The following is a 242,986-nucleotide window of genomic DNA, read 5'->3' as shown; positions in this document are numbered from 1 at the left end:
TGCAGGGGTTCCAGGAGACCAGAAAGTTGAATGAGGGAGAACTATTTCTTACTTTGGCTGATGGGAGCAAGATTCCGGTTGAAGCTGTTGGAGTGTTTAATTTGTGTTTTAAGTCTAGAGTTTTAATATTGGAAGACTGTTTGTATGTACCTAATGTTCGTAGGAATTTAATTTCTGCAACTTACTTAGGTAAACATGGATATTGTGTTATCCTGACAAACAATGTTGTAATAAAGAAGGATAAAGTGTTTATCTGTTCTGACAATATTGTGGATGGTCTTTATATTTTAACTCCTGATAAGCATGAATTATACAATTCTGAATTAGATAGTAACTCTCATGTGAAATCATTAAAGAAAAAGTTTCCTTCTACTAGTGATGCATATCTATGGCACTTGCGTTTAGGTCATATTAATTCAAGTAGGATTCAAAGACTAATCAAAGATGGACTTTTATAGCCCATGGACTTTGATGGTTTTCCAGTTTGCGAATCTTGTTTGGAAGGTAAGATGACCAAACGACCTTTTAATGCAAAAGGTAGGAGAGCGCAAGATTTGCTAGAACTAGTACATTCAGATGTATGTGGTCCTATGTCAATCCAAGCAAGAGGTGGCTATGAATATTTCATTACTTTCACTGATGATTACTCTAGATTTGGTTATGTGTACCTAATGAAACGGAAGTCCGAAACTTTTGAAAAGTTCAAAGAGTTTAGGGCTGAAGTTGAAAATCAATTGGGTAAACACATAAAGACCATTCGATCTGATCGAGGTGGCGAATACCTTCTTGGTGATTTCAAGGATTACTTGACTGAAAATGGGATTATATCCCAGTTGACTGCACTTGGAACTCCACAACAAAATGGTGTAGCAGAAAGAAGGAATAGGACTCTTTTAGATATGGTTAGGTCCATGTTGAGTTATTCGACTTTACCAATTTCTTTTTGGGGATATGCCTTAAATACTGCAATGTATCTTCTGAATTTAGTACCTTCGAAGTCTATTCCTAAAACACCTGTAGAGTTGTAGAATGGGCGAAAGCCTAGTATGAGACATCTCCACATTTGGGGTTGTCCAGCACATGTGTTGAAAGGAAAGTCTGACAAGTTACAGTCTAAAACAGAAGTGGTATTTTTTGTAGGGTATCCAAAAGGAACAGTTGGAGGTTTATTCTATAGTCATAAGGATAATAAAGTGTTTGTTAGCACAGATGCCAAATTCTTGGAAAATGACTATATGAATAATTTTACTCCTAGAAGTAGAGTTGTCTTGGCTGAAATGAATGAGCCTGTAGTTGAACAACCAATAGATGAAACTAGGGATGATGTGGCTGTATTAGATACACCACAAGATACTACTCATGAGATGTCTAGTACACAGGTGCCTCGTCGTAGTGGGAGAATTGTTCGGCCTCCTATAAGATTCATAGGTTTGGGAGAAACTTATGAGGCTATCTCAGAAGAGGCTGAATCGGATCCTTACACTTATGATGAAGCAATAAATGATATAGATGCACATCATTGGGTCCAAGCTATGAAATCTGAATTGGATTCTATGAATTCAAATCATGTATGGGATCTTGTAAAGGCGCCTAATGGTATTAAACCTGTTGGTTGCAAATGGGTTTACAAGAGGAAGAGAGGGATAGATGGAAAGGTTGAAACCTTTAAAGCAAGACTAGTGGCGAAAGGGTATACACAAAAAGAAAGTATTGATTATGATGAAACTTTTTCGCCAATAGCCATGCTTAAATCTATCAGAATTCTCTTATCTATTGCTGCTTATTATGATTATGAGATTTGGCAAATGGATGTCAAGACTGCATTTCTTAATGGCAATCTTGAAGAAGAAATATACATGTTGCAACCAGAAGGTTTCATAGCGAAGAACCAAGAGTATATGGTATGCAAGTTGAATAGGTCCATTTATGAACTTAAACAAGCATCTAGGTCATGGAACATCAGATTTGATCAAGCAATCAAGTCATTTGGTTTTGAACAAAATCTTGATGAACCATGTGTGTACAAAAGACATCGAGACAAAGTAGTAATGTTCATAGTGCTTTATGTTGATGATATTCTACTCATTGGGAATGATGTAGGGGTAATGTCATCGGTTAAAGTTTGGTTGTCAAGCCAATTTGATATGAAGGACTTAGGTGAGGCTAACTTTATTCTAGGGATCAAGCTTTGGCGAGATCGCAAGAATAAGATGTTAGGCTTATCACAAGCTGGATATATAGATAAGGTTCTAGAACGGTTTAGCATGCAAAACTCCAAGAAAGGATTGCTTCCTTTTAGACATGGAGTTCCTCTGTCTGATGACCAAAGGCCTAAGACTCAAGAGGAAGAAAATATGATGAGACAAGTTCCTTATGCTTCTGCAGTGGGAAGTCTCATGTATGCCATGCTTTGTACTAGACCAGATATTTGTTATTCAGTTGGCATGGTTAGCCGATATCAATCAAATCCAGGACCAAAACATTGGCAAGTTGTAAAGCATATTCTCAAGTATCTTAGGAGAACGAGAGATTATATGCTTGTTTACCATAGTGAGGATTTGATTCCCATTGGCTATACAGATTCAGATTTTCAATCAGATCTAGATTTCAGAAAATCCACTTCAGGATGTGTTTTCACCTTGGGAGGTGGAGCCATAAGTTGGAAGAGTGTTAAGCAATCTTGTATTGCGGACTCCACCATGGAAGCCAAGTACGTTGCTGCTTGTGAAGCAGCAGAAGAGGCTGTTTGGCTCAAGAAATTCCTTTCTGATCTTGGTGTTGTGAGAATGGAGCAAGTTCCCATCACATTGTTTTGTAACAATAGTGGAGCGGTTGCACAATCCAAAGATCCAAGGAATCATAAGAAAGGAAAGCACATTGAGAGGAAGTACCACATCATTTGAGACATTGTTGCTCGTGGAGATGTTGTGGTAGCAAAGATTGAAAGTGCAAATAATCTTGCAGATCCCTTTACCAAAGCCCTGCCTCAAAGGACTTTTGAGTCACATTTGGAAGGAATGAGAGTTAGATTAGTACACAATAGTCTTTAGGGCAAGTGGAAGATTGTTAGGATTAGTGTCCTTAAATCCTATTGTATGATGCTATGTATGATATTATGTATGACATTATGTATGACATGATGTATGACTTAATATTGTGATTGATAAAGTTATTTTATTATTAACTAAAATAATGGTAGCATGAATATGGGACATTATCATATAGTCCATGAGATGCATTGTATGTGATTTATGTGAAAAGTCACAAAAGATATAAATCACAAGTTCTTTGTAAACTCAGAATTTATAGTTCGTAGTCGGTGATGAAATTAGACATTTTATCTACGAAGACTATAACGTGTCAACTAAGATGATTTGTCTTGATCATGGAAGTGGAGACTTCTAGTTGATATGTTGATATGTTTTAAGAGTTAAGACATATTGAACAGGACTGCTGTGAGATTTGTTATTCTCCTAATGACTGTCAAATGAATAATAAATTTCACGACTTCTATTTGCATGAACTCTTAATCCTGAGAGAATAATGGACCTGATAATGAAGTGTAGGTTGCTTTGATATATCAGGAGTGGGATCTGAAGTGACGGTCAAAACCTCAGTATGTTGGGCAGCCACATTTAGTGTTAATGGAACATATATTCTCAAGATGGAATTCATAGTCTCTTGATGGAGATATAAAATATTCCCTTGAGATAAGTTTAATGGTTGCAGTTATTCAAAGAGTTAGGCCTAACCACTTGAGTAAGAAATTACTAAAATATATATTTATGAAATTGGATTTCATAAATATATAATGAATAACTTTAAAGAATTAAACCGGGTACTCAAGGATAAGATGTAGTAATTTACAAAGTGGCAGTCTACATTTATGACTTTGTGTTACTACGAATATTTTATGAAGGGGTTACGTGTATAATAAAATCTTGGGATATAATTTATTAATAAGGCTTAGAGTACAATTATATTTATATAGTGGTATTAAATATAATTAATGGTAACTTTGGACTTGTCAAGAGTTGACGGAAAAGCCCAAGGCCCATTGGAGCTAGTGTCTTATTGGTCCCTTTTGGTCCCACTCCAAGCCACACACTAAAGCCCAATTGGAAAAGCCCAATAGGCCAGTCCAATTAGATAATCAGTTAGTTATAAAGGGAGAAACATACAGAATTTTTATTAGTAAAAAAAAAAAGAAAATAAGAAACGGTGTGTGAGAGAGTGTGAGACACACTTTCATTCTCCCTTTGAAAAACTGATTGAGAGACCACACATCTTGGGCATAAAGTGAAATTGGAGTGAAGATTAAAAGTGTTCCCAAGTACTTCTAATCTTTGTTTTGAATTTCTCCACACCAAGGTACGCTATCTTGTTCTTAAATTCTGAAATTTATATTGTGCACGTTATCAATCATGAATGAAATAGATCCTAGTTCGTTGCTTCCGTTGTGGGTTTTGTATGAGATACAAAACCAGAATTTTTCCTTCAATTGGTATCAGAGCCAGGTTTTCATATCATGATTGTATAGCGTGTGATTGAATTTTAGAATTTAGAAATACCGTTATCTTTGTGTTTTCAAATTTCTGCATAAAGATATTATTCCATAAACCTTGTGTGCATTGATCAATATATGTGATATATTGTTTTGCATGACACCAAAAGTGCACGGATTGCAAGTGGGATTGAATGGAAATTATAAAACTTCATCCAATCCGTGTATAAATATATATGAGTTTACAATGCAATTGTTTGTAAAGTCAATGTTCCGGGTTTGGAAGTTTTTTTTTGTTTCATGAGCCACGGATTGCAATGCCTTTGGTAGTTATTCATTGTTGGGATAACCGTTTGGAACTACCTATGCATGAACCAACTTAATGCATCACTTGGTCTTTTAATTGCATGGATTGCATGGCTTTCATGGCTTGGACCATTATTACATGACTTGACTTTTTCAAAGTTTCTTTTGTCTTGCCTATATATTATGGCCCATGGATGAATGGCTTTGTGTGCAAATTGTTGATGGCCATAAGTTTTATTATATATATATATATATATATATATATATATATGTAAAGTACATGTAGGTATAGAAGAGCCGATATTTTTTTATCCAAAGGGACGACTAGATGTGTCACTCCGACGACCAGGAATACATGCCTGTAGACAAAACCTAGGGTATAATGCCCCCATCTGGTAGGTGTCCGTCCGTCTTGGGTTCAACTTTTTAACTTTGTTTAATTATCCTAACCGTCTCTTATTGCAGCTTGGGACCGTCCTGAAGTCACCCTTGAGCAATGGAGTTTTTTGGAAAAAATCTTCAGGACCACCAAGTTGTCGGAGAGAACATGGACCAAGCTAGTTACGTTGGACACTATCTATTGGTACTGTGACGGCCCTGAACCTATAGCTGCTGCCTGTTGCTACGACAGACAAGTGAGCCAAAAATCGGTTGCCTAATAATTTCCTTTTAGCATTTTAGTACCTTTTCTGACTCTTATCTATCCATTTTTATGGAGAAATGGAAGATAGTAAGAGGAGAGCCTTCATCAAGTAGCAGGTTGCTGCTAAGAAGAAGCAGGAGGGGAGCCTTCCTCCTAAGATGGGTCAGGCTCACACGTCCACCAAGAGAAAGCCGTCTGAAAAAAGTGGATCGTCAGGCTAAAAAGCCTAAGGTGGTGACAGGACCAACTACTGGTGAAATTTCTAGCCCCTTCAAGTTACCCCCCAAGCCCGGTCCGGGGAAGGGAAATGGCTTGATGGTTAGCCAGGATCCCGTAAAAAAGAAACCATCTGTCCTCCTTCATGAGGATTCTCACTATGCCCTTAAACAAATTGCATCCATTATTAAATAGATTATGAAAACCTGGGCAACCACGCCACCGAGCTATAGGGGAGAAGGGTCTTTTCAATCTTGCACAGGTTTGTATCCGTCCTAATTTCTTTCTGTCGCGTCGATTATTATTTTTCTTACCCTTGGTTTGTGGTTACTACAGGGAGTCCTCATGATGAAAGGGTTGATGGAGCGTTGTGTGTCCCAGGAGACGGTGATAGAACGTCTTAAGGCAAAAGCAAAGGCGACGGAAGTGAAGTTAGCAGAGCTAAAGGCCTAGAAGGTGGTCCAAAAGGACAAGCTCACTGCGTCGGAGCATTTTCAGGATGAGTTGGATAAGTAGGTTGAAGTGTTAAGAAAAGTCCTTGAGGACAAGGAGGGGGAGATTAAGGACGGTAAGGATAGTCTCCGTCAGGCAAAGGAGGATGCTATACAAGAGTATCGTGATTCCAATGCTTTTCTGAGTGAACTAGGCACCTCCTTTGCTGACGGTTTTGATGTCTGCCTTCATTAGATCAAGGCGCCCTTCCCAGACTTGGACCTTTCTCACATCACTATAGACCCTAAAGGCTAGACTCTAGCCCGCCCCATTGATACTGAAGGAATAGATGAGCCTTTTGGTGATGATTCCAACCCCGACCTTCAAAGTGATGGGGAGGCTCAAAAGGCAGATAAGAAAAAGTCCATCGAGGATTGCACCCGTCAACCCAAAGTTGTTTAGACGATTGAGGAGAGGGAGGAGGAGACCCCCGTTGCCCAACAGTAGTTTCTTTTTTATTTTTTATTTAGTTTGTTTTTCTTCTTGTTTAGATGTAAAGATGTTTTGAAGAACTATATTTTTGTTAATTTAACCATTGCCTATCACTTTTTAGGCTTTTCACGTAGACATCTCCCTGTATGGGCCTTTATAACATTTTGATTATATGTTTTATAGTATGTATTTGCAACGTATCCCTCTATTTTGGACTTAATATCTGCAGATCAACTCTTTTGATGAACCCGTCAACTTTGAGGTTTAAACAAATATAAATCATCCTTTTAGGATGGACTCGTGGTCTAAATATAAGTCATCTTTTGAGGATGAACCCATCCATTTTGTGGACTTAAATACAAGTCATCCCTTTAGGATGAACCCATCCACTTTGTGGGCTTAAATACAAGTAATCCCTTTAGGATTAACTCATCCATTTTGTGGACTTGAATATAATTTATCCCTTTAGGATTAACCTGTCCACTATGTGGGCTTAAATATAAGTCACCCTTTTAGGATGAACCCGTCCACTATGTGGGCTTAAATATAAGTACCCCTTTAGGATTAACCCATCTACTTTGTGAGCTTAAATATAAGTAATCCATTTAGGATTAACTCGTCCACTATGTGGGCTTAAATATAAGTTTTCCTTTTAGGGTTAACCCGTCCACTTTGTGTGCTTAAATATAACTAATCCCTTTAGGATTAACCCGTCCACTTTGAGGACTTGAATATAAGTTATCCCTTTAGGATTAACCCGCCCACTTTGTGGACTTGAATATAAGCTATCCCTTTAAGATGAACCCGTCCACTTTGTGGACTTGAATATAAGTTATCCCTTTAGGATTAACCCGCCCACTTTGTGGACTTGAATATAAGTTATCCCTTTAGGATAAACTTGTCCACCTTATGGATTTCAATATGAACCCGTCCATTATGTGGACTCAATAATGATTATGTAGAGACGTAGATAGCATACACAACATTTTTGAATAACTCCTCTTATTGTATGATAGATATGCGTATAGAAATTGTTCTTTGAAAAAAAAAATTGCCTTTCAGGCTTAAAAGAAACTACAAATAATAAATTTTTTTTTTTAAAAAAGCAATAAACTGGAAATGAGGAGTATTGTTGTCCATGCTGAGGACGTCTATTGGTAGTATTTCTTCAAGTGCTCCGTGTTTTAGAGGTGATGCAACTTTTGCTCGTCCAATGTCTCCAAGTGGTAAGTTCCTTTCCTTTGCCATGACGTAATCATGTAGGGTCCTTCCCAATTAGGTCCTAGCTTTCCTTGGGTGGGGTCTCTTATCGCTATTGTCACCTTTCTCAAGACGAGATCTCCAACTTGGAAGTTCCTGCTTCTGACTTTGGAGTTGTAATGCTTTGTTATGAAGTCTTGGTACCGTGCTAACCTCTACTCAGTTGTCGCCCTGACCTCATCCACAAAGTCAAGTTGAAGGCGTATCACTTCATCATTCTTACTGCTATCGTAGTTTCCAACTGTGTAGCTTGTGAGTCCAACCTTGGCCGGGATGACTACCTCGCTCCCGTATGCCAGTCGAAATGGAGTCTCCCCTGTAGGTGTCCTTGCTGTCATCCTATAGGCCCACAAAATGCTTGGCAACTCCTCCGGCCATATCACCTTTGCCCCCTCGAGGCGAGTCTTGATAATTTTGAGCAAGGATCGGTTTGTTACCTCGACTTGTCCGTTGGCTTGTGGGTGGGTAGGAGATGAATAGTGATTTTTTATTCCCAACTGTGAGCAAAAATCTCGGAATGAATCATTATTGAATTGTTTTCTGTTGTCTGAGATCAGTACCCTAGGTATACTGTATCGGCAGATGATATTCTTCCATACAAAGCTTCATATTCTTTTCCGTGAAGGTGGCCAGGGCTTCGGCCTCCACCCATTTGGTGAAATAGTCAATACCGACTACTAGGAATTTCAGCTGCTTGACTGTTGTTGGGAATGGTCCCATGATATCCAACCCCCATTGGGCAAAAAGCCACGGGGTCGTCATTGGGGTGAGCTCCTCTGTTGGTTGCCTGAGGAGGTTGCCAAACCTCTGGCACTTGTCGCAAGTTTTGACATATATCTGGGCATCCTTCTGCATAGTGGGCCAATAGTAACCTGCTCTAATTAGCTTGTGCACTAAGGATCGTAATCCTGAATGGTTCCCACACACTCCTACGTGGACTTCTCTCATTACATAATCTACTTCTTCGGGGCTAAGACACCTCAGGTACGGATGGGAGAAGCCCCGTTTATATAAGATGCCTTTTATTAGCATGAACCACGCTGCCTATAACTTCAGCTTCATAGCGGCCTCCTTACCATCCAGTAACACACCGTCTTTGTTGAAATATTAAATTTTCAACAACAAAAAAATGGTTACTTAAAAAAATATGTCCAAGCAAGATTTATCAAAAAATATAAATTTTGGACAAGTTCATGAAAAAAAAAAAAAAAAAGCCCTTCAAAATTAACAAAATTAATTTTAAAAAAATGGTGCAAAAAAATAATATAAGGAAGATGGGTTTATGGCAGTATTGCCACAATGGCATTATGTCACGTCCCTAAATAAATAAAAGAGATAAAGGGCGAAAAGATGGCCGGCTGAAGTAAATATAATAATAAAAAATTGAAAAGTTGAAAAGTGGATAAAGAAGTGTCACTGGCAGAAATTAAGGAGAACAGTTTGGTGAAAATGGGTCACAGCTGAACACAAAATTAGGAGTTATGGAGAGAAAAACTAACGAAAACTGCTCCATCATCTGATCAGTTGAGAGAAAAATAAGGGAGCAACTTCTTTTGGAGTCTCTCTATAAATAGAGAGGCACGCACAAGTGAAAAAAAGAGGGGAGGAAGAATTAAGAAAAGAGAAAAATGCAGATATACAAGAGAAGATGGCAAGTACGCGCAAGGCAGAGACATAAAGAGAAGAAAAAAAAAGAGGCAAGGATAGAGAGAGCAATATTAAGCAGAGGAGGAATAGCATAGGTTTGTATGTGGGATTTCATCAGTCCATTTCTTCTCTAAATCTCTCTCTCTCCCTCATTTTTAAAATATGAATTTTTGCTTGGTAATGCAAATAGGATCGAGTTTCATGAGGAGTTCCTAACTCCATGCATGAAGCTCTAAATACGAGTCCTTGACTCGTAACTCCTACTTGTACATTACCAAATAAAAATTCTCTTAAAGTTGTGATGTAATGTTCTCTTTAAATGGAGTTCTTAACTCTACAAAAATAATGGAGTCCTTGACTCTACCCCATCAATGGAGTTCTTCACTCCACAAAAATAATGGAGTCCTTGACTCCACCTCATTAATGGAGTCCTTGACTCCACAAAAATAATACTCCATGCCATCAATGGAGTCCTTGACTCTACAAAAATAATGGAGTCTTTGACTTTACCCCATCAATGGAATCCATGACTCTTTTAAATTTATGGAGTCCTTGACTCTAATATTTTTAGTGGAGTCCTTGACTCCACCATATTCATCATGACAAATTCTTTGGGATTATTAATTCCTTAATCAAAATTAGAATTAATAATTCATAAAATAAAATGACCATAAAAATTGATGTAAGAAAATTCTCCAATTCCAAATATGTTCATAGTGATTAAATTGCTTCAAAGGAGTTTTCTTTCCTTTAATTAAATTTAGGAATTTCAATCGAAATGTCATTAAAATTCCTACAAAGAAGCAAATGAAAGAAATATTGAATTTTGTCAAACTCATCCATTGATTCACTCGTTCAGGCTTCCTTCATTAAGGCATCTGCTTCCATGTTTTCTTCTCTCGGGATTTGAAAGAAACTAGCTTCCTTAAATCTTTTCACAAGGCGTCTCACCTTATTAAGATATTTCTTCATCCACTCTTCCTTAGCTTCATACGTTCCGTTCGCTTGACCCATAACCAGCTGAGAGTCTCCTTGGACGAGCAATGAATTCTACTTCCAAGGATTTTGCCAATTCTAGCCCTTTAAGAAAGGCTTCATATTCCACTTCCTTGTTGGTTGCTGGATATTGCAGACGAACCTTGTACTTTAACTTATCTTCTTCTGGGGATTGCAAAACAACTCATTTCCCTTCTATATGTAGTGTAGACAATCCATCCACATGGATGATCCATCTCTGAGCTTTGCCCACCTCATCTAGCTCTCCTTTACACGGAGTGAACTCTACAATGAAATCTACCAATACTTGTGCTTTTATCGCGCTTCTTGGTTGGTACCTGACATCGAACTCACTAAGTTCTATAGCCTATTGGATTAGTCGTCCTGCGGCCTCCAACTTGGTCATTGCCTTCTTTAATGGATGATCTATTAAGACATTGATGACATGAGCCTGAAAATAATGCCTTAATTTCCTAGAAGCTGTAACCAAAGCAAATGCTAGCTTTTTCGTCATGGGGTATCGTCATTCGGCCCCTCTCAGCTCTTGGCTTGTATAGTAGACTGGCTTCTGTATCTTTCCTTCTTCTCTAATCAATGCTGAGCTTATTGCATGCGGGGACACTACTAGATACAAATATAATTCTTCACTAGGTACGGACAGGCTCAGTAGAGGGGTTGTTGTGAGGTAGGCCTTGAGGTCTTGAAAGGCCTTTTAACACTCGCCCGTCCATTCAAATGCCTTCTTAAGAACTTTAAAAAATGGTAAGCACTTTTCAATAGCTTTAGAAACGAGCTTGGTAAGGGCAGTAACTTGTCTGGTGAGGGACTGGACTTCCTTGATGTTCCTTGGCGTTTCCATATTCAAAATTGCTTGGATTTTATCGGGGTTTGCCTCAATTCCCCTGTAAGAAACCATGAATCCGAGAAACTTACCAAACGAGACTCCAAAAGCACACTTACTCAGATTTAGCTTCATGTTGTACTGTCTAAGCTTGTCAAATGTTTCTTGGAGGTCGTCCAGGTGCTTATCCTTGTCTAGGCTCTTTACCAGCATGTCATCTACGTAAACTTCCACATTTGCCTAATTTGTAGATGAAGCATATGGTTCACCAGCCTTTGATAATTTGCCTTCGCTTTTTTCAACCCAAAGGGCATCATCTCATAACAAAACAGGCCTTGACTGGTGGTGAGGGATGTCTTTTCTTGATCCGCCTCGTCCATCCTTATCTGGTTATAACCTGGGAAGGCATCCATGAAACTTAGCAGCTTATGACCCGCTGTTGAGTTCACCAACTGATCAATATGTGGCAACGGGTAGCTATCTTTGGGGCAAGCCTTGTTTAGATCGGTGAAGTCCACACACATCTTCCATTTGCCATTAGCCTTCTTGATCATCACCACATTAACCAACCAGTCCGGGTAATAAACTTCCCATATAAATTTTGCTGTAGTTAGCTTTTAAACTTCTTCTTTAATGGCTTTGTCTTGTTGAGGGGCAAACACTTTTTTTCTTTTGACGCATAGGCTTGAAGGAAGGATATATGTTTAGATGATAGGTAATGACACTAAGGTCAATACCTGGCATGTCTTCGTGACTCCATGCAAATATATCAATGCTCTTCTTTAAGAACTGGATAAGGTTTTGCTTCATCTTGCTTTCCATACTTGCTCCAACCCTTGTATACTTTTCCAAGTTGTTCTCTTCCAGCAATTCGGTGGGCTCTACAACAACTCTTCTCTCCTCAATGCTCATTGTCTGAACCTATTCGTCCGTAGCCAACATGGCCAAATAACACTCTCTTGCTGCTAACTGATCCCCTTGCACTTGCCTTACCCTATACTCCGTAGGGAATTTGACCGATAGGCAGTAGGTAGATGTTACTGCCTTTCAGCTGTTCAGAGTTGGTCTTCTGATGATGGCATTTTAAGAAAACGAATAGTCTACTACGAGGAAGTTCACTTCCTTGGTTATTTGTTGCAGGTATGATCCTACCACCACAGGTAATGTAATGGTTCCTACGGGTTGCACTTTTATTCCTCCAAATCCTATCAAGGGCGAACATACTGGACGAAGTTGATCACGTCTAAGCCTCATTTGCTAGAAGGCGGGGTAATACAGGATGTCTTCCGAACTTCCATTGTCTACCAACACCCTTCTAGTCGTATAATCAGCAATGAGCAAAGTGATAACAATTGCATCATCATGTGGGTGGTGAACTCTTTCAGCATCCTCATCTGTGAATGTGATGGCAGGTTCGTCCGTCCTCATCCTTGGTGATCACCCAGAGAGTTGGACGTTTTGCACCACCTTGAGATACATCTTTCTTGACTTAGAAGACTGTCCTGTTGAAGTACCTCCTATAATAACCCTTATTTCTCCAAATGGAGGTCATGACGGTTCTTCTAATTTTTCTATCTGTTACTTCAAATCGAAACACTCGTCCGTGTCATGCCCATGATCTCTGAGGAAGCGGCAATACTTGTTCCTATTGCACTTGTTGGGATCTCCCTTCATTTTTTCTGGCCACTTCAAGGAAGGATCATCCTTGATTTGCATGAGCACTTTTTCAAGCGCCATATTCAAAGGCGTGTATTGCTGACTCCGTGCTGAAGAGCCTACCTTCTTGTTGTCTCAATCTTTCTTCTCTCCTGTTCGTCCCTTCTTTGGACGAGGACCTTGCTCAAGATGGCGCGGAAGATCTGCTTCCAACCTCTCAGCTCTCTTCCTCTTCTTAGCTATAATTGCGTCTTCTACATTCATAAAGTTTTGGACTGAATGGACGAGTTCAGCCATGGTTTAAGGCTCTTGCTCATAAAGCTTGTGGATGAACAAATCAAAGTTCACTCCGTTATGAAAGGCCACCAATAACAACTTGTCATCCATCTCATCCACTGTCAGGGCTTCCCTATTGAAACAAGTAATGAAGGACCACAAGCTTTCATTCTCTCCTTGCTCTATGGTTAGTAGGCTGGACGAGAAACGTTTGTGCATTTGTCCTCCAATAAAATTATTGGCAAACAACTTACTTAATTCTTCAAAAGAACTTACTGTATTCGGAGGTATCTTGTTGAACCACACTCATGCTGGACCTTTGAGGATGGTAGGGAAGGCTCTACACATAATTTCATCTAGAACCCTTTGAAGGTGCATTGCAGTCTTGAAAGTAGCAATATGATTGAAAGGGTCACGCGTTCCATCATACAAGTCTAAGAAAGGCATCTTGAACTTCAGAGGCAAGGGGTGACTGTTGATGGAAGCCGTGAAAAGGGAGTTTGTTGGGTGAACCAAATCTTCTACGGTATTCGCCCTTCTCATGTTCTCCCTTATCTCATCCATGACCTTCCCCATTTGGTCCATCTCCCTCTCCAAGTGTGACACCCTTCGTGAAGTGGTACCCTTTGACTGGCTCTCGAGCTCAGCATTTCCTCCTCTATTATCTTGACTCTGGGCTTGCCCTTCAGCATATCCTTCATGATGTTGCCTCCTTAGATTAATCTCCCTAGTCAAATCTTGGTTTTGACGGGTTAACTTCACCATGGCAACTGCCATGGACTGTATGTGTTGGATGGAAGATGGTTGCGTGAAAGGCACTCACTAGCGATCACGGTGGGAATTGCTAAAAGCATCCCTACTCAACTTGTGGCCTAGGCTAGTGGCCCTTGATCTTGTCTGAACCATGTAGCCTTTTGTCAAGGAAAGATAAACTATGAAATACTAAATTAATCCTTCCCACAGACGACGCCAATTGATAATGAGAAGAAAAATCAGTAGACTAAATGCTTCGGGCTTCAATGATTAGAAATAGCTTGGAAAAAACCTAAAAAAGAAAACACGTGATCAAAATGTGACCGGGGTGGACCGGCCAAGAACCCTCCGATACTTAATTTAGTTTCTCTCAAAATCTAGAGTTTCAACTTTAGAGGAGATATGTCCAACTTACCTTCATCTGGTCTAAATGGGTGTTATATAGTATGCTCTCAAAGCAATTATTTGATTTATAACTTCTATTGTATTTGAGGAGGTCAGAGGGTTCAAGGATAACTTCCAAAACCGCTATGGGAGTTATATTTCATCTTTATCTTCTATAACTGTCATTGGAAGTTAAGTACTCAATTGGAGGATATAATGATGAACCGAGGTCTTACTCATGCCTTAGAATAATAACATTTGGTTCAATTTACTAGTTTGTGTGGATAAAATTCCCTAGAATTTTACCAAGTGTTGGGGGGTCGTCCATGTGCTTTCCTTATGGACGACCCATTTGTTTATGGACGACCGTCTCGTTAGGTATAGTCATTCTTGTCTTTTTGACCTAGACGACACCTATGGATGCAACATAGAAGGGTTGTCCAAGACTAGAAAGGTCATCCAAGACCAGAAATGTTGTAAAGGTCCCCAAGACCAGAAGGGTCGTCCAAGACCAGAAGGGTCTTCCAAGACCAGAAAGGTCGTCTAGGACCAAAAAGGTTATCTAAGACCAAAAGGAACGGTCAAGACTAAAAAGGTCTTCCAAGACTAGAAAGGTCGTCCAAGACCAAAAAGGTCATCCAAGATTAGAAGGGTCCAAGACCAGAAGGGTCGTCCAAGACCAGAAGGGTCGTCCAAGACCAGAAGGGTCGTCCAAGACCAGAAGGGTCGTCCAAGACCAGCAAGGTCGTCCAAGACCAGAAGGGTTGTCCAAGACCAGAAAGGTCATCTAAGACCAGAAAAGTCGTCCAAGACTAGAAAGGTCATCCAAGATTAGCAAGGTCATCCAAGACCAGAAAGGGTGTTGAAGACCAGAAAGGTCGTCCAAGGCCAAAAGGGTCGTCCAAGACCAGTAAGGTCGTCCAAGACCAGAAAAGTCGTCTAAGACCAGAAGGGTTGTCCAGGACTAGCAAGGATCGTCTAAGACCAGAAAAGTCATCCAAGACCAGAAGGATCGTTTAGGACTAGCAAGGGTCGTTCAAGACCAGAAAGGTCGTCCATGACCTGAAGGGTTGTTCAAGACCAAAAAGGTCGTCTAAGACCAGAAAGGTCATCCAAGACCAGAAGGGTCGTCTAAGACAAGAAAGGTCATCCAAGACCAGAAGGGTTGTCTAGGACCAGAAGGTCATCCAGGACCAAAAGGCTTGTCCAGCTCACGAAGTGACCTCGACGACCACCCAATGGTTATAGATTTTTAGAGTGAATTTTTATCCAAAGCTTATAATTCGGACCACATTCTACTATTCTGAAGTGAGGGCGAATTCATTATTCTTCGCCTAACTTTCCACTAAGTTCTTAACTTCTCATAGTAGTTATAGAAGTTAAATTTGAACCTTCTAACTTCCACTCACATTGGGGGAGTTATCAAACAAGTAACCACTCCAAAACTCACTATAAAAGGACTTAGCGATATCAATTCAAGGTAAGTTTTGACAACCCCAAAAGTTGGAATTCTTGAGTTCTAGAGGGAAAACTAACTTAAGTATCGGAGGGTTCTTGGCCGGTTCACCCTAGTCACCTATGATCTTGTGTTTTTGTGCATCATCAAAATATTTGACTGAATTTTTAATAATCAATGTAACTTATTTTTTTTTCGATTTTTGAATAATTTCATGTATTAATTCTATTTATTGTTGTATTATGAGGGTTTTTTTTTTTAACTTGCAAGTAAATATATTGATATTGATTGCCTTGGAAGCTGTAGAAAATAATGTATTCATCACATTATAAATGTTATATTTAACCTTGAATCTAAATATTCATGAGGTTTAAATTTACTTGAAGAAAATTATTTGTTTCCCAATGTTTCAAGTTTTTCATCTTTTGATTTAAAGTAAAATTCATGAACATATGTTATCTTGAATAATATAAAATTATTTAAAATAAATTTAAAGGAAGAAACAACATCGAATCAGATGAAACTTATCTATTATCAATACTTAATACAATCGTTTGATCTTTTGATTATTTATTATATTTTATATTTTAATTTAGTAAAATTTAAGTATTACACATTGTGTTTACTTTGGGTAATTCAATGTATAATTAATATTTTCTTAAAACAATTAAAAAGTCAATAACCCGTGGTGCTACATAGCAAGTAATAATTACAAGTCATAGAAACAAGGGGGGATATATCATCAGTTATTCTCATCATCTGTTGTCAATTAGTCTTGTTAATAGCATTGTGCAGACATTATGAATTCACATGTTTAGGCATGCATGATACTAGAGGTCTAAACTACAATGATATATGTATTGGTTAATAATGGACGAAGTAGTTGATTTTTAATTGGCGAATTTAGTGTTCCCCTACATTTGTAGATATTAAATTATATAAGTTGTAATTAAGATTCCTGGAGTAATTTTTAAATTGGAACCATGATAGTAATATCAATGTATCAAATTTAGTTGAACTTTGGGCAATCTTGTGATTAGTTGTACAAGTAGTTGCTTCTTTTAGTAGATGCGGTATTGATGTATTTTCTTTATACTTGTGCAGATATGGGATTCGTGGCAAAGAGATAGTTTTTGTGACGCTATTTGAACTCAAATCTCTTTTTGTAAAGTATGAGAAGACATCATCTATACTACTATTTAAGGGGCTTCCCCTATTTGGACCGGTTTTTTTTAATTCCAAAATACCCCTACACCCCTAGATTTAAGTAGAGACAAAACTAAAGGATAATTTGGTAAAAATACATGTCTAACTTGCACTAAAATATTGCCTACAAAATAGGAACACTATTCTACTAACCCACTTCTTCAAAGTAACTATATGTTTATTGTTTTTCTTTTTTAAATAGAAAAATAAGTTAAACAACTCACATTGTTTTCTTCCTAAAAAAAAACACCCCATGTTTATCCAAAAAAAAAAACTAAATAAAAAAAAAACTAAACTAAATAGATATATAGACTTTTTTTTATAAGTAGATACATTTTAACTCCCACTAAAATGTTACCTACAAAAAAAATTATAATGAATTCAAATTACTAACTTTTACCCACAAAAAGAAAAGAGCCTCTGAGCACACGCGTGAACGCGTGCTTAGGGGCTAGTTTATATATAAATGGTTGTACTTACGTTGTGAAAAACTTGGTTCAATGGTTTTAAAAGTATAATGGCTATTGATTTCCTTTGTAGATTGTATGTATGATTTCTTTTTAAATTTTTATGGATGTGGTTGGAAATGAATGGATGATTTGTTTATGGATGTGGTTGGAATTGTATGGATGATTTGTTTATGGAAGTGGTTGTGAACAAGTAAAATTTTATGATGAATAAACAGGTAAAATTAGCATGGCAGTGAATAGTTCTGCATGAGTTTTCAGTTTAAGGGGATATGCATACTTCAAATAACTCGATTTTTTTGTTATCGAGTTTCGTTGCACATAACTCGATTATAAGGAAATCAAGTTATTTACAAGACCCCTCTGGACACTTGGATTCCTCCTGGATTTCATCTGGATCCATCCAAAGTTCTAGACTGGACTTGGAACCAAAAGGGAGTAACTTGATTTTGGTTATATCGAGTTACATTGAACGTAACTCGAGTATAGGGAAATCGAGTAATTCACAAGACCCCTTTGGACACTTGGATTCCTCTAGGATTGCATTTGGATCCATCCAAAGTTCTGGATTGGACCTGGAACCAAATGGGAGTAACTCAATTTTGTCTTTATCAAGTTATGTTGCACGTAATTCGATAATATGGAAATCGAGTTATTTGCAAGACTCCTTCGAACACTTGGATTCCTCCTAGATTGAATCTGAATCCGTCCAAAGGTCTGGAGTGCACTTGGAATAAAAAGGGAGTAACTCGATTGTTAAATAATCAAGTTACTATAAGTAACTCAATTAACTAAAAATCGAGTTATGCCCTAAGCCATGATGATAAGTTCACCATTTCTATAGAATTTGCAGGAATTGAGAAATACGGTTTTCAGTTGCTCTCGACATATCTGGCTAGAATCGACAATTTCTCACGCAAATTCTTCGAAGATTTTATGCAATAAGACTCTTTTAATCATTATTGTCTTTAAAGTGCATTATTCTTCTCAGTTTCAAACTTCTTTGTTTATGTAGATTGGGATGAAATTGGGTGTTTGGATCTGAAATGCTTAATGAGTTAGGTAGTATGAATGTTGTTTGCCTGTTTAATACTCTGTAGTTGCAAAAAGTACATTAGATTTTTTTGAAAACTAAAAATTTAGGGCTAATAATGCATGCTTGGCAATTTGGGGATTTCATGATTGTGGGTGCAAATGTCAAAACTGGTTAATAGGCCCTTATGTATGCATTTTGTCAACAGATTTTATACACCTCATTGAAAAATGTCATGGTCTCTAATGAAATACAGAAGTTGGAGGATTAGAATGTGGGTTTGCATGCGAAATTGGGGATTTTCATGAACGTGGGTGTTTTGTTCTATACGGGTCATTACAAACTTAGTTGTTGATAGGTTCTATACCTTTCATGCCTTTAATAGTTGGGTTTGGTTCAGCATATTATGTACTGTTGATGGATTAGGAAAACAAGACGAAAATAAAAAATATAATATATGAAGGTACAATTGGGAAATGAGTATGTGTTTGTGTGTATATATTTGTCCCCGTGGCTGTTTGTGTGTTGGTGGGTGAGAAAGTATGAAAAAATTTAAATGAAGTTGGGAAATGAGTATTTAGTGCTGAAACATTCATCATTACTTTGATGAGTATTTTGGAAGTAGTTTTCCCCCTTTAAGCTATTGTTAATAATTGTTTAAGACTTTGATTAGTATTGTTTCCTAATCAAGATGACTACCAGATATATTTAGGGTTTACTGATGTAGTACTTCATGCATAATGCATGTCTATGCATCTTGTGCATTAAGAGGATTAGAATGTGGGTGTTGTGTTTATCTCTTCGTAATGCGGTTTTGGGGTTTAGTTTTCATTTTTTTTTTGTTTATTTAATATGTGTGCAGTTTTGTGAGATGATCGTGTTTCCATTGCTAACCATCAGTTAGTTATGGCTCCGAGGTAAGAAGGGAAGATCCAAAGCCAGAGGGGCTGCATCTGAACTGAAATGGTGTTTGATCAATTAAGGTTCCAAATGCACATATGTGAGCAAACCTTTGAAAACTTGATGAAGTATAGGTCTATTTGGGGAGAAAGGCAAATCAATCCAGATGAATTGCATCCTTCTATCCGTGGGAATCTACAGTCTAGGCATTCGCTGTCTCTATGTACAAATATAGAACCCCCTCCAGCTGACTTGATTAGAGAATTCTATTCCAATCTCTCGATGTATGAGGATGTTTGCAATGGTTATTACGTGATATCGTGGATATGTGGTGTAACGTGTATGATAACCAGGGACTTAGTATCCAATGCTCTTGATGTACCTGTGATTTGTAGACCTACTTATCCATACTCTGAGTCTTCTCCTATTGATGATGTTATGAATTTTCTTTGTGGAAGATCAGTCAGTTGGGGTTCTAACCGAAGTATTAGCTCAAGTGAGTTAACTAAGCTTAATTATATCTTCTTTAGGATAGCTTGTCACAACATCTTCCCTATCTCTCATGTCCATACAATCCCTATAGATAGGTGTCTCTTTCTTTATGCCCTCGTCACCGATAGTTCCATTTGTTTTCCTTCCCTTTTCCTTCAAACCATTATGGAGGTGCATAGGAGCAATTATAAGAGGCATTGTCTGTTCTTTCCAGTTTTCATCCATAGGGTCCTCAAACACTTAGGACTACAGAACTTTCCTTCCCAAAACTTGGTCCACATCTTGGACCCCATAGGAGCCAAATTTCTAAAATAGCGGAGTGCCCAAAAGAAGTTTGACGACCCTAGTGTTGGTTCATCCAACAGACCACGAGTATGGTCTATTGCTAGAGATGTTCCTGATGAGGACATGAATGGGGATCCCACAACTGCTATTGCCAAGAATGGTGATGATGAGGTAGATGTTGACACTGCCATTGCAGCGCTTGCAGGCCCTCCTCCTCCCTCTCTTCGAGCTATGATGGAGACCATTATGATGACTCAAGCAACCCATAGACAACTTTTAGATGGTCTTGTTGCCGATGTTGTAGCTTTGCGAGCGAACTTAACTAACTATAAATGTCCTGTTCCACCTTCTTCACCATCTGAGTCCTGATGATTACCATTGACCATTGTACCCAAGAGGGAGATGAAGTTTTTGTAGTTAATGTGTAGTGACTTTCAGCCAGTTGTATATTTTGTTATTTTAGTAGCAGTTTGAAGAACATGGTATTTGTGGAAAGCACTTTGATATATTAATATGATGGTTAGTTTAGTTTCATGCCCATCATCATTATTATTACTATTATTGAAATGGTTCTAACTGTAAGAATTTTTTATGTTATTATGTGATTCTATATAATTTCAAGTAGATCCAAAAATGTAAATAAGATTTATTTCATAATTTTTTACAGCATTCATGTGTTATTAGATTATAGTAATTATTAATACAAATTGAAGATTTGTGAAAGCACAGTTGGTTTATAGGGTTTGATATTGCCGATGAACCACTTGGGAGATTTTCCTTGGAGTAATGGATCACGCTAGCCAACGAAGTTCAAGCAATTGTTTTTATTGCAAGTTTTGGTTTTTTAGTCATGTATTTTCTAGTGATTGACCTCCCCCTTTTTATGTATGGGTTTAATATTGGATATTAGTTTCCGTCTCAAATGAACATTTATATTATTCTAAACTTGGTCCCCATGTGGACTGTACCTCATGCATCATATTTTCACTACGAAATTTATTGATGAACACTTGCAGTGCAGTCAGTTTACACAATTAATGAGATAATAGTAAAATATGTTTAGGTCATGCTTTGCATAATAGCAAAAAGAAATTAATAAAAATAGAGCGACACTTGGCACGACCTTATGCGCTCCTGCATTAGGTCTAAGAGTAACTTGATCCACCAGCTACTTTTGCACCAAGTCTAGTCCTATCAAACTGCTTCACGTGAATAATCTCTACATGTTGTGAATATGCACGCAAACTTTTTCACAGTACGCTCATCAACCCGTTACTATTGCCCCGATTCTAGTCATATCAAACCGAATCACGTGAATACAGTTCAAATGACTAATGCAGCCAACTTTTCCATTGATATGGGATAGCTTTTGACTGTTTCACCATGCTCACTGAGATAGAAACACATTCACATGATTCATTATGCATGCTTTTGCACTACACTACATGGATCTATTGCTATTGCCCCAAGACCAGTCATGTCAACCATATCAGACACACCACACATGTCAACAAAAGTTACAGTTGAGTTGAGTCATTTTCTCAATTATGTGTGTACTGTTCGACATCCGTTCACTGTTCCGCCCCTGTCCAGCCAAATCAAGCACAAGCCCTACTATCGGTCTCACGTGTATACTACTGTTACCTATTGCACTGTACTGCATTAGCTTGGAATTATTGCACCAAGTCTAGTCATATCAAGTGAACAACCTACATGTACCAATTACTATTATGCAGTTAAGCTTACTCTTGTACCATTTTGAACTGCTGCACCCAATCTAGTCATATCAATCAATCAAGCTGACTCATGTAACAACTACTATTAACTGAACAACTTGCACATGGCCGACACTACCACATCACACAATTTCTCATGCAATCCTTCTATATATAGTCGTGTAAGCATCACATCTAGATACACCTCAGTCAAATTCACCTTTTGCAATGCCGATGTGCAACTGGCTTCTTCCTCGTTTTCCTAATAACTATAGGAGGGAGAGAGACAATGATGAGAGGGAATATTATGCAGGACCGCGGCGAGAATGGGAGTACCGCATAAACGAGTCCAACTTTCTATATAATGATCTCCTTTTACTTGGGGCACCTTTGATGGACCAAGTCTCACTGAAAATGCCAAGGGGGAAACATGGAGCAATGTAGGCGGGCTGTGGCCAAAATCCGAAAGGAGAACAACTTGATGTTCCTTCGGGGGTGCAGGTATCACTTGCTACAACTTGCAAAAGAGTAGGCCACTGCAACCAACAAGTAGCTCACCCCCAACAAAACGTAATAGTGTCCTATATCACCTAGCTAGGTTCTATGTGGGGTGTGTACTATCTCTAGAATTATGTTATCAATGTTGGTAATGCCAGTTGGTCGATATGCAGGTCATGCATATTGATGGCATCCTGTGTAGGAAAATTTAGGATTTATGTGTAATGCATCTAATAAATTGCCTACCTCTTTGCTATAAGTAGTCATTCAAGATTACGCATCAAACATTCATATTTGTGCAAATGATGACAAGGTTTACATTGTCCCCTTAACATAAACACTATTTCCTACACAATACAAATACAACAACAGTGACACACATACATCTAAAAAATAATTAAGGATAATAGTTACATATCAAAGTGCAGGTGGACCACAACACAACTACTCTTCATCTGACATCTCCACGTCTGACTGATAAATGGGTGCTACAAGGAGTGATTGCATGTATCGTGTATGCTCATACAAATTACACTCCACTGATTCTCAAATCTCCACCTAGGTCCGATATCGATTGAGACGTATCTTCATTCGATTATTTTCTTCTCTTATGCAACACAATGCTCTACGAAGTTCTTCAATATTGTCTCTTGGCATCTATGATGCGAGTCACCAAGGCACTGACAGCTTATAATCGACCATCTCATCATAAAATATCTCCTGTTTATGGAGTAACTAGTCCCACTCCGCCCTTATGGTATTGTGGACCTGTGCATTATTTCGCAGGTTGGGATTGATGGGATAGCTGAATTCATCTTCTAGTACCCAGCAACAACCCATCGCGGTGAACACATTGCAGGCTTGTAGTGATAAAGGTCACCCATTGATGCTGACTACAATAACATCAAAAGATCGAGTTAACAATTTACATCAATTGTTAATAAATAATGTATAATTGCATAACATGGTACATGACTAAGACATTTCTAAATTGATGTAATTTTACATGCTAGAACTATCATGTGGCTCATAGCATAAACAAAAGAATGATCGTACAATGATGTATAATGCATGACACTGTGTGAATTAGGGATGAGGATCTGGTCAAGTACACTACAACTATGCAAATATAATTGACTTATACTACTGTACACATGTGGAAATACACTGTAATAATGGGAGCATGGGTGCTCCCATTCATGTATCGTTTGTCTAGCCTGTATTGACATGACAAGCCCTGATACTTATATATATATATATATATATATATATATATATATATATATATATATATATTATGATATTTGGACCATAAGATGAGCTTATAAATGCACCACAATACTGAATGAACTATTTCTATCCCACTAACTTCTTCAACTGACTAAGCTATGAATCGCAACGCCTTAAGATCAAAACGTATGCTGTGAAACAAGTTTGGATCTACTTCAACAAATGTATCATCACAAGTTCTAGAAAAGCAACAATTACCGACATACATAGACCACTATGAAAGGAAATGGGATGGAAAGAAAAGAGATTTCATTAATATTCCAATATACACGCACGAGAGTTTAGGAAGCGTCGAACACATCATGATCAGCAAACCTGCACAACTGAGTACAAATACCACCATAACAAAGTTCTCTACAGCAGAACAACCATGGTCAGAGCTATACGAGAAGAGGTGTGAGTTGGAGGTGTATAGTCAATGGCATGGGTTACGAGTTCCTAAGGCATGGTCAGCCGAGTTACCTAGAGACGAACCTACCAACATACTTGGTCATCTTGAAGGGGAGAACAATCAAATGCAAAGGCGACTAGACCGTTTTCATGCAGTTCAAAAGGCTAGGAAACATCTATCAGGGAAGGCGCAAGAGAAAGCCATCAAGTCTATTAATGAAATTACTGCTTTAGACAATGATAAAGATATTTCAGACTTCTCAGATTCAAGAAATGATGATTTCCAAAAATTTCTACCTACGAAGATTAGATGTTATGGTTAATGTCTAGACATTCTGTGTAAGACATAGTGTTGTTGTCAATGTCTGACAATGATAATTATGTACGTTCAACTAAAGTATGGAATGCATTAATGCATGATATGTGAGTCCCACCACCTATGGACGCATATTAACAAATAATAGATAGGGAGACCAGCATACTATTTCGTCTATAGTAACCACTTTTATGGCTTTTGCATTGCTGATTTGTTGATAAAAGTCTTTAAGAGTTATCAAAATGACCATAAACGCTACTTATCATATTCTTATAATTATGTGTTATCCATCATTTCACTAACCATCTTATAACAATCTAAGAAAAATAAGGTATATAGTTGATTACTTCTTGCTATGCTAAAGATTCTCATTCTCTTGTGATTAAAATTTACCACAACAAACAACCAAAATCACACTAATGTACTCACATAACACTCATTCAACAAAAAAAAAAAATTCAGTACAATATCAAATGAAAATATTATTGCCATAAAATTCTGGTATGGGTTTTTTACTTGAGGTGATAGAAATTTCAGTTCAGTCTGGAAGCAACTGTGGATCTGTGGAGCAGCAGTGGAATTCAATTCAGACGGAAAACAAGACAGTCTGAATGGGAGCAGATGCAATGTTATAACACGAGCATAACTTGATTTTAGAGATACCGATTTTGCTTTATAACTCGATAATTTTATAGTCGGGTATATAACTCAATTTTACAGAAATTGAGATATATACGGATTCAAAAAAATGAAAATGTCACGCTAGCTCGTACAAACTCGATTATAATATCATTGAGTTTTCCGCAGAACTCGATTATCGTAATGTCAAGTTTTAAAACAGAGGCATTTCTCTATATAGTTTGAGAAATGGGACAAATTGCTGGAAAGTTTTTTTGAAAGGGATAAAACCCCATTTTGGCCTGAACTTGACTATTGATATCAAATTATGGGTTTTTTTTTTTTTGATAGGTAATTGTGGTCATTGAAATTATGTTTAGTATATATGGAGATTTTCTGCTAGAAATATATTTTTCTCACATGTGCTATGCTAGCTTATTGACTATCTTATATGCGATGAGATTTAAATTCTTATGCAAGCTGTTGTTTTTACGTGTTCTATTTCAACATGCATCAATCTGTTTGTTCATACTTTTAAGAAAGATATATTACTTGTTTTCAATCATAATCAATCTTGGTTTAGTCTAATTATTTCTTGAGATTGTCTATATACTAGATGAGTTTGTATTAGATGTTTTGTCATAGAATGGCCAAATGGAGAGTTTGTTAGGTTTTAACCATTCCAAGACATTTGCGTTGTGATTTGATGCCTCACAAAATCTCTATATATAATAATAGGTAAAGTAAAGAGAAAATCCAATTAAATTTCAAATTGGAATTTGATTAGAGTCTAATTTTGCGCCATGTGTCTCATCTAATTTAAATTTTAGAATTATGTGCCAAGTGAGTTAATTTAGTGTAAAAATTAAATTTCAATTAGAGTTTAATTTTGTGCCATGTGTCTCCTCTAATCTAAATTTTTAATTTTTTGTGTCAAATTAGTTAATTTAGTATAGAAAACGAGGAGTCCAATATAATAAACCATAAAACATAATTATATAACTAAAAAAATTGAAATTTATAAGGCATCTATATATATATATATTAATAGGTAAAACTTAGAGAAAATTGAATTTGAATTTAAAATTATAATCCAATTTTTCACCATGAGTCTAAATTTATGTGGGAACTGCATCATAATTATCCACTTAAGCTTGTGCCATGTGTCTACTTAAGTTTGTTAGTCTTTGTGTCAAGTGAGTTAATGAGTGCAAAATACTAAAAATTTAATATTAATGAACAATAAAATTAAAAAAAAAATCACATATACTCAATAAAATCACATGTTTTATCTTATTAAAAATTAGAAAAAAAAAATCATAAGTAGTATTAAATTTAGGTAAGAATTTTAGTATGTGACTAATTTTGTTTACTTTAAAAAAATAATTTGAATAATTATCTATATTTTATGATAAAAATTGTGTTTACTTTTAAATGTATCTATATGTATGCATGAATGCAAGTGTTACATGCTTTAAATAAAAATTAATTTGACTAATTATTTATATTTTTATAATAAAAAATTTGTTTAATTTTAATGCATTCATTTGTTTGCATGAAGTTACATGACAGATAATTAATTTAATAATTCCACCCATAATTTATCTAAGGGGTCTAAACCCTTTTTTTTTTAATGTTCTCAAATGATATAAGGTTGCAATATCAACCCTAAAAATCAAAAAAAAAAATTTACAATGTATTTTTGGTAATTTTCATTTAAAGTTCATAATATTGGATAAGTTTAATTTAAACCTTATGGTTTAAAAAAAAAATCAATTGTCACAACAAATAGGGAATTTTATTAAAAATAAAATAAAATAAAATAAAAAATTTAGGTAGATTCATATTATATTATATTATATTACATATATATATATATATATATATATATATATATATATATATATATATATATACACGCAATCATATATATATATATATATATATATATATATATCTATTCTATATATAAGAGGATTCCTCTCTTTCAACTGGATTTTTATGTGATTTAAAAATATCCTTATTAATGAATGATAACTCTTTTAGAAATAGGGTCATAAATGTCAAATAAAAAATTTCATTTTGAATTCAAAAAGAAAATTCCTAAAATTTAGGATCTTTTTTCAATTTAAGATTTTTTTCCTTTACGCTCAAAAAAGAAATTACAGTTACTGTTTATCTCTAAAGTTTATTATTTTTATATTTAAAAAAAATAAAAAAAATATTTCTAAATTATAATAGATGCTTATTAACTTTTACAGAAAAAATATAAAAAAGCCTCTGAGCACGCGCATGAACGCATGCTCAGAGGCTAGTATATATATATGTGTGTGTGTGTGTGTGTGTGTGTGTGTGAAATTAAGACTTAAATGAAGAATTTTATAAGTTTAAAAGAAAAATACCTAAAACTTTTTTTAGGGCAAATTACAATTTACCCACCTGTGGTTTGATCAAAATTTAAGTTGCCTACTTGTGGTTTGAAATTTGAAATTTTACCCACCTATGGTTAGCTCAGTTAGATTTCTATAACCCATATCTGTTAAAACAAAGTTAAATATGTAATTTTGCTCCACTTTTATATCTCTCTTCTCCAAAAACACAATAAACATAAAAATACAAAATTAAATAAGATAAAAAACTATCCATCATAACACCTTCATCAAGGAATTTCAAACCACATATAGGCAACTTAAATTTGGGTCAAACCTCAAGTAAGTAAAGTGTCAAATTTTAAACTACAGTTAGACAGCTTAAATTTCAGTCAAACCATACGTGGGTAAGCTGTAATTTGCTTCTTTTTTTTATAATCGAAAAATTACTAGAACTTTGAGAAAGGGAGAGGGTCAACCATAATGATATCATAATCTTTCAAAAAATTAGCGTGCTTAATGGCTAACGCAGTTCTATGTGCTTAATATAATAGGAATTGAAACATGTGAATATGCTAGCCATTCAACATAAAAAACATTTTGTAACTGATACATCCTCGTACATAAAATATTTATAAGTCAAGGTAGAAAACTCGTATTGTAATTTTCTTTAAAAAAAAAAAAAAAACCTTAAAACTTGAGTTACCAAAAAAATTAAAATTAAATGAGCAGTTCGTTTCTTTTTGGAAAGTAGAATTGAAACAGATGCGGAGAGAGAAAGAGGGTGAGTACGTAGATGATAGTGTTTGTTACGTTGTTTTCTAGACGTTGTTGAAGTCTCTGAGTCTCAGGCGTTAATCAGAACTACAGTGAGTACATTACAAATCGGCCTCACCAGGGGCGGTTGTACTTGAAGGTCAGGGTGGTCCTATAACCACCCTGACCTGACTTTTTTTTTTTTTTATATGTATAATAATTTAAAATTTTATATTTATTACCTTTAAAAAAAATTGAAAACATCCTAAATTTTTTAGAAGAAATTATACTATTGGTCTTTAAAGTTTATTTTATGTGCGCAATTAGTCTCTCAAGTTTGAAGCGAGTACAATTAGTCTCTTAATTTTTAAACTGAGTTGTGTTGGTCATTTTACTAACTGTTGTTAACGATATTACTTACGTGGCTAACGAAATAGTAACTTTATATTTTTTTTTAATGATATGATATGTTTTTAATTAAAAAATTAGAAACTAAATTTACACCGTGAGAAAAAAAAAACACCTGTACCAAATTAAAAAATTTATTTTCTACCTATTGTAAAAACTCACAACGAGAGAGGGTTATCAGGTGACCGGTAATTTTTTTTTTTTACATAGCAGAGTACCCCTGAAAAAACAATACCACCCAAGTTGAAGAAAAAAAGTGTTTCCTTTCTAGAAGAAGTTGAAGAAAAAGATGCGACGAATTTGGACGCAATCAATGTGGTTTTGCCGAAGACTCCCGTGGTGCCGCGGTCTTTGACGAGGGCTAAGAGTCCAGGCACGCCATACCACAGTGCAGAGAATTGTAGCAAATGCCGGCTCGATAGGCTTGAGACTTCGTCGTATTGGCTCAGTCAGATCAAATTAGCGGAGTCTGTGGGCAAGCATTTTGTGTCGATTGCTTTCTTTGGACTTACCATTGAATCCAAAGCTGAGGTTTGGTGTTTCACTTTTTCTTTTAAAATTTTGTTTTGTCTTTGCGAGCTTATGCTTTTTATAATTGTAGTTGCCAATTTTCCATGTTCGTTGTAAGAAAACACTAACGATGATATGTAAGAAATTAAGAATGTTCAAGTAATCAACTGTCTAAAAGTTCTGGAAATCTAGTTAACAGAAAATTAAAAATTAAAAAAATCACCGGTTGCCAGATAACCCTCTCTCGTTGTGGATTTTTACAACAAGTAGAAAATAATTTTTTTAATTTGGTACCAGTGATTTTTTTTTTCACATGTAAATTTAGTTTTTAATTTTTTAATTAAAAATATGCCACATCATTTTTTTTTTAAACCAAGTCATTATACTGTTAGCCACGCAAGTAACACCATTAACAACAGTTAGTAAAAAGACCAACACAACTCAGTTTTAAAACTTAAGGGACTAATTATATTCTCTTCAAACTTGAGGGACCCATTGCGCACTAGGGTAAACTTCAGAGACCAATAGTGTAATTTCTTCTTTTTTATACTAATAAAATTAAACTTTATTCCATAATTTATTCTACTTAACAATATATTGGGCTTTCAAGCAAAAAAAAGCCCAAAAATATATTTGAACTAAAATCTGAAAAAAAAAATTATAACATAGCAAGCCCAAATACCTAATAAACCCCAAGAAAAAAGTCCAAGATCAATATTTTTTATTAAATTATATAATTTATATTTATTAAGGAACACTCTGAAAAAATTTATTGGAGCCGCCACTGGAGCTCACATGTCTCAGCTCTCTGTTACTACCTTTTGCCTTTTGCTAGATAAGAAGATCTGGATCACATATTTTGCCAAACCCTTTTGTCTGAGCTAACGTGACCTAAGAGACTACAATCCAAAATAACTGACCAAGGAAAAAAGTTGTACGAAACTGATCGATTATTGGTTTGTTTAGATACTGTTTTTTTGTTAAAATTAAAAATTTATTACTAAAAATATTGTAAATAAAATTAAAAGTTAACTGAAATAGTATAGTGGGATTTATGAATAGTAATAAAAATAAACTAAAATAGTGAAATAATTTTTATTTTTCATTGGTATCTAAACGGAGCTAGCCATTCAATTTTTTAGTGTAATCATTTTTCTCCTTTTTTCATCAGTGTTATGCAATTGCAGGCACGTGTGATTTGGACAATGATTTGTGAAGAACTATTATGGTGTTATTAATATCAAATTTACGTAAGAACCATATTGTTTATTATGAAATTAACAAAAAGCATTTAAAAATGGTATCATGTGATTAAAATAAAAACACTGTAATGAGTCTTATGACAAGAGTCTTGTAATCAGTCCATTAATTTTATAAATTGTAAGCATATACAAGACAATCAAACAAGAAAGTAGATATAAGATATAAAAGTTTGTAATTTTTACCTCTTTAATAAAATTTATAAAAATTCCTTTTAATGGGGACATCAATGGTGAACAACAATTGGAAAGAATGTTCCCTTACGTCTATAAATTCTTGATTTTTCAAGAAAGACTCTAATTCTAATTTTTTGTGTCACATGTGGGTTAGTTGTTAAAATTGTTTATTTATAAATTACGAACTAGTTGTCAAGACTCAAGAGTCTTATATTTCAATTAGTTGGCACTTATTGTTATTTTCAAAATATTTATAATTTAATTCTCTCGTCTCTATTGTCACTATTAAATTATAAGATGAAACTAGTATATTCAAGCTTGAGATTTTCACAATAGATATTATACTGGTTTATTGGTAAAAATTTTCCCATAATGAAATGGATATTAATTACAGTTCAATCTCACATCTACATACATTTCCTCTTTGTAGTTCGGTTTGCCAAGATAAACTTCTAATTTAGTAATTTCCTTCCAAAGAATCTGACCCTGTGCTGTGTTCTACTTGGCATTCAAATCTACATCATGGTTCCTCACCAATTGGTAATCAAATTCCACGAAAAATATGAATCTATCCATATAAGCAAAGCATATTAAAGAGCACCCTCATAATGACAGCTAACATGAGTCTTTATCTCATTAATAACTATTTATTAATGAAATTAGGAATTTATTGTACAGGTTAGTCTTCAAACAAGCTTCAAATGAGAAAGAAATCAATAAAATCCAAAAACCCTTTGGATCATTGATGACACCCTTGCGTGGCACAGAGTCTATACGGTACCAACCAAAAAGACTCAAAACCCACTTAGTTAACACCATAAAATCAAGAAAGAGAAGGGTATATTTGGCGAGTTGACAATTTGAAAACAATGTTAAATAAAATGGGACCCCCCCCAAAAAAACAGTTTTAAAACCTCTGCTGACTCTTTTTTAGCTTAACACCAAAGGAATCATAATAATTGTACTTAATAAAGTTCAGAGAGCTAGCAAAGCACATGTACAAGCACACACATGGCAACCAAAAATTCAGCTTCTGCTGCTTCTACAAGGACATGCCTGTGCTCACCCACTACTCATCCTGGGTCGTTTCGGTGCAGCCTGCATAGGAGTTCTAGCAAATCCACAGTGCATATTAAGCAATCAAAGGTGGACTCAAAAACCCATTTTATCAAGGCGTTTCTCATGCAGATCATCAAGCCATCAAGCCATGGTCTTCGAAGGAAGAGGAACTTCCAGCCCAGACCCACCAGGTTCTGTTTGATGAATAACAGTGGTCATGATGGGGTGGCAGTTTCTTGATTATATATATGTTGTAATATTAACTCTCTCTCTCTCACTCTCTCTCATGAGAATTCTGAAATTTGTATGTCTCTGAGATGTTTGCTTTTATGGTGGATGGTACGCAAAGTTTAGAGATGGTTCAAGTATCATGGTTATTAATGTTGGAAAAGGTGAAATGCAAAGTTTTTGAATGCATTTTATCAATCTGGTGGAATTGCTTTGGCTATGGTTTGAATGATTTATTTAATTTATTGGGTTTGTTTGGATATTGATAGGAAATATATTATCACCTTATTGTGTTTTTTTTTTCTTTATCTTTTTCATCTTTAATGCTAATTGGTTGATGAGGAAGGCCGTTGGAAAGATCCTGAAATTCTCTGCCATTTGTATAGGTGGCTTTTAAATTGTTTACGTGAGTGCTTTATGAAAATTCTAGCGCAAATTGCACTATTGCCCCCTTAAAGATGGGACAGTAATAATTACAATTTTTTTTTCTGTGTTCTTTTGGACTTTGGTAAAAATACTAGATATGATTCCTCACATCTTGGAGAAATTATATAGTCCTCTGGTAGACCACGTCACTTATTCAGTATTCCATTACAAAATTTTCACTTGTTTAAAATTGATAAGTCATTAATTAGTTTCTATTTTAAAAAAATTTCTAGCTCAATAATTTTAAACATGTGAGAATCTTTAAGTGGAATGGTGAATTACATCACTTGTCTACCATGAGGAGCTTATAATTTCTCCAAATCTTGAACCTGCTTTCCCTTCCTCAAACCCTCAAGTTACCAATCCACCTAAATGCAGTTGGTAGTTGCAAAGTTACATTTTCCGTTTGAGAATTTGTTATTTCAAGTAGGTTATAGTATAACGTGATCCATAAATCTTGCTAGTTTATTTTCCAATGAGCTTGTTGAGGACTCTTTTTTCACCCCACGTGGCACTATTTCATTGGCAACTCATGCCACATCAACATATGAATTGGGCTCATACAATGAATCAAAGCTTATGACTCATATCACATCTCTTACACTCATGGCAAGCTGCTTCTTCAACAAGAGCTCATATTTACACAAAATCACAACAAAACCCGATGTACGTCATCTCATCTTCGGCTTATGATCCAAGCTCATAAATCTCTTCGAAGAAACTTTGGAAGTCGTGGTTTGGAGGGCCAAGAGGTATGTTCAGTAAAGCTCCAGCGGTTTAAAGTTGATAAACGAAGTATGTTACTTGGCGTGCCTTCTCCAACTCCCTAAACTTTGACAAGTCCGTGTGTAGTGGGTAACACATGGTAAGCATCTCTTATCACATAACACTTAAAATGATAAAATTCTCTATTACTCTTTTCCTAAAACTTAATATTCATCACATAACACATACTCAATATCCTCAGCCATCTAACTGCTGGGAACATAACTGTTCATTCAATCCCCAGCTGTTGCTATACAAATTTAGAAACTTCATTATATTATTCTGCATAAATCTTATTACTACTTTCAGCTAAAATCCAACTCAATCACATGACCTAATCTGATTGGCTATCTTTTATCTCCAACTATATACAAAATATTTATTATATCTCTCATACCCAGCTGCTGTCTGCCACAATCAAATCATATATTTCTCTGCCAGCTGCTAGAGCAAAGCATTAAATACTCTTTTTGCTCACCAAGATTATGTCACAGCACAATGAAGCCTTGACTAAATCTCTAAAGCTTCATTACCTTTCAACCAATCCTTCTATTACTTACTAAAAATGTGTTGTAATGGAACTTTGCACCAAAAACACAAACAACCAAAGAGGAAATAGATCTAGCAAAATTCCAGCAGGGTATTCAACATTTGACACCTGGCTGGGAGTGATATTAGCAGCCATTTAATGTTGAAATCCCAGCTGCTAGCTGCTATACCTAAGATGGCAAGATACCCTTGAAAGAGATCTTAACATTTTCAGCCAAAACCATAAAGTAAACGCTGAATGACCTATCCAACACTCTGAAATCACCATGTTGACCTCTTTTGCTTCTGCCCAAAGTGACAGTTGTCTCATGATAGTTAGGACAGCTTTTCCTGACAGCTGGGACAGCTTTTTTAGGACAGATGTAACAGCTGACCTAGCAGCCTTAGCATCACTGATTTTTCCACATTTGGCTAAAACCAAAACCAACTAAACTAACCATCTTTTTCTTGCCAAAATACCTTCTTTTTTTGCTGCTTTTTCCCCAGCAGCTCTTACCCGAAATAGCAAGAATACTTTAAAGCTAAACCTACATTTTTTGCCCAAATCTTAAGATGGATTTTTTGAAGATTCATTGCTAGTTGGGACAGATTTTGGCTGAGATTCTTTACTAAAATACCCCCTTAAACTCAGTTAAATAGGACCCCTCATCAACACTTCAAAGGGGGCACACCAAAGGAGAAGAACTCTTTCACAAACCTCTCTATTCTCTCTTCCTAAGCTCTGAATGAAGTTCTGAGATTTTAGTTTCAAAATTAAGAACTAAACTCTTCAGCTGTTAGCTCATAAATGCCTTCATAAGCCCTCATCCATCCTCCAGCAGAAAATTTCAGCAGTACAAACCAGCAGAAAAGCCCAGCAGCAAATTCCAGCAATATTGCTAAGCACACTGCAGCACTATTACCCCTCATATGCTCATTCTCTCACTCTCTATATTCGTAAAATACACCTATCTTACTGCTCCCATCTCCAAATGCCTAAACACACCTTCATGCTCTTCTCTTACAAAATCTTTCCTCTTGGAAAGCAATCTCTACAACTTTTCCAATGGTTATAATCTCATATTTTTACTATCTTTAACCACCATATCTCTCATACTTCCATATATCATACATGTTACAAATGCTACATCCCACAAAACACTCATATCTCTAAACATCTTTTTCCCCACTTCTCTTATACAATCTCATACATATTTACTACACCATTACATATAACACACTAAACTTATCTAAACTCCACTCTCATACTCTCTCACTTTGAAATTCTACTGTTTTGTTGCTCATAAACACATATCAATACTCTTCTTTATCTCTCTTATAAAAGCCCTTCTCATGAAAGCATGAACTTTTATTACTAAAGCCCTTCTCCCAGAAGGCATCAAGATCTCATACCAAAACCCTTCTCATGGAAGGCACAAATCCATCTTACATAAAGCCCTTCTCTTAGAAGGCACAAATACTGCATACAAAAGCCCTTCTCATGGAAGGCAACACATTTCATAACTTTACAACAACTAAAAGAGCATTGTCAAGGGGAAAACTCATTTAAGTGCATGATAAGAAGGGTAAGCTTAACCAGCCCCTACAGACAGCTGGGCACACTCTCTCTCCCTCCAGTTGCACCCATTTTCCCCCCTCAATCTTGAAGTTATTATGGCAAACTGCTCTCTACCGCTGGGTCACTCTGTTGGGATATTATCAACTCACAGAAGCTGTACAGCTGAGCTGCAAACCATACAAAGATATGTGACTTTGCTTCCTTATCTTTAAATTTATATTATTGAATACATGATTACTTCACATTTAAATACATATTACTTTATTCCAACTACTATTCCAACTATTAACCAAGGCTTAAACTCATTTAAATGCATGATAAGAGAGGCAAGCTTAACTAACCTCTACCGTTGGCACTCTGCTGGAATCCTATCAGCTCACTGATACTACATAGCTGGGCTACAAACCATACGAAGATAAGTGACTTTGCTTCCATATCTTTAAATTTACATCATTGAGTATATGACTACTTTACTTCTAAATAAATACTACTTTATTTCAACTATTATTATAACTACTAATCAAACCTATTATATTAAGCACATATTACATATTTATTCAATCATTATCGTGATTCTTAGACTTTGGCTTTAATGGTTTGGTAGGCTTAAAAGGTACACCGGTAGCCGTTCGACCACGTGGCCCAATGTTGAGTTCCATGACGTAACTCCCCAAAAAGAACCCAGGCCTAGCAAGGTCACTAATCTAATGGATAACACGTGGCCGAGCAACCAAAAAGGCCCTCGAACAGAGCTAAAAGTTAAATTATTTGAAACAATACTTTGGACAAAAAGTAATGTAGAACCTGTAATCAGTAAATAATTCAAACAAAAAAATAGCTTTTTATCGGTTTTCAAGAACACACTTTGTTTAGAACATATTAATTTTCTCATTTAACTTTTCATAAAACACACTTTACCCATCCTTCAAAAAAAAAGTCAGTTTAAGGAAAATGTGTAGACTGGGCCCACATTAAATTGACGTCAATATTCTCGTCACTTTATTACAATTAAGGAGGATATTACAAATGTTGTTGAATACTTAATACTAAAAAATTACAATCCATTATTTTGATTATTTATTATTAATTTTTTTCATCCTTACCATTGCCACAACACAATTGCGGCATTTACAACCCACCCTTTTTTATTTTAATTACTAATTCTAAAAAAAAGAAATTGTACATTTTGTCACAACACAATTAGTGGCTTTCATTACAATTTAGGCTTACAAGAGGCCCAAAAGCCAAAAATAAATCATAAACAGAAAAGAGGAACAACATGTGCTTAACAATAAAATAACATGAGTTCAATGGAAATTTTTTTAACCAAATGGAAGTAGGGTAGAGTGTGGAAGGGAAGGAGAATACAACTCAAAGGTGAATGAGATTCACAATTTGATCAACTTGTACTAGAAAAATAGAATTAACTTTGTCATTCAAAATATCTTCATTGTTTGAAAGGTGATGGGGACTAAATTAAGGATGTTCGTCTATGATGGTCGTCCACAGCTGCCATGTCCATAACTTGATCACATCTGGAGAATCTTAGGAAGAGAAGAGGGAGGAAATTGTACACTAGAACAATACATGTTCATCTATAATAAAACCAAGATAATCGTCCACAACACAAACGCAAGGACGATTAAGAAACACTTGGTAGATTTTATAGGAAATTCCTTATAAGGTTCCTTATGATCTGACCATAATGTGCTACTCTTTAAACATGGAGGGAGTTCCTCGTAATTCACTCCACGTACCCCATTTTCTCTATTAACCACCCACATCACTCATGATGATGGTGAATCCCAAACAAGTAGACCTACTTCTAACTCTCTATAAAAGGAGTAAGTCTCATTCACCCAAGGTAAGTTCTAATCATTCACTATTTTCTATCCTTGTGTCCTAAAGAGAAAACTGACTTAACTATCGTAGGGTTCTTGGTCGGGTCACACCAGTCACCTTTAACAGTTCTTTCTTTATTTTCAGGACTTACAACCATTACCATAGCTTGAAGTATTTCAGTCTGCTGATTTCTGTATATCATCAAAATGTATATAAGAGGTGAAGTAATTAATGGGTCGTGGATAATAAATAGAGTTTCACTTCTTCTCTTTGTTCTTGAGAAATAACTAATGGGAGGTAGGATGATATGAATTTTTATATTTTTTTGATGTTGTAGTATGCTCTAGTTGCTCTTGCATTTTTGTTTTATTGTTTAAATGGTCTTGTTTCTCCCTTAAATAAGTAAAGAGTGGTCCTATTTTGGGATTACCCATTGGACCTAAGAGATAAAAAAATTTCAACTGAGTTGGGAACACTTGCAAAGTCTATAAGCCCATGTGCTAGCCATTGTCGATCTTGTTTTTTTATGGCCTCAATTTGCTTGCCAAAATGTCAATTTAAGCCTTAGAAATCCAAAAATCACATTTTGACACACAAAAAATAAAGAATTACATGAAATACTTTAATTTGTCCCAATTGAACGTTGGATAAATTATTTTGGTGGTTTAAGAGCCCAAAATCCCAAAATTCCCAAATTCGAACAATTTTGACCAAGCTAATCATCAATCAAATTATCCCAAAGCTCGCCCAACTTCCAAATTCCATCTTATTTTAACCCAATCCATCATTTCTTACCATTTGACTAATTTTGACAAAGTTTGACCAACCTTAATTGAGGTTTAATCAAGATTTGACCAAAACTCCAATTGTCCGATCATGATAAATTTTCTCTCATATTAAAGATCATAAAATTCCCTTTGAAATGACAGTTCATGAGCCCAAATTACAGTTGAAACCAATAACATATTACAAAAACATTGAATCTTTGATGAAAAGACTTAGTCTTTTTCGTAACATTCTATTATAGTTTAATCTCAGTTAAATTATAATAAGACGACCACCAATTGGCTCAAGAGAGGAGTTTTTGGAAAAAAATATCTCATGATAAACTTTGATTTAGCATGTGGAGATGGAAATAACTCCATTTGAATAAAAATAATTTACCAAAAATATAGAAGTGGAAACTCAATATATGAATATGACTTTTAAGTCATTTTCCAAAGCCTCCAACTTGCTAAATCAGAGGATTGGACCAATAAAATAAGCATCTTTAGAAAATAGACACCATAACCTCTCCAATGACATCCTATTTGACCGAAACAGAGATCAGCAAGGCTGTAAAGTAAGTTCAAAAGGTTTGAGGAAACTGCACAGTCCTTTTCTTCGAGTCAAAAGCAGTTTTTTTTTTTTTTTTTTCGGTTGACTTTGTGCAAAATATTGTTTCATTTTAACCATTATTGATTCAAAAAACCAAAATTTTCTTAAAGCATGACAAATTATCTACCTCACAAAACATTAAATGGCTATACAATATCATCTCCGGATTGACAAATATGAAATACAATGAAAAAACATTATCTTTGCAAATTTTTGTGCTGCATTTTGCTTCTGGCTGACATATTTTCGTGATAAATAGCTCCAAATTGAACAAGGACAAAACCTCCAGAAATTAGATTTCCAAAACTCTCTGACAATAACAAGAAAGCAAAAAATCGACTAAGGGTTTGTTTAGTTAGAGGAATGAAGAAGTGAGAGGATAGAAAAATGGGAGGGGATAGAAAAGTTGAGGGATAGATTAGATTTTAGTTGTCCCTCATATTGTTTGGTTGGGTGAAAAAGTCAAGGGATGGATCTTTGTTTGATTAGGAAGAAAAATGAGAAGATAGAAAATACAATTTGTGTAAATTCACTGCTATGTCACTAGAACTAATTTTATTAATAGTTGTTAAGAATTATTTTTTAATTATTTTGTAAAAAAAAAAATACTTATTATCAAATAACTACATATATTAATATATCAAGAGTCACGAAATTATTACATAAAACATATAGTTCTAAATATGTTTTCACGCATATATAAAAATGAAAAAAATAATATATATATCAACAAGCATGCTGAGCAAATCCAAAGAAATCTCAGATAGGTAATTAATTACCAAGATCTTAATCATTTTCTTGTAGATGAAAAGTTCCCTTTGCCAAACAAGAGTGCTCTCTTCTAGCATCTCTCAATTGCAAAAGTGTTTTCAAAATATGATCTTAAAGCGGGATTTTGGCAATTAGGAATCCACCCAGAAGAAAGGTGCAAGACATCATTTTGCATTCCAGATCACCATTACCAATAGATAGTCATGCCCTTTGGCCTCAGAAATGCCCCCATCCCAGTTCCAAAAAGTAATGGTAACATTGTTCCTGCCACTCTTGGCCGCATTAATCTATGTGGATGACGTCCTCTTGTTCTCAAAAGATACAGATTCTCATGACAAGTTGCTCACTGAATTTTATAATTTAGTGAAATCTCAAGGAATAATGCTTTCAGAAATAAAAATGGTCATTGGATAGTCTTCTATAGATTTCTTAGGAGTAAGCATTTTAGATGGAAATTATACTTTTCAGCCTCACATTGCTGCCTCTCTTGGCAAATTTCCAGATAAGCTCACAAGTGCCAAATAGATACAACCGTTTCTTGAAATTATTAATTACATGTTCGACTTCATCCCAAAAAGATTTCCAGATATAGGAATTGTTTAGCTCAACTTTTGAAGAAAACCTCTCCAGAGTGGAATTCTGTTCACACAAAAGCAATCCAACAATTGAAAAGATTAGCAGAAAAGTTTCCCTCGCTATAGATTCCATGACCAGGTAAATGAATTTTGCAGACAGATGCAACTGATGAGTACTGGACAACAACTCTTTTTGAAGAAATTGATGGAAAAAGAAACATTTGTGGATATAAAAGTGGTGCATTCAATCCTTTATAACTTCATTATCATTCCACTTTCAAGGAGATACTTGCAATAAAATATGGAATTGAAAAATTCCAATTTCATCTCCTTGGGCATAAATTTTTAGTGGAAACAGACACGTCCTCTTTTCCAAAAATGCTTCAGTTCAAACAAAATATGCTTCCTCATCCTTAGTTACTTAAATGGTCAAATTGGTTTTCACAATGGTCTTTCCAAGTAAAACACATCAAAGGAAAAGATAACCTAATCATTGATTATCTTTCTAGAAAGCCTCCAGCCATTAACACCACAATTTTTCATCCACTCTTGTGTGTATATCCTATTTGAGATCCATCCTCATCCTCAGGCTCTTCCTCTACAGGCCTTAATGATATCCTTAATATGATAGAAAACCTTCCTCCAAATATAAAAGACAAATAAAGACCTTGACCCAAAAAAGCCAGATCCAAAAAAATAATCAAAGTCCTCCATAATTACCTTAAGGAACACCACAATCACTTTCTTGCAATTTATCCCGACTTGGACCAACCATGGAAAACCCCTTTTGCCTTTTGGATAACCAACTGGACTGTCATACATTATCTTTACATGTGGTATTTACTCAATGAGAATTATTTGTGCCTTCATTTTGAACCAAGATTTTATAGACTTGTTTTCTCTCACGAAAATAGATATTTTCAAAAATTTTGGTTTGAAATCCTGAAAAATGATGCTCATAATGGAGATTGAAAAAAGTATCCCATCACATAACATCCAAGATTTTGTCATAAAATTACTACAGGATGTATAATTGCTAAACTCAATTCAAAAAAGGACATCCGAGCAGAAAATATCTTTCACCTGTTAGAAATGCATTGGGTCACTAACCCAAATGACACCCTCCATTTACACATGGACACCACCTGGGCATCTTGTTACCATGCTCTTACAAAGGCAGAATCCCTTAATATGGGAACTTTATCTAAAATAGGACCAAGCACCCCAGAAGCTTACAAACAACAATGGCCACATGAAGACCTATGGGAAATGCCAATCCTTTTATTGGCTATGATGATCCCTATTATGATAACCATGACCTAGATGTTGATGTTGACGTTGACGTTGACGAAAAGTTGTTCCAAGGAAGAGATGGATGGGACTAAACAGGTCCAACACTTAAAAAAAAAAAGGTCCTAGAAACATCTTGAAGCAGCTCAGCCTTATCCATATATGTCAGACACATTTATTACCCCTGCAGAAGCCTTATCCAGTAGCAAATTTGTCTCCAGCCAGGCCCCTACTACCTTCAACTCCTGTCAATCACAAGCCAAGCCCCTACCATCTTATGCAAAGCTAATTGTAAATTGTATCTGAATTTGTTTTGAGTTTCAAAGTCTATAAATAACTACTTTGTATCATTGTAAAGGCAAAACATAGCCTCCTTCAGAAATCCTTATGATTTATGTAAATAGTCTGTTGAATCTAATAATATCAGTTAGCTTGTTGTATCTACTTCTCTATTCTATTCCATGCTTTCAAGTGATTTCCTATATTTCTTTAGCGTTATATTTTCTTAACCAGTTTCCATAACCTTCTTACACCCTCTATTCCATACACTTGTGAATATGGGAAAAGGTCCACATGCATACCTTTTTCCTTATTACACCTCTCACCCCATTATTCCCTTTGTTATATTTTCTTTTTCCCCCAAGAAATATAGCCAAAGAACCTTAGTAATCTAGCTTGACTGCATTACCAAAAACAAAAACAAGCTTTGGTGAACGTTAATTGCAATGCAACATCACTCAACAATGATCTATGTTTTGATGCCTAAAATGACCCAGCTTGATGAAGACAACAACATTAATGTAGCAGCTTGATCAAAACAATACTCATGGGTAGTTACACTTTAGCTCCAACAGTGAAAGGAAGGGTAGTTAGGTAATTATGGTTAAAGACTCATTTCCTCTCCCTATTTTCTTTTCGATTTGGAGAGATTGTAATTTCGTGGGCCTGGGTGGAAAATACCTGAAACCACCAATTTTCTCTTTAATTTCCACTCCCAACCAAACAAGAGGAAATTAGTTTTCTCTCCACTTTTGTCTCCCTCTTGTTTTCACCTCAACCAAAAAAATTGTAAATCCCACTCCATCCCACCTTAAATATTCACCCCACCCTCATCCATTTCATCATCAACTACTCATACCTCTCATCATTTCCAACTTAGGCTAGACTACAAAAATGTTTTTTTCCCTAAAAATTGCAGCACACATTTAAGCCTTCATTTGCCTCTTAATTGCCCCTTAAGTAAGCCTATTACCCATTTTATTGCTTTATTAGTTTAGGATTTCATTAAATCAAATAGATGTCATGTTTTGCTTTGTGATTATCATGTCTTATATATGGTTTTCAACATGGTTACTGGGATTAGTATATTATTTCCATATAAAAATTAGTGTACTAATCACATGATTTTCTTTTATTTCTATGCTTCCATATATGTTTATATGCTTAAATAAGCAAATACATGCACTATCATGGATTCCTCTTTGGGTATTTTCTAGATCTACATTTTGTAAAGCCTATTTATGTGATTTTGAATATGTATATGATGATTTAGACATGAGATTAATCTTGGCTCTCTAGATTAGGCATGTATTGTATTGATTCATTTGAAATATGTATTGGCGTGTTTACGTATTTAGTGGGTATGCGATATTTGGTGCTTGGATGATTATGTATATTCTTGTATACCTTGATTGTGTATGTGTGAAGGTTCATACCTTGATTTACGTGCTTGGTCATTGTGGCACCAGTGCCTCTAGGCATTTTGACTCCCTTTTACTGCACATGGTTACCATGCTTTAAGAAATAAGTCTTAGCTGAGTGGACTAGAGGCGGAGAGTTTATGGGGTCTCCACTAGATTAGGTTTAAGAAGCATATTTGTGCCCCTTGCAAAGGGCTTGATCTATTTAGAGTCTGTGTTCAAAATTAAGGTATAGAGATGGGAAGGTGTTAAGCACCCAACTTTGCTCAACCTGTGGGTCGGCCTCCACTCATTGTATTTTATATCATAATTCTATCAAATGGTCCTCTATTAGGCTATCCTATCACACATGCACGCGCGCGCGCACACACACACACACACTAGTTTTATCCTAACATATATCTAATCACACATCTTAGCATCCATCTAGGCATGGCAAATCACATTGCAACTTTCATCATATCACCCAAACACGACATCTTCATCTCATCTAAACATATACCCTAACATTCATCTAAGTATGGTATCTCATACTCCATCTCATGGTATAACACATATCATCATACTACATTATGCTAGCATATAAACTAGCATCATCATCACATGGTAGCAAAACATTATTACAAGACAACAAACATCTCATATCATCCAAGGGCAGTAAGCATCATCAACCATTTATGTTCATCATACCATTTCATATTCATCACATGTTCACCACATTCTTCTCATATCATATATGCATGTTCATATTGTAATGCATGTACTTATCTTACTGACCTCACTACATCATCACCACTACACATATTCATCAAATGCATGATACTATTGTTATGCATGTTCACGTGCTCAACTTAGCATTCATACACTAATAATGTAATTGAACTAACAAAGCTATAAAACATGTTATCTTATTGACTACTAATTTAAATATGTAAAAACTATCTTAAATAGAAGCTAAGGGATGCATATAAACTAAACAAAACAGAAGAAATCAAAGAACAAATAATTCTTAAAAAATTCTTTTTTGAAAGTGATTTTTGAGGAAGTGCAACTTCTCCATAGTTCACATCAATTGAACTAATAGCATCCAATCAAGTCAACTTTTTTACCTTTCTTAAACTACCCATTTTGGGTTGATGTTGTTTTAACATGAGAATGATTCTTGAAGAATAGATATTGCTTCAAATTACTTTTAAAGGAGAAATGCAACACAATTACACTCTAAGTCCTTTAAATTTCCCATATGCTATATTTGCTACGTAATATTCACGTGTTAGCTATGTATATATCACTTTGCAACATAGTAGATAATATCCACATGTATATTTATAAGTATCCTCAAATGTTGCTTGTATATATTCTATGTAAATAATATCACACACACGCGCGCGCACACACACACACACACACACACACACACACACACATGTATATATATATATAGTTTGTACAAAAATCTTTTTTCAAAAAAAAGTGCCAAGTTTCATAGTTATTTTCTACAATGTGAGTTATAGAGATTATAATCAAAATGAAGAATTATCCTTTAGATAGACATTGTGGGGTGCTTAACACCTTCCACACACATAGCTTTTGAGTCTAAGAGTCTTTGGTTCAAAACTTTATCCTACCTTATTAGTTAGGATGACCCATGGTTAACTAGGTAATTAAAATGAATTAGACAATGGGTGAGCAATCACACCTAAAAATCCAATAGTTAATGGTGATTATTAAAAATTAATAAGTAAAGATACTCACAAAAATCACCCTAGTGCCACAAATGCACATACATCATCACAAGTCGCCAATGTCAAATTGCTCTCAAGAAAAAGGCATCCTTCGAAGGCCAGTGGACCAGTGAAAATTCTCTCTACCAAAAACAATCTGGTATCCACAACCATAAACACACACAAAAAAAAAAAAAAACCCTAATTGATATGCTATATTTGCCAAAAATCATGGACTAACTTTCGGTACCATGAAAAAGCAATTTGACCTTAATGTTGACTGACCAAATCCTTAAATTTAGCAAATTCTCGAAGGGTGTTTCCTCATAGATTGACAAAAACAATAAGTTTAGCCAAAAAATTACCTAAATCATGATAAACTAGATTTCCCCTAAATACCCAAATAAGAACAAAGTTTAAGGTAGCCATTATTCTATATGGTGATTCCATATTTTGTTCGGCCTCAATTAGCGTGAAAAATATTGGTTTAAACCCTAAAAAGCAAAAATTATGTATTGATACATAAGAAAATAAGGAATTACATTAAAAAAAAAAGTCTTTTTATCTCAATCAAGTCTTGGATAAAACCAATTAGAAAACTGAAAATGGAAGAGTGGATAAGCATCTAGAAAAAGATGAGGTGGCAATAAGATCCCTCATAGGGAGCCTCCTGCCCTGGTGGGTGCAGCCCACATGGGGATCCCACTACCCTCATTTTTTGTAGATACCCCCTATTCCTTTGGAAAAATCATGAAGAAAAAAGCACAAAAATTCCCCTCCTTATCCAACCTATCTAGGATTCTCTTCAGATTTATTTCCTCTCTAATCTATTTCTATACTAGTCTTGAAACCTAGAAATTCCAGCCCCTTTTTTCTCTCATTTTTCACCCTCTAAAACCCATAGTTGAGCCTCCAAAGTTCTTCTTAGAGCTAGGGTAGTGTAGCTACTACTCTAGCTCCATCTCCCTTTAATTTTTATGTTGTAAATACTCTCTAAATCTATAAATTTCTTCATTTTTCTTATGAGTCTAAATTTGGTAAGGATGGGGTGTAAAACCCATGTTTTACACCATCCAATATAGTGATTGCCACATCAGCATAAACTCTCAATTTGGTTGGATTTATATATGAGTACTATAATTGATTGGGTGTTATTGTTGTAGACACTCAATTTTGCACCCATGATTTAATCAAGGAAGATAGCTAGAATGACCATTTATATACCCAAAATTCATGATTGCATTACATGCATTAATTTGTTCATTGCATATCATAAAACTGACAATGAGATTCTAACGGTCATGACAATATGCCCAATTCCTAAATCGGACCTTCGGATTGAAAAATATTGCATGATCAAGTTACACGGTCTGCATGCATTTTGTTTAGGTAGAACCAACAACACATTATTAATTTAAATTAATTATGATTGGCTAGAAAATTAAAATTAATTAAATAATTTTGTGATTGGTTGTTAGTTAGTGTAAAAAATAGGCTTGCTTGCATGCGAATAAAAGGGGATAATCAAATAATAATAAAATTGTGGATAATCAAAACATTTTGGAATGTTTATCTACAAGTCAATCATGCTGTAGAGACCTGAATCATCAGAAAAGGAGTTTAATTTTTAGAATATGGATTAAAAATGGGTCTAAGTGCAAGTCCTAGCTCAATAAACCTTTGAAAAAGAGTCCAAAGTGTACCAAAATCCAAATGCGGGACCGGCACCCAAAAGGGCCATTCGGCACTTTTGGAGTGCCGAGGCCCAAGGGCACTTGGATTGAGATAAAAACACATCCTTTTTTATTTTTTAGAGATAAGGACGCATCCCAGGTCGTATTCTAGTCATTTAGCTAATTTTTCAAACATTCCAGCCTCTATAAATAGAGGTTGTATCTCAAAATTCAACACACTTTTTTTCACGCTTTCTGACCCCCCCTCTTTCTGACTCTTCTCTTCTTTTATTTTCTCTCTTACGTTAAAGACGTTTCAGAGGCTCTAACCTTAGAAATTTCTTTTTTGTAAGCAAAATATTTTAGGTTTCAAAGAGAATTGAATAAATTTCTTTGAACCCTAAAATATTCATTCACTAAGAAGAGCACATCCATGCAAGAGGTAATTTTTCTTTTCGCTTTCTATTCCTTTCTATTAATTCTACTTGATGATGCATTAATAGATTTAGGATATTTTTTATTATTTCTGATTTCTGATGCTATTGCCATGGGTTGTTTAAACTTTTCTTTAAATATGTTTTTAGATAATTCTTTTGTTGTTATGATTTCTCCTTTGAGTCTCAAAAATCTGCTAATTAACAAAGATTTTTTAACTAAAACTGATCTAAATTTTTCAAATTTGATTTTTTTAACACACAAAAACAGATCTGTATTTTCTTTAAATACATATCTGAATTTTTTTACACATAAAAACTGATCAGTACTTTCATTAAATACAGATCTGATTTTTTTTTCTACACTAAAAACTTATTTGTATTTTCATTATATACAGATTTAAATTTTTTTACACCTCAAAACTAATCTGTATTTTCATTAAATACAGATCTGATTTTTTTACACTCTTAAAACTGATCTGTATTTTCCTTAATGCAAATATATTTTTTTTTTATATTCAAAACTGATATGTATTTTCATTAAATACAGATCTGATTTTTTTGAGAAAATTTTCTTTGTCACAAAATAGCAGATTTTGGAATTTGAAAGAAGAAGTCAAAAGTTGATTTTTTTTTTTTTTTTTGTATGATGCATGTAATATGGATCTATTTTTATGAGTGTAGTTCCTCTTCTATATATATATAAAGAGTCTTTTTCTTATTTATTCATAAAAAACAGATCTGGTTTTTTTCTCTCTATAAATCTAGATTTTCTTATTTACAAAATAGATTTGATTTTTTTTTTTTTTTACATATGAACTAAAATCACTTCTTTTTTTTTTTAACTTTGCTCCAAAAGAGATTTGATATTTTTTACAAAAATCTTGTTCTTTCTTTATATAAGCCCAGATATGATTTTCTTTAGAAAACTAATATTTTTACCAATACAAAAACAGATCTGGTTTTTTTTTTTAATGAATCAAATCCAAATTTTTTATTCACAAAAACATATTTGAATTTTTTGTTTTCTAAAAAAGAGGATACAATCATAAGATAGATTGGTGTGACTTAGTTTTGGTTAAGCATGTCATGTATGCAACATATCATTCATATCATGCATAAATGGTATATTAGTCATTAGAGTCTAGAAGATCAAACTCTGTCTGCGCGGAATGAGTGCCTAACACCTTCTCATTCCGTAACCTAGCCTCCGAACTTAGTTTCTTTTGGATACACCTATGCTTTGTCTTTCTTTTTTATTTTTGGATAGATTGTAACTAGGACAAAAAACCATGTATTCTTTTGGTAGATTATAACTAGGACTTAAAGCCTTGTAATATTCAATCTATCAAGTTTGTATTTATTTTTATTCAATTAATGACAATGAAGCATTTTGATCATGTAAAGTTGTATTTATTTGTTCTTATTTTTTTGGTATAAAAAATAAGTAGCAACTCCACACCACTTACCCAAAAAGAGAAGTGCCCTTCAAAGCACCCAAAAATCTCTTTTTTGAGAGGCCTAATTTTCCCGGTCTCTCACAGTGGTGACTTCGTTGGAGATGTCAACGGCTAAGTTTTGTGTTAGACTTAAGTGACCAAATATATACCTTGTCTTTTGCATGGTTTTGCATGATATTGTTGTTTGTTTGTTTATTTGTGTTTTGAGATATTGAATGATATTTTGTTGTTTGTATTGTTTGTTAAGAACTTTTCCTAATTGTCATAGTGTGCCATCAAAACAACAAACATGTATGCACCCCTCTCAACAACATGTGGTGGTAGTAACCAGAGATCAAAGATCTTCATTAGATTTGGGTACCTAATCGCGAACTCACCAACTCATAGCCTAAAGTCATTGGATCATCTCTTATTGACTGTAAAGGATAGACCATACTGTTTGGACCAACTCAATGTTCATTACATTACAAGATGGGAGGTGTAACGTCCTAGCTATGGGAAACAATAAAACAACAAACCTGCCCTACAACGTAATGACTTAGAACCTACCCTTAGGCCGGTTCATGTTAAAATTGCATTGCATGTTGTGTGTATTTGTTTAATTGATTGATATAGATGGAGACTTAGCTGTGATTGACCCGACCAAGCCTTATCTTAGGGGAGAATTTGGTCAAGATCAGAGGGAAGCCTCCAAAGAGAACTCAAGACTGACACTTAAGCTAGTAGTTCCAATTCCAAGCCCGTCACTCCCATCATGGTACTGAAGCCTGTGAGCATGGAAGACACTCCATTGCTACAACATCACAATCCTATATTCAACCTACAAAATAGTTTAAGCCATAAGAAGACTGAAGATCCTGTCACCATGGAGGAAGAGGAAGGACATCCAAACACTGAAAAACCCATGAACACCTAAGAGCTACTAAACACCATGATAGCTAGTCAAATCCAGCTGAGGGAGGACATGAACCTTATGTTACAATAGTTTCAGAGCCTAAAAATTGGTCAAGAGGAGAACAAGACTGGCCATAATTCCCCAAATATGGAGGGGGAGAAGAACATCAATGAGAGAATAAATAAGGTAGAAGAGATGATTAGAAGAGCTTGCAAGATGGAAGACCTCATGGTCTACCAATCACTCTCACTTTTCCCTGATGTGAGATTGCCTCCTAAGTTCAAGATGCCAACCTTGGACAAATTTGATAAGACCGGCTGCCCAAAGTCCCATCTGAAGATGTATATGAGGGCCATGCAACTCCTAGAAGCGACTAAAGAACTACTTGCTCAAATGTTCCAAAACACTCTGACTGGAGCCGCTCTTAGGTGGTTCCTCAACCTAGAAGACACTAGAGCAAGGAGTTGGGACGACATCTGTCGTGAGTTTCATAGGCAATACAAGTACAACATGGAGGTGGATATAATAAGAAGGGATCTCGAGACCAAGAAGCAAAAGCCAAAAGAATCCTTCTCTACCTTCATTACCAAGTGGAGGTCCAAAGCTGCATAGATGATGAATAGGCCAAGTGAGGAAGAACAATTAGTTATGGTTGTAAAGAATTTATTAGCTATGTACCATAAGTACTTGTTTTCCTAATATTTTCCTAATTTTAAAGCTTTGATTGCTGTTGAAATCGAAATTGAGGATGTAATAAGTAATGGCACTATAAAGAATGAGGACACGCCCAGGTTTAAACAGAATTTAGGATCTAGTTCTTAAATTGCAGAAGTTTCTAATATCCATAAAAATGATCTTTATTGACTAATTTCACCCATGCAAATATCACAAGGGCCACTCTCAAGGCCTAGGAGGGAGTTTCATGAGTTATATATGCCTATGAGCCAAGTATTTGAGAAGCTAAAAGCAAAAAGGTCACTAAAGCCTTAGACCTAAGACCAATTCCAAACCCACTACCTGCAAGATTTGATGTGAATAAAATATGTGCCTACCACCAAAGCCCTGGTCATGATACTGATAGGTGTTTTGGCTTTCGTCATGCAATTCAAGATTTAATATACAATAAGGTGATTGCGCCACCTACAAGGCCAAGCATCACTAATAATCCCTTGGCCAACTACAATTTTGGGAGAGTACCGAGGATTAATTGTTTGATGACCGAAGAAGAAAGTAAAGGGAACCCATCTGAATTGATCTATGACTTACCCAAGTGCTTTATGATAACATGGGAAGAATTGATGGGTATGACATCCACTACAGGATATGATATATGGAGTGAAAATGTACCAGAAACCAAAAATTACCCAACATTCACTAATGGGGGGAGACATTTCAAACCCCAATCAAATTACTCAATATCCACAAATGGGGGGAAACATTCCAAACCCTGTTAGGACATATATGGAACACGTTATGAACAAATGTCATTTAGAATTAGCTAATCCTTTGACAAAATGCACTTTACTTGTAATTAGGTAGATCTAGGATGTGTTTAATACTTCAAGGAACAAGAGTTTGAGTCCAAGTATTGAAGCGATGCAAATTTTTCCAAGAATCAATGAAGAAGTGTTGTTCTTTAAAGCTTGACAGATGTATCTATCGAGATTTGATATTTGAAGCTCTATAGATAGCTTGACAACTGTATCTATCGAGAATTACGAAATTCAAATTTCCAGATCTGTTTTTCACGAATATCCAAGCTGTGTGTTTAGGTTTACTTTTCTCACAACCCTAAACATATATAAGGATTATTTATGGGTCATCATAAGGTGGTTACACTTGTTGTTACATGCATATTGTGACCGAAGACAATTTGCCCTAGTTCATCTTTCTCTTGAAGAAGCTGCTGCATTTGTACGTCGTAGAGTTTTGTAACTAAGGAGCTTCTTGATCTTCATCGTGTGGATGAATTGAAGAACTTTGCACCCAACATCCTTCTCAAGTTGGTGTGTTAGTCACGTACTGGGATCCGTGCATCGATTGGTTAGTCATGCAGATGGAGCCGTGCATTGAAATAAGAGATTGTCACTATATTACAAGTCCAATTGTGTATTGAGGTAAGGGTTCAACTGTAGGTTGGTATAAGGTACTTGGATTCCTTTACTTGTAACCACTTGTTTTGATAATAGTGGATTCTCAAAAGTAGTGATCTTAAATTCACCAGGTGGAGTTTTGCCTCGATGGTTTTCTCCATTAGTAAACAAATCACTCATGTCAAATTTGTTTTCTGCTGCATTTAGTTATTTGGTGATTTGTTTTTGCTACCACGCATGTTGCATGTTACTTGACTTAATTAATTTACTTGGCTAATTAATTGGTTAATTTTCCTAAGCGGTCGATACATTCTTAACCTATCAAGTGGTATCAGAGCAGGCACACTCTGATTAGGCTTAATCTTTACTATATGATCCATTGACCCCTGTTGTCATGGCTGCAACCAGCATGAAAAGATCTTTTGTTTCAAATACATCTTGTTTTTCTAATGTCTATTTGATTGAGTGTCTCAAAAAATGCAAGTCTAAAAGTTATTTGAAATCTATCATGATGATTATCAGAAAAGATCTTAGCATGACAAAGAAAAACTAGATTGTCTTAGAATGAAAATGTGTGTAGGAGTTCGTCTGAGAAGGTTGAAAGTTAAAAGCTTTGTCCGTAAATTGCAAATGAGAGAAAACACCATTCCCACTAATTTGTCATCTAAGCATGAGGTGTGCTTCATGATGAAGTCCGCATTTAAGGTCATGGACACAAGTTTGTGGTACCTTCACAATGGTTGCTCAAGACACATGACTGGAGACCATTCTCTTTTTAAGGTTTTTGAGTCTAAGAAATGTGGTAATGTCACTTTCGGTGATGGGAGTAAATCACAGATTAAAGGGAAGGGAACCATCTTTCTACCTGGATTGCCAAACATTGCTAATGTGCTATATATAGAAGGTTTGAGAGTGAACTTGTTGAGCATAAGTTAGATATGTGATCAAGACTTCATGGTGCTATTCTCAAAAGGTAAATGCCTTGTGTTGAATAAGTCTGGGAAGAAACTCATAAGCGGTGTACGCACTCTAGACAACTATTATGGATTGGTACCTGATGTTGATATTGTGTGCAATAACATTCGTTTGCCAAATGAAGATCTATGGCACTAGAGGATGGGACATGCTAGCTACAAATATCTTTCAATTGTATCTAAGCATGAATCAATTTTAGGGATACCAAAGCTCAGTAGAGTGAACAATGTTATGTGTGGACCGTGTCAGCTTGGAAAACATGCAAAAGCTAAACATCTAGGCACTTAGATATCGGCTACATCTAGGCCACTAGAGCTACTACATCTGGATCTCATGGGTCCAATTAGAACCGAGTCTCTAGGAGGAAAGAGATACATCTTGGTTGTGGTAGATGATTTCACCAAGTATACTTGGGTCATTCTTCTAAGATTTAAGTTAGATGCTCCTGATCACATTGAAGCCTTGTGTACAAGATTGTACAATGAGAAGAGTTAGTAGATTGATCAAATTCGAAGTGATCATGGTAAAGAATTCGAGAACTCATACATGGAATCCTTTGCACTAGATTAGGAATATCTCAAAAATTCTCTGCTCCTATTACTCTCTAGCAAAATGGTGTAGTAGAAAGAAAGAACAAAGTCATTCAGGAGATGGCTAGAGCCATGTTGCACAACAAGGATGTGGCTAGGAAATTATAGGGAGAAGCTGTCAACACTATGTGTCATATGGTTAACAGGGTGTATTTCAAACCCGGTACCAAGAAAACTCCCTATGAGTTATGAAAGGGAAGAAAGCCGAATGTGAAGTATTTCAGAATCTTTGGAAGTACTTGTTTCATTCTTAAGGATAGAGAGAATGTGGGAAAATTTGATTCTCAGAGCAATGAAGGAATTTTTTGGGATACTCCTCTACTAGCAAGGCTTATCGGCTCTACAACAAGAGAACCAAGAAGGTAATGGAAATGGTCAATGTTGTTATCGATGAAGCTTCAGAGTCTGGTACTAAGAAAATTAGTGAGGAGATCCTCAAGGAAATTCTTCCTCCTGAGCCTAAGGGTGTTCAAGAAATTGTTGATCAAGAGCCCGCATCTCCAAGTACTCCAAGTGTTATAGAAGGTTCAGCAGACATACCTACCTCACCTGATTCTAAATCTCATGAAGAGAAAGGACCTTCCTCAAGGATCAAGTTAAATCATCCTCCTGAAGTTATTATGGGAAATTTGAATGAACTTACACTAAGAAAGCGTACATTTGATGAACGTGTTGCTAACTTTGTGTCTTATTCTTGCTATCTGTCATAGGTTGAACCCACCAAGGCTAAGGAAGCTCTCTAGGATGAAAGCAGGGTTAAGGAAATGCATGATGAATTGTTTTAGTTTCAAAGGAATGATGTTTGTACATTAGTACCTAGACTAGAAGTTGAGCACATCATTGGTACAAAGTGGATATTCTACGATAAGACTGATGAGAAGGGAAATGTGATTCGCAACAAGGCTCGTCTTGTGGCTCAAGGATACTCCCAAATGGAAGGAGTAGACTATGATGAGACATTTTCTCCAGTAGCTCATATGGAATCTATCAGGATTCTCCTAGCCCTGGCGTATCACTTGAAGTTCAAGCTTTACCAAATGGATGTAAAGACTGCATTCTTGAACGGTTTCCTTAAAGAAGATGTCTATGTGGCTCAACCTAAAGAATTCATTGATCCACACTTTCTGGATCATGTGTTGCGCCTCAAGAAGGCACTTTATGGTTTAAAGCAAGCACCTAGAGCTTGGTATGATTGGCTTACACAATACTTGGTCTCCCATGGTTTCACAAGAGGAAAAGTTGATCAAACATTCTTTATCAAGAGGGAAGATGGCGAGTTGATAATTGCTCAAGTTTATATTGATAACATCATCTTCGGGTCTACAAAGGATGAACTTGCTCATAATTTCTCCAAACTTATGCAAGCTGAGTTCGAGATGAGCATGATTAGAGAGTTGAATCACTTGTTTGGGTTGCAGATCCATCAGCAAGAGTCAGGTATATTCATATCTTAATCTAAATATGCTAAAAATCTTGTGAAAAAGTTTGGTTTGGAATCTACTAGTTCTGTTAGAACCCCTATGAGCCCTAATGTTAAACTTACTGTTGATTTGTTGGGAAAAAGTGTTAATTATTCTCTTTATAGAAGCATGATAGGTAGTCTTTTTTACCTTATTGTTAGTAGACCTAACATTAGTTACAGTGTGGGAGTGTGTGTTAGATATTAGGCTAATCTCAAAGAGTCTCATATGATTGTTTTGAAAAGAATCATAGAGTATGTCAAAACCACTACCGATTTCGATGTGTGGTATAGCAAGGACACCAATGATGTCTTAGCTGGGTATTCTGACCCAGATTGGTCTAGGACTTTTGATGATAGAAAGAGTACTTTGGGGGGTTTTTTATGTGGGTAATAATCTTATCTCCTAGATGAGCAAAAAATAGAATTCCATCTCATTATCCACTGCAGAGGCTGAATACATCGCTGCCAGTAGTTGTTGTACCCAACTTCTATAGATGCAAAAACTCCTCCTTGATTATGGTATTCGTCAAGAACATCTTACCATCTACTATGACAATACCAGTGCCATTAACATCTTTAAGAATCCTGTTCAACATTCTCAAACAAAACATAGAGAGATTCGACACCACTTCATTGGGGAGCTTGTCGAAGATGGTACCCTCACACTTGAGTTCATTCACACTAATGATCAAAAGACTGATCTGTTCACCAAACCTCTCGATAGCAAACGGTTTGAATTCCTTCACCAAAACATTGGTGTTATCTCCATGGACCTCTCCTTCTCCTTCTTCCTCATGCATTTGCATTTTTTTTTTTTTTTTTGGCTATGTTTTGTTTAACATGTTTTTGTTTATTTGTTTTCAGTTTTGCTTTATTTTGTTTTCCATAAAAATAAAAAAAATAAAAAAATCAGAAAATACAAAAACAGTGTGTGTTTTGTATACATTGGTACTTGTGTACCTTAGATGTCCATTGAAACAAAGTTTATTAAACTTTATATCATTTGTAGCTTAGATAAGTATCTTTATGCACAACTAAGCAAGTGAGTTTTATGGCCCGTGTTCATAATGAGTAAGATTAAGTAATCTTTTGTACTTAACACTCATATCACTCTTTTTGATGGGAAGGACTAAAAAAATCCTAAGAGAAAGACATAAATAACCATCTCACCACTATTGCTTGCCAATTATGAAATAACATTTGTATGCTTCAGCATAACAAAAGTGCAATGTTAAAGCTTAACATAATTGGGTATTTTCTTCTCTCTCTTATATGCCCATGCATGATATTCTCAAAAGAAAATCAAAAGCAAAAACAATCAAAATGCTTTAAATATGGTTGCAATGTGTTTCTAGGAGACGTGAAAGTTATAGGATGTACTTTGAAGGTGATAGTCTCCATCAAGTAGTTATGATTGTGTGTGGGTTAAATTAATTTTCTCATATCTCAAATTGTTATAACGTGAGACACTTGTGCAATCATGCAATGTTTTTCACACACAACATGCAAAATTCCTTGCTACTTTTGATATATGTGCAAGTACACTATGATTTGGCCATCACAAGGAATACATGTGTTAATGTATGCTCACAAAATTTTCTCGACTTATTTTTGAAATATAAGATTGGTTAGGCTTGTTTAGTGTGTGTATGTGTGTTTTGTACCTAAATGCTTTACATTTTTCTTATTGAGAGATGTTTTTGAAAGCTTAAAATTTTGTTTGGATCTTTGGTTGAATAGCTTACTTGATTGCATTCATTTATGTGTTTATCTCCTCCTTAAAAAACTGTTTTTATCAAGCTCGACAGCTTCTCGATAGATAGCTATCTGTCGAGACCCTTGGACTGCTTTTTTCTTGACAGATTTTAACGCAATTTTGATCCATCTAAACTTTCTGGAATTTGTCTCAATAGATACTCGAACCATTGAGGCATTTTGCCATCAACAGAACCTCAACAGATTCATCTGTCGAGAATTAGTTCTCGACAGATCCTTCATCCATCAAGACGCGTTTTCTATATATAGATCCAACGCGATTTCAGACTTCATTTATCCAATATGTCTCGACAGATTTGTGTCCTTTTACCTCCCAAACACTTTCTATTGTCTCTAAACCGCAAACCCTCTTGTTTTTCGGCCTAGAGTGATCTTCTCTTCACTAGTATGATCTTGTTTTCTTCCTTTCTTCATGCATTTCATACATTTAGACCTAGGTTTTTGGGTTTTGAAAATTTTTTGGGGTTTTTGAAAATTGATGAGTTATTTGTAAAAATTTTGGGTTGGGTTTTACTTAAGTGACGTTATATGCTCATGCATTACATTTCATTTGCACTTTTAACAATGTTTCATGCATTTAGATGTGTGTTTCTATGGTGGAACCTTGTGTGCTAGTAGGTTTGGATTAGGCTGAGCCCATGATGCTTTTTCTTGTTGCACGTCACATAATCATGCATTATTCATACATACGTACCTTCTTCCTTCTTTCTGGTACTATATGTTGATTGGTGCTTTTCTGCTTGTCTCTCTCTCCCTCTCTCTCTCTCTCTCTCTCTCTCTCTCTCTCTCTCTCTCTCTCTCTCTCTCTCTCTCAGATAGTTTGCGCATGGCACCCAAGCACAAATCCACTCCGTCTCAAAACCCTATTAATTTTAGGACATCATCTTCTGATTTCACACCTTTCCACATCAGCATCCATGATGAGAAAGCTCTTCAGGACTTCTCGGAGAATTTCTCCAAACATGGCATTCAATCGAAACGTCACGTTATCCTATCAGACTTCTTTGATACTACTCTTCTGACTGTCATAAACAGACGAGGTTGGGAATCTTTTTTTGAGATACTCGTGAGTTGTCCCTTTGTGATCATACAGGAGATTTACTCCAATATGCACGATTTTGATTATTCTATACCTCGTTTCATTACTTCTACTTGAGGTACTCATATAGTAGTCACTCCAGAGCTTATCTCCGATGTGCTACATGTTCTGTGGGAATCACATCTTGATTACCCTGAATGTCCACGTCTAAAGACTGTGTCTAAAGACGAACTTCTATCTCTCTTTTTTAAGACACCTTTATCATGGGGTGACCGTCAAAACACCTCATGCTCGGGTTTTGCAAAAGATCTGAAGTTCTTGAATATGGTGATGACATTTGTTCTACATCCCTTATCTCACTATAATTCTATTACTGAGCCTCGTGCTCGCTTTTTGTTATCCCTCATTGAGGATCTTGCCATTGACTTTCCCTCTCATTTCATACTCTCCCTTATAGATGTCTATAAAGATACGACAACCTGTGATAAGCTTATCTTTCCTTTTGCTATCACGAGAATCATTCACCACTCTTCTGTCTCTTATCTTGACTCTCCTCACATCCCTGTTATGGGTGCCATTAGCGCGATGTCCGTTAGAGGAAGCGAGGCCCAACTTCGACCAAAGCGGCCACAAACTGAGATAATGACTCCTCTAGCCCATTCTACTCCATCCACCTCCGCACCTTCTTCTTCCGCGAGTGGTGTGACTCTAGAGGCCATCATGGCACAACTTGAATGCATGGATGCTCGCTTAGATACACTCACCATTAAGTTGTATCAGGTGAACACCTGTGTTGGTCGTATCACACGACGATAAGCTGTCATGGGTGGCTTCACCGCGCCTCCATCTCCATCTCCACAGGCTTCAGAGGACGAGGGCGATGATGGTGGTTCCGGTGATGATAAAGCTGATGAGGATGAGTATGCAAGCTCTTCCAGTGATGAGGAGATGACTGCTTCTCAGTGACTTGCCCTTTGTCATTCGTGACGAAAAGGGGGAGTAGTTTTAGGTATGAGAGTAGTCATATACTTAGAGGGACAGTTAGCATATGACATTTTTGTTAGGGGGAGTATTTTATTTTTTGAGGGATGTAGTGAGGACTTTTGTATCTTTTCTTTTCTTTCTCCTTTAGATACATTTTCTTTTTACATCGGTCTTGTGACCACTTGGTGATAGCAAACATTGTATTTATTCTTGATATATATATTTAATGATGTTGTTATCACATTTTCACCTATCTCTCCATGTGTTGTTTCTTTTCTCTCTTTATATACATGTTTCTTATTATTGTATGCAATTTTTATTTCAGTTTCACACTAAGATGCCTTGATGAGTTTTGTTTAAAGTGTTTCAGAAATACAAGTTGTCAAAATCTATCATACCATAAACTCTCTTCTTGCAAAATTTTTCAAGAGTTTGTGTTAGGATTTGATTTTAGTGTATTCAACAAATGAGTATGAGTTAAGTGATTTATGACTTCTCTCATATATCGTTTGTTTGTTATGGTTTTGTCACAGATTGCCAAAAGGAGAGATTGTTAAGACATATGTGGAACATGTTATGAACATGTGTTATTTAGAATTGGCTAATCCTTTGACAAAACACACTTTACTTGTAATTGGGTAGATCTAGGATGTGTTTAATACTTCAAGGAATAAGAGTTCAAGTCCAAGTATTAAAGCCATGCAAATCTGTCCAAGAATCAAATGAAGAAGTGTTGTTCTTTAAAGCTCGACAGATAGCTCGATAGATGTTTCTATCAAGATTTAATATTCGAAGCTCGACAAATAGCTCAATAGCTGTATCTATCAAGAATTATGAAATTCAGATTTTTAGATCTATTTTTTACGCATATCCAAGCCATGTGTTTAGGTTTTCTTTTCTCACAACCCTAGACATATATAAGGATTCTTTTAAGGGTCATCATAAGGTGGTTGTAATTATTGTTACATGCATATTGTGACCGGAGACAATATGCCCTAGTTCATCTTTCTCTTGAATAAGCTGTTGTATTTGTACACCGTAGGGTTTTGTAACCAATGAGCTTCTTGATCTTTATCGTGTGGATGAACTGAAGAACTTTGTAGCCAACATCCTTCTCAAGTTGGTGTGTTAGTCACGTACTGGAATCCGTGCATCGATTGGTTAGTCACGTACTTGGAGCCATGCATTGAAAGGAGAAATTGTCACTACATTACAAGTCCAATTGTGTATTAAGGTAAGGGTTCAACTGTAGGTTGGTATAAGGTACAGGAATTCTTTTACTTGTAACTGCTTGTCTTGATAATAGTGGATTCTCAAAAATGGTGACCTTAAATTCACCCGATGGGGTTTTACCTCGGTGGTTTTCCCCATTCGTAAACAAATCACCTGTGTGTCAAATTTATTTTCTGCTGCATTTAGTTATTTGGTGATTTGTTTGTGCTATCACACATATTGCATATTAATTGACTTAATTAATTCACTTAGCTAATTAATTGGTTAATTTATTTAAGGGGTCAATATATTCTTGGCCTATTAAAACCCAATTAAATTACCTAACATCCACAAATGGGGGGAGACACTTCAAACCTCAATCAAATAATCAAGTAACCCAACATCGACAAATGGGGGGAGACACTTCAAACCCCAAGATACTGAATCTAATGACCTAACAAAAATTTCCATATTACAAGGGGGGAGACATTTCAAACCCCCACATTTAGAGACTGACAACCCAATAGAAGCCCTGAATAAATCTACCCAACAAACACCTACTGAAGAAGATGAGGTTCTCAAGCAACTACAGAAGACACAAGCCAATATATCCTTATAGGGTTTACTCATGGCCTCATACAAGCACCGCCAAAATCTGGTGGACCTTCTCAATCAAATCCAAGTCCCTACAACCACTACTTCTCAAGATCTAAATGCTATTATTGGGTCTTTAAGTAGGGAACTCACTATTTCCTATTCTGACAAGGATTTTACAAAGAAGGGGAAGCACCATAACGACCCATTGCACATTACTGTGGATGCCAAAGGCAAGAGGATTTCGATGGTTTTAATTGATGACGGAAGTGCCTTAAATGTGTGTCCTTTGATGATTGCAAGTTGCTTGGGCCTAAGTATTGAGAATTTTATGCCAACTGATCAGCATGTGAGGGCGTACGACAATAGTAGAAGGGAGGTCTTGGGAACTATAACATTACAGCTCACTATAGGGCCAATGATCAAGAAAGTGGAGTTTCAAGTCTTGAACATAGCATCATGCATCAACATGCTCCCTGGACGACCATGGATCCATGACACAGAGCTCATACCTTTGTCCCTATACCAAAAGGTTCGATTTCCATATAATGGAGCCATAGATACCATATATGGCAATATTTTGATTATACCCAAGCCCCTTTTTGGTATCGATTTTGAGAAAGAGCTATTGACTTTGGATGGCTTTGAAATTGATAGGCCTGGCTTTGAAAGAAGGGAAGAGGAAGTGGAGAAAATTCCTATGGACTTTGCTCCCCAACAATAATGTAGTAGCAATGATAAGGAGAATGAATTATCTTCCAAGGATGAACTTGGGGAAGACAGTGAAGAAGCCTACTGTTCAAGTCCCGATGATTCTTACTGCCACACCACCTTTTGGGCTAGGTTATAAGCCCACTGATGATGAATTGTTAGCGATGAAAGTGAGAAGAATGGCCCATGCCAAGGCCAAAACAAAAGGACTTCCTTGTCCTCTAGAACCCCTAAAGCACTATACTCCTACATTGAACAAAAAGTTTGTCAAAGCTGGATGTTAGGACATATGTGTTTCAATTATTAAGAACATATGTCATTCATTTATGTAATTGGCTAATCATTTGACAAAACACACTTTATTTGTATTTGAGTAGATCTAGGATGTATTTAATACTTCAAAGAACATGTTGTTTAAGTCTAGTATTAAAGCCATGGAGATTGGACCGAGAAACAAGTAAAGAAAAGGTGTTTACTAAAGCTAGACACCTGCTGAACACCTGCGAACAGCTGCTCGACAGCTTCTTGACAGATAGCTATCTATCGAGGTTTAATGAGGCTCGACACCTGTTATCTATCAAGGTTACGAAAATCAAAATTTTCAAATCTAATTTTTGGGCTAGGCTTTTGTATTTGTGTAGGGTTTCTTTTCTCACAACCCTAGGCATATATAAGGCTTATTTTTTAGAGGCCATCACATAAGAGAATAAGAGAATACAAGAACATATGCAAAAGGTGACTGAAGCCTTATTCTCTCTAAAAGAAGCTACTGCGTCTTTGCGCCTTAGAGTTTTGTAACCAAGTGCTTCTTGATCTTCATTGTTGATGAAGTGAAGAACTTTGCAACCAACATCTTCTTCTCTCTAGTTGGTGATTGAAGTAGCGTACTGGGATCCGCGCAATTGGTTAGTCACGTACTGGATTTCATGCATCAAAGGGTGGCATTCATATATTGAAGAGTTCAGAGGTTCTGAAGCGGTAGAAGGTTTCTGCTGTGAGTTCATCTACGGGGATTGTAGAGTCTAGGGACAAATGTTTTGTACTAGATCTAAACTTCTCTTTACTATAGTGAATTACTTTTCGGGAAGGTTTCCCCCTAGGTTTTTTACTATGAAACTGGTTGGTTTCATTGGTTTTCCTGGATCATCATATCTTGTCTTATTTATTTTTCCGTTGCACTTAGTTTTGACATGATATTGATGTTTGTTTGTTTTAATAAGTTTTATGCATAATAAATGTAATTAACAACTTGGGTTTAAAACTTGTTAATTCTTTCAACCGAGGTCTATATTTCCAAACAAGTGGTATCAGAGCGGGTACACTCTGATTGGATTAATTTCCTGAGTGTGATCCTTGACCCCCTTTGTCATGGATCGTGGACAATCTATTTTGATTCTTCCTTTATTTGATGGCACTAACTATGCGTACTGGAAAGTTCATATGAAAGTGTTTTTGCAGGCTCTAGGTGAACAAGTATGACAAGCTGTTGAAGTTGGCTGGATTAAGCCAAAGGAATCGCCGGTGGATTGGGATGATGCAACAACATAGCGGCAAATTTCAACAGTAAGGCCTTGAATGCTTTGTTTTGTGGGGTGACTAATGAGGAATTCAAGAAAATATCATCCATGGAAGTTGCCAAGGAAGCATGGACCATTCTTGAGACCACCTATGAAGGTACCAAGGCAGTGAAGACTGTGAAGGTTCAAAGACTTACTAGTAGCTTTGAAGAAATAAGGATGGAGGAGGATGAGACCTTTGATGAGTTTTATGCTAAACTCAAGGATATTGTGAATTCTGCCTTCAACCTTGGAGAGTCTATAGCAGAATCCATAATTGTTAGGAAAATCCTTAGGTCCTTACCTGAAAGATTCCATTCCAAGATCACTGACATTGAAGAAGTAAAAGACATTGATCAAATTCCTTTGACTGGGCTTGTAAGGAACCTTCAAACCGATGAGATGGGATTAGGCTTAATGGGAAAAGGTGGAAAGAGTAAAAACTTGGCTCTTAAGGGTATAAAGGATTATATCGAGGACTCTGAAGATGAAGATGAAGATGAGGATGAGGATGAGGATCTAACCTTCATAACTGATGAGATTATCAAGTTTCTTCAGTTTAGGAAAAAGGATTATCAAGCTTCTTCAGTTTAGGAAAAAGGATAAGGGCAAACCTCTTAGGAAATCTAAATCCTCTAGGAAGGGTAAGAATGAGAAATCCCTAATCCAATGCCATGAGTGCAAGGGTTTTGGTCATATGAAGATAGAGTGCCCAAACTACCTTATGAGGAAAAAGGCAAAGAAATCAGAAGATAAAGGGTTGATTGCTACTTGGAGTGACACTGAGAATGACTCTTCTGATGAGTATGTGGATGAATGTAGTCATGTTATAGCCTTTGCTGCCTCAACTGATAAGGTGGTTGTGGAGAGTGCTAGTGACAGTGATGACTCTTCTGATGATGGAGTGCCCAAGAAAATGACCTTTCAAGAAGCCTATGATAAGCTATGCACTGAATTCATAAAATCTGAAAAGACTTCTCATCTTTGTAGAAAAGAGTTTAATGAGGTAATAATTGAAAAAACTAAACTATTAGTCAAACTAGATGAGACTACAAGGTTAGTTGAGACTCTCATTGTAGAGAACACCTCATTAGAAGAGAAGATCAAGAATCTTGAAGTTGAGCTTAGTCAAGCTAGAACTCAAATGGAGAGAATGTCTAGTGCAAGACTTGATGAGGTTTTGAGTGCTCAAAAGCCTAGTTCTGATAAAACCGGCTTAGGATATGCCCTCCTCTTCCACGGCTTCTAGATCAAGGATTGTCATTATGCCTCAATCCGAGAAAGGTAAGAAAGGTATGAAATCCAAAACTCTTTTGGCTAATTCTAAATCCTTTGTTAGACCTCATGTTTGTCACCATTGTGGTGTTTTTGGATACATTCGTCCTAATTGCTTTGAGTTGTATTCTCAAAAGCAAGTGTCCAAACGGTCACAAGTTTTCTCTCAAGGACCTACACCTTTGTTTGGAGAGTTATTAAAAACCTTGAGCTTTTTAACTCAATTTTAGGAGAATCTTAATTCTGCTATGTCCTTTAGTAGACATACTAGGACACGTGCTTTTTCATTTTCACGGCTTTAGACTCATGCTGTGTAGGTGAGAAAGGAGCCTAAGACTTAATTGTCTTTTCTGTTTGTCCTCTGCTTTAATTCTATCTATCTATAGAAGGACTCTCTTTGCTTGATTTCTTATCTGCTTTTGGAATCATGTTTTCATGCATCTGCATTCTTCTATCATGCCTTCATGCATTTGCATCTTTCTTTCATTCTTTCATGATTGTTTGTCTATTTTTGTTTGGTTGATTAGTTTTTGTTTTGCTTTATTTTTAAAATAAAAAAAATTAAGAAAATTTAGAAAAATACAAAAACAGTGTGTGTATGTGTACATCGGTTCTTGTGAACCTTAAAATGGCCATTGAAACAGAGTTTCTCTAAACTTTGTATCTCTTGTAGCTTAGATGAGCATTTCTATGCACAACTAAGCGAGTGAGCTTTGTGGCTCTTTGTTTGTGATGAGTAAGGTTAAGTGATCTCTTGAACTTAACACTTGTATCAATCTTTTTGATGGGTAGGACTAGAAAATCCTAAGAGAAAGGCATAAATAACCATCTCACCACTGTTGCCCGCCAATCATGATATGACATTTGTATACTTCGGCATTGCAAAAATGCAATGTCAAAAGCTTAACATAATTGGGTATTTCTTTTCTCTCTTTTATATACCCATGCTTGGTTTGCTTAATAAAAAGAAAATATACAAAGAAATAAAAGCAAAAAGAACAAAATGCTTTAAATATGATTCCAAGCGTGTTTTCTAGGAGATGTGGGAGTTATAGGATGTACCTCGAAGGTGATAGTCCCCGTCAAACAATTATGATTGTGTGTGAGTTAAAGTGATTTTCTCATATCTCAAATCGTCATAACATTGAGACACTTATGCAATCTTGCGATGTTTTACACACAACATGCAATATTCTTTGCTACTTGTGATACATGTGTAGGTACAATGTGATTTGGCCATCATAAGGTTTACATGTGTTGATGTATACTCACTAAACTGTTTTAACTTGTTTTTTGAAATATAAAATTGGTTAGACTTGTTTAGTGTGTGTGTGTGTGTGTGTGTATGTGTGTGTGTGTGTGTGTGTGTGTGTGTGTGTTTTTGGGAGCTATATGCTTAACTCTTTGTTGGTTAAGAGATTTTTCGAGAGGTTAATGTTGGTTGGATCATTGGCTGAGTTGCATGTTTGATTGCATTCATATCTGTGTTTTTCTCCTCTTTGAAAAACTATTTTTAAGCCATCTTGACACCTCTCGATACCTAGCTTATCTGTCGAGCTCTTCAGTTGCATCTTATCGCAATCTCGACACCTCTCGATAGCTAGATGGTTCGATCGAGAAAGTTTATGTCCCCTCAATAGCTTCTCGATAGCTGTTCGATCCATCGAGTTATGCTCGATAGCTCTTCAATACCTCTCGATCGATCGAGATCCTCAACGTGCATAGTTTTTCACATGTTTTGCATGTTTCTCTTATCTTGTCATCCATAGTATCATGTTTTATTACATTCATGCATTTTTATGGATTCTTTGTACCCCCTTGATCATTTTTTATCATCTTTATGTTTCTCGAGTGAAGCTTTCTAGCTTCTTGTACCCATTGTTAATCGTGACAAAAAGGGGGAGAAATTGGAGAATTTGTGGTTTCTTTCTTTAAGATTCTACAAGTTAGGGGGAGAAATACATGCCTTTGTTAGGGAGAGAAATACATGCCCTTGTAAGGGGGAGTTGTTGTTCATTTGTTGTAGGAGCTACTTTTAGCTTCTTGTTCCTGTACCTTAAGTCTTGTGACCATTTTTACATACATGTTGCTTATCAAGTGGTATATGTAATGATGTATGTTTTCTTCACCTATCTCTACATGTGTTATTTCTTTTCTCTCTTCATACACATGTTTCTTTATTTGTATGCAATCTTTTATTTCTGTTTCACACTAAGATGCCTTGATGAGTTTTGTTTAAAGTGTTTCAGAAATACAGGTTGTCAAAGTCTTCCATGCCATGAACTCTCTTCTTGCAAATTTTTTCAAGAGTTTGTAGTAGGATAGATTTTATTGTATTCAACAAGTGAATATGAGTTGAGTGATTTATGACTTCTCTCATATGTTCATTTGTTAAATACAATAAAATCTATCCCAACATAAACTCTTGAAAAACTTTGCAAGAAGAGAGTTCATGGCATGGAAGACTTTGACAACTTGTATTTCTGAAACACTTTAAACAAAACTCATCAAGACATCTTAGTGTGAAACAGAAATAAAAGATTGCATACAAATAAAGAAACATGTGTATGAAGAGAGAAAAGAAACAACATATGTAGAGATAGGTGAAGAAAACATACATCATTACATATACCACTTGATAAGCAACATGTATGTAAAAATGGTCACAAGACCTAAGGTACAAGAACAAGAAGCTAAAAGTAGCTCCTACAACAAATGAACAACAACCCCCCTTACAAGGGCGTGTATTTCTCCCCTTAACTTGTAGAATCTTAAAAAAAGAAACCATAAATTCTCCAATTTCTCCTCCTTTTTGTCACGATTGACAATGGATACAAGAAGCTAGAAAGCTTCACTCGAGAAACATAAAGATGATCAAAAATGATCAAGGGGGTACAAAGAATCCATAAAAATGCATGAATGTAATAAAACACGATGCTATGGATGACAAGATAAGAGAAACATGCAAAACATGTAAAAAACAATGCATGCAAACGATCTCTATCAAGGTTTAATGAGGCTCGATACCTGCTATCTATCGAGGTATCTATCGAGGTTACGAAAATCAGAATTTTCAGATCTAATTTTTGGGCTAGGCTTTTGTATTTGTGTAGGGTTTCTTTTCTCACAACCCTAAGCATATATAAGTCTTATTTTAGAGGCTGTCACATAAGAGAATAAGAGAATACAAGGTGAACATATGCAAAAGGTGACCGAAGCCTTATTCTCTCTAAAAGAAGCTACTACGTCTTTGCGCCTTAGGGTTTTGTAACCAAGTGTTTCTTGATCTTCATTGTTGATGAAGTGATGAACTTTGCAACCAACATCTTCTTCTCTCTAGTTGGTGATTGAAGTCGCGTACTGGGATCCGCGCAATTGGTTAGTCACGTACTGGGATTCGTGCATCAAAGGGTGGCATTCATATATTGAAGAGTTCAGTGGTTCTGAAGCGGTAGAAGGTTTCTGCTGTGAGTTCATCTACAAGGATTGTAGAGTCTAGGGACAAAGGTTTTGTACTAGATCTGAAACTTCTCTTTACTATAGTGAATTGATTTTCGGGAAGGTTTCCCCCCAGGTTTTTTACTGTGAAACTGGTTGGTTTCATTGGTTTTTCTGAGTCATCATATCTTGTCTTATTTATTTTTCCGCTGCACTTAGTTTTGACAAGATATTGATGTTTGTTTGTTTTTTTAACAAGTTTTATGCATAATAAATCTAATTAACAACTTGGATTTAAAACTTGTTAATTCTTTCAATCGGGGTCTATATTTCCAAACACTGGAGATAATCAACGCTATTGGGGATTTCATGAACTAAGATTTAATCCTAAGACCAGAACACTTATGGCTCGATTATCCACAAAATCAGGTCTTCCTGAGCTAAGCAAGAATTTTCCAGCAAAGCAAGCAGTTAAGCCAAAATTCTTCTGCATGTTGTCAATCACTCCGTGAGAACACTTCTTGGTCAATCTGGAAAGAACTGCACGAAGATTCATCATGTGCCCTTCAATCATGCTATTGGTAATTGAAGTAGGAAGTCCTAGAGCATCAGACAAATTTTCCCTATGCTTGGAATCACAAGAAACTGCTACAGATTTCTTGCTAGGATCATAACCCAGGATAGTTGAAAATTCTTCAATGGTGGGACGAACTTTAGCAATTTGAAACTAGAATACATGGTCTTCAATATCCCAGAACTTCACATCAACGTAGAGGAAATCCCACTTGATCTTGACATTCCTCAGAGCTTTAATTCCTTCTAGTTTGTAGGCTGTAAAATTGGTCTTGGTGCTAAAATCAAAGTTACGAACCCATTTGTTGATATCATGAATTGTTGAATGAGAAATTTTTTGATTGTTAGCCATGGATAACTCTTGCTTGTGATTATTATGTCTTTCTAACCTGGATTCAGAGATTTGTTTGCAGGATAGATTGCTAAAGTAAGCTACTTTGGTTTTTAATTAGGTTTAAATAAGTTTCAAAGAGTTTGTAGCTGAGTAGGAAAGTGTTTCATGGTCACAAACAAAGAAACTATTTTTCAAAAAACTTGAAAATGCAAAACACGCTCTCAAAAAGCGTGACGAGTCGGCCAACTATGGCGCAAGCCAGTCGGCGCATTAAAGTGCCATTCGGCACTCTAAAAGTGCCAAACGACACTCAACTCCACCAAGGCTCATTTATCCTGTTTTGTGTTTTTGGGCATCTTTAGATCCGTTTTTGACCCTATCAAACACTCAAACAGATTTTTTTGGTTAAACTGGGGCATTCAGACATGCCTTACCCATTTGTTTTCAAAAAAAAATCATCACTTGCATCACTACCTTCAAAAGAAAAATAAAGAGAAGAGAGAAAAAGTGATCAAATTAAGATTTTTCAAAACCATGAATTCATATCTCAAACTAGGGGCATTTGACCATGCCTCATTCATTTTCAAAAAGAGGGCCGTCATCATCATCTTTTCATTAAAAAAAAAATCAAGATTTCCAAAAAATCATGCATTCCTTTCTAAACTAAGGGCATTTGGCTCCGCCTCATTCAAGTAAGTACAAATTCCATTAGAATTGGTCAAGATAAGTTTAAATTGGTACTACACGACCTCATCAAGTGAATTCTAAACTTGTCTCATTTAAAGTTCCAACATGATCAAAAGCAATTCCAGGGGCAAAGAGCTAAAAGCTGAAATAAATACAAGTTTGTCTAAGAAACACTTCTTCTTGTTTTTTTCAAAAAAGTTAAAAACACAAACAAGCATCATTGGGACTCCGGGTCCGCCTGCGCGAAGACCTCCTCGACCCACCTCTAGAGGAGCCGCCTTCAGTGTTTCCTTCTTGACTTACATAAAATTGAGATTCTTGCTGCCGGTTCTCAAGCTCAAGATTTCTGATCCTTTCCTCCAAGGATCTTCTTTTGGCATTGGCCAATGTCATTCAACTCACCTGAAAAATCAACAAAGACAAGTGTTAGATCAATCGTTAGGAAAGTCCAATAAAAAAAACACTTAGAGAGCATCATCTTATACCCGGCTTGCTTCACTGATCACATATTGGGAAGATTGAGTATGTGCTACCAGTTTCAAGCCCCCAATCATTTGCATACTTTCTTCCACAAGATCAACATCAACCTGAAGTACAAATGCATTAGTTCATGAACAACTCCATGATCCGAAAGAAATAAGGACAAGAAATTAGAAAATTCAGGAACGTACTGGATTAGGCCAAGGAACATTTAGGGTATGCTCTGGCCTGCTAAAGTCATGGAGTTGTATGATCCATCAGAATTCATCACTTCGTATTGCCACACAGGAAAGTGAGGATAGGTCTCCATGAAAGAACTAGAAGCGCCACTAGCATGACTAGGAAGGGGGTTCTCTTCTTCCTCTTCCTTTTCTTTAGAATATGAAGCCTAAAAGTGTAACATACAAATATTGTCACAAGGCCAAACTATAGAGGATGAGCATACAAGATGAAATACAATTTGACTTCAGAAGGGAAGGGAAATATCGATGTCACAAGAATGCCAGCTAGTCTACCTTGTAATTGAGTTTGAATAAATTCAAAATAATTTCCTGGTACCTCTGAAACAACATGGCAAATTCGAGCATGAGCAATCTCTTCATTAGCTAGAAGGTCAGCTAATCGGATGGAAGGACAAGGAGGAACTAGAATTGTTGAAGGAGGGTACACGTGTTGAACTTGAGGCAACACCCGATCGCCAAGATACCAGTACCTCCCATGGCCACACTTAAACAATACCTGACGGCCATTCAGCTCCAGGGGCCATTCACACTTAGCACACTCCTCACATCCACACCAAGGATTTAAAGACATCTGAAAATCACAAAGAACCCAAAATGAAAAGAATACCAAACCATAATTAAACACCAAAAACCCCCACACAAAAAAGCCAGACTCAAATTAGCCATAGTTAAATTGTCAATCACCGTACACCAAACTTCCAAAGAACGCTTGGAAGGCATTGACAGGTGATATTTGGGCAACCAACGGAGAAACCCGGATATATGCCATCAACATCTTCCTGAACTTGAGGGCCAACCCCAAAATATTCATACATCCAAACCTGGAAAAAAAAAATCAACCCACATCATTATGACATAGCCAAAACAATTTTCAAAACAAAACCCACACATAGCCAAAAATTCCAAACCTCGCTTGCCAAAAAAATGGTGCACCACCTAAGCTTGAGAGGCTACGCCGAGAAAGTTGATTCATGAAATGCAGAAGGGTAGCATAAGCCATGCCACCCCAATCATAATTCTTGATTTGGTCAATATCCTTCAAACTCCACAGGTAGCGCAAACTCATAGTACTACCTAAGTCCGGACATAAGAAAGTCCCAATGAAGATAAGTATGAACATCCATGTGCCAGTTGCTATGGTTTTAAAGTTCTTAATATTCTTATACAGCCACATCAAAGAGACATTTTTGCTCTTCAGTTTGGAAGGCACTACGCCCAAGAGACTCTTAATCTCTTTTGAAGTAAATGAATCATTGATCTTAATTCTTTCACCGCCTAATCTCAAGCCTGTAATGACAGAGAAGTCATAAGGCGTCAGCATCACTTTACCAATGCCTGGAAAATGGAATGTGCACGTGGTATCCCAAAACCATTCTGACAAAGCAAGGAGTAACTGTAGATCCTTGTACTCATGATTTTCTTGGTTCAATAAAGCTTGGAAAAAAGTTTGAAAGCCGGCTTCATTAATGATGTTCTTAATATTTGGAGACAATATTTCCCATATGCCTTTCAACATTTGAAGGCTACCTCAGCTCTTAAGATTCTGCAAAACAAAGTTTGACCCAACATTAGCACAACCAAGAAATCTAATGTCCAACCAAAAAATTTTCCAGGATCCAACATCACATACCCAACAAAGATTTTTCCATGACCAAACATCACATGCCCAACCAAAAAAAATTCCATGACCAAAATCACAACCCAAAAAAAAAAAATTTCCATGATCTAACATCACATACCCAACAAAAAATTTTCTATGACCAAACATCACATGCCCAACAAAAATATTTCCATGATTAAAAATCTCATGGCCAACAAAAATTTTCTGTAATCAAAGTTCCATGACCAACACAAAAAATACATGCCACCACAAAATTTTTCTATACTCATATCAAAAAAAAAAAAAAATTTGCCATGCTCATGAAATAAAACTTACACATGCCAACAAATTTTCTTCACTCATCATGAATTCGCTCAACCAAGCCTATACAACAAATTTTTCATAACTAGAATGCCCCCAAAATTCATTTAATCACATCACATATTATAATATTTCCAAAATCCATGGGTCATCAACATTGTCCAAGTTACACCATGCCAAAAAAACTCAACAATTTAAAAATACCCCAAAGCCAAGATTGCAACATGGTAAACCCTATAATGTCCAAAATTTCAACAAGAGCAAACAACAACAAAATGACAATGTGTCAACATCAAACTCTCAATGAAACATGAAAACAACAAATTTCCCAACAAAAAAAAAAAGTCACATTGAAGTCCATCTTAGAGTGTGGAGCATGGGTCTTGGGGTTTTGAAAGAGCCCCTCTTCATCACTCCATTCAAGAGATGGGTGTTATTTTTTCCCATGAAAAGTGAGGAAAGAAGGCCCACTGGGAGATGATGCCATTGTTAGTGCAAAGAAAAAGGAAGTTTGGAAATGGGTTTCACAAAATGGGTGTATAGCAAAAATGGCCAAGAACACAAGGATCTGAAAAAATATTGAGAGAGATGAGTGAAGAAAGGTTGAGAAGCTTAGGAAAGTGTTTTTTTTAGAGAAGAAATGGTCTAGTGAAGGAGAAAATCCAAGTGGAAGAAGCAAATGAATAGTGACAATGGTGGAAGAAGGAAGAAAGAAGAGAGAACGGCCACACACAAAAAAAAAAAAAAAAAAAAAAAAGAAGAAGACAAGGGATGGGGGCCAAAATTTGGCCCCTCCCCCCTCTTTTTAATCTGAGTTGCTGAGTCAACTTAGGTTCGACTGAGTTGACTCAGTCAACTCCTAAAAAAAAATTTCTTTTTTTCTTTCTTTTTGAGAAAAAGGAAAATCAAGAAGGATGAATGAAAATTTTTCAAAGCTTCAAAAAAAAATATCAATTAAGAAAAAATTTCGTGACTTTGAAGAAAATTCTTGGAGATGATCAAGGACAAAGATACCATTTTTCTTAAGGAGAATAAGTTCCAAATTTTCAATCCCAAGTTCCAAATTCCAAATTTCAAATCTCAAGCTTCAAATTCCAAATTCCAAATCTCAATTTCAAATTCCAAGTTTCAAGTTTCAAAGATAAAATCTTTTTCAAAAGAATTACAAAAATCAATCAAAGTTTTCTTGCTAAAAAAATTCAAATTAGGAAAGAACAAATGAAAATCACACATCTCAAAAAAAATGGGACAACAAAGCACTCATCTTTTAAAGTCTAATCCCAAATTTTGACTTTTTGCAGGCAACAGTTCAAATCAAACTTTTAGCAAGATCGAGGTAGAGAAGTCCATTGATTGACTTTTCAGCAAGATCAAGGTACAAAAACCTTTTGATCGACCTTTTAGCAAGATCGAGGTAGAGAAGCCCCTTGGTTACCTTTCAACAAGATCGAGGTAGAGAAGCCCTTTGATTGACCTTTTAGTAAGATTGAGGTAGAGAAGCACTTTGATCGACTTTTCAGTAAGATCGAGGTAGAGAAGCCCTTTAATCGACTTTTCAACAAGATTGAGGTAGAGAAGCCCTTTGATCGACCTTTCAGCAAGATCGAGGCAGATAAGCCCTTTGATCGACCTTTCACAAGATTGAGGCAAAGAAGCCCTTTGATCGACCTATCAGCAAGATCGAGGTAGAGAAGCCCTTCAAAAGCCCTTTGATTGACTTTTCAATAAGATCGAGGTAGAGAATCCCTTTGACCAACCTTTCAGCATGATCGACCTTTCAACAAGATCAAGGTAGAGAAGCCCTTTGATCGAGCTTTTCAGCAAGATCGAGGTAGAGAAGCTCTTTGATCAGACCTTCAACAAGATCAAGGTAGGAAAGCCCTTTGATTGACCTTTCAACAAGATCAAGATAGAGAAGCCCCTTGCTTACCTTTCAACAAGATCAAGGTAAAGAAGCCCCTTTTCCTTTGTCAACCTGTCACATTCAGGTTGGGATAGAAAAGCCTCTTAGTCACTCCAGTTATCAAGTAGGTTAAGTATTCACAATTTTCATTTATGCAAAACAGCAAGACACTAGTTCTATGTTCCAAGGTTTCAGGTTTTAGGGCCAAGTAATCTTTGAAAATTCAACCTTAATTAAATCATGGCTGCTAAAATCAGTATCTCTATTTTACATTGACATCCACTTTACAAGTTCTGTCAATAAGGGGCATTCTGTAGACACTCAATTTTGCACCTATGATTTAATCAAGGAAGATGGCTAGAATGACCATTTATATACCCAAAATTCATGATTGCATTACATGCATTAATTTTTCCATTGCATATCATAAAACTGATCTTGAGGTTCTAACGGTCGCGACGATATGCCCAATTCCTTAATAGGACCGTTCGCATGATCAAGTTTACACTGTTTGCATGCATTTTGTTTAGGTAGAACCAACCACACATGGTTAATTTAAATTAATTATGATTGGCTAGACAATTAAAATTAATTAAATAATTTTGTGATTGGTTGTTAGTTAGTGTCAAAAATAGGCTTGCTTGCATGGAAATAAAAGGGGATAATCAGATAATAATAAAACTGTGGATAATCGAAACTTTTGGGAATGTTTATCTACAAGATAATCATTGCTGTAAAGACCTGAATCATTAGAAAATAAGCTTAATTTTTAGAATATGGATTAAAAACACGTCTAAGTCCAAAAAAGGGGGACCAAATTCGACCAAAAATTCAAACGCAGGATCGGCACTCCAAAAGTGCCAATCATTGCTGTAAAGACCTGAATCATCAAAAAATGAGTTTAATTTTTAGAATATGAATTAAAAACATGTCTAAGTGCAAGTCCCAGCTCAAAAACCCTTAAAAAAGGAGTCCAAAGTGGACCAAAATTCAAACGCAAGACCGGCACCCAAAAGGGTCATTCAGCACATTTTGTTCTTTCTTACTTAAAAGAAAATTTATTTTTCATTATGGTTATCAAAGCAGACCAGTAGTTTACGAATGGGTTGAGTTTGTGTCCAATGACCAGTTCCACTAGACATGTTGAGATGCGGATAAATGTCTGTATCTTATCGTGTCCAGTGGAATTGGCCACTAGACAGAAGTCTCTCCCTTTACGAAACCATAACAACTTTTTCGCAATATATATTTTTTCACAAAATATCTATAGTCAAACTCTACTTTTTGTTGAAATGCCAAATAGTGGAAAAGTTGACAAATAAATCACCTTTACAATCACTCTATACAGGCATATATGAGATTTTTACCTCAAATGATGAGTGAAATTTTATATCTCATCGTATAACCAACTTTTTAACCAAATATGTCTAAATAAGAGAGAGTTTTGAATCCCTATTTTTCCATAAAAAATGACCAAGAGACAATGTACTATTAAATTTTGCATGGAGGTTTATTTGTCTTGTTAGTAAAATTTCTTGATATTAAACAAGTTATGAGATGAAATACTACCCTTTTTCTTTTATTTTTTTAAATTTCTTTTTTTATATTATAAAAGAAATAAAATTTCAAAATATAACTATTGTGTGGGTCCTTTTTTGGATAGTATCCAGGTCCAAGTAGAAACAAGGACCCTGGGCCCTTAACTTGTTTTAAGGGACTAGGCTTGGTTTACCACAACTAAATGGGCTAATTTCGAACCAGCTGGTGCACAGAACATGAATCCTACAACACATACATGCTAGAAAACGAGAAATATATGCATTGAATAGCAAGAAACAGTAAAGAGGCAAAGTGGTAAAGAAAGACACAAAATAAACGTTAAGGGTCCTTAAGATAATGTGAACTATTTCATTACTTTCTCAAGTGTGCAATATATCATGCTCACTAGGACGTGTTACAAGGTCCAAATAAGTTCAAAAATCACAGACTTAGATGGCTCTTCAGGCCTCTAAGACTTGCAAAATTTAAATCCCTTTGAATCCAAGTGTGTTCTCTAGTGGCTGTTTGAGGATACCAGGCGGTATTTCCCTCTCTTTTCTTTTCTTTTTGAATTATGACGAAGTCTTCTCCATGATTCTACTCTAATTCCCTCTTGCTGAAAAAATGCCCCTCATTGTTGGCTGTTCCTCCTTTTTATAGTGTCATCCTAAGATTTCTGGGGTACCACTGATTCCCCCCATTTGTTCCCCTGGGTACCAAAACCAATGTTATGCCAGCAACATTAGTGACTGGTCCTTTCCTCATTTCTCATTATTTTCTTCTTTTGGTGTTTCTTCCCCAAAAGTCTTTTGTTGTCTTTTCGTTTTGGGGTGTCTTTAGAGAGCTGACTTTTGGTCCTTCTTCCTCACCTTTTTAGATTTAGCTTTTGGCACCCTTTTCCTTTGTCATTTTTCCCAAGTGAGCTGATTCATTCCTGCCAGATTGAAAGTTTCTCAGCCACTTCCCTTCACAATTCTTCTTTTTGGGTTCCTCTAGGTACCAACTCCTTGTTCATGAATTGTTGGTTCCCAAGTCTTCTGATTCCTTTCTGCATCATTGAGTGGCTAATAGGGACATATCTATTCTCATTTCTTGGCGCCCCCCTTTGAGTTATCTTAATCTAACCCTGGCTTTGCTGCACGTCCCGAGGATCCCGAGCTCCTGGTAGTCCCCAGGTATCTTGGCCCAGTTCTTACAACTGGGCTTCCTAGCGATTTTTTTTTTTATCTTGTCGGGCCAAGTTTTTCTTCCTCCCTTCGTTTCATGAGTTTTAAGGGTTACCCATTCGCGAGTTTGGGTCCCTCCTTAAAACCCTTAATGAATTTAGGCCTACCATTTTTTTTTTCTTACAGGCTTAAGTATTTTATTATTTTTATGGAGTTCAATTCTCTGTGCCTTTTTTGGGCCTTGGCGCAACATTGTGACTTTTTAGACCTCAATAACTAGTAATGAAAAAGGTTATCATTACCTCATTTTGTGTATGCCCAAACAAGCCCGTAGCTACAATCATAATAATTACTCAATAGTGGTAGATTTTGTTATAAAACACTTGCCACAACAAGCTCATTTTAGAAAAAAAAAATTTGTGCAGTATGCGGTGCTCTCATGCCTTAGTGCATGTAGAAGCAGTAGAGAGTCTTGCAGGTTTTCCCTTGCAAGAATGAAGTGGTCCTTATCTCGATAGGACCAACAGAGGGCGGTATCATGGCTGAGGAATTAGAAGAACTTTGGAAGAAGTTGTCATTTACAGAGGAGGAGAATGAGAATATATCGTTGGGGAGCAGTACTATAGAGGCTGCAAGAGTGATAGGGAAAAACTGCCTCATGATGAAGGTGCTCTCACACAAAAGCATAACATTGAGGCACTCAGAAGGAACCTTAGAATGATTTGGATACCAAACAAGAGCATCTAGATAAATGAGGTTGAAGACAAGCTCTACCTAATGGAGTTTGGGGATGGACGGGACAAGAAAAGAGTTATGGAGATGTGTCCTTGGACCTATGAGAAGTATCTAATCCTGTTGAAGGAATCGAGGGTGAGCAAGCCTTAAAGGAGATTTCATTGTGGCGATCCCCGTTCTGGGTGCAAATACACAACCTCCTTCTAAAAAGTAGAACTAGAGAAATTGGCAAAGCGATAGGAGCAAAGTTATGGGAGGTCATGGACGTCGACATAGCGAAATTTGGAGTACACTAGGGAAAATACTTAAGAGTAAGGGTACAGATCGATGTCACTAAGAAACTTGTGAGGGGGAAAAAGATTGTCATCGAGGGGGGGGGGGAACAATGTTGGATAGCATTCAAATATGAGCGGCTCCCAAACTTTTGTTATAGGTATGGCCTGCTCAGTCATAGGTTAAAGGAATGTAAGGAAGGGAATGGTATAGACGACCAAATGGATCTTAGTAACCTCCAGTATGGGGCATGGCTACGGGGTGAGGCACCTAGGAGAAGCGGAGGCGAGTTTACGAATGCATGACAGGAGGAGGGAAGGTTCAACAAGGGATGGTCAGTGAGTAAACTGGAGGGAAGTCAGGTAAGGACGAAGTACTCGACGGAAGGAAGGAGTGGGGTGGGGAAAGAGCCTGAGTCAACGCTATCACTCCTGGGGGTTGGTGTCACTGAGAATAGGACAAACAAAGGGGACCAAAGTTGCCAGGCTCCAGGAGGTGATCATGAGAATGTTAAGGGCAATTGCCTCGGTGAGCAGCCAAAAGGAATCCTTCCTATCTCAGGTAAGGAAGATTTTGAAGGGAATGGGGCTCAAAAAGCACCAGCGGACGTGATGCATTGGGAGACAGGGACGTTACATGGGGAAGAGGAACATTTTGAGTTCTGAATGGCGCCAAGTTCTAAAGAAAATAAGGATATAAGAGTCCAAAAGGATATGGATTGCGGGTCCGGCCCAATGGCTCTATGTTATAAGGAAAAGTTGGGTTGGGTTGTGGAACATTTGGGTCCAAAGAGTGGCCACTAGAAAGGGCTTGCAAGAGTAGCCCGTGATGAGAACCCAAAAGAGGAAAAGGGCCTAGGATTGAAGAAAAGAGCTGGCCCTACACCTCTTAAAGAGCTAGAACCAAACACCCTCGATCAGAAAAGAAGGAAATCCCTAGAGCAAAACAAAACCAACAGGAAAAACACTTCAACGGATGGCGGTGAGGTGATGGCTGCTGAGCAGCACCACCAAGCCTAATGAGCGTGTTGGCTTGGAACTGTTGGGGTTTATGGTCACCCCCGGTAGTCAGGATACTCAATGATAAGGTGAAGTAAAAAAACCCAATGCCGATTTTCCTTGCAGAAACCAAAGCAAGTGTGAGTCAGATGAAGGGATTTAAGAGAAAATTGAAGCTTACTCAAGGAATTTTGGTGCCGAGTGATGGTCGAAGTGGCGGGTTGGCAATGCTTTGGCATGAGGGCGTGGATGTGAGCTTTAAGAGTTGCTCAAACTCCCATATCGATGTGGTGGTGCATGGTGAGGGAAGGGCGAACCTGTGGAGGGTGACGGGCTTCTATGGTAACCCCGGTGCTAGCAAAAGGTACATCTCATGGGAACTCCTAGTGGGTTTGAAAACTCAATGCGATTTTCCATGGGGGTGTTCGGTGACTTCAACAAAATTACACACCCTGAGAAAAAGTTGGTATGGTTGGAACGGGATGCGTATCATATGAGGAATTTTATATAGTGCCTGAGTTTTTGTAGGCTGCTTGATTTGGGTTTTGTGGGGCAGAGGTTCATGTGGTGTAATGGGAGATTTAGGGAGCAAAGGACATTGGTAAGGCTGGATTGGGTAGTGGCAAATGAGAGATGGTTAGAGCAATTCCCCAAGGCACAAGTCCATCATATCTCTATTTCAACCTCAGATCACTGCTTGCTTGCTCTGTTCCTTAGAAAGAAGAGACCCCTAAAACCGACAACAAGGTGGTTCATTTTCGAGGCGATGTGGGTAAGGGACGAGAGGTGTAGAGAGGTGATTGAATCAACTTGGGCTCCCCTTCAAGCAAACATGAATTGCAGCATTGCCGACAAAATTAAAAATTGTCAATCCCATCTTAGATGGTGGAACCAGAAGGTATTTGGGAATATGAGCACAAGGCTGAAGCAATTAAGGGAACACCTCCAACTCCTTGAGGCCCAGAATCTTCTCCATGAGACAGCAAGCGAAATCCAAGGTTTGAAGAAAGAAATCAATGAAACCTTAATAAGAGAGGAGGTGATGTGAAATCAAAGGTCGAGGGCGCTTTGGCTGAAGTGTGGGGATAGCTATACCAAGTTTTTTCATGCGACAACATCCCAAAGATGAAGGAGGAATAGAATAGAAGGGCTTATTGATGAGGGGGTAAGGTATGATAGTCAAGAAGATATTAAGAGGGTGATTCTTAACTATTTCTCAAGCATCTATAGCACAAACCATCCCACCTCCTTTGATGCAAGCTTGAATGCAGTGTGTCCTCGATCACCCAAGAAAGGAATTGCAAGTTGATGAGTGCCTTCAGGGAGGAAGAGATCAAAGCGACATTGAACCAAATGCATCCTACCAAATCCCCTGGCCCTGACGGTATGTCACCCATTTTCTTTTAGAAATATTGGGATGTGGTGGGTCAATCTGTGTTAAATTGTGTCACTTAAATTCTCAATGCTGGTGTGATGCATCCTAGTTTAAATGAAACTTATATCTGCCTAATTTTGAAAGTTAGTTACCCACAAAAGAGTATTGAATTCCATCAAATCAATTTGTGTAATGTTGTATATAAAATTGTGTCCAAAGTCCTTGTAAACAGGTTGAAGAAGATTCTACCAGAAGTGATAAATGAGTCGCAGAGCACCTTTGCCCCTAAGAGGCAGATCACAGATAATGTGTTAGTGGCTTTTGAGACAATGCATTGCATAGACCAAAGGAGAAAAGGAAAAAAAAAGGTTTGATGGCCATAAAGCTCGAAATGAGCAAAGCCTACGATAGGGTGGAGTGGATTTTTTTAGAGGTGATGATGAGGAATTTGGGTTTCCAAGAGAGGTGGATCAAGCTGATTATGATGTGTGTAACAATAGTCTCCTACTCAGTGCTAATAAACGGGGAGCCAAAAGGTAATATTATTCCAATGAGGGGGTTACGTCAAGGGGATCCTATCTCTCCCTACCTTTTTCTGTTATGTGCTAAAGGCTTAACGGCCATGCTCCGGAGAGATGAGAGGGAGGGTTTGATAAGTGGGATCTCGGTATGTAGGGGAGCGCCAAGGATTTCTCATCTTTTGTTCACCAACGGTTGTATTATTTTCGGTGAGGCAAGTATTAGGGAAGGAAACAGGGTCCTCAAAGTTCTTGCTGACTATGAAAGGGAGTCAAGACAAAAACTAAATAGAGAGAAGACATCGCTTTTTTTCAGCAGGAACATGAGAGGGGAGATCCAAGAGGAAATCAAAATAATTTCGGTGCTCAAATCATACACAAGCACAAAAGGTATTTGGGGCTACCTACTTTAGTGGGGAGAGGAAAGAAGAAGGCTTTTAATCACATTAAGGACCAAGTAGGGAGGAAAATCGCAGGGTGGAAGGGGAAATTATATTAGAATGCTAGGAGAGAAATTCTCATTAAAGCAGTTGCCCAAGCGGCTACAACATACACTATGAGCTACTTTAAACTCCCGGACTCCCTTTGTAAAGACCTAAATTCCATGGTGAGCCAATTTTGGTCGGGTCAGAAAGACAAGGAAAGAAAGATGGCATGGACATCATGGGAGAATCTATGCACACCCAAATCAGAAGGCATAATGGGCTTTAAAGACTTAAAGGCTTTTAAATTGGTGCTCTTTGCAAAACAAGGTTGGAGGCTTAACCATAACCCAGATTCCCTCACTCACAGAGTGTTTAAAGCCAAGTACTTCGCGGGGTGCACGTTTATGGAAGCACAAGTTGGAAAAAAGCCATCTTACGTGTGGAGAAGTTCAATGGCAGCTAAGGAAACCATTAAGGCAGGATCAAGGTGGATAATTAGGAATGAAAGAAAAGTGAACAATTGATGCGATAGATGGCTGCCTTCGCCAGATTCTTTCAAGGTCATCAGCCCCCAAAGACAGAATATGGAAGTGGAGAAGGTTGCCCAACTTATTGAAAGTGAGGCTAGCATTTGGAAGGCTGAACTAATTAAAAGACTTTCTTCCCCTATGAAGCAGAAATCATCCTTAGCATGCCATTAATCCCAAGATTCCCAGAGGATTCAATTATTTGGGATTGGTCAAAAAATGGCATTTTCACAATTAGGAGTGCGTATGGGGTGACTCTCAAACTACTGAAGAAGACTAGCATGACAAGAGCAAGTGGAGACTATTCTCACAAAGAAAAAGTAGCTCAGTTTTGGAATGCATTGTGGAAGCTCAGTTACCCAAATAAAATAAAACACTTTTCTTGGAGGGCTTGTAGAGACATCCTGCCAACAAATTATCGCCTGGCTGCGAGGAAGGTGAGTAATGATGATCGGTGTGGATTTTGTGGTGAATGTTAATCATCTGGACACATCCTTTGGGACTATAGAGTAGCTGCTGAGGTCTAGAGGGAGGTGGATCTTGGTCTCCCAATGTTGAATCAACCCACAAGGGACTTTATGGATGTGGTCTGGGCATTGAAGGATAGGAAGGAGGACATGGACTAGGGCTTGTTTGCCATTACGGTGTGGCACATTTGGAACAATAGAAACAAGTTCAAGCAAGAGGGTAGGTGTAAAGAAGCCAGGAGAATTGCTAGAGAGATTCGTGAGTATAGGTTGGAAATTCATGATGCTCAGATGCCCTATCCACATGGTATGGCCTTTGTCCGCAATCAGTGGAGACCATTGAGGCAAGGGAGGTATAAAGTAAATGTGGATGGGGCGGTTTTTGTGAGCTGGGGGTGTTGCGGAGTAGGGGTAGTTATTAGAAATGAGGAAGGCCTAATCATGGGTGCAATGAGCAAAAAACTACCCTTCCCTCTAGGGGCCACGGAGGTTGAAGCGAAGGCATTTAAGGAGGGAATTCAGCTAGCATGGGATTTGGGCCTTAGGGACATCGACCTAGAGAGCGATGTGCAGACTTTAGCGGGTGTTGTTGTAGGGTTTGATCCGGGCCCTTGCTTAATACAGAAGGTGGTGGAAGGTGCAAAACTATGGCTGAAAGCATTTAGCTCCTAGAGTTGCTCTCACGTTCGTAGACAAAGTAACATGGCAGCACATCTCATGGGTAGGGAGGCTTTTAATGTGCATGATTGTGTAATTTGGGTGGAAGATACCCCCACTGTAATACCAAACCAAATTCATTTGGATGTAATCGCATTGGACAGTTGTCCTAAGGAATGAAAGGTTAAGTCATGGTTTCACTATCAAAAAAAAAAAGGAAAAAAAGAAAAGAAAAAAGAATCAACTTTCCCAAAAGCAACCCCAAACATGACATGAAATGATATACATCTCTATATATTCCTCTCTCTCTCTCTCTCTCAATTCAATCGATCAATTCTATCTCTCAAAATCCTTTTCTACCTGAAACTCTTCAACCTTTTATTTATAAATTAACAATCCTCTCGGAAATTAGACTTCGCCTCCTCATCATCACTCTATTTTAATCTCAAAATCAGAGTTCATATATATATACTATTATTAAAGGGACTTTCTCTATTTGGATTCCTCATTTTTTAGTTTAAAAATGCCCTTACACCTCTATGTTTAAGTAGAGACAAAACTAAAGGACAATTCGGTAAAAATACAACTTTGACTCCCACTAAAACATTGCCTAAAAAATAGGACCACTCTCTTGTTAATTTTCAAATTGCTTTATCCACTTATAAATAACATTCTCAAAATAAAAAGTATATATGTATATATAAAATAAAAACACAGAGTTTTTTCTTTTAGCTAAAAAAAAGCATATATAAATTAACAATCCTCCCGAAAATTAGATTTCGCCTCCTTGTCATCACTCTATTTTAATCTCAAAATTGGAGTTCATATATATCTATACTACTATTTAAAAAGTTTCCCCTGTTTGGACCGGATTTTTTTTGTTCCAAAATACCCCTATTTTCTTAAGTTTAAGTAGAGACAAAACTAAAGGATAATTTCGTAAAACTACGTTTTTTAACTCCCATTAAAACATTGCCAAAAAAATAGGACCACTCTCTTGGTTAAACATATTCAACAAATGTGCTTTTTTTTTCCTAATTGCCAAGATAAAATGACCGCAAGTTTTTATCACAAATTGTTTTTTTCCACCTCTACATTTCTGTCTCACGTTAGTAGTCAGGTACTAATACAACTTCTTTCTTTAAAAAATAAATAAATATAAAACTTTCTTTTCTCCCATAAACGTACTCTTTTTTCTTTTTATTTTTCTTTTTTCTAATTGCCAAAATGAAATTGTCTACAACTTTTTATCACTAAACGGTTTATCAAATTTCAAAAGTTTAACACATCTTTTTTTCCTAAAATTTTGCATGCATTATCTCTATTTAGATATATTCCACACTTTTTACATATCCTATACCTCATTCTCTTTGAAAACCGTATGTACTCATGCTTCTTTAACGTGCATTCTTGGCCAAGAGTTTCCAAACATTGTATCAAGAAGACAAGAACATCTATTCCTTTATTGTTGATAATTCCATCGTTGTAGATTCGAAAACTCAAATCCAAGGTTTTTTGTTTTGTGATTTTTTTAGTTGTTTTAATCATTAATGCTGTTTTGAAAACCATAGGTCACAATTTAGTTTTATGTTGTTATTTTTATGCACCCTGTAGATGGCTTTGTTGGTTTAGGTTCAGGGTATTTATTTTTATAGAAACAAAGGAAGCAAAAAATCGTTTCGGTATAGTCAAGTATGATTATATATATATATATATATATATATATATATATATATATATATATATATATATATATATATATATATATATAAATTTCCTTTTGTTAGTGTTAATGTAGGTGATATGGTCCATATGTATAAAACAATGTTGGCCTAAATTGCATTTTCTGGACATTATGGAGATCTTGATTGCTTTTTTTAATTCCTCTTTCTCTCTCTATTTTTATTTTTGTATTTGACTTCATCTACATGAATGTGATAGATCACCAAGGATTTTCGTGAGCATCCAGGAAAAAACCTTGCCATTGTCAAGAGCTTTTGAACCGATAACCCTTTGGTGGTGAATGGTTTACCTTCTAGAAAATTTCTTCCAAATGGCATCTAAAGATCAGTGTCCACTATGCTCCAGAACAACAAAATGCATAAAATTTGTTTGGAGAGAAAGGATCCAGACCCAAATAAGTTCTACTTACACAATATTTGTCACTGCAAGCACCAGTAAATAAACATGTGTGGCTTCATGTGAATCAAATCATCATATCTAGGTTATCCTACAAAAGTTGTGTGGTGTACGAGCCGTGATCACAAAGAGAGTATAATTTTCGGATAGGATCTCTGTTTTTTTGGTTGAGAAAATAAATTGGGTGCTAGAGTGGTCTTTAGTGAGATTTTTTTTTTTTTTTTTTTTATAGAAATAAAATGATTTTAGACATGCTACATTTGTAGACTTCTTTTTCCGATTTTGTTATTTTTTTCAGAGAGTCTTGAGGGACTCTGTCAATTATCTTGGTTTTTTAATTTTTTTTTTTAAAATCTAATTAATACATTATTAGTTCCCGCGCGTGTTCAGAGATTTTTCTATTTTTTTTATAAGGATTAATTTAAAGTATTTATTAAATTTGAGATTATTACATTTTTCAATAAAAAAAACCTAAGAATGTGATAAAAAATTATTTCACCACGTATAACACCCGTCACACTCCTATTTTTTTTTTTTTTTGGGCGATTGCGCAAGTATATTTAAAAAGTGACGTGCTTTTCTCTCATTTCTACCTACGTCTTATTACCGATTTTCATTATTTTTATATAAATTTGGTGGTTGGAATTTCGGTTACAAAATTTAGATCATCATGGATAACAATAATTGGGGGCCAAATCCATCTCAAGGTCCCGTTGTAGGCGGCGGAGTTGGAGGTGGTGGCGTTGGAGCTCCTGGAGGCGGCGGTGGAAAAGCTGCCATGGATTTTGTTGATTGGCGGAGCCAAGTACAGCCCGATTCTCGTCAAAGAATTGTCAACAAAATGTAATTTTCCTCTCTCTCTCTCTCTCTCTCTCTTCCTTAAATTTATGGTTTTGCTTTTGCTTTTTGTTTTTGTTTTACATATTTATGTTTACGGGTTGTGTTTGGGTCCGAATCCGATCAAATTGAATTTATTCATTAGTTTAATTGATCAAGTTATTGACTTTTTTGGTGGAAATTAGAGAACTTTACAGCAAAATCTTCACTTTTTGATGCCACAAACATTTAAGAATACAGAGTTTAACTGGAAATAAAAAATTCTTGTCTGTATACTCAAGAGTAATGGTTTGACCAAAGGTTTTTGTGAGTGTAGTAGGGGCTAGGGAGTGCTATGAACATCACATCACCCTGTTGTGTCAGCTTAGTTATCCTCATGAATTGGAAGAGCGCAAGAACGCCGGAGGTTTAATTATAACTAGTCCTTTTGATATATCACACATATTTGACGATAACGCAGGAGCTCTAAGCTCTAATTATAGCTAGTTCTTTTTGGATATAACACAGATGTTACTGGAATAATTCTTAGGTACTCTCGGAGCACGGAGAATGGTGCTCTTTCTTCTCACATTCATGGTGAGGTTTGCTCACTAAATTCACGGTGGAGTTCACCATGATTGTAAGAGGAGAGAGTACCATTTTACTATACTCCGGGACTACCTAAGAATTTTCCATGTTACTGACGCATCCCCATGTACTCATTTATATATAGTCCAAATTGGCATAGTACATTCTTGATGTCAAACTCAGCATGTGTACATACAACTTCATCAAAATCGTAGGGTTTGTTACCACATATACTCCTTCCTTTAACATGAAACTAGGCCCATCACAACCCATTAATCATGTGAAAGAGTAAATTTCCGTTTCAGATAGCTTATTTTTAAAAGTGCTGCCTGTTTTAATAAGTAAGGTTTTAATTAGCTATACTAAGGTCAAAAAAAGTATTGCTCTTAAAAAATTGTTCCTAAACAAGCAAGGGGGAATAAACTCATTAAAATAAGCGGTAACAAACCTGGTACAGCTCTACGGGTTGTGTTTGGGTCTGATGACACTACAACAAAAGTGGGTTATGGTGACGAAACCTTTCGTCACAATATGTCCTTATTTCGTCACTGAATACATATGGTGACGAAACAACATTCGTCACCTAAGCTCCGTCACAGAATGTATTGGTGACGAAAATGTTTCGTCACCAATAAAAAAATGATAGGTGACGAAATTTTTTCGTCACCAATAAAAAATAATAGGTGACAAGTTTTTTGTCACTAAACCTTATTTTTAGTGACAGAATATTTCGTCACCAAGTGTTTTTTTTTTTTTCCAATTTCAATAGATTAGTGATGAAGTTTTGCGTCACGGATTTTTTTTTTTTTTTTTTTAATTTCTATAGATCAGGTGACAAATTATTTCATCGCCAATTCTGCTTATAATTAGATATGGCAATGAAAATTATCGTCACCAATTTTTTTTTTATTAACTTATCATTACATTAACCTGTTCACTTCTAACCAAATCAATAAAAAAAAAACATCCATTCATTTCTAACCAAATCCATACAAAAAAAAACATCCATACTAAAAATGTAATAAAGATGTTCAAAGTAATTACAATCATTTATATACAAATGATGTCTTCACTTCCAAACTTTACAGAAAATTATTTGAGTTCAAGTAGTTCCACAAAAGCTATCTTTTTGCCACCAATCTCATATCTGCACAAGTATAAAGGAAAATGCATCAATAACAAACTAGACTACAAACCTATATCCCTAATAAGATGTACTACAACAACAAAAAAATTATTATTAGTAAGACAATGCAAAAAATGTCTACAAAAAACCCAATAACAAACTAGACAAAACAATCATAATGAAAATTCATATGAAGCCAAACTATCAAAGAAAGAAGACCCACAACATTTTCATCAAGTAAAAACTAAACCCGCATTACAAACCATGGAGAAATCATAAAGAATGCAGAAAAATCCCAATTTAAAACAAAACAAATAAAGTGAAATCCAAAATAAAAACCGGCCACCATCTTAAACACAAACCTAACCACCACAACGAATAAAAAATCCAACCAACACCATTTAAAAAAAAAAAAAAAAAACTAGCCACCACCATTTACACAAAACCCAGCCACCACTGTAAACAAAAAACCCACCACCATCATTAAACAAAAACCACAACCACCACCATAAAAAAATAAAAAATAAAACCACCACCACCATTAAACAAAAAACAAAACCACCACCATTAACACAAAAACCCAGCCACTACCATATAAACAAAAAACCCACCCACCATCACTAAACAAAAAACACAGCCACCACCATGAACACAAAAACCCACCACCACCACTAAACAAAAAGCACAGCCACTACCATTAACACAAAAACACAGCCACCAACATAAACAAAAAACCCAGCCATGAACTCATTTGATGCTTGTAGTTCATATACAATAGAGGGTATTTTGGTGAACACCAGTTCATTGGCCACTGAATTTGTAAACCAGCAATTAATTTTTTTTTTAAAGTTACATTTTTATGCTAAATAAACATCACAAGAGGATGAGAAAATTCTTACCACGTTGATATTTAACAATGCATTCATCGGCATCAACACTGGCGGGCGAAGCCAGCCCTAGACAAAAGATTGCCCGCATCCCGCACCTAAACAAGATAAGAAAAAAAATATGTTAAGCTGGTTCACAATGTGAAATGGGGCATTAAGTTTGTGTTCATTTCTCAAGAATTTTCAAATTAAAATTATTGAAAAAAAATTAATTGTGAGTGGTTATGGAAGCTAAGACAATTAGATGCAACATTAATCATGAAGAAATAGAACTACATGGATTCACTTGAAAAAGAAATAAAATATATATTTTTTTCAATAAAGAAACTGAGACAAATTCTTCTTCAAAAAAAATAAAAAAATTACTTGTGCCAGAGGTGATATTCGTGGACTGATGCCTCCTTCACACTCCATTTGTGCAACAATGCATGCTATTCTCAGCTCCCTAGTCACAAGTATGAGCAATTAGAAAAATCAACCAGGCATTTCAAGCATTGATGTATAATTTTAACTTAAGATAAGTAAAATAAATAAATAAATGAAAAAGAATAGCAACTTTAAGGTTTCTCCACCAAGAATAGCTCCTAAAAATATGCCATCTGGCTTCAATGCTAATCTACACTGGCAAAGATAAACATTTGTTAGAAATGAATCCAGCAAGGATCCCTTTACATATATGAAAGGATTAGAATTTAGGAGGAAAAGATGGAATGACAACTTTGACTCACACAACGTTTCAAGCCTTTAACTCAACTTTAACATATTTCTGGCTTCCATTATATCATTGGTACAAGGAGAGATACAATATATATATATATATTTATATAAAAGTTGCAAAAAAAAAAAAAAAAAGGTTTTAATTTTCTTCAAAACCATGTAGGTTATTAATAGATATCTATGTGCGCACATGCAATTGAACTGCTCTTTGTTCAATGCATGTATACACATTTGATACCTTTGGCGGTCAAATTGCTAAATAAAGAAGTACCTGATATTTCTGTGTTTAATTTATGATTGAAAACTTTTGAAGTTTTTTAATCAATGAAAGAAAATAAATCAAGATGAAGACCAACTGATAGCTTTAGAGGCATTTCCAGTGCTTATTATTTTTACAACATGTAAACTTTCGTACATGTACTTGATCTTGGTGCTTCTGACAACATAAAGAAATAAAACATACAATACAATGATTAGGCATTTGTTCCAATACAACTTTCCCATTATATTAAAGAACTTATTAAATTTTGCAATCAAAATTCTAATGAATTTTTTGCATAATGGACCACCTTGCAATCAATATTACAATCCATTAGTGGGAGCATCTTGGAAATAAAAATAACGTACAAGAAGAAGGGGGAAAGAAAAAAGACAGGTAAAACAAAAAACAATATTGCTGTAATGATCACTAAAAAGACAACTGACCACCTTGCCCTATTTGCACAGGTAGCTTCCTCAGTAGAGCATTAAAATGTTGTCCAACAAAAATAAAAAATAAAAAACCACTATACTAATTCCTATGCAATTAAAAGGATAGCCTTAATGCAAATTCTAATGCCCATAATTCCATCAAGGCATCAACTCCAAAGTATCACATCCATTACATCCTAGTCCTTCCTAATTCACATCCCAAATAATTCTTTAATTTTTAAATTGATTTCAGACAACTAATTACACAGCAAATAGAAATTAAAAGGTAGATAAATGGTTGGAGAAAAAAAACAAAACTTTAAATTCTTACCACGACCACCTAATAGATGCCTGATAGCTTCCAATGAACCACCCAAACATAATGCTGTTTGAAATGATTTTTTACAATCCTACAAAAGGCAAACACATAGCCAACATAAATCTAATGGAAACAATTTTGAAGTTATAACAAGCATAAAATATTTAAGACTTGCATTTGAATTCCAAGTAGTAGAAACTCAAACTTTGGAAGTGAAATCAGCATTGCATGTTACAAATATTTACCCAAAGATGCTTATTACTACCTCCAAGCGATCCAACAGATTCTCAGCAACAGCATCAACAAAAGAATCATTTGAAAACATCAAAATCTTAATCCTCATTCATATTTGATTCGAATGGAAACACAAAACAATAACTCCAAAGTCACCATATGCAGAAAAGAAACAGGGAGACATGAGAAGTGAATGTGAATGTACAAAGAGATAGTTAAAAAGTGATATAAAAGGCTTACTCATCAACAATGGTGATCAATGAGAGAGAAAGAGAGAGAGGATCGATGAGAGAGAGAGCTTACCGATCAATGAGGGAGGAGAGGAGTGAGGTCTGTGGGAGGCAGAAACGTGTGAGTAGAGGAGCGAGAGAGATAGGTTAGGTTTTGTTTTTTCAAATAAAAAATAAATGAAAAAAAATTGGCGCTGAAAAATTGGGAATGGCGCTAAAAAAAATTAAGCTGAAAATAAAAATTAAGCTGAAAAACATGTTGCCGCTGGTATTTGAACCCTTGAGGTAGTGTTAGTCCACAATGAAGTGCTACCAGTAGACTACTAAACAACATGTTATTTACATGTGGAAACTAAATTAATGTATTCTAACAATGCTAGATATTTAAAGTTTTCAAATTAAAAAAAAAAACACAGTATTTTAGGCACACAAATTTAAAAATTTAGATTAAATGAGACACATGACACAAAATTAAACTCTAATTGAAATTCGATTGAAATTCAATTAGGTTTTATGTGGTATTTTGGACATTTTTTTTTTAATGTTTAAGGGGTATTTAGGTCATTTTTTAGGTTTCAGGAGTATTTTGGTCATTTTTTAAGGTTTCGGGGATATTTTGGTCTTTATAATTGTTTAGGGTGATATTTTAGTCATTTTTAGGTTTAAGGGTATTTTGGTCATTTTATAGGTTTCAAGGGGTACTTTGGTCTTTTTTGGGTTTCGAGGGTATTTTGATCAATTTTTAGCTTTTGGAAGTATATTGCTCAATTTTAGGTTTTTGCAGTATTTTGGTAAATTTTTACGTTCAGGGGTGTTTTGGTCAATTTTTAAGGTTTGGAGGGTATTTTGGTCATTTTCTTGGTTTTCGGGGCGTATTTTGGTAATTTTTTGTTTATGGGGTATTTTGGTTATTTTTTAAGGTTTTTTTGGTATTTTGAATCTAGGGGTAGCAAAATCAACCCAAACTCATTTGCCCACCCAAAATACCCCTAAAACCCAAAAAATTAGCAAAATACCCCAAACCTTAAAATTACCAAAATACCCCCTGAAACCTAAAAAATGACTAAAATACCCTCTAAACCCAAAAAATAACCAAAACACCACTGAAACTTAAAAATTACCAAAATACCCTTGAAACCTAAACAATGACCAAAATACCACTGAAATTCAAAAAATGACCAAAATACTCTCGAAACCTAAAAATTACCAAAATACACCCAAAATCTAAAAATGACCAAAATACCCCCAAAATCCAAAAAATGACCAAAATAGTCCTGGAACCTAAAAATTACCAAAATACCCCCAAAATCCAAAAAATGACCAAAATAAACCTAAAATTCAAAAAATGACCAAAATACCCCCAAAACCCAAAAAATGACCAAAATATCCTGAAACCTAAAAATTACAAAATACCCCCCAAAACCCAAAAATTACCAAAATGCCCTCGAAACCTAAAAAATGGCCAAAATAACGCCGAAGCCTAAAATTGACCAAAATAACCCAACAACCTAAAAATGACCAAAATAACCTAGCAACCTAAAAATGACCAAAATACCCCCTGGAACCTAAAAAAGACCAAAATAACCCCAAAGCTTAAAAATTGACAAAAATAACCTTGAAACCTAAAAATGACCAAAATACCCCCAAAACCCAAAAAATGACCAAAATACCCCCTAAGCCTAGAAAATGACCAAAATAACCTCGAACCTATAAAGTAACGAAAATACTCCTAAACTTTTAAAATGACCCAAATAAACCCAAAACCTCTAAAATGGCCACAAACAACCCAAAACCTCTAAAATTACCAAAAATACCCTGAAACCTCTTAAATGACCAAAATAGCTCTTAACCTATAAAACAACCAAAATAACCCATTTTTAGGGTATTTTGGGGTATTTTGATAATTATTTAGGTTTAGGGGGTATTTTGGTCAATTTTTAGGTTTAGGGGGTAATTTGGTCATTTTTAAGTATAGGGGTGATTTGGTCATTTTTAGGTTTCTAGGTGATTTTGGTCAATTTTTAGGCTTCAAGGTTATTTTGGCCATTTTTTAGGTTTCGAGGGTAATTTGGTCAATTTTTAGACTTCGGGAGTATTTCAGTTCATTTTTAAGTTTCGAGGGTATTTTGATCATTTTTTAGCTTTAGAGGGTATTTTGGGCAATTATTAGATTTAGGGGGTAATTTGGTCATTTTTTAGGTTTAGGGGGTATTTTGGTCATTATTTAGGTTTTGGGGGTATTTTGGTAATTTTTATGTTTTGGGGGTATTTTGATAATTTCTTGGGTTTCAGGGGGAATTTTGGTCATTTTTTGGGTTTTCGGAGTATTTTTGTCATTTTGTATGTTTTGGGGTTATTTTGGTAATTTTTAGGTTTTTTGAGTATTTTGGTCCTTTTTTTTTTAAAGATTCTAGAGTACTTTGGTCATTTTCACTTTAGGGGCATTTTGGTAATTTTGATAATTTGATAATTTGGTGAGTTGGGGTTTACCCATAATAATTTGGTTGGGTTGGGTTTAGGTTAGAAGTAATTAGTTAAATGGGGTTTAATGGGTACATAGGTTTTATATACCCAACCCAATTATGCCCACCCCAAACTCACCCATTTGACGCCCTTAATTTTGATCAATTTTAGGTTTTAGGGATATTTTGGTCATTTTTTAGGTTTCAAGGGTATTTGGTCTTTTTCTTTTTAACACTAGAAATATCTACTAGTTTTAGAATAAATAATTTTATATTCATATAAATAAAACACTGTGTGCAACAATCTGCTGGTTAGGTCTTAGGTGGAATGACCCTTGCTCATGGGTTCGATCCCCCTTGTCGTGCTTAACTCTTTTTAAAATAAAAAGAAACCTCATTATTTGTAGTGATAGGTGACGAAAAATTATTTTGTCACCAAAAACACCTAAATCTTATTGGGTGACCTCATTATTTGTAGTGATAGGTGACGAAAAATTATTTTGTCACCAAAAACACCTAAATCTTATTGGGTGACGAATATAGAATTTCGTCACCCAAGATAGGCCTTTGGTGATGCAAATATTTCGTCTCCTTACATTTTGTGTTTTTTTTATGACCTATAGTGACGAAATAAATATTTCGTCACCAATTTCAACATCTTTAGTGACGAAATATTGATTTCGTCACCCATTTTGAATTTTTGGTGACGAAATCTTCTTTTCGTCACCGAATGCTACCATTTAGTGACGAAATTGTTTATCCTCACTAGATTTCGTCACAATAACTCACTTTTGTTGTAGTGTGATTAAAAATGAACTTATAATAGCTTTCATTTTTTTTTTCTTTTTTTGATTCTCCTCACATCCTATTCATTAGCTTAACTGGTCAAGTTATTCATTTTTTTTGGAGGGGATTAGAACCTAACTGCATAATCTTCACTTTTGATGCCATGCATTCAACAATGTAGGGTTTAACTCAAAAACTTGTTTTGATCTGAAGGGTCATGTTGTAAGACCCCATTAAGATTGTGAGGGCGCTATGCAGTAAGAGTGCAATGAATATAACATTTACATTGACTACGTAAGTATGGCAGGAGCTCTGATTATAACTAGTTCGTTTGGGATATCACATGGATGTGAGTAATGAATCTGCATTTGTTAGCAATAGTAGCTCCATGTACTACTCATTTGTATTTATATATCGCCCAGATAGACCTAATTTATTCTCGACATAAGACTCAACTCATGTCCATACAACGTGCAAAAAGTCCTAGGGGTTACCACAAATACTCCTTCCTTTTGAGTGTGCCAGTATGGCGGGAGCTCTAATTATAACTAGTGCTTTTGGTTTATCACACAGATGTGACTAATGAATCTCCATGTGCTGAAAATAGTATCTTCATATTTCATTCTTGATGTCAGACTCAACAAGCGTCCATACCCAAAATCCTAGGGTTACGACAAATACTCCTTCCTTTGACATAAAACTAGGTTCAGCATGTGAAAGAGTAAGTTTCCATTTCGGATAGCTTATTTTTAATAGTGCACCCATTTTAATATCAAAGGTTTTTTAATTAGCTATAATTAGAAAAAAAGTAAAGCTCTAGAATAATTGTAGCTAAACAAGCTAGGAAAATAAACTAGCCAAAATAAGCAGTAAGAAACACAAAATTATTACCCTGTTTGGTTAGCCTTAAAAATGGAAATAAGTTAGCTTATTTCATAAGTACAGCTTTTGGAAGCCTCACATTTTCTATGTACAACTACACTTTCATATAATAAACATTTTAAACAAAATAAGCTAATGAAAAAAAAAAAAAAAAAAACTATTTCTAAACACAAAGCTCGAGTCTTCATATGCTTTTAGATTCTCACAGTCTTTTGTTTGACTAACTCTACATTCAATATTTTGAATATTGCATGTAACTGAAATATTTGGTTTTAAAATATTGATGTTAGGTCTGTATCTGTGCTCTGGCTTGCTGATGGGACTTGTGCTTTCATTCCAAATATGAGCTTGATAAAATTGTGTGCTTGTAATAGCTTTTTCTACCATAACTAGTATTTTATTGCAGTTCGTTTCTTAAAAAAAAAAGGAATGGCATAACTGGAAGGATGAAAACAAATATTCAAAATAATGTCAGAAAGGCATGTGGTAAGTGTAGGTGATCCTCATATGAAGAAAAATAAAAATCATTGGAAATTTGACAATGCATCTACAAGAATAAGAATCAGACATGATTTTGAAAGAAAGTATTGTATCATGGGAGTTGACTACAAGGGCTGATAATGCTATATTATGAGTTGGAATCAAAAGACTTGAGTGCATCACCCAAATATAGAGCTGGGGGTAGAATTTGTTGTGGAACACTTGAAGATTTCCTTTTTACAATCTTCACTTTCAATGCCACACACATTCAAGAACACAGTTTAACTGAAAAGCTAGTCTGCAGTCTGCACCGAAGAGTAATGCTTTGAGACCCCCATCAAGATTGTGAGGGGCGTTGTGTAGTAGAAGTGCAATGAATATCACATTGGAAGTGCGCAAGTATGTGGGAGCTCTAATTGTAACTTGTCCTTTTGGGATATCTCGTAGATGTAACACATCCCCATGCGGTGACATTAGTAGCTTACTTTAACATAAGACTAGGTCCAGCACAACCAGTAATCATGTGAAAGACTAAATTTCCATTTCAGATTGCTTACTTTTAAAAGTGCTATCCATTTTAATTAGTAACGATTTAATTAGCTATACTAAGAAAAAAAAAGTAATGCTCTATAAAGTTTTATCTAACAAGCTGGGGGAAATAACTCACCAAAATAAGCTGTAACATATACACACTTGTTACCCTGTTTGGTCAGGTTCAAAAATTGAAATAAGCCAACTTATTTCATAGGTACAAATTTTGAAAGCCTTGCATTTTTCTAAGTACACCTGTACTAATAAATAATAAACATTTTAAACAAAATGAACTAGGGAAAACAACAAAGCTATTCCAAACACCAAGCTTGAGTCTTTGTATGCTTGTTTTCTCATTTTCTTTCGTTTGATATTTTGAATATTGTGTATGACTGAATTAACGCTTTGTTTGTTTCATTGTAAAATGTTTCAAATGTAAAATTTTTTACAATAAAGTATTTTCTTTTGAAAACATTTTACAGAAAAAACATTTTAAAGTGTTTGGTAATTGGTATGACAAAAGTTTCCAAGCACAAGCCATCAAAACCGGTGCCTCCTAGCCATTGTCGGTGGCTCTAGTTTATCAAGCTCATATATGGAATGCGTTTTTTGCTTTAACATTTTTGTTAGGCTTGTATTTGTGCTCTGGCTGGTGGGACTTGTGTCTCTCTACTCAATCTAGGTTGCATGGACATGGGTGCAAGTACAATATGGCGACATGAGCAATTTTTGAAAAATTATAACATGAGACTGCAGATAGGACACTATTAAGACACAGTTACGGCACCCCAAATGAAGTGTCCATGCTTAGCTACTCACTCTGTATATGAGCTTGAAAAATCATGTGCTTATAGTAGCTTTTCATTCCATAAGCAATATTTTACTACAGTTAATTATTAGAAAAAACTGAGGAAGAGCATAACTGGAAAAAAAGAGAAAAAATATTCAAATTAATGTCAAAAAGGATTGTGGTAAGTGTTGATGATCCTCATATGAAGAAAAATAAAATTTCTCAAAAATATGACAAATGCATCTACAAGTATAAGAATTGGATATGACATTGAAAGCAAATGTCATATCATGGGAGTTGACTATAAGAACTAGTAGTGCTATATAGGAGTTGGAAACAAAACACCTGAATGCATCACCCAAATAAAGAGCTAGGAATACAATTCGATGAGGAACACTTGGGGGTCTAATATATGGAAAGCAAGGTATCATGTTAGTTGACTAGGAAAACATTTTCTGTTGATAGATTTTCCATAGTGAACCTTGAACAATCGAGTGTTACTGTTAATTTTTTTCAGAGAAAAAAATATTGGGTTTTGTTCATATTTTTAAAATTTCATGAAATTTTATTTACTTATCAAAAAAAAATTCATGAAATTTTATGTGGTTTCTTTTCACATTTTGTTGCTTTAAGTTCTGCACATTCTCAAAAACAAAAAAAAAAGTTCTGCACTGTCAGCATAGTTTACCAACTTGGGACTTTTTTCTTTAATAGCTTAATTGTGCCTGTATGGTCAGTAACATAATAAAAGTGTCTCCTTTTGTGTATAGAATGGAAACTTTGAAGAGGCATCTCCCTGTTTCTGGTCAAGAGGGATTACATGAACTCAGGAAAATTGGTATAAGGTTTGAGGAAAAGATTTATACTTCTACTACAAGCTAGTCAGATTATCTATGAAAAATATCTCTGAAAATGTTTTCAATGGAAGCTAATTCTCATAATCCTATAGGCAATGCTTTGCCATCCAACTCTGCTGGCAATAGTAATTTTGACACCGAAATCATTATTTCACGTATCTTCATGGATTATATACACGCACGCATACTTACATGCATATGTACATATACAGAAACAAAGATATATGTTTATGTGTGTGTGTGATTTTTTTTTTCCTTTTGGACATGGATCCGTAATTCCTGTTAAAATGTCTAAAGATGTTATTTTTGTGACATTTTGATACATAATGTTGCCTTTGTTTTATTGGTGGGGGGTATGGGGAACAAAAACAAAAACAAGCTTTGGGGAACGTTAATTGCAATGCAACATCACTCAACAATGATGTATGTTTTGATGCCTAAAATGACCCAACTTGATGAAGACAACAACATTAATGTAGCAGCTTGATCGAAACAATACTCATGGGTAGTTACACTTTAGCTCCAACATTGAAGGGAAGGGTAGTTAGGTAATTATGGTTGAAGACTCATTTTTTCTCCCTATTTTCTCTTCGATTTCGAGAGATTGTAATTTGGTCGGCCCAGGTGAAAAATACTCGAAACCACTAATTTTCTCTTTAATTTCCACTCCCAACCAAACAAGAGAAAATGAGTTTTCTCCCCACTTTTGTCTCCCTCTTGTTTTCACCTCAACGAAACAAATTGTAAGTCCCACTCCATTCCACTTTAAATATTCACCCCTCCCTCATCCATTTCATCATCAACTACTAATACCTCTCATCATTTCCAATGTAGGCTAGACTACAAAAATGTTTTTTTTTTTCCCTAAAAATTGCAGCACACATTTAAGCTTTCATTTGCCTCTTAACTGCCCCTTAAGTAAGCCTATTACCCATTATATTGCTTTATTAGTCTAGGATTTCATTTAATCACATAGATGTCATGTTTTGCTTTATGATTATCATGTTTTATATATGGTTTTCTACATGATTACTAGGATTAGTATATTATTTCCATATAAAAACTAGTGTACTAATCAGATGATTTTCTTTTATTTCTATGTTTCCATAAATGACTATGTGCTTACATATGCAAATACATGCAGTATCATGGATTCCCCTTTGGGTCTTTTCTAGATTTACATTTTCTAAAGCCTATTTATGTGATTTTGAATATGTATATCATGATTTACGCATGAGATTAATCTTGGCTCCCTAGATTAGGCATGTATTGTATTGATTCATCTAAAATATGTATTGGCGTGTTTACGTATTTAGTGGGTATGCGATATTTGGTGCTTGGATGATTATGTATATTCTTTTATACCTTGATTGTGTATGTGTGACAGTTTATACCTTGATTTACACGCTTGGTCATTGTGGCGCTAGTGCCTTTGGGCAGTTTGACTCCCTTTTACTGCGCATGGTTACCATGCTCTAAGGAATAAGTCTTAACCGAGTGGACTAAAGGCGGAGGGTTTATAGGGTCTCTAGTAGATTAGGTTTGGGAAGCATATTTGTGCCCTTTGCAAAGGGCTTGATCTATTTAGAGTCTGTGTTCAGAGTTAAGGTATAGAGAGGAAGGTGTTAAGCACTCAACTTTGCGTGACCTGTGGGTCGGCCTCTACTCATTGTGTTTTATATCATAATTCTATCAAAGGGTCCTCTATTAGGCTATCCTATCACACACACGCACACACATACACACTCACTAGTTTTATCCTAACATATATCTAATCATGCCCCCTAGCATCCATCTAGGCTTGGCATATCACATTGCAACTATCATCATATCACCCAAACATGACATCTTCATCTTGTCTAAACATATATCCTAACATTCATCTAAGTATGCTATCTCATACTCCATCTCATGGTATAACACATATCATCATACTACATCATGCTAGCATATAAACTGGCATCATCATTACATGGGTAGCAAAACATGATTACAAGACAACAAACATCTCATATCATCTAAGGGCAGTAAGCATCATCAACCATTCATGTTCATCATACCATTTCATATTCATCACATGTTCACCACATTCTTCCCATATCATATATGCATGTTAATATTGTAATGCATGTACTTATCTTACTTACCTCACTGCATCATCACCACTACACTTTAAGTCCTTTAAATTTCTCATATGCTATATTTGCTACATAATATTCACGTGTTAGCTATGTATATATTGCTTTGCAACATAGTAGATAATATCCACATAAATATTTATAAGCATCCTCACATGTTGCTTGTATATATTCTATGTAAATAATATCACATGTTATGTATATATTGTTTGTACAAAAATCTTTTTTCAAAAACAAATTCCAAGTTTCATAGTTATTTTCTACAATGTGAGTTATAGAGATTATAATCAAAATGAAGAATTATCCTTTAGATAGACGTTATGGGGTGCTTAACACTTTCCACACACATAACCAAGCTTTTGAGTCTAAGAATCTTTGGTTTGAAACTTTATCCTACCTTATTAGCTAGGATGGCCCATGGTTAACTAGGTAATTAAAATTAATTAGACAATGGGTGAGCAATCACACCTAAAAATCCAATAGTTATGGTGATTCCTAAAAATTAATAAGTAAAGATACTCACACACATCACCCTAGTGCCACAAATGCACATACATCATCACAAGTCACCAATGTCAAAATACTCTCGAGAAAAAGGCATCTTTGGGAGGCCAGTGGATTAGTAAAAATTCTCTCTACCAAAAAAATCTGGTATCCACAACCATAAACACACCCAAAAAAAAAAAAAAAACTAATTGATATGCTATATTTGCCCAAAATCATTGGCTAACTTTCGGCACCAAGAAAAAGCAATTTGACCTTAGTGTTGACTGACCAAATCCTTAAATTTAGCAAATTCCCGAATGGTGTTTCCTCATAGATTGACAAAAAATAAAAAAAAAGTTTAGCCAAAAAATTACCTAAATCATGATAAACTAGATTTCCCTAAATATCCAAATAAGAACAAAGTTTAAGGTAGCCATTATTCTATATAGTGATACCGTATTCATGTAATAAGGAAGTACATGAAAAATAAGTCTTTTTATCTCAATCAGTCTTGGATAAATCCATTTTAATAACCTAAGGGTTCGAAATCCCAAATTTGCCATTTTTGGCTAAGTTTGACCAACGTTGACTAACCCTAACTAGGAGTAGTCAAAAACTTGACCAAACAATATGACCATCCAATCAAGATAAATTTTTTTCATATTAAATATCCTAAAATTCTCTTCAAAAAGATAATTCACAGGCCAAAATTGGAGTTGAAACGAATGAAATATCAAGAAAACATAAAAATCCTAATTAAAATATAATTTCATTATTTTTTTAGGTAAAAGAGCTATTTTTGGGCGTTTTTGTGAATAGACCGTATGAATCTTGCCACAACGAATGTGAACGGCTTAGACTACATTGAATTATGATCGATATCCCCTTCGGATTAGGAAGTATGAATTTTTCAAGAAAAGTGCCACACAAATTTGTACACTGCGTTGCCTCACTTCTAAGTGTAATATCTCAACAACTGTAGCTCAAAATTAGGGAAAAAAAAATAAAATAAAACTCACCATCATCTCAGCCATTGAGAAAAATAGAGAGAGAAAGAAAGATAACATAGAGAGAGAGTTCTTCTCTCTCTCTCTCTCTTATCTCTCTCTTTCTTTCCTTTTCTCCTTCGCTTTTGGTCACCTTTACAGATCCAATGACAGAGAACAAAAAACAAAAACAAACCAATCTCTCTCTCCACTACTAACCCAAAATCATGCTCTCAATCACACATTTAACTAACCCCACCTCATGAATTAGCCTCTAATATATATATATATATATATATAAATATATTTTATCCTCAAATTTTTTTTGAACTTAGATTTTGTGTCTGAAACGGTTGAAAACCTAAAAATGGCGACAAGAGGGAGCAGATCAGAGAAGGTGAAGAGAATTTTCCAACAATTCGAAGTGAACCGCGACGGAGGTCTCAACCGAGAGGAAATGGCGGCGCTAGTGGTGGCGGTGAACCCTAGAGTCAAGTTCAGCGACGAGCAAATCAACGCGATTCTCGACGAGGTTTTCCGAACCTACGGCGAGTTCATCGACGGCGAGAACGGTTTAACCTACGAAGGGCTTTTGCGAACCTACGACGACGGTGCCGGCGACGTGGACCGTGACTTCGACGCGCTAGGGTTGGAGCTCAATTTGGAGGAAGCCAAAGGCATTTCCGAAGCTTCGTCGGCTTCGATAGCCGATGAGAGAGCACTGGGCCTCGAGAGTCAGAAGAAGCAGAGAATCGCAGCCTGGGCGATCTCGCCGAACCACGGGATCGTATTCGATGGCTTGTTCGATTCCTTGCCGGACGATCTCGTCATTTCCATTCTCTGCAAACTTAGCCTCTCCGATTCGCCAACGTTCGCCTCACGTACGTCCTTCTCTTCTTCCTTATGAAAAATAAATTCCGACCATTCCACCGGAGTTTCAATCGGAACTGTGGTCTGAATTTCATTTCCGACATGTGAAAAACATTAAAGACTTTTTTTTTTTTTTTTAACGTAGTAAAATACCTGATATTGGTGGGTTGTTTTTTGAATTTTGAATCTGATGTAACTGATTGTTGTATGCAACGAACTTTTACAGGTGCTGGAGGTTAAACGGTTTAGTACTCAATTCCTTAGAACAGCCCGATTGTCGTCAAAGAATCGTCAACAAGATGTAATTTTCCCCCCTCTCTCTCTCTCCCTCTCTTGCTTTTGCCTTTTGTTTTTGTTTTACATATTTATGTTTACGGGTTGTGTTTGGGTCCGAATCCGATCAAATTGAATTTATTCATTAGCTTAATTGATCAAGTTATTGACTTTTTTGGTGGAAATTAGAGAACTTTACAGCAAAATCTTCACTTTTTGATGCCACAAACATTGAAGAATACAGAGTTTAACTGGAAATAAAAAATTCTTGTCTGTATACTCAAGAGTAATGCTTTGATCAAAGGTTTTTGTGAGTGTAGTCAGGGCTAGGGAGTGCTATGAACATCACATCACCCTGTTGATATAACTAGTCCTTTTGATATATCACACATATGTGACGATAACGCAGGAGCTCTAAGCTCTAATTATAGCTTTGTAGTAGAAGTGCAATGAATATCACATTGGAAGTGCGCAAGTATGTGGGAGCTCTAATTGTAACTTGTCCTTTTGGGATATCGCGTAGATGTAACCCATCCCCATGTGCTGACATTAGTAGCTTACTTTAACATAAGACTAGGTCCAGCACAACCAGTAATCATGTGAAAGACTAAATTTCCAATTCAGATTGCTTACTTTTAAAAGTGCTATCTGTTTTAATTAGTAAGGATTTAATTAGCTATACTAAGAAAAAAAAAGTAATGCTCTATAAAATTTTATCTAACGAGCTGGGGGAAATAACTCACCAAAATAAGCTGTAACATACACACACTTGTTACCCTGTTTGGTCAGGTTCAAAAATCGAAATAAGCCAACTTATTTCATAGGTACAGATTTTGAAAGCCTTGCATTTTTCTAAGTACACCTGTACTTTTAAATAATAAACATTTTAAACAAAATAAACTAGTGAAAACAACGAAGCTATTCCAAACACCAAGCTTGAGTCTTTGTATGCTTGGTTTCTCATTTTCTTTCGTTTGACATTTTGAATATTGTGTATGATTGAATTAACGCTTTGTTTGTTTCACTGTAAAATGTTTCAAATGTAAAATTTTTTACAATAAAGTATTTTCTTTTGAAAACATTTTACAGAAAAACATTTTCAAGTGTTTGGTAATTGGTATGACAAAATTTTCCAAGCACAAGCCATCAAAACCGGTGCCACCTAGCCGATTTTGTTATAAAACACTTGCCACAACAAGCTCATTTTAGAAAAAAGAATCCTACTTTCCCAAAAACAACCCCAAACATCATGACATGACATGCATCTCTTTATATTCCTCTCTCCCTCTCTCTCTCTCTCTCTCTCAATTCAATCAATCAATTCTGTTTCTCAAAATCCTTTTCTGCCCGAAACTCTTCAACCTTTTATTTATAAATTAACAATCCTCCCTTAAATTAGACTTCGCCTCCTCATCATCACTCTTTTTTTATCGCAAAATCGGAGTTCATATATATATATATATATATATATATATATATATATATATATATATATATAAAGTTATGTGCTTTTCTTTCATTTCTGCCTAGGTCTTATTACCGATTTTCATTATTTTTATATAAATTTGGTGGTTGGGATTTCGGTTACAAAATTTAGATCATCATGGATAACAATAATTGGAGGCCAAATCCATCTCAAGGTCCTGTTGTAGGCGGCGGTGGTGGCGGCGGCGGAGTTGGAGGTGGCGGCGTTGGAGCTCCTGGAGGCGGCGGTGGAGAAGCTGCCATGGATTCTGTTGATTGGCGGAGCCAATTACAGCCCGATTCTCGTCAAAGAATCGTCAACAAAATGTAATTTTCCTCGCTCTCTTTTCCTTAAATTTATGATTTTGCTTTTGTTTTTTGTTTTTGTTCTACATATTCATGCTTACGCGTTGTGTTTGGGTCCAAATCCGATCAAATTGAATTTATTCATTAGCTTAATTGATCAAGTTATTGACTTTTTTGGTGGAAATTAGAGAACTTTACAGCAAAATCTTCACTTTTTGATGCCACAAACATTGAAGAATACAGAGTTTAACTGGAAATAAAAAATTCTTGTCTGTATACTCAAGAGTAATGCTTTGATCAAAGGATTTTGTGAGTGTAGTAGGGGCTAGGGAGTGCTATGAACATCACATCACCCTGTTGTGTCAGCTTAGTTATCCTCATGAATTGGAAGAGCGCGAGAACGCCGGAGCTTTAATTATAACTAGTCCTTTTGATATATCACACATATGTGATGATAACGCAGGACGCATCCCCATGTACTCATTTATATATAGTCCAGATTGGCATAGTACATTCTTGATGTCAAACTCAGCATGTGTACATACAACTTCATCAAAATCGTAGGGGTTGTTACCACATATACTCCTTCCTTTAACATGAAACTAGGCCCATCACAACCCATTAATCATGTGAAAGAGTAAACTTCCGTTTCAGATAGCTTATTTTTAAAAGTGCTGCCTGTTTTAATAAGTAAGGTTTTAATTAGCTATACTAAGGTCAACAAAAGTATTGCTCTTAAAAAATTGTTCCTAAACAAGCAAGGGGAAATAAACTCATTAAAATAAGCGGTAACAAACCTGGTACAGCTCTACGGGTTGTGTTTGGGTCTGATGATTAAAACTGAACTTATAATAGCTTTCATTTTCTTTTTCTTTTTTTGATTCTCCTCACATCCTATTCATTAGCTTAACTGGTCAAGTCATTCATTTTTTTGGAGGGGATTGGAACCTAACTGCTTAATCTTCACTTTTGATGTCATGCATTCAACAACGTAGAGTTTAACTCAAAAACTAGTTTTGATCTGAAGGGTCATGTTGTAAGACCCCATGAAGATTGTGAGGGCGCTATGCAGTAAGAGTGCAATGAATATAACATTTACATTGAGTACGTAAGTATCGCAGGAGCTCTAATTATAACTAGTTTGTTTGGGATATTACATAGATGTGAGTAATGATCTGCATGTGGTAGCAATAGTAGCTCTATGTACTACTCATTTGTATTTATATATCGCCCAGATAGACCTAATTTATTCTCGACATAAGACTCAACCCATGTCCATACAACGTGCAAAAAGTCCTAGGGGTTACCACAAATACTCCTTCCTTTTGAGTGCGCCAGTATGGCGGGAGCTCTAATTATAACTAGTGCTTTTGGTTTATCACACAGATGTGACTAATGAATCTCCATGTGCTGAAAATAGTATCTTCATATTTCATTCTTGATTTCAGACTCAACAAGCGTCCATACCCAAAATCCTAGGGTTACGACAAATACTCCTTCCTTTGACATAAAACTAGGTTCAGCATGTGAAAGAGTAAGTTTCCATTTCGGATAGCTTATTTTTAATAGTGCACCCATTTTAATATCAAAGGTTTTTTAATTAGCTATAATTAGAAAAAAAAGTAAAGCTCTAGGATAATTGTAGCTAAACAAGCTAGGAAAATAAACTAGCCAAAATAAGCAGTAAGAAACACAAAATTATTACCCTTTTTGGTTAGCCTTAAAAATGGAAATAAGTTAGCTTATTTCATAAGTACAGCTTTTGGAAGCCTCACATTTTCTATGTACAACTACACTTTCATATAATAAACATTTTAAACAAAATAAGCTAATAAAAAAAAAAAAAAAAACTATTTCTAAACACAAAGCTCGAGTCTTCATATGCTTTTAGATTCTCACTGTCTTTTGTTTGACTAACTCTACATTCAATATTTTGAATATTGCATGTAACTGAAATGTTTGGTTTTAAAATATTGCTGTTAGGCCTGTATCTGTGCTCTGGCTTGCTGATGGGACTTGTGCTTTCATTCCAAATATGAGCTTGATAAAATTGTGTGCTTGTAATAGCTTTTTATACCATAACTAGTATTTTATTGCAGTTCGTTACTTAAAAAAAAAAAAAAAAGGAATGGCATAACTGGAAGGATGAAAACAAATATTCAAAATAATGTCGGAAAGGCATGTGGTAAGTGTAGGTGATCCTCATATGAAGAAAAATAAAAATCATTGGAAATTTGACAATGCATCTACAAGAATAAGAATCAGACATGATTTTGAAAGAAAGTATTGTATCATGGGAGTTGACTACAAGGGCTGATAATGCTATATTATGAGTTGGAATCAAAAGACTTGAGTGCATCACCCAAATATAGAGCTGGGAGTAGAATTTGTTGTGGAACACTTGAAGATTTCCTTTTTACAATCTTCACTTTCAATCCACACACATTCAAGAACACAGTTTAACTGAAAAGCTAGTCTGCAGTCTGCACCGAAGAGTAATGCTTTGAGACCCCCATCAAGATTGTGAGGGCGTTGTGTAGTAGAAGTGCAATGAATATCACATTGGAAGTGCGCAAGTCTGTGGGAGCTCTAATTGTAACTTGTCCTTTTGGGATATCTCGTAGATGTAACACATCCCCATGCGGTGACATTAGTAGCTTACTTTAACATAAGACTAGGTCCAGCACAACCAGTAATCATGTGAAAGACTAAATTTCCATTTCAGATTGCTTACTTTTAAAAGTGCTATCCATTTTAATTAGTAACGATTTAATTAGCTATACTAAGAAAAAAAAGTAATGCTCTATAAAGTTTATCTAACAAGCTAGTGGTAATAACTCACCAAAATAAGCTGTAACATACACACACTTGTTACCCTGTTTGGTCAGGTTCAAAAATTGAAATAAGCCAACTTATTTCATAGGTACAAATTTTGAAAGCCTTTTATTTTTCTAAGTACACCTGTACTTTTAAATAATAAACATTTTAAACAAAATGAACTAGTGAAAACAACAAAGCTATTCCAAACACCAAGCTTGAGTCTTTGTATGCTTGTTTTCTCATTTTCTTTCGTTTGACATTTTGAATATTGTGTATGACTGAATTAATGCTTTGTTTATTTCATTGTAAAATGTTTCAAATGTAAAATTTTTTACAATAAAGTATTTTCTTTTGAAAATATTTTACAGAAAAAACATTTTCAAGTGTTTGGTAATTGGTATGACAAAATTTTCCAAGCACAAGCCATCAAAACCGGTGCCTTCTAGCCATTGTCGGTGGCTCTGGTTTATCAAGCTCATATATGGAATGCGTTTTTTGCTTTCACATTTCTGTTAGGCCTATTTGTGCTCTGGCTGGTGGGAGTTGTGTCTCTCTACTCAATCTAGGTTGCATGGACATGGGTGCGAGTACAATATGGCGACATGAGCAATTTTTGAAAAATTATAACATGAGACTGCAGATAGGACACTATTACGACATGGTTACGGCACCTCAAATGAAGTGTCCATGCTTAGCTACTCATTCTATATATGAGCTTGATAAATCATGTGCTTATAGTAGCTTTTCATTCCATAAGCAATATTTTACTGCAGTTAATTATTAGAAAAACTGAGGAAGGGCATAACTGGAAAAAGAAGAGAAAAAATATTCAAATTAATGTCAGAAAGGATTGTGGTAAGTGTCGATGATCCTCATATGAAGAATTTCTTAGAAATATGACAAATGCATCTACAAGTATAAGAATTGGATATGACATTGAAAGCAAATGTCGTATCATGGGAGTTGACTACAAGAACTAGTAGTGCTATATAGAAGTTGGAAACAAAACACCTGAATGCATCACCCAAATAAAGAGCTAGGAATACAATTCGATGAGGAACACTTGGGGGTCTAATATATGGAAAGCAAGGTATCATGTTAGTTGACTAGGAAAACATTTTTTGTTGATAGATTTTCCATAGTGAACCTTGAACAATCGAGTGTTACTGTTAATTTTTTTCAGAGAAAAAAATATTGGGTTTTGTTCATATTTTTAAAATTTCATGAAATTTTTTTTACTTATCAAAAAAAAAATCATGAAATTTTATGTGGTTTCTTTTTTTTTTTTGATAAGTAATAAAGAAATTTATTGAAATAAGAGAGTCACCCAAGTACACAGGAAGTATACAAGGGAGAACAAATCAAGGACGAACATTACAAAAATCAAGAAAATCCAAAATAGAAAGAAAAGGAAGGCTTCTCCACACGGAGAACCAATCTAGTAAGGTTCGGAAAAAAAGAGACTTAAGAACAGGCATGGAACTCTCGATGTCTTCAAAACATCTACTATTTCTCTCCTTCCAAATACACCACAACAAGCAATGAGGAACGGCCTTCCAAATATCTCCATTACGATGGCGACCAAAACTACCTTGCCAGCAAGCCAAAAGCCCCACAACAGACCTTGGCATAACCCAGTAAACTCCAAATAAACCGAAGACCATGTCCCACAATTCCATGGCAACCGGGCAGTGAAGAAAGAGATGGTCAACACTTTCACAATTGCACTTGCACATATAACACCAATCCAGGATGCAAATCTTTCTTTTTCTTAAATTGTCTACAGTCAGACATTTCCCCAAAGCTGCGGTCCAAACAAGGAAAGCTACTCTAGAGGGGATCTTCTGCTTCCAAATGCTTTTCCAAGGGAAAATTTGCTCCTTATAGCCAACAAGAAGATGGTAGTAAGAACTAACCGTGAACCCCTTACTCTTACAGGGCAGCCAACAGGACTTGTCCTCCCCAATCCCCCTTACGGGAGTGCTATAAATGGAATTGATGAAGCTCCTGAAAGCTTCCAATTCACGATTATGCACATCCCTACAAAACTGAAACTCCCAATGGAGGACTCCATTGGTGTACCTCAAAAGATCCGCCACAGTAGCCTCTTTTCTACGACAAATCCTAAATAATTCCGGATAGCGAACGGCAAGAGAAGAAGAACCACACCAATGATCTAGCCAGAATAGGACCTTTGATCCATCTCCAATATCAAACATAATAAAACGAGATATGGAGTACCACCCCCGTCTAATGTTTTTCCACAAACTGACACCATAAGGACCAGAGAAAGAGGTAGAACACCAGCCACCCCAATCACAACCATACTTCACCTCAATCACTTGACGCCAAAGAGCATCCCTTTCTTGCCCAAATCTCCATAACCACTTCCCTAATAAGGCAATATTGAAGGTTCTCAGATTCCTGATCCCCAACCCACCTGAAGAGAGAGGAGAACACATCGAAGACCAATCAACCAGATAAAATTTGGGCTCATCTCCTAGACCACCCCAAAGAAAGTCACGTTGAAGTCTAGCAATTCGGTTGGCCACAGAAGCAGGAATAGGGAATAAGGAAAGGAAATAAGTAGGAAGATTGGAGAGAGTGTTTTTAATTAAAGTGACTCTACCTCCCTTGGATAAATATAATTTTTTCCAACCTACTAATTTTCTTTCCATCCTTTCAAGAATAGGAATCCAAATTGACTTGTCCTTAAATTTTGCCCCCAAAGGAAGACCCAAGTATTTCATAGGGAGGGACCCATGATTGCAACCTAAGACAGCCACTAAAAGATCCATATCTTGCACTGACCCCACTGCCACAAGCTCAGACTTACCCAAATTAACCTTCAGACCCGACACAGCTTCAAACCAAATGAGCACCATACGGAGAGTCAGCAGCTGATCAATGTTAGCATCACAAAAAATAAGAGTATCATCAGCGAAAAGGAGATGGGAAACCATCAAAGGTCTACCATCAGAAACACCAACTCTAAAGCCAGATAAACGGCCTTCAAGGGCAGCCTTATCCAACATTCTACTAATGGCTTCCATAACCAAAACAAATAACAAGGGGGACAAAGGATCACCTTGCCGCAACCCCCTTGAGCTTCCAAAAAACCCATGAGGAGTACCATTAATAAGGATAGAGAAACGAACCGTTGATACACAGAAGGAAATCCAACGTCTCCACTTATCTAAAAAACCGCAACGCTCAAGCAAGTAATTAAGGAATCTCCAATTCACATGATCGAAGGCTTTTTCTATGTCCAGTTTACATAACAACCCTGGCTGACCAGACTTTAATCTACTATCAAGACATTCATTGGCAATAAGAACAGAATCAAGGATCTGCCTATTTAGAACAAAGGCATTCTGAGGAGCTAAGATGATCTCTCCTAAAACCATGCGAAGACGATTAGCCAAAGCTTTGGCAAGAATTTTATAAATCCCCCCAACAAGGCTAATAGGTCGGAAGTCCTTTACTTCCACTGCTGCAGCTTTTTTAGGAATGAGAGCAATGAAAGTTGCATTCAAGCTTTTTTCAAATTGGCTAGTATCATGGAAGTGGTGGAACACTGCCATGATGTCTGATTTGAGAATCCCCCAGCAAGATTGAAAGAAAGCCATCGAAAAACCGTCAGGCCCAGGAGATTTATCCCCATTAAACTCCATGATGACATCAAAAATCTCAGAATCCTCGAAAGGTCTCTCTAACCAATCCACATTCTCCCTAGAAATCCTAGGAAAATCCAAAACATCTAGGAAAGGGTGCTGCACTTGTCACTCCGAGTAAAGGTTCAAATAGAATTGTTCAATATGGTCAGCAATTCTATCCTGGTTGGAAGACAAAACCCCATCGATGTTAAGGTTTTCAATACAATTACTTCTTCTATTAAAATTTGCCATCCTATGAAAAAACCTCGTATTGGAATCTCCCTCCTTTAAAAACAACACTTTGGACTTTTGCCTCCAGCTAATCTCCTCTAACAAGGCTGCCTTCTCAAGATCGACACGAAGGGAAGCTTTTTCCAACATTTCTTGATCTGAAAGAGATTGAGTGTCCGCTTTGACATCAAGAGCATTCAACTTGCTCCATAGAAACTGTTTCTTAACTGAGATATTGCCAAAATCTGATTCATTCCACTGCTTAAGGTCAGATTTTAGGGCAGTCAATTTCTTGGCAAGAATGAAACTAGGGGTCTCTTGAAAATGGTAATTATCCCACCAAGACTGCACCTTATCGAGAAACCCTTCCGCCTTCAACCACATATTCTCAAAACGAAAGGGGGTTCGCCCTCTACGAAGATTCCCACTCTCCAAAAGAATAGGAAAATAATCGGATAACACTCTAGGAAGCCTTTTTTGAGAGAAATGAGAGAAGTGATCTGCCCAAGCCGGAGAAAAGAGGAACCGATCAATTCTAGAGGCTGAGGTAGAGTTAGACCATGTGAAAAGGCCTCCCTCCAAAGGGTTATCCACTAGCCCATGAAGAGAAATAAAATCTGAAAAATCATTCATGCATCGGGTGAATCTTCCCGCCCCTAACCTCTCCGAAGGAAAGCGGGTGACATTGAAATCCCCTCCCAAACACCAAGGTAAATTCCACCAACTAATCAAGCCTGCCAATTCCTCCCACAAATATTGACGCTCTCTATAAAAATTAGGGCCATAGGTACCTGTGAAGGCCCACTCAAAGTGGTCACTAACGTTTTTAAACCTACACGAAATTGAGAAACACCCCACTGCTTCTTCAATTTTTTCAACCACCCTTCTATCCCACAAGAGCAGAATACCACCGGAAGCTCCCTCAGAACCCAAGTAAAGCCAATCTATGAAAGGACAACTCCAGATACTTCTAACAAGGCCTCTTGTAATCCATTCCAGTTTTGTCTCTTGCAAACAAACTATATCAGCCTTCCAAGAGCGTAAAAGATTACGAACCTTGAGTCGTTTTTCCTTGCCATTCAGACCTCTGACATTCCAAGATATAATCTTCAGATTCATTGAGAAATAAAAAGAGCCCTGTCCTTACCATTATCACTGCGCCTATAAGAGGCTGGACCATAATTGACAGAGCTAAACAAACCCCTCAATTCCCTAATCCCTTTCCTCCCTGAGCTCTTCAATGCTTTATCAGAATGAACCTTAAAATCCCTTTGCTGTAACTCAGCTTCAACAGCCAACAGGAATTTGGTAGCTGGCTCTTCCAAACCTTTGAGGGATGTCCCAAGAAAATCATCAAAACCACTGAATTTTTCCTGAAACCACACTGAGTACTTGTCCTTTCCCAGCAAATTATCCACCAAAGTTGTTGACCCTTCAGGAAAATCCCTAACACCCGTAGGTAAGGAGACGGCCAGGGGTTCAACATTGAGAGGAGCTGAAAAATCAGAGAACTGGGAAACATCCTCTGAACCAATATCTGATACCCAATCCTCCACACTAACCTCAACCCCTTTATCCAGATCAGAATTAATCTCCCTAGGTTCCGATGACTCCTCTGGAACCAATACCAACTGGTTCAACTCATTCGTTCCAACAACCGCAGCATCCGGAGGCAAAGAAATAAGAATCGAGACAGCCACTCTCTTCCCGTCTCGTAATTCAAGAACCCATTGCTCAGAATTACCCCATTTCCTGATGGCTTTGTCTGTGTGCTCATGGATGATCCGTTGGATGTCACGATGCAAGGCCACTTCAGTATCCGAGCACAGGGACTCATCCAAAACATTATCGGAGCACAGGGACCCATCCACTTCATTATCGGAACACAGGGACTCACCCACTTCATTATCGGAGCACAGGGACACCTCCGCCGAGGCATCGGAGCAGTGGGACTCAGTCATGGAAGCTTCAAAGATATCGGGCACTGAGAGAGACTTCTCGGTGCACGTTGGTTCCAAGCGCGACAGGCTCCGAGAAGAGACAGGCACGCCGACAGGCTTAGCGCAACCTGTATCTGCTGTCGCCGACGAAATAAGGTGGGAGTGAGGGGCTTGCGAGGAGAAGACAGCCAGTGGGTGGGTCTGAGACAAAAACATGGGGGGCTGGGAAGGTTTGGGTTTCCATTTAAAGGCAGTTTTCAGTTTGGGTTTGGGTTAGGAGTTAGGCCCACGGGTTTGGGTTTGGAGTTAGGCTGGGAAGGATGTGTTTTGGGTTTGGAGTTAGGCCCACGGGTAGGATAGGATTGCAGGGGGTTTGGGTTAGGAATGGGCTTTGGGTTGGAGGCTTGAGATGGTAATGGGTTTGGAATATGGTTAATCAGGGGGAGGCAGTTGGGCTTAAAAGAAATGGTGGGCTTGAAGTTAGAAGCTAGGCCCAAAGAAGGAACCACCTCATTGATATTGGACCAGCAGATCTCCCACTTACCACTGGGCCCACGGACCAGCTTAAAAGAGAGTTCCAAACTCATCCCATCATCACTTTCAGCTGAAAAGATCTCTCTGTCAGGAGAATCCACCTTCCCAAGACTGTTCCTGCGAGAATCCTGGGTCTGAGAATTCAGATTTGCAAAGTTGGACTTTCGAGGGTCCAACATTAAATGAGTTGGATTCGGCGCTCCGCGGGGATCTGGGACGAGAGAAGGATTCGCCACCACGACACACTTTGAAAGTAAGGGGTTCTTTACAACGACCTTGCTCCACAGCTGCCGCAAAGGATTTAGAGGCTAAGAATTCAGACCCAGGTAAGAACTTGGGGGGCTGGTTAAAGGCAGGAGATTCAGGAGCTATTGCCTTTCTCAAGTGACAACCAAAACCTCTCCAACCACAGCCCAGTTTACCTTCCGGCACTACAATGAAGCCTTTACGCCGGCCATGAAGGAGTTCAGAGATCATAAGGAAAGAGCCATGTGCATTGAGACCCAGTTGAAGAATAAAAACTGTCTCTCCATCTCTAACAGTTTTTGCAAAGTGTCCAGGGGGTTTGGAGTAAATAAAGTCTTCCAACAAAGATAACAATCTCTTAGCAGACTCTTTGCCCATGAAAACAGACCGTAGAGAACCTCTGCCTCTCTCGAATATACGAAGAAGGAAGAAAGAACCCCTTTCTTCCACAGAAAATTCAAAGGATTTTGACTCAACAAAGAAAAATAAAGAGCCACCCATGACCGAAAGAAAGAAAACCACTAACATAAACTAATCACCATACCACAGCCAATCTTTTTCAATTGCTAATTAGAGTCATGGGTTTCACATTTTGTTGCTTTAAGTTCTGCACATTCTCAAAAAAAAAAAAAAAAAAAAAAAAGTTCTGCACTGTCAGCATAGTTTACCAATATGGGACTTTTTTCTTTAATAGCTTAATTGTGCCTGTATGGTCAGTAACATAATAAGAGTATCTCCTTTTGTGTATAGAATGGAAACTTTGAAGAGGCATCTCCCTGTTTCTGGTCAAGAGGGATTACATGAACTCAGGAAAATTGGTATAAGGTTTGAGGAAAAGATTTATACTTCTGCCACAAGCCAGTCAGATTATCTACGAAAAATATCTCTGAAAATGTTTACAATGGAAGCTGATTCTCAGAATCCTATAGGCAATGCTTTGCCATCCAACTCTGCTGGCAATAGTAATAAGTCCCCAGATGCAGGTAAGAACATCAAAGAATTATGTGCATGGTGTTATTTACATATAAATCCACCCTGCTTCTCTCTCTGGTGTTGTGTTTTTGACACCAAAATCATTATTTCACGTATCTTCATGGATTATATACACGCACGCATAATTACATGCATATGTACATATACAGAAACAGAGATATATGTTTATGTGTGTGTGATTTTTTTTTTTCCTTTTGGACATGGATCCGTAATTCCTGTTAAAATGTCTAAAGATGTTATTTTTGTGACATTTTGATACATAATGTTGCCTTTGTTTTATTGGTGGGGGGTATGGGGAACAAAAACAAAAACAAAAACAAGCTTTGGGGAACGTTAATTGCAATGCAACATCACTCAACAATGATGTATGTTTTGATGCCTAAAATGACCCAGCTTGATGAAGACAACAACATTAATGTAGCAGCTTGATTGAAACAATACTCATGGGTAGTTACACTTTAGCTCCAACAGTGAAGGGAAGGGTAGTTAGGTAATTATGGTTGAAGACTCATTTTTTCTCCCTATTTTCTCTTCGATTTGGAGAGATTGTAATTTGGTGGGCCCAGGTGAAAAATATTCGAAACCACCAATTTTCTCTTTAATTTCCACTCCCAACCAAACAAAAGAAAACGAGTTTTCTCCCCACTTTTGTCTCCCTCTTGTTTTCACCTCAACCAAACAAATTGTAAGTCCCACTCCATTCCACTTTAAATATTCACCCCTCCCCCATCCATTTCATCATCAACTACTAATACCTCTCATCATTTCCAACGTAGACTAGACTACAAAAATGTTTTCTTTGTCCCCTAAAAATTGCAGCACACATTTAAGCTTTCATTTGCCTCTTAACTGCCCCTTAAGTAAGCCTATTACCCATTTTATTGCTTTATTAGTTTAGGATTTCATTTAATCAAATAGATGTCATGTTTTGCTTTGTGATTATCATGTTTTATATATGGTTTTCTACATGATTACTGGAATTAGTATATTATTTCCATATAAAAACTAGTGTATTAATCACATGATTTTCTTTTTATTTCTATGCTTCCATATATGACTATGTACTTACATATGCAAATACATGCACTATCATGGATTCCTCTTTGGGTATTTTCTAGATCTACATTTTCTAAAGCCTATTTATGTGATTTTAAATATGTATATGATGATTTAGGCATGAGATTAATCTTGGCTCTCTAGATTAGGCATGTATTGTATTGATTCATTTGAAATATGTATTGGCGTGTTTACGTATTTAGTGGGTATGCGATATTTGGTGCTTGGATGATTTTGTATATTCTTTTATACCTTGATTGTGTATGTGTGACAGTTTATACCTTGATTTACACGCTTGGTCATTGTGGCGCCAGTGCCTCTAGGCAGTTTGACTCCCTTTTACTGCGCATGGTTACCATGCTCTAAGAAATAAGTCTCAGCTGAGTGAACTAGAGGTGGAGGGTTTATAGGGTCTCCAGTAGATTAGGTTTGGGAAGCATATTTGTGCCCCTTGCAAAGGGCTTGATCTATTTAGAGTTTGTGTTCAGAGTTAAGGTATAGAAAGGAAGGTGTTAAGCACCCAACTTTGCCCGACTTGTGGGTCGGCTTTTACTCATTGTGTTTTATATCATAATTCTATCAAAGGGTCCTCCATTAGGCTATCTTATCACACATGCGCGCAACCACACACTCACTAGTTTTATCCTAACATATATCTAATCATGCCCCCTAGCATTCATCTAGGCTTGGCATATCACATTGCAGCTATCATCATATCACCCAAACATGACATCTTCATCTTGTCTAAACATATCCTAACATTCATCTAAGTATGCTATCTCATACTCCATCTCATGGTATAACACATATCATCATACTACATCATGCTAGCATATAAACTAGCATCATCATCACATGGGTAGCAAAACATGATTACAAGACAACAAACATCTCATATCATCGAAGGGCTGTAAGCATCATCAACCATTCATGTTCATCATACCATTTCATATTCATCACATGTTCACCACATTCTTCCCATATCATATATGCATGTTAATATTGTAATGCATGTACTTATCTTACTTACCTCACTGCATCATCACCACTACACTTAAGTCCTTTAAATTTCTCATATGCTATATTTGCTACATAATATTCACGTGTTAGCTATGTATATATTGCTTTGCAACATAGTAGATAATATCCACATAAATATTTATAAGTATCCTCACATGTTGCTTGTATATATTCTATGTAAATAATATCACATGTTATGTATATATTGTTTGTACAAAAATCTTTTTTCAAAAACAAATTCCAAGTTTCATAGTTATTTTCTACAATGTGAGTTATAGAGATTATAATCAAAATGAAGAATTATCCTTTAGATAGACGTTATGGGGTGCTTAACACTTTCCACACACATAACCAAGCTTTTGAGTCTAAGAATCTTTGGTTTGAAACTTTATCCTACCTTATTAGCTAGGATGGCCCATGGTTAACTAGGTAATTAAAATTAATTAGACAATGGGTGAGCAATCACACCTAAAAATCCAATAGTTATGGTGATTCCTAAAAATTAATAAGTAAAGATACTCACACACATCACCCTAGTGCCACAAATGCACATACATCATCACAAGTCACCAATGTCAAAATACTCTCGAGAAAAAGGCATCTTTGGGAGGCCAGTGGATTAGTAAAAATTCTCTCTACCAAAAAAATCTGGTATCCACAACCATAAACACACCCAAAAAAAAAAAAAAAAAAAAAAAACCTAATTGATATGCTATATTTGCCCAAAATCATGGGCTAACTTTCGGCACCAAGAAAAAGCAATTTGACCTTAGTGTTGACTGACCAAATCCTTAAATTTAGCAAATTCCCGAAGGGTGTTTCCTCATAGATTGACAAAAAAAAAAAAAAGTTTAGCCAAAAAATTACCTAAATCATGATAAACTAGATTTCCCTAAATATCCAAATAAGAACAAAGTTTAAGGTAGCCATTATTCTATATAGTGATACCGTATTCATGTAATAAGGAAGTACATGAAAAATAAGTCTTTTTATCTCAATCAAGTCTTGGATAAATCCATTTTAATAACCTAAGGGTTCGAAATCCCAAATTTGCCATTTTTGGCTAAGTTTGACCAACGTTGACTAACCCTAACTAGGAGTAGTCAAAAACTTGACCAAACAATATGACCATCCAATCAAGATAAATTTTTTTCATATTAAATATCCTAAAATTCTCTTCAAAAAGATAATTCACAGGCCAAAATTGGAGTTGAAACGAATGAAATATCAAGAAAACATAAAAATCCTAATTAAAATATAATTTCATTATTTTTTTAGGTAAAAGAGCTATTTTTGGGCGTTTTTGTGAAATAGACAGTATGAATCTTGCCACAACGAATGTGAACAGCTTAGACTACATTGAATTATGATCGATATCCCCTTCGGATTAGGAAGTATGAATTTTTCAAGAAAAGTGCCACACAAATTTGTACACTGCGTTGCCTCACTTCTAAGTGTAATATCTCAACAACTGTAGCTCAAAATTAGGGAAAAATGCCTATATGCCCCCTAAACTTTCAACCACTGGCCAAAAGACCCCCTCAACTTTTTTATTGGCCAATTTACTCCTTAAACTATTCACAACTGCCAAATCAATACTTCAGTTAGTCACACGTTAAAACACTAACAGAATAAGCATGTCACGTCACTTTTAAATACAAACCTAAAATAACCCAAACATCCAAAACCCAGTGGAAAGAAGAGAAGAGAATTAGGTCCAGCAGAGAGAGAGAATCCACACCGTTCAAAGCCACTGCAGAGCTTTTCCCCGCCATCTCGCTACCCTTGTCCCGGCGGCGCCTTGGTGGTTCCGACGAGTGCTTGGGTGTGTCTTTTTTATTTTTTATTTTTTTCTTTTTTTCCTTCTTACGTATTGCTATTTAAATCTTCTAAGAACTTTTTTTTTTAAGCTCCGTGTCCAATTTTTATAGTAGAAATTCTTGTTTTGATTTAATTTTTAGGTTGGGTCTCTGTAAAATTCTTGGTTTTTTATTTTCTCCATGTGCCTTTCACCAACTTTTGCATTTGAGTATGCCATAGAGTAGTTTGATTAAATTCCTGGGAGAGATATGGCTACTGCTAATGGGGTTTGGTTGCTTGGTTTAATCCTTGGGATTGGTGTTTCTACAAGGTTGTTTGCAAAGGCCTCATCAGCAACAATTTCATGTTTGAAGTTGGTGAAAGAAATCAACAAATACACAAATTTTCATAAGAAAAATATGATATGTTGGTTTGCTATTAAACTTTTTTTTTTTTAATTTATGTGTAGGATTATATATTATAAATTATTTTCCAATGGATGGGCCTTAGTATTTGATATTTTTTCACAGGTCTAACTCCTTCTATTGCACAAAAAGCTTTGTCTAGTTTAATTGTATTTTGTGTTTTTGACTCTGTTTGAATCAAAGTTCTTTGCATTAGAATTATGTTGGTTTGGTTAAATTCTCATGATACAAACCTACAGGAAAAGTGGCCAATGACACACCTCTTATCTATAAACTTTTAATCAATTATGTTTAGTATATTGCCAATATAATGATGCTAGACATTTGTCTCATGTGTGATAATAGCTTATCAATTTGTCCCATGTAGGCAAGCGTAAGAAGGTAAGAAAGAGGGAGGTAGGAGAACCTATTGATGCATTTAAGGTGAGCAAGAAAGGAACTGCCATGAGATGTGGGAATTGTTTTCAATGGGGCCATAATCAAAGAACTTGTAAAGCTCCTGATAACCCCAACAAGAAGGCTTATAAAAAGAAAAAGAAAGGGAAATTAGGACAATCATCTACGCCTGGAGCTAAAGGGAGTAAAAAATTATCGGTAAATTTCAAGTACTACTTTGTTAAATTTTTCATCGAAATTTCAAGTACTACTTTGTTGAACTTTTCCAACCTTTTTCGCTTTTTATAGAATACTCAGCAATCAAATATAGGTACTCAACAATCAAGTCAAAGTCATACAAAGGCCAACACTAGTGGAAGCAAGAAGGATAAGGGAAAGGCTAAGGTCTAGTGGTAGCAAGAATATAAATAATTTTTTAGTTCAATATTTTGTTTAGTCATACATGGCCTTCTAAAAATACTGATGGAGCCAGTATAGTTTTGTTTTTCAATAATGCTGGAAAAGTGTAATTATTGATTCATTGAGTGTTATTTTTCTGGCAAACAATATACTATTTGTAAACACTCATTTGATATTTCAATTTATGGCATATTGAGATCTTTTTAAGAATACTGATGGAGCCGGTATACTTTTGTTTTTCAATATTGCAAGAAAAGTATAATTATTGATTTATTTTCTTAGAGTTATTGCATAAAGTTCAATTCATGGCAGATTAGGACACATTCATTTTTTGGTGGTGGTGTTGAGGCTGTGAGTTTGAAAATTGCTGAGTAGTATATTGATCCATTTATCAATATTGCTAAGGAAAGCACCAAAGTGCTCCTCCCTAGCAATGTCTTTGAACCTTCTAGCATGATGGCTCAAGCTCCCAACACACGCTGTCAAAACCAATTACCATGTATGGAACTATGTCATTGGAGACGATTGTGTAGGGGCTGAGTGCCATTGTTGGGTTCAGGTGAATTTGATAGGGTTTTGTTATTCTTTGGCCACTCTTGTTATTGCTGGTTCCCCCACTCCCTTAGGCATGATTTTTGTGTTGTTTAGGCTACTTGATTTAGCCTAGACATCAAGTACCACTCTTGTTGTTTAGGCTAAAAATCAAAACCAATTACCATGATTTTTGCTGGTTCCCCCACCCCCTCAGGCATCACAAACATGATTTAGGCTCTGTTCTACAAGGAATAATATGAATTCATGCATATAAATATCAAAGTTATCATGTATCTAAACCATCTAGCTAGCGCACAAGTGGTGACATCCAAAACATGATAGCCAAAAGCTCCCTTATTTTACCATCACTTTTGCAGAAACTAAAATCTAATAACTTGTTCTTAATCGGATCAAGAGACAACTAGACAAAAATAAATCAAATGAATGCCCCATATGTCAGCAAAAAATAAATGTTGATATTTTCATATCAAAATTCTACGACACCCTAAATTTCCACATTAACCCTTAGTTCACTCAAGCCTAACTAAAACTGATGCTAATGGCTAATACTTAACATGCGGCTTAAAAGGGATAACTTGATATCTCAAATTTTAATTGGAATAATGAAATATTGAACCAAAAGAAAATAGATAAAAAAAAAAAAGGCAAAATCAAATATAATTCAAATTAGCATTCAAATCACTAAAAAGTAAAAGAATTTATATATGCAGATTATGTCCAAGTAAGTTAATATTTTCTACTAAATGTGCAGCCAAATCAAGAGAAGAAGTATGCATCAACCAAATCACTTATACAACTTGAATCAAAATAAAGAGAAGAAGTAAGATCATCCCAAGATTGTTTACTTTCCTCGTTGACTTCTTGAATTATTACAGTGTCAAATCTACATCATACAACTCAAACCCTCCACAGCAACCTCTCAATTTAATGGCTATAAGAGAACCTATAACAAAAGGGGGACATATCCCATTGGCTTCTATTTTTCATTGTTCCTATATGACTAGAAACCTTTACAAATATCAATGGAAGAAGAAAAAAAATCTAACTATACATTTTTTCCATCTAAAGAATAGAAACAGATTTCATATTTCTCGCAGTCACAAGGTTCCTAAAGATCTGGCAGTGTTCTCTTCCCAAAGTTGTTGCGATCAAGCTTACTAAAGTGATCGCAGATCAACAATATATCTCTCTCCAATCTTTCCCATCTCTTTGAGCTTGTAAATTACATTCTCTGATTTGCTTAGACAAATAAAGGAAATATTCAGGGTTGATTTCTACATGAAGAAGAAGAAAATTAAGAAATAATAATTGAAGTGCTATATAAACAGACAAGCTTTTAGTAGTCTTGATTCAAATTAGGTTAGTAACGAGGTGCTTGGTTCCAATTAAGTTAGTAGAATCATCAAATTGATAAGTTATTATCAAATATGGGACAAATGTCTAGCACCATTATATTGATAATATACTGAACATAATTGATTAAAAGGTAATGGATAAAAGATGTGTCACTGGCCACTTTTCCTGTAGGTTTGTATCATGAGAATTTACCCAAACCAACACAATTCTAATGCAAAGAACTTTGATTCAAACAGAGTCAAAAACACAAAATACAATTAAACTAGACAAAGCTTTTTGTGCAATAGAAGGAGTTAGACCTGTGAAAAAATATCAAATATTAAGGCCCATCCATTGGAAAATAATTTATAATATATAATCCTATACATAAAAAATAAAAAAGTTTAATAGCAAACCAACGTATCATATTTTTCTTATGAAATTTTGTGTATTTGTTGATTTCTTTCACCAACTTCAAACATGAAATTGTTGCTGATGAGGCCTTTGCAAACAACCTTGTAGAAACACCAATCCCAAAGATTAAACCAAGCAACCAAACCCCATTAGCAGTAGCCATATCTCTCCCAGACATTTAATCAAACTACTTTATGGCATACTTAAATGCAACAATTGGTGAAAGGCACATGAAGATAATAAAAAACCAAGAATTTCACAGAGACCCAACCCAAAAATTAAATCAAACCAAGAATTTCTACTATAAAAATTCGCACATGGAGATTAAAAAAAAAAAGTTCTTAGAAGATTTAAATAGCAATACGTAACAAGGAAAAAAAGAAAAAGAGCAGATTGAACATTGCGGCGGAACCACCAAGGAGCCCCTCGAACAAGGGCGGTGAGACGGCGGGGAGAAGCTCTGTAGTGGCTCTGAACAATGTGGATTCTCTCTCTCTCTCTCCATTGGACCTGGTTCTCTTCTCTTCTTTCCACTAGGTTTTGGACGTTTGGGTTATTTTAGGTTTGTATTTAAAAGTCACGTGAGTTACATGTGCTTATTCTGTTAGTGTTTTAACGTGTGACTAACTAAAGTATTGATTTGGCAGTTGTGAATAGTTTAAAGAGTAAATTGGCCAATAAAAAAGTTGAGGGGGTCTTTTGGCCAGTAGTTGTAAGTTTAGGGGGTGTAAGAGCATTTTTCCCCCTCAAAATTACATGATGCCTGAACTTATGAAAACTAGACATTCAAAACTTCCCATAAATATAATACTTGAAGAATTCCAAGCCCTTAAAGAACTCCAGAAAATAGCTTAAAAATAGGGTCAAAAAAGAAGGAAAATCAGAAAACTGAAAATGGAAAAGTGGATAAGCATCTAGAAAAAGATGAGGTGGCAACAAGATCCCTCATAGGGAGCCTCCTGCCTTGGTGGGGGCACCCCTCATGGGGATCCCACTATCCTTGTTTTTTTTTGTTGTTGTATAGATACCTCCTCTTCCCTAGGAAAAATCATGAAGAAAAAAGCACAAAAATTCCCTTCCTTATCCAACCTGTCTAGGATTCTCTCTGGATTTATTTTCTCTCTATTCTATTTCTCTACTAGTCTTGAAACCAGAAATTCCAGCCCTCTTTTCTCTCATTTTTCACCCTCCAAAACCCATAGGTGAGTCTCCAAAGTTCTTCTTAGAGCTAAGGTAGTGTAGCTACTACTCTAGCTCCATTTCCCTTTAATTTTTATGTTGTAAATACTCTCTAAATCTATAAATTTCTTCATTTTTCTTATGAATCAGAATTTGGTAAGGATGGGGTGTAAAAGCCATGTTTTACACCATCTAATAAGTAATTATCACATAGGCATTTTACTTAAATTCAATATATCCTAATACACCTAATAGCATCTCAATAAACTCCCAATTTGGTTGGATTTATATATGAGTATTATAATTGATTGGGTGTGATTGTGTTTATTCTTAAATATGTGATAAGATGATGTGACATGTTAGGATTGGAGGGGTAAAATTTAAGTTTTACACCACATCTTTGCAGAATTTAATCTTTTTTCTTATACCCTTTTACTTTATATTCATTTAAATTATTCTTTACATTTATGCTCTTTACATTTAAGTCATTTAAGTTCTTGCTTTTTATATTTATGTCATTTACTTTTATGTTCTTTAAATTTAAGTAATTTAAATTCTTGCTCTTTACATTATGTCATTTACTTTTATACTTTTTGCATTATATCATTTAATTTTCAAGCTTTTTACATTTATGTCAATTAATTTATGCACTTTAAATTTATTTCATTTAAATTATTTCTATTTTTTCCCTTTTCTATAGTTTTTTTTTTTCCTTTCTTTTTGAGAATCCAAACCTAAAGGCCTATTTTATTGAATGAAATTGAAAAAAAAAAAAATTACACAGCATCACGCGAAACAAAGGGAGCTATATCTTTAGGAACAGATTCCTTTTTTATAGTTGTGTTTTCCTTTGTACTTGACATGGGTATATGCAATGTGTGAATGTATTCACCTTCTTTTGCACATAGAAATAGTAAATCTAATGGATTTAAAGGAAAAATCAACCTCACACCTTAGTAAATCTTCATATCCTAAACTAATATGGTGAGTGGAGATTAGTCCTTGCGCACCACCATTTTGGTTCGACTATGATTTTAAAATTTTAGCTAAGGTAGGTCTTCTTAGACTAATCTCTAACACCAAAATCAATATAGTGACTGGAGGTCTATCCTTATGCACCACCATATTTGATTTTCCATGGGTGTAAAGGTTTATTCAAAGGGGTTTAGTTTACCTCCAATACTTTTTTAACTGGAATCTTATTTTGTTTTAATAAAAATTGCCACATCATCCATTAACTAAATAAAATGTGGAGATTAAAACTCACTACCACTTGTTATTGTATATTTAAAATAGAAAGACATATCTAGTTAAAAAAAGTACTGAAGGTAAGCCAAACTCTATTCAAGGAAGATTTCATTTACTTTATGTCTTTAAATTCATATATTGCTTTTAAATTCCACACACATACACACACACACACACATATATGTGTGTGTGTGTGTGTGCATGTATTTACATTCCTTTATTGCTTTATGTCTTTACATTAAGCCCTATTTATTTTCCTTGTTTCTTTCTCACCCTAAATCACCAGACAATGAGAAGTTTGATTCAAGCAAACCTCTAAAAAAATGTGTTGTTAGAATGTTAAAAAAAATACTCCAATAACCATCCCTTTTCAATAAGTCTTTAAAAGATGCAAACATTTTAAGTTCACCTTTGAATAAAAAGCCTTCCCATGGGGCATTTTTAAATCTTCAATAAGTGCCATTTTCAAATTAAATCTTAAGAAGTCAAAATAAAACTCTCTTCTATAAAAAATAAACAGAAACCATGGATTTTTACTTCCAAAAGGACCAAAACCATCTTCTTCTTCTTTTTTCTTTTTTTTTCTAAAACATGGAAACAGTTTTCTTAAAAAAAATTCCTTTTCTTGAATAGTTTTGATTTTAATCTTGGATATGGTTTCTAAAGTGCATAAAAATATTTTTTTAAGAAAAAAATATAAAATTGCTCTTTCTTTATGTTTTCCCCTCAAAAGCCATTTTTTCATGAAATTTCAAGAGAGAATCCCATTTTCAAAATTCATTTTCCCAAAATTCCCTTTGTTTTAAAATTAGAATTTTTCCAAAAAGTCATGATGTTTTCCAAAGGACAATACTCATCTTTTCAAATGTAAGTAAATGGTGTTTTCTATCTTTTGTTTTCAATCAATTTCTTTTTTGCACACTTTTTAAAGAGGTTGATATGTATCCATGATTCATTTTAATTGAATTGATGGTGTGTGATCAAGCTAACATATCCCCCTCCTTCCTACACTAACCATTTTGGTTTATTGTGTTTGTGCATAGGAGTGAAACTTGGAGAATAAACTTGGTTTATTACTCTAAATGCATAATGTGATATCTTTCCTCTCCCTCCCTTTCTTTTTATGTTGTATAGTATTATATATTCACATGCTAGATACATAATAAATATAATACTCACATGCTAGTTATATATATTTACCTTCTTGCATTTTAATTTCCACATATTATTTATAAATACTCACATGTTTGCTTGTAAATTACTCTTTACAATAATAATCACATGTTATTTAGATATGTAAATAAGATATTATGTATATGTATTGTTTTGTACAAAACTTTTTCAAAAACAAATGCTGAGTATTCTATTTATCTTTCTAAAATACGAATGTTGTGATTAAATTAAAATAAGGTGTTATTCTTTTGATAAGCAATGTAGGGTATTTAACACCTTTCCCACCTATAACCGAATTTTCAAGTCCAAGAATCTTTGGTTTGAGACTCTAGTTACCTTAATTAATTTAAGAACCCTTGAATTGGTTTTAGTTAATTAGGTAATTAAAACAAATTAGACAAATAGGTGACGAATCCCACTTAGAACAAAACCAATAATTGGTGACAACTCCATAAAATAATAATAAGAAAAAATATTCACACACACACCTTACCTTAGTAACACGTGCACATATAACACATTGTCAAACACCCAATGTGTGAATACTTGAGAAGGGAAAGCTCAGAACTCTCGTGCCTTTCCCAAAATCTCACCCAAGGGCATCTACACTATAAATCCAACAGCCATAAGCTTTGATCCTTATTCAGAGATGGATATTAGGAATTAATGCCCCAGAATTGCTATCAAACATTGTCACCAAACTATACACTTATCGGCAAGATTTTACCTACCTCACCAACCTTATTCACTCTTCCAAGCTTGAATCCAATCTTTTGATATAAGAAGAAACATATTCCAAAGGTGCTCTAGGGTGTGTCATGGTGCAAATAACCTTCTCTCTCCTTCACCAATCCCTTCTTTATGCTCATTTTATAGTGATCATAATAACAGTAATAAATAATATTTTTTAAAATTCTTCTTTTTGATTTCGTGTCTTGTGTATTTCTCCACAATGCAGTGATGCACCATTTGCTTCCATTTTTCAATTGGAGTGACTAGTGAGTAGTGGGCTTGACTCTCTTTTATATATATACACTTTCGAACATAGGTTGATAGGCTCAAGTTCATTTAAATTTTCCCTTCCAAAATCGACTCCAATAGTTGTTTTTTAAGAGATTAAACGTTATTTGAAACTAGCTTTATCACACGCGCTTTGTGCATGCGACGAGACTCTTTTATATTTTTTATTTTGTCCTGAGTGTCATTTACAAGTGAGATAGAGATAGTGTCCTAATTTTTAGGATCTTTCACTACCCGGTTGTTGATAAAAGTTTAAAATTTTGAATTGAAAATCAAAAATAATAATTTAGATTGGAGAAGATAAAGGAAAAAACCTAAAACTTTGAAATTTTTTAAAAATAGTAAATTACTCTTTTAATTGTTTGTGTTTTTTAAATTTAAAATTATTCAACTAGAAGTTATGAGGCATTTTAGAGGGTTAAAGAATTCGTGTGAGAATATTTTAGTGTACAAAATGATGAAACCCAAATAAAGAATATGGTTATTAATAGTATATATAAATAATGATGAAGATTTCAATTACTGTAATTAGTTGTTTATGATTGGAACCCAACCAATCAAAACTTGGAATATTTAAGGTTAGTTTCAAATAATGTCTCTAAAAAGATAATTTTAGAGCTCGTTTGGATAGGCTGTTTTAAAAGCCACAACACGCGTTTTTAATAGAAACGCAAATAAGCATGCGTTTGGCATTATGGTCTTCCTAAAAATTGCGTTCTTTCAACGCAAAATATCATGTTTTGAAACTGGAATACTAGCCAACTTTTTGAAAACGGCACTTCAAACACCACGTAACACTTTTTAAGGCTTGAATACCTAATAGACCCTCACACATTTGCTAAGAGACAAAATCACCAGCAAGCAAATAACCTCACCTCCCTAACTTTAATTTCCAGCGACAACACTGTGCTTAGGGTCTCAGGCGGAAGTTGCAACAGCAGTGGAGAATTTTGTCACAACAAGAAAGAGCTCAATCATTGCAATATTGAAAATGGAAATAGGCAAGCACCACTTGCAGGAACATGTCCACTTGTAGACTTGCTCTTTTCTCCATGTTTGCAATAACAAGCTGTCCGTGTGAATTGTGAAGGAAATCTTTGGTATCTCTCTCTCTACTATCTCTTTTTCACTTTCATTATTTGTGGTTGGTATTAGCTTTGGGAAAAGACAAAGTAATTGTGGTTGATATTAGTTTTGATAATAATACTTTTTTATTTAAAGAAAAGGCTAGAGGGGAAGTGAATATTATTATTATTATTATTATTATTATGAGCTACTTCAAATATGATAGAATAGAATAATATCATCAGAATTAAATCTTTTCCTGTCCTTTTTGGTAATTTGCACCAAAGCAACAATTTTAGACTAATACTATATACAAAATTTACCAAACGTTTTAATATAATTTCTAAAATTTTGTTTTCTAAACGCACATTTTAAAAACGCTATTTTTAAAAGCGCTCATTTATAAACAGCTTATCCAAACAAACCTTTAAAGTCTCTCTTTTAGGGAGAGAGCGAGAGACGCAAACTAGTTATAAAAAGACTAGCCTCATCACATGCGCTTCGCGCTTGCGATGAGGCTCTTCTTTTTTTGGTTTAGTATCATATATTTTTTTACTTATCTCAATTTGAGGTTTACACTTTTTCTCACAAAAATTATACATTTAGAACTACTAATATGATTAGAAATGTCCTAAGGCCGGAGAAAATATTTTTTTTAAAAAAAGATAAAAAAAAAAGAAGAAGAACCAGTACCGCAAAATTAAAAGAAAATAGATATTAAAGAGACTAAAAAAAAAAGAAGAGGCTGTTCGGAGGAAGGACATTACCAATTTCCAAAGTCAAGTAGATGAGTGGATTCAGAATGGCTCTAATGGCTTGTTTGGATGTTTAAAAAAGGAGGGGGAGTAGAGTAGAGGGAAGGGGAGTAATTTAATTACCTTGTTTGGGAGTTTTTTAAGGAAGGAGGGGGAGGGGTTTGAAGGGGTTTCAACTACCTCCAACCCCCTCATTTTTAATTCCCCCAAATTAGAGAGATTTGGAAGGAGAGTAGAGCACATAAAATTATTGATAAAGTAAATTACCTAATTTACCCTTATTATATTTATAAAATTACAATGTTAAAAACAAAGGGAAGGGCTAATTACTCCCTTCCCCCTTACTAATTATAAAAACATCCAAACAAGGTGGAGGGTAATCATTCTCCTTTACTCTCCTCCCCACTACTCCCCTCCCCTCTACTCTCCTCTACTCTCCTCCCTCTCTAAACTCCCAAACAGAGCATAAATCTAGACTCTAGAGTAGCGATAGAAAAGAAGAATGGCCAAGATCTGCTTTCTCTCCCCATTGGCCAAATCTCTTTTTGGCAGCCTCTTCTTCTCTCCACGTAAAAATAGAATGGTTACAAGATAAAAAAGAGATTAGAAGAAAGTGCAGTTTTTTTATATAAAAAAAAATTATTAGAGAAGAAAGTGCAGTTATTTTGCAATATAACAGCATAATAACTTATCAATAGTGGCTAGTGGAGAAGTACGAACTGCGAAACTGAAAAGGAACTAATGAAAAATATATTTTACAATGAATTTAGTTTACAATTTGTTGTAAAAGGAAAAAAAATTGAGTTTAGTAATTTTACATAAGTGGAAAACGTGGTTGGCAAATTAAAAGCAATATTTTAGGAGTGAAACATGGTAAATCTAATTGGTTAAAAAAAAAAATGATTTTGTTAATTAAAAAAGTTGAAACCCCTTCAATAAAATAAAATAAAAAAAGTGGAAAGTTATCAAAAATTTTTTTTTTTTGAAAACTAACCTGAGAGAGAAAAAAAATGTTTTTCTTTTTTAATTTAGCTAAAAATTAGGAGAGCACGTGGAGGTGAGAGAAAAAAAGTGTTTTTTTTTAATTTAGCCAAAAATTAGGAGTTTAAATTTAATAATCTAAACAGAGAAACTAGCCGTAAAGATAAGATTTTAATTTAGGCAGAGATAGAGAGAGTTAGAGAGATATGAGAACAAGGAGTGGGCTTCGTTACCCTAGAGTTGTTGAAGACAAGAACATGAGAGATGTGAAGCGGAGAGATTTCGCCGCCGAACAAGATAGTGACCGGAAAAGAAGCCGGAATTCTTCTAATATCACTGGAAAGCATGGCTTGTTCGATTCCTTGCCGGACGATCTCGTCATTTCCGTTCTCTGCAAACTTAGCCTCTCCGATTTCGCCAACGTTCGCCTCACGTACGTCCTTCTCTTCTTCCTTATGAAAAATAAATTCCGACCATTCCACCGGAGTTTCAATCGGAACTGTGGTCTGAATTTCATTTCCGACATGTGAAAAACATTAAAGACTTTTTTTTTTTTTTAACGTAGTAAAATACCTGATATTGATGGGTTGTTTTTGAATTTTGAATCTGAGGTAACTGATTGTTGTATGCAACGAACTTTCACAGGTGCAGGAGGTTGAACGGTTTAGTACTCAATTCCTTAAAACAGCCCGATTCTCGTCAAAGAATCGTCAACCAGATGTAATTTTCCCCTCTCTCTCTCTCTCTTTTGCTTTTGCTTTTTGTTTTTGTTTTACATATATATGTTTACGGGTTGTGTTTGGGTCCGAATCCGATCAAATTGAATTTATTCATTAGCTTAATTGATCAAGTTATTGACTTTTTTGGGGCGTTTTTTCAGAAATAGCAAAAAAATTCAAACTATATTATTAGTAAGCAAAGGTTTGAAACAAATTTGGTTTCTAACAAATCGAGTCCAATAGACTCGATTTTGGGCTTATAAATCAGGTACATTGTCTCGATTTCTCTATCGCGGCACTGGCTGAGCTGGACAAAGAGTCCACGTAGGCACAAAAATCGAGTTCAATGAACTCGATTTTTGGTCACACAAATCGAGTTCAATGAACTCGATTTCCAATTTCCACATATGGTCACGGGCGCGCACGTGAGTACTTTAAAGTAAATCGAGTCTACTGGACTCGATTTTTGGTCCCCATAGTTTTTCGGGCACGTGGACGTAACTCGAGTAAAGGAGACTCGATTTATTTGCTTCTAAAAATCGAGTCTCCTGAACTCGATTTCTGGGAATGGTCCTCAACCCATCCAAGTGTCATGTGGGTCCCAACTGGGACCTTTTTTCCCCCCTTACCGGCTCACACCCTCTCTTATGCTCTCATTTCTCTTCTGCTCTCACAGCAGCACCACTCACACAACCCTCATCACTCACACAACTTACTTCATCACTCACACAACAATCACACTCAACTTTCATCAACTCTCAAGTAATGTTTTTTACAATATTGATAATATTTTTTGTTAGTTAAATATAGTGGTTATTTGCTAGGTTATTTTTTTAAGAAACAATTAGAACATATTAGGAAAATTTTTGTTTTTTTGTTTGTTAGTGTAAATATTGTGATTAATTTATTTGTTAGTATATTGTGGGTAGTTTGTTAGTATATTGTGATTATTTGTTAGTTTTTTTAATTATTATTATGATTAATTATTGGAAATACTTAGTACTAAATATTGTGATTAATGTTATTACAACATATTTGGATTTTTTTTTTTTGTTAGTGTAAATATTGTGATTAAATTATTTGCTAAGTTTTTTTTAGGAAATTAATATTGAGAATTTTTAGTACCAAATATTGTGATTAATTATGTTATTACAACATATTGAGAATATTTGCTTATTTTTTGTTAGTGTAAATATTGTGATTAAATTATTTTCTAGGTTTTTTAAAAAAATTAATATTGTGATTAATTATTGAGAATATTTAGTATTGGGGAAATATTTAGTACCAAATATTGTGATTATGCTAGGTTTTTTTTTAAAATTAATATTGGGAATATTTAGTACTAAATATTGTGATCAATTGTTAGGAATATTTAGTACTTTTAGGTTTTTGTCATTGGTATGAAATGGATTATGACTTTGATACCTAAGACACCCATGACAGTCTTTTTAGTATAAATTATTTCAAGATATAGTTGTTTCAGATTTGTAACAAAGATTTCAATGGGTAACTAGTTGCTATAATATTTTTGTTCATCATATCTTATTTGAATGGGTTTTGAAAGTCATGCCTCTAGAATGATTTGGATGTGAGTATATGCAAATTTAGTTGAGGTTAGTATTGTTGGCATGTCATACCCAAAGTTTTGTGATTGATGTTGATTGAGAGTTATAAATTTGTCACTAACACAATTGCACTTGATGATCTATAGGTTGATAATGATCTATATAAATATATACTACGGTGGATCCCTTAGTAATGCCAACCCTTATGACGGATTTCCATTTCAAGGTCCGAGTATCCAGTGCTGTTATATGATGATACGCCATAAGTTAAAGACCTTGAGTGATTTGAAGATAAAAATTATGGAAGAGCTGCAACTGAACCCTGCTTTGCATGACATACATATTACTTTCCATTCTCCACATGAAGTCCTCAATCAATGCATTAATTACAGATATATGGTGATTACAGAAGACAAACATGTGAAGTTCATGTTTCACAAGATGCGTCAATTGGAACAAGTAGCAAATTTTGAGTTGTACGTCAGTTTGGAGCCGCGTGCAGAAGTCGGCGTAGAGGATATTGTACAAACAATTACATCTCTACAGTTTGCAGTTCTAGATGATCAATGCACCACGTTGGGAGGCTATACACCCCTTTTTCAAGAGACACCAAGAACAGTTGAGAGCGAACCTGACAATAGATATGAAGATCAATTTTGTACACATCGAGGTGAATCCTCTACAGTTCCAGTAGTTGAAGATGAAGACGAACACTGTGTTGGGGAAGATCTTGACGATAGAGATGAGTACGAAGAGAGGATTGAGCGAGGTGACTTTGATAGGGGTGTTGATGACCATGAAATTACTCTCAATCCTAATGTTGATGATATGGATGAATGTGATGAAGATGATGCAAACTCTACTGTTAGAGTTCAGCATGTTACAAATGCAACCCCTGTTTATGAACCTCCCGCCTTATCTTTTTATGAAAATACTTGGGAAAATATGGTTGATCCTGAAGTTAGTGAGCAAGCATTTGCTTCTTCTTGGAATGCAGACATGAATTTTTGTACGGGGTTGATTTTTGCGAATAAAGAAGCGGTGAAACGTGCATTAACAATTTATGCCGCAAAGCATAACAGAAACTTTCTGACTAGTAGGTCGACCAAAAGTAGACTATATGTGAAATGCATGGATGGGTCATGCAAGTGGTACGTTGGAGCAGTCATGAAGCCTAAACAGGGAACATGGATGGTCACATCTTATGGGGGTCCTCACAGTTGTATGACCCTTGGCATGGCTCTTGATGGTAGAATGATGGATTGTAATTTTCTTGCAGCAGAATTTGTTCCAACGTTGCGAGAAAATCACACGGCAACAATTCAACACCTTAGAGATTACATCAAAGGAAAGTATTATGAACATAAGCTTTCTTACTATAAGATATGGGATGCGAAACAAAGGGCTATTGCAAAGATATTCGGCGATTGGGAAGAGTCTTACGAAAGGCTGAAAAAGTTGTTGGCATACTTGGATCAAGAAGCTGGTACCCGGTACTGGTATCTCACTGAACCGAGGGAGGAAGGTGTTACAATATTGTGATATGTATTTTGGGCTTTCGCTCCTTGCATTGAAGGATTCAGACATTGTAAGCCAGTAATCAATATTGATGGGACCCATTTGTATGGTAAATATCGAGGGGTGTTGATGATTGCAATGGCCACCGATGCCAACAACAAGGTTTTGCCTCTCGCCTTTGCTGTTGTGGACAAAGAGTCAGGGCCTAGTTGGAGGTGGTTTTTAGATTGCGTCAGGTTTGCACTGGGGGATGTGATAGCAAATAAGGACATATGCATAATTTCTGACCGACATAAGGGTATTCGAAACGCAATTGCAAATTGGCCTAAAGATGATCATGGACGAGTACGAGTATACCACAGATATTGCCTTCGACATGTTGCTAGCAACTTCAACACGCATTTTCAGGATACCACTTTAAAGTCATTGGCCTTGAAAGCGGAGTATGCTACTCAGGAAGCTAAATTTGAGTTGTACATGCAACCTATCAAGGAAGCCGAGATCGAGGCCCTTAGGAAGAAATCAGCCACTGAACAACAAGTAAGTGAACCTGACCCATCCATCATGCCATACACATATCTAATGAAAGAGGATATAGAGAAGTGGACCCAGCTACGTGATGGTGGATACCGTTATGGGGCTATGACAACCAATGTCTCGGAGTGCTTCAATGGAGTACTCAAAGGTGCTCGTGGCCTACCCATTGCTACACTGGTTGAATTCACTTGGAGCAAACTTGTCGCGTATTTCCATGATCGACACAAAAAAATTACTCATGATCTCTTGGAGGGCAAGGTGTGGAGTAAATATGCCTACAAATCTTTGATGCAAATCTGAAAAAATCTAAAACACACCAAGTAAGGCCGTTTAATAATGTCCATGGTGTATATCAAGTAACGACTGCGTACAACATCCATAGCTCTGGAGGGGGACAACATAGTCATGAAATAAACATATTGGCCAGAACATGTGGTTGTGGAAAGTGGCAAAATTGAAAAATCCCTTGTTCACATGCAATTACAGTTCTTCAGTACTTGGGGCAAGATGTAAGTAGATATATTGACCCATGTTATAGTTTGGAGAACGCAATTCGCACCTACTCACACCAATTTGTGGTGCCAAAGTCAGAGTCATTGTGGAGGGATGTAGAAGGTCCAAAGTGGGTGCCTGACCCAGACCTGTTGCGGGCCAAAGGTCGACCTGTGAAGTCTAGGATACGGAATGAGATGGATGGGGTTCGGCGAAAACCGGGAAGCCGAAGGCCAGATTCTGACTTGAGGGAGATTCAACAAAAGCAGAGCTGTGGACTGGGTCATCAACATGGGCATAACCGTAGAAGATGTCCGCTTTCCCGTGGGGCTTCGACAAGCAATACTGACCCAACCTAGGTAAGTGATGCTTTTATATAAAATTTCATGTGCGTATCAATTATCCAAGTTACGTAGATTAGTACCGTTGTTTTGGCTGTTGGTATCTAACGACAATATTTCAATTTTTCTCAGGTATGCAGATACTCGATTTTGGAATGCCATTGTAGATGTAAATTGTGATTCTCTTTATTGTATATTTGAACTTACTACTAGGTTGTATCGGCACAATTATTATTTTCTTTTATCACTGAATGCACTTGTAATCGAAGTATTCTGTATCCAATGTACCTGTTTCTATATTGTGATATTATGAATGGTTAATTTTATCTTTCAATTAGTTGTTAATTATTTCTATTAGCTGTTATACTCATCTGTATTGGTGCTTCTTGTTGAGACTATAAGAAAAAAAAAAAGGAAAAAAAAAAGGTAAGAAAAAAAATGGGAAAAAAAAGGTAAGAAAACAAAGTAAGCAAAAGTAATACTGAAAAAAAAAAAAATGTGTGACCTCTCTGCCTGGAAACTCGAATTTGGGGAAGTCGAGTACTCACTGTAGAACTCGAGTCCATAGGACTCGATTTATAAGTGCACAGAAATCGAGTTCTATGAACTCGATTTGTATGTTTTTTTTTTTTTTTTTTTGGGTGAGTTCCTGTCAGGCCCTAACTGAATCCACGTGTCAACCTCACAAAAAATAATTGCCCCATTCAGTCCTCACTATTACCCTCATGATTTTATTAAAGAATAACTTGTCCAAAAGGCTGTGTTAAAAAGTGAGTTTTTGATGTGCCAAATGCTAATTTTTTTTTAAAGTGCTGATGCTAATGCTTTACTGCCTTTAGCATGAACCATGACACCTTTTGTTTTGTGCTTAAATGAATATACCGTTTAACCTTCAACTATAACTTCTAGTTGAGTCTTCTTTCCTAATCAAAATCAAGAAATCATAGATGACGAAGGGTAGTGCTAAAAAGCCACCAGCTCAAGGCTCACGTTTTTACCTGAGATCATGCCCTCTACATCCAGCTACTCACCCCAGCTATACCACCAGCTATGCCATGGTTAAGGACTGGAATATAAAGAAGCAAAACTTCATAAAATGAGTGTAGCAAAAAACAAGAACTCAGATGAGTGGAAACTATAGATACTTTTTTTTTTTAGTGGAAACTAGAGATACTTAAAAACATAAGTTGATGCTGGAAAGTATGTCACTTAACAAAAACTTAAGACAAAATCACATAATTAATTTCTTGGAGTAAATCAAGGGATTGAAAGAATCAATTATGTTGATATGAAATTCAAATTCAAAATACATGTAATAACTTGATAATTGACCTAATTTCAAACTCTATAAATCCCATTATAAGTCTAGGTTCCATTGAAATGTGCTATCAATCAATCAAGCTCTTAGGCGTTTGGTGTTGGGGACATAGGTCTTAGTGACTGGTCCATTTTAATATCTTCAATCTTCCATTCTCATCTTCTCTTTATGTTTCATAACATTTCAAAATTTGACAATAAAAATAAGAATGAAGTTGTGAACCCCTTAGGTGAAAATAAATAATATGGAAGATTTACAAAGTGACAGATTACATATCAAAAGCAATCAAATTATATAGCCAAAATGGATAGATGATACACAGCTACACTATTGTTGCTTATAGTAGCCACTTTGGTGAGGAGGAGGGTATAGAGCTAGGATGGTGTAAGGAGGCTGAGGATGAGATCCAGATTGTTGTGCATGGGCATTGTAGTATGGATCTCGCCACCCCGGATAAGCAGGTTGGCCATACTCATGGCTTGCATGTGACTGGTGCTGTTGGGCCTGAGGATGTGGATATGGAACAGAAGTAGGTGGAATATGGTAAGGAGAAGGCACCTGTGGCGAGCTATAAGCGGGAGGTGAGGGACCATACCCAGGCATTGTAGGCTGCTCTGGTGGCTGATAGTAAGGTGCTTGTGGCCGAGGATCTGCTTGCCAGAAACATTGGATCTTTGATTTTGATGTCCTACTGAAGGGTGTTGTAAGCACTTGCGTTTTTATTATCCTGGAAATTGAGCCCCGCCATTTGTCTTTGCGCATCTTCAGTCATTTCCAAGACCGGATGTTTGGTCATGACAAAATCGCTGCATTGCCGCTTTACATTTGTGATTGCATCCTGTTGAAAAAAGACAGCTCATTTATCCACTCTTTTTTATGTCAATTCTATTGAAAAAAGAAAATCTTGCAAACACATGATGTGTATACAAGTTACAAACATTCCTAAAGAATTAGGAAGAGAGTCCAACAAAAAATAATGCTCTAAAAGAAATAGTCTATATAATCTATAATGGAATGCTCATCCCTAGTTCCAAGACTAAAGAACTACTCATACAACACTCTGACTCTCAAAAAAGAACATTTGAACTCCATAACTGGAATCTCCACACCAATTTAAAAGTGGAAGGAATTCCTCCCTCTCACTCCACACCAAATGCATTACCATGATTACCAATACAAATATGCCACCCAGGAAGTACATACACATCTCCCAAAAAAAAAAAAACTAAAAAACTTAAATTTATGGTGCAGACAAAATAACCAGTCGCTTCTACCAAAGTTCACAAATTCAATAATGAAGAAATCACGTACACATGCTCACAAGGAGAGATCTATGCACATCAATAATATTAAATCTCACCCACAGCTACAAAGAGGAGCAAGCGTATAGTTGAACAATAACTTTATTAAATAAATACTTGCACCACACAGTCTAACCAAACAATTCTAACCTGTAGAGTAACATAAAATTTCAGTCCCTCATTGATGTTCTCCTTAATCTCTCGGAACTTTGCTATGGCAGCGGGAGGTGCTTGTAACATTTCTCACGAGATGCTGGAACAAATAGAAGGGAAAAGATCAACACATAACCTTTTTTTAATATAAATAAATAAATAAAACTATTTTTGAGTTGTAAAATGCAGCCTGTAAGCATCGCTGAAATAATATTAGCATTTGAAAAAAGCAGGACCATTAGAGGGAATGTATGATAATAGAATCTGATTAAGTGATGTCCTTTGACCAGTAGAATCTGAACTTTAGAGAAACATGAATATGATAGATTATTACATAATGGACAAGCACAAACACAGACCCCCCAAAACAAGAAAGCCCAGGTTCAGGTATATTGATAGAGATGGGTACAGAAAGAACAAGGTCAGAATCCTAGTGGCATATTACAAGTTCATCTAAAATAGTTGAGAGATAGGTGGACCTAAACTATTTCATAGAGATGGTACAGGTCACAGTTTTCAGGTGATCTGAACTACTAAGTTATGTTCAAGTCAACTGGGATTCCATGTTCTGATGAGGTTATCACTTTGAATCCAACATCACCGATTAAATTTTCAAAACTCATCTCTCAAATGTAGGCCTCAATATGGCATCTTAGTAAATTTTTCGATTAGTGACATCCTCGGTAAACTGCAGAAGCCAACAAAAGCTGACATGCCAGAGCAACATGGTGTAAATGAAAAACTTTGACCCATTCATTAGACTCTAAAAAGTACAGCAAGAATGTAGATTTGTTACACATTAATGATACATCAATGCTAGAAAATTGAATGAATGCTTAAAAAATCTATATGACAAACAGATAATTGGCATATAAATATTATAATCCAAAAACCACTTCAACCAACCTTTATAATCTTCAAGATTAAAGATGGCTGAAAAATCATCATTCTGAGCCTGAAAGAAATGTCAAACAATAATTTGAGGATCATGAAATGCCTCTTAAAATCTCTCCTTTTTTTAACTGAGAAGATATTAGAGACTAACAATTATATGAATAAAGATATCAAATTTGGTTCATTACATATTCTCCAGTCAAAACCAATTTCATTTGGCAAAACATCACATTCAGTAAAAGAAAAAACAAAGCTGATATTCAAAGAAAAAAAATGCAATAAAACAAAGAATTAAACCTGGATTTGCAGCAACAGTTGTTCTTGTGCCTCAATATTGTGGAAATATCTTCACTAATTGCGATCATATTTTGATATCTCCTTCCTGAAAAGATCCTCATAGGAGCCAATGGATGTCATCAACTTTGGTAGTATATCATCCTGAAGCCATATATAGAGCACAAAAACAACCAATTATATCATAATGTATCACAGCAATACTTTTGATTACTAGAAGCATAAAAAATTAAAAAAAGTACGAATGAACACATACTGATCATGATACAATTTTATAGCCAGCCTGATATGTAGAAACCAAAAAACCAACCAATTGATTACTTACTTGCACAAAAATTGCCCAAAGGAAAATAAGTGCAAAACCAGGATAATATAGAAAAGAAAGCTCTGCAATACAACAAATGTGCCTGTCACAAATGGTCAGCAGTTTGTACTTAGTGAATTCTTATTAGCAATAATAAAAAGGGCATCCCTAAAAATGATGAGAAGTAAGCTGTACAAAATTTATTAGTGTGAGAAAGGAGAAAGAAATTCCAGTAAATCTATTTGCGTCCCATTTCTTAGATACCAACTTCTCAGAAACTTAGAACATAAAGTCTAGTACTTGTACAGTAGGAAAATGGATACTTTTTATTTTTGGTTGGGGGGGGGTGGATTGCTAGGTGAAGGGTCAAATGGATGACACCCCCAACATTTGAACTGAGGCATTCCCCATAGTGGAAAGCCAGACATGCCTTGCACTGGTGTCAATTATGGTTGCTGATGATTTGAAACTATCCTTGCAGCACTGCTCTAAAAGGGCAGTAAGCTAAAATCACAGTACTATCGTTCCAAAATCACTTGAAGAACTATATGCAGAGGTTAAAAATGATGATAAAAATGGCCAATTCCAATACAACCAGGATCCTTTATTGCATAACTGAACAATTTAAACTTTAACAATGCAAGGGTTTTTTAGAACCAGAAAAAAAAATCGATTTGCTCAATTTAAGAGATTAGTACTGACCGTGTAACTGTTATAAGTGTTCCACCCTTGTGCAGATACGATGCCTTGAGAAGGGGAAAAAGGAACAGATGGGTAACACTGCAGATCCTGCCAACATGGGCCAGATACATATGGCATTCTTGGTAATGACCATGCAGGAAATCCACCTACATAAGGTAGACCTGATGAAGGTACAACTGTCGGGGCCATAGATCCAAAAGCAACATGTCCAGGTTCTGGTAGAATAGGGCCAAGCGATGCAGGTTGTGGATGATGAAACTTGCATGCAACTCCAAACTTACATGATCCAGTTCGCATGTAATAAGGACATGATTTTTCTTCCTGGAAATAAATAAAAATAAAATAAGAATGAAACATAAAGCTTGTAGGCTTGTAGCCTATTCTTTACAGTTATCACCAAAAAAAATGACAGAAAATTTCAGTAAAATCACAGGGTTAAGTAAGGACCTGACGCATCGGGAGACCTAAAATGTTGAATGAGACTGGTCCAGCAAACTATCCACATCCTATAATCTTTGCCACTTTCATAAACAAAATAATCTTCTTCCCAACATCTAAATCTAGGTATTCTGGACATCACTCTTCTCATTTAGGAGGCCAGAATTAGCATATTCTGGAGCAACATAACTGACACACAATCAAAGCAGGGGAAGAAAAAGGATAGTTAAATACCAATCGATTAAAGTAATATTTTCTCGTACATATACTAAATCTAGGAAACTAAAACAATGAAAAAGAAGAGCAAATAAATCAAAGTTTTATCTGCATTGAAATGTAGGCATCTAAAGCGACAATCACAACTAACAAGGCAGATATATACAAACAAAAAACAGAATATTATTGCTTCTCCAAAAGCAGTCCAAGATAAACATGGGAGAATTAAGCAAACTAATAATGCAACAATTGAAACATAAAAATCATATCAACTTCAAGACCTTCAAAAGATTAAGTGACTATAAAATAATCAAAAGGGTTTATAACAATATCACACAAGTTCAATGGAAAAAGAAGAAGAAAAAAACAAGAACAGCATCAAATTTATTAAAAGTAAATTCACCATTAGTTCCCCTCGAACTCCAGCCTCTTCAATAGCTTCCCTTACTGCTGCCTCCTCAACAATTTCATCATTCTCCCAACCACCCTATAGAAGGAAAAGAACAATTCATGAAAACAATTGTATAATTATCACCTCCCACTATCTAAATGATGGTAGGGAAAGCAAATAACAGAAATTTATAAAAACCACACCAAATAGAATTTCCCAAGTAAATCATAAACTAGCTAATTTGCACTACATTCGAAAAAGACTTACCAATAAAAACTGCAAATAAATATCTCATGTTGCTTCCCAAAAAAGAATTCAAACTTTTGAATTCAATGAAGGAATTCCGAAATTCTTATTACTTGTCAAAAACACACATGTCATCAGTTAGGGACCATCAATGATCAATCAGATATGCACCAGTATAAATCTTGATATTGGTTTAATTTAAATTGCATTGCTAAATATTGAGATTTGGTTCAAGATCAATTAGTTTACTTAGAATAAAAGCTTCCTGCCCAATACCTTCCAAAATATAGTTCTACAGCACAATATGACAGAAGCTAGAGTGTTGACATATGTTGACATATCAACTGCCACAGGCCTCCATGCATTAGGCCAATAGTTAAGTTGGCCTGGCAACTGTGAACCATCTACAAAACTACCACAATTTCCATTCCTCTACTCATGTACTTGGGTGTCTTCGCCTGAATGCCTTCTAATATGGTTTATTTATTATTAAATAGAACTTGCATATTTGCCAAGCATAATAGAATCCATGCATGGCTGATCATAAATCTCCACATCCTTCTCCTGTTTAAGTGACATTGCTCACTTCCAGTATACCATCTTCATGAAGGCAATGGACCGTGACCTAATCCTGGTAAGGTCCTTTGCCTCCTACAAAACTGACTGGAAAATTCCTTGAAATTTTTCATAGGCAATTCACCCAGTCAGAACAAACCAGAATATTTGCTAAACTGAAATTTACAAGTATTGAATAGGATATACCTTTTTCAGTTCTAGTCCACCTCTATACCCTAAAATTCTAAGGTCATAAGATTGCTCCCAAGAGGTTAGTGATAATTATGGGGTAATTGTACTCTTAAAAATTGATATAGTGCCAAACAAACAATCTTATCAACCTCCAAGTAAATATTGCACTATCAACCATCCCTATTAACTTTTGGTCCTAAAATAAGTTCAAAGCATCACAAAATTCAACTTGACACATGATTTTGGGAGTGAATAGTAAAATTTAGGTGTCACCAATAAGCTATGGAGGGAACAAATGAAATTGATGTCTTCCTGCAAATGGAACAACCTTCTATAATATTAAAGCTTCAGCTTATTATGGGGACTGCAAGTGTAATCTAATAATCCATAAAAGCTAAATATGCAGGGACTCCACTCACACTTCCCAAGAAACACATAATATTATCCATGTAATTTTACCAGCAAATAGAACTGCCATAATCCATACAGAATAAAGTTTTGACAGGGGACATATAATCAAGAACTAGACTAACCAAGCAGCTAAAAAAAACATAAGGAAAATGGAATACACTTGTAATAAACGTGGGCTCAGTTAGCTTCAGTGCACCAAACATAATAGGAATCTTTTGCCGATACCCCTAATGTTACAACCAATAATATAAGTCCCAACTGAAAAAATATATATATTATGATAAAACTTTCTTCTTCTTTTTTAATCAGAGTTACAAATTTTATTTTTTAAGAAGAAGATAACTATTTTATTAGAAAGAGGAAATCAATACTTACAACCAGTATGCATTGAATTCCTAAAATAAGTTACACTTTAAAGTTTAAATACTCAACAAAATCTACAAAAGGAAGTGAAATAAACACTGCCAAAACCTGCAGCCCACTGACACAATGATTGCCAAAAACAAAAATCTCACAAAGTAGATGACTCCACATCAATGAATATGTGATTGAACCTGTTTCCATATGGTCCACGTGCAATATACCAAGCAAGATTTTCAAAAGGCACACAAAAGGAACTGTATGAAGGTCAAGTACATTTACATGAATCTGAAAATACTAAATTCATGGACAAAGTTGGCTCAAAATTAAAAAATAACCTTGTAGGACCCAACATATCCCGCTTTCACCAAAATCTCTGATAGATCATAATACTTGTCCACTTCCTGACACAATAACACCAGACACCATAAGTCCATAAGTTTACTATAAACTCCAATTTTAATGAATCACATTACTAACACACACACAAATAATAATTAAGAACTAAGCCTTACTTGCAAACAGATTATATACATGCTGAATTGAACACCATTTGTAGGCAGATGGGGTGCTGACCCTATGGCACTTGACGCTTACGCTGTCTTGTATAATGTCTGGTATGTGGGGGAGGGGGTACTGCATCTCCTTCGTCAGGCTCCTTGCATTGCTGCAAAGACGAAGTTACAAAGAAACAAAGGATCAAATCAATTTTAATACCAACCATAACAGCAGTCACGAACGTATTCAAAGCTAGTGAATGACCAATCATACCGTGGGGCCAGCCTTGTGTCCTGCTTTGTGACCACCTGTCCCATAAGGAGGTGTTTTTCTTGTGCGTTTAGGCCGACCTTGTGGGGGTGAGTGTAACCTAACTACTTGCTCATTCTCGACATGCATAGCTAGCTGATTTGCTTGACTCCCAACAACTGAAGAACTACAACGGCGGGGGAGGATGGTGTAGCGGACGAAATGTGAGTGAGGCTCATAGTCGTAGGAGCTGTATGTAGTCCAGGAGTGGGCATGAATGACATGGAGTCACTATAGGGTGATACATGGTGTATATGACCAATGCTGTGTGAGGGAGATTGAGTGTGCATGACAGAAGGGGCGTCATTGAAATCAATGCCGAGATCAAACGATGGTGGAGTAAGGGATACATAAGCGGGGTCAGAAAATGTACATAGCATGGGTGAAGGGATCTCGGGGTGAAATGATGCACGTGCAGTGGGTACAGGGATCTGTAGGTCAGGAAATGCAGGAGTAGTACGATGAGGGATCTCTGGGGAAGGAGATGCATGTGGGGGTGGAGGGAACTCTATGGCAGGTGATGCATGTGGGGGTGGAGGGAACTCTGGGGCAGGAGAAGCATGTGGGGGTGGAGGGGGTTGATTTTGCCGCTGATGGGGTGCAGCACATTGGCCATGGCTATGGCTGGCAGGAGTTGAGCTCGTGCTTGGTCGTCCATTATGTTCTGGCAGTTCTGGATTTGCTGTATCGGCATCTTCCAAGGGAAGATGGGCAGCTAGACGGTGAAGGCGATCCACTTCCTTCAGCATAGCTATAATCAGCTTATGCTCAGGACTGTCTACTACATAACGCATCAACATCTGCTTGTGCATGGCGCCCTGCAATTTGTGTAATACAATTAGTACACCAAACGCAAAATGGTAATATGCAACAAAATTTGGAAAGAAAGGTCAAAGCGATTACCGTAATAAGAAGTGAGGCGCTAGTGTGGTCGACAAACCTCCATGTGACTTTACCATACCAGCCGAAGTATGGATGAACACTCGACATAGCACCCTCTAGTCGTGCTCCATGACATAGTTTCTGTGCTCTCGTATTCCATACTTGGATGTGGCTAAAATGTCTGACCCTCCAATCCACTTCAATCTTCCCCCTCAAGTCTATCTTATGAAGGGCATCGTCAGTATCAACATCTTTAGGAATTTCTTGCACCATCCCAAACTGACGAAGAACACGATTCGGTGTATGTTTCTCTACTAGCCAGAAACATACAAGCGGCACCCTCGCCGTCCACATGTCCCGTCCTGCTACACAGAACACAGGCAGGTGGCCTAATTCGGCTTCATATGGTTGCCACACCACTTGTTGTAGTAAAAAAAAAGCGCAACACATTATGCAATGTTCCATTATTTTGAATTGACATAGTTTACAGTTATAACAGTATACACTAAGATAACATTACAAGAAACACAATTTGGATACCTGGTTGGGATACATAGAATCTAGAAGCTGACGGTACCGAACCAAACAGATTTCGGCGGGGCTATTCTTCGTGCTCATGACCCAAACCAACCTACAATGAAGAAAGAGGAAATCAATATCTACCAATTATGCAATGTAATAAAAAAGAAAAAGGATATGTATGCTGATGGAAGCTTAAAAAATCCACATTTTATCGAGTTTTTCCTTGAAATACTACTACTACACTACATATGCATCTTTAGTTGTAGAATAATACTTGAATAATGCTAAGTTCAATTATTTTGTAATTCTAAGTTCAAAAACTTAAGTAGTTGAATAATGCTAAGTTCAATGTGTCATATAGTTTAAAATGATGGATCCAAAAAAAATAGAGAGAATCGACCAAGGAAGAGACTTACTTAATAGACAATGGCGAAGATGGCAATGGTGGGCCATATGCACCATCTGGTGGGAGGTCCATCCTTGGGCACAAAAAAGGGAATCTGGACCATGCCCAATATTGAACGAGTATTAAGGCCCCACCAATCTGACTAGCGTTTTTGTCAGTTGCCCTGCATAACTCTCTGTACAACCATGCAAGGCAAGCACTCCCCCAACTGTACCGAGGTGGATTATGAAGGTCCCTCAACATCTGCAACCACATTGTATGCACCCTATCGCCAGACTTGTCAGCGAAAATTGTGTCCCCTAGGAGTGCTAGAATATAACACCGTGCATACTAATGCACAGCAACCTCTTCTGCACCATCGGGCAACCCTTGGTCAATTTTTTCAAGTAGCTTCTTGATTTGGATCCTCTGTCCTTTACGCACCATTGAATTAGTAACAATTCCAAGCATTTGCTGACATTCAACAGCCCAGCTCAAGGCACAAGTTCCAAAAATTGCCTCACCATCGATTGGAATCCCCAACAGAACCTCCACGTCTTGTAATGTGATCGTCATCTCACCATGTGGAAGGTGGAAGGTGGAAGGTGTGGGTTTCAGGCCGCCATCGCTCAACAAAGGCCGTTATCAAATTATGATCAAGCTCTCTAAATGGGGTCCTATACAGCCCCTCTAATCCAATTCTCTTGACAATGTCGAGGACGCGATCATCCACCATCGGGCTTCGTTTTCGAAACTCCTCATTACGACCACGACATTTCAATGCCCCCGGATCCTACACATGATAGAACCATGGTGATAAGATGTAATATGTCATTACCTTTGTATAAATGATTGTAGCTATTGTTGGGAAAATAGACTATAAGTTCTTCAATTGGAATTTCCATGAGTTTATGACAACTTATTTAACGAAGCGTTTGTAGTCTCCTTATTTTTTTTATACAAAAACCAAAAATACAAAAGCTATATATCAAGATTAAGGTTATGCTCAAGAAGAATTACATCAACAAAATGAGGAGTATAGCCTAAAACGAAAATGATAAAAGGTAGATAATTATTTAGAGACCATTTTGGAAGAACATTACTATGCATTCAAAGCTAGTGATACCATTGACAAACTTAGGATTTTAGAAATGAAAAAAAAAAAATTCAACATGATGTAAAAGGATAAGAAAAGAATATAGAAATTCAGCAGGTCGTCGATTTTAATTTTACCTGGCCTTCCCAAACAGCGGATGATCGATGTTCTGTTAGAAACCTTAACACCGAAGGAACCCTGGGACCAGGACCGAACTCATCATCCACCTCAGCAATAGCAGCCATACTACACAAATTTTAGGGAGTCAAGAGTAATATAAGCCCATGTTCAAGATAAATTGGCAAGGATCTCAATGTATAGCCTAATTTATTGCACAATTCTCCAAATACCACTATGCACACAAGCTCCATAAGAGATAATATTTATGTCAATAAGATAGAATCAAGTGAATAGAAAAACTAGCTAAATAAAAGACATCAACTTAAAACTACTAGGTAAGTTCGGGTGACATTGCAAGGAGAAAATTGGCATATAAAGATAATTTTCAAACATATATGTTAGTTAACATTTTTTTCAAACTAATTAGCAAACTAACATCTCAAGGTTTTTAAACTCGATTTCACTGTAGCAACTCAAAACTCAGAAAATTGAGTTCCACGTGAACTCAACTCTTTAACACTCGATTTCCCTAAAACAAAAACAGAACCAAAAGGAGAAAATTGGCATAAGACACCCATTTTCAAACATATACGTTAGTTAACATCGTTTTCAAACTAATTAGCAAACTAACATTTCGAGTTTCTTAGACTCGAATTCACTGTAGCAACTACCAAAACGGTAACACGAAGCATGAGACTTCATCTAAGTTTTTTTCATCGCTCCTTGAAATTTAATTAACAATTGGAGTCTAAAGCTAATTTTGCCACTCTACTTCAAACATCAAAAATCTAAAACATAAACTCATACTTTCGGGTATTTGTTTCGTTTACAATAATGATGCACTAGAGTTCAAAATTGTTGTGTAGTTTAATGATTTAACCATTGGATTCTTATAGACCTTCAAATCTCTATTTTAAATGATCTAATATTAAAACCAAACGAAGAAGGGAGGAAGAAAATTAAAATAAAAAGGTTGCTACCATGTTCAGTAGAAGGTAACCCATGCCTCAAAATGGACTTAATGATTCATATGATAAGTTAACCATAACTAGATTTGTCATGTGACTTCCATTATGCAATATAATTCATTCACCTAGGTAAAGGGGAAGGCATATATATATATATGTGGACTCAATGAGAACAAAAAACAAAACTCAGGAAAATCATGTACCCATAAACAAGCCATCAGGGACCCATAAACTTTAGGACATGAACATAAGATTGAGATCACAAGGAATGAAACCAAACAGCAGTAGGCAAAAAACTGTCACTCACTGGATCATGGACTTAATGATCAATGTTTCTATTCTGCCCACAGAAAGGGACCCATCAGAACAAAATTGTCTTGATATCTCTTTGATGCAATTGGTTTTGGGAGCTTTGCATGAATGAAACTTGGTCATGGACATTATTTGCATTCTCAACATCCCACACCTGGAATCTCCCTCACCCTCTAACTTGTCAAGCCTAGCCCAACCCATGTAGCTCTCACTTAGAAACAACAAATCTATATACATATTGTCTACTCAATGTGAAATTATGAAAGACGAAGTAAAATATTGAGTTAACAATTTCCAACCAAATAGCTATATTGTAATTAATTTTGAAATTAAAAAAAAAAAATAATTAATCTTTCACTAGAGCATAAAAGAACGACCTCACTCACACACTCTGCATGTCCAAATTCAAGTACATCTGGTTTCACATAATTATGAATTTAATTTATGTGCAAATTCCTTGCAAATATGGAACTATTTTCATAAACATTTGAAATTCTTATGCAGGAACAAGCTGTCAAGAACTAAATCCATTCACTTCTTTGTAACTAACCATACAATAACTAAATCGCCGTTTGGGCAAAGGCTTGCCGCGAAGTTGTTTGCAAAACTTCGCCAGACTGCCGTCTCTCCCGTGCATTTGTAGTTCTGACGGGTTGACTCCCACTACCTAAGGCTGAGATTTTGCCGGTTAAGTCATACGGGTCCAAAAAGACTCATTAAGGCCAAGGCCCGACCCAATTTAATAATTTTTTTTAAAAAAAAGGTAAGAAGAGGAACGAGAAGAAGAAAGGAGCAGTTCAGTCCAATTTGTTGGCCTAATTTCAGATCCATGCTCAGTTAACAAGCCCAGCCCATAATTCAGGTTCTTGTTACAATTTTCTATTGAGAGTCTTGAGAAGCAAATTTGAAAGGCAACTTAACAATTCACCAAAAAAGAAAAGATGACTTTAACAAAATAGCATTGCCAGAACATCAAGGATGGTCCACGCACTGTTGCACCAAGTATTGGCTATAATTGAAAACCAGATTAAATAAAGAAAAGATGACTTTAACAAAATAGCATTGCCAGAACATCAAGGATGGTCCACGCACTGTTGCACCAAGTATTGGCTATAATTGAAAACCAGATTAAATAAAGAACATCTCAAATAAAAGGTACCGTTTCAAAAGTGCCACACACCTTGCAACTACAGCTGGGCTGGTGCAGAAAAAGAAAAAAATTCATATAGTTCAGAAGAGTCAATGTAGTAACAAACATTACCCAATATACTTTGCTCAAAGCAAACGCAAGAAATAGAAAAAGACACAAATAGCAAGTTTTGCACATGGAATAAAACATAACTATAATATATATACCAAAAACGCTGCATAGACATAAATTTTCTAGGGTGACCATGCACATGCACAAGATAATTCATAGTCATCCAGCTAAAAGTGGATGTCTCAGCCCTTCTGTCTGTTGTAGAATGAGTGTTCACTTTTGTAAAGCCAATATACTATATTTTTCATTTTACAATATAGCTCTAATAAAGGCAAGCAATGCTCCTACCCTCAGTTTGGGATAGATGGGGGGCATCTGAAGCTTCAATCCTAGTTAAATCCAGTACATATAATAAAGTGCAATAATACTGGGACTCAATAAAGTGAAATATGCACCATAAAGAGAATGGGAAATGGTGCTTTTTGCTTTGGTTTTGTGCCAAACTTTCAATTTAGGAATTTACAATTTATGTGTGCAGTCCACAGGTGACATTAGATGTAGACAAGTTTTAAAGTTTTGAAGATCATGACACTATGAGGTTATAGTCAAAGCAGTTTTTTATTTGAGAAAAAATAAAAATTGAGAGTTATAAGTCAGTTTTGGTGTGCAGAGGCAGAATTGCAATTTCCAGGAATTCGCACACAGTGTCCTACTTGTAATTTATTTATAGGTATCTTCATAACCAAGTATCTAAGAGTCAATAAAAAGTATTTAAGTTTTTTTTTTCTTTAGTATTAAGCAACTGTGTATGTGGTGATTAAGTAGTCTATAAATTGAACCTTCTAATTCTATTAAGATAAGGAAGAATTTAAGAGTTGAAATCCATAAAATTCTGTATATTTTTCAACAATTATCCACCTTTTATTGACAGAGTTTTAAGTGTTTGGGTTTGTTAGGCAAGTTATCTTCCTTCCCTTTTGCATCTTCTGTTATTCTAATTTTCTGCTTCTCAAAAAGTGCTCTGCTTCACCACTGATTTCTCAACTCAAACAACAACCATTCCATATTTCTCTATTTGTTATTGGAAAATTGCACGTACATGGTCATGAAATCACAACTTCACTATCCACCCCATTCTCATGGGGTGTGCAAGTGCCATTTGAGCTAGAGATTTCTCTGCTTTCTAAGTTGTAAAGCCCCTCAACACCCCCCCCCCCCCAAAAACACAAAAAGAACACATACATAAATATATATATATATATAAATAAAATAAAATAAAAATGGAGCTCTAAAGCCACTCTTTCAACCCTAGCAATCTTCCACCTTTTTTTTTGGTTGTATGTTCTTACTATTTTTTTCTTGCAAGAAAGCCCTAAGGTTTGATGTCTTTTTTCACTCGCCCATTTCTTATCATGCTAGTGAGCCTTCCAGCATGTATGATCCTGTCAAACTCAAATGTTATGTCTGCAATACTAAAAGTAAAACACTAAGGTTTGATGCAGGACAGCTCCTTAATGTAAGTTCAAGGCTGCCATTAATGTATGTATATTTGTGTCCATTTCCGTAAAAAGATGTAACATATTCAGCTCATATCTACTTTAATATTTCAAAATCTTTTAGAAAGATGTGTAAGCCAGTACTTCTAAGAATCTTTCTACTAGAAGACATCACAATGCTTTCTAATTCAATTCCAATTACACTAAGTTAACTAAGGTACTATGTGTTAGAAACATCTCAATCATATAAATATGGCACCAGACCAGGATACCATGCCATTCATGTTGAATACCCTGAACCATTTGATAAAAACCTGTTACTATATCAACAAGCTATATAGCAAGAAACAAGATGATCAGACTCATTTTCTTATATCAAGCCATTTATCATCATATGATTCTCAATTTCAATTCCAGGTATATTCAGTTGCATGCTGTTGTCTACAACAAAGAAACAACTGAATCCATATAAAGATGGCACCACTGACCATGGTACAGCTGTACCTCATCATCATGACCAATAAGTTAATAACTTTTTGTATTGACTAACATTCACATTAAGGAAGCCCTTAAAGACTGTAGAATACTAAGCAAACCGTGTAGTTGGAATGAGTATAATCAAATACACAATAATAACAAAATCGCTACAACATACCTGTGCTCTCTCTCTGCAATTGTATGGTCTAGAATCACACTGAGGCAGGTCAGTTGTTGCAGGATTTGCCAGATAGTCCTGCCATTGATAAATTCAACATTGAATTCTCAATCAAATGGGTTTTAGGTCAATGAGCTACACCCATAGTTCTCAGCTTATCAATCCTGCTTCAGACCAAGACAAATGATATAATTTTATTCTGCGAAAAGTGTATTAAGTTCAGTTTAACCCCCCAAACCATATTAAGAATATATCTGTGTTTTATAACCATTCCGGGCTAAATTAATAACATGTACAAAAGACTTCTGTGCAGACAAAACTAAGCATTAAATTCAACTCTTCACAGTACTCAAGACCCACATTTGGCAACATTTTCAGGCCAATACAAATTATATAAATTTATGCTATGAAAAATTTACTGAAATCAGTTTAATTCCAAAGTCCCAACCATATAACCAATGCTTTCAATCAGTGAACATTACTTTGTTATACTTATTGAATTATGGAAAAACAATTACAATCCCTTGGCAATTTGTTACTCTCTTTTTTTTTTTTCTTGAATAGACAGTTTGTTACTCTCTTTGTTTTCCTGGCCTATTATAAAGAGGGGGAAGAGTGGCACTGGGCTGTAAGCCCCATTGACTAGACAGTTTGGTACTTGATCAACTGACAAGCCAATATCTTGCAGAAGGTAATTTTGGGTTGTCATGGTTTTTCAGTTGTATTAAACTGGATGTCCTTGTAAATAAACGAATGAAATTGATCCGGTTAGTTTCTGGATTGCATTAACCAATGATACAAGCTATCTATCAGCTATTGCCATGGGTTTGAAATGTTATCTTTTCTTTTGAACTGAAGTGTCTTTTATGTTTTTGTGCAGGAGGAGTATGTTGTTGGAGATGAACTAGGTAGATTGCAGTGTGAGCACAAGTTTCATGTGGACTGCATAGAACAATGGCTGGGGTTGAAGAATTGGTGCCCCATTTGCAAAGCATCGGCGGCGCCCTCACCCTCGCCATCACCTTTGTCGCCCTCTTAGTTCAATTAATTAAATCAGTTGCAGTCTTTAGTTCAATTGATTAGTAGTCATGAATTAAACCTCTTACGTACTTCAAACTAAATCCCTCAAAAGTTTGATGAACGAGTCCAAGGGAAACACAGATTATTCGTACATTCCCATAACTACTTAACCGGAACTGTTCCCTCTAGGATTAGAGACCTGTCCCTCCTAATTTATGTTAACCTCAACTAACTACAATAACCTTTGGGCAACATTCCCCTTTTCTCATTAACATAGCTCAGTTGAACTTGTCATAAAATTCTTTGAACTTGTCATACAATAACATTGCTCATTAAAATAAACAAATAAAGCAAGGAATTTAAGAATCAATTACCTAAGAGTGAGAGAGAGACAGTGGGTCAGAGAGATGGTCACAGTCCGACGAGGAGAGGAGCCACCGATGACAGAACGAGCCACCAATGAGCCCCGAGCCGCCGATGAGTTGAGAGGAGAATGACAGAGAGAGGGAGAGTCTCGTGTTTGAGTGGGTTTAAGCATTTGGGTGTTTGAGAGTGAGAGACTATGAGAGAGAGTGAGTGTTTGAATTTTTGTGATTTTGAGAGTGAGAGATGAGTGTGATCTGTGGCTTTGAGAATGAGAGCGAGAGACTGAGTGTGTGATGTGTTTGAGAGTGTTTTGGTGAGAGTGAGAGCGAGACTGAGTGTTGGAGAGAGTTTTGGGACACTGAACACAAATCGAGTCTATTAGACTCGAGTTCTTAAAACGAGTCTAATAGACTCGATTTTTAAATCTACGTGGACATTTTGTCCAGCTCAGCCGGTGCCGCAACGGAGAAATCCAGTACATTGTACTCGATTTATAAACCCAAAATCGAGTTCAATGAACTCGATTTGTTAGAAACCAAATTAGTTTGAAACGTTGCCTAACTAATAATATTGTTTAGATTTTATAGTTATTTAAAAATTTTGTTCCTTTTTTGGTGGAAATTAGAGAACTTCACAGCAAAATCTTCACTTTTTGATGCCACAAACATTTAATACAGAGTTTAAATGGAAATAAAAAATTCTTGTTTGTATACTCAAGAGTAATGCTTTGATCAAAGGTTTTTGTGAGTGTAGTAGGGGCTAGGGAGTGCTATGAACATCACATCACCCTGTTGTGAGGGCGCTATGTAGTAGAAGTGCAATGAATATCACATTGGAAGTGCACAAGTATGTGGGAGCTCTAATTCTAACTTGTCCTTTTGGGATATCGCGTAGATGTAACACATCCCCATGTGGTGACATTAGTAGCTTACTTTAACATAAGACTAGGTCCAGCACAATCAGTAATCATGTGAAAGACTAAATTTCCAATTCAGATTGCTTACTTTTAAAAGTGCTATTCGTTTTAATCAGTAAAGATTTAATTAGCTATACTAAGAAAAAAAAAGTAATGCTCTATAAAATTTTATCTAACGAGCTGGGGGAAATAACTCACCAAAATAAGCTGTAACATACACACACTTGTTACCCTGTTTGGTCAGGTTCAAAAATCGAAATAAGCCAACTTATTTCATAGGTACAGATTTTGAAAGCCTTGCATTTTTCTAAGTACACCTATACTTTTAAATAATAAAAATTTTAAACAAAATAAACTAGTGAAAGCAACGAAGCTATTCCAAACACCAAGCTTGTCTTTGTATGCTTGGTTTCTCATTTTCTTTCATTTGACATTTTGAATATTGTGTATGACTGAATTAACGCTTTGTTTGTTTCACTGTAAAATGTTTCAAATGTAAAATTTTTTACAATAAAGTATTTTCTTTTGAAAACATTTTACAGAAAAACATTTTCAAGTGTTTGGTAATTGGTATGACAAAATTTTCCAAGCACAAGCCATCAAAACCGGTGCCTCCTAGCCATCGTTGGTGTCTCTGGTTTATCAAGCTCATATATGGAATGCGTTTTTTGCTTTAACATTTCTGTTAGGCCTGTATTTGTGCTTTGGCTGGTGGGACTTGTGTCTCTCTACTTGATCTAGGATGCATGGACATGGGTGCGGGTACAATATGGCGACATGAGTAATTTTTGAAAAATTATAACATCAAACGGCAGATAGAACACTGTTACGATACGGTTAAGGCACCCCAAATGAAGTGTCCATGCTTAGCTACTCATTTCGTATATGAGATTGATAAAGCATGGGCTCGTAGTAGCTATTCATACCATAAGCAATATTTTACTGCAGTTAATTATTAGAAAAAATTGAGGAAGGGCATAATTGGAAAAAGAAGAGAACAAATATTCAAATTAATGTCAGAAAGGCTTGTGGTAAGTGTCGATGATCCTCATATGAAGAAAAATAAAATTTCTCGGAAATATGACAAATGCATCTACAAGTATAAGAATTGGATATGACATTGAAAGCAAATGTCGTATCATGGGAGTTGACTACAAGAACTAGTAGTGCTATATTAGGAGTTGGAAACAAAACACCTGAATGCATTCACCCAAATAAAGAGCTAGGAATACAATTCGTTGAGGAACACTTGGGGATCTACTATATGGTGATAAGGATAATTTTGTAATTAGCTCCTGACGAAATGAAAGGAACGGGTACAACGAGCTCGTCAGCTTTGCTCGTTAAACCACCTTCTCATAACGTCCATGACTCCATCTCATAACTGATAACATCAGGTTGAAGGGAGTAAGTTGACGATATCAAGCTGAAGGGAGTAAGCTGACGGTAGCAAGCCGGCGACAGTAAGCTGACGAGTGTGAGCGAATCTCCATCCATAAGCCTTACTTGGTCTCCACGCATACGTGTATAAGGAAAGTTCTTGCGCCACACGCTTAACCCTAACCAAGAAGACTCCTATAAGAAAAATAACTCTAGGAGATATGCAAAATCCAAGAGATTCTCTCCTAGAAGGAAAGAACTTCTTGGTCAAGGCACGGATATCAACCCTACACTACTATAAATACCCCAAAACCCTCACAAATCAAGGTACGCATAGTTCATCCCAATTCTGGCAGTCTAGAGTTGCGAATAAGAGAGTTTCTCTGACTTGACCGTCGGAGGGTATTTGGCCGGTATCACACGCGAGGACCGTGTGGCTTACTGATTATTTTCGGCTTTATCATATGGAAAGCAAGGTATCATGTTAGTTGACTAGGAAAACATTTTCTGTTGACAGATTTTCCATAGTGAACCTTGAAAAATCAAGTGCTACTGTTAATTTTTTTCAGTGAAAAAAATATTGGGTTTTTGTTCATATTTTTAAAATTTCATGAAATTTTATTTACTTGTCAAAAAAAATTTCACGAAATTTTATGTGGTTTCTTTTCACATTTTGTTGCTTTAAGTTCTGCACTGTTAGCATAGTTTACCAATTTAGGACTTTTTTCTTTAACAGCTTAATTCTGTCTGTATGGTCAGTAACATAATAAGGGTATCTCCTTTTGTGTATAGAATGGAAACTTTGAAGAGGCATCTCCCTGTTTCTGGCCAAGAGGGATTACATGAATTCATTGCTACAATGCTTGAGGAAAAGATTTATACTGCTGCCACAAGCCAGGCAGATTATCTACGAAAAATATCTCTGAAAATGCTTACAATGGAAACTAAGTCTCAGAATCCTTTAGGCAATGCTTTGCCATCCAATTCTGCTGGCAATAGTAATTAGTCCCCAGATGCAGGTAAGTACATCAAAGAATTATGTGCATGGTTTTATTTACATATTGATCCACCCTGCTTCTCTCTCTAGTGTTGTGTTTTTGACACCGAAATCATTATTTCACGTATCCTCATGGATTATATACACGCACGCGTACTTACATGCATATGTACACATACAGAAACATAGATATATGTTTATATGTGTATGCGAGCAGTTTTTCTTCTTCTTGGACATGGATCAGTAATTCCTGTTAAAATGTCTAAAGATGTTATTTTTGTGACATCTTGAAAAGTAATGCTGCCTTTGTTTTATTGGTGGGTGGGGGGTGGGGGGGGGGGGGTGTTATGGGGAAAGGTGGATGCTATATGCAGTTGAATTAGTATGTTTAGCATCTATTGGACTGCTTTCACCCTCAAAACAAGTTATGAAAAATAAATCAGTGTACTTATCAAAAAAAGAAAAGAAAAGAAAAAGGTGATATGAGTAAGCTAATGAGCTCTAGCCTAAATTCCATTTCCTTTCCTTGTAAGGGTAATGGAGTGAGGTTGTGGGTTCAAATATAAGGTATTCAATTGAAATTTATTTCCATTTTTCTCTTTTCCATTGTTGTTGTAGTTTTTTTTTTTTTTTGGGGGGGGGGGGGTTGGGGTTGGGCTGTAGTGCTTTAACCATAGTTTTAAACACCGGATCAGACCGGACCGGCCAGTCCAACCAGTTCAATCGGGAACCGGCCTTCGATCCGGTCCGATTATGGGTAAAAACCAAAAATGACTTAAAAATTGGAAAAATTAGAAAACTGGCCAGTTCAACCGGAAAATAGGGAACCGGCATGGTCAAACCAGTTAATGACTGGTTGGGTTGACAGCTTAAAACTACACCATTTTGGACAACCTAAAACTACGCTGTTTTGGATAGAACCTAAAATCTAACCCTAAACACATTCACGCCTCATCTCATCTCACTCTCAGACTCTCATGCCTCTCTCTCTCTCTCTCTCTCTCACGCCTCTTTGTCTCACTTTCACCTCACTCAAGCTCATGCCTCTCTCTATCTCACTCTTGATTTTTTTTTTTTTTTTTCCTTCTCACCCTCACGGTGTCTGAACTTCAAATCTGCCTTTGCTTCTCACCCTCACAGCCAGTTTTTTTTTTCTTTTTTCCTTCTCACCCTTACGATGTCTCGGTCTCGCTCTCGGTCTCGCTCTCTGTGCTCTGCTCTCTGCTTATTGGCCTCATCAGGTTTTGATTCTTTTGATTTTGATTTTGATTACTTGATTCTCTCTCTTTCATTTGATCATTTTCGTCTCAGGTTCTCCGTTTATGTTTTTGGTTTCAAAATTAGTTTTTTTTTTTTTTTTTTTTTTTTGGGGAAATTGGGGTTGTTTAGGATTGATTGGAAAAGTTTGAAACAAAATTGACTTAGTTTTTAGGAAAGATGGTAGCTTTGATACCCGAATTGGCATGAATTTGCAGAGTGAAAGATGTTGTCTTTCAATTTTTTTATGATGGGTTGTGGTTTAGGAACACTGTGTGATTGTAGAATACTTGTTAAGTTAAAATGAGAAATTTTTATAAGATGGGCTATGCTTTATGACGGTGAAAATGAATGTTGGGTTGTTAATTATTCTTTCAATTATTAGTTTAGCATAACTTCGACCCTTTCCTAGTCTTTACAATTGAACGTATGTACTATGATTTACAGAGCATTATTATTTGTGATAGAACTAGCTCTGTAAACAGTAGTATAATACTCTGTTAAAATATTTTGAACAACATTATTGCATATTAAAATCTTTTAGCCATGACAAGAAGCAGAATTTACTTGATTTTAAAACAAATGGTCACGGGTTGAATTTAGACATGTTAAAAAGCTTACTTGATGAAGAACCATTTAACGCTATTATCAAATTCCCATTGCTACTGAGAAGCGTGCCTAATAAACCAATATGAATGGTAAAGGAGAATTTTCTATCAAATTAGCTAATGGTTTTTCCTAGTTTACAGAGTATTATACTATTGTTATTGAACCTAATTAATTATTTTTTGTATAGATATGGACAATGAAGTGATTGAGGATGATGATGACATCAATTTGGAATCATTCGGTGATAAACTTGATGCTCCTCCCAGATTTAAAGATAGAAATCATTTTATTCAAGTTGAAGATGAAGAAGATAAGGATGAGGATGATGATAATGATGCTAGTGGTGGAGCATTTGGTTCACATGATGATATTGATTTCAATTTTCTTCATAACAAATGAGGCTTGTGTCTTAAAACGTAGTAGTTTTTTGTTTGAAACTTTAAAACTTGTTTGCTATTTGGATGTAATGAACTTCTTTGCTATTTTCCATTTGGATGTAAATGTAATGACTAATGAACTTATTTATTTGGTTTTGTTGAAAGTTTATTATGTTAAGGATGATTGTTTTGTAATGTTATTCTGTTAAATTCTTTAAAAATATGTTATATACTTGTACTTTTTTTAAAGGAAACATATTTATTAATATAGGTTTATTATTTATACAATTTAAATAATTAATAATTAAATTATTTATGACGTCACCGATTTGACCATCGATCGGATTCCGGTCCGATCAGAAAACTAGTAATTAGCTCCTTGATCGGTTCTTTCACCGTACCGGTTTTCAAAACAATGGCTTTAACACATTTGCCTGTGGTGTAATATGTACTTCTATTTTTTCTTCATTCCACTTTTTTTTTAATTTATATTTTTAAAATATTTTATTTTTTTTATCCTTCAACATTTCATATAGTTTGGTGCCTCTTTTTTATCCTTTTATTGGCTACGATGATCCCTATTATGATAACCATGACCCAGATGTTAACGCTGACATCGACAAAAAATGGTTCTAAGGAAGGGATGAATAGGACTAAACAGGTCCAACACCTAGAAAATAAAAAAATAAAAAAAAAATAAAAAAGGTCCTAAAGTCGTCTTGAAACGGCTTGGCATTATCCATATATGTCAGAAACATTTATTGCCCTTGCAGAAACCTAATCCAGTAGCAAATTTGTGTCCAACTAGTCCCTTACTTCCTTCAACTCCTATCAATCACAAGCCAAACCCCTACCATCTTATGTAAAGCTAATTGTAAATTGTATCTAAATTTGTTTTGAGTTTCATAGTCTATAAATAACTACTTTGTATCATTGTAAAGGCAGAACATAGCCTCCTTTAGAAATTCTTATAATTTATGTAAAGAGCCTATTGAATATAATAATATCAGTCAACTTGTTGTATCTAGTTCTCTGTTCTATTCCATGCTTTCAAGTAATTTTCTATATTTCTTTAGCATTATAGTTTCTTAACCGGTTCCTATAATCTTCTTACACCCTCTATTACCTCCTAACCCACTGTGTGTGTGTGTCTATATATATATATAAGGGAAAGCATTAGGCCTTCACATGCTACCATACACGTGTGAATGTGGGAAAAGGTCCACATGCATACCTTTTTCCTCGTTACACCTCTCTCCCCATTATTCCCTTTGTTATATTTTCTTTTTCCCTCAAGAAATTTAGCCAAAGAAGTACCAAAAACAAAAACAAGCTTTGGTGAACGTTAATTGCAATGCAACATCACTCAACAATAAAATGACCCAACTTGATGAAGACAACAGCATTAATGTAGTAGCTTGATCGAAACAAGTCTCATGGGTAGTTACACTTTAGGTCCAACAATGAAGGGAAGGGTAGTTAGGTAATTATGGTTGAAGACTCATTTTCTCTCCCTATTTTCTCTTCGATTTGGAGAGATTATAATTTGGTGGGTCCAGGTGGAAAATACTCGAAACCACCAATTTTCTCATTAATTTCCACTCCCAACCAAACAAGAGAAAATGAGTTTTCTCCCCACTTTTGTCTCCCTCTTGTTTTCACCTCAACCAAACAAACTATAAGTCCCATTCCATCCCACTTTAAATATTTACCCCTCCCTCATCCATTTCATCATCAACTACTGATACCTCTCATCATTTCCAACTTAGACTAGACTACAAAAATGTTTTTTTCCCCTAAAAATTGCAGCACACATTTAAGCCTTCATTTGCCTCTTATCTGCTCCTTAAGTAAGCCTATTACCCATTATATTGCTTTATTAGTCTAGGATTTCATTTAATCACATAGATGTCATGTTTTGCTTTATGATTATCATGTTTTATATATGGTTTTCTACATGATTACTAGGATTAGTATATTATTTCCATATAAAAACTAGTGTACTAATCAGATGATTTTCTTTTATCTCTATGCTTCCATATATGACTATGTGCTTACATATGCAAATACATGCAATATCATGGATTTCTCTTTGGGTATTTTCTTGATCTACATTTTCTAAAGCTTATTTATGTGATTTTGAATATGTATATCACGATTTATGCATGAGATTAATCTTGGCTCCCTAGATTAGGCATGTATTGTATTGATTCATCTAAAATATGTATTGGCGTGTTTACGTATTTAGTGGGTATGCGATATTTGGTGCTTGGATGATTATGTATATTCTTTTATACCTTGATTGTGTATGTGTGAAGGTTTATTCCCTGATTTACACGCTTGGTCATTGTGGCGCCAGTGCCTTTGGGCAATTTGACTCCCTTTTACTTCGTAGGGTTACAATGCTCTAAGAAATAAGTCTCAACCGAGTGGACTAGAGGCGGAGGGTTTATAGGGTCTCCACTAGATTAGGTTTAGGAAGCATATTTGTGCCTCTTGCAAAGGGATTGATCTATTTAGAGTGTGTGTTCAGAGTTAAGGTATAGAGATGAGAAGGTGTTAAGCACTCAACTTTGCCTGACATGTGGGTCGGCCTCTACTCATTGTGTTTTATATCATAATTCTATCAAATGGTCCTCTATTAGGCTATCCTGTAACACATGTGCACGCGCACACACACACTAGTTTTATCCTAACATATATCTAATCATACACCCTTACATCCATCTAGGCTTGGCATATCACATTGCAAATTTCATCATATCACCCAAACATGACATCTTCATCTCATCTAAACATATATCCTAAGAGCAACCACATCAGCTCATTCATTTTACACATTCATTTTTACACTAAAAACCCACTTTTTCTATTTTACACATTTAGTTTTACAAAATACCCACATCAGTTCATCTATTTTACACATTTCTTTAAATATTTTATTATTTCCCTCAAATTTTTTATTATTTCCCAACGGTTCCCCTTTAATACGTGCTCTCTGTCTCTCTCTCCCCATCTCTGAATAAACACTCTCTCTCTATACCCATCTCTCTACACTCTACCCATCTCTCGATCAAGCCAACGCCTTGCTCCTGGGCCGCGCCACGGGCGGCGCGGCCCGTCCACGCTGGTGCGGGAGATGGCCCAAGCTCCGATCAAGCTCCGCTCCAGTCAAGGCCGATGATCCAGCCAAGGCCGACGAGCACGAGCTTCGATCCAGTCAAGCCCGACGAGCACGCGCTCTGATCCAGCCAAGGCTGACGAGCTCGACCTCCGATCCAGCCAAGGCCGACGAGCTCGACCTCCGATCCAACCAAGGCCGACGAGCACACGCTCCGATCCAGCCAAGACCGTCGAGCTCGACCTCCGATCCAGTCAATACCGATGGGCACAACCTCCGATCCAGTCAAGCAAGACCCACGAGCTCCGATCTGTGTATCTGTGTTTTTTTTTTTTTTTTGAGCTAGTGTATCTCTGTGTGCATCTGAGGAAAAAAGATGAGGAGAGCAGTTATTGAGTTGGTTGAGCACGGAGAAGAGAGAGAAAAAAGGAGCGAACTGTGAAATTGATAAAATAATAAATGGATGAGCTACAGTAGCCGTGTATATTTACACGGTTACTGTAGCTCGTGGGTGGATTTGCACAATTTTACAAAATTTTGTACAACTGATGTGGAAGTTTTTTGAGCCAAAATGTGTAAAATGATAGAAATTTTGGATTATAGATGATTATCCACCAACTGATGTGGATGCTCTAATATTCATCTAAGCATGGTATCTCATACACCATCTCATGGTATAACACATATCATCATACTACATCATGCTAGCATATAAACTAGCATCATCATCACATAGGTAGCAAAACATGATTACAAGACAACAAACATCTCATATCATCCAAGGGTAGTAAGCATCATCAACCATTCATGTTCATCATACCATTGCATATTCATCACGTGTTCACCACATTCTTCTCATATCATATATGCATGTTAATATTGTAATGCAGGTCCTTATCTTACTTACGTCACTGCATCATCACCACTACACATATTCATCAAACGCATGATACTATTGTTATGCATGTTCATGTGTTCAACTAAGCATTCAAACGCTAATAATGTAATTGAACTAACAAAGCTGTAAAACATATTATCTTATTGACTACTAACCTAAATATGTAAAAACTATCTTAAACAGAAGCTAAGAGATGCATATAAACTAAACAAAATAGAAGAAATCAAAGAACAAATAATTCTTAAAAAATTCTTTTTCAAAAATGATTTTTGAGAAAGTACGGCTTCTCCATAGTTCACATCAATTGAACTAATAGCATCCAATCAAGTCAAAATTTTTTACCTTTCCTAAACTAACTATTTTGGGTTGATGTTGTTTTAACATGAGAATGATTCTTGAAGAATAAATATTGCTTCAAATTACTTTTAAAGGAGAAATGTAACACAATTACTCTTTAAATTTCTCATATGCTATATTTGCTACGTAATATTCAAGTCATAGCTATGTATATATTACTTTGCAACATTATAGATAACATCCACATGAATATTTATGTGTGTATATATATATGTGTGTGTGTGTGTGTGTATTGTTTGTACAAAAATCTTTTTTCAAAAACAAATTCCAAGTTTCATAGTTATTTTCTACCATGTGAGTTATAGAAATTATAATCAAAATGAAGAATTATCCTTTAGATAGACGTTGTGGAGTGCTTAACACCTTCCACACACATAACCAAGCTTTTGAGTTTAAGAATTTTTGGTTCAAAACTTTATCCTACCTTATTAGCTAGGATGGCCCAAAATAACTAGGTAATTAAAATAAATTAGACAATGGGTGAGCAACCACCCCTAAAAATCCAATAGTTAATGGTGATTCTTAAAAATTAATAAGTAAAGATACTCACACACATCACCCTAGTGCACAAATGCACATATATCATCACAAGTCGCCAATGTCAAAATACTCTCGAGAAAAAGGCATCTTTGGGAGGCCAGTGGATCTGTGGAAATTCTCTCTACCAAAAAAAATCTAGTATCCACAACCATAAACACACCCAAAAAAAAAAAAAAAAAACCTAATTGATATGCTATATTTGCCCAAAATCATGGACTAACTTTTGGCACCATGAAAAAGCAATTTGACCTTAGTGTTGACTGACCAAATCCTTAATTAACAAATTCCCGAAGTGTGTTTCCTCATAGATTGACAAAAAAAAAAAAGTTTAGCCAGAAAATTACCTAAATCATGATAAACTAGATTTCCCTAAATATCCAAATAAGAACAAAGTTTAAGGCAATCATTCTTCTATATAGTGATACCGTATTCATGTAATAAGGAGTTACATGAAAAAAAGTCTTTTTTTTCTTTTTTTTTTTTATCTCAATCAAGTCTTGGATAAAACCATTTTAATAACCTAGGGGTTCAAAATCCCAAATTTGTCATTTTTGGCTAAGTTTGACCAACGTTGACTAACCCTAACTAGGATTAGTCAAAATTTGACCAAACAATATGACCGTCCAATCGAAATAAGTTTTTTTTCATATTAAATATCCTAAAATTCAATTCAAAAAGATAATTCACGGGCCAAAATAAGAGTTGAAACGAATGAAATATCAAGAAAACATAAAAATCCTAATTAAAAATATTATTTCATTATTTTTCAGGTAAAATAACTGTTTTTGGGCGTTTTTGCGAAATAGATAGTACGAATCCAGCCACAATAAATGTGAATGGCTCAGACTACATTAAATTATGATCAATATCCCCTTCAGACTAGGAGGAATTAATTTTCAAGAAAAGTGTCACACAGATTTCTACACTGCGTCACCTCACTTCCAAGTGCAATATCTCGAAAATTGTAGCTCAAAATTACATGATGCCTGAACTTATGAAAACTAGACATTTAGAACTTCCCATAAATATCACGTTTGAAGAATTCCAAGCTCTTGAAGAACTCTAGAAAATAGCTCAAAAATAGGGTCAAAAAAGAAGAAAATTCAGAAAACTAAAAATGGAAGAATGGATAAGCATCTAGAAAAAGATGAGGTGGCAACAAGATCCCTCATAGGGAGCCTCCTGCCCTGGTGGGTGCACCCCTCATAGGGATCCCACTACTCTCATTTTTTTGTATAGATACCCCCTATTCCCTTGGAAAAATCCTAAAGAAAAAAACACAAAAATTCCCCTCCTTATCACCTATTTGTCTAGGATTCTCTCTAGATTTATTTTCTCTTTATTTTGTTTTTATACTAGTCTTGAAACCCGGAAATTCCAGCCCCCTTTTCACTCATTTTTCACCCTCCAAAACCCATAGGTAAGCCTCCAAAGTTCTTCTTAGAGCTAGGGTAGTGTAGCTACTACTCTAGTTCTATCTCCCTTTAATTTTTATGATGTAAATACTCTCTAAATATATAAATTTCTTCATTTTTCTTATGAGTCTGAATTTGGTAAGAATGGAGTGTAAAAGCCATGTTTTACACCATTTAATAAATGATTACTACATCAGCATTTTGCTTAAATTCAATACATCCTAATACACCTAATAGTATCTCAAGAGACTCCAAATTTGGTTGGATTTATATATGAGTATTATAATTGATTGGGTGTGATTGTGCTTATTCTTAAATATGTGATAAGATGATATGGCATGTTAGGATTGGAGAGGTAAAATATAAGTTGTACACCACATCTTTGCAAAATTTAGGGTTTGTTTGGATTTTTTTTTTTTTTTTTTTTTTGTCATCACTCATCACTTAAAATACCCAAATTTTCCCAAACACACTCGTTTGCACCATCACTCAATTTGTCATCACTAAAATGTTTTTACTATTTTGTGGGACCCATGCCTGACTCACTCACAGTCCCTAATAACTCTCTCTCTCTCTCTCTCTCTCTCTCTCTCTCTCTCTCTCTCTCTCTCTCTCTTTGGTCTTTTCTGCATTGGGTTGTATGGAGACCTCCCTCCACCCTCTTCGCCCAACAAAGACAAGCCCAGCAACACCACCGTCTGGTCCAGCAGCGCCAAGATGGCTCTGCCGACTCTCTGCAAGTCCTCTTCAGTCTTCGCTCCGCCACAGACCATTCTCAAATCTCAAACCAAGGCCAAAACCCCCAATCTGGCACTAGCAGCGCAACTGGAGAACATGGCGTCATTTGCGGCTTCGGTAATGCCATCGCTGATGCAGGAAGACTCGGCACAACCGGCATTGGTTGGGGTGATATCGTCAGTGATTGAGAAGTATGATCCGTGAGGCCGAATGACTACAAGGAGTATAGGAGGGAGAGGAAGAAGAGGGCGATGGAGGCGGAGGTGTGGGGGGAGCTTGAACCCAGTGAAAGAAGAAGAAAAAAAAAATCCAGAAACCCGAACCCAGTGAAAGAAGAAGGAAAAAAGAAGAAGAAGAAGTAGTGTGAAAGGAAAAAGAAAAAAGAAGAAGAAGAAGAAGACCACTCACCAAACCCAGTGAGAAAAAAAAAAAGTGGTCAAAAGTTGCGGCAAACCTGACTAGTGGGTCCCTCAGTTAATGTTTAATTACGAAAATGCCATTGAAAACAGAGTTATGGAAACTAAAAACACCTAAAATGTGTTTTCAGTTTTCATAACTCATCACTCAAAAATTAGAGTTATGAGTGATGGAAACAAAAATCAGAGTTATGAGTGATGGAAACAAAATCCAAACAGCCTTCTTAGCCATGGGTCCCACCATTTTTGAGTTATGAGTTATGGAAACAACAAATCCAAACAGCCCCTAATCTCTTCTCTTATGAGCCATGGGTCCCACCATTTAATCTCTTCTCTTATACCTTTTACTTTATATTCATTTAGATTGTTCTTTACATTTATGCTTTTTACATTTAAGTCATTTAAATTATTGCTTTTTATATTTATGTCATTTACTTTTATGTTCTTTAAATTTAAGTAATTTAATTTCTTGCTCTTTACATAATGTCATTTACTTTTATACTCTTTACATTATGTTACATTTATGTTAATTAATTTATGCAATTTAAATTTATTTCATTTAAATTATTGCTTTTTTTCCTTTTTTTATTATTTTTTTTCTTTTTGAGAATCCAAACCCGGAGGCCTATTTTATTGAATGAAATTGAAAAAAGATTACACAGCATCAAGCGAAACAAAGGGAGCTATATCTTTAGGAATAGATTCCTTTTTTATAGTTGTGTTTTCCTTTATACTTGACATGAGTTTATGCTATGTGTGAATGTATTCACCTTCTTTTGCACATAGACAAACTAAATCTAATGGATTTAAAGGAAAAATCAACCTCACACCTTGGTAAATCTTCATATCCTAAACTAATATGGTGAGTGGATATTAGTCCTTGCGCACCACCATTTTGGTTCAACTATGATTTTAAAGATTTATCTAAGGTAGGTCTTCTTAGACTAATCTCTAACACCAAAATCAGTATGGTGAGTCTATCCTTATGCACCACCATATTTGATTTTCCATGAGTGTAAAGGTTTATTCAAGGGGGTTTGGCTTACCTCAAGTGCTTTTTTAACTGGAATCTCATTCTGTTATAATAAAAACTGTCATATAATCCACTAACTAAATAAAAGTGGAGATTAAAACCCACTATTGCTTGCCATTGTATATTTAAAATAGAATGACATATCTAGTTAAAAAAGTATTGAAAGTAAGCCAAACTCAATTCAAGGAAGATTTCATTTGCTTTATGTCTTTAAATTCATATATTACTTTTAACTTCCACACACACACACACTCATATATATATATATATATATATATATATATATATATATATATGTATGTATGTATGTATGTATGTATTTACGTTCGTTTATTGTTTTATGTCTTTACATTAAGCCCTATTTATTTCCCTTGTTTCCTTCTCACCCTAAATCACCCGACAATGAGAAGTTTGATTCAAGCAAACCTCTTAAAATGTTAAAAAATACTCCAATAACCATTCCTTTTCAATAAGTCTTTAAAAGATGCAAAAAGTTCACCCTCGAATAAAAAGCCTTCCAATGGAGCATTTTTAAAGCTTCAATAAGTGCCATTTTCAAATTAAATTTTAAGAAGTCAAAATAAAACTCTCTTCTTTAAAAAATAAACAGAAACCATGGATTTTTACTTCCAAAAGGACCAAAACCATCTTCTTCTTTTTTCTTTCTAAAACATGGAAACAATTTTCTTGAAACAAATCCCTTTTCTTGAATAGTTTTGATTTTAATCTTGGATATGGTTCTAAAGTGCATAAAAATATATACATATATATATATATATATATATATATATATATATATATAATATTGCTCTTTCTTTATGTTTTCCCCTCAAAAGCCTTTTTTTCATAAAATTTCAAGAGAGAATCCCTTTTTCAAGATTCATTTTCCCAAAATTCCCTTTGTTTTAAAATGAGAATTTTTCCAAAAAGTCATGAGGTTTTACAAAGGACAATACTCATCTTTTCAAATGTAAGTAAATGGTGTTTTCTATCTTTTGTTTTCAATCGATTTCTTTTTTGCACAATTTTAAAAGAGGTTGATATGTATCCATGATTCATTTTAATTGAATTGATGGTACGTGATCAAGCTAACATATCCCCCTCCTTCCTACACTAACCATTTTGGTTTATTGTGTTTGTGTATAGGAGTGAAACTTGGAGAATAAACTTGGCTTATTACTCTAAATGCATAATGTGATATCTTTCCTCTCCCTTCCTTTCTTTTATGTTGTATAGTATTATATATTCACAGGCTAGAATAAATATAATACTCAATGCTAGTTATATATATTTACCTTCTTGCACTTTAATTTTCACATATTTATATATACTCACATGTTTGCTTGTAAATTACTCTTTGCAATAATATTCACATGTTATTTAGATATGTAAATAAGATATTATGTATATGTATTGTTTTGTACAAAACTTTTTCAAAAACAAATGCCGAGTATTCTATTTATCTTTCTAAAATACGAATGTTGTGATTAAATTAAAATATGGTGCTATTCTTTTGATAAGAAATGTAGGGTATTTAACACCTTTCCCACCTATAACCGAATTTTCAAGTCCAAGAATCTTTGGTTTGAGACTCTGGTTACCTTAATTAATTTAAGAACCCTTGAATTGGTTTTAGTTAATTAGGTAATTAAAACAAATTAGACACATATGTGACGAATCACACTTAGAACAAAACCAATAATTGGTGACAACTTCATAAAATAAAAATAAGAAAAAAGATTCACACACACACCTTGCCTTTGTAAGCACATTTAACACATTGTCAAACGCCCAATGTGTGAATACTCGAGAGGGGAGAGCTTAGAACTCTCGTACCTCTCCCAAAATCTCACCCAAGGGCATCTACACTATAATTCCAACAGCCATAAGCTTTGATCCTTATTCAGAGATGGATATTAGGAATCAATGCCCTAGACTTGCTATAAAACATTGTCACCAAACTATGCATTTCTCGGCAAGATTTTACCTACCTTATTCACTCTTCCAAGCTTGAATCCAATCTTCTGATATAAGAAGCAACATATTCCAAAGGTGCTCTAGGGTGTGTAATGGTGCAAATAACCTTCTCTCACCTTCACCAATCCCTTCTTTATGCTCATTACATGGTGATCATAATAACAATAAGAAATACATATATTTTAATATTCTCCTTTGTGATTTAGTGTCATGTAAAAGTGAGAAAGAGACAGTATCTTAATTTTTAGGATCTTTCTTCACCAGAGAGTTGATAAAAGTTTAAAATTTTGAATTAAAAATAAAAAATGATAATTTAGATTGGAGAAGATAAAGGAAAAAAAAAACCTAAAACTTGGGATTTTAAAAAAAATAGTAAATTACTCTTTTAATCATTTGTGTTTTTTAAATTTAAAATTATTTAACTAGAAGATAGGAGGCACTTTTGAGGGTTAAAGAATTTGTGTGAGGATATTTTAGTGGGCAAAATGATGGAACCCAAACAAACAATCATGTTATTAGTAGTATAGATAAATGATGATGAAAATTTGAATTACTGTTATTAGTTGTATATGATTGGATCCTAACCAATCAAAACTAGAAATATTTAAGGGCTTTTTTTAGCATTGTGTTAAGAGGGGGAGGGAGTTATAAAAAAAAGTAAACGTGTTTCACAAATTTTTTTTTTTTTTAATGCTTTTAGAGCCCTCCGCCTAGGGCTTTTTTTACTAAACTATTTAAAACCATATGCCTAGGGTTTTAAATAGTTTAGAATTTGACTTATACTAAGGCTTTTATTTAAGGTATATCTAGCTTTTCATAAAAATTGTCTAGAAATGCCCATGACTTTTATTTAAAAATACACCAAATGGTTATAGTCAAATAATAATAAAACATTGGCCACTAATAAAATTATTTCAATTTAAGTATGAATATAAGTATTTATTAATAAAATAGCAGCATTTAATAACACATTTATAATGTCATTTTTTTGTCCTTTCTTACTTAAAAGAAAATCTCTTTATCATTATGGTTATCAAATAAATACAACATTATCAAAGCAGATTAGGAGTTTATGAAACCATAACGTCTTTTCTGCAATATATATTTTTTCACAAAATATCTACAGTCAAACTCTATTTTTTGTTGTAATGCCAAATAGTGGAAAACTTGACAAATAAATCACCTTTACAATCACTCTATATAGTCATATATGAGATTTTTACCTCAAATGATGAGTGAAGTTTTATATCTCATCATGTAACCAACATTTTAGCCAAATATGTCTAAATGAGAGAGAGTTTTGAATCCCTATTTTTCCATAAAAAATCGACGGAGAGATAATGTAGTATTATCATTTTGCATGGAGGAGGTTTATTTGTTTTGTTAGTAAACTTTCTTGATATTATACAAGTTATGAGATGAAATACTACGCTTTTACTTTTACTTTTTAAAATTTTTTTTATTATTATAAAATAGATAAAATTTCAAAATGTCATATCATATACTATATATGATAGCAGGAGCTGAGAGAAAGTTGATTTCTACAATTAAGGAGGTGTTGCCATATAGGAAAAATGACTATCTAAAATTCAGCCACATTTAAGTTAAAAAGCGATAAATTACATTGTTTAGTAACATTACAACACCGTTTAAAAGCAATAAATTATGATTTTTGACTACGTTAAAACACTGTTTGGGAGCGGTATAAAGGGAAACTAACCGCTTAATAAAAAAAAAAAAGAGAGAAGAAAAGAAAAGAAAAGAAGAAGAAGAAGAAGAAAGATTGCTTCACGGAGAAAGGAGAGAGAGAGATCGAGAGAAAAGAGAGACATAAAGAGGTAGAGATAGAGAGAAGGGCGCCACCCAGATCTTCTGCCATCACCGTAAGGGCGCCTTCCATTTCTCCTATTCGGATACTCTCTTTTCTCTTCCTTTTCAATTTTCTTAACACCGTGCTTTGGATCCAGAGATAGAGAATGAGGAAAAAATAAACCTTGTGATATAGAGATGAGATGGAGACAAACATTGAGAGAACTACCACCAATAAGTTTTTTTTTTTTTCATTCTTTCTTAGATCTGGTTATTGGTATGAAATATGAATTAGTTTTGAGAAATTTGGTTGGATTGATTTTTATTTAGGTATTTGGGTAACATTAGGTTTTGATTTGATTTTTTGAAATTTGGGGTTATATATGATTTAAGTTAGGGGTGTAAATTCAGGTTAGCATGTCGGGTTCATGTTGGGTTCGTGTCGTATTGAGGTAGGAGTAGTCGACTAAATGACTCAACCCTAACCCAACCCATTTAATAATCGTGTCATGATTTTTCAACCCTAACCCAACCTGTTAATAAGGCAAGTTGACCTGACCCAACCCATTTGACACATTTAATAAACGAGTCATGTTAGGTTGATACACAACTCATTTTAACATGCATAACATTTAATATAATATCCATTTAGAAATATTTTTTTTTTACATCTCAAAAGCAGTGTATACACTTTAAGTCTTCAACCCACATTCAAAACAATATAGTTCAACAAAAATATAACATTCATCTAGAAATAAGTTCTTTACACTCCAAAAGAAGTGCATACACTTCAACCCAAATTCAAAATAACACAGTTTAACAAAAATAACATAGTTTAACAAAAATATAATATCCTTAGAACTTGCCAAATGCTAAGTATCAATATTAAAAGAATTGGAGCAAACAATAGACTAATTCTGACTATAACTACGATTATCATCCAGAGAGAGAGAGAGAGAGCAATAACTTGTTTTAGACTTTGAGTTTTGAGAATTGAGCATGAGATTATAAGATAGTAGAGTGAATAGTACATCTGAAATAAAAAATAAAAAAATTAGATATTTATAAGAAGGTTTAGAGATTTAGGGTTTATAGGGTTTAGAGATCTAGGTTTGTAAAGTTTCAATTTCCAATTATATCCCTTGTAAGTTTTTGTAATTACTCACTTTTCTTTTTATATTTAAAATATATATTGGATATAAAAGGTATTTGACAAATGTAAAATAAAATGAATATTTATTTGTTATACGAGCTAAACATGTTGTGTTAAGTGAATCATTTCGGGTTAACACAAATAAATTGGCGTATCAAATGTGTCTATTGCAAGTTTTGTGGGTTGACCCGTTTATGATACGTTTCTTATCGTGTCGCTTTTGGGTCAACCCTTTCATGACCCAAACCCATTAAAGCACAACTCTAACCCGCAAAAATTCATGTCGGGTTCATGTCGGGTTCGTGTCGTGTTCGTAAGTTGAGTCGAACATTGACAACCCTAATTTAAGTTTGGAGAGGGCAAAAACAGAGAAATAAGAGAGAAGGAGAGAGTTCTCCTTTCCCTTTTCAGACTTAGAGCACCGTTGCAAGCACATAGGGAAAGAAAAATCTATGGGCATTAACATCGTTAGGCTACATATCTGCCACCATCAGATTGTCAAAACCGGCTTCGATACGTTTTCCTTCATTTTATTTTTAGATTTGGGTATGAAACATTACTTTTTATTAAGTTTTTTTGTTGGATAGGTTTAGATTTGATTTTGGTTTTGATTCTTTTTTGTTTGGAGCTTTTGGGTTCTCCATAAAAATGTTTGTTTTCTCAATTTTTATTTTTATTTTTTCCCCTATTTTGGATTACAGAAATCACTAAGCCTTTCCGTGTTTTCTAATATCTGCGTTCATAGTTAGTTAGTTTATTTTTTTTTTTTTTTTTTTTTTCTGGGGTTTTGATTTGGAAAACTGGTTTTGTTGTTGATTCATCACCAATAGCAAAACTTTTATCCCTATTGAAAAACATATGGGTTTAGTAGAAGGTAGACATGGTTTTTTTTCCCCCTTTTTTTCCTATTCAATTACCGTTTCAAATTGTATAAAACTATTCCCTTTTTTGATTTAGGAAATTATGATTCATTCATTTATTCTGTTCTTGCTTTGCGGAATTTATTTGTGATTAAGGAATTGTCATTTTGCATGTGAATGTTCTGCTTTATGAAATAGGCAGTACTTTTATGATTTCTTCTTTTCATTTTGCTCTGTTACAGTGTGAAACTTGGAAAACATTTGTTTGTTTATGTGTGAATTTGATTTGGTTTTTGATGTTTACTATTAATTGAAGCCAAATTTTATTTTATTTTTTAAAATTTTGTTTATGAATTTCATGGTGTTGAATGGGAAGCCAAGTCCAAAGAAGAAGAAGAAATTGTCAATTCTTCCCCTTTATCGTATCTCTTATGTGGTGTTTTTACTTTTCTATTGATTTCAATATTTGTTTTATATTGAATTATTAAGTGCCTTTTCTTTTCTCTCTTTTACTATGGATTGCCTGCATTGCCATTAATTTTGTTACTGACAATAATTCCAATTTTTGTATCTTTATGGTTTCATATGTTTGAAGAAATGTCGATGAGAAGGGTTAGCAAGAAAAATGATAATCATGTCAATTGAATAATCCAATTATTTTGTTGGTAAACCTCATTGATAAATGAGTTTTCAAAATAGATAAAAATTGTTCATGTGTGTTTCATTAGATTTATTGCAAAAATGAAAGTAGTGACATGTAATCTATCTCTATTGTTGTTGGGTATGGAAAACACAGATTGACTATGCTTCCAACGATCTCTGCTTTCACTGGTACCTTCAACTTCTCTCTCTAGAGGATTTTCCATTATCCATTTTTGTTTTTTTCAAATCAATTTTTTCCTTGGTTTCTCAATTCCTATCAAATTATTTGAAGAAAGGCTTGAATTGAATTTTTGGTCAATTGTTTCTTAATTCTGATTTTAGTTTAAGGTGAGTGGAAGCATGAAGGCAAGCAGATGTAGAAGTTGCCCGGGAAGCCAGACGTAAGATAAAGCTTAAGAGATAAAGCAGCACAACAAGTATTAGGCCATTGTGACTGAACAAATATGAGGTAATGTTTAGTACTGTGTAGAGCCATGTTATTGAGATATCTGCAACTGCATGAGAATTGTGTTTTCTCATGTAATCTTGATGTTATGAGTCTAATGTTGCGATTTAGGTCCTCTTTATGATCATCAATGACTGATTAATATGGGTTCAGCTGTCAATGGTGGTTAAAATTGTTTGCCAATTGTAAGCTTCATTTTTACTAAGGTTGCGTGCTTTTTTTAAGGACAGGAATACCATGGTTGTTAGTGCTCAAATGTAAGACTCAAGTAATTTTCCTTTTTCCTTTTCCTACAAACAGAGCAAGAATTGATATGGTTGCTTGGAGTTTAAAGTGTTTGTTTTGATTTTGGATTTTTATTTTTTGGGGATAGCTGAATTTGATTTTGATTTTAATTTTTCCTTTTATTTTACTTTTGGGGTGGAAAATGTAATTGGGCTATTTGCGTGCCTTTTTCCTTCTATATCACAATAGAATTACACCTTGTTTTGAAATTCATAAGTATATACTTGTCACATAAAATACAGTCTCATTTTCCCTTTTTCTTTTTAACTTTGGTGAGATGAAATTTTAAGATTAAGCTACTCACAATTGGTGGAAAAAGATTGAAACTTAAAATTTCGGACACGGGTAATTGCTAGAATTATTTTGAATTGTAGAAAGGAGGAAACTTTCTGTATTTTTGGGCTAGGAAAGGGTTCTGTTTATGGAGTGGGCAGCAACAGAAACTTACCAAAAATTGCCCCCTTTTGTAAAATATGTTACTATCTAATTTTATAAAGAACATTTTCCTACCATTGAGTTGACTTATCAGATTTGGAATATATGTAGTTTTTTTTATTTATAAATCTAATCCACATATGTAAAGGGTTTGTAATGTTTCCTTCCTTAGAGGTATAGAGTATGGATATATACACTTCACATGAAATTGTAATTTGTGAATACACCAATTTTACTAATAATAGAATATTTTTTGCTACGATTGTTTAAATCTGAGCTATGAAAACAAGTTTCAGTAAAAAGTGAAGAGCATAGAAGTAATACAATGCTTGAGTGGATTATTTAAAAGATCTCAAATTTAGTAAGAGATCTCAGATTTAGTAGTAACAAGAAGAGTACTGGTTTTGAGAAAATCTTAGTGTAAAAGACAGAAATGATGAAGTGTTTGGCTCAGCTGTTGTGGCTATGATTTACTTCTTACCAATTATTATATTACTGTTTGAAACTAACAAAATTTGTATTGCTTTTTTTTTTTCTTTGGATTGGTTGGTCAAAATATTTTGGTACCATTTGATTTTGTAATTATGATATTGAAATATGCTATCAAGATCTATATGTCTGATTGATTTTCCACTTAAAAAGTATCCAGTGGGTTATAGAATGAGTTATGGAGTTTCATGATTTCATCCATTAGTATTTTAAGGAAGTTATTTACAGAATATTGTGTATATAAGTGCAAGAGCTCTTAACTCTCCCTTACCATTCATCTAATAGTGAATAGGCCATTCTGATTTTATTGTCTGTAAGCTTTTGGAATTTTATGTACATAAACTTATTTTATCAGTAGAATAAGTACATTGATGCCTCTATGCCAGCATTGAGATTTCCTTGATCTATTGATATATGGGTGAAGAGGGATCTATTGATCTTTGACATGTAACTTTCTGAATTCTGAACTAAATTTTGTGGGGTGTGTATGGTTGTGGTGCAGTGGGTATTCTTTGCTTAGGGATCCCTAGTACAACAAAGGACTTACCAATGCTTTGGTCATTCAATTGACTCATTGCTGCCAGCCTGTTCTTGTTGTCATGCTAGCAAAAACAGGGGTTTTAGCTGGTTTTATCTATTATTGGATTTGAACTATTGCAACCAGAGTTCCGCTTACTATTCAAAGGGGGGTGTAGCGCTAAAAAAGAGAAAGCATTGTCACTATTTGAAATGAAGTAGCAGCTAGCACGCTAAGATCAGAAGGAAAAATAGCAACTATAGAATTCAATTTAATTTTCAGTTTCTGTTTTCCATCCAACTTGTTCCGTTGTTTTTGAAGAGTGATAGAAATTGTAGAAGTTTGAAATTTGAAAGTGTAATGTACATTGTGTGTGTAGCAGCCAATGTGGCATGACCACAAAGCTGAAGCTACAAAGGGGTATCAAAGATTTGATTGATTTACAAATACTTCTTTTTATTGAGAAAGTGATTTATATATAGATTTTTATTAGTCATTATGAGAATGAAATAATGCATAAAAATTTGCTAAAAATTCTACTGCACCAATAAAATATGAACATCTAATCCGATGTTTTTAAAATCCGAATATATATAAAATCCATATATATATATATATATATATATATATATATATTTTATAGAAAGGATTTGATAATCAATATATTGGTTGGCTTTAGATTTGCAATTTATATATATATATATATATATATATATATATATATATATATAATAGGTAAAGTAGAGAGGAAATCCAATTAAATTTCAAATTAGAATTCAATCAGAGTCAATTTTGCTCCATATATCTCATTTAATCTAAATTTTAGAATTTTGTGCCAAATGAGTTAATTTAGTGTAAAAATTGAATTTTAATTAGAGTTTTATTTCACGCCACGTGTCCCATCTAATTTAAAATTTAAAATTTTTGTATCAAATTAGTTAAATTAGCATAGAAAATGAGAAGTCTAATATAATAAACCATAAAAAATATATACATATAACTAAAAAAAATTTAAATTTATAAGTCATCTGCATATATATTTATATATATATATATATATTTATATATATATATATATTTAGGTTTCTCACAGTGCTCCTCAAAATTTTTAACCAGAGACTAATTATTGTTCACACTGGATGAGCCCACGAAGGAGTAAAGTAATGGCCCAAAAATTCTTACATATATATATATATATTAATAAGTAAAGTTTGGAGCAACACTAGTAACTAGTAATGAAGAAGGTTATCATTACCTCAATTTGTGTGCCCAAACAGGCCCGTAACTGCAAGCAAATAATTACTCAGATTTTGTTATAAAACACCTGCCACAACAGATTCTCAAAAAAAAAAAAAAAAAAAAAACTTGCCACAACAAGCTCATTTTAGAAAAAAGAATCCAACTTTCCCAAAAACAACCCCAAACATCATGACATGACATACATCTCTTTATATTCCTCTCTCTCTCTCTCTCTCTCTCTCTCAATTCAATCGATCAATTCTATTTCTCAAAATCCTTTTCTGCCCGAAACTCTTCAACCTTTTATTTATAAATTAACAATCCTCCCTTAAATTAGACTTCGCCTCCTCATCATCACTCTTTTTTTATCGCAAAATCGGAGTTCATATATATATATATATATATATATATATATAAAGTTATGTGCTTTTCTTTCATTTCTGCCTAGGTCTTATTACCGATTTTCGTTATTTTTATATAAATTTGGTGGTTGGAATTTCGGTTACAAAATTTAGATCATCATGGATAACAATAATTGGAGGCCAAATCCATCTCAAGGTCCTGTTGTAGGCGGCGGTGGTGGCGGCGGCGGAGTTGGAGGTAGCGGCGTTGGAGCTCCTGGAGGCGGCGGTGGAGAAGCTGCCATGGATTCTGTTGATTGGCGGAGCCACTTACAGCCCGATTCTCGTCAAAGAATCGTCAACAAAATGTAATTTTCCTCGCTCTCTTTTCCTTAAATTTATGGTTTTGCTTTTGTTTTTTGTTTTTGTTCTACATATTCATGCTTACGCGTTGTGTTTGGGTCCGAATCCGATCAAATTGAATTTATTCATTAGCTTAATTGATCAAGTTATTGACTTTTTTGGTGGAAATTAGAGAACTTTACAGCAAAATCTTCACTTTTTGATGCCACAAACATTTAAGAATACAGAGTTTAACTGGAAATAAAAAATTCTAGTCTGTATACTCAAGAGTAATGCTTTGATCAAAGGATTTTGTGAGTGTAGTAGGGGCTAGGGAGTGCTATGAACATCACATCACCCTGTTGTGTCAGCTTAGTTATCCTCATGAATTGGAAGAGCGCGAGAACGCCGGAGCTTTTTGATATATCACACATATGTGATGATAACGCAGGACGCATCCCCATGTACTCATTTATATATAGTCCAGATTGGCATAGTACATTCTTGATGTCAAACTCAGCATGTGTACATACAACTTCATCAAAATCGTAGGGGTTGTTACCACATATACTCCTTCCTTTAACATGAAACTAGGCCCATCACAACCCATTAATCATGTGAAAGAGTAAACTTCCGTTTCAGATAGCTTATTTTTAAAAGTGCTGCCTGTTTTAATAAGTAAGGTTTTAATTAGCTATACTAAGGTCAACAAAAGTATTGCTCTTAAAAAATTGTTCCTAAACAAGCAAGGGGAAATAAACTCATTAAAATAAGCGGTAACAAACCTGGTACAGCTCTACGGGTTGTGTTTGGGTCTGATGATTAAAAATGAACTTATAATAGCTTTCATTTTCTTTTTCTTTTTTTGATTCTCCTCACATCCTATTCATTAGCTTAACTGGTCAAGTCATTCATTTTTTTGGAGGGGATTGGAACCTAACTGCTTAATCTTCACTTTTGATGTCATGCATTCAACAACGTAGAGTTTAACTCAAAAACTAGTTTTGATCTGAAGGGTCATGTTGTAAGACCCCATGAAGATTGTGAGGGCGCTATGCAGTAAGAGTGCAATGAATATAACATTTACATTGAGTACGTAAGTATCACAGGAGCTCTGATTATAACTAGTTTGTTTGGGATATTACATAGATGTGAGTAATGATCTGCATGTGGTAGCAATAGTAGCTCTATGTACTACTCATTTGTATTTATATATAGCCCAGATAGACCTAATTTATTCTTAACGTAAGACTCAACACATGTCCATACAACGTGCAAAAAATCTTAGGGGTTACCACAAATACTCCTTCCTTTTTTGAGCTTGCCAGCATGGCAGGAACTCTAATTATAACTAGTTTTTTTGGTTTATCACACAGATGTGACTGATGAATCTCCATGTGCTGACAATAGTATCTTCATATTTCATTCTTGATGTTAGACTCAACACGCGTCCATACCAAAAAAAAAAATCCTAGGTTTATGACAAATACTCCTTCCTTTCACATAAAACTAGGTTCAGCATGTGAAAGATTAAATTTCCATTTCAGATAGCTTATTTTTAATAGTGCACGCCTTTTAATATGAAAGGTTTTTTAATTAGCTATGCTTAGAAAAAAAGTAAAGCTCTAAAATAATTGTACCTAAACAAGCTGGGAAAATAAACTAGCCAAAATAAGCAGTAAGAAACACACAATTCTTACCCTGTTTGGTTAGCCTTAAAAATGGAAATAAGTTAGCTTATTTCATAAGTGCATCTTTTGGAAGCCTCACATTTTCTATGTACAACTATACTTTCATATAATAAACATTTTAAACGAAATAAGCTAATGAAAAAGAAAAAAAAAAACTATTTCTAAACACAAAGCTCGAGTCTTCATACGCTTAGATTCTCATTGTCTTTTGTTTGACTTACTCTACATTCAACATTTTGAATATTGCGTGTAACTGCAATGTTTGGTTTTTAAATATTGCTGTTAGGCCTGTATTTGTGCTCTGGCTTGCTGATGGGACTTGTGCTTTCATTCCATATATGAGCTTGATAAAAGTGTGTACTTGTAGTAGCTTTTTATACCATAACCAGTGTTTTATTGCTTAAAAAAAAAAGGAATGGCATAACTAGAAGGATGAAAACAAATATTGAAAATAATGTCAGAAAGGCATGTGGTAAGTGTAGATGATCCTCATATGAAGAAAAATAAATATCCTTGGAAATTTGACAATGCATCTACAAGTATAAGAATCAGATATGAGATTGAAAGAAAGTATTGTATCATGGGAGTTGACTACAAGGGCTAATAATGCTATATAATGAGTTGGAAACAAAAGACTTGAGTGCATCACCCAAATATAGAGCTGGGGGTAGAATTTTTTGTGGAACACTTGAAGATTACCTTCTTACAATCTTCACTTTCAATGCCACACACATTCAAGAACACAGTTTAACTGAAAAGCTAGCCTGCAGTCTGCACTGAAGAGTAATGCTTTGAGACCCCCATCAAGGTTGTGAGGGCGCTATGTAGTAGAAGTGCAATGAATATCACATTGAAAGTCCGCAAGTATGTGGGAGCTCTAATTGTAACTTGTCCTTTTGGGATATCGCTTGGATGTAAAACATCCCCATGTGGTGACATCAGTAGCTTACTTTAACATAAGACTAGGTCTAGCACATCCAGTAATCATGTGAAAGACTAAATTTCCATTTCAGATTGCTGACTTTTAAAAGTGCTATCCGTTTTAATTAGTAAGGATTTAATTAGCTATACTAAGAAAAAAAAGGTAATGCTCTATAAAATGTTATCTAACAAGCTGGGGGAAATAACTCACCAAAATAAGTTGTAACATACACACGTTACCCAATTTGGTTAGGTTCAAAAATGGAAATAAGCCAACTTATTTCATAGGTACAGATTTTGAAAGCCTTGCATTTTTCCAAGTACACCTGTACTTTTAAATAATAAGCATTTTAAACAAAACAAACTAGTCAAAAAAACGAAGCTATTCTAAACACCAAGCTTGAGTCTTTATATGCTTGGTTTCTCATTTTCTTTCGTTTGACATTTTAAATATTGTGTATGACTGAATTAACGCTCTGTTTGTTTCACTGTAAAATGTTTCAAATGTAAAATTTTTTACAACAAAGTATTTTCTTTTGAAAACATTTTATAGAAAAACATTTTCAAGTGTTTGGTAATTGGTATGACAAAATTTTCCAAGCACAAGTCATCAAAACCGGTGCCTCGTAGCGATTGTTGGCGGCTCTGGTTTATCAAGCTCATATATGGAATGTGTTTTTTGCTTTCAACATTAATGTTAGGCCTGTATTTGTGATCTGGCTGGTAGGACTTGTGTCTCTCTACTCATCTAGGATGCATGGACACGGGTGCGGGTATAATATGGTGATATGAGCAATTTTGGAAAAATTATAAATGAGACAGCAGATAGGGCACTGCTATGACACGGTTACGGCACCCCAAAGAAAGTGTCCATGCTTAGCTACTCATTCCATATATGAGCTTGATAAAGCATGAGTTCGTAGTAGCTTTTCATACCATAACCAATATTTTACTGCAGTTAATTATTAGAAAAAACTGAGGAAGGGCATATGACTGGAAAATGAAGAGAACAAATATTCAAAGTAATGTCAGAAAGGCTTGTGGTAAGTGTTGATGATCCTCATATGAAGAAAAATAAAATTTCTCGGAAATATGACAAATGCATCTACAAGTGTAGGAATTGGATATGACATTGAAAGCAAATGTCGTATCATGGGAGTTGACTACAAGAACTAGTAGTGCTATTGCTATATTAGGAGTTGGAAACAAAACACCTGAATGCATCACCTAAATAAAGAGCTAGGAATACAATTCGTTGAGGAACACTTGGGGGTCTAATACATGGAAAGCAAGGTATCGAGTTAGTTGACTAGGAAAACATTTTCTGTTGACAGATTTACCATAGTGAACCTTGAACAATCAAGTGCCACTGTTAATTTTTTTCAGAGAAAAAAATATTGGGTTTTTGTTCATATTTTTAAAATTTCATGAAATTTTATTTACTTATCAAAAAAAAAAATTTCATGAAATTTTATGCGGTTTCTTTTCACATTTTGTTGCTTTAAGATCTGCACTGTCAGCATAGTTTACCAACTTGGGACTTTTTTTTTTTCTTTAAAAGCTTAATTGTGCCTGTATGGTCAGTAACATAATAAGAGTATCTCCTTTTGTGTATAGAATGGAAACTTTGAAGAGGCATCTCCCTGTTTCTGGCCAAGATGGATTACATGAACTCAGGAAAATTGCTATAAGGTTTGAGGAAAAGATTTATACTGCTGCCACAAGCCAGTCAGATTATCTACGAAAAATATCTCTGAAAATGCTTACAATGGAAACTAAGTCTCAGAATCCTATAGGCAATGCTTTGCCATCCAACTCTGCTGGCAATAGTAATAAGTCCCCAGATGCAGGTAAGAACATCAAAGAATTATGTGCATGGTTTTATTTACATATTAATCCACCCTGCTTCTCTCTCTGGTGTTGTGTTTTTGACACCGAAATCATTATTTCACGTATCTTCATGGATTATTTACACGCACACATACTTACATGCATATGTACATATACAGAAACATAGATATATGTTTATATATATGTGTGTGTGTGTGCGCGATTTTTTTTCCTTTTGGACATGGATGTGTAATTCCTGTTAAAATGTCTAAAGATGTTATTTTTGTGACATCTTGAAACGTAATGTTGCCTTTATTTTATTGGTGGGGGGTATGGGAAAGGTGGATGCTATGTGCAGTTGAATTTGCATGTTTAGCATCTGTTGGACTGCTTTTACCCTCAAAACTGGTTATGAAAAATAAATGAGTATACTTATCAAAAAAAAGAAAAGAAAAAAAAAGGTGATATGAGTGAGCTCATGAGCTCTAGCCCAAATTCCGTTTCCTTTCCTTGTAAGGGTAATGGAGTGAGGCTGTGAGTTCAAATATAAGGAATTCAATTGAATTATATTTCCATTTTTTTCTTTTCCATTGCTGTTGGTTTTTTTTTTTTTGGGGGGGGGGGTGTGGGGGGCTGGGCTGTAGTGCTTTAACACCTTTGCCCGTGGTATACTATGTGCTACTATCTATTCTTTGTTCCACTTTTTATTTATTTTAAATTTATAATTTTAAAATATTTTATTTTTTTAATCCTTCAACATTTCATATGGTTTGGTGTCTGTTTTTGTTCTTTCCTATGCAATAGGGATGAGTATGCAGTCCCAAGTTCATAATCCTGGGCAGTCACTTCCTATCCCATTATCAGCTAATCAGTCTCGCCAACAGCTGTTACCTCAAAACATTCAGAATAACATTCCATCTGCTGGAGTTCAAAGCACTGCTAGTTTACCATCTGCACTGCCTCCTGTCTCTGGTTTAAGTCAGAATCCTATCCCAAATGTTGTTGGCCAGAATACCAATGTGCAGAATATGCCTGGTTCTCAGAACTCAGTAGGAAATTCAATGGGACAAGGGGTTCCCTCCAATATATTTGCAAATAATCAGCGGCAAATTCCAGGAAGGCAACAAGTTGTTCCCCAACAGCAACAGCAGCCGCAGAATATACAGCAATATATTTACCAGCAGCAATTAAAGCAGAAGTTCCCGCAGGGAAATATGTCACACTCACTCATGCAATCTCACATCCAGCAACAGCAGCAGCAACAGCAACAGCAGCAACAACAGCAGCAGCAGCAGCAGCAGCAAAATCTATTACAACCCAATCAGTTGCAATCTTCTCAGCAATCGATCATGCAGCCTTCTGTGATGCAATCGTCTCCTCTTCCTGGTCTGCAGCAGAATCAGCAGTCATCTATTCAGCAGGCAACACAGTCCATGCTTCAGCAACATCCTCAATCAGTTCTCAGGCCGCAGCAACAGTCACAACAGAATGCTGTTATTCATCAACAGCAAGCATCTATGCAGCAGCAGCCAATGTTACCTCCACAACAGCAGCAGCAGCAGCCGCTGATGGGGCAACAGTCAAATGCAACAAATATGCAACAGAATCAATTAATTGCACAACAAGGCAGTGTTGGGGACATGCAGCAGCAGCAGCAACAGAGGATGCTTGGCCAGCAGAATAATCTTCAAAACATGCAGCAGCAGCAGCAACAACAACAGTTAATGGCTCAGCAAAGCAACCTCTCTAATATGCATCAGCAACAGTTGGGCCCTCAAAGTAATGTTTCTGGGTTACAGCAGCAGCAACAACAGTTGCTTGGAACTCAGTCTGGTAACTCAAATATGCAAACTAATCAGCACTCAGTACACATATTGCAACAGTCCAAGGTTCAGGTGCAGCAACAATCACAACAGGGTGCATCTAATATGTTACACACACAAGGGCAGCCATCACAATCACAGCCACAGCAGCAACAGCAGCAATTGATGTCACAGATTCAGTCGCAACCTTCACAGTTGCAACAGCAAATGGCTTTGCAACAGCAGCAGCCAAATTTATTACAGCAAAGGCTTCAAGCATCAGGTCAAGCATCAGGTTCCTTGCTTCAACCACAGAATGTGATTGATCAGCAAAAGCAATTATATCAATCACAAAGAGCTCCTCCAGAGACATCATCAAGTATGTCATTGCATCTATGCAAATTTATTTCTTTTTCATAAATCTCTTTTGCTGTTTGGTGCCTTTATTTTGTTTAGATTATCATTTATCACCTTGCATGACTATCATCAGGATTGGGAGTTAAACAGGAAAATCTATACATCTTTCGTCTCTCTCTCTCTCTCTCTCCCCTGCCCCTCCTTTTTTATTCCTTATCCAAGTTTTCAAAATGCATTGTGGTTGATATATATATATATACATATATATATATATAATGTAAATTTGCTGTTGTTTAGTAAGTGCAAAGCTGGAAATGGAACCTCCTGCCAAAAGTAATATGTTGAACTTCAAAAAGTACATGTCAACTGTCAGAGAAAAAATGATCAAAGTACATACAAGCTAATTATGTAGATTTAAACTTTGCAAAGAAATCTAGTAAATTAATATAATAAATTATGTCCATGTGTAAGAAGGATGCACTCAACTTGGTTGGTTGGGACGTGCCAATTCTGAATGTCCACCATTGTCCAACCTGATTTGGTCACTTTAGTTCAATATGAGGTCAAATCCCCATCCAAAATAGCTAGTGAATGTTATTATATTTGACAATATGGGTAAAACAAGCTGTGGAGGCCTCTAAGGGGTTTTATGGGGGATGAGTGATGCATGGTGGATCAATGCAAAACTATATGGGGAGTCTTTAAGTAATTTAATATGCAGGGGGTGTGTAAAGTAATTCGCTTTTAATCTTGGGTGCTATTTTCATTTCACATGCTTTTATTACAGTTGTGTTTCAGTGTCATGATATATAGTTTAAAATGAAGATTTTTACTAGTATAGCATTCACTGAGTAATGCTTATTTAAATTGTTTCCTTAGAAGAAGATATTCATTTGACTCTCATGAGCATTTATTTACATATATTTATATACTTTTTAGCATCTCTAGATTCCACAGCTCAGACAGGGCATGCAAATGGGGCTGATTGGCAAGAGGAGGTCTATCAAAAGGTAATATGCTATGTCTTTTATTTATTTTTTTAATTGGATGAGGTTTCACTTATGACAAATTCCCATAGGTATTGTGGCAAATGTTGAATTTCGGTGGAGTTGAAATTTGGGCTTAATTGATAATAGTTGCTGACCACCAAGAAATAATTATTTTGAATGATGTAGATATGGATTAGAGGGCAAAGCTTCGTACTTATTAGGATGCGAAGAATTATCTTAGCAGTGGAGAATTTGAACTTCTTGTTCTTTTTAAAAGAATTAATAAATTATTCTCTAACAAAACATCATTGAAGCTTAGATACTCATAAATCTGAAATTATTATGATTCATTATTGATGATAACAGTGTTGCCATATGCAACTGACATTAAACTAGGAACTTAGATGATAATATAGAATACTATATATAGTCACAATCAGCTAAACCAGTCTTATGAGGGCCACATAATAAATCAGTGTATGACTATTCTTCCATATTTTTCTCCAATATGGAACTTCAGTGACTGATTTCCATTTTCTTCAAGAGATTCTCTTATGCTATGCTTGTTTGTTTTTCGTATCATGAATTTTATGTGCACATTTTGTGCTGCTTGGCAAACCATAGAACTAGTTCAAATTAGTTTTGACCTAAATCTAAAGTAAAAACTACGCCAACAATGAACTAGTTTTTTTTTTTATTAGCTTGTTTAAATGATTCATAATTACATTTTAATCCTTTTATTGAAACCATTAACACTAATACTAGAATAAATTGACCAATTAAGAACCACTTCTATATTTTACAAAGTGGGAAAAACACAAAATTTAGTACTTGTTAGCCCACTTCTATGGTTTTACTCTTCATGATGATACCTTTATTTATTTTTTTATTTTTTTTTGATAAGTAACTCTTCATGATGATACCTAGATGGGGATATCCGCATTGGTTACTACTTCTAGTTGTCTAGTGTGTGCCTAACTCGATACAACAACAACAACAAAGCCTTAGTCCGAAACTTTTTTTTTGGGAAGGGGGTTGGGAAGCCTATAGATCCTTGACAGATTAGTTAGGGTTGACCATATGTATTTTTTTCCCCCTCATTCTATTCTATCTGAAGTCATTCTCTCTACTATTTCTCTAATTGACATGTTATTTTTTATTACTATTATTAATGATTGGTCTTCCTCTACCTTCTTTTGTTCTCTCAACTTGGATCAACTCACTCTTTCTTATTAGTGCATTAATCACTCTCCTCTAAACATGACTAAACCATCTCAAGTGACTTTCCCTAATCTTTTAATCAATAGAGGCTACCCCTATCTTTAAGTGGATTTCCTCATTTCAAACCTTATTTTTCACTTATCCATCTTAACGTTCTCATTTCTGTTCCAATATAGGTATATATGTATGTATATGTAGGTAGGTAGGAGAGAGAGAGAGAGAGAGAGAGAGAGAGAGAGAGAGAGAGAATCTGTATTTAAATCGTGAGATGATATTTTAATTCATATATATATATATATTTTGTGTAGCAGATTGAGTTATTTTACTACTTACTTGATTTGACAAATAGTGATTTTGGTGCATTGGAGAGAATACTGTCAGAGTGGGGCTTAGGCAATGATATAAAAGCACTTCTCTAACATTTGGAATTTAGTTGTGTTATGTTTGATGTGGTGTATTTGGAAGGAATGCAACTGACGGACTTTTGAAGATTTGGATAGATCCAATGACCAGTTGCTTGCTCTTTTTACTGGTTCTCTTCATTCTTGGTCTAGGGCTTGGGGACTCACATTTAGTGATTCTCTCCCATTGTTCCTTAGTTCTCTTTTTCTTTGTAATTAGTTTCCTTCTCTGTTTTTTGCGTTTCTCTTGTTTTGCTTTGTGCCTTTTTTGAATATACATATTTCTTACACATCAAAAAAAAAAAAAAACTTGCTTTTGGGTGCTAAGATTTATACATAAAAAGAAAATGTTTCACATGAGTTATTAAATAGATTATAGGAAAAATCTCTACAGCCATTATCCTGAGCCAAAAATAAGATATAAGCAAGGCTTGAGAGTAATTTGTAGAAAAAATTAGTATTTTAATAATTGTAATATGGTTTATCTAGCAAGTAGTTAGTCTGGTGAAGTTCCTATTAGGAAAGATGGTCAACATGAAGTAAAAGGGGAACCACCCATATCTTGAGTAGAAATAAAAAGGAATTTATGAAGATGAAATCTTGGTCAAATGTAGTGAGTTTTATCCTTCAACTAGGCTGTCTGATGTGTACCTATCAAGAAAAATGTGGGGTGCATCAGCATAGAGAAGAAGAACCAGGAATTCTGTTTTGTGCATGAGTGGACATATGTATTTATTTATTTATTTTTTTTTTTCATATCAAAGTTCATTAAAAGGAAATATTTTAAGAAAAACAACGTACATGAGGTCGAAGAAAAAGATGATTATTGTAGTGCAGCTGAACATGGTTTAGGATCAGTAAATATAGGCATATTTGTCTCCTGAAATTAAGAGTGAATAGCACTAGTGGATGATGGATGGATGTTATAATTTAAGACTCCTTTGGTTCTCCCCATCTTTTTTTCATTTCTTTTCTTTATTAAATTTCATCTGGAATATATTTGTACATTACAATGACAACTTCATATCTGTATTGTTATAAAATCCACTGGTTGAAACGTTAACTGAAGCTTGTGTAAAACCATATACAAACTCATGCTTTAATGGATATGTATAACCTTCCCCCAAGGGGAAACATGCATTAGTGCACTGATAATAAGGAAATAAATAAAGGCTTCTGAAGAAATGAAGAGTTTAACAATCTGTTTTGCTAATTTCTTTTTGCAGATCAAAACCATGAAGGACTTGTACTTGCCTGAAATAAATGAAATGTTCCAGAAAATTTCTGCTAAATTGATGCAGGTATGTTGTACTTCAAAAATTCCTTGTGCAATTCATGGCCTAAGTTTACTCATTATTCAGCCTATCACATCATAGTTTTGGTGCTAATGGCTTGAGAAATGATATGTCCACAACATTTTCATAACATTTTTACAACAAATCCTAAGTGGCAGGTTGTTACTGGTTGTTATTATTGAGGCAAAAAAGTAATTTTAGTATTAGGTTCAAATTTAAACTAATAACAACTAATCACCTGTGATTTGTTGTGAGCTGTAAAAATATTGTGGACGTAACATCTCTCTAATGGCATCCTTGTGGAGAGATAGATATGTGGTTGAAAGTAGTGGCAGCTGTCCTCATAGGGCTGTTAATACACCTGTGCTTAGAAACACCCCGCTCTTTACCTTATAGGAACAGATTAAAAATAACTTGATTATGTTTTGTAACTTAATCTTTGTCCTTTACTAGAATTCTTGTTCTTATAATAATAATTATTTTTTTTGTTCTCCAGCATGATTCTCTTCCACAACAATCAAAGTCAGATCAGCTTGAGAAGTTGAAAGTATTTAAGACTATGTTGGAGCGTATTATAACATTCTTAAATGTTTCCAAAGTTAATATATCACCTGGTTACAAGGAGAAGTTAGGGTCATATGAGAAGCAGATAGTAAATTTTATAAATACAAATCGGCCTAAGAAGCCTGCACTGCAGCAAGGACAGCTTCCTGCGCCTCATATGCAACCCATGCAACAGCCACCTCAACTTGCTCAAATTCAGTCTCATGAAAATCAAATGACCCCTCAGTTGCAATCAATGAACTTACAAGGTTCTGTTCCAACAATGCAGCAGAATTCAATGTCAAGCCTGCAGCACAATTCTATGTCTTTATCTGGGGCTTCGACAGCACAGCCAAACATGATGAACTCACTACAACCTGGCTCCAATTTGGACTCAGGACAAGGAAATTCTCTGAGCTCTTTGCAGCCGGTGACTATGGGATCTCTGCAACAGAATCCTGTGGGTACTCCCCAGCAGACAACCATCAACACCTTGTCGTCACAGAGTGGAGTAAATGTGCTACAGCCTAACATCAATCCACTTCAGTCAAATTCTAATATGCTTCAACAACAGCATTTGAAACAACAGCAGGAACAGCAAATGCAACAACAAATCAAACAAATTCAGCAGCGCCAGATGCACCAGCAATTTCAGAAGCAGCAGCAGATAATCCAGCAGCAGCAGCAGCAGCAACAGCAGCAGCAACAGCAGCAGCAGCAGCAGCAGCAGCAGCAGCAACAACAACAGCAACAGCAACAGCAACAGCAACAGCAACAGCAGCAGCAGCAACAGTTACACCAACAATCAAAGCAGCAGCTCTCTGCACAGTTGCAGACACACCAAATGCAGCAGCTTCATCAAATCAATGATGTAAATGACATAAAAATGAGACCGGGTTTGGGTGTTAAGCCAGGGGTCTTTCAGCAACATCTATCAGCAGGCCAGCGTTCTGCCTATTCCCATCAACAGTTGAAACCAGGACCTACATTTCCTATTTCTTCGCCCCAACTCCTTCAGGCTGCATCCCCACAGATCCCGCAACACTCTTCTCCGCAAGTTGACCAGCAAAATCTGTTGTCATCTCTCACAAAAGCTGGAACACCGCTGCAATCTGCCAACTCGCCTTTTGTTGTCCCATCTCCTTCGACTCCTTTGGCTCCGTCTCCCATGCCAGGGGATTCTGAGAAACCTGTTTCTGGTGTTTCCTCACTTTCAAATGCGGGAAATATTGGACATCAACAAACAAGTGGTGTTGGGGCACCAGCTCCATCACTTGCCATTGGTACTCCTGGGATATCAGCCTCACCTTTGCTTGCTGAGTTTACTGGTCCAGATGGGACTCATGGTAATGCTTTAATGAATGTTTCTGGAAAGCCAAGCATTACAGAGCAGCCTCTTGAACGCTTAATTAAAGCGGTTAGTTAAATATTCTCCTCACCATGATCTTTTGCGGGGCTTAATGGTAGTTTTATTTTGCTTCCTCTCATGTTGGTCGTGAATTATACAACGCTTGTATTTTTCAGGTAAAATCAATGTCACCCAAATCATTGAGTGCATCTGTCAGTGACATTGGTTCAGTTGTAAGTATGATTGATAGGATAGCAGGATCGGCACCAGGTAATGGATCCAGGGCTGCTGTTGGTGAGGATTTGGTTGCCATGACAAAGTGTCGTCTTCAAGCAAGAAATTACATGCCTCAAGATGGAAGCAATGGGACAAGGAAAATGAGGCGCTACACAAGTGCCATGCCCTTAAATGTTGTTTCATCGGCTGGTAGTATGAATGATAGTTTCAAGCAACTGACTGGTTCAGAGACATCTGACCTGGAGTCAACTGCAACTTCTAGTATCAAGAGGCCTAGGATTGAGGTATAAATCCCAGCTTGTGCTATATACTTCTAAAAGAATCATAGTGTTGATGGTAATTTAAAAAAGGCATGCAAATGAGCTTTAGATAAAATGGCACCTTTTCCCCTTGGAAGAACAAGGTGGAAGGTAAGGTTGTAGATTCAGTACTCGCCTTTTCGCATGCCCTGAGCACTTGAGCAAAAAGGAGAGGCATATATGGCTTTTTTTAAGATGTGGATGCAATTGCATGTGGAGGGTAAAGCAGCATGATTTTCTTTTGTGCCTTTCAAAACTATGTTATTGATAGATGTTGACTAGACGATGTTTTAGGTTTTAAATATACAAATTTTATTGGTTGTTTAGAGGCCCTCTAGAGAGAGATTTTTTTTAGTAGTTCCAACGGATGTTATTTACCATTCGATCTATAAAATTATTTTTTATGCATAATTTTAGACTACAAAAATTTGAAATTTAAATATTTGATTGGTAACATAACTATTTATCTTTGATATTTTGGAAATTTCGCAAGCATGAAGGATATATGATGGTGGATTTGTCAAAATTCACATCCAATGAAGTTTGTAGCCAAATTTTGTCTCATCTATGTATAAAGCTTTAGAATAGCATGGGGAGTTTTCTTTTTTTCTTTTTTTTTTTTTTGGGGGGGGGGGGGGGGGGGAATAAAACCAAAGACAATCCTGAGTCATCGATTAATTATGCAAGGAGGCCTGGGCATGTTGGTCTGGCAGATTCAGAGCAATCTGTGGGGCTAATTTAGTATGAAAGCATAGAGCATCCATTTTATTTAGAGAAAAAAAAATGTCCATCAAGATTGATGAGATGCCACCTTATCGTAGTTTAGTCAGAGAGGTTGGGTTCACCACCACTAAATATCTTTTTAGTGGCTAATTATTTCTTCAAACTCACCATTTAATTATATAGTTTCCCCACATCGGTCTTGCTCATCAAGTATCAAGATGGCTGGAGATTAAAAACTGTATTACCTATAAGCTAATGAGCTCTAGCTCAAATGATTGCTTCCTTCCTTTGTAAGGGCTCAGTAGAAGGTGAAATGGTGGGTTCAAAATCGTGTGTAATTAGAAATAAGGAAAAAAAAAAACTCAATACTGTTCTTAAAAAAAAAAAATGTGCTAGATGTATGACTTTTGTGGATTGGATACTAAAAGACATGATTGTTATGAAATTTGATGTACATTATAAACATGGAGAGAACATACAATCTACTGGTAGGGTTAACAAAACATCATTAAATGTGAGGCTATTGAATGATGATGTGTATTGAGAATAGCCATTATAGTGGCAATGTGTGTCAACAAGATGGACATGCATATTGAGCATTAAGGATCCTATTCGTAAGAGTGACTTGCTTCAAATTAAAAGCATAAACAGTACTAGAGGGTCATGAAAAATGTTGGATGTGGCAGTAATGAGATAATAACCTATAAGATTTCAGAAGGTATGACTCTTGATTAAGCTTAATGGCAAATCTAATACATGTAGCTGATTTCAGGCAACCTATAAAATGACCTTTTTGGTAATTGCCTGTGTTCTATTTTCTTCAAAATTTGTCTTGTTTTGACATAATAAAGAAAATAAGAGGTACAAAGAAAGAAAAAAAAAAGTGGAAATATGAGAGTAAATTAATGTCTGAAGTACAGGGTTGAACTCATAGGGAATTTATTTTTTAGCACAGGAAAAAGTCATTTGAGAACTAGATGTACACACATCATTGTCAGGTATGTGCATGATGATTTAGGACATCCCAAGAAGTTACAAGGAAATCTTTTAAAAATAGAAAACCAAGAAATAAAGATATATTTGTATATCTGATGGAGGATGGAGGATGGAGTTTTATTTTCTGAAAGAAGTCCTAGCATCAATAGTGCAAAGGTCTTTAGAGTTTCTTTGAACGTTAATATACTCTTCATTTACCAGTATATACTGGGACTCCAGGTTCTGATTCTTAAATCTGATGTTAGGGATCTTTTATAAAACTAGGTTATCAATTAAGCTTTTAAGTGGATACCTTGTCTTATGACTAGACTTTGGCAGAACACATGAGGCTTTTATATAGCTGGGCTCCCTTTGTGGATAAATTTATTTAGATTTGTAGATCATACGTAATAATCTGAAAAAAAAAATAGCATGTCAATTTTTAAATAAAGTATGTAGAGCACCGATTTTGTGGTTCACAAAATTGAACCCGATATGCCAATTACAATTGTAAGTGGAACAATATTGGCAGATTAATGTACATTTCTTATAATGTAACAAAGTAGATATGAGTTAAATACATAGTGGTTGTTACTTATTAAAAAAAAAAAAACATAGTGGTTGTCTGCTGACTTTTTTCCCAAAAGCTTTGTGATCTATAGAAGATTTTAATATTACTTTCTATTCTATCTCAGAAAGGGTAAATGAGGGAAGAAGAAAAAGAAGGAAATATTATATTATATTTTTCCAAAGTTTACTCAATAAGTGTTACATTTCAAACAGTCCACATTTTGGTAGGATAGTAGTGAATCATGATTTCCCCCATCTTGGTATTTTTTTTTCAATTTTATGGTCAGAACCCTACATGAGTCTCTTTAGTACAAATAAATCATGCGACACTTATTGCAGGTTAATCATGCCCTTTTGGAAGAAATAAGGGAGATAAATCAGCGACTTATAGATACAGTTGTTGATATCAGTGATGAAGACGTTGATCCAGCTGCAGCAGCAGCTGCTGCTGAAGGAGGTGAAGGAACCATTGTCAAGTGCTCTTTCAGTGCTGTTGCTCTCAGTCCGAACTTGAAATCGCAGTATGCTTCAGCGCAAATGGTGGGCTTTTGGACCTTTTAACATGAATTAATTTGTTATCGTATAAATCTCATCTCTATTTATACATGCTTCACTTCTATGCAGTCACCTATTCAGCCATTAAGATTGCTTGTTCCCTCAAATTATCCAAATTGCTCACCAATACTTTTAGACAAGTTTCCTGTTGAAGTCAGGTGATGTAACTGTGCTATACCTTTCTTTTATATGCTGTTTTGGTTTTGTAAATATGATTTGAAGATTGTTTCCCAGGTCTAACTGAAGAGACTTAATATAGTTTTGGGCAATCCTTATGACAAAATGAACTTTAAAATGAAATAGAGCCTCTTTTGATTTTGAGGTTTCTGAAAAGGCTTTGCGGAAAAAGAACTTCATTTGAATCTAGCTGGATTTCCATGTAACTAATATTTAAACATTTATCATCTAGTTTGAGTTAATTGATTTCTTTCCTCGGCCTTGGCAGCTTGCCTTGGCCTTGGATGCTTGCCTATGGGGGCTGCAAGTCTCTTATGTGGAAACTTGTTCAGGTGAAATAGGACTTATTGTTTTCCATTTATATAAACACACATGTAGCCAAAAGTTTTGGAAAGCTAGTTTCTATATATCATTATTATTTAGGCAGGACATTCAAATGGTGTAAGAGTCTTGTAGCTCAACTAACGCAGGACAAACCTGAACAAAATTAAAAGATAGGAAAATAAAGGTTAGGAACCTAGGAGTTAGCACCTAGGCTTTTTTGGAACAAGCACCAAGTGAGGAAAACCATTAGCAGATATGGAGTCACACCAAACCAAAAACTTATTTTTTTTCCCATTCATCAAAATCATCTCTAAATCCTCTCCAAAAGGATTAAAATAGTTTGCTTTTATAGGAATAAACTCTAGTTCTAATTGGTGTTGAAAACCTACTTATTGTATGATAAAAACTATGAAGCACGGGTGCATTTGCGGGTTCGGGTGCGGGTGCGGGTGCGGATACGGATGCGGGATTCGGCAATTTTTGAAAAAACTGGGTGCGGGTGCGGCTAGGTGCGGCGATTAAAAAATTTATAAAAATATTTATATTTATATTTTTAATATATTGTTAAGTATACTTTTTCACATTATATAAACGAATACCAAATCTAAGAGTAATAGCAAGTAACAACTATAACATGTTTATAAATTAAATACAACCCATGAGTTTAAAATCCTCCTCTTTTTATTCTCTCCATTCCCACTCCAGTGCCAACAAGTCAACAACACATCACGTAATATCAACTTCACCTTTTTATTTTTTATTTTTTTTATTTCCCCAAGGCTTCCATTTCCCAAAGCTTAATCTACACCACACCTTTTAAAAATATCTCTACACCAAGTCAGCCTCTGCACCACATTTCATTTCTTCCGTCACTCCAAGTCTCCAACTTCCCAGTTCATTCTACCTTCTTCAGTAAAAAAAAAAAAAAGCTTCCCAAATTGAGTTTCTTTCGTTTCTTTTTTTTTTTACCTTTCTTTAGTTTTCTTAAACCAGTTTACGCAACATCTAGACTGAGTAGAGGCAGGAAAACAAGACAGAGAGAGAAAGAGAAGAAGATTTTGTACTTTTTTTTTTGAATTTCGGTGTTTCGGACTAATACGGTTCGAGTTGGCACGAATCAGCCCAATTCAGCGCGCATCGGCCCGCGTCGGCGCGAGTCAGCGCGTATCGCGCCGAAAAAAATATTTTTTTAAAGGCGGATGCGGCACGGACGCGTAGGCAACGGTGTCGCCTGCACGTCCCCGCGTCACGCCGCGTCGGACGCGGGTGCGGCGGCCCAAACGCCTCACCCGTGCTTCCTAGGATAAAAATACCCTAAATTTTGAAAAAAAAAGGCCTAAATTAAAGATACAATTGATATCTAAGAATGAATAGAACAAAATTATAATAAAATCCTCCAATTTGCATCTTGCACCATTCTCCCTTGGTTGGAGAAAACTCAACCTCGAGTTTTAAAGTGCTAAAGGATCAAAATTTTGGCAAGTAACGCTTGCTTCAAGTTTGGAATCACCTTGGGGAGTTTTGAAAATAGAAAAACCTCGTATTCCACCGCATCATTAAACAATTTTGGAAATACAAAACCAATGCGTGGAATTGTAACAATCTTATCTTGAACCATAGGAAGCACCATGCTATTAACCTTTTCAACATTTTCAAGCTGCTTATCTTCATGCAGCATGGAGGATTCTTCGAGTGTTTTTGCAGTTTAGGCTCGATAGTAGACTCTTTTGGTTGGTTAAAGATTGAAACTTCGGTTGGCTCTTGTATTTCTTTGTCAACATAATGATCTAGTGGTACTTGATCTCCCTCCATTTCCAAGATCTCATCATTGGCGTTGTCTTTTATGTGGGAAGCAATAATTTTGTTGTGATCTATCATCCTTAGTATCTCAATTGAATTTTTTTTTTTTTTTTTGAGTTCATTTGCTTCACTTGAGCAGTCTAGTCTTAAACATCTTTCATTAGATTTTCGCAGCTTTTTTATTAAATCCAAATTTTTTCAATTGGTGGTAGAGGAAGGGGGACAGTACATTTCTTTAAGGATTTTCAAACGGGGAAAATACTTCATGAAATTGATTTTTATGGGTAAGAATGCGGCACAATGGCTGATGAAGAATATAGAACACATCGTTATTGGGATTAGTCCCAAGCAATTTTTTACCTTCAGAGAGGATGATATAGCTTATACTTTCCAACAATGTTCCAACTCTTTTGGCCAGTTTATACTATTGACTAAATTCAAAGTTGATGGGTCTAGAATGTCTATTATTATTCTGAAGGGTAGAGCAAAGAATGGGTGGAGGGTTTTTGGGCTAGAATTAAGGAAGATGTTGGAACTTGAATACTATGTGAATGGTGGCTTTGGTCATTCGAAATTTGTTGCTCAGCCTCATAATAATAACTCAGGGATTCAAATGTCTAAAACTTTTGCTGAGACAATGCGTGGCCATCAGGCGCAGGTCAGGGGTTGAAATCAGCCACTATTGTTAAGCATCCATGATAAGGGGAAGTCGCATTTAGGGGAAGATAGGGTGGTGAAGCAGAACCCAGAAGGTGAATAGATGGTGTTGAGCGAAAATCTGGCAGGTAAACCATGTCCGACGGCTCTTGGAGGAGGAGGATGTGGGTTCTCGGTGCATTAATGTGGATTTTAATTTGGGAGAGATAAATCCGATAGGAAATAAAAAGAGATTTCTGTTAAGATTCAGGTCAAATTTGAATGAATCTGCATATGGAAAAGAACATGATTTGAGGAAGTCTTACTGGACAGGGAAGGGCTTGACTGTGGAGATGAATGGGGAAGGAAAGAGAAGTGTTGCATGGGATTGCAATAAAGGTGGATTTAACCGCTTTAAATGGGTCATAAGAGGTCAAAAGGAGCACATGGTGGGCTTAGGCACAGTTTGTGACCTACGGGGTCAAGTAAAGCCTGTGGCGGGCTTAGACCCATGTTGTGACACACTTGTGGGCCTTCCACATTTACTAAACCTAGAGTCTACAGGCCCAATCAGGTTTGAAGTTGGTGAGAGCTCTTCCTTGGCTGACCCGAGACCATTTACACACGAAGCCCACGAGTCGGTGATGGTGGCAAGCTCCAAAACAGGTCACGATATATCTGTTGCTCAGACTAAGGTGATGGGTCGACCTGCGAAGCTTGCAAGGGAGGTCGACAACTCTATTTCCGGTGGGTTTCACGCTGAGGAGTCACCGATGAGTGCTAACTCACTCATTGGTGACAGTTATGAGCTTTGATTGTGCTTATGAGATTTCTGTTCCTCAGACTGAGGTGAGGGGTCAACTCGTGAACTCATCAATGGGGGTCAAATGCCCTTTTTCTGACAGGTTTCGCGCCGATGAGCCTCCAATGACATTAGGTAAGGCAAAAACAGAGAGTGATAGGGCATCAATAGGTCTTTTTTGTCCAACTTTTTTTTGAGTTTATTGAGAGCTGGGATAGCAGATTTGGGTGTCCAGGATGGAGATGAAGGTGGTTGGTTTGATTTTGCAAGTGTTGCTCAGGGGATAGATAGTCCCCATCAGGTTAACTAGTTAGTGGTATCAGCAACTTGTGGTTATCCTGAGGCGAGAGTAACAACAGAGGGAGAAGCAGACTTGGGTTTGGGTGATGTGGATAGTCCCTCCCCTTTGATGACTATCACTCCTCTGGGGATGGCTGTGTCAGCTGAGTTGAACAGTGGTAATGAGGTTTTGGGGCTTGAAAATACTTTGGATATTTCTAATTGGGTGAAACATAGAATCCATGATTTTAGTAAAATGACGGGGCTTTCTCTGGGTTGACATGAGGAGATGTGTATTATGCTTTTACAAAGGCTTGAGAGAGAGATTAAGGCTGCCAATCTGCTACACAGAAAAGATGTAGCCCACGGGAAAGCTGTGTCCAAGGACAAAGGGAAGAGGGAGTTGAGGAATTTGATTTCCTCGGTTAACTATGATGGTAGATAGTCTTCTTTGACTGCAATACTAAGATTGGAGTAGGGAGTTAACAGTTTTTATGAAGTTGAAAATGGTGTCATGGAATGTTCGAGGATTGAATGATTCACGGAAACATTTGGTGGTTAGAAATTTACTACGAGAGTGGAATTGTGATGTAGTTTGCCTTCAAGAAACTAAGCTTGTTGGTATGGATAGATAGTTGGTTTGTAGCTTGTGGAGTTGTCCTTATGTTGATTGGGTGGCTTTGGATGCGGATCAGACAGTTGGTGGGGTTTTGATGATGTGGGATAGGAGGGCTTTAGAAAAGTTGGAGGTAATGGTGGGTTACTTTTCCGTATCGGTTCAATGGCAGGGTGCAGGGGATGGTTTTATTTGGGCTTGTTCTGGGGTTTATGGCCCAAATGATAATAACTTAAGGGGGCATATGTGGGATGAGCTGATTGGAATTTTGCAACTTTGGGATGTTCCATGGTGTTACATAGGGGACTTAAATGTTGTTCGTTTCCCAAGTGAACAGTTGGGGGGATCGCGCCTTACTCCAGCTATGGATAATTTTTATGAGTTCATTGAGGAGCTTAATTTGATAGATTTGCCGTTGGAAGGAGGGAGTTATACTTGGTCTAGTAGCTCGGATCAGCCTTTGATGTCCAAGATAGATAGGGTTCTAGTTTCTCATGATTGGGAGGACCACTATCTGGATGTGATCCAATGAGTCTTACCTCGTCCTCTCTCAGACCACTTCCCCATATTAGTGGAGGCAGGGAGGATATTGAGGGGGAAGAGTCCTTTTAGGTTTGAGAACATGTGGTTAAAGACAGAGGGGTTCACAGATAGGGTTCATTTGTGGTGGAATCAATACTCTTTCTCAGGTACTCCTAGTTTTGTGCTTACTAAGAAGTTGAAGGCTCTGAAAGGAGACATTATTTGGTGGAACTGTAGTGAGTTTGGAAATGTAGGTCGTCAGAAGAAAGAGTTGTTGGAGACCTTGAAATTATTGGATGCTAAGGAAGGGGAGTTTGGCCTTTCAGAAGTGGAGATAGATGAGAGGGCTGTGATGAGATCTCAAATACAAAACTTTCTCTCTTTGGAAGAAGTTTCATGGAGACAGAAATCGAGGATGCTTTGCATTAAGGAAGGAGAGAACAATACCAAATTCTTCCATAAGGTGGCTAACTCCCGAAGAAGGTTTAATCATGTTAGTATGTTGGAGGTGGATGGGGTTATTTATGAGGATGAATCAAAGATGGCGGACCAAGTGGTATAGTTTTATAAAAACTTGTACAAGGAGACAAAGGAGTCGAGGCCTTTTGTGGAAGGTTTGGAGTTTGATTAGATTGAAGGATTGGAGAGGGACTAGCTTGAACGGAGGTTTGAAAAGGAGGAGATTCTTCATGTTGTTAAAGAGTTGGAAGGAGAAAAAGCTCCAGGTCCTGATGGTTTTTCTATAGCCTTCTATCACCATTGTTGGGGAGTTGTGGAAATAGATGTTTTAGCTGTGTTTTAAGAGTTTTATCAACACAGTAAGTTTGAAAAATCTCTTAATGCAACTTTCATAGCCCTAATCCCTAAGAAGAATGGTACTTCTAATATCTAAGATTTTAGACCTATTAGCTTGGAGGGGAGTGTATACAAGATCTTGGCTAAGGTTTTGGCAAACCGCTTGAAACAGGTTTTGGATCAGTTGATATCTGAGTCTCAGAACAGTTTTGTGGGTGGCAGATAGATACTTGATTCAGTTCTAATTGCTAATGAGTGTGTGGATCGTAGGGTGAAGAGTAAGATTCCAGGGTTATTTGTAAGCTGGACATTGAGAAAGCTTATGATAATGTGAAGGTGGCTCTTCTAGACTTGTGGAAGAGGATGGGTTTTGGGGTGAGGTGGTGTAGGTGGATCCTTACATGCATATCTACAGTCCAGTTCTCTGTTTTGGTTAATCGGTCTCCATCTGACTTTTTTGGGAGTTCGAGGAGATTGAGACAAGGGGACCTGCTATCTCCTATGTTCTTTCTGGTTATGATGGAGGTTTTCAGTAAGATGATGAAAAGAGTCAAAGGTGCTCGTTTACTTTGAGGTTTCAGGGCTGATGGTAGAAGGGGTGAAGGGGTATGTGTCTCACATCTTTTGTTTGCGGATGATACGATTATGTATGTTCGGATGTTGCGTCTTTGTTTCCAAGCTGTGATAGGATTAAAGGTTAATGCTTTGAAGAGTGAGATGGTTCCCATTGGGGAGGCTCCTAGTATTCATGTCTTGGCATAGATCTTGGGTTGCCGGATTGGGTCTTTGCCTATGACCTATCTTGGTATGCAACTGGGGGTGTCCTACAAGTCCCCCACTATTTGGAACCCTATATTGGAGAAAATTAAGCGGAAGTTGGCTGGTTGGAAGAAGATGTATTTGTCAAAAGGTGGAAGACTGACGTTGCTTAAGAGTACATTATCTAGTCTTCCGACTTACTTTTTATCTCTTTTTACAATCCCTACACATGTTGCCAATAAAATTGAGAGGTTGCAAAGGGATTTTTTTGTGGGGGGACTCCAAGACACATCTGGTGGGATGGGATAAGGTGTGTGTACTTCTGGAAAATGGTGAATTAGGAGTAAGGAAATTAACTACTTTTAATAAAGCCTTACTAAGAAAATGGTTATGATGGTTTAGGGTTGAGGAAGCATCTGAATGGGTTGGGAAGTTCTTAGTAAAAATATTCGGTTTGAGGTAGGGATGGGGGATAGAGTGAAGCTTTGGACAGATCAATGGTGTGGAGATTTTCCACTTCAATTGAACTTTCCGGTTGTGTATGGGATTGCCTCCAATAAAGGGGCTTCAGTGGCCTCTTCTCTTGAACGGTTGGGGATAGAGGAACGGAGAAGCTGGGATGTTTGTTTCATTTGGAGACCAAATGATTGGGAAATGAGTGGTGTGGATGCATTTCTCCGTACTTTGGGCTCTAATTTACCTCCAACTAAGAATGGAGATTGTATGTGATAGAAGTTGTCAAAGAATGAGGATTTTGATATCCGATCGTTTTATTTCCTTGCCCATTATATTTCCTTAGAAAGGTGTTTGAAAGGTTAAGGCTCGGCATGTTTCTTTTTTTGTGTGGACTGCTGTATGGGATAAAATTCTTACAGGTGACAATTTGAGGGGTAGAAGGATGGACTTTGTTGATTGGTGCATTATGTGTCGTTGTAATGGGGAGACGGTGAATCATTTGCTACTACATTGTGGTAAGGCTTACTGGTTGTGGAGTTTGGTGTTTAGATCTTTTGGGATTTCTTGGGTCTTGCCAAGATCAGTTGCGGATACTCTCTTTGGTTGGTGGAATTGGCCTAGAAAGCATTCATCTAGCATTTGGAATTTAGCTCCAATATACTTAATGTGGTGTCTGTGGAGGGAGCGAAATTAGAGGATGTTTGAGGACATGGAAAATTCCAATGATTAGTTATTGGCTTCTTTCAGTGGTACCCTTTTTGATTGGTCTAGGGCTTGGGGACTCACCTCTAATAATTCTCTCCTTATGTTCCTTAGCTCCTTCTTTGTAATTAGTATCTTTTCTTTCTGATTTTTATCATCTTTTTTCTGTAATTTTTATCTCTGCCTTATGATTTTCTGCATGAGGTAGTATTTTTGAATATACATCTTTATTACTTATCAAAAAAAAAAAAAAAGATTTTCAAATGATTGTTCCCTAGCAGATAGTAATTCCTTTAGTTCTTTGAAGTCTTAACAAAAGGTAGATTGTTCAACAGTGCACTGACAACATAAAATTGGATGAGAATTCATCATGTTTTCTTCAAAGCATGCAATTGGCTGGCTATTCCATTTCCTCATACTATCACTTCAATTTTGAAAATTACCATACTGAGATTGGGGTAGTTTCTTGTGAAAATACTGTGGGAAATATTCAATGCAAAGATCTTTCATTCTTTCCCAAGTAATTCAAGACCAGTGGCATCTAAAGTGAAGGTTTTCATAATGATGCCAGTACTCCCAAGCTCTACCGGCAACTCTCATATTGGTATACCTAACGTTTTCTTCTGCATTAGATAAATCCACTTGTTCAAAAAATGGTTCATATAAGCTATACCATTGTATAAAGTTCGAGTAATATGTCTGCTATGGCTAATTGGCTGTATTCTGAGGCAAGATTCTTCTGTTGGTGTTTTGAAGTAAGACTAAAATCAATAATCATATTCATTAAAAAAAAATCAATAATCATGTAGAACATAGGTCTCCATTAGTCCAACCATCTGGTTTTACTGGTTTGCACACAGATTGCTTTGATAAACTGGGTTCACAATGTCTTCCTGTTCCACTTTCAATTAAAATGTTTCATAGTCAATCCGCACTTATCCTCTTCCTTATTCTCAAACTTTGAGGTTAAGTGAAGCAAAAGTATCTGCCCATGCATATCACCAATAAGGATCTTAGAGAATTTCTCATTTTTCATGAATTGTAACAGTAGAGGAGTCTCAAAGACAAGCAACACATAAAATTCTAATGTTCTTCAAATGTATATCTCACAGTTAAAATACTAAACGGTGTATTAAATTCTCTCCTTTCTTTCTTTATACCAGCTTGCATTTGAGTTTTTAAAATTCCCTTACTCATACAAAGTTGGGTCTCATATTCTGCAATTAACAGTAAGGAGTATGAAGATCTCTCAGTAAAGGCGAAGTCAAGGTTTAGCATATCATTACGAAGCCTTTCACAACCCATGTCACTTGATGAGATAGCAAGGACTTGGGATGTTTGTGCTCGAGCAGTTATTTCTGAGCATGCACAGCAGAGTGGTGGGGGCAGTTTCAGCTCAAAATTTGGGACTTGGGAGAACTGCTTGAGTGCTGCATGATCATCTTTGCAGGACCCAGACAGATACTATTGCAACAGATCTTATAATCAACCTTAATGCAGCTGCTTCTGTGGTAATGACTAAGGATATAGTTTTCTTTTTCCTTTTCTTTTTCTTTTTTGGAAATAAGACTTGTTAGCTGGTATGTTTATCAAGGGATATAGATGTATGATGAAGTTGGTCAACCTCAATACTCCTGGGGTGGTATTGTATTGTTCATAGGCTAATAGTGTATGTTGTTTGTACTTTGAATTTCAGTAAATTAATGAGTGGAAGGTGCTGCATTTGTACCATATATACTAGGTTCTTTTGTGCTGTAACTTCAAAACCTGCACTCTTTTATTTATGCCTGTTGTAAGAAAAATGTTTCACTTCCCAGGAGTTCCATTTGAGTGCTCTGTAAGATTGAACATACTTAAAAGTAATTGTCTATTTTGTTGGCCAGAAGAAGTTTATTAGTTGGGAAATGTGAAGCTTTGTTTTCTAGTAGCAATTTACTGGGAATATAGAGAGTAATTTGAAAGATCCGTACGGGACAGTTACATAAAATTTACCAGCCTTTATATGGATTTTCTGACATCTGTGACCAATGTTCCGCTGCCCTCTATGTCGATTATTTAATATGAAGATCTTTAATGAAAACCTTTGTATGATTGTGTCACTAATGAAGTTAACCTGTGTAATAAATTAACCAGCTTTTCTGACATTTTTAGAGGAACCAAAATTCCTGTTTACTGTGGACATGGATGTAAGTAAACTCCTGAGCCTCGAGCCTCATAATTGGGATTTCATATCTTGATTGGAGCCTAAACTCGGGTTTGTAGATCATAAGGCTAGGGAAAGAGATTTTATCTACATGATTGCAAAAAGAGTCCCAACGATTCAGTGACAACCGAAAATGGACATACCATATATTCTACTCAGATTTCATACAACTACCCAGCAGCCAACAATCATAAAGCTGTGAGATGGTATCTGTTGCGACAGAGATATATAGCATCTATTTAACATGATTGTAGCTCTTACATTTGTGGGGTTATCATGTGAGAGAGATCATATATATCTGTCAAACAAAATAAAATCTTCCCGAACGGTTTGCTTTTCTTGTTCTTGTGGAACTTGTAATAGAAAGAGGCCAAGCTGTTGAATAATGGTAGTTCACCATCTTTTACAATCAGTAATTATATCTTGATCCACTTGCTACTTTCATTAACGCTGTTTAGTGTCTCTAATTCTAATGTGTAATAATTTTGTTCAGGTCTTTACTCTATTATACTAAAGGAACTATTGTGTCCGGCAGAGTGTTTTGAAGGATATGTTGTGTTACAACTCGAATTTGTATGCATATGCACAGCTCGTAACAATTTGTAAATGTAAATACATTCACATGGACCTTTTTCTATTTGTTCCATCATTCCTTTTGTTTTTTCCTTGGTCATTCCAACTTTCCTCATCATGCTGGTGAGTTTTCATGAGAAAAACACTTTAGAAACAAATCATCACATCTAACAGAGAAGAATGTGATAGCACCAAAGCTTTTATAAACTTGTATGGGGATTTTATAAAAAACATGGTCTCAAATGGACATGCGTTTTGATGCCTACCCAAAATAATAATAATTATTGTATGCCAAAAGTATCATTAGAAAACATGTGATAAAGAAGCTTGAAAAAACAAAATTGCCATTGTTTCCTCCTCCAAGCTTTGCTTTGAAACTCACCACATAGAAAAGCGACAAAAATCAACTCTTCGAACATAGCAGCGAGAACTGAATGGTTCTGTGGTGCATAAAGCCACTTTTAGGTTGGTGGAGTTATAAATTTAGCTATTTAGCACTACAAAAAGTTACTTTATTTATTTTACTACCTCACTTTACAAAACACCCAGTAGTTTCATTTTAGTTTTCAACACGATAAAATAATATAAACAACACAATAAAATAATATATCTACTACAATAAACAACAATCACCACCACCAACACAATAAAATAAGGACAAAGTTTAGTGACAAAATTGGTTATAGCCTAAGGTTACAATCTTACTCAATAAGATTAACATCATTACATATTTTGAAAATCAAACCATTGACTTATATGTTTTTTACGCTCTTAATACACATCAAATTTTGTATCAATCGGATATTATTTACTATATGATCTATAAACTTATATTTTATGTATAATTTTAAACTACCAAAACTTGCAATTTAAATAATTTGTTGATGATATAGCTATTGATCTTTGGTTTTCTAGAAATTTTGCAAGCATGAACGATATAAGAAGAAAATGTAATCCAATTGTGGATTTGTCAAAATCCAACTTCAATAAAAAGATATTGAATAAGGTTGTAACCTAAAATTATAACAAATTTAGTAACTAAACTTTTTCCATGTATTTATTTAAAAAAAAATAATATATATATATATATATATATATATATATATATATAATTGTAAGGACCGAAAATCACAAATCACACAGGGAGCTAAAAGCCCACTTGAAACCCAATAATTCAAGGCCCAACACAAAGAATTTGTAGAAAGGGAACAACACAATAAAGGACGACTGCGTCCTGTGGATTTCACTTCAACTAAAAAGGAATAGGCAACCCTTGTCCTCAGTTTTTTCCCTAGGAGGAGTCTATTACATGCAATTATCAATGTCCCTTTTTTCCTCTTCCAGCCCCCTTCATCCCTATTTATACTCCTTACCTTTGTCATCTCAACCCTTCATCTATCACCTACTTATATTCTTTTGTTGACACTTGTACATTTGCTTGTAGAAGGTTGTGGAAAGAAGCTACATAGCTGAGATTTGCACTATTTAGGTCACCTCCACATCAATGCAATTAATAAAGCTGATGTTCCTTATTTAATGCGGCTAGAAAGCTTGGTGCAGAGCATTCAATGCGGAGTTCACAGCTACCTACCCTCAAACCCGATATTTTCACTTTCTCTGCCATGTATCACCAATTTACCCCTTATACTTCCCCAAGGAATCACACTTTTACATCCTCAGGTCCTCGGGTCCTTGACTTTCATCCTACTTGCAATCTCCTTTGTTCTTTAATCTTTATCCTTGGTCCTCGGGTCTTCATTCTCGGTCTTCGGGTCCCCACAATAGCCCCTTAAAACTTATGTTGTTAATTCTGAATTAACAGCCAAGTTTTAATTTCACAAAATAGTTATTCATGTGCCGCTTGCTTTCCCGCGTGTTAACGTCTTTTCACTTCCTATGACATGTTCCTGACGCTTCGGAGTCTACGATCGATCATTTATGGTGTTAGGCGGCTCCCTATCTCCTCAGTTCTACGGCTCGATCAACATTGTACGATTCAGATTTTCCTCCCATTTATGAGTGGGAAAATTACCGCGCATTTTTACCTCCTTATAAACAAGACCTGGGGCTGGCTGAGGCTCATTTTGGGCATTTTGAAGGAACGGAACCTCCCAAGGAGCAATTTAGCGTTCATTCAGAGGTGTGTTAGTTTTCTCGTTGATTCTTCTTTGTTGATTATCTTTTCTTTATTCTTTTCATAAGATTTAATGGGTAGATATGCTAAGTTAGTAATTACCGATGAGGCGAGGGCAAATTTTAAGGCCCGATATAGAATTCCTGACGATGTTGACATCCAACACTGTGAGGAGGGAGAATGGTTAGTCGGCCCCCGAGTTGGTAGTGATACCTATGATCGCCTTTATTGAAGGTGGGATGGAAATTCCCATGGGTAGGGTAACCTGGGACTTCCTTTTAAACTATAAATTGACCCCGACCCAATGTTCCCCCAACGTCCTTAGGATTCTGGGGTGTGTAGATGCTATAAACCGTAAAATGGGGACTAACCTATCCTGGCACGACGTAAATTGGGTGTGCAACTGCCAAAAAGGAGAGACAACTAAGTATTATATGAAGTGTAGAGATCCAGTCGTTAGGCTAATCTCCTGCTTGCTTGATTCAAGCAAAGGCATGGACGAGGATTTCCTCATTGTCTCGGGGAATTGGTATGACGGATTACACTGCCCTACCCAAGAAAGGGAGCCAGGTAGGGTTTCCGATGACCGAAGCAATACTTGGGATTTTTAAGCACTTTCTTTTGCCTTATGATTCTATGCTTATTAATTTTTTTTTTTATGGTATTCATCATTTGTGACAGACGAGTATCACACTGCTCCAGCCAAACACTTAGTAAACTTTCAAGACTTGAACAGAATCCTCAGGTCGGAAATATTTTTGCACAAGGACGGGCATCTTAGAGCAGCACACGTTATCCTTGGCTACAAACCCTTCACCAAACGTTTTCAGAGCCCAAAAAACGTTATCAGAGCCAAGGATTGCGTTTGGCTCTTATTGATGTGGCAGTGCCTGGTTTCTTGTTGACTAAACCTCCTCCAGAAGGAACCCAAGACGCTCAGCTTCTAGTGCCTTTAGCAACTAGACTCCTCTATTCTCAGGAATCCCCACCACTCCCGAGGACGAAGAAAAGGAGACAATTCCCGAGCCCCATCATCCTGAAGTAACCGAAAAAGACTTCGAAGTTTTTTATCTCGAAGATGCTTCCAACACTTCCGCACTTCACTCTTCGGGTAACATGGGTTTTCAAGAGAAAGAACCAAATCTCCTTGCTTTGTTGCAAGCCCATGCTAGGGGTTCTTCCCCAGCTGTAGTAGTACCCCCCCGTCTTGTCACATCGGTGGTGACTCGTACCCCACCTGCCGAGGTCGTAGACAAGAAGAGGAAGAGAGGTCAAGGAGGTAAAAACATCACCGAAACCGAGGAAGGAGAGACCGTCGACCCACCCATTAAAGATACTCGGGTGAGAAAAGGACACTCAAAAACACCTGCACACACTGAGACTTCTAAAGAGACGAGTGGAGACCAACCTAGAAAGGCTTCAATTTGGCAAACCATCTTCACTCTGAGTTCAGGCAATCCAGTGCTTGATGATGCCAACCTAAGGGACCCAAAGAAGGGTAGTTCAAGCTTGGTGGCCAAGTGCCTGGAGAAAGCACTATGCCTACCTGAGGATATGGTTGAATTAAGGTCTTTTCGTAAAAGAGAAGTCTTATTACCTTTAAAACAAGATTTAGCTAAGGTACTATACCATGACTCTATACTAACGCAAATTCATTTCTTTAGATGCAATACTCACATTATTTTTATTATAATTTTTCTTTTGTAACCTGTGTACTTGGTAGGCCGTCCAAACTTCTTTTATGGCCGAGGAATGGGTAGATCATTCCGTGGACTTAGCGAGAAAGGCTAAAAACAATTTGGAGGCTGCTGTAAAAGCCCAAACTGAGGTGGAGAAAAAATTGAAGGATACCCTCGCCCAGTTGTCCGAAGTTGAAAAGGCTCATAAGAACGCGGAATCCGCACTTCAAAGCTATGAGACACAGGTAACCAATGCCTTGGAAGCCCAGAAACAAGCCCAAAATAGACTAGCTCTTACGGTGGTGGAGCTAAAACAGACACAGAAACAACTAGAGGCTAAAGAACAAGAGAAAGCTGAGGCCAAGCAAGCAGCATATGATGCCGGCATAAAGAAAACGGCTGAGAGCCTCACGGCTCAACTCAGGGATGTTGCCCGTGCGTTTGGCCTGGAAGTGTGGGGCCATGCCTTGGATGCTACAGGAGTATCTACTGAGTTTGAGCTTTGGGCTCCAGACAAAGTTTATTACCCTTCCGCATTACAATTGGCACCTACTCCTCCAAAGCCTCCAGTTGACTCTAGTTCCGTTCCTCCCCCTTCCACAATCACTCCGGATCCAAACCCTTCCTCCGCTTTTGCCAAAGGCAAAGGAAAAGGTGAAGACTTGCCACCCATCACTGAAGTGGTAATCGTAGAGAATGAAGAAGATGTGGTCGAGGTTGGGCAATCTAAAAGGAAGAAAAAAGACAAAGATCAAGAGAAAAAAGAAGCTAAAGAAAAAAACTCAATTGCTTGAATCTTTAACTCAAGGAACTTTAGGGCATTTTTTGTAATGGGAAAATGAACTAGTGTTGCCTTATTTCTGTGCCGTACTGATCCTTAATTTGTATAAAACCAAACCATTGACCTTACTCTTCATTACTTATAATATTTTTGTCTTTTTAATGTTCATTTTCATCTTTATACATATTCTATTATCATTCCTCGGGCTTATTATCCACTCCACAATTCTTGGCTACACTGTCATAACTTTGATAATACATTAGCTTTCAAAACTTAAGCATACCATTGTATGAAGTTCACTTGAAATTGAGGTTTTTAAAAAACAAGTTGCGCTTGGTTATGTTAAACACTTCAAAAGATCTTGCGAAAGTGTTCATTGCCCCTAGGCTTATGGCATGAGGAGCCGAACAAGGCCTAATTTCAATTTATCACTTAGAAGATTTTGCCATTGTGTTAATTTTCCCTAGGCTTGTGGCTCAAGGAGCCGAACAAGGCCTAAGTTCAGTTTAACACTTAGAAAGTTTGCCACTGTGTTAATTTTCCCTAGGCTTGTGGCCCGAGGAGCCAAACAAGGCCTAGGTTCAGTTTAACACTTAGAAGATTTTGCCACTGTGTTAATTTTCCCTAGGCTTGTGGCCCAAGGAGCCGAACAAGGCCTAGGTTCAGTTTAACACTTAGGAAGTTTTGCCACCGTGTTAATTTTCCCTAGGCTTGTGGCCCGAGGAGCCGAACAAGGCCTAGGTTCAGTTTAACACTTAGAAAGTTTTGCCACTATGTTAATTTTCCCTAAGCTTGTGGCCCGAGGAGTCGAATAAGGCCTAGATTCAGTTTAACACTTAGAAAGTTTTGCCGTAACGATAATTATGTCAATAAGTAAACATAGAATAGCAAAATGGGACAAGCTTGCAACTTATACACCAAAAGAAGATCTTATATTTAATAATAGTAACGTCGTAGATTGTTTACATTCCAGGGACGAGGAATTACTTTTTCATCTAAGTCTTCCAAATAATAAGCCCCAATACCTGCTACAGACATGATTCTATATGGGCCTTCCCAGTTAGGACCCAGTTTACCCCAAGCAAGATTCTTTGTTGTTCCCACTACTTTTCTTAAAACAAGATCTCCTGGCACTAATGGTCTTGGCTTCACCCCCTTGTCATATGTTTGTTTGAGCTTCTGCTGATAGTTGGTCATCTTCACGCTAGCTACTTCTCTTCTTTCCTCAACAGTATCAAGATTGTCGAGGAGCATGCGATGGTTTCCTTGAACGCTATACTGTTCAGATTTCAAGGTTGGGAATCCTGACTCCAGAAGGATTACAGCTTCCATCCCATATGTCATTGAGAAGGGTGTCTCGCTAGTTGACCTATAGGGAGTAGTGCGATAGGTCCATAACACATGGGGCAACTCTTCTACCCATCTTCCTTTAGCATCATCTAACCTCTTTTTTAGTCCAGCCAAGATGATCTTGTTAGTGGCCTCGGCTTGACCATTTCCTTGAGGATAAGCTGGTGTCCAATACCCATTCCTTATTCCCAAATCCCCACAATACCTTCGGAATGCTTTACTGTCAAACTGAAGACCATTATCTGAGAACAAAGTATGTGGGACTCTAAACCGAGTAATAATATTCTTCTAGATGAATCTCTTTGCATCTACATCTCTGATGTTGGCTAATGGCTCGGCTTCCACCCACTTAGTGAAATAGTCTGTGCCGACGAGGAGCCATCTCCGATTACCAACCGCTTGAGGAAAATGTCCAACGATGTCCAAGCCCCTACCTAGCAAATGGCCAAGGGCTGGATAAAGGATTTAAGACTCCCCCTGGTTGATGAATATTTGGCGCATACCTTTGACATTGGTCACATTTTTTTGCGTAATCTTGAGAGGTTTTTTGCATGTTTGGCCACCAATATCCCTGGGTTAGAGCCTGATGAGCTAGGGACCTTCCACCAGTATGACTCCCACATATGCCTTCATGTAATTCTTCTAATATGGGTTCAATTGCTTCAGGATGTACACACAAAAGATACGGTTCGGAATAGGAACGCTTGTATAACCTCTGTTCTTCAGAGAGCCAATAACGGGAAGCATTCCTGCGTACCTTTTCTGCCTCAACTTTGTCTTCGGGCAGTGTTCCTTGTTTTAAAAAAGTTATAATAAGATCCATCCAACTTGGTTCCACCTAAATACTGTGAATGCTGACTGCCGATATGCTAGCAAGACTGGAGTTCATCATGTCCTCCACCAACACCACCCGTGGGAGTTTCGATCCCAAGGATGTAGCCAGCATAGCCAGTGAATCAGCATGATCATTTTGTCCTCTTGGGATGTGCTTCACCATAAAACTCTTAAACCTGTTTAAAGCACCTTTCACCCTGCTGAGATACCCTTGCATCCTCTCATCCCTAGCCTCAAACTCCCCATTAATTTGCCCCACGACTAACCAGGAATCACAATATACTTCTACCACTTCTCCCCCCAACTGTTGAACCATTAAAGCTCCTGCCAAAAGGGCCTCGTACTCGGCCTCATTGTTGGTGGCTATAAAGCCTAATCGTACTGATTTTTCCATAATTAACCTCTCGAGTGTAATCAACACAATCCCAATTCCTGCTCCTTTTCAGTTAGATGCCCCATTTGTATAAACTTCCCACGGGGGAACCTTGATGGCTATGGTAGACGTCACTGTTAAGATTACAGCTTCTTTCGTGAAGTTATCCTTAGTAAACTTCGCCACAAAATCAGCGAGAACTTGCCTCTTGACAGTTATCCGTGGCATATACTTGACATCATATGCTCCAAGCCTTGTTCCCCATTTTGCCACTCGGCCTGTATAATCTGACTTCCTTAAGAGAGCCTGTAAGGTCAATTGAGTAACTACCACTATTGTGTGAGCCTGAAAATAATGTGGAAGCTTTCTCGTGGCATGTACAACAGCTAACACTGCCTTTTCCAAAGGTAAGTAACGCATTTTCGCCTCTTGTAAAGATTTGCTAACATAATACATAGGTTTTTGTATTCCATCATCATTACATACAAGGACTAGGCTAACAACATAATCTGTGACCGCCAGGTAGGCGTACGGCACCTCCTTCTTCTTAGGTCTAGATAGTATCGGCGAGCTAGCCAAATATTGCTTTAGGTCCTCAAAGGCCAAAGCGCATTCGTCAGTCCATTGAAAATTTTTCCATTTGTGTAGGAGTTGATAAAAAGGCCGACACTTGTCCACTGACCGAGAGATGAACCTGTTTAACACAGCTGCCATACCAGTCAACTTCTACACCACCTTGGGATTCCGAGGCGGATGTAAGCCCACTATGGCTTTAATCTGGTCGGGATTGACTTCAATTCCTCTATGCGTTATCATATAACCAAGAAACTTCCCTGAACTGACCCCAAAAGAGCACTTCAAAGCATTCAAACGTAGCTTGTGCCTTCTTAGGATTGAGAATGTTTCTTCCAAGTCTATCAAATGATCTTCCACCCTCTTGCTCTGAATCACCATATCATCAATATAAGCTTCCATATTCTGCCCTAACTGTAGCTCAAACATTCGAGTCACCATTCTTTGATAAGTGGATCCTGCATTCTTAAGACCAAAAGCATTACTCGATAATGATAGTTGCCATTGGGGGCGCGGAAAGCTATTTTCTCCTGATCAGATAATGATAAAGGTATCTGATGATAATCTTGAAAGGTATCCAGGAAACTCATCCGAGGATGTCCCACGGTAGCATCTACTAATTGATAGATTCTTGGTATGGGGAAGGGATCCTTTGGGCATACCCTATTCAGATCAGTAAAATCCACACAAACCCTCCACTTCCCGTTCTTCTTTTTCACCACTACAGTATTGGCACGCCACTCAGGATAAAAAATCTCCTTGATAGCCCCAGCTTGTGTCAACTTGTTTACTTCTACCCTTACAGCTTCGACATGTTCTTGAGACGCGCGTTGAGGAGGTTGTTTACGGGGCACAACTTCGGGATTAACATTTAACTGATGAAAATAAAATCAAGGTCAACCACCGAGACAGGAAGATGATATCCCACTTGAAAATACTTTTCCTCATCCTCTCCTATTAATACCCTTTCGAGATCTTCAGCCGAGTCTCCACCCGTCTCGGCACCCTTTCTCGGGGTAGGGTTCTTTAATTGCTATAGAGTTTCCTGATCTGTCCTTAACTCCGGACTCTTAGTTGTCCAAGTGACCGTAGATACCAAACATTGCCTAGCCACTGACTGACTACTGAATAATACTCCTATCCGTCCACGGGTGGGATACTTGACCTTGACGTGCAGAGTCAATGAGACAGCGCCCATGGCATGCAGCCATGGTCTAGCCAAGATAGCCGTGTAGGGTGAATAAGCTTTTACAACTATGAAATGAACTTGTACTTCCTCATCTTCAACCTGCACAGGCAATCTAATCATGCCCTGAGGAATCACCAGCTTTCCATCGAAGCCAACCAATGGTGAGTCATACCTTCCAAGGTCTTCAGTTTTCAAATTTAAACCATTAAATAAATTAGGATACATAATTTCTACTCCACTTCCTTCGCCAACCAGGACTCGTTTCACACCATACCCCCCGATCTGAACAGTGACTACCAAAGCATTGTCATGCGGTTGACATGTGCCCTCCTTATCCTCCTCAGAGAAACCTAAGGTGGGTATTGCCAACGATTTATTCTTTTTAACAGTCTAACTACCCGTCTCCTTGACCTTACCTCTGAAGCCATTTTGCACAGACATGACCCTGGAAGTTGTCCCAAGGTCTCCCCCCGGCATTACCAAAATGACATTAATGGTGCCCAATGCTGGCCGAGGAGTATTGCCACGGTGCAACCCAGTCCCCTGGCGCTCAAATTGTCCTACCGGTTGACATAAGAAATGATTAAGCTTCCCCGCCCTTGCCAGCTGACTCAAATGATCCATAACGTCCTACATTCCTTCGTGGTATGCCCTTTACCCCGATGATAATGGCAATGAAGGCTTTGATTTCTCAAGGATGCATCTCCACTCATTTTATTAGGCCATTTGAAATAAGGTTCATTCTGTATTTTTTCTAATATTTGATACACCGGCTCTTTGAACAATGAATTAACCAAAGGTGTCCTTATTGGCAATGAATGACTGAAGGGCTCTCTTCTGGGGCGATTACCTTGATAACCCCCTCCCCGAGGATCTTTTCTCTCCGGGAACACTCTTGTTTTACCTTTACCCTGAATTTGATCCTCCTCAACTCGTTTGTACTTATCTATACAATCCATGAGCTGACGCATATTTAAGGCGGTTTTCATTATCAATGACTTTCTCAAACCATATTTAGTAGGGAGCCCCACTTTAAATTTCCTTACGGCCACGTCCTCAACATCGCCATCAATTTCATTATAGGTTTCCCAGTACCTATCTGAGTAAGTTTTTAGAGTCTCTCCTTCCCTCATTGCCATAGACAATAGCAAATCTAAAGGCTTAGGGACCCTGCTGCACGTTATGAATTGAGCCACAAACGCTCTTGTCAGCTCCTCAAAAGATCCTAAAGAACCTTCTTCTAAAGCATCAAACCAGCGTATAGCTATTGGCCCAAGGCTAGAAGGAAAAACTTTACACATCAAAGCTTCGTTATTCGAATGAACTGCCATTTTTTTTATTAAAGTGGCTGACATGCTCCACGGGATCAGTCTTGCCATTATAGATAGTAAAAGTAGGCTGAGAGAAACGATGGGGAAGCTTTGCCTTATTTATCCTTCTTACGAAAGGAGATTTAGAAATCTGCCTTAAGGCATTACTCATAGCATCATTCCCCGTGCCTTGATAAGACCACCCCCCTCCTCGTTTACCCCCGCTTCTTTTGAACTTGTCCAAGGTAGTAGCAACAGAATGGGATTCACTAATGGGTGATTTGGACCTATAATGGTCATCCCAACCCTTATCAACCTCCTAGTCATCACTAGAGGAAGAGGAAGAAATCCTTCTATTATTCCTTTTTCGTTTCAGTTTTCTATGCAAATGATCTATTTCTAACTGCATCTTCTGTACTTCTTCATCACACAAAACACGATTCTCAGTGTGCGAATGACTTCCTCTTGCACGATCACCATGATATGATTCCACAACCACACTTGGGGTGCGCATCCTATCACCTTCCCACTGCGTGCTTACAGATTGGTTTTCCCTCTACGAACCAATTGATTCTTCCCTATCCTGACTTGTGCTCGCCATTTATCCTCAAGACAGAAGCTCTTGCTTTATTGTTCCCACAGATGGCGCCAATTGTAAGGACTGAAAATCACAAATCACACAGGGAGCTAAAAGCCCACTTGAAACCCAATAATTCAAGGCCCAACACAAAGAATTTGTAGAGAGGGAACAACACAGCAAAGGACGACTGCATCCTGAGGATTTCACTTCAACTAAAAAGGAATAGGCAACCCTTGTCCTCAGATTTTTCCTGATGAGGAGTCTATTATATGCAATTATCAATATCCCTTTTTTCCTCTTCCAGCCACCTTCATCCCTATTTATACTCCTTGCCTTTGTCATCTTAACCCTTCATCTATCACCTACTTATTTTCTTTTGTTGACACTTGTACATTTGCTTGTAGAAGGTTGTGGAAAGAAGCTACTTAGCTGTGATTTGCACTGTTCAGGTCACCTCCACATCAATGCAACTGATAAAGCTGATGTTCCTTATTTAATGCGGCCAGAAAGTTTGGTGCAGAGCATTCAATGCGGAGTTCACAGCTACCTACCCTCAAACCCGATATTTTCACTTTCTTTGCCATGTATCACAAATTTACCCCTTGTACTTCCCCAGGCAATCACGCTTTTACATCCTCGGGTCCTTGGGTCCTTGACTTTCATCCTACTTGCAATCTCCTTTGTTCTTTAATCTTCATCCTTGGTCCTCGGGTCTTTATCCTCGGTCCTTGGGTCCCCACAATAAGTACAGAATCATAAGGTAAAAGAAAGTGCTTAAAAATCCCGAGTATTGCTTTGGTCATCGGGAACCCTACCTGGCTCCCCTTCTTGCGTAGGGCAGTGTAATCCGTCGTACCAATTCCCCGAGACAATGAGGAAATTCTCGTCCATGCCTTTGCTTGAATCAGGAAAGCAGAAGATTAGCGTAACGGCTGGAGCTCTACACTTCATATAATACTTAGTTTTCTCTCCTTTTTGGCAGTTGTACACCCAATTTATGTCGTGCTAGGATAGGTTAGTCCCCATTTTATGGTTTATAGCATCTACACACCCCAGAATCCTAAGGACATTGGGGGAACATTGGGTCGGGGTCAATTTATAGTTTAAAAGGAAGTCCCGAGTTACCCTACCCATGGGAATTTCCATCCCACCTTCAATAAAGGCAATCATAGGTATCACTACCCACTCGGGGGGCCAGGGTAAGACTAACCATTCTCTCTCCTCACAGTGTTGAATGTCAACATCGTTAGGAATTCTATATTGGGCCTTAAAATTTGCCCTCGCCTCATCGGTATTTACTAACTTAGCGTATCTACCCATTAAATCTTATGAAAAGAATAAAGAAAAAATAATCAAAAAAGAAGAATCAACGAGAAAACTAACACACCTCTGAATGAACGCTAAACTGCTCCTCGGGGGGTTCCGTTCCTTCAAAATGCCCAAAATGAGCCTCAGCCAACCCTAGGTCTTGTTTATATAGAGGTAAAAATGTGCAGTAATTTTCCCGCTCATAAATGGTTGGAAAATCTAAACCGTACAATGTTAATCGAGCCGTAGAACGTGAGGAGACAGGGAGCCGCCTAACACCATAAATGATCGATCGTGGACTCCGAAGTGTTAGGAACATGTCATAGGAATTGAAAAGACGTTAACACGTGGGAAAGCAAGCGGCACGTGAATAACTATTTTGTGAAATTAAAACTTGGCTGTTAATTCAGAATTAACAGCATAAGTTTTAAGGGGGCTATTGTGGGGACCCGAGGACCGAGGATGAAAACCCAAGGACCGAGGATGAAGATTAAAGAACAAAGGAGATTGCAAGTAGGATGAAAGTCAAGGACCCGAGGACCTGAGAATGTAAAAGCGTGATTGCCTGAGGAAGTACAAGGGGTAAATTGGTGATACATGGCAAGAAAGTGAAAATATCGGGTTTGAGGGTAAGTAGTTGTGAACTCCACATTGAATGCTTTGCACCAAGCTTTTTGGCCGCATTAAATAAGGAACACCAGCTTTATCAGTTGCATTGACGTGGAGGTGACCTGAACAGTGCAAATCACAGCTAAGTAGCTTCTTTCCAAAACCTTCTACAAGAAAATGTACAAGTGTCAACAAAAGAAAATAAGTGGGTGATAGATGAAGGGTTGAGATGACAAAGGCAAGGAGTATAAATAGGAATGAAGGGGGCTAGAAGAGGAAAAAAGGGATATTGATAATTGCATGTAATAGACTCCTCCTCGGGAAAAATCTGAGGATAAGGGTTGCCTATTGCTTTTTAGTTGAAGTGAAATCATCAGGACGCAATCGTCCTTTGTTTGTGTTGTTCCCTCTCTACAAATTCTTTGTGTTAGGCATTGAATTATTGGGTTTCAAGTGGGCTTTTAGCTCCTTGTGTGATTTGTGATTTGTGATTTGCGGTCCTTACAATAATAATTAGTGCACACCTATAGATAATTAATATGTTTATTTACTCCACTAATACATTCAATGAATTAAAAATTTGATATAAATGCAAATTTTGATGATGTGGAAACCTAAATGAGAGTCTCAAGGAATGTGCCACTTGACAGAATCACGTGCTCTCTCACATAAGGTCTCTATTATATATATATAGATTGATGATTGATTAATTTGAACTCATTGCCTCATCTTCCACTTGCTTTTACAAGGAAGTGCAATTTGAAGTAAAGCTCATTAGCTTACTCATATCACATATTGAAAAACTCATTTCTTTTTGATAACCTGTTTAGAAGGCAAAGCAGTCCAACAGATGCTAAATATGCAAATTCAGTTCCATATTGTATCCACCTTCTCCATGTAAACCCCACCAACAAAACAACGGCAACACTAAATATGGACTTTGTTTGCTTGGATGGGTGAAAAATTGGGAAAGGATAGAAAAGTTGGAGGATTTAAAATATTTGTGTTTTCCACTTAGGGCTGTCCACGGGTTGGGTCAGATCGGGTTTTGGCTTGACCCGCACCCGACCTGATCGGATCGGGTGAACAAAAAATAAACCTGCAACCGCCCGAACCTTTGGTCAGACTCGGTGGCTCAGGTCGTCGGATGAGCGGGTCGGAGACGTCGGGTGATTTCGGGTTTGAAGCATAAAGAGAACAAGAACACAGAAAATCTGAAGAACAGTTACACAGAAATCAAAACCCAAACCCAACAGAAATCAAAACTCAGACCCAACAAAACATAGAGATTTTTCAACAAAAAAAAAAAAACCCCAAAGAACATAGAGAGAAATCAAAAACCCAAAGGACAAAAATCACAATCCAAACCTACAGAAATCAAATAACACACCACAAAACCCAGATCTATGAAACTGAAACAAAAAGAAAGAAAACACCAAACCGGTACCACCACCACTCCATCACCCACCATCACCACATCCATCACAAGAGAGGGGGGTTTGAGCAAGACCAAACCTAGGACGGCGGTGAGTCAATGGCAGCGGCAGAATGATCAACTTGACAATGGCGACAGAAATAAAGGGGCTACGGTTAGGGATTTGAGAGAGAAAGGGAAAAAGGCGGAATGTGAAGGTGAGTGAAAGAGACTAAGATGTATTCGTGAAAACCTTTTTGTTTCTTTTTAAGTTTCTAACGGGTCGGGTCAGTTTCTACGGGTTAGTAAATGTGGAATCCGAACCCGAACCGAAAAACTGAATTTTTAACACTGATAACCCGGGTTGGACGGGTGGGTCGGGCTGACGGGTTGATGGACAACCCTATTTCCACCATATATGCTTGGTAGAGAGTGGAAAAGTGGAAGTATGAAAGTTAGAAGACTGAAATGAACAAAAGTAAAGTTAGAAGACTGAAATGAAGTTTGGTGAAACATAGAGGGTAGGTTTTGCATTTTAGTCTTAAAATTATTATGTTAAATGGAAAATTTCCCCCATCATATTGCCACTAATATTGGTTTCAGAGTTAGTCGGTGTCTTTTTTTTTTTTTTTTTTTGAGAAAGAGTCAATGAGTTCGTTGAGAATATGGGTGAGTTCGCTTACTTGGGTTATTTACTCATATTTTTTCACAATAAATTTTTTTAAAATTATTATTATTATTAATTATAAAATACTCAAAAACATGTTTTGTAAAATACTATATGCGTTCAATACTATAAATATACGGACAGTATAATTTAGCATATTTTGAAAATTTACTTTTCAAATATTCGGTATAAAAATACGAAAACAAAGGAAAAAATTAATCATGTATAACACGAAATACAAATATATTACGTTTATCTTTTCAAAACAATGTAACAAAAATATAAAGACATTTACCATTTTTTTTTCCAATAAAAAGAATAATCTTTATATTATTTCCTTACGTCCAGTTATGTGTGATTTAATTGAACATCCCAAACAAGTTTTTTTAGAGTGGTACTAAAGATATAACAAATTTTATTATATAAGTCTTACAAATGGATGTGTCATTCATAAAAGATAATACGAACACTTATTTTATGTTGAAATAATACCAATTACATTCATTATCATCCGTTTGTAATTTTTGTAGTAATTTTAACATTTTTTTATGAACTAAACAATGATTATTTAGGCGTTGGGAGCACAAGGAATAGACTTTAACATTTACATTGGCAACTTATATTTTTCTTTTTGACTTTACAATTTGAGAAGTACTACTTCCACAATATTTTCACAACATTTTTACAACAAATTCTAGATGTTAAGTTGTTACAGGTTTCAGTTTAAACTTATCACTTAAATTTTTTTTTTTGTCCATCAATGACAACCAATAACCGCCTGTCACTTAAGATTTGTTATGAAAATATTGTAGATATAACATTTCTCTTACAATTTTAGTAAAAGTAATGTTAATTCACAATATTTTCATAACAAATTTTAACGTGGCAAGTTGTTATTAGTTATGATTTGGTTCATCTACTAATATTACTTTTTTATCCACTAATTGTAACCTGATACGTAAAATTTGTTGTGAAAATATTATAAACAAATCTTTTTTTTTTAGTAAAATAAATATTAAACATGACACCTTTATGTAATTAAAATAGGAAAAAAAATAACAACAGTCAACAGCCAACAGAGGAATACGTTTTCCCCTTTTTTTTTTAATAATATATTTATTAGATACGTGTTTGACGTCAATGCCAAGTTGCCAACGTGCGTTTAGCAACAAAAAAAAAAAAAAAAAAAAGTCACGCGTATAACATAAAATTGACAACAGTTCGGGAGACGCAAGTTATTTTTTAATTACGTACCTCAAGCGTATTTACCAACTGCTAATTTTTTTTTTTTAAGAATCTCATATTTAATGTAATATTCTAATATACTTATATAATTCCTATAGTTCTATCACTTCAATTAGCAGTCAGTTAGTTACACATATTTACATTTTAGTTAATTATTTGAGATTATTATGAGTTTTTGATAAGAATATTAGGATGAGTTAGTTTGACATATATAGTGCATTTAACAGATAACTTACGGCCCGTTTGTTACTGTGACTAGAACAATAGTTTTCAGTATTTAAACAATATTATACGTATTTTTATACACGTATTTTTATACATTTTTAAACCCACACGTATTTCTAAAAAATACAAACAACGTTACTAAAATAATATTACCAAACGTGCCATTAATTCTTAAAGCACATGTTTGATTAAGAAGCCAATTATTTTAGGCTATATGAGCTAATGACATTAGAGCTAATCTTCTATACTATTAATAACAAAATTTCATGTTTGGTTTTCATCATTTTGCGTACTATAATATCCTCACACAAATTCTTAAATTCTCTAAAAATATCCCTATTTTTTAGTTAAATAATTTCAAATTAAAAAACACAAACAAGTTAAAAGAGTAATTTACTATTCCTAAGTTTTAGGTTTTTTACTTTATCTTCTCCATTCAGTCTAAAACTTAGGACACTATTACTATCTCATTTTTAAACATTATTCCACGTTATCTTACCTCTTTCTCTAATATATATATATATATATATATATATATGTGTGTGTGTGTGTGTAGTTATTTATATATTACTTTTAAATATTATAACACTACACAAAAAAAAAACAAATAAATAAAAAAGAGCATTATTGCACGCGCAAAGCGCATGTGATGGGTCTAATATCTTATAAATACTTGATTGTAATTCAACATTAAATATTGAAAAATAAATCAATTCATTGCTTAGTACATATTCTCTCTCTTACTATTTCTTTATGGAAGGTACCTGTCTCGAATTAAATCAATTCCCCTACAATTCTTATCCATCTCAATTAGGAGCCATTGGGTTCCTAACAAAAATTAAAAAATACATAAGTTTTTAAATCAACCCACATTATAGTAAATTCAGACAAAGTCAAAAGTTCTCAACAAGGAATAACAAAATATCTTTATTCTTAAAATAAAATAAAATAAAAACTAGTGACTAAGACATTAGGTCTTTGTTCATCAAACCAACCATTATTTTTATTTTTATTTTTTTATACATGGAACCTCACTACAGTAAGGACCTTTAGACCTACTCTTGAGCAGTAAACTAAGGATACATGATTCCACCTACCATAACTCAGTGGTGACTTTAGGAATTTTTTTCAAAGTGGTTACTAAAAGAAACTTAAATTATACAAAATCTAATAAAAAAAACAACCAGAACATATCAGCGTCACAAAAAAAAAAAAAAAAAAACACGCAAAGACATAAAGTATTACAATTTTTTTGTACTAACAAAGAGAGACTAATAAGAAATAAAGTGGAAATTGAAAATGTTAATGTGAGAATAATAAAGTGAGAGAGAGTTTGAAATGATAATAGAAAAGAAAAAAAAAAAAAATATATATATATATATATATATATATATAGAGAGAGAGAGAGAGAGAGAGAGAGAGAGAGAGAGAGAGAGAGATGATATTTCCTATAATTGCTAAGTAAAGAAAAATTGGTGTAATTGTAAAAGTAAAGAAAGCATAACTATTGGCACCACCAAAGAAAACTCACCATCATAGTATTTTTTTTAATATCATTTTTTAAGGAAAAAAATTAGAAATTATTTTTAAAAATGGGTTGAACAAGTTACAAATTTAAATGATTAGAGACTTTTTATTTATTTTGTATTTGAATAGGCTTTTTGTGAATAATTTGTGTACTTGTTGTTTGGTCTAGTCTTGTTTTTGTTTGGGTTTTTTTTTTTTTTTTTTTTGGGATTTTTTTGTTGTTATTTAAGATTTTTTTTAAGGGGCTAAGAATAATGTTTGGGGACCAAAATTGTTTTTGAAATTATGTTATATCCAAAATATTTTCACAATAAATCTTATGTGACAAGCTATTATTGATGGGTAAAAGATGTCAGAATTAAGCCAAAATTAGAATCAGTATCAACTCACATAAGAGTTGTTGAGAAATTATTTTAAAAATGTTGCGAATATAACATTTACTTTTATTTTTTTTTAATAAAGATTTTTATATTTCTTAAGTCAAGGTGTTCAACATTTTTATTAAGATGGTCATAATAGGTGAATTTAATATATAATATATTTTTTTGTAAGCATATATGTATATATATATATACACACACACACATACACATTTTTTTTTTCAAGTCAGGGTGATCACAAAACATATTATTTTAAACTAATTATTTATATAATTTTTTTTTTCACAGGTCTAATTTTTTTTGTCAAGTCAGGGTGGTCCTGAGACCACCCTCACTACAAGTGGAGATGCATTGCCACAACCATGTATAAATCCAAAACAACTTCTAGTGAGGATCAAACCAGTATGTCTAGGTCTACGACTCGTCCTAAACCTCAAATCATCTATTTCCTTTGAAATTAAGAGAATCTTAGTCCCTATAGATTTATGTTAAGTTAATAGAGGTAAAAAAAAAAAAAAGAGGATGGGAATCAATTGTTAAACAATCTTGAGGTTTTCTAAACAAAGATGAAAGGAGATCGGAGACCTTTCTCTTTGCAATCATTTAAAAAAAAAACTAAATACTTTAATTGACAAAATTAGAAACCAATGATATCATTTTTTTTCTTCTTCTTCTTGAAAAAGAGTTTCAACCTATTATGCTCGCTCTTGATTATAGCTCTTTATCATCAGACCAAGACACCAATCAGTTTTTGTTATATGTAAGGATTAAATATTAGATCTTTTATTCAACCATGAAAGAATTTACTGGTTGAGCTAAATTGAACCCAAACTAAGGACTTCATTTGAAACATACGTATAAATGTTTTTTGTTTTTTAATTTCCTCCCCTTTTGATTTTTAAAAAGTGGAACCCATGTGGGACATAGTTTAGTGAGTGAAGTTCAAATAACCGTTTCTTAATAAAAAGTGATGCTTACAAAAATTATGCATAATAACCAAAATAAGAAGACTATGATCCCCAGACTAGCACTAGACATTTACATAGAGTGAGACAAGACATGAGTATATAAGTATCCTATTACCCTGCAAGTTTATGAGCATTGAGACATATTCAATCTGGCATTGAATTATCCTGTAAGTTCATTGATTGAAACTGAAGGTTGATTTGATTTTCATGAGACAGCACAGATTGCATATGATGCGCAGGAAGCTGTCCTAGCTGCTGTGCAGGCTTCTTAGGCCGATTTGTGTTTATAAAATTTGCTATCTGCACCTCATATGACCCCAACTTGTCCTTGTAACCAGGTGGTATATTACTTTTGGAAACCAGTAAGAATGTTAAAATACGCTCCAACATAGTCTTAAATACTTTCATCTTCTCAAGCTGATCTGACTTTGATTGTTGTGGAAGAGAATCATGCTGGAGAACAAAAAGAATAAAAAACATTATAAGAACAAGAATTCTAGTGAGGGACAAAGATCAAATTATTTTTAATTTGTTCCTAAATGGTAAAGAGCGGGGCATTTCTAAGCACAGGTGTATTAACAGCCCCATGAGGACAGCTGCCACTAATTTCAATCACAGATCCATCTCTCCAGAAGGATGCCATTAACACCATACCTATGATGTGAAAGGCTGAATAATGAGTAAACTTAGTCGATGAATTGCACAAGGGATTTTTGAAGCACAACATACCTACTGCAATTTAGCAGCAATTTTCTGGTACATTTTACTTATTTCAGGCAAGTACAAGTCCTTCATGGTTTTGATCTGCAAAATGAAATTAGCAAGACAGATTATCAAACTCTTCATTTCTTCAGGAGCCTTTGTTTATTTCCTCATTATCAAACTCCTCATTACAGCATGAGTTTGTATATGGTTTTAAAAATGCAACCGTCACTAATGTCTCAACCAGTGAATTTTATAAAAAATATAAATATTAAGCCATCATTGTAATGCCCAAATATATTCCAGATGAAATTTAATAGAGATATGAAGAAAAAAGGGGAGAAGAAAAGGAGTCTTAAATTGATAACATCCATCCATCATCTACAAATACTATTCTCTCTTGATCGCAGCAATGCCTGCCAAACCTTGGTTATATTTCATATCAAGTTACAATCTACTTAACCAAGCTTTGCAGCACCAAGTTACTCCATCAATCCTTTCATAATTTGCTCCTTTGTCACACAGATATTAAAACTCAAGTGCAGCACGCCACATAAAAACATCCTAAAATGAAAAGTCTAGTAGTCCACAAAATGATTTATTTTTGGGGGGAGTTATATATTTAACACTAGACAACAAGTCATACCCAACTCAGGTATCCCCATCCAAGTATCATCATGAAGTAATACTGACACCAAGGGGGCATTTGGAAAACCATAGAAATGGGCGAGCAGGTATTAAATTTTGTGTTGGTCCAATTTTTGTAAAACATAGTACTGTTTCTTAATTGGTCATTTTCATTCCCAAAATTGTTGTTAATGGTTTCTTAAAGGGGTCAGATTGTGATTTTGAATAATTTTTTAAACAAACGAATAATAGCAGAACTAGTTCAAAGCTGAACTTTTTATTTGATATTTAGGTCAAAACTAAATTGAAATAGTTCGATGGAATGCACCCCCATATGAGCAGAATAAGATTCATCACACAAAGAACAAACAAGAACAACATAAGAGAATCTCTTGTAAAAAATGGAAATCAGTCACTAACATTCCATATTGGAGAAAACTATGGAAGGATAGTTACACACTGTGATTTGTGATGTTCATATTGACACTTAACAAGACTGTTGCATATGTGCAATACTATCATCGTCACTAATGCATCATAATAGCATCAGATTTATGAGTATCTAGATTCTAGACTCTTTTATTGTCATTTTCTTTTTTGGGAAAAGTATCATTCATAGAACCTTTTTTTGGAGAGTAAAAATTCATATAAGCTTCTATGATGTCTTAGCTTGAAAATAATTTATTCTTTCCCTTGAATAGAATTCCAAGTTCAAATTCCCTATTAATAAGATAATTATTCACATCCTATTGAGTTGGGGAGCTTTGCTCTTTATTCCATATCAATATCATTCACTGAAATTCAACAACCCCACACCTCACCCCCCCCCCCCCCCCCCCCCACAAAAAAAAAAACAATACCTTTGAGAATCTGTCATAACTGAACTTCATCCAATTATAAAACTACAAGTCATGACATATTACCCTTTGATAGATCTCCTCTTGCCAATCAGCCCCATTTGAATGTCCTGTCTGAGACTGCATTTGAGCAAGTTGAGAGTGCGGCTGTTGCATTGGTTGCATATGAGGCGCAGGAAATTGTCATTGCTGCAGTGCAGGCTTCTTAGGCCGATTTGTGTTTATAAAATTTGCTATCTGCTCCTCATATGACCCCAACTTTTCCTTGTAACCAGGTGGTATACTACTTTTGGAAACCTGTAAGAATGTTATAATACGCTCCAACATAGTCTTAAATACTTTCATCTTCTCAAGCTGAAGGACAAAGATCAAGTTACAAAACATAATCAAGTTATTTTTAATTTGTTCCTAAATGGTAAAGAGCAGGGCGTTTCTAAGCACGGGTGTATCAACAGCCCCATGAGGACAGCTGCCACTAATTTCAATCACAGATCCATCTCTCAAGAAGGTTGCCATTAACACCATAACTATGATGTGAAAGGCTGAATAATGAGTAAACTTAGTCGATGAATTGCACAAGGGATTTTTGAAGCACAACACATACCTGCTGCAATTTAGCAGCAATTTTCTGGTACATTTCACTTATTTCAGGCAAGTACAAGTCCTTCATTGTTTTGACCTGCAAAAAGAAATTAGCAAGACAGATTATCAAACTCTTCATTTCTTCAGAAGCCTTTATTTATTTCCTTATTATCAGTGCACTAATGCAGGTTTCCCCTTGGGGGACGGTTATACATATCCATTAAAGCATGAGTTTGTACATGGTTTTACACAAGCTTCAGTTAATGTTTCAACCAGTGGATTTTATAACAATACAAACATGAAGCTGTCTTTGTAATGTACAAATATATTCCAGATGAAATTTAATAAAGAAAAGAAAAGAAAAAAAAGAGGGGCAGAACAAAAGGAGTCTTAAATTGATAACATCCGTCCATCATCCACAAGTACTATTCACTCTTAATTACAGGAGACAAACATGCCTATGTTTACTGATCCTAAACCATGTTCAGCTGCACTACAATAATCTTCTTTTTCTTTGACCTCATGTACAATGTTTTTCTTAAAATATTTCCTTTTAATGAACTTTGATATGAAAAAAATAAAAAATAAACACACATGTCCACTCATGCACAAAACAGAATTCCTGGTTCTTCTTCTCTATGCTGATGCACTGCACATCTTTCATGATAGGTACACCAGGCAGCCTAGTTGATGGATAAGCCTCACTACATTTGACCTAGATTTCATCTTCATGAATTCCTTTTTATTTCTACTCAAGATATGGGTGGTTCCCCTTTTACTTTATTTTGACCATCTTTCCTAATAGGAACTTCACCAGACTAACCTGCTAGATAAACCATATTACAATTAATTTAATACTAATTTTCTAAAAATTACTCTCCCGCCTTGCTTTTATATTATTTTTGGCTCAGGATAATGGCTGTAGATATTTTTCCTATAATCTATTAAACAACTCATGCGAAACAATTTTTTTTTTTAATTTATAAATCTTAGCACCCAAAAGCAACTTTTATATCATTGCCTAACCCCCACTGTGACCATATTCTCTCCAATGCACAAAAATCACTATTTGTCTAATCAAGTAAGAAGTAAAATAACTCAATCTGCTACAAACCTAAAAAAATTATGAATTAAAAATATCATCTCACAATTAAAATACAGACTCTCCCCCCTATATATATATATAAAGGCTGTGCAACCCATGTACAAAATGTTCAGCCAGCAGCTTAAGGGCATCCAAAAAGGTGAAATTCAGAATATGAATAGTCAATCGAGGAGATGAAGATAGCCATGAAATGAACTCAAAAGAAACCCATCCCTTTTGTAAAGAGGAAATTTTAATCTCTCAAGCACTGTAGCATATCTTTTCTGCAAAACACCAAATTGAACAAGATGATTTAGATTTTTTTCCTGCCTAAAACTACTAAGACTAGGTTTCAAATACACAATAAACAACTATTAAAAACACTTCCTTATCAAGTCTTCATAGGTTCAGTCACCAGTGAAAGTTATACTTACAAAAATATATATGACCAGCAATGCTCTACAGTGCTAAATTGTTGGGCTATAAAGAGGCAACATATCTATTAAATGACTGAAGCTGCAATGAGAATGTTAGGATGGATAAGTGAAAATAAAAGGAAAGATAGGGTTTGAAATGAGGAAATTCACTTAAAGATAGGGGTAGCCTTTATTGATTAAAAGATTAGAGAAAGTAGCTTGAGATGGTTTAGTCATATTCAGAGGTCAGTGATTAATGCACTAGTAAGAAAGAGTGAGTTAAACCAAGTCAAGGAAAAAAAAGAAGGTGGGGGGAGACCAATCATTAGTAGAAGTAATAAAAAATAACATGTCAATTAGAGAAATAGCAGTGAGAATGACTTCAAATAGAATAGAAAGGCAAAAAAAATGCATGTTGTCAACGCTAACTAATCTGTCAAGGATCTATAGCCCTCCCCCCCCCCCCTCCCCCCAAAAAAAAAAGTTTGGGACTAAAGCTTTGTTGTTGTTGTATCGAGTTAGGCACACACCAGACAACTAGTAGTAGTACCTGCCCCATCTAGTTATCATCATGAAGAATAAAACCTTAGAAGTGGGCTAAAAAGTACTAAGTTTTTGTTTTCCCACTTTGTAAAATATAGAAGTGGTTCTTAATTGGTCATTTTTATTTCCAATATTAGTGTTAATGGTTTCTATAAAAGGATTAAAATGTGATTATGAATCATTTAAAAAAACTAATAAAAACAAAAACTTCATTTTTGAAGTAGTTTTTATTTTATATTTAGGTCAAAACTAAACTGAACTAGTTCTATGGTTTGCCAAGCACCACCAAATGTGCAACATAAAATTCATGATACAAAGAACAAACAAGCATAGCATATTAGCACAAGAGAATCTCTTGAAGAAAATGGAAATCAGTCACTGAAGTTCCATATTGGAGAAAAATATGGAAGAATAGTCATACACTGTGATTTATTATGTGGCCCTCATAAGACTGATTTAGCTGATTGTGACTATATATATAATATAGTATTCTATATTATCATCTAAGTTCCTATCTTAATGTCAGTTGCATATGGCAACACTATTATCATCAATAATGCATCATAATAATGTCAGATTTATGAGTATCTAAGCTCTTTCATCTTCACTTTCTTTTTCCTTTTTGAGAAAGTATCATTACGAGTACCCTTTCTAGGATTGTAATATTCATATAAGCTTCAATGATGTATTTGTTTGAAAATAATTTATTCTTTCTTTAAAAAGAACAAGAAGTTCAAATTCTCTACTGGTAAGATAATTCTTCACATCTTATTGAGTTGGGAAACTTTGCCCTTTATTCCAAATCTAAATCGTTCAATTTTTTTTTTTTTTTTTTTGATAGGTAACATCGTTCGAAATTGTTTTTTCTTGTTGGTCAGCAACTATTATTGCAAGTAAGACCAAATTTCAACAATCCCCATCCCCCCACCCCTCCAACTATTCCTTTGATGTCATACCTGAACTTCTTCCAATTAAAAAACTACAAGTCGGGGCATATTACCTTTTGATAGGTCTCTTCTTGCCAATCAGCCCCATTTGCATGTCCTGTCTGAGCTGTGGAATCTAGAGATGCTAAAGATATATAAATATATGTAAATAAGTTCACATTCTAAGGAAAATATTTTAAAGAAGCATTACTCATTGAACACTATACTAGTAAAAAGGACACTGACCTGTGCACACAACATACAGGCTACATCAAAGAATCTTCATTCAAAACAATATACCATGTCTCTATACACAACTCTAATATAAGCTCATGAAATGAAATGAAAATGGGGCCCAAAATTAAAAGCGAATTACTTTACACACTCTCTGCACATTAAATTACTTAAAGACTCGTACTATAGTTTCGTATTGATCCACTGTGCATGACTGTCATTCACCATAAAACCCCTTAGAGGCCTTCACTGCTAGTTTTAGCCATATCATTAAATATAATATCATTCATTTTGGATAGAAATTTGACCTCCCATTTGCATGTATATATGGTACTTGATGATGCCGAAGAAATCATCAGTGAGCTGCGAGTACTCCTCCGATTGAAGCAACACCTGCGAAGAGAAAGTAGGTGATCGACAGAGAGCACCGGTGTGGTGCCGGCCAAAGACCCTCCGACGATCAAGTTAGAGTTTAAAACAACCCTAGAGTGCCAGAGTTGAGGTAATAGTGCGTACCTTTTGTCATGAGGGTTTTTGGGGTTTATATAGTGGTGTAGAGCCGAAATAAACGCCTTAGCGAGGAAGTACTTTCCTTTTAGAAGAGCAATTCGCGGATCTTTGCCTATTGTATTGAGCCCTTTCCTTATAGGAATCTTCTTGACTAAAGTCGAACGTGTAGCGCAAGAACTTTCCTTATATTCACATAAGCAGAAGTCAAGATAGGCTAAAAATGAAAGTTGGATTACTCCTTCAGCTTTCGCCTGCCAAGGTCGTCAGCCCACGTGTACCTCCTACACTGTCGTCAGCTTATGTACATCAACATGATCCGTCAGCCAAGGACGTCAGCCAAGGACCTTACAGCCAAGGTCGTCAGCCATGTCTCGTCCACGTGATCCGTCAGCTTATTGTCGCTACGTAAGGGATATAGCCCTGAATGCCAGAAAAGGCGGAATCCCAATGAGATTGGCTGACGGGTTGGGTATTCCCGTCAGCTTCTTAATGTGCCGTCAGCTTATAATAACGTCACTATCAGCTGCCCCCCACTCCATTATCCCGTCAACTATGGGCGACGGGTCATGGAGTTGGTGTTACCGGGGAAATGGTGTTTGCATGGTGATTTGTGCCATGTTCATTAAATGGTGGGACACATGTCATAGACTGATTGGCTCCGCGTCTGGACGAGTGTGTCGCTTTGTCTTTCGCGCCTCCTCTCTCCTATATATATCTCACTATTTACCTTTTTCCCACTTTTTTCGCCTTGTTCATCTTGAGAGAACGAATCCGTCACTGCCAGCCTTATCACATCGTCAATCGCGCAGTCGTCAGCTTCCTGAGACCGTCCTCCTACACGTAAGTTTTCGCTACTTTACTTTTTGCTTTTTACAGTGTCGCCCTTTAGTGAAGTCGTCTGCCTAGGATCTTAGAAAGAAACCCGTCGTTTGTAGGTAGTCAGATGTCTAGGGAGACGCCGAGTGATCAGTCGTCGATCCGCGACGGAGCGGGTTACGACGAAGTCTTCCCGTCAGGTCGTGAGCCCGCAGAGGGCCTATCCTGGTCGTCAGAAAGAGAATCGTCAACTCATTCTGACGGTGAAGTAGAGAGTTCTAGAGGAAGTGGGGTGAGCGGTGACGTAAACGATGAAGACCAGGAGGTTCGTGGAAAGCCAAGTATCAGTGACGGGGGTGAGAGTGACCGCGACGAGGAAGCCTTAGAGAGCACCTCGGGATCCTCTGGTGATGACCGTCCCTTCATCTTACCCTCAGAGTGGTCTATCAACAATTTTCTCCCGACGATGTCGGAGAATGTCTTCAAAAGTTTGCGGTCCCGTTACCAAATACCAGACGACATTCCCATCCGTCTTCCTGAGGAGGGTGAGAAGTGTTACTCGGGACGAACCGCGGACGTCGGCATGTATGATGCCATGTTCGCGGCAGGGCTAAGGCTGCCGCTGACGGCATTACACCGTCAGCTGGCTAACTTCCTCGGGATATCCGTCAGCCAGATTGCCCCCAATGCTTGGCGAACCTTCATTGGTGCCGAGATCTTGTGGGGTCGTCTGAGCGGCGGGAACCGTCAGCTGACTTTGGACGAGTTCTTTTGGTGTTATCGTCCTCAGCACATTTCTTCGTCAAAAGGAGTGTATCATTTTGCAGTGAGGGATAAGGAGTTGAAGTTAGTGTCAGATATGCCTGACTCCAATAGGAAGTGGAAGGGCAGATACTTCTTTGTAGAAGGAACGAATTGGGTATGTCGTCAGGAGGAGTGGGAGTCAATGCCCAATGGTTTTGATAACACATGGGCTTACGTTAGAGATTCAGGTTAATCTCGTCGACCCTCCTCGCCTCGTCTGCTTTTTTGCTATCCTAACCCGTCACTTTTCGTTGCAGCTAACAATCGTCCACGTATTACCGAGGAGCAAGAGGAGTTCATCCGTCGAGTGACGGCCATTCCTTTGGACGAGAGGAAGTGTCGGGATCTAATCACGTTAGATACTCTTCACTTATATTGTGGGGGTCCTGAACCGACGGAGGAAGCTTGCAAACTGAACGCTTATTCCCGTCGTCGTAAGTGTCTTTTAACTTCGTCTTTATCCTGACGCTGTCTCTTTCTAACCCTTATTCTCTGCAGAAATGGAGTCAGCTAGACAACGGGTTCGAGCTGCCGCTGCGGCTAAGAAGAAGCAGCAAGAGAAGGCTGGGGGTGGGTCAACCCCACCGTCAGCCCTCAGGCCCGTCGAGAAGGTCGCGGCCAAGAGGAAATCTGACGGTAGGGAAGACCGTCCGGGGAAGAAGGTTGCCCCCACTCCCGGGGACAAGTCTTCTCGGAGGCCGTCACCTCCTAGGTCTGCTCATGGGGCAGGCAAGGGTCCGATGACCTCGTCGGGGCCCATTGTCCAAGGGTCCGTACGCCGTCTGCTGACCCACAAGGATTATGCTGTAGAGGTGACGGAATCCATTTTAAAGGATGAGGAGACGGATCCTTGTGCGGAGCAAACTACTGACGAGATAGGGACGTCAGCCCTTTTTGACCTCACTAGGGTATGTGTCTCTTTTTACTTTACTTTGGTGTTCGATCAGTCTTAATCATCCTGACGTTGTTCTATCTTTTTTAATGTAGGCTATGGTTCGCGTGAAGGCCTTGTCGAATAGGTGCTCTGCCAATGAGGGGGTGATCACCCGTCTGAACGAGCGCGTCAAGTACCTAGCTGACGGTCAGGCGCAGTTCAAGGAGGCGAACAAAATCTTGGGCACGGAGCTGAAGGACTATAAGGAAAAGCTGACGGAGGAAACCCGTCGAAGGGAGCTGGAGACGGAGGCCAAGGTGGTGGCAGAAAAGGAGTTAAGGTCCATCCTAGTCCAAGTGGAAACGGCTAGGAATGACGCTGTGAAGGAGTTTAAAGATTCGTCAGCCTTCATAGACGCTTGTGCCGCCTACTATGGTGACGGGTTTGAGGACTGTCTGAAGCAAGTAAAATCTGTCTATCCTGACTTGGATTTGTCAAGGATTTCAATGGATGAGTCCATCCCGTCAACCCCTGCAGGCGACGCCATTCATGAAGAAGCTGACGACAATAATCAGAGAGACAACAGCGTCGTCCTAGCCCAGCCAGCTGCGGATCACTCCGTCACTCTGACTCCAAATCCTCACAATGGCGACACAAATGCTGTCAGCCCTTCTCTCTCCTGCGCCCAGCCTTTTACTACCGAAGACGATGGGGGACACTGACGCTCCCCTATGAACTTAAAGCTTTCTTTTCTTTTTGAGAAGTGTAGACGGAATAGTAGTACTTGACGCCCATTTTTCTGGGCCTTTGTAAAGACATTGCTTACTTTAATTTTAATGTCATTTTATGCTTCAAGTATGTGTGTTTTTTATTGTAATTCAGAATTATGTTCGTTATGAGCTTCGTCAGCTTAGGGGTGACGGGATTTTTCTCTTTCAATTCAATTTCTGAACTGATGACGGCGTCAGCTTCTTTTCATTGAAAACTCAGGGTCGTTTTTTATCATTCCGTCAGTTTCATGGGCGACGTCGTTGGACAACTTAATTGTATGCCTTAGTTTCTTAACGGCGTCACCTTTTTCTTTCAGCTAATCTAGCTTGACGTATCCATTTGGCAATACGCCCATTATTTCTACGAACAATGCCGTCAGCTAACTTTGAACATAACGCCGTTATTAGGCCGTCGCTTTGAACATAACACCGTCACTTTGAGCATAACACCGTCACTTTGTTGCATCATGGCAAGGTGACGAGCTCAAGAGGGAATATATCAGCATTTTATTGCTCTTGTACATCTTATGCGCTTGGTGGTAAGGCCTTCTAGTAATGAGGCCGTCCACCTTGTTGTCCTTAGATTGGGATCGTCCACTTTGTGGATTTTAGGTGCAAGATTGTCCATTTTGTGGACTTATTTATGACGCCGTCCACTAGGTGGACTCAGCAACGGGATCGTCCACTTTTTGGACTTAGGAGCAGGTCGTCCACTTTGTGGACTTTGGAATAGGTCGTCCATTTTGTGGACTTAGATGTAGATCGTCCACCTTGTGGACTTAGAGGCAGGCCGTCCACTTATGGACTTATAAGCAGGTCGTCCACTTTGTGGAGTTGGATGTAGGCCGTCCACTTCGTGGACTTAGATGTAGACCGTCCACTTTTTGGACTTATAAGCAGGTCGTCCACTTTGTGGACTTGGATGTAGGCCGTCCACTTTGTGGACTTAGATGTAGGCCGTCCACTTTGTGGACTTATAAGCAGGTCGTCCACTTTGTGGACTTGGATGTAAGCCGTCCACTTTGTGGACTTAGATGTAGGCCGTCCACTTTGTGAACTTATAAGCAGGTCGTCCACTTTGTGGACTTAGATGTAGGCCGTCCACTTTGTGGACTTATAAGCAGGTCGTCCACTTTGCGGACTTGGATGTAGGCCGTCCACTTTGTGGACTTAGATGTAGGCCGTCCACTTTGTGGACTTATAAGCAGGTCGTCCACTTTGTGGACTTAGATGTAGAGGACCTGTTGTTTTCTTCAAGACATCAAAAATTCACTAGTCGTTTCTGAATGAACCTCCTCTTATTATGATGAATGCATAAGTAAAATTTTGTTCAAAAATAGGAAAGATAAGTTTTCAGCCTTTTGGACTTAAAATATACTGTAGACAAGAATAAGCTAAGACAAATAATTAAGGATCATAAACTGGTAATGAGAAGTAACGTTCTGCTTGCTATCTTCTACTGGTAGTACTTTCTGAGGTGCTCGGCGTTCCATGGGTGTCGCAGTTTCTGCCCGTCAAGAGTCTCTAGGTGATAGGTGCCCTTTCTTCGCCATGATACGATCTTGTAGGGTCCTTCCCAGTTCGGGCCGAGCTTTCCTTGTGTGGGATCTCTGGCTGCGCCCATTACTTTCCTCAAAACAAGATCTCCGACTTTGAAGTCTCGGTGCTTGACTCGGGAGTTGTAGTGCTTGCTTACGAGGTCCTGGTATCGCGCGAGTCTCTGCTCAGCCGCCGCCCTTACTTCGTCAATTAGATCCAGTTGTAAACGAAGCTCTTGATCATTTCTTCCCTCGTCGTGGTTGGCCACCCTATAACTTGTGAGTCCTATCTCGGCTGGAATGACCGCTTCACTTCCGTATGTCAGCTGGAAAGGGGTTTCTCCTGTTGGGGTTCGTATTGTCGTTCTGTATGCCCATAGCACGCTGGGCAGCATCTCAGGCCATACGCCCTTTGCCCCCTCGAGCCGAGTCTTGATGATTCGGAGCAAGGATCGGTTGGTGACTTCTACTTGTCCGTTTGCCTGAGGATGGGCTGGGGAGGAATAATGGTTCTTGATTCCTAACTCGAACGAAGGCTCGGAAGGAGTCGTTGTCAAATTGTGTACCGTTGTCCGAAATTAAGACTCTTGGAATTCCATACCCGGACAATGTTTCTCCATACAAAACCCCTTATATTCTTTTCAGTGATTGTGGCTAGGGCTTCAGCTTCAACCCATTTGGTGAAGTAATCGATGCCGACGACGAGGAACTTCAGCTGTCTTGCTGCCATCGGGAATGGTCCCATGATATCCAACCCCCACTGGGCGAACGGCCATGGGGCAGTTATGGGGGTCAATTCTTCCGCCGGTTGCCGAGTGATGTTGCTGAACCTTTGACACTTGTCGCAAGCTCTCACATAAACCTGGGCGTCATTTTGCATTGTTGGCCAATAGTACCTGGCCCGAATCAGCTTTTGTACCAACGACCGTGATCCAGAGTGGTTGCCGCATATCCCCTCGTGTACTTCTCTCATAACATAGTCTGCTTCTTCGGGGCCTACGCACCTTAGGTATGGTCGAGAAAAGCCCCTTTTGTAGAGAACGTCCTTTATCAAGACAAACCGTGCAGACCGGACCTTCAGCTTCCTGGCAGCCTCCTTTTCATCAGGCAACGTGCCATCTTTTAGGTAGGAGATCAAGGGCGTGGTCCAACTGTTTTCGGAACCAATTTCCTGTATGCAGACAACGTCAATTAATGGTGAGGGTTGAATGAAAGAAAGTACCTTGTCGATAGGGGTCATAGTTTCCGCAGATGCGGCTTTGGAAAGTCGGTCGGCATGTTCGTTTTCTCCTCTTGGAATTTGGACTATCTTGGCTTGCAGCCCGTCCATCCTCTTTTTTGCTTGTTCCCAGTACCTCTTCATTCTTTCACCCTTGCACTCGTACTCGCCGTTTACCTGGCTTGTGACGACTTGGGAGTCGCAATGAACAACCACGTTCGTGGCCCCTACAACTTGAGCAAGGTCTAGACCTGCTATCAGGGCTTCATACTCAGCTTCATTGTTAGTTGTAGGAAAATCGAGGCGAATCATACATTTGAGCTCGTCGCCTTCCGGAGAGTTAAGCACGACCCCTACCCCGCCAGCCTTCTTGTTGGATGACCCGTCAGTGAAAATGCCCCATTGGGGAATCTTTTCCTCTTCGCCTTGCGCGCTGGTGAACTTAGCAATGAAGTCGGCCACCGCTTGTCCCTTGATGGCGACGCGGGGGCGATATTGTATATCAAATTCACTTAGTTCTACGGACCACAACGCCATCCGTCCGGCAGCCGCAGGGCTGCCCATTGCTCGCCGCAAAGGTTTGTCAGTTAGGACGACTATTGTATGGGCTTGAAAATATGGTTTGAGCTTACGGGCCGCTGTAACCAAAGCGAAGGCAAGTTTCTCCATGGGGGGATATCTCTCTTCTGCACCGTGCAATGCCTTGCTCGCATAGTACACAGGTCGTTGGACCTTATCGTCTTCTCTAATTAAGGCCGCGCTGACGGCTGCTGGGGAAACGGCCAGATAGAGGAACAGTTCTTCTCCTGGTTGCGAGGGGCTTAGCAATGGCGGGGAAGAGAGGTAGGCCTTTAAATCTTCGAACGCTTGTTGACACTCGGCAGTCCATTCAAAGGATTTTTTCAATGTTCGGAAAAAGGGTAGACATCTATCTGCAGCCTTCGACACAAATACGCTAAGCGCGGCGACCCTACCGTTGAGGCTTTGTACTTCCTTAATATTTTTAGGAGGGGCCATCCCCATAATGGCCTGAATCTTGTCTGGGTTGGCCTCGATCCCTCTTTGGGATACCATGTACCCCAAGAATTTTCCTGCCGTCACTCCAAAGGCACACTTGCTTGGGTTGAGTTTCATGTTGTAGGAGCGAAGAGTATCAAATGTTTCCTTAAGATCCTCCAGATGAGCTTCTTCCTCTTGGCTTTTGACCAGCATGTCGTCGACATACACCTGGACGTTCCTTCCAATCTGCCGTGCAAACATCTTGTTCATGAGCCTCTGATAGGTTGCGCCAGCGTTTTTCAGGCCAAAGGGCATGACCTTGTAGCAAAAAAGGCCTTGGCTTGTTACGAACGAAGTCTTCTCTTGATCAGCCTCATCCATTCGGATCTGGTTATACCCGGAGAATGCATCCATGAAGCTTAGCAACTGATGTTTGGCTGTAGAATCCACCAGGACGTCGACCCGCGGGAGGGGGTAGCTATCTTTGGGGCATGCTTTGTTTAAGTCCGTGAAGTCGACGCACATCCTCCATTTCCCGTTGTTCTTTTTGACCATTACGACGTTCGCCAACCAATCGGGGTAATACACTTCCCTGATAAATCCCGCTTCTTGCAGTTTGCGGACTTCTTCTGCTATTGCTTGGTCTCTTTCTTGGGCAAAGGTTCTTTTCTTCTGTCGGACGGGCGGAAAAGATGGCGACACGTTCAACCTGTGCACCATGACCGACGGGTCGATTCCCGGCATGTCTTCGTGGCTCCATGCGAATACATCTTTGTTTTCTTTCAAAAAAGTTGCGAGTTTCTGACGTACCGCCGGGTCGGCCAGGGTTTCGACTTTTGTCGTTCGCTCCGGGTGGGCTTCGTCGAGATGTACGTCTTCGAGCCTCTCGACGGGTTCTGTCGCCACCCGACGTTCTTCTATGTTCATGGCTTGAATGTGACTGTCCATCTCCATCATGGCCACGTAACATTCTCGTGCGGATACCTGATTTCCTCTCAATTCTCCAATTCCATGATCAGTAGGGAATTTTATCATTAAATGGTATGTCGAGGTTACGGCTTTCCATGAGTTGAGGGTTGGACGCCCTATGATGGCGTTGTAAGCCGACGAGCAATCGACTACCAGAAATGTTATGTTCCGGGTGACTTGCTGTGGGTAGTCTCCAACGGTTACCGCTAAAGTGACGGTGCCAAGTGGATGTACCCTCGCCCCTCCAAAGCCAATGAGTGGGGCATTAACCGGAATTAGTCGCTCCTTTTCAATTTGCATCTGTTGGAAAGCGGGATAGTAGAGGATGTCTGCTGAGCTACCGTTGTCTACGAGAACTCGGTGTATGTTGTAATCCCCTGCCCGTATGGTGACGACCAAAGCATCGTCGTGGGGATGGTGAAGGCGCTGGGCATCCGCTTCCGAGAATTCAATGGGGGGATTTCCAATCCGTGACCTTCCAAGCGCAGGACTTGCCGACTGGACGTTCTGGACCGTTCTGATGTATGTCTTTCGGGCTTTCTTGGAAGATCTGGCCCTCGTGGTGCCTCCTACAATCATCCTTATGTCTCCTACAGGTTTCCTGGGGCGATTATTATCTCGCCGAGGGGCTTGATTTTGTGGCGGGTCCGCCCTTTCTTTGTTGACGAACCTCTGTAACCTCCCTCGCCTAATGAGAGCTTCTATTTGCTGTTTCAGGTCGTAGCAATCGGCGGTGTCATGGCCGTGGTCTTGGTGAAATCGGCAGTACTTATCCCTTGGTCTCCTGTTGGGATCTCCCTTCAGTTTTCCAGGAAAGGCCAAAGTTTCCTCGTCTTTAATCTGCATCAACACCTGGTCGATGGGCGCATTCAGGGGAGTGAAGCTCGTGTACCTTCTTGTAGGCGGCTTGGGTCGTCGATCATCTCGTCCCTCTCTGGTTCTCCCCCTTTTTCGTCCATTGTCGGGTTTCGTATCTTCCTGTCTCTCCCTTTTTCTGGGTTTATGGTCGTCTCTGGCCAGCAAGGCATCCTCCGCGTTCATATACTTCGTCGCCCTGTAGTATACATCGGACATAGTCTTTGGGTCATTCTTGCATAGAGAGAACAAGAACTTACCCTCTTGTAGCCCGTTCGTGAATGCTGCCACAAGTATCTTGTCATCCGCATCGTCTATTGAGAGGGATTCCTTGTTAAAGCGGGCTATATAGGACCTTAACGTCTCGTCTTCTCGCTGCTTAGTGCTCAGTATACACGCAATAGACCTCTTGTGCCGATGACTTCCAATAAAGTGTGACACGAACTGTGCGCCCAGTTCCTTAAAGGTGCCGATAGAATTAGGCGTCAGCCTGGTGTACCAATCCCTCGCAGGCCCCTTCAAGGTGGTAAGAAAAGCCCTGTACATGATTTCGTCCGGTACACCCTGAAGATGCATTAGGGTTCTAAAAGACTCCAGGTGGTCCAACGGGTCTTTGGATCCGTCGTAGTTTTCCACATGGGGCATGCGAAACTTTGGAGGAACGGGGCATGAATTCACCAACGCTGTGAAAGGTGAATCCGTTCTATGGACTAGGTCGTCCAGGTTGCTGGACACCCGTCCTCTAAGGGCGTTCATCATCACATCCATGCGTTCCCTCATCTCCTGCATCTCGGCCGCGATATGAGGTGGTAGGGAGTCCGAGGCAGATGGCGGGTTTGTCTCCGGCCGCTCCAGCCTTGTTGGTGCGGTGCTACCTTTAGGCCTGACGGCATTCCTCCCTTCCGAGCTTGCTACTTCCTGGTCCTCCCCTGGTGCACTTTGGTGCGCGGTCACCTGCCGTAGTTGTTCTTCTAAGTCGTGATTCTGTTTAGTAAGGCGCTCGACGGCAGCAGCCAGCGTCTGAACTTGCCTTTCTAGCGCTGTAGCATGCGGTTCGTCGCCTTGGTTGTTGATTGTTGCCATCGATCGAGTGAGTACCATACAACTCTTTGTCTCAGGAACAGAGCAAGGCTGAATGTCTCTCTTGTTCTTTCCCACAGACGGCGCCAACTGATGATGCCGAAGAAATCACCAGTGAGCTGCGAGTACTCCTCCGATTGAAGCAACACCTGCGAAGAGAAAGTAGGTGATCGACAGAGAGCACCGGTGTGGTGCCGGCCAAAGACCCTCCGACGATCAAGTTAGAGTTTAAAACAACCCTAGAGTGCCAGAGTTGAGGTAATAGTGCATACCTTTTGTCATGAGGGTTTTTGGGGTTTATATAGTGGTGTAGAGCCGAAATAAACGCCTTGGCGAGGAAGTACTTTCCTTTTAGAAGAGCAATTCACGGATCTTTGCCTATTGTATTGAGCCCTTTCCTTATAGGAATCTTCTTGACTAAAGTCGAACGTGTAGCGCAAGAACTTTCCTTATATTCACATAAGCAGAAGTCAAGATAGGCTAAAAATGAAAGTTGGATTACTCCTTCAGCTTTCGCCTGCCAAGGTCGTCAGCCCACGTGTACCTCCTACACTGTCGTCAGCTTATGTACATCAACGTGATCCGTCAGCCAAGGACGTCAGCCAAGGACCTTACAGCCAAGGTCGTCAGCCATGTCTCGTCCACGTGATCCGTCAGCTTATTGTCGCTACGTAAGGGATATAGCCCTGAATGCCAGAAAAGGCGGAATCCTAATGAGATTGGCTGACGGGTTGGGTATTCCCGTCAGCTTCTTAATGTGCCGTCAGCTTATAATAACGTCACTATCAGTACTAAAGTGACAAAATTAGGTTGGAGGATGGACATTCATAATTGGCATGTCCCAACCAATCTAGTTGACTGCATCCTTACTCTTTGTGTGCACAATTAATTTTTTCAAATTACTAGACTGGTCTGCGTAGTTTTAATCTACGCAATTAGCTTGTCTGTGCTTTGATTCTGTTCTATTTGACAGTTGTCATGTAATTTTTATAGTTCAACATAGCAATTTTGGCAGGAGGTTCCATTTCCAGCCTTGCATCTAATAAACAAATGCAGATTTGTATTTTTTTTTTTTTCAAGGGAAAAAAATATATCAACCACAATGCATTTTGCAAATGTAAAATATGCTCAGTTGAAAACATGGAGAAGGAATAAAAAGGGAAGGAGGGGATGGAGGAAAGAGTAAGAGAAGAAAGAAAGAATGATCTATGGATTTTCCCGTTTGATTTAGGAACAAGAAAGAAAATTGCATAGATTCAATGACATATACTTGATGATGTCTCTGCAAGAGCTCTTTGTGATAGACATTGCTGTTTTTGTTAATCAATTACATTCTGCAATTGAAACAAGAAACTTGATGCTTGAAAAAGAAAAATTAATGGAAATATATATGTGTGTGTGCGCGCGCGCGTGTCCGTCAATTGCATTCCTTATATTTGAATCCATGACCTCACCCTTGACCCTACATCTTGCTCTTACAAGGAAAGGAATTGCAATTTGAGCTAGAGCTCATTAGCTTACTCATCACATTGAGAAAATACTTTTTGATAACATGTTTAGAGGGTAAAAGCAGTCCAACAGATGCTAAGCAATAACAAATAAATTACTAAGGAAATATTGGAAATATGACATTTTCATTTCTCCCTTTCAAACTGAAGAAAGTAATAAAACAAATAAAAACTTTTCTCTATTTTCCAGGAAAAATAAGTTGATTCCAGAAAAACATTTAACTCTTGCTACACATTGGCAAACAAGTTTTTTTGCTCTTTTGTTCTTCAAGCCACCAGAATGGAAAACATCTCTAAGAACAAAGCTAACATGTTCCATTAGTATATTTGCCGGTTGTTACATGTGATTCACCACATGTTTTCCCTTTTTAAACAATATTACACCCATTTTATGTACTTTTCCACTCGCACATATTTTCAAAAATACAAACAACAAACAACGTTACTAGACGTCATTTTAAAAAAAATCTCATGTTTCATTTCCTCAAAGAAAGTGAAAAAATATATATAACTCAAAGAAAGTGAAAAAAAAAACATATACATATATATATATATATATATATATATATATGTGTGTGTGTGTGTGTGAGAGGTAGAAGTTCCCGAATAAACATTTGGGCTCGGGGCTTTATTGCTGGATACCAGTTTGTTTTTGATTAAGGCCTCCAGGCCCACAAGTTAGTCTACGTTGTAAAGGTTCGAGGAGGTGTCCGAGGAGTACTGTCTTCTCGGACAAGTCCAGCAATGACCCTGGGACTGGCTAAGAAGATTAGAGGTAGAACTCTAGGAAAACTGAAGGGTAAAAGGGTGATCTAAACACCCTCTAAATGCAAGGGTGTAATAGAAATATCTGGGGAAAAAGGCTGCTACCTCCACATTAAAGACCATGCATCTACCTCCCTGGCCACATTAATGGGGAAATGACCCCTGAACAGTAGAAGTCAGCCTTCTTGCTATCGTTTGAAGACTTCCAGAGGGTGGTGGATGGGACAAGTGTCTAATAGGGTAATTTGTGCTACACGTGGAGGATGGAGGGAAGAAGAAGAATGATATAAAGGAAAGGAAAGGGCATTGAAAGGGGGGAGAAAAAAAAGAAAGGAGGAAGAAAGAAAGTGTTGTAGACTTCGTTTTTAATCTTAAGCTACTATACAAAGAAAGAAGAGTAATATAAGACTTTCTCGGCTTACGTCCGAGGAGGATTTCTCGCTGTTTTTACCCTTTGATTGTATGTGAAGAGGCAATCTAGCCCTCCATTTGTAATCCAATATCCATAAGAACTAGGTTTCAAGTCCACACTCTACAAATCTCATTGTTTAAGGCTCATTGGGTCTGAGCCCACGTCTATCTTTAGGTCCAGGTGCAATTGTGCGCTTACAATATATATATATATATTAGAATTCATATCAAATTTTAAAACCCAAAAAAAAAAATTGTTTATATTAATACATGCTTTCATGATTCTAATTACTGAAGGTAAAATAGAATAAAATGTACAGAATCAATCAAATAATGAACCAGTTTAAGCTATTTTAGATTTTAATTTGATCACTAAAAAAAGAAGGAACAGAAAGAGTCAGAGATAGAGGATGATTACATCTTATTGGCGACTCTGTGGTGTAATTGTGCTCCATCTAATTCTAAATCGCTCAATCTATATTAAAATTAACACCAAAATTTTCAGAGACAGAGAGAAAGAGGAACAGCCTTGATCCTTTTTTGTAGCTGAGTGAGAGATTACTCTGTTCCTTTCGGCCCGTTTGGTCTCTACTCTCTCGGAAGAGTGGAAGAGAAATGAGTAATTATTTTAATATTTTACCAATGTAAATTACAAATAAATAATTAACTATATATATTAATCTTCCTGAATATTAGAAGATTCAAAAAGTTAATTATGATTTCAATAAATGTTAAAAATATCTCTAATTTAATTAGATAATTTTTATTTTTGAAAAATAAAAAGGAGTTAAAATTGTAATTCAACAAAATTAAAAAAAAAAAAAAACTAAGAGAAAAAATTATTTCCTAAAAATTAGCACTCTACTCTTTAATATATCACACTCACGTTTGATACATTTTTTCGTAAAAACTAGCACACACTAAACTCAAGTAGTTTACTCTATTTTAAATTCTAAATTTTAGTTTCTTAAAAACTATTTCTAGTATAACCTCACAAGCAATAGGTAAATTCAAATTATTATATTAAACTCAAAAAAAAAAAGTCTCATCACACATTCGGAGCGCGTGTGATGAGGCTAGTTTATTCTAAGGATATAAAAGTACATTTTAAGGGTATAAAAGTAATTTTGATTTGAAGTGAAAGTAAAGTGAAAAAAATATATTGGTGGGCCTATGAAAATCTTTTCTCCCTAATTTTCCTTTCTTTCCTCTTTTTCTAAAAGCATGAAAGGATAAAAACCTACCACAAAGTAAATTTATAAGGTTACTATAAACAATCGTGTATTTTTACACAATTTTATATGATTTAATGTGAGTAAATTTTGGGCTTAGTTAGCTAAAATGATTTTTTTTTCCCTATTATAGAAGTACTAACGTGAGTGCTCTAATCAAACAAATGAAAATTTGTTGTTTATTTTAGGCCTGTCCACCCAGACCCGGACCCGATCCAACCGACCAGACCCGGCAGCAACCGACCAACCCGCGACTGACCTGTGAGCTCCGGCGGTCGGCGGCAGGTTGCGAATCCCAAAAACCGAGTCCGGCGGGTCGGTTGGCGGGTTCTCTCCTCTAAAACCCGCCTTAACCGACCTAACCAGAGAGCTTACAAAATCCGGCGATTCAACGATTTTTCGGCGCGTTTTTAGTCATATTACTCTAGATCCAACGAGATTTATGCCGGATTTGGGGAGATCTCAACCAGATCTGGTGGAAATCTCACCGGATCTAGCGAGATCTCATCAGATCCGGTGAGATCTCCGTCGGATCTGGCGAATTTTCGCCTGAAAAAATCAATTTCGACGAACTTTTCCATTGTGGACAACCCGACCGGAACCGACCGCTTTCCAATGCCTATCCGACCGCTACGATTCGACAGGCTCGCTAGTCGGCGGCGGGTCTGAACATCCTCCACCCGATTCTGTCGGGTCGGTCACGGGTTGGGTACAAACCCGACCCGGACCGACCCGTGGACACCCCTAGTTTATTTTCCCTTCTCTCCTCTTCCCTTCAACCAAACAAATAAAGGTTGTTTGAATGGGTGCGATTCACACACTGATGTGAAATCATTTTTCCCATATTTCAATATGGCTCAATTTCTCCAAAGCATTTTAAATTTTCAATATTTTCAAATGATTTGTATCAAAGCTATTTTTCCAACATAAAGTTATTCTCCTTGGAAAATCCCATTTCCAAGAAATGAGTAGTTTCAAAACCCATTTTCAAAAAAAAAAAAAAAAATCTTTCCTTAATAAAATGTTTTCCAAAAATTAATTGGTTTCCAACTTTTCAAAACCAATGAAAATTTTATGTCCATTTGAAAAGAGATTAAGGATATAGTGTAAAAATTATGTTTACCCCTCCAATCCAAACATGTCACATCGTCTTATAATATATTTAAGAATAAGTACAACCACACTCAATCAATTTTAATACCCGTATATAAATCCAACCAAACAGGGACAAAGGTAGCCTTTGACTTGGTGGGGCAATGGCCCCCCTAATTTTTTTTAAAATGATATTTGATGTATACCATTTATTAATTTTAGTAATTTTGTTTTATAAAATTACACTTTGCCTCCTTAATAATACCATTAATTCTTTTAAGAGTGATATTATAGCCACAAAGTTTTTCTACAATATTTTTGCAAACTCTTAAGGTAGCAAATTTTAATTGATTCGCATCTAAGCCCACCACTTACACCACTTTTTTACTTACTAATAACCACTCACCACATCACTAATTTGTAAAAAAAAAAAAAAAAATTATAGCTCTAGCAATTTGTTCTTTTTAAAGACCATAAAAAAAATCTATAAATTTAAAATTTAAAACAAAATATACAACCCAAAAAATTAACCCAACAATAATAATTACCAATAGTAAAATTGAAAAAAAATTAAGTCTAATCAATCAATTTCACCTAAAACAAACAACGCGACCTTTTAAAAATTTTCAAAATTTTTTTTTTTCCTTACCCAATAACATGCACCAAAGTTAGGAAAAAAAAAAAAACACCTCAATGGCTAAGCCATTATACACAACCAATAACAAAGTCGCCCCCCCTAACTAAAAGTCCTAACTCCATTCCTGCAACCAAATTGAGAGTTTATTATGATGTTATAGGTGTGGTAAGATGTATTGAATTTTAAGTAAAATGCTTATGTGACAATCTTTTCTTGGATGGTGTAAAACTCATGTTTTACACCCCATCTTTACCAAATTTGGACTCATTTGAAAATTGTTTTCCAAAAGACCTTGATCATCTC

The 242,986-nt window shown here is 36.5% G+C and overlaps 4 protein-coding genes and 1 long non-coding RNA gene across 8 annotated transcripts; 4 read left to right on the top strand and 1 right to left on the bottom strand.

Annotated features, from left to right (window-relative positions):
• Positions 1-8,008: 8,008 nt before the first annotated feature.
• On the bottom strand, positions 8,009-8,505 carry LOC142635040 (uncharacterized). The gene is made up of 2 exons (XM_075809257.1): positions 8,425-8,505; positions 8,009-8,350 (listed from the first exon to the last, which is right to left on the bottom strand). The coding sequence occupies exons 1-2, from the start codon at positions 8,503-8,505 to the stop codon at positions 8,009-8,011; spliced, it is 423 nt and encodes a 140-aa protein (XP_075665372.1).
• Positions 8,506-99,617: 91,112 nt separating this feature from the next.
• LOC142634375 (uncharacterized) lies at positions 99,618-118,187 on the top strand. The gene is made up of 5 exons (XM_075808670.1): positions 99,618-100,427; positions 100,643-100,717; positions 102,287-102,480; positions 112,637-112,869; positions 117,548-118,187. The coding sequence occupies exons 1-5, from the start codon at positions 100,257-100,259 to the stop codon at positions 117,862-117,864; spliced, it is 990 nt and encodes a 329-aa protein (XP_075664785.1). The 5' UTR covers positions 99,618-100,256; the 3' UTR covers positions 117,865-118,187.
• A 9,670-nt stretch (positions 118,188-127,857) lies between these two features.
• LOC142634372 (uncharacterized) lies at positions 127,858-156,197 on the top strand. 2 transcript variants are annotated; one of them, XM_075808669.1, is made up of 4 exons: positions 127,858-128,133; positions 128,346-128,420; positions 153,566-153,792; positions 155,824-156,197. In XM_075808669.1, the coding sequence occupies exons 1-3, from the start codon at positions 127,907-127,909 to the stop codon at positions 153,777-153,779; spliced, it is 516 nt and encodes a 171-aa protein (XP_075664784.1). In that variant the 5' UTR covers positions 127,858-127,906; the 3' UTR covers positions 153,780-153,792; positions 155,824-156,197. The 2 variants fall into 2 exon arrangements, with proteins under 2 accessions (XP_075664784.1, XP_075664783.1); XM_075808668.1 differs by lacking the exons at positions 127,858-128,133; positions 153,566-153,792; positions 155,824-156,197 and adding exons at positions 130,131-132,890; positions 133,005-133,206 and having other exon boundaries at positions 128,296-128,420.
• A 13,664-nt stretch (positions 156,198-169,861) lies between these two features.
• LOC142634376 (uncharacterized) lies at positions 169,862-173,611 on the top strand. 2 transcript variants are annotated; one of them, XR_012844129.1, is made up of 4 exons: positions 169,862-170,016; positions 171,127-171,161; positions 171,315-171,441; positions 173,150-173,611. It is a non-coding gene; the product is annotated as an uncharacterized LOC142634376 (long non-coding RNA). The 2 variants fall into 2 exon arrangements; XR_012844130.1 differs by lacking the exon at positions 171,127-171,161.
• Positions 173,612-174,560: 949 nt separating this feature from the next.
• On the top strand, positions 174,561-200,593 carry LOC142634371 (mediator of RNA polymerase II transcription subunit 15a). 2 transcript variants are annotated; one of them, XM_075808667.1, is made up of 10 exons: positions 174,561-175,112; positions 179,316-179,548; positions 180,333-181,709; positions 182,636-182,697; positions 185,525-185,599; positions 186,090-187,553; positions 187,661-188,005; positions 190,628-190,828; positions 190,913-191,001; positions 199,942-200,593. In XM_075808667.1, the coding sequence occupies exons 1-10, from the start codon at positions 174,925-174,927 to the stop codon at positions 200,147-200,149; spliced, it is 4,242 nt and encodes a 1,413-aa protein (XP_075664782.1). In that variant the 5' UTR covers positions 174,561-174,924; the 3' UTR covers positions 200,150-200,593. The 2 variants fall into 2 exon arrangements, with proteins under 2 accessions (XP_075664782.1, XP_075664781.1); XM_075808666.1 differs by having other exon boundaries at positions 182,627-182,697.
• The last annotated feature ends 42,393 nt before the right edge of the window (positions 200,594-242,986 follow it).

This window comes from Castanea sativa, chromosome 5 (assembly GCF_040712315.1).
Source record: "Castanea sativa cultivar Marrone di Chiusa Pesio chromosome 5, ASM4071231v1".
Taxonomy (NCBI): domain Eukaryota; kingdom Viridiplantae; phylum Streptophyta; class Magnoliopsida; order Fagales; family Fagaceae; genus Castanea; species Castanea sativa.
This window is presented reverse-complemented; position numbering and strand designations above follow the sequence as displayed.

Coding starts and splice junctions, on each gene's coding strand:
- LOC142634375 (XM_075808670.1), top strand. CDS start 100,257: ATGAGAGAGCACTGGGCCTCGAGAGTCAGAAGAAGCAGAGAATCGCAG. Junction 102,481..112,636: donor CAAAGAATCGTCAACAAAAT/GTAATTTTCCTC, acceptor TTTTGTGTATAG/AATGGAAACTTTGAAGAGGC. Junction 112,870..117,547: donor TAATAAGTCCCCAGATGCAG/GTAAGAACATCA, acceptor TGTCCCATGTAG/GCAAGCGTAAGAAGGTAAGA.
- LOC142635040 (XM_075809257.1), bottom strand. CDS start 8,505: ATGGGTGGAGGCCGAAGCCCTGGCCACCTTCACGGAAAAGAATATGAA. Junction 8,351..8,424: donor GAATATCATCTGCCGATACA/GTATACCTAGGG, acceptor TTTTGCTCACAG/TTGGGAATAAAAAATCACTA.
- LOC142634371 (XM_075808666.1), top strand. CDS start 174,925: ATGGATAACAATAATTGGAGGCCAAATCCATCTCAAGGTCCTGTTGTA. Junction 187,554..187,660: donor TTGAACGCTTAATTAAAGCG/GTTAGTTAAATA, acceptor TGTATTTTTCAG/GTAAAATCAATGTCACCCAA. Junction 191,002..199,941: donor AAGTTTCCTGTTGAAGTCAG/GTGATGTAACTG, acceptor TGCAATTAACAG/TAAGGAGTATGAAGATCTCT.